Here is a 277,455-nt window from a genome sequence, read left to right on the forward strand (position 1 = left end):
CCCAGAGTTTTGGGGAAAATTCCCAATTTTTTTTCCCCAGTTTATTCCCTTTTTTGGGGACAATTTCCAAATTTATTCCTGTTGTTCTTGGGCCAATTCCCATTTATTTCCCCATTTCATTCCCAAATTTATTCCCAATATTTCCAGGACAATTTTTAGGATTTTTTATTTCCAGTGCTTCTGGTACAACCCCCCCAGAGTTTTTATTTTTTATTTTTCTTCTCCCAGTTTATTGCTGCCATTTCCCCCATCCATTCCCAAAGTTTTCCTGGCGGAATTTTTCCCGCCATTTTTCCTTCCGTTTTCCCGCCATTTTCTTTTCTTCCTTCCCGCCATTTTGTGGTCGTTTTTCCCGCCATTTTCTGAAGGTTTTTCCGCCATTTTGTGGTCGTTTCCCCGTTGTTTTTCCGCCATTTTGTGGTCATTTCCCCGTTGTTTTCCCGCCATTTTCTGATGGTTTTCCCACCATTTTGTGGTCTTTTTTTCCGCCATTTTGTGGTCATTTCCGTGTTTTCCCCCATTTCTGCTGGTTTTCCCGCCATTTTCCGCGTTTTCCAGCTGTTTTCCTCGCGTCTCCAGTTGGCGCCCGGTCGCCTTGGCGGCTGTTTTCACCGCCCATTCTTCTTGCCTTACATGCGTTTCCCATCCCCGCCATTTTCATTTTCCTCTTTTCCCCCAATTTTTGTTTGTCCATTTTTTCCCCATTTTCTCTTTTTCCCATTTTTGTGTCTTTCCCATTTTTATCTTTTTTCCTTTTTTCCCCATTTTTTCCATTTTTTCTCCATTTTCCCGCATTTTTTCCCCAATTTTTCTTTCCCCTCTTTTTCCCCTTGCGCTTCTGTTCCTGCTCCCCAAATTTTCCCTTTTCCCTTTCTTGGTTACATCCAGTTTCATTGTCGCCCATCGCGGCTCGTCCCATTTGCGTTTTCTCAGGTGATCCCTTTCTCCTCATCTCCATTTTTGGCCTTTTCATCGCCCGAGTGCAGCTTCTCCAGGAACTCCGGCATCCCTGCGGACCCCACAATGTGGGAAACCCTTCTCCTCCCAAAATTTTTTCCCATTTTTTCCCCAATTTTCTTGTTTTTAATTTTCCCATTTTTCTCCATTTTCTTTTTCCCCATTTATCTTTTTTCTTTTTTTCCCATTTTCTCCCATTTTTTCCCCAATTTTTATCTTTTTTCCTCTCTTTTTCCCCAATTTTTTCCCATTTTTTCTCCATTTTCCTCCCATTTTTTCCCCAATTTTTATCTTTTTCCCCTATTTTTTTCCTCCTCATTTTCTCTTTTTCCCTGAGTGCAGCTTCTCCAGGAACTCCGGCATCCCTGGGGACCCCACAATGTGGGAAACCCCTCTCCCAAATTTCCCCTCTTTTCCCCCAATTTTCTTCTTTTTTTCCCAGTTTTTCCCATTTTTTCCCCATTTTTCTTCTCCATTTTTTTCCCTCTTACCCCATTTTTTCCCATACACATTTTCCATCCATTTTTCCCCTTTTTTTTTTTTCCTCCATTTTTCTCATTTTTCTCCAATTTTTTCCCATTTTTTCCATTTTTTCTTCTTTTCTCCCATTTTTCCTCACAATTTCATTCCATCCCCTCCCATTTTTTCCCCCAATTTTTCCCATTTTTTCTCCATTTTCCTCCCATTTTTTCCCCCAATTTTTCCCATTTTTTCTCCATTTTTCTCCCATTTTTTCCCCAATTTTTTTATCCTCTTCCCCCAATTTTTCCCCATTTTTCTCCATTTTTAATTTTTTCCCCATTTTCCCCAATTTTCCCATTTTTTTCCATTTTTTCCTTTTTTCCCATTTTTCTTTTCCCCAATAAATTTTTTTCTGATTTTCCTTTTTTCCCTATTCTCTTCCCTCACGGCATTCCCCGAACCAAAACGAAAAAATTCCCATTTTTTTACCCAATTTTTCCTCCATTATTTCCCATTTTTCCTCCAATTTTTACCATATTTCCCAATTTTTTTTTCTGATTTTTTCCCTATTTTTACCTTTCTTCCCCCTCCTTTTCCCATTCCATTTATTTTCTTTTTGTCCACCGCTCATTTCCAGTGTCATAGCCGGATCTGGTTTCGCTTACTCAGCAGTATCGAAACCATTCTTCAACCCAAAATTCCATTCCCCAATTTCCCAATTCTCCATCCCCCCCATCCCAAATTTCCCAAATTTTTCCCCAATTTTCCCCCAAATTTTCCCCCAAATTTTTCCCATTTTTTGTGTTTTTTTTCCCACTATTGTTTTTCACTCCTCACCCCAAATCTGGATTTAGTTTTCATTTTTCCCATTTTTTCCAATTTTGTCTTACTTTCCCCAAATTTTTTATTTTTCCTGTTTTCCCCTTTTCCATTTTCCCCTTTTTTTTCCCAAATGTTTCATTTTTTCCTCTAGATTTTTTTCTCCCAATTTTCCCTTTTCCCAGCGTATTCTCCCCATAATTTCCCATTATTTCTCCCAATTTTTCCTCCATTTTCCCAATTTTCCCCCAATTTTCCTTCCCAATTTTTTTTTCTGATTTTTTCCCCCATTTTTCCCTTCTGTTCCCCCCTCCTTTTCCCCAGGATTTCCCGGGAATTTTGGGGGAATTTTGGGGTTTTTTTGGGAATTCTCACCGCTGGACACCATCCAGCTGAGGCAGTAGCGCGGGAACACGGTCTGGGGGTTGTCGCTGTACGTCAGCAGGTAATCGAAACCATTCTGGAAAAAACCACCAAAATTCCCAAAATTCCCCAAATTCCCAAAAATCCCTGGCCCAGGAACCACCCCCAGATCCCAAATTCCCAAAAATTCCCAAAAATTTCCCCCAAAATTCCCAAAAATTCCCCCTAAAATTCTCCTTTTTTTGGTGTTTTTTTTCCCATCTTTTGAGGTTTTTCCACTCCTAGAACCGACCCCAAAATCCTGGGATTTAACAAGAATTTCTGGGATTTTCCCCAGTTTTTTCCAGGATTTTTTTCCTGTGACTTTCCCAGAACTTTTTCCCAATTTTTCCTGGATTTTTCTCCAGTTTTCCCAGGATTTTCCCCAGTTTTTCTCCCAGTTTTCCCAGAATTTTTCCCTGTGACTTTCCCAGAATTTTTTCCCAATTTTTCCTGGATTTTTCCCCAGTTTTTCTCCCAATTTTCCCAGGATTTTTCCCCAGTTTTTCCTGTGATTTTCCCAGGATTTTCCCCCAGTTTTTCTCCCAATTTTCCCAGGATGTTCCCCCAGTTTTTCTCCCAATTTTCCCAGGATGTTTCCCCAGTTTTTCCCATGATTTTCCCCCGTTTTTTCCTGAGATTTTCCCATGATTTTTCCCCAATTTTCCCAGGATTTTTCTCCAATTTTCCCAGGATTTTTCCCCAGTTTTTCTCCCAATTTTCCCAGGATTTTTCCCTGTGACTTTCCCAGAACTTTTTCCCAATTTTTCCTGGATGTTTCCCCAATTTTCCCAGGATTTCCCCAATTTTTCTCCCAATTTTCCCATTATTTTTCCTTAGTTTTTCTCCCAATTTTCCAAGGATTATTCCCCAGTTTTTCCTGTGATTTTCCCAGTTTTTCTCCCAATTTTCCCAGGATTTTTCCCTGTGACTTTCCCAGAATTTTTTCCCAATTTTTCCTGGATTTTTTCCCAATTTTCCCAGGATTATTCCCCAGTTTTTCCTGTGATTTTCCCAGGATTTTCCCCCAGTTTTTCCTGTGATTTCCCCAGATTTTTCCCCAATTTTTCCCCCAATTTTCCCAGGATTTTTCCCCAATTTCCCCAGATTTTTCCCCAGATTTTTCCCCAATTTTTCCAGGATTCTCCCCAGTTTTTCCCCAATTTTCCCACGATTTTTCCCAGTTTTTCCTGTGATTTTCCCCCGGTTTTTCTCCCAATTTTCCCAGAATTTTTCCCCAATTTTTCCCCCAATTTTCCCAGGATTTTTCCCAGGATTTTCCCCAGTTTTTCCCCCAATTTTCCCAGGATTCTCCCCAGTTTTCCGGGATTTTGGGGTTCCCACCTCGTCGAAGCCGCGGTGGGGCCGGATCACCATGTGCGATTCGTAGCTGCGGACCCGGACGTGCTCGGGGTCCTCGGGAATCCCGGGATGCTCCACGGCCCTGGGGGATCACCGGGATTATCCAAAATTATCCCAAAGTTATCCGGGAATTATCCTGAATTATCTGGGAACTACCCCAGAATTATCCTGAATTTTCCGGGAATTATCCCAGAATTATCCTGAATTATTTGGGAATTATCCCAGAATTTGTAGGAATTCCAGAATGATCCTGAATTATCTGGGAATTATCCCAAGATTATCCTGAATTATATCTGGGAATTATCCTGAATTATCTGGGAATTATCCTGAATTATCTGGGAATTATGCCAGAATTATCCTGAATTATTTGGGAATTATCCCAGAACTTGTAGGAATTCCAGAATTATCCTGAATTATCTGGGAATTATCCCAGAATTATCCTGAATTATCCGGGAATTATCCCAGAATTTGTAGGAATTCCAGGGGTTTTTTTTCCAGGAATTCTGTGGGGTTTTTTCGGGATTTTTTGGGAATTCCAGGGGAATTTGTAAGAATTCTGTAAGGAATATTTGTCCAGGAATTCCATGGGGTTTATTTGGGAATTCCATGGGGTTTATTTGGGAATTCCATGAGGGATTTTTGGGGTAATTTTTGGGGTTTTCGTGGGGTAATTCCAGGGGGTTTTTGAGGTAATTCCATGGGTTTTTTTGGGAATTCTGTGGGGGATTTTTCGGGAATTCCGTGGGGTTTTTGTGGGAATTCTGTGGGGTTTTTGGGGTAATTCCATGGGTTTTTTGGGGGGTAATTCCATGGGGTTTTTGTGGGAATTCCAGGGGGTTTTTGGGTAATTCCAGGAAGGGTTTTTGGGTAATTCCATGGGGTTTTTTGGGAATTCTGCGGGGGATTTTTCAGGAATCCCATGAGACTTTTTTGGGGTAATTCCAGGGGGTTTTTGAGGTAATTCCATGGGTTTATTTGGGAATTCCATGGGGTTTTTGTGGGAATTCCAGGGGGTTTTTGGGGTAATTCCATGGGGTTTTTTGGGAATTCTGTGGGGTTTTTCGGGAATTCCGTGGGGTTTTTGGGGGAATTCTGGTGGGGTTTTTGTGGGAATTCCATGAGGGATTTTTGGGAATTCTGTGGGGGATTTTTCAGGAATCCCACGAGACTTTTTTGTGGGAATTCCATGGGGTTTTTGGGGTAATTCCAGGGGGTTTTTGTGGGAATTCCATGTGGGGTTTTTGGGGGAATTCCATGGGGTTTATTTGGGAATTCCATGGGGTTTTTGGGGTAATTCTGGTGGGGTTTTTGTGACAATTCCATGAGGGGTTTTTGGGGTAATTCCATGGGTTTTTTGGGGGGTAATTCCATGGGGTTTTTGTGACAATTCCATGAGGGATTTTTGGGGTAATTCCAGGGGGTTTTTGGGGTAATTCCATTGGGTTTTTGGGGTGATTCCATGGGGGTTTTGGGGTAATTCCAGGGGGTTTTTGGGGTAATTCCATTGGGTTTTTGGGGTGATTCCAGGGGTTTTGGGGTTTTCCAGTCCCACCTGGACACCAGCACCATCAGGTTGCGGTCGCTGTCGACGCTGTAGCGCCGGACGTAAACGTAATCCCGGGAGTACATCGGGTACTGCAACGGCAACGGGCGGGGTACCGGAATCCCTGATCCTGATCCCAAATCCTGATCCCAATCCTGATCCCAATCCTGATCCCAATCCCTGATCCCAAATCCCGATCCCAGATCTCAGGGAACAGGATCAGCCCCAGTCCCAGATCCCAATCCCGGTCCCTGATCCCAAATCTCAATCCCAAATTTTGATCCCAAAGCCCAAATTCCAGGGGCTCACCAGGAACTGCGTGACCCAGTGGATCCCAAATCCCAAATCCCAAATTCCCAATACCAAATCCCCAAATTCCCGAATTTCTCATTGGGAACTGGGTGACCCAGTGGATCCCAAACCTCAGTCCCCAATCCCAGATCCCAAATTCCCAAAACTCAATCCCAGATGTCAAATCCCAAATTCCCAAGTTTCTCACCGGGAACTGTGTGACCCAGTGGATCCCCTCTGATCCCAAATCCCAATCCCAGATCCCAAATTCCCGAGTTTCTCACCGGGAACTGTGTGACCCAGTGGATCCCATTGGATCCCAAACCTCAATCCCCAATCCCCAATCCCAAATCCCAAATCTCACCGGGAACTGTGTAACCCAGTGGATCCCAAACCCCAAATTCCCAGATTTCTCACCGGGAACTGGGTGACCCAGTGGATCCCAAACCCCAAATTCCCAATCCCAAATTCCCAGGTTTCTCACCGGGAACTGTGTGACCCAGTGGATCCCCTCTGATCCCAAATTCCCAAACCCCAAATCCCCAATCCCAGATCCCAAATTCCCAAATCCCAAATTCCCAATCCCAAATTCCCAAATCTCACCGGGAACTGGGTGACCCAGTGGATCCCAAACCCCAAATCCCCAATCCCAGATCCCAAATTCCCAATCCCCAATCCCAAATTCCGAATTTCTCACCGGGAACTGTGTGACCCAGTGGATCCCCTCAGATCCCAAATCCCAAACCCCAAATTCCCAACCCCCAATCCCAGATCCCAAATCCCAGACCCCAATTCCCAATCCCCAAACCCAAATCCCAAATTCCCGAATTTCTCACCGGGAACTGTGTGACCCAGTGGATCCCAAACCCCAAATCCCAAATCCCAATCCCAAATCCCAAATTCCCAGATTTCTCACCGGGAACTGTGTGACCCAGTGGATCACCTCCGATCCCGTGGCCGGGTCCCGCTCCACCACGTCGAGCTTCAGCACCAGCGAGTCCCACTGCTTCCGGTACTCGGTGTCCAGCTGGGAATATCCCAAAAAAACCCGGAATTCCGGAGAAATCCCGGAAAAATCCCGGAAAAACGGGGGCAGGGAAATCCCAGCAAAAAAACCGGGATAACGGGGAAATTCTGGGAAAATGGGATTGGGAAAATCCAGGGATAAATCCCAAAATTGCAGAAAAAACGGGATCGGGAATGACGGAAAGAAATCCTGGAATTCCAGGGAATCCTCAAAATTTGGATGGGGGAAAAATCCGGGAATAAATCCCAGAATTCCAGGAAAAATGGGATCAGGAATGACGGAAAAAAATCTTGGAATTCCAGGGAATCCTGGGAAATTTGGATTGGGAAAAATCTGGGAATAAATCCCAAAATTGCAGAAAAAATGGGATCAGGAATGACGGAAAGAAAACCTGGAATTCCAGGGAATCCTGAGAAATTTGGATGTGGGAAAAATCTGGGAATAAATCCCAGAATCCCAGGAAAAATGGGATCGGAAATGACGGAAAGAAATCTTGGAATTCCAGGGAATCCTCAAAATTTGGATTGGGGAAAAACCTGGGAATAAATCCCAGAATTCCAGGAAAAATGGGATCAGGAATGACGGAAAGAAATCCTGGAATTCCAGGGAATCCTGAGAAATTTGGATGTGGGAAAAATCTGGGAATAAATCCCGGAATTCCAAGGAAAATCCAGGAATTTTTAGGGATGGGGAAAACTCTGGAATTCCATAAAAATCAGGGAAAAAATTCCTTTCCCCTCTCCCCCACCCTGATCCCAGAAATCCCTCGGGAAAAATCCGGAATTTCTGGGAATTTTGGGAAAAACGGGATCAGGAATTCCTGGGATGGGTTAAAAATGGGAGTTTTCCAGGATGGGATCAAAAATGGGAATTTTTGCCAAGGTTTTTTTCTGGGATCCATCCAGAATTCCCAAAGATTCTGAGTCAAATCCTGGCCAGAATTCCAAGAATTTTTGGGAATTTTTGGGAATTTCGCTCACCTGGACGTTGAAGAATTGCCTGGGAGTGACGTCGGTGTAGGAGCCAAAAACTGCAGGAAAATCCCAAAAATCAGCAAATCCCAAAATCCCCAAAATCCCCAAAATCAGCAAATCCTGGGAATTGAGGGATCCCAGGAATCCAAAAATTTGGGAATTTCAGGGATTTGGGGAAGTTGGGAATTGGGGAATTCCTGGATTTCAGGGATTTTGGGAATTGGGGATTTTGGGAATTCTGGAAATTCAGGAATTTGGGATTTCAGGAATCTGAGAATGGAGGAATTTGCGAATTTGAAATTTCAGGTTTCTGGAAATTCAGGCATTTGGAAATTGGGAATTTCAGGGGTTTTTGGGAATTGGGGAATTTGGGAATTGGGGATTTTGGGAATTCAGGTATTTGGGATGTCAGGAATTGGGGACTTTGGGAATTTGGGAATTGGGGATTTTGGGAATTTGGGAATTCGGGAATTGGGGACTTTGGGAATTGGGCATTTCAGGAATTGGGGAATTTGGGATTTTGGGAATTCGGGAATTGGGGACTTTGGGATTTCAGGAATTGGGGATTTTGGGAATTCGGGAATTGGGACTTTGGGAATTGGGACTTTGGGAATTGGGGATTTCAGGAATTTGGGAATTCGGGATTTCAGGAATTTTTTGGGAATTTGAGACTTTGGGAATTGGGGACTTTGGCAATTTGGGATTTCAGGAATTTGGGAACTGGGGACTTTGGGAATCTGGGATTTCAGGAATTTGGGAATTGGGGAATTGGGGATTTGGGACTTTGGGAATTGGGACTTTGGGAATTTGGGATTTCAGGAATTTGGGAATTCGGGAATTTCAGGAATTTGGGAATTTGGGATTTCGGGACTTTGGGAATTCGGGATTTCAGGAATTGGGGATTGGGGATTGCCCACCTCGGTACTGGAAGAGCGCCGAGCCGGGGATGGGCCGGCGCCAGAGGCGGAACCGTTCCCGCTGCATCACCGGCTCCCAGCCCCGCTCCTGCTCCGGGAACGCCGCCGGGTCCTCGAGCTGCTGCAGCGCCTGCGCCGACCTGCGGGTAACGGGGATAATGCACAGCGGGGCAGAGCCCGTGGGTTATCCCCGATATCCCATCCCCAGCGTCGCATCCCGCACGCTGCAGTGCCGGGATCCCCGTGTTCCCCCCATTCCCGCCGGTATTCCCGGTGTTATCCCCGTAATTCCCGGTATTATTCCCGGTGTTATTCCCGGTGTTATCCCCATTATTCCCGGTATTATTCCCAATTTATTATTATTCCCGGTGTTATCCCCATTATCCCCACCGTTATTCCCGGTGTTGTTCCCATCATTCCCGGTGTATTCCGCTAGTATTCCCAATGTTATCCCCTTATTCCCGGTGTTATCCCGTTATTCCCGCCGTTATTCCCAATGTTATTCCCATTATTCCCGGTATTATTCCCGGTGTTATCCCCATAATCCCCCGTAATTCCTGGCATTATTCCCGTGTTATTCCCGGTATTATTCCCGTGTATCCCATAATCACCACCGTTATTCCGGGTTTATTCCCGGTGTTATCCCCGGTGTTATTCCCGATTATCCCGATGTTATTCCGCCGTTATTCCCAATGTTATTCCCATATTCCCGGTATTATTCCCGGTGTTATTCCCGGTGTTATTCCCGGTATTATCCCCATTATTCCCGGTGTTATTCCCGTTACTATTCCCGGTGTTTCCCGCTCACCGCCTCAGCTCCTCCTCCTCGATGCGCTGCCCGTCCCACACGAAGGCCCCGGCACCGATCGCGGCCATCAGGGCGCCCCGCGGCGCTCCCAGCCCGCACCGGCCCCGGGAGCCTCCCCAGCGGCCGCGCCCGGAGCCGCCGCCGCTCCCGGAGCCGCCGCTGCCGGTTCCTCTCCCGGTACCGCGGGCCGCGTCTCCGGGCCCGCCGCGCTGCCGGGCCCGGCGCACCGTCCCGCAGGCGCAGTGGCGGCCGAGCAGCGCCAGCAGCAGCGGCAGCGGCGCAGGGCCGGGGGCGGCTCCGGGGGAGGCCCCGCCGGTGCCTCCGGTGGCGCCGCGGGCGGCGAGCGCGGCCAGCGGCCGCCACATGCCGGCCCCGCCGCGCCGCGCGTCGCGCTCCAGCGCGTCATCGCCGCGCGCCGCGCCGCTATTGGCCGCCGCTGCAACGCCCCGCGCGGTGATTGGTTAAAGGCGATAAAGCCACGCCCAGCAGCGCGTGATACCGGAAAGGGGTGTGAGGGTGAGAGGGAGATGCGGGCGAAGAGGTGGGCGGGGCTTGTGTGTGGCCACGCCCCCCAAAGCGCTATGGCGTCGGGGCGGGTTTTAGGGCATTTTTTGGGGTTTTCGGGGGTTTTTGGTGTTGTTATGAGGCGCTGTGGGGTCTGGGAGGTTCCGGCCTTCCCATTGGTCCGAGCAGCGCCGCCTCGCGCGGTGATTGGCTGCCGAGGGGAAGCCACGCCCACCGGCGCATGGTACAGGAAGAGAGGGCGGCAAGGGCGAAGGGAAAGGGGCGGGGCTTGGGTGGGTGGGGACGTTTGGGGCGGGGCTTGCGCGGGGCCACGCCCCCTGCAGGGGGATCAAGGGCGGGAATTTTTATGGATCCCGCCCACTTTTATGGGATCCACCCCGGGTTTTTGGGATCCAGCCCCATTTTATGGGATCCATTCCAGTTTTTATGGGATCCAGCCCATTATTTTTAGGATCCATTCCAGTTTTTATGGGATCCAGCCCATTATTTTTAGGATCCATTCCATTTTTTGGGATTTCGCCCAGTTTTATGGGATCCATTCCAGTTTTCATGGGATCCAACCCATTATTTTTAGGATCCATTCCAGTTTTTACGGGATCCAGCCCATTATTTTTAGGATCCATTCCAGTTTTTACAGGATCCATTCCAGTTTTTACGGGATCCATTCCAGTTTTATGGGATCCATTCCAGTTTTTATGGGATCCAGCCCATTATTTTTAGGATCCATTCCAGTTTTTACGGGATCCAGCCCCATTTTATGGATCCATTCCATTTTTGGATTTCGCCCAGTTTTATGGATCCATTCCAGTTTTCATGGGATCCATTCAGTTTTCATGGATCCAACCATTATTTTTAGGATCCATTCCAGTTTTTACGCGATCCAGCCCATTATTTTTAGGATCCATTCCAGTTTTACGGGATCCATTCCAGTTTTCATGGGATCCAGCCCCTTATTTTTAGGATCCATTCCAGTTTTTACGGGATCCAGCCCATTATTTTTAGGATCCATTCCATTTTTTTGGGATTTCGCCCAGTTTTATGGGATCCATTCCAGTTTTTATGGGATCCAGCCCATTATTTTTAGGATCCATTCCAGTTTTTACAGGATCCATTCCAGTTTTATGGGATCCATTCCAGTTTTATGGATCCACTCCATTTTCGGATCCATCCCATTTTTCAGCTCCACCCTCCATTCCCAGCCACGCCCCCAATCTCTTTCCCCCCTTTATTCCCCCAAATCCCACATCCAATCCCAAAATCCCCGATTTTTTTTTTTGGGAATTCTCTCAGAAAATCCCATTTTCCACAGATTTATTGGCGCCCTCTTTGCATATCCAGGGAATCCCAAAGCTTTTCCCAAATCCCGGGATTTTTCCCCCGAGCCTTTCCCGGGATTTTTTTTTTTTTTCATGGAATTTTTTATTTTTCCAGGATTTTTCTGGGATTTCCATCCCGGGGGGGAGCTCTTGCATAGCCAGGGGGAAGAAAAAAAATGGGAAAAAAAAGGGGGAAAAAAAAAGAGCAGGAAAATGGGGATAAAAGCGGGAAATTTGGGATAAAAGCAGGAAAATCGGGATAAAAGCATCAGGACCTCCAAGGAGTTAAAATTCCCTAAAAATTCAGGAGATTCCCTAAAAAAATCCCCCCCTGAGCCAAAGCGTTCCAGGAATGGGAATTTTGTTGGGAATTTCAATCCTGACGGGATTTTTTTCCTATTTTTTTATTGTTTTGACCCCAAAAATTTCTGGGAAAAAAAAATTGGGAATTTTGTGGGGAGGAAAAAATGGGATGGGAGTGGAGGGGTTTGCATAAAAGCTCCGGGTTTTTCCAGCAGGGCTCATCCCGATTTCTCAGGGGAGGCCAAAAATTCCCAAAATTTTGTGGGATGATCCCAAAAAAATCCAAAAAAAAAAGGGGATTCCCGGAATTCCCAGAGCCTGGAATAAAGTGCAGAATGTCCATGGGGGGGTGGGAAAAAAAGGGGATGGGAATTCCCAAATTTTTAAATATGGGGAGAAAATGTGAGAAAAGGGGGGAGAGGTGGGGAATGGGGGAGCCCAAAGTTCTGGATCCATTTGGAATTGGGGACCCCAAAGTTCTCATTCCAGGAGGATCCCAAAGTTCTCAACCTGCTGGGAATTGGGGATCCCAAAGTTCTTGATCCATTGGGAATTGGGGATCCCAAAGTTTTTGATCTGTGGGGATCCCAAAGTTCTTGATCCGTTGGGAATTGGGGATCCCAAACTTCTCATTCCAGGAGGATCCTCAAGTTCTGGATTCATGGAGATCCCAAAGTTCTCGATTCGTTGGGAATTGGGGATCCCAAAGTTCTCAAGCCATTGGGAATTCCAGATCCCAAACTTGTCAGTCCATGGAGATCCCAAAGTTCTGGATCCACTGGGAATTGGGGATCCCAAAGTTCTCAACCTGCTGGGAATTGGGGATCCCAAAGTTCCTGATCCGTTGGGAATTCCTGATCCCAAAGTTCTCAGTCCATGGAGATCCCAAAGTTCTGGATCCGTTGGGAATTGTGGATCCCAAAGTTCTCAATTCGTGGGGAACTGGGGATCCCAAAGTTCTCATTCCCTTGGGAATTCCTGATCCCAAAGTCCTCGACCCATGGAGATCCCAAAGTTCTCAACCTGCTGGGAATTGGGGATCCCAAACTTCTCAGTCCATGGAGATCCCAAAGTTCCTGATCCACAGGGAATTGGGGATCCCAAAGTTCTCAACCTGTTGGGAATTGAGGATCCCAAAGTTCTTGATCCATGGAGATCCCAAAGTTCCTGATCCGTTGGGAATTGGGGATCCCAAAGTTCTCATCCCACAGGGAATTCCAGATCCCAAAGTTCTGGATCCATTGGAAACTGGGGATCCCAAAGTTCTCATTCCATTGGGAATTCCTGATCCCAAAGTCCTCGACCCATGGAGATCCCAAAGTTCTCATTCCAGGAGGATCCCAAAGTTCTGGATCCATTGGGAATTGCGGATCCCAAAGTTCTCAGTCCAGGAAAACCCACCTGGAGCAGGAGAGCCCCGGAACCAACTCCAGGATCGAGGCCCTGGAAGATCTCCTGGGATCCACCTGGAGAAATCCTCCCCTGGAAGAACTTCCCGTGTCCATCCAGAGCAACCTTTGCTGGAAGATCTCCTGGGATCCACCTGGAAAAGTCCTTCCCTGGAACAGCCTTGGGATCCACCAGGAGAAACCCTTTGTTGAAGGAGTTCTTGGGATCCACCAGGACCGATCCTCGCAGGGAAGAACTTCCCATGTCCATCCAGACCAGTCCTTTGTTGGAAGAATTCATGGGATCCACCTGGAGAAATCCTCCCCTGAAGAACCTCCAGAGATCCACCAGGACAAACCCTTTGCTGGAAGAGTTCCTGGGATCCACCTGGAGAAACCCGTCATCCCCTGGAAGAGACCACCAGTCCCAAAAATCCACACCAGACAAACCCTTTGCTGGAACATCTCCCAGGATCCACCTGGACAGATCCTCCCCTGGAAGAACTTCCCATGTCCATCCAGACCAGTCCTTTGCTGGAAGAGTTCCTGGGATCCATCTGGACAGGTCCTCTCCTGGAAGAACCTCCTGACATCTCCCCACCCAACCCTCCCACACCACGTCCCCCACCCCAATGACGGTCCAACAGCATCATGGTGGCCACCATCGTGATGACCAGGATCACAGTGACCAGTGAGCAAGGTGACCTCTACCCATCACGATGACCATGATGATGGTGACCGCAATCAAGGTGACCACCCATCACGATGACTAGGATCACTGGTGATCAGGTGACTGGGATCAATGGTTGCCCACCAATCATGATGACCACCCATCACATGACTGGATCATGGTGCCACCATCACGTTGACCATGATCATGGTGTACCAGGATCAAGGTGACCACCCATCAATGAATGACATAAGGATCATCCCAATGGTGCCATCATGGGACAGGGAATCAAGGTGATGACCATCTTGGTGGCCCCCATCCCAATGACCAGGATCAAGGTGACCACAATCAAGGTGCCCACCCATCACGCTGACCACAATCAAGGTGACCACCCATCATGATGACTAGGATCATGGTGATCATGGTGACTGGGATCATGGTGGCCACCACCACAATGACCATGACCATGGTAACCACGATCAAGGTGACCAACTATCGCAATGACCGCCATCATGGTGGCCTCCATCCCAATGACCAGGATCAAGGTGCCCACCCATCACGATGACCGCCATCTTGGTGGCCCCCATCACGATGACCAGGATCAAGGTGACCAGGATCATGGTGGCCACCACCATAATGACTGGGATCAAGGTGACGATGATCTTGGTGGCCCCCATCACGATGACCATGATCATGGTGACCACAATCAAGGTGCCCACCCATCACGATGACTAGGATCAAGGTGATCAGGATCATGGTGGCCACCACCATAATGACCATGATGATGATGACCACAATCAAGGTGACCACCCATTATGATGACCGCCATCACATTGACCAGGATCAAGGTGACCAGGATCAAGGTGCCCACCCATCACGATGACTGCCATCATGGTGACCTCCATCCCAATGACCAGGATCACGATGACCAGGATCAAGGTGACCACGATCAGGGTGGCCACCTATCACAATGACCATGATGATGGTGACCACAGTCAAGGTGACCACCCATCATGATGACCGCCATCATGGTGGCCTCCATCCCAATGACTGCCATCATAGTGGCCACCACCACGGTGACTGGGATCAAGGTGATGACCATCATGGTGGCCACCATCACGATGACCAGGATCATGGTGATCATGGTGACTGGGATCAAGATGACCACCCATCATGATGACCGCCATCATGGTGGCCACCATCATGATGACCATGATCATGGTAACCAGGACCAAGGTGACCACCCATCACGATGACCGCCATCTTGGTGGCCCCCATCACGATGACCAGGATCACGATGACCGCCATCACAGTGGCCACCATCATGATGACCAGGATCATGATGACCAGGATCATGGTGGCCACCATCACAATGACCATGATCATGGTGACCAGGATCAAGGTGCCCACCCATCACGCTGACCGCCATCTTGGTGACCACCCATCACGATGACTAGGATCATGGTGATCATGGTGACTGGGATCAAGATGACCACCCATCACGATGACCGCCATCTTGGTGGCCCCCACCACGCCTCCCACCCTCATGGCGTGTAGGCGGGCGGCGGCTGGAACTGGTTGACCACGTCGTAGTCGGGCGCGTAGGGCTCGGCCTCCTCCATCTCGGAGAGCAGCTCCAGCGCCTGCTCCTCCTCCTCGCTGGGGTAGTGCCGCAGCAGGTTGGCGGCCGTGGCCAGGATGGCGGCGCCGCCCGCGCCCGCCACCAGGTAGAAGCTGACGGCGAAGGTGACGAACACCTGCGAGCCGTGGTACTTCTTGTGCTGCTGCTGCTGCGCCAGGAGCAGCTCCGACGCCCAGTAGCAAAAGCCGATCACCGTGGCGCACTGCAGGACTGGGAAATGGGGAAATTCCGTTAGATTTGGGAAAAATTGGGAATAAAACATCCAAAAATGAGGTAAAACTGGGAAAAACTGGGGTGGGTTTGGGGTCTGGGGTTTGGGGTCTGGGGTTTGGGGTCTCCAGGAGCAGCTCTGAGGCCCAGGAGCAAAACCTGATCACTGTGGCGCACTGCAGCACTGGGAATGGGGGAAATTCCATTAGATTTGGGAAAAAAACCAAGAAAAATGGGGTAAAAATGGGTTAGACTTCAGAAAAATGGGTAAAACTGGGATGGGTTTGGGGTTTGGGGTCTGAGGTCTCCAGGAGCAGCAGCAGAAGCCAATCACCATGGCGCACTGCAGGACTGGAAATGGGGAAATTCAGTTAGATTTGGGAAAAATTGGGAAAAAATCCCAAAAAAAATGGGGTAAAAATGGGTTAGATTGGGGGAAATTGGGTCTGGGGTCTCCAGGAGCAGCTCCGACGCCCAGTAGCCGAAGCCGATCACCGTGGCGCACTGCAGCACTGGGAATGGGGAAAATTCAGTTAGATTTGGGAAAAAACCCAAGAAAAATGGGGTAAAAATGGGTAAAACTGAGGTGGGTTTGGGGTCTGGGGTCTCCAGTAGCAGAAGCCGATCACCGTGGCGCACTGCAGCACTGGGAATGGGGAAATCCCGTTAGATTTGGGGAAAAATGGGAAAAAATCCCAAAAAATAAGGGGTAAAAATGGGTTAGATTGGGGTGGGTTTGGGGTTTGGGGTCTGGGGTCTCCAGGAGCAGCTCCGACGCCCAGTAGCAAAACCCGATCACCGTGGCGCACTGCAGGACTAAAAAATGGGGAAAATTCCGTTAGATTGGGGAAAAAATGGGGAAAAAAAATATCCAAAAATGGAGTAAAAATGGGTTACATTGGGGAAAAAAAATGGGAAAAAAACCCAAGAAAAACTGGGTAAAAATGGGTTAGATCGGGGAAAAAATGGAAATAAAACCCAAGAAAAACTGGGGAAAAAACCCAAGAAGAACTGGGTAAAAATGGGTTAGATTGGGAAAAAATGGGAATGAAACCCGGGAAAAAATGGGGAAAAACCCAAGAAAAACTGGGTAAAAATGGGTTAGATTGGGGAAAAAAATGGGAAAAAAAAACAAACAAAAAAAGGGGTAAAAATGGGTTAGATTGGGGGGAAAATGGGAATAAAAACGAGAAAAATGGGGTAAAAATGGGTTAGATTGGGGAAAAAACCCAAGAAAAATGGGGGAAAAATGGGTTAGATTGGGAAAAAATGGGAATAAAACCCGAGAAAAACTGGGGTAAAAATGGGTTAGATGGGGGAAAAAAATGGGAAAAAAACCCAAGAAAAACTGGGTAAAAATGTGTTAGATGGGGGAAAAAAAATGGGAAAAAAACCCAAGAAAAACTGGGGGGAAAATGGGTTAGATTTGGGGAAAAAACCCAAGAAAAAAGGGGTAAAAATGGGTTAGATTTGGGAAAAAATGGGAATAAAACCCAAGATAAATGGGGGAAAAATGGGTTAGATTGGGGAAAAAATGGGGAAAACCCCAAGAAAAATGGGGTAAAAATTTTAATTCTGTGGGAATTTTTGGGTGGAATTCCACCACTTTTTTTTTAAATTTTTGGGGTATTTTTGGGTGGAATTTCACCATTTTTTTTTTTATTTTTGGGGTATTTTTGGGTGGAATTTCACCACTTTTTTTTTAATTTTTGGGGTATTTTTGGGTGAAATTCCACCACTATTTTTTTTAATTTTTGGGGTATTTTTGGGTGGAATTCCACCACTTTTTTTTTAAATTTTTGGGGTATTTTTGGGTGGAATTTCACCTTTTTTTTTTTTTAGCTTCTGGGGTATTTTTGGCTGGAATTCCACCCCTTTTATTTTAAATTTTTGGGGTATTTTTGGGTAGAATTTCACCTTTTTTTTTCGATTTTGGGCGGATTTTTGGCTGGAATTCCACCACTATTTTTTTAAATTTTTGGGGTATTTTTGGGTGGAATTCCACCACTATTTTTTTCAATTTTTGGGGTATTTTTGGGTGGAATTTCACCATTTTTTTTTTATTTTTTGGGGTGTTTTTGAGGCTCCCTCACCTGTGAGGATGTGGGCGAAGGCGTAGCGCCGGGTGATTTTCAGGGCCGGGTGTTTGGGCCCAAAAACGTCGAGCAGAAAAGCTCCGAGGCTGCACAGGATGCCCAGGAAGCAAAAGGCAGCAATGACTCTCAGCAGCAGCACCGTCTGCGGGTTCATGCAGAAATCTGGGGGGAAAAATGGGAAAAAACGGGGTTAGAGGAAAGAAAAATTGGATTTTTTAACAAAAAAATTGGCAAAAAAACCCCAAGTTTCTGCACAAAAAAAATCTGATTTTTTGCACAAAAAAAATCTGAGTTTCTGGACAAAAAAATCTGATTTTTTGCACAAAAATATCCGAGTTTCTGCACAAAAAAATCCGAGTTTCTGCACAAAAAAAATCGGATTTTTTGCACAAAAAAATCCGAGTTTCTGCACAAAAAAATCGGAGTTTTTCCACAAAAAAATCCGAGTTTCTGCACAAAAAAATCTGAGTTTCTGCATGAAAAAATCTGAGTTTCTGCACAAAAAAATCTGATTTTTTGCACAAAAAAAATTGGAAATTTAGGGTGGATAAGGGGAATTTTGGAGGATTTTGGAAAGATTTTTTGGGGGGATTTTGGGGGGGATTTTGGGAAGATTTTTTGGGGGATTTTGGGGGATTTTTTGGGGATTTTGGGGGGATTTTTGGGGGAATTTTGGGAAGATTTTTTGGGGGATTTTTGGGGGCAACAAATCCAAACATTCCTTTAAATGCCAACACCCCTCTGAGGCAATCCCTGTAATTAGGGATAGCTCATTGATTAGGAATAGCTCGTTAATTAGGGGTGAGTCGTTAATTAGGGGTGAGTCGTTAATTAAGGATGAGGAGCAAGGCTGGAAAAATGGGAACGGGAAATTCCACAGGAATGGGGAAGGAGGAGGAGGAGGAGGAGGAAGAGAGAGGAGAGAAGGTTCTGGAAGGGACAGAAAAGACTGGAAGGCCAGAAAAGACTGGAAGGGACAGAAAAGATGGAAGGGCACAGAAGGTTCTGGAAGGGACAGAGGGATGGAAGGTTCTGGAAGGCACAAAAGTCTCAGGAAGGCCATGGAAGGTTCCGGAAGGGGACAGAAGGTTTTGGAGGGGTCTGGGAGGGACAAAAGGCTCTGGAGGGGACAGAAGGCCACAGAAGGCTCAGGAAGGGATAGAATGGACAGAAGGGCACGGAATGTTCTGGAAGGGGACAGAAGGACACAGAAGGGCCACAGAAGGTTCCAGAAGGAACAGAACAGAAGGGACAGAAGGCCACAGAAGGTTCCGGAAGGGGACAGAAGGGACAGAATGTTCTGGAAGGGCACAGAAGGACACAGGAGGACACAGAGGGCACAGAAGGTTCTGGAATGGACAGAAGGTTCCGAAGGAAAGAACAGAAGGACAGAAGGCACAGAAGTTCTGGAAGGCAGAGGGACAGAATGTTCAGGGAGGCACAGAAGGACACAGGAGGGGCACAGAAGGTTCAGGAAGGGACAGGAGGGGCAGAATGTTCCAGAAGGGACAGAAGGCCACAGAAGGATCTGGAAAGGACAGAAGGACACAGAAGGTTCCAGAAGGAACAGAAAGAGGGCACAGAAGGCCACGGAATGTTCGAAGGGACAGAAGGACACAGGAGGGGCACAGAAGGCACAGATGCACAGAAGGGAAGAATGTCTGAAGGACACAGAAGGACAAGAAGGACACAGAAGGAACAGACAGAAGGGACAGAAGGGCGGGAAGAAGGACACAGGAGGGACAGAATGTTCCGGAAGGGCACAGAACCCCACAGAACCCCCGGAAGGTTCCGGAAGGGCACAGAAGGACACAGAAGGACACAGAACCCCCGGAAGGTTCCGGAAGGACACAGAACCCCACAGAACCCCACAGAACCCCACAGAACCCCCGGAAGGTTCCGGAAGGACACAGAATGTTCCAGAAGAACAGAACGAAGGGACAGAAGGACACAGAAGGGACAGAATGTTCGGAAGAGCACAGTAGGTCACAGGAGGGACAGAACATTCCACAAGGACACAGAAGGTTCAGGAAGAGACAGAATGTTCTGGAAGGGCACAGAAGGACACAGAACCCCCCAGCACCCCCGGAAGGTTCCAGAAGGACACAGAACCCCCCAGAACCCCCCAGCACCCCCGGAAGGTTCCGGAAGCCCGCCCCGCTCACCTCGCAGCAGCTCGGGCTGCACGGCGCCCAGCACGTCGGCCACGCCCAGCTCCTGGCGGGCGCAGGTGCCGCCGTGGATGCGCAGCCAGGCGGGCTCGGCCAGCGCGGTGCAGAGCGCGGTGACGGCCAGGGCGCCCGGCAGCGCCGACGCCAGGCTGCGCTCCGGCTGCTTGGGCAGCGCCCCCCGGCGCCGCGCGGGCACCGCGCCCGCCGCGCCCCCCGAGTACATGGCGGCAACGGGGACGGGAATGGGGACGGGAACGGGGTTACGGACACCGGGAATGGAACCGGAACCGGGAACAGGACTGGGGTTATGGACACCGGGACTGGGGCACCGGAACCGGGACTGGAACCGGCACCAGGACTGTAACCGGGACTGACTGCAACCGGAACTGGGAATGGAACTGGGAATGGGGCTGGGATTATGGACGCCGGGACTGGGGCACTGGAACCGAGAATGGAACCGGGATTGGAACCGGGACCGAGGTTACGGACACCGGGATTGGGGCACCAGCACCGGCACCGGGAACGGGACTGGAACCGGCACCAGGACTGGAACCGGGACTGCAACCGGGGTTATGGACACCGGGACTGGAACCGGAACCAGGACTGGAACCGGGACTGGAACCGGCACCGGGACCAGGGTTACGGACACCGGGACTGGGGCACCAGAACCAGGAATGGAACCGGGGTTATGGACACCAGGACTGGGGCACCGGAACCGGGAATGGAACCGGTACCGGGGTTATGGACACAGGCCCTGGGTCACAGGAACCGGGAATGGAACCGGGAATGGAACCGGCACCAGTACCGGGAATGGGGACAGCACCGGCACCGGGGTTACGGACACCAGCCCTGGGGCACCGGAACCGGCACTGGAACCGGGACTGGAACCAGCACCGGGGTTATGGACACCAGCCCTGGGGCACCGGAACCGGGAATGGAACCGGCACCAGGACTGCAACCAGGACTGCAACCGGGGGTATGGACACCAGGACTGGGGCACCGGAACCGGCACCGGGGTTATGGATACTGGCCCTGGGTCACCGGAACCAGGAATGGAACCAGTACCAGACACTGGCCCTGGGTCACTGGAACCAGAACTGGCACCGGGACTGGAACCGGCACCGGGACCGGGGTTATGGACACCGGCCCTGGGGCACCGGAACCGGCACCGGAACCGGGACTGGAACCAGGACCGGGGTTACGGACACAGGCCCTGGGGCACCGGAACCGGGACTGGAACCGGGACTGAAACCAGGACTGGATCCAGGAATGGAACCGGGACTGGAACCCGGACTGGAACCCGGACTGGGACCGGGACTGAAACCGGGAATGGAACCGGTACCGGGGTTACGGACACCAGCCCTGGGTCACCGGAACCAGGACTAGAACCCAAAATGGAACCGGGACTGGGACTGGGGTTATGGACACCGGGACTGGGGCACCGGAACCGGGAATGGAACTGGTACCGGACACCGGCCCTGGGTCACCAGAACCGGCACCAGAGCCAGGACTGGAACCGGGACTGGGATCACGAATGGAACCGGTACCGGGGTTATGGATGCTGGCCCTGGGTCACCAGAACCGGGACTGGAACCGGGAATGGAACCGGGAATGGAACAGGCACTGGGACCGGGGTTATGGACACCGGCCCTGGGTCACCGGAACCGGGACTGGGGTAATGGACACCCGCTCCGGATCACCGGTACCGGCTCACTGACACCCGCCCCGGGATACCCCGTACCGGCCCCGGGATCTCCGGTACCGGTTCCCGACTCGCGGCACCCTCCCCGCGTCACCGACACCCGCTCCGGGTCACTGCTACCGGCTCCGGGACCCCCGACAGCCCTCCGGGATAACCGGTACCGGTTCCGGGACCCCTGGCACTGCCCCGGGATAACCGGTACCGGTTCCCGATTCCCGGCACCCTCCCCGCGTCACCGACACCCGCCCCGGGATAACCGGTACCGGTTCCTGGACCCGGACACCCCTCCGGGATAACCGGTACTGGCCCTGGGATCACCGGTACCGGCTCCGGACCCCGACACCCGCCCCGGGTTCACCGGCAGTGGTTTCTGACACCGGTCCCGGTCGCTCCGAACGCGCTGAGCCCGGCCCCGGGACGGGCGGTGCCGGTGCCGATCCCGGGACAGGCGCTGCCGGTGCCGGTGCCGATCCCGACCCCGCCGGGCCCCGGTAGCGGCTCCGGGCCCTCCTCACGGCCCCGCCCCGCCCGGCCGCGCTTCCGCTTCCGCTTCTGTTCCGCTTCCTGTCCGCTCCGGTGCCGGTGTCGGTTCCGGTTCCGGTGCCGGTGTCGGTTCCGGTGCCGCCATGCCCGAGGCGCTGTCGCTGCTGTGCCGGGTGTCGGCGCACCCCGAGTCCCGCTGCTGGGCCCTGGCCTGGAGCCCCAGCGGGGCCCTGCTGGCGTCCTGCGGCGGGGACCGGACCGTGCGGGTCTGGGGCCGCGAGGGTGAGCGGGGAACGGGGAAACCGGGAATGGGAACGGGACCGGACCGTGCGGGTGTGGGGCCGCGAGGGTGAGCGGGGACCGGGACCGGGAACGGGAATGGGAACGGGAACGGGACCGGGAATGGGACCGGGAACGGGAACGGGAATGGGAATGGGAATGGGAATGGGAACGGGAATGGGAATGGGAACGGGACCGGACCGTGCGGGTGTGGGGCCGCGAGGGTGAGCGGGGAACGGGAACGGGAATGGGACCGGACCGTGCGCGTGTGGGGCCGCGAGGGTGAGCGGGGAACGGGGAAACCGGGAATGGGAGTGGGAACGGGAACGGGAATGGGAACGGGACCGGACCGTGCGCGTGTGGGGCCGCGAGGGTGAGCGGGGAACGGGGAAACCGGGAACGGGAATGGGACCGGGACCGGGAATGGGACCGGACCGTGCGCGTGTGGGGCCGGGAGGGTGAGCGGGGACCGGGAACGGGAATGGGAACGGGAATGGGACCGGGAATGGAAACGGGAATGGGACCGGACCGTGCGGTCCGGGAATGGGAATGGGGACCGGGAACGGGAACGGACCGTGCGCGTGTGGGGCCGGGAATGGGAATGGGAACGGGAATGGGAATGGGAATGGTAACGGGAACGGGAATGGGAATGGGAGCGGGAATGGAAACGGGACCGGACCGTGCGCGTGTGGGGCCGCGAGGGTGAGCGGGGAACGGGAAACTGGGAATGGGACCGGGAATGGGAATGGGAACGCGAATGGGAATGGGACCGGGAACAGGAATGGGAACGGGACCGGGAGTGGGAACGGGACCGGGACCGGACCGTGCGGGTGTGGGGCCGGGAGGGTGAGCGGGGACCAGGGAAACCGGGAATGGGACCGGGAATGGGAACGGGACCGGACCGTGCAGGTGTGGGGCCCGACACGGGGCTGAGCCTGTCCCGGTGTCCCGGTGTCCCCTCCCTGTCCCCGTGTCCCGGTGCCAGGCTCGGGCTGGGCGTGCTGGGCAGGGCTGGCAGGGCTCTGTCCTGGTGTCCCCTCACTGTCCCGGTGTCCCCTCCCTGTCCCGGTGTCCCCTCACTGTCCCCACACCAGGCTCGGGCTGGGCGTGCCGGGCGGGGCTGGCAGGGTTGGCAGGGCTCTGTCCCGGTGTCCCCTCCCTGTCCCCTCACCGTCCCCGTGTCCCCGTGCCAGGCTCGGGCTGGGCGTGCCGGGCGGGGCTGGCAGGGTTGGCAGGGCTCTGTCCCGGTGTCCCCTCCCTGTCCCGGTGTCCCCTCGCTGTCACTGTCCCCGTGTCCCCGTGCCAGGCTCGGGCTGGGCATGCCGGGCAGGGCTGGCAGGGCCCTGTCCCTGTGTCCCCTCCCTGTCCCGGTGTCCCCTCACTGTCCCGGTGTCCCCTCACCGTCCCCATCCCGTGCCAGGCTCGGGCTGGGCGTGCCGCGCCGTGCTGGCGGACGGGCACCAGCGCACCGTGCGCCGCGTGGCCTGGTCACCGTGCGGGCACTTCCTGGCCTCGGCCAGCTTCGATGGCACCACCTGCGTGTGGCGGCAGCACGAGCACGGCTTCGAGGTGGGCACTGCCACCCTGCCACCCCTGTCACCTGTGTCACCTCAGTGTCACCTGTGTCATCTTAGCGTCATCTGTGTCACCTGTGTCCCTCCACTGTCACCTGTGTCACCTGTGTCACCTGTCACCTCAGTGTCATCTGTGTCATCCCAGCGTCATCTGTGTCACCTGTGTCACCTGTGTCATCTCAGTGTCACCTGTGTCACCTGTGTCACCTGTCATCCCAGTGTCATCTGTGTCTCTCTATTGTCACCTGTGTCACCTCTGTCACCTGTTATCTCAGTGTCACCTCTGTCATCCCAGCGTCATCTGTGTCACCTCTATCACCTGTGTCATCTGTGTCACCTGTGTCACCTGTGTCATCTCAGTGTCACCTGTGTCACCTCTATCACCTGTGTCATCTGTGTCACCTCTATCGCCTCTGTCATCTCAGCGTCACCTGTGTCACCTCTATCGCCTGTATTACCTCAGTGTCACCTGTGCCCCTCCATTGTCACCTGTGCCAATCACCCCCAGTGTCACCCGTGTCACCCCAGCGTCACCTGTGTCACCTATGTCACCGCAGTGTCACCTGTGTAATCTCAGTGTCACCTGTGTCCCTCCATTGTCACCTGTGTCACTTGTGTCACACCTGTGTCACCTCTCCTGTGTCACCTCCCCAGTGCCCAGTGTCACCTGTGTCCCTGCAATGCCATCTGTGTCCCCTCAGTGTCCCCTCAGCATCACCTGGGTGCCCCCATTGTCCCCTGTGTCACCTCCACTTTGTCCCCTGTGTCCCCGTTGTCCCCGGTGTCCCCCCTGTCACCGTCCCTGTCCCCACAGGTGGTGGCCACGCTGGAGGGACACGAGAACGAGGTGAAGGCGGTGGCCTGGGCGCCCTCGGGGTCCCTGCTGGCCACCTGCAGCCGCGACAAGAGCGTCTGGGTGTGGGAGGGTGAGCGTGACCCCTGACCCCTCACTGTCCCTGTGACCCCTCACTGACCCCTCACTGACCCCTGTGTCCCCTCACTGACCCCTCACTGTTCTTGTGTCCCCTCACTGTGCTTGTGTCCCCTCAGTGTCCCCCGTGTCCCCTCAGTGTCCCCCGTGTCCCCTCACTGTCCCTGTGTCCCCTCACTGACCCCTTGACCCCTGTGACCCTCACTGACCCTGTCCCCTCACTGTCCCTGTGTCCCCTCAGTGTCCCCTCAGTGTCCCCTCACTGACCCCTCACTGTCCCCTGTGACCCCTCAGTGTCCCCTTACTGTCCCTCTGGTGCCCTCACTGTCCCCTCACTGTCCCCTCACTGACCCCTGTGTCCCCTCACTGTCCCCGTGTCCCCTCACTGTCCCTGTGTCCCCTCACTGTCCCCTGTGTCCCCTCACTGACCCCTGTGACCCCTTGACTCCCCTGTGTCACTCCCGTGTCCCCTCACTGTCCCCTGTGTCCCCTCACTGACCCCTCACTGTCCCCTGTGCCCCGTGTCCCCTCACTGCCCCCTGTGTCCCCTTGTGTCCCCTCAGTGTCCCTGTGTCCCCTGTGTCCCCTGTGTCCCCTCAGTGTCCCCGTGTCCCCTCACTGTCCCTGTGACCCCTCACTGACCCCTCACTGTCCCCTGTGTCCCCTCATGTCCCCGTGTCCCCTCACTGACCCCTCACTGACCCCTCACTGTCCCTGTGTCCCCTCGTGTCCCTGACTGTCCCCTCCTGTCCCCTGACTGTCCGCTTGTCCCCTGACTGTCCCCTGGCTGTCCCCGCAGTGACGGGACAGGAGTTCGATGTGTCCTGTGCTGACGCCCACAGCAGACCATAACACGTGTGCACCCGAGCCAGAGGTTCCGGCCCGGGGGACTGGAGGGCTTGGGGACATGGGGACACTGGGGAGGCACGTGGGGACACCAGGGGACAACCCGGGGTGGGACACTTGGGGGGACATGGGTGGGGGACACCTGGGGACAACACACCTAGGGGGGCCTGGGAGGGACACCCTTGGGACACCCCAAACTCCCACAGGGACCCCAAAGACCCCCCAAATCCTGCCAGGGTCCCATTGCTGTCCCCAACGTCCCCAATGTCCCCGATGTCCCCAGTGTCCCTGATGTCCCCGATGTCCCCAATGTCCCCTGTGTCCCCGATGTCCCCAGTGTCCCTGATGTCCCCAATGTCCCCAATGTCCCCAATGTCCCTGATGTCCCCAATGTCCCTGATGTCCCAGTGTCCCCAATGTCCCCAATGTCCCCTGTGTCCCCAGCTGCTGGCCAGCGCCAGCTACGATGACACGGTGTGATCCCTGTCCCCAATGTCCCCAATGTCCCCGATGTCCCCTGTGTCCCCAATGTCCCCTGTGTCCCCAATGTCCCCAATCTCCCTGATGTCCCCAATGTCCTCTGTGTCCCCAATGTCCCTGATGTCCCCAATGTCCCCAATGTCCCTGATGTCCCCAATCCCCCTGATGTCCCCAATGTCCCCAATGTCCCTGATGTCCCCAATGTCCCTGATGTCCCCGATGTCCCCAATGTCCCTGATGTCCCCAATGTCCCCAATGTCCCCAATGTCCCCAGTGTCCCCTGTGTCCCCAATGTCCCCTCTGTCCCCAACGTCCCCAGCTGCTGGCCAGCGCCAGCTATGATGACACGGTGTGATCCATGTCCCCAGTCCCCCTGATGTCCCCAATGTCCCTGATGTCCCCAATGTCCCCAATGTCCCCAATGTCCTCTGTGTCCCCAATGTCCCCAATGTCCCCAATGTCCCCAATCTCCCTGATGTCCCCAATGTCCCCTGTGTCCCCAGCTGCTGGCCAGCGCCAGCTACGATGACACGGTGTGATCCCTGTCCCCAATGTCCCTGATGTCCCCAATGTCCCCTGTGTCCCCAATGTCCCTGATGTCCCCAATGTCCCCTGTGTCCCCAGCTGCTGGCCAGCGCCAGCTACGATGACACGGTGCGCCTGTACCGCGAGGACGAGGACGACTGGGTGTGCTGTGCCACCCTGGAGGGTCACACGTCCACCGTGTGGGCGGTGGCCTGGGAGCGCTCGGGCCAGCGCCTGGTGTCCTGCAGCGATGACCGCACCCTGCGCGTGTGGCAGCGCCAGGAGGGACACGGTGAGGGACACTGGGGACATTGGGGACATTGGGGACATGGATGGGGACATGGGGACATTGGGGACAGGGACTGGTGTCCTGCAGCGATGACCGCACCCTGCGCGTGTGGCAGCGCCAGCAGGGACAGGGTGAGGGACACTGGGGACATTGGGGACAGGGACAGGGTGAGGGACAGGGGACAATGGGGACATTGGGGACAGGGACTGGTGTCCTGCAGCGATGACCGCACCCTGCGCGTGTGGCAGCGCCAGGAGGGACACGGTGAGGGACATTGGGGACACTGGGGACATTGGGGACATGGGAAGAGGGACATTGGGGACAGGGTGAGGGACATGGGACATTGGGGACACTGGGGACATGGACTGGTGTCCTGCAGCGATGACCGCATCCTGCGCGTGTGGCAGCGCCAGCAGGGACAGGGTGAGGGACAGGGGACATTGGGGACACGAGGACGTTTGGGACATGGGGACATGGACAGGGTGAGGGACAGGGGACATTGGGGACATGAGGACGTTGGGGACATGGGAAGAGGGACATTGGGGACACGGTGAGGGACATGGGACATTGGGGACATGGGGACATTGGGGACAGGGACGGGTGTCCTGCAGCAATGCCTGCACCCTGCAGGGGTGGACACCCCAATGTCCCCGCTGTGTCCCCAATGTCCCCAATGTCCCCAGACGGTGGCTCGGAGCACAGCTGGCAGTGTGTGTGCACCCTGTCCGGGTACCACGGGCGCAGCATCTACGACGTGGCCTGGTGAGCACCGGGGACACTGGGGGGACATTGGGGACACTGAGGACATTGGGGGCCATTGGGGACACTGGGGGGACACTGGGGACACCTCGCTGGGGCCCTGCTCCCTCCCCATTACCCCCGTGCCCCTCCAGATGCCACCATCCCAGTGACACCTTTGGGTGCCACCTGTCCCCTCCCTGTCCCCTCTGTCCCCTGCCCAGGTGCCACCTGTCCCCTGTCCCTGTGTCCCCAGGTGTCCCCTGTCCCCTGTCCCCTCCCTGTCCCTTCCCTTTGCCCCCAGCTGTCACCTGTCCCCGTCCATGTCCTTACCTGTCCCCGTGTCCCCACAGGTGCCACCTGTCCTTACCTGTCCCCACAGGTGCCACCTGTCCCTGTCCCCGTGTCCCCAGGTGCCACCTGTCCCCTGTCCATGTCCCCAGGTGCCACCTGTCCCCATCTGTGTCCCCAGGTGCCACCTGTCCCTGTCCCCTCTGTGTCCCTTCCCTTTGCCCCCAAGTGCCACCTGTCCTTGTCCATGTCCCCAAGTGCCACCTGTCCCTGTGTCCCCAGGTGCCACCTGTCCCTGTCCCCTCCATGTCCCTTCCCCATGTCCCCAGCTGTCACCTGTGCCTGTCCATGTCCCCAAGTGCCACCTGTCCCTGTGTCCCCAGGTGCCACCTGTCCCTGTCCATGTCCCCAAGTGCCACCTGTCCCCTGTCCGTGTCCCCCCAGGTGCCACCTGTCCCTGTCCCCTCCCTGTCCCTTCCCCATGTCCCCAGGTGCCACCTGTCCCTGTCCATGTCCCCAAGTGCCACCTGTCCCCGTGTCCCCAGGTGCCACCTGTCCCTGTCCATGTCCCCACAGGTGCCACCTGTCCCCTGTCTGTGTCCCCACAGGTGCCACCTGTCCTCTGTCCCTTCCCTGTGTCCCCAGCTGTCACCTGTCTCTGTCCCTTTGCCCCCAGGTGCCACCTGTCCCTGTCCCCGTGTCCCCAGCTGTCACCTGTCCCCGTCCGTGTCCTCACCTGTCCCCGTGTCCCCAGGTGCCACCTGACGGGCGCGGTGGCCACGGCGTGCGGTGACGACGCCGTGCGCGTGTTCGAGGAGGTGTCCCCGGCGTCGCCGCTGTCCCCGGTGACGTTCGGCCTGGCCGCCCACGTGCCGCGGGCGCACGCGCAGGACGTCAACGGGGTGGCCTGGCACCCGCGGCACGCGGGGCTGCTGGCGACCTGCGGGGACGACGGGGACATCGCCTTCTGGCAGTACCAGCGCCCCGAGGGGCTCTGAGACACAACGGGGACACCCAGGGGCTGCAGAACCTCCCCATGGCCTCCAGAACCTCCCCATGGTCTCCAGAACCTGCCCATGGCCTCCAGGATCACCCAATGTTCTTCAGAACCTACCCATGGTCTCCAGAACCTGCCCATGGTCTCCAGGAACCTCCTGCGGCCTCCAGAATCACCCAATGTTCTCCAGAACCTCCCCACAGCCTCCAGGATCACCCAATGTTCTCCAGAACCTCCCCATGGCCTCCAGGATCACCCAACGTTCTCCAGAACCTACCCATGGTCTCCAGAACCTTCCCATGGCCTCCAGAACCTGCCCATGGCCTCCAGGATCACCCAACGTTCTCCAGAACCTCCCCATGGCCTCCAGGATCACTCAACGTTCTTCAGAACCTACCCATGGTCTCCAGAACCTCCCCATGGCCTCCAGGATCACCCAACGTTCTCCAGAACCTCCCCATGGCCTCCAGGAACCTCCTGTGGCCTCCAGAATCACCCAATGTTCTCCAGAACCTCCCCATGGCCTTCAGGACACCTCAGGGGTCTCTAGGAGCCTCCTGCGGCCTCCAGGATCACTCAACGTTCTCCAGAACCTCCCCATGGCCTCCAGGATCACCCCAGGGACCTGCAGGACATCCCAGGGGGCTCCAGAACCTCCCCATGGCCTCCAGGACACCCCGGGGACCTGCAGAAACCTCCTGGGCCTCCAGAATCACCCAATGTTCTCCAGAACCTACCCATGGCCTTCAGGATCACTCGACATTCTTCAGAACCTTCCCACGGCTTCCAGGACCTTCCCATGGTCTCCACGATCACCCAGTGTTCTCCAGAACTTTCCCAAATGTCCTCCAGAACCTTCTCAAGTTCTCCAGAACCTTCCCCAGCCCGTCCTCTTGTCCCTCCCCGGTTGGGTTGGTGGGGTCGGGGCGGGTTTGGGGTCCCAGAGCCCCCCAATAAAGCCCAGGGTGGCCCAAAATGGCCCAAAATGGCCCGGATTTGGGATTGGGGAATTTGGGATCGGGGATTTGGGATTGGGGAATTTGGGATTGGGGAATTTGGGATCAGGGAATTTGGGATTGGGGATTTGGGATCGGGGAGTTTGGGATTGGGGATTTGGGATTGGGGGATTTGGGATTGGGGAATTTTGGGTTTCAGGATTTTAGGATCAAAGAGTTTGGGAATTGGGGAATTTGGGGTCTGGGAATTTGGAATTGGGGAGTTTGGGATCCCAAGAGTTTTGGGGTCCAAGAGTTTGGGATCGGGAAATTTGGATTGGGGAATTTGGGATTGGGAATTTGGGATCTAGGAATTTAGGGTCCAGGAATTTTTGGTTTCAGGAGTTTGGGATCAAAGAGTTTGGGAATTGGGGAATTTGGGGTCTGGCAATTTTGGGATTGGGGATTTGGGATTGGGGAGTTTGGGATTGGGGAATTTGGGATTGGGGAATTTGGGATCAGGGAGTTTGGGATCCCAAGAGTTTTGGGGTCCAGGAATTTTGGGATTGGGGAGTTTGGGATCAAAGAGTTTGGAAATTGGGGAATTTGGGATCTGGGAATTTGGGATCCCAAGAGTTTTGGGGTCCAGGGAATTTGGGGTCCAGGAGTTCGTTTGGGATTTTGCAGCTTTTTTTTTTTGGGGATTTTGGGGGAAGCCGGAATTCCCAGGGGTCAGAAATCCCATCCCCATTTTCCCCTCTCCCCAAAATTCCCCAAAATTCTCCAAAATTTCCGGAATTAATTCTGAACCTTTATTGCACAACCACAGCCAGGGGATCCCAAATTTCCCCCCCAAAAGTCCCAAATTTCCCTCCAGAAATCCCAAATTCTGCCCCAAATTCCTTCGGGAATGGGATTTTTGGGGATTGGGATTTTTTGGGCATTGGGATTTTTGGGAACGGGGAATTTTTTGGGAATTTTTGGGGGATTTTTGGGAAATGGGAATTTTTGGGAATTTGGGATTTTTGGGATTTCCCTGAGTTGTTCCCAATCCTGGGGGGGGGGATCCTCGTACCGGGGGGGGGAGGGGACATTGGGGACAGCATTGGGGACATTGGGAGTGGCCCTGTCACAGGGGTGGCACTTTGGGGTGTCCCTGTCCCATGGAGGGGACATTTGGAGTGTCCTTGTCACAGGGGTGGCACCTGGGGTGGCACTTGGGACTGTCCCTGTCACAGGGGTGGCACTTAAAGTGTCCCTTGTCCCACAGAGGGGACATTGGGGACTGTCCCTTCACAGGGGTGGCACTTTGGGGTGTCCCTGTCACAGGGAGGGGACATTTGGAATGTCCTTGTCACAGGGGTGGCACCTGGGGTGGCACTTTGGGGACTGTCCCTTCACAGAGGTGGCACTTTGGGGTGTCCCTGTCACAGGGAGGGGACATTTGCAGTGTCCCTGTCACAGGGGGTGGCACTTAAATTGTCCCATGGAGGGGACATTTGGAATGTCCTTGTCACAGGGGTGGCACCTGGGGTGGCACTTGGGACTGTCCCTGTCACAGAGGTGGCACTTGGGGGTGTCCCCTTGTCCCTGGGGGTGGCACTTGGGACTGTCCCTGTCACAGGGGTGGCACTTTGGGGACTGTCCCTGTCCCTGGGGTGGCACTTTGGGGTGTCCCTGTCACAGCACAGGGGTGGCACTTGGGAGTGTCCCCTTGTCCCTGGGGGTGGCACTTTGTGGCAGGGTCCCCACGAGGGTGTCACAGTTGGTCCTGGTGGCACTTGGGGACAGTGACAGTGACATTGGGGACATTGGTGGCAGTCACAGTGACATTGGTGACACTCCCATGGTGTCACAGGCGGTCCCGGTGGCGCTTGGGGACAATGACAGTGACACTCACGGTGTCACAGGCAGTCCCGGTGGCACTTGAGGACACTCCTGGTGACACTCCCATGGTGTCACAGGCGGTCCTGGTGGCACTTGGGGACAATGACACGGGTGGCCCTGCGCTCCAAGATGTGGCAGTGACACTGGGGACAGTCCCAGTGACATGTGGGGACATTGGTGGCAGTCACAGTGACATTGGTGACATTGGTGACAGTCACAGTTGGTCCCAGTGGTACTTGGGGACAATGACAGTGACACTCTCACGGTGTCACACACGGTCCCGGTGGCGCTTGGGGACAATGACACGCGTGGCCCTGCGCTCCGAGATGTGGCAGTGACACTGGGGACATTGGTGACAGTCACAGTGACATTGGTGACACTCCCACGGTGTCACAGTTGGTCCCGGTGGCGCTTGGGGACAATGACAGTGACACTGATGGGTGTCACGGGCAGTCCCGGTGACGCTCGGGGACAGTGACAGTGACAGTGACACTCCCACGGTGTCACACGCGGTCCCGGTGGCGCTTGGGGACAGTGACAGTGACACTCCCACGGTGTCACACGCGGTCCCGGTGGCGCTTGGGGACAATGACACGCGTGGCCCTGCGCTCCGAGATGTGGCGCCGCACGCGGCCCGGGGGTGGCTCTGTCACCAGCGAGGGGCTCGAGTGGCACTTGGTGAGCGGCGCGGGCACCGGGGGACACTCGGCGCTGGCGCTGTCGCCAAGGGTGGCGCTGTCGCTGTCGCCGAGGGCGGCGCTGTCGCCGCTGTCCCCGCCCAGCCACGCCCCCAGCGCCTGCACGTAGGTGAGGCAGCGCTGGCGCTGCGGGGACACGCGTGTCACCAAGCGGGGTGGCACCGATGGCACCCCCCCGTGGCACCAGGTCACCCTGTCCCCATTGTCCTCAATCCAGTGTCCCCACTGTCCCTACTGTCCCCATTGTCCCTGATGTCCCCAATCCCTCAGTGTCCCCCTGATGTCCCCATTGGTGTCCCCATTGTCCCCAATCCCCCCAATGTCCTCATTGCCCCCTCAGTGTCCCCAATGTCCCCGTGCCACCCCAATGTCCCCATTGTCCTCATTGCCCCTCAGTGTCCCCAATGTCCCTGTGCCACCCCAGTGTCCCCAATGTCCCTGTGCCACCCCAGTGTCCCCATTGTCCTTTCTGTCTCCATTGTCCCCAATGTCCCTGTGCCACCCCAATGTCCCCATTGTCCCCAATCCCCCAATGTCCCCATTGTCCTCATTGCCCCCTCAGTGTCCCCAGTGTCCCTGTGCCACCCCAGTGTCCCCCCAATGTCCCTGTGCCACCCCGATGTCCCCAATGATGTCCCCAATCCCTCAATGTCCCCATAATGTCCCCAATGTCCACATTGCCCCCGGTGTCCCCATTGTCCCCAATCCCCCAATGTCCCCAATGTCCTCATCCCCCCCAATGTCCCCAGTGTCCCCGCTGTCACCTCGTGCCGCAGGAAGTCCCCGTGTGCCCGGTGTCCCCAATGTCCCCATGTCCCCATCCCCCCCAATGTCCCCATTGCCCCCAATGTCCCCATTGTCCCATTGCCTCCAGTGTCCCCATCCCCCCATTGTCCCCATTGCCCCCAATGTCCCCATGTCCCCATCCCCCCCAATGCCCCCAATGTCACCATTGTCCCCAATGTCCCCATCCCCCCAGTGTCCCCATGTCCCCTCACTGTCCCCGCTGTCACCTCGTGCCGCAGGAAGTCCCCGTGTGCCCGGTGTCCCCAATGTCCCCATTGTCCCCAATGTCCCCATCCCCCCAATGTCCCCAATGTCCCCATGCCCCCATTGTCCCCAGTGTCCCCAATGTCCCCAATGACCCCAGTGTCCCCATCCCCCCCAATGTCCCCAATGCCCCCATTGTCCCCAGTGTCCCCAATGTCCCCATTGTCCCCATGTCCCCTCATGTCCCCGCTGTCACCTCGTGCCGCAGGAAGTCCCCGTGTGCCCGGTGTCCCAATGTCCCCAATGGCCCCAATGCCCCCCATGTCCCCATGTCCCCGCTGTCACCTCGTGCCGCAGGAAGTCCCCGTGTGCCCGGTGCTCCTCCTGCTCCCGTCCCCGTCCCTCGGGCAGGAGCCGCTGGTGCTCCAGCAGCTGGCACGTCACTGTCCCCAGCCAGTGACGCAGCTGGGCCTGCTGCTGCTCCTGGGGACAGCAATGGGGACATCAGGGACATTGGGGACATTGGGGTGGCACAGGGTCACTGTCCCCAACCAGTGACGCAGCTGGGCCTGCTGCTGCTCCTGGGGACAGTGGGACATCAATGGGGACATTGGGGACATCAGGGTCACTGTCCCCAACCAGTGACGCAGCTGGGCCTGCTGCTGCTCCTGGGGACAGCAATGGGGACATTGGGGACATTGGGGTCATTGGGGACATTGGGGACATCATTGGGGACATCAATGGGGACATCAGGGTCACTGTGCCCAGCCAGCGGCGCAGCTGGGCCTGCTGCTGCTCCTGGGGACAGTGGGGACATCAATGGGGACATTGGGGACATCGGGGACATTGGGGACATTGGGGACATCAATGGGGACATTGGGGTCATTGGGGACATTGGGGACATTGGGGACATCAATGGGGACATTGGGACATCACTGGGGACATTGGGGACATTGGGGACATCAGGGTCACTGTGCCCAGCCAGTGACGCAGCTGGGCCTGCTGCTGCTCCTGGGGACAGCAATGGGGACATTGGGACATCAATGGGGACACTGGGGACATTGGGGACATCGGGGACATTGGGGTCATTGGGGACATTGGGGTCATTGGGGACATTGGGGATATTGGGGTCACTGTCCCCAACCAGCGGCGCAGCTGGGCCTGCTGCTGCTCCTGGGGACATCAATGGGGACATTGGGGACATCGGGGACATTGGGGACATCATTGGGGACATCACTGGGGACATGGGGTGGCACAGGGACATTGGGGTGGCACAGGGACATCGAGGACATTGGGGACATTGAGGAGAATGGGGGCAATGGGGACATTGGGGACAATGGGGGGCAGCAGGCGGGCGCCAAGGGCAGGATGGGATATTTCTGTGGGGTTTTTGGGGTATTTTTTGGGGTTTTTGGGATATTTTTGGGATATTTTTCTCACCAGGGGACAGTGGCTGGGCACCGAGGGCAGGATGGGATATTTCTATGGGATTTTTGGGGTATTTTTTGGGATTTTTAGGATATTTTTGGGGTATTTTTTGGGATATTTTTGGGGTGTTTCTCACCGGGGGCAGGATGGGATATTTCTATGGGATTTTGGGGGTATTTTTTGGGATTTTTAGGATGTTTTTGGGGTATTTTTGGGGTGTTTCTCACTGAGGGCAGGATGGGATATTTCTATGGGATTTTTAGGATATTTTTGGGATATTTTTGGGGTATTTTTAGGATATTTTTGGGATATTTTCTCACCGGGGGACATCTGCTGGGCGCCGAGGGCAGGATGGGACATTTCTATGGGATTTTTGGGATATTTTTTGGGGTTTTTAGGATATTTTTGGGATATTTTTGGGGGTTTTTGGGGTGTTTCTCACCGAGGGCAGGATGGGATATTTCTATGGGATTTTTGGGGTATTTTTGGGGTTTTTAGGATATTTTTGGGATATTTTTGGGGGTTTTTGGGGTGTTTCTCACCGAGGGCAGGATGGGATATCTCTATGGGATTTTTTGGGGATATTTTTGGGGTATTTTTTGGGGTTTTTGGGGTGTTTCTCACCGAGGGCAGGATGGGATGTCTCTATGGGATTTTTGGGATATTTTTGGGGTTTTTGGGATATTTTTCTCACCGGGGGACAGCTGCTGGGCGCCGAGGGCAGGATGGGATATTTCTATGGGATTTTTGGGATATTTTTGGGGTTTTTGGGATATTTTTCTCACCGGGGGACAGCGGCTGGGCGCCGAGGGCAGGATGGGATATTTTTGGGGTATTTTTTGGGGTTTTTGGGATATTTTTGGGATATTTTTCTCACCGGGGTACACCTGCTGGGCGCCGAGGGCAGGATGGGATATTTTTGGGGTATTTTTGGGGGTTTTTGGGATATTTTTGGGATATTTTCTCACCGGGGTGCACCTGCTGGGTGCCGAGGGCAGGATGGGATATTTCTATGGGATTTTTGGGGTTTTTGGGATATTTTGGGGTGTTTTGCTCACCGGGGTGCACCTGCTGGGCGCCGAGGGCAGGATGGGATATTTCTGTGGGATATTTTTGTTTGGGCTTTTAGGATATTTTGGGTATTTTTCTCACCGGGGACACTGCTGGGCGCCGAGGGCAGGATGGGATATTTCTGTGGGATTTTGGGGGCATTTTTTGGGATTTTTAGGATATTTTTATGGGGTTTTTGGGGTATTTTTGGGGTGCATCTTGTGGGTGCGCCGAGGGCAGGATGGGAGTTAGATTTCTGTGGGATATTTTTGGGTATTTTTGGGATATTTTTGGGATATTTTTCTCACCGGGAGCACTGCTGGGCGCCGAGGGCAGGATGGGACATTTCTATGGGTATTTTTGGGTATTTTTTGGGTTTTTAGGATATTTTTGGGGTATTTTTTGGAGTTTTTGGGGTGTTTCTCACCAGGGCAGGATGGGACATTTCTTGGGATTTTTGGGGTTGGTATTTTGGGGTTTTTATTTCTCACCGGGGACAGCGTGCTGGGTCGCCGAGGGCAGGATGGGATATTTCTATGGGATTTTTGGGATATTTTTGGGGTTTTTGGGTGGGGTTTTTGGGATGTTTTCACTACCGGAGGGCAGGATGGGATATTTCTATGGGATTTTTGGGTATTTTTGGGGTTTTTTGGGTTTTCTCACCGAGGGCACGGACTGGGTCCGAGCAGATGGGATATCTCTATGGGATTTTTGGGATATTTTTGGGGTTTTTGGGGTGTTTCTCACCGGGGTGCACCTGCTGGGCGCCGAGGGCAGGATGGGATATTTTTGGGATATTTTTGGGGTGTTTTTGGGGTTTTTGGGATATTTTCTCACCGGGGTACACCGGCTGGGTGCCGAGGGCAGGATGGGCCTCACGAAGCGGCGCCGGGACCCCACGGCCGCCGGGAACGGGGGCGCCGAGCACAGGGCAGCGGCCACGTTGATGCCAAACACCCACTGGGAGAGCTCCTGGGCGCTCCTGTGACGTCACCGTGACATCATCGGTGACGTCATAAAGATATCGTACCCCAAACATTGCAAAGAAGCCCAAGCACCCCCAAATTACCCCCAAAATTACACCAAAGATCCCAAAAATATCTTTTAAAATGGACCCTAAAATAGCCCCGAAATACCCCAAAAATGTCCCCGAAAATACAAAATAAATTCCCCCAAAAATTCACCGTAAGGTACCCTAAAAATACTCCGCAAATACCCCAAAAATATCCATGAAAATCCCCCCCAAATAACCCCAAAAAATCCAAAAATTTTCCCCAAAATACCCAATTAATCCAAAAAATTATCCCATTAAAATAATCCCCAAAATACCCCCCAAATACCCCAAAAATCCCCCTGAAAATTCCCCCCAAATAACCCCAAATATATCCCAAAAATATTCCAAAAATTAATCCCCAAAATACCCCCAAATACCCCAAAAACCCCCCTGAAAATTCCCCCCAAATAACCCCAAAAAAATCCCAAAAATGTCCTTTAAATATCCCCAAATTACCCCCAAATTTCCACTCCAAAAATCCCCCCCAAATACCCCAAAATTATCCCAAAAATATTCCAAAAATTACTCCCCAAAATACCCCAAAATACCCCCAAATACCCCAAAAATTACTCCCAAAAATTACTCCCAAAATACCCCAAAATGCCCCCCAATAACCCAAAATATATACCCCAAAATTACTCCCAAAAATACCCCAAAATTACCCCACAATAACCCCCAAAAATTTTGTTCTGGATTTTGGATTTTTTTTGAGGATTTGTAATTTTTTCCATATTTGGGCTTGTTTTCCATATTTGGGGTTTTTTTCCAAATTTGGGTTATTTTTTTTTATTTGGGATTTTTTCCGTATTTGGGAATTTTTTTATTGGGATTTTTTTTCCCCATTTTGGGAAATTTTTTTTAATTGGGATTTTTTATAAATTTTGGTTGTTTTCCAGATTTGGCCGTTTTATTTCCATTATCTGGCATTTTTTCCATTTGCAATTTTTCTCAATTTGGGTCTTTTATTCCCACTTTAGGATTTTCTTCATATTTGGGATTTTCTTCCACTTTGGGATTTTTTCCCATATTTGTGGTATTTTTTCCCCTATTGGTTTTTTTTCCATATTTGGCATTTTTTTCCATATTTGGGCTTGCTTTCCATATTTGCTTTTTGTTTTTTCCAATTATTTTTTTCCTATTGGGTTTTGTTCCGTATTTGGGATTTTCATTTTTTATTTGGGTTGTTTTTCCACTACTTATGCTTAGGATTTTTCCACATTTGGATTTTTCCCATATTTGTGCTTTTTTTCCATATTGGCTTTTGTTCCATATTTGGCATTTTTTCCTATTTGGCTTTTTTTCCAGACTTGGGATTTTTTCACGATTTGCATTTTTTTAGGATTTTCCATTTTTTCCAGGATTTTGCCTTTTTTAACCCTTTCCCACCCACTTATCCTTACGGGATTTTTTTCCCACCTTTCCCATTTCTTCTTAGTTCTTTGTGGTATTTTTTCCCCTATTGGTTTTTTTTCCATATTTGGCATTTTTTTCCATATATGTTGCAATTTTTTTTTCCATATTTGGTCAATTTGGTTTTTCCATATTTGGATTCTTTTTTTTTGGTTTTTTTCCATATTTGGCGTTGTTTTTCCATACTTTGCATTTTTTTCATATTTCCTTTTTTTAGGATTTTGCATTTTTTAAGATTTTTTCAGGATTTTGCCTTTTTTAACCCTTTCCCACCCACTTATCCTTACGGGATTTTTTCCCACCTTTCCCATTTTTTTCCCACCTTTCCCATTTTTTTCCCACCTTTCCCATTTTTTCCCACCTTTCCCATTTTTTTCCCACCTTTCCCATTTCTTCCCAGCTTTAGGATTTTCTTCCCAGCTTTAGGATTTTTTCCCACCTTTAGGATTTCTTTCATATTTGGGTTTTTTCCATATTGGGTTTTCCATATTTGGCCTTTTTTTCCATATTTGGGATTTCTTCCATATTTGGGTTTTTTTTCCATATTTGTCATATTTTAAAATTCGTGATTTTTTCCAGACTCTGCATTTTTTTAGGATTTTCCATTTTTTTCAGGATTTTGCCTTTTTTAACCCTTTCCCACCCACTTATCCTTACGGGATTTTTTTCCCACCTTTCCCATTTTTTTCCCACCTTTCCCATTTTTTTCCCCCCATTTATGATTATTCCCCCCCCTCTTGTATTTTTTTCTTTGGGCTGTTTTTGCTCTCATGTGCTGGCAGGAACTCTGGGTCCGTTTCCAATTTGGGTTCCGTTTTTTCCATATTTGGGGTTGTTTCCCATATTTGGCATTTTTTCCATATTTGGGCTTTTTCCATATTTGGCCTTTTTTTCCATATTTGGGATTTTTTCCATATTTGGGATTTTTTCCCATATTTGTGGTATTTTTTCCCGTATTGGTTTTTTTCCATATTTGGCTTTTTTTCCATATTTGGCTTTTTTTTTCCATATTTGGGATTTTTTCCAGACTCGGCATCTTTTTACAATTTCGCATTTTTTTCAGGATTTTGCCTTTTTTAACCCTTTCCCACCCACTTATCCTTATGGGATCTTTTCCCACCTTTCCCATTTTTTTCCCACCTTTCCCATTTTTTTCCCACCTTTCCCATTTTTTCCACTTTGGGATTTTTTTTCGCATTTTTTGCTCATTTTTTCTGTATTGGTTTTTTTCCATTATTTGGGATTTTTTCCATATTTGGGATTTTTTCCATATTTGGGCTTGCTTTCCATATTTGGCATTTTTTCCATATTTGGTGTTGTTTTCCATATTTGGCTTTTTTTCACATATTTGGCCTTTTTTTCCATATTTGGGATTTCTTCCATATTTGGGTTTTTTTTCCATATTTGGGGTTTTTTTCCATATTTGGTGTTTTTGATTGTGTTTTTTTCCATGATCTGGCATTTTTTCAATTTCGCATTTTTTCAGATTTGCCTTTTTAACATTTCCATATCCTATGATTTTTTTCCACCTTTCCCATTTTTTCCCAATGGATTTTTCCACTTTTTTCGGATTTTGGTGTTTTGTTCCACTTCCTGGCAGCAACACTTCAGGTCCTTTGAGCAGGAACCACCTTGTCCGTTTTTTCCCACCTTTCGCAGTTTTTTTCCCACCTTTCCCATTTTTTCCCACCTTTCCCATTTTTTCCCAGCTTTAGGATTTCTTCCCAGCTTTAGGATTTTTTCCATATTTGGGATTTTTTCCAGACTCGGCATCTTTTTACAATTTCGCATTTTTTTCAGGATTTTGCCTTTTAACCCTTTCCCACCCACTTATCCTTACGGGATTTTTTTTTCCCACCTTTCCCATTTTTTTCCCACCTTTCCCATTTTTTCCCAGCTTTAGGATTTTCTTCCCACCTTTAGGATTTTTATCCCAGCTTTGGGATTTCTTCCCAGTTTTGGGATTTTTTCCCTATTTGTGGTTTTTTTTCCCCTATTGGGTTTTTTCCCATATTTGGGGTTGCTTTCCGTATTTGGCAATTTTTTCCATATTTGGGATTTTTTCCATATTTGGGTTTGTTCCATATTTGGGACTTCTTTTTTTATTTGGGGTTGTTTTCTATATTTGGCATTTTCTCCATATTTGGTCTTTTATCCATATTTGGCTTTTTTTTTCACATTTGGGATTTTTCTATATTTGGGATTTTTTTCCAGACTCGGCATCTTTTTTTCAGGATTTTGCCTCTTTTAACCCTTTCCCACCCACTCATCCATATGGGATCTTTTCCCACCTTTCCCACCTTTCCCATTTTTTTCCCACCTTTAGTTCTCCACTTAGTTTTCCCACCTCCATTTTTCCTATCGGATTATTTCTCCCCCCTGTATTTTGTGTTTTTTGTGGGGTGTTTTTGCTCTCACTGTGCCTGGCAGAGGAACTCTCTCCGGTCCCCGGTGCGCAGCAGGAACACGTGGGGCCGTTTGCTGTACTGGGGGTGTGGCCGCGCATGCGCGTGCGGGAGCCCCAAAAGCTCCTCGGGGCCCTCGGGGGGGTCCCTGAGCAGCGCCAGGAGGGGCCCCCGGAGCTCGGCCCGGAAGCGCTTCCAGCCCCGCCGGCCCCACGGAGCTGGGGAAAAATATCACAAAATTGGGAAATGTAAAATATTCACAATAAAATCCCATTAAATTCCTCCAAAATTCCAATAAATTCCCCCCAAATCCCATTAAATTCCACCCCAAACCAGCCCCGCCGGCCCCACGGAGCTGAAAACATCCCAAAATTGGTAAATTGTTAAATATTCCCAATAAAATCCCATTAAATTCCCATAAATCCAGCCCAAATCCCATGAAATTGCCAAAAAATCCCATTAAATTCCACCCCAAATCCACCCCAAACCAGCCCCGCCGGCCCCACGGAGCTGGGGAAAAACGGCGAAATTGGTAAATCTTAAATATTCCTGGTTAAATCCCGTTAAATCCACCGAAAATCCCATGAAATTGCCACAAAATCCAGCCCAAATCCCATTAAATTCCACCCCAAACCAGCCCCGCCGGCCCCACGGAGCTGAAAAACATCCCAAAATTGGGAAATTGGTAAATATTCACAATAAAATCCCATTAAATCCACTGAAAATCCCATGAATTTCCCATAAATCCAGCCCAAATCCCATGAAATTGCCAAAAAATCCCATTAAATTCCACCCCAAACCAGCCCCGCCGGCCCCACGGAGCTGGGGGAAAAACGGCGAAATTGGTAAATGCAAATATTCCTGATAAATCCATCCAATCCATGAAATTGCCACAAAATCCCATTAAGTTAATCCCAAATCCACCCCAGGGAAATGTGAGGGAAAAAAGCCCAAAAAATCATTAAATTCTAAAATATTCCCAATAAAATCCCATTAAATTTGCCCCAAATCCCATAAAATCCCCAAAATCCCATTAAATCCCCTAAAAACCCCATAAAACCACGAAAACATCCCATAAAATCCCTAAAAATCCCCAAAAATCCCATAAATTTGCCCCAAATCCCATAAATCTCCAAATCCCATTAAATCCCCAAACTGACCCTTTTTGCCGTCGCTCTCTGCCAGGACCTTCCCCCCAAAAATCCCATAAAAACACCCCAAAAAATCCCCCAAAAAATCCCATAAACACCCAAAAAGATCCATAAAATCCCTAAAAATCCATTAAATCCCTCAAAAATTCCCATAAAATCCCATAAAATCCCCCAAAATCCCATAAAATCCCTCCAAAAATCCCATAAAACCACCAAAAACATCCCAAAACATCCTCCAAAATCCCAAACCCAAAAACATCCCAAAAAATCCCAAAAAAATCCCATAAAAACACAAAATGATCCCATAAAATCCCCTAAAAATCCCCCAAAATCCTATAAAAACCCCAATCCATTAAATTTCCCAATCATAAAATCCCATAAAATCCCAAAATCCCATAAATTCCCCAAACGACCTTTGCCGTCCTCTATGCAGGACCTTCCCTAAAAAATCCCATAAAAAACCAAATCCATAAAACACCAAAATCCCATTAAATCCCCCAAAATCCCCAAAATCCCATTAAATCCCTCCAAAAATCCCTTAAAAACACCAAAAACATCCCAAAAAATCCCAAAAAATCCCATAAAAACACCAAAAACCTCCCATAAAATCCCCTAAAAATCCCCCTAAAAAACCCCAAAATCCCATAAAATCCCATAAAATCCCCAAAATCCCATAAAACCCCAAACCGACCCTTTTTGCCGTCGCTCTCTGCCAGGACCTTCCTGGCCAGGACCCCCCTGCGGGCGGGGCCGGGGCCCCCCAAGAATTCCGGGGGAATTTCGGGATTTGGGAATTTCGGGGCTTTTTTGGCCTTTTGGGAATCGGGCTCGTCCTCGTCGTCCCTGTGGAAATCCCGAATAAAAAATCCCGTTAAAGTGGTGGGGAAATGGGGAAAAAATCCCAAAAATTCTGACCCAAAAAAATCCCAAAAAAATCCCAAAATGTCATAAATCTAAACGACAAAAACCAAAACCAAAAAACCCACAACCCCACAAAAATCCAGAAAAATCCCAAAATTGCACAATCCATAAACTACCAATCCACAAAAATCCCAGAAAATTCAACCCAAATCCCACAAAAATCCCATTAAATAGATGGTAAATAGAAAATTCCATAAAATCTGACTCAAATCCCATAAGTTTGGCTTCAAAATCCCATAAATTCCCATTCAAATCCCATAAAATCCGACCCGAATCCCACAAAAATCCCAGAAAAATCCCAAAATTCGTCATCAAAATCCCACAAAAATCCCATTAAATTGGTGGTGAAGCAGCAGAAAATCCCACAAAATCCAAATTAAATCCCATTAATTTGGCACCAAAATCCCATAAAATCTGACCCAAATCCCACAAATTCCAACCCAAATCCCCCAAAATCCCATAAATTCCCCCAAAATCCCATAAATCCCCGCTCACGTCGCCCATTCCAGTTTCCGGCTGCGGATGGAACCGTACAGAGCCTGAGGGGAAAATTCCGATTTTTTAGGATTTTTAAAGGGATTTATTCGATTTTTTGGGATTTCTGAGGTATTTTTTAGGATTTTTTGCAGATTTTTGGGGGATTTTTTTAGGATTTTTGGGGGATTTTTTTAGGATTTTTAAAGGAATTTTTTGGATTTTTTGGGGGATTTTTGGGGGATTTTTTTAGGATTTTTAAAGGAATTTTTCGGATTTTTTTGGGGTATTTTGGGAATTTTAAAGGATTTTTAGGATTTTTGGGGGGATTTTTTTAGGATTTTTGAGAGGATTTTTAGGGATTTTTCAAAGAATTTTTAGATTTTTGGGGGTTTTTTTTTGGGTTTTTAGGGGAAATTTTTTTAGGATTTTTTAAAGAATTTTTCGGGTTTTTGGGGGATTTTTGTAGGATTTTTAAGGATTTGGATTTTTTGGGTATTTGGAGATTTTTAAAGGATTTTTTCGGATTTTTTTGGGGATTTTTTTAGGATTTTTGGGGGATTTTTTTAGGATTTTTAAGGAATTTTTCGGATTTTTTGGGGTATTTTTAGGGGGATTTTTTTCGGATTTTTGGGGGGATTTTTTTAGGATTTTTTGGCGGATTTTTCGATTTTTGGGGATTTTTAAAGGGAATTTTTGGATTTTTGGGGGGATTTTTGGGGGATTTTTTTGAAGATTTTTAAAGGATTTTTCGATTTTTGGGGGATTTTTATGGGATTTTTGGGGGGATTTTTTTAGGATTTTTAAAGGAATTTTCGGATTTTTTGGGGGATTTTTTTAGGATATTTTTAGGATATTTTTAGGATTTTTTTAGGATATTTTTCGGATTTTTTGGGGTTGTTTTTGGGGTTTTTGGGTTACCTTGAGCTGCTCCCGGGGGAAGTCCTGCCCGTCCATCAGCCCGCTCAGGTTGGTCACGAACTCGGAGCTGCTCATGGCCCGGCCCAGGCGCTGCGGGTGGGGGAGAATCACCCCAAAAATGGGGCAAAAAACCCCAAAAACGGGAAAAAAACCCAAAAGGGAACCCTGGATGATCCAACCCAAACGCCCAAATCACCAAATGGGCAAAAAACCCCAAAAACGGGAAAAAAACCCAAAAGGGAACCCCGGGGAGGATTCACCCCAAATCCAACCCAAATTGGCCCCAAAATTGCCCTAAATTCGCCCCAAAAATGGGAAAAACCCCAAAAGGGACCCCAGAAATGATTCACCCCAAATCCACCCCAAAAATGGGGCAAAAAAACCCAAAAACAGGAAAAAACCCCAAAAGGGAACCCTGAGGATGATTCACCCCAAATCCACCCCAAAATCACCCCAAAAATGGGGGAAAAAACCCCAAAAACGGGAAAAAAACCCAAAAGGGAACCCCGAGAATGATCCAACCCAAACCTGCCCCAAATCCACCCCAAAAATGGGGAAAAAACCCCAAAAAAAGGAAAAAACCCCAAAGGGAACCCCAGAAATGATTCACCCCAAAACTGCCCTAAAAATGGGAAAAAACCCCAAAAATGGGAAAAAAACCCAAAAGGGAACCTCAGGATGATTCACCCCAAATCCACCCCAAAAATGGGAAAAAAACCCCAAAAAAAGGAAAAAAACCCAAAAGGGAACCCCGGGAGGATTCACCCCAAAACTGCCCAAAATCACCCCAAAAATGGGGGAAAAAACCCCAAAAAAAGGAAAAAACCCCAAAAGGGAACCCTGAGGATGATTCACCCCAAATCGGCCCCAAAAACCCCAAATCTGCCCCAAAATCCTAAAACCAACCCAAATCCATCCCAACCCCCCAAAATCCCAAACCCCAAAAACCTCAAAACCTCAAAACCCCCAAAAACCTCAAAAACCCCAAAAACCCCAAAATCCCTTTTTGGGGTCTGGGGCAGCTCATTTTGGGATTTAGGATGATTTTGGGGTTTTTTTGGTTTTTTTTTTGTTGGGTTGTTTTTTTGGGGGTTTTTTGGGGTTTTTTGAGGTTTTTTTGAGGTTTTTTTTGAGGTTTTTTTGGGGTTTTTTTGGGGTTTTTTTGGGGTTTTTTTTCAGTTTTTTTGGGTTTTTTTGGGATTTTGGGTTTTTTGGGGGATTTTTTGAGGTTTTTTTCAGGTTTTTTGGGGATTTTTTTGGGTTTTTTTTTGGGGATTTTTTGGGGTTTTTTTGGGGTTTTTTTGGGGTGTCTCACCTGGCCGTGCAGGTCGGTGTTGAGCAGCATCAGGGCGCAGGTGAGGGTGTGAACGGAGTCTGGGGGGGATTTGGGGTTTTAGGGGACCCCAAATCCCCCAGAGGGACCCCAAAACCCCTAAAGGGTTGGATTTGGGGTATTTAGGGTCAGTTTTGGGGTATTTAGGGTCGGTTTGGGGTATTTAGGGTCAGTTTTGGGGTATTTAGGGTCGGTTTGGGGTATTTAGGGTCAGTTTGGGGTATTTAGGGTCAGTTTGGGGTATTTAGGGTCAGTTTGGGGTATTTAGGGTGGATTTGGGGTCTCACCAGCTGAGGGAAAGGTGCCAGGGTTGCAGCGGGGATTTGGGGTCAGTTTTGGGGTATTTAGGGTTGGATTTTGGGTATTTAGGGTCAGTTTTTGGGTGGGTTTGGGGTCTCACCAGCAGAAGAAAAATCTCTGTGGTTGCTGCGGGGATTTGGGGTGGGTTTGGGGTATTTAGGGTCGGTTATTGGGTCTCACCAGAAGAAGGGAACAGCCTGGGATTGCACCAGAGATTTGGGGTCAGTTTTAGGATATTTAGGGTCAGTTTGGGGTATTTAGGGTCGGTTTTGGGGTCTCACCCTCAGAAGGAAAAGCCCCGGGGGTGCAGTGAGGATTTGGGATATTTAGGCTCAGTTTGGGGTATTTGGGTCGATTTTAGGGTATTTGGGTGGGTTTGGGGTCTCACCAGCTGAGGGAAAGGCGCCGGGGTTGCAGCAGGGATTTGGGGTGGGTTTGGGGTATTTAGGGTCGATTTTAGGGTATTTAGGGTGGTTTGGGGTCAGTTTTATCTCTCACCAGCCGAGGGAAAGGTGCCAGGGTTGAAGCAGGGATTTGGGGTCAGTTTGGGGTATTTAGGGTCGGTTTAGGGTCAGTTTTAGCCCTCACCAGCCGAGGGGAAGGCGCCGGGGTTGCAGCGGGGATTTGGGTGGATTTGGGTGGATTTGGGGTGGATTTGGGGTGGATTTTGGGTCAGTTTGGGGTATTTAGGATCAGTTTTATCCCTCACCAGCCGAGGGGAAGGCGCCGGGGTTGCAGTGGGGATTTGGGGTGGATTTTGGGTGGATTTGGGGTCAGTTTGGGGTATTTAGGGTGGGTTTTGGGGTCGGTTTTGGGTCTCACCAGCCGAAGGAAAAGCCCCGGGGTTGCAGCGGGGATTTGGGGTGGATTTGGGGTGGGTTTGGGGTGGATTTGGGGTCAGTTTTGGGGTATTTAGGGTCGGTTTTATCCCTCACCAGCCGAGGGAAAAGCCCCGGGGTTGCAGCGGTGGAAGCGCCTCGAGAAATGCCCCAGCACCCGCTCGCGCTCCTGGGTCTCCCCCGAGAGCACCAGGGCCCGCAGGAACTGCCTGGGGCACCCAAAAACACCAAAAACACCAAAAGTGACACCAAAAACCCCAAAAGTCACCCCAAAAACCCCCAAAAACCCCAAAAACCCCCAAAAACTGCAAAATTCACCCCAAAAACCCCAAAATTCACCCCAAAAAAACCCCAAAACCACAAAAGTGACCCCAAAAACCCCCCAAAAAATGCAAAATTCACCCCAAAAACCCCAAAATTCACCCCAAAAACACCCTAAAAATACCCAAAAACCCCCTAAAACCCCAAAAGTCACCCCAAAAACACCCAAAGTCACCCCAAAAACCCCAAAAGTGACACCAAAAACACCCTAAAACCCCAAAAGTGACCCCAAAAACACCCAAAAGTAACCCCAAAAACACCCCAAAAACACCCAAAAACCCCAAAAGTCACCCCAAAAACCCCCCAAAACCACAAAAGTGACACCAAAACACCCCAAAACCAGCCTGAAATACCCCAAAAACCACCCCAAAAATCCCCCAAAAAAGCCCCCAGAATTCCCAAATCCCTCCCAAAAAAGCCCCCAAAAATCCCCCCAAAATCCCCCCAAAATCATTCCAAAAATCCCCCAAATTTCCCCCAAAATCCCTCCAAACTCCCCCGAATTTCTCCACAAAAAAATCTCCAAATTCCCCCAAAAAATCCCCCAAAATCCCTCAAATTTCTCCACAAAAAATCTCCAAATTCCACCCAAAAATTCCCAAAAAAATCCCCCAAAATCCCTCAAATTTCTCCACAAAAAAAATCTCCAAATTTCCCCACAAATCCCCCAAAATCCCTCGAATTTCTCCACAAAAAATCTCCAAATTCCCCCCAAAATCCACCCCAAAACAGCCCCAAATCTTTCCATAAAAATCCCAAAAATCCCCCCAAAAATCCCTCCCAGAAACCCCAAAATTGCCCCAAAATAATCCCAAAAAATCTCCAAATTTCCAAAAAATTCCCCCCACAAATTCCCCCAAAATCCTCAAATTTCCCCACAAAAAATCTCCAAATTCCCCCAAAAAATCCCCCAAAATCGCTCAAATTTCCCCACAAAAACATCTCCAAATCCCCCAAAAAATCCCCCCAAATCCACCCCAAAACAGCCCCAAATCTTTCCAAAAAAAATCCCAAAAATCCCCCCAAAAATCCCTCCCAGGAACCCCAAAATTGCCCCAAAATAATCCCAAAAAATCCCAAAAATCCTGAATTTCCCAAAAAATCCCAAATTTCCCCAAAATTCCCATTTTTTCCCCCAGTTCTCACCTCAGGGCCTGCTCCAGGCTCAGGCCCTGGAACTGGAACAGCTCCAGGTACTCCCGCGCCACCCGAGCGCTGAACTCCGTGCTGGGAAGGGAAATTTGGCACCAAAATCCTCAATTTTTACCCCAAAATCCTCAATTCCCACAAAAATCCCAAAATTCCCACCAAAAAATCCCAAAATTCCCACCAAAAAATCCTAATTTTTCCCCAAAATTCACTTTTTTCCCCCCTCAAAATCCCCATTTTTCTCCCCAATTTCCCATTTTTCCCCAAAATTCCCATTTTCCCCTCAAAATCCCCATTTTCCTTCCTAAAAATCCCATTTTCCCCTCACAAATCCCCATTTTCCCCCTCATAATTCCCTTTTTTCCCCTCATTTTTTCGCCCAAAAGTGTCCCCATTTTTTCCTCCCAAAATCCCTATTTCCTCCCCATTTTTCCCCCCAAAAATCCCTTTTTTCCCCTCCCTAAAATTCCCCAATTTTCCCTATTTTTCCCCCTAAAATTCCCATTTTTTCCTCCCAAAAATCCCATTTTCCCCATTTTCCCCCTGAAACCCTCATTTTTATCTCCCAAAATTCTCATTTTTCCCCTCACAAAAATCCCATTTTTTCCCCCATTTTCCCCAATTTTTTCCCCAAACCCTCATTTTCCTTCCCAAAATTCCCATTTTTCCCCTCACAAAATTCCCATTTTCCCCTCACAAAAATCCCACTTTTCCCCCCACAAAAATCCCCTTTTTTCCCCAAACCCCTCATTTTCCCCTCCCAAAATTCCCATTTTCCCCTCACAAAAATCCCATTTTTCCCTCACAAAAATCCCATTTTTTCCCCCCGTTTTCCCCAATTTTTTTTCCCATTTTTTCCTCACAAAAATCCCATTTTTCCCTCTTTTTCCCCAATTTTTTCCCCATTTAACCCCTCATTTTCCCTTCCCAAAATTCCCATTTTCCCCTCACAAAAATCCCATTTTTTCCCCACTTCTTCCCCCAAAAATCCCATTTTCCCCTCACAAAAATCCCATTTTTCCCTCCCAAAATTCCCATTTTCCCCTCCCAAAATTCCCATTTTCCCCTCACAAAAATCCCATTTTTTCCCCCATTTTCCCCAATTTTTTTCCCCAAACCCCTCATTTTCCTTCCCAAAATTCCCAATTTTTTTTCCCAAAATCCCCATTTTTTTCCCGATTTTCCCAAATTCCCGTTTTTTCCCCCAATCCCTCACTCCTTGCGCAGGAACGCGGCCACCTGGGATTTCCTGACCCCGTCCAGGCGGAAAAGGCGCCGGGCCAGGGCCTGGGGCTCCTCCCTGAGGGAAAATGGGGCAAAAAAATCAGATTTTTGGAAAAATGGGGGAAATGGGATTTTTGAGGGAAAATGGGGAAAAAATGGAGATTTTTGGGGAAAAAATGGGGATTTTTGAGGAGGGAAAAAATTGAAATTTTTGGGGAAAAAAATGGGGATTTTTGAGGGGAAAATGGGGAAAAAATGAGATTTTTGGGAAAAAATGGGGCAAAAAAATCAGATTTTGGGGAAAAAATGGGGATTTTTGAGGGGAAAATGGGGGAAAAATGAGATTTTTGGGAAAAAAATTGGGGAAAATGGGGGAAAAATTTTGGGAGGGAAAATTGGAGATTTTTGGGAGAGAAAAATGGGGAATTACGGGGGGAAAAAATGGGGATTTGGGAGGGGGAAAATGGGATTTTTGGGAAGAAAAATTGGGAATTTTTGCGGGGAGACCAAGGGGGAAAAGAGGAATTTTTGGGGGAAAAAAAATTGGGGAAAAATTGGGAATTTTGGGCGGGAAAATTTGGGAATTTTGGGCGGGAAAATTGGGGAAAAATGGGAATTTTGGGGTGGAAAATGGGATTTTGGGGTGGAAAATGGGGATTTTGGGGGAAAAAGGAGGGAGGGTCCCAATTGGGTCTGGGGTCTCGGGGGGTTCCTCACCCGGGGGGCTCCCGGCTGGTTTTGGGGGGCGGCTCCTCGGGGTCCTGAGGGGATTTTGGGGGTCCTGGGGGGTTTGAGGTGGATTTGGGGGAGATTTGGGGGCTCAGGGAGATTTGGGGTGAATTTGGGGCATTTGGAGGGGTCCTGAGGGATTTGGGGTGGATTTGGGGCATTTCTGGGGGCTTAGGGGAGATTTGGGGGGGTCCTGAGGGGATTTCGGGGCGTCCTGGGCAATCTGGGGAGATTTTGGGGCAGTTTTGGGGGTCCTGGAGGGATTTGGGAGATTTTGGGGGATTTTTGAGGGTCCTGAAGGGTTTTGGGGAGATTTTGGGGCAGTTTTGGGGGGCTCAGGGGGGATCTGGGGGGACTCAGGGAGGACTTGGGGAGATTTTGGGGGATTTTTGGGGGGTCCTGAAGGGTTTTGGGGAGATTTTGGGGCATTTTTGGGGGGTCCTGAAGGGATTTGGGGAGATTTTGGGGCATTTTTGGGGGGTCCTGAAGGGATTTGGGGAGATTTTGGGGGGTTTTGGGGGGACCCCGGGGGCTTTGGGGGGGTTTGAGGGCGGTCAGGGGGTGGAGGGGGCTCTGGACCCCCCATTTTGGGGGGAAATTTGGGGTTTGGGGTCCCCATTTTTGGGGTGAATCTGGGGGGATTTGGGGTATTTGGGGTCCCTCTTTTTGGGGCCAGTTTGGGGGTTCTGGGGGGATTTGGGGTCCCAATTTTTGGGGTAAATCTGGGGGGATTTGGGGTCCCAATTTTTGGGGTGAATCTCGGAGGATTTGGGGTAAATTTGGGGGCATTTGGGGGCTTTGGGGTCTCTCTTTTTGGGGTAAATTTGGGAGGTTTTGGGGTCTTTGGGGTCCCTCTTTTAGGGGCACATTTGGGGGTTCTGGGGGGATTTGGGGTCCCAATTTTTGGGGCGAATCTGGGAGGATTTGGGGGATTTGGGGTCCCAATTTTTGGGGTAAATCTGGGAGGTTTTGGGGTCTCTCTTTTTGGGGTAAATCTGGGAGGTTTTGGGGTCTCCCTTTTGGGGGTAAATCTGGGGGGATTTGGGGTTTTTGGGGTCCCTCTTTTAGGGGCAAATTTGGGGGTTCTGGGAGGTTTTGGGGTCTCCCTTTTTGGGATAAATTTGGGAGGTTTTGGGGTCCCTCTTTTAGGGGCACATTTGGGGGTTCTGGGAGGTTTTGGGGTCCCTGTTTTTGGGGTAAAAGTGGAGGGATTTGGGGTAAAAGTGGAGGGATTTGGGATTTTTGGGGTCCCTCTTTTTGGGGTAAATCTGGGGGTCTTTGGGGTCCCTCTTTTAGGGGCAAATTTGGGGGTTCTGGGGGGATTTGGGGGCTTTGGGGTCCCTCTTTTTGGGGTAAATCTGGGAGGTTTTGGGGTCTCCCTTTCTGGGGTAAATCTGGGGGGATTTGGGATTTTTGGGGTCCCTCCTTTTGGGGTAAATCTGGGAGGATTTGGGGTTTTTGGGGTCCCTCCTTTTGGGGTAAATCTGGGGGGATTTGGGATTTTTGGGGTCCCTCCTTTTGGGGTAAATCTGGGGGGTCCCAGGAACTGGGGGGCTCCTGCAGGGGGGTGGGATGGTCCGGCCCCCCCCATTTTGGATCCACCCATTTTGGGGGGTCCCCAAGTTCCAGGGGTGGATCCAAGGGGTCCCCAAATTCCGGGGGGTTCCCAAATTCCGGAGGGTCCCCAAATTCCAGGGGATCCCCAAATTCCGGAGGGTCCCCAAATTCCGGAGTTCTGGGTGGTCCTGGGGGAGGAGAAGACACCAAGGGGGGCTCCCCAAATTCCAGGGGGTCCCCAAATTCCGGGGGATCCCCAAATTCCGGAGGGTCCCCAAATTCCGGAGGCGGATCCGGGGGGTCCCCAAATTCCGGGGTCCTGGGTGGTCCTGGGGATGGAGAAGACACCACAGGGTGGGGGGGGGTCCCCATCAGGATTGGTGGGACCCCTCCCCAAATTAACCCAACCCCCCCCGAATTTGGGGTGCCCCACTCACCCCAGCCCGTGGTGGTGGTGGCGGTTCCGGGGTGGTGACACCCAAGGGTGGCACCGTGGGGACGCCAGGGGGGCACCCCCGGGGGCAGCGGGCGCTGGAACAGGGGATTGGTGTGGAAATGGGGCTCCTCGTCCTCGTCCAGGTCTTCATCCAGGTCCTCCTCATCGTCCAGGTCCTCATCCACGTTCTCCTCATCATCCAGGTCCTCCTCATCCAGGTCCTTCTCATCCAGGTTCTTCTCAGCATCCAGGTTCTCCTCATCCAGGTTCTTCTCCTTCATGTTCTCCTCAGCATCCAGGTTCTCCTCATCCAGGTTCTCCTCCAGGTTCTCCTCCTCCAGGTCCTTCTCATCCAGGTTCTCCTCATCCAGGTTCTCCTCATCCAGGTTCTCCTTGTCTTCATCTTCATGGGAGGAGTCACCGTGGTCATGGTGGTCATCACGGTCATGGTGGTCGTGGTGGACATTGCGGTCATCTAGGTCATTGTGGTCATTGAGCTCATGGTGGTCATCACGGTCCTGGTGGTCATTGTGGTCATCATGGTCTTTGTGGTCATTGAGCTCATGGTGGTCATCACAGTCATGGTGGTCATGGTGGTCATCATGGTCTTTGTGGCCATGGTGGTCATGGTGGACATTGTGGTCATAGTGGTCATCACAGTCATGGTGGTCATCATGGTCACTGCGGTCATCATGGTCTTTGTGGTCATGGTGGTCATGGTGGTCATCAAGGTCATGGTGGTCATTGTGGTCATGGTGGTCATCAAGGTCATGGTGGTCATGGTGGTCATCACAGTCATTATGGTCATTGAGGTCACTGAAGTCATTGTGGTCATCTAGGTCATGGTGGTCATCATGGTCATTGAGGTCATGGTGATCATGGTGGTCATCATGGTCTTTGTGGTCATCAAGGTCACTGTGGTCATCACGGTTATCACAGTCATGGTGGTCATCATGGTCATCATGGTCATGGTGGTCGTCACCATCATCGTCACCTTCCTGTCCCTCCTGGCTGAGTCTGGGGGCTTGGGGCCTGGAGGAGATGGGACCATCCATGGTGGGACCATCCATGGCCATGGGACTGGGGGAGACCCTGGAATCCATGGGAACGTTCTCTGGAGACATCGCTTCATCCATGGTCACGGACCTGGGTGAGGTGGGACCATCCATGGTCACGGACCTGGGTGAGGTGGGACCATCCATGGTCATGGACTTGGCCAAGGTGGGACCATCCATGGTCATGGACTTGGCCAAGGTGGGACCATCCATGGTCACGGACCTGGGTGAGGTGGGACCATCCATGGTCACTGTCCACGATGAGGTGGGACCATCCATGGTCATGGACTTGGACAAGGTGGGACCATCCATGGTCACTGTCCACGATGAGGTGTCCCCACTGATGGTCATGATGCCCCCAAAGAAGAACTCAAAGCTCTGCTCCATGGGAACGGCCTGGGGTGGGATGTCCTCATCCATGGACACCTGCAGGATGTCCTCAAACGTGGATCCATGGCCTTGGAGCTCCTGGGAGATGCTCCCATCCATGGTCATGGGCTTGGGTGGGATGGATCCATCTGTGGACACCTGGAGAACATTCTCATCCATGGGCATGGATTTGGGTGGGATGTCCTCATCCATGGATTTGGGTGGGATGGAACCATCTGTGGACACCTGGAAGATGTTCTCATCCATCAACATGGGTTTGGGTGGGATGTCCTCACCCATGCACACCTGGAAGATCTCCTCAAACGTGGATCCATGGCCTTGGAGCTCCAGGGAGATGTTCCCATCCATGGTCATGGATTTAGGTGACATGTTCTCATGTGAGGCCATGGATTTGGGTGAGACGTTGTCCTCCATGGGTTTGGGTGGGATGTCCTCATCCTTGACCATGGGTTTGGGTGAGATGTCCTCATCCTTGACCATGGGTTTGGGTGAGATGTTCTCATCCTCATCCACGGATTTGGGTGGGATGTTCTCATCCATGAATACCTGGAAGATCTCCTCAAACGTGGATCCATGGCCTTGGAGCTCCTGGGAGATGTTCCCATCCATGGTCATGGATTTGGGTGAGACGTCCTCCATGGGTTTGGGTGGGATGTCCTCATCCTTGGCCATGGGTTTGGGTGGGATGTTCTCATGTGTGACCATGGGTTTGGGTGGGATGTTCTCACCCATGCACACCTGGAAGATCTCCTCAAACGTGGATCCATGGCCTTGGAGCTCCTGGGAGATGCTCCCCAGCCCATCCTGGTGGAGCTCCTGGTGTTGTTCCCGGTGTTGTTCCTGCAGGTGGTCGCCCGTGTCCGTCTGTCCCTCGATGGCGCCCTGGAGCTCCCGGACACAGAGCTGGGCACGGAGCAGGCTGGCCCAGAACACGTCCGGCACTGCGGCCGGGGCGGGGGTCAGGGCGGGGGGCTGGGCAGGGGTCACTGCAGGGGTCAGTGCAGGGGTCACTGCAGGGGTCAGCGGTGTCCATGCAGGGGTCACTGCAGGGGTCAGTGCAGGGGTCAGTGCAGGGGTCACTGCAGGGGTCACCTCAGGGATCAGTGTCCATGCAGGGGTCACTTCAGGGGGCATTTTAGGGGTCACTGCGGGGCTCAGTGCAGGGGTCACTGCAGTGGTCAGTGCAGCGGTCAGCGGTGTCCGTGCGGGCTCTCTGCAGGGGTCACTGCAGGGGGTCACTGCAGTGGTCAGCTCAGTGGTCACTGCAGGGCTCAGTGCAGGGGTCACTGCAGGGGTCAGCGGTGTCCATGCAGGGGTCACTTCAGAGGTCAGCTCAGGGGTCACTGCAGTGGTCAGTGCAGTGGTCAGTGCAGGGGTCAGCGGTGTCCATGCAGGGGTCACTCCAGTGGTCAGCGGTGTCCGTGCGGGGCTCTCTGCAGGGGTCACTGCAGTGGTCAGTGCAGGGGTCACTGCAGTGGTCACTCCAGTGGTCAGCAGTGTCCATGCCGGGCTCTCGGCCGCTCCCCCCGAGAAGGCGATGGCGTCCAGCGCCGGCAGCGCCACGGGGGGGGCCCTGGGGGGGTCCATGGGGCAGTGCCGGACCCTCCCTACGGCCGGAGAGTGGACAATGGATGTGCAATGACCATGGGTCAGTGCCGGACCCTCCCTACGGCCGGAGAGTGGACAATGGATGTGCAATGACCATGGGGCAGTGCCGGACCCTCCCTACGGCCGGAGAGTGGACAATGGACGTGCAGTGACCATGGGGCAGTGCCGGACCCTCCCTATGGCCGGAGAGTGGGAGTGACCATGGGGCAGCGCCGGACCCTCCCTAGGGTGGCTCCACAGTGGCCAGAGGAGTGACCATGGGTCAGTGCCAGACCTCAGGCAGTGGCTCTGCAGTGGCCGGAGTGGCCGGAGGAGTGACCATGGTGTGGAGAGAGCCTGGGGAGAGGAGGAAGAGGGGTGAGAGGGGCAGGGGGAGGGAGAGGGGAAGGAAGGAGAGGGAGGAAGAGGGGAGAGGGAGGAAGGAAGGAAGGGGCGGAAGGAAGGGCGGAAGGAAGGGGGAAGGAAGGAAGGAAGGAAGGAAGGAAGGAAGGAAGGAAGGAAGGAAGGAAGGAAGGAAGGAAGGAAGGAAGGAAGGAAGGAAGGAAGGAAGGAAGGAGAAAAAAGGATTCGAGGAAATGCGGGAGGAGAGAGGGAAGGAGCGGAGGAGGAGGAAGGAGAGAGGGAGGGATGAAGGAGGGAGGGAAAGAGGTGAGGAGGAAGAGGGAGAATGGGAGGGAGGAAGGAAGGAGGAAAAAGGGTGGGAAGATGGAGGGAAGGATGGGTGGAAAAGGGTGGGAAGGAGGAAAAAGGATTCGAGAGAGGGAGGGAGGAAATGCGGGAGGAGAGAGGGAAGGAGCGGAGGAGGAGGAGGAAGGAGAGAGGAGAGAGGGAGGAAGGAGGAAAAAGGATTCAAAGGAAGGGGAAGTGTGGGAGGAGGGAGGGAACGAGCAGAGGAGGAAGGAGAGAGGAGGAAGGAGGGAGGAGGAGGAAGGAGAGAGGAGGAAGAGGAAGAAGAGAGGAGGGAGGAGGAAGGAGAGAGGAGGGAACGAGCAGAGGAGGAAGGAGAGAGGAGGGAGGAAGTGCTCGGGGGAGGGACAGAGGGCGCGGAGGAGGAAGGAGGAAGGACAGCGAGGAGGAGGAGGAAGAGGAGGAGGAGAGAGGAGGAGGAGGAGGAAGGACAGCGAGGAGGAAGAGGAGGAGGAGGAGAAAGGACAGCGAGGAGGACGAAGGAGAGAGGAGGAGGAAGAACAGCGAGGAGGAGGAGGGCACAGCGAAGGCTCCGGGGGTCTCCCCGACCCCTCTCCCCGATGTCACCACCCCGTGTCACCTCCCGGTGCCACCCCCGGTCGCACCTGTGTCGTGTCCGTGTCCACCCGTGTCACTCCGGTGCCACCTCCCGCTGTCCCCCCGTGTCCCCGTCGCGGTGCCCCCCCCGGCCCGTGTCACCACCCGGTGTCACCTCCCGGTGTCACCTCCCGGTGCCGCCGCCGCTGTCCCCGCGTCACCGTCCCCGCGTCACCCGCGTCACCCGCGGCCGCTTCCGCCCCGCCGCGACAGGAAACGGGGGGAGGGCACCCCAAAAACCGCCCGCGGAACCCCAAAAATTCCAACGGCAAAAAAATCCAAAATCCGGATCCAAAAAAAATCCACCGGATCCCCCAAAAAAAACCGGGGTTCCCCCCAAAACCGGATACAAAAAAAGGGGGACGGACCCCAAAAAAATCCCGGAACCCAAAAAATCTGGGACCTCAAAAATCTCATTCAGGACCCCAAAAAAACTCCCGGGATCTCAAAAAAATTTCATGCGGAACCCCAAAAAAAACCGGGATTCCCCCCCCAAAAAACGGGATATCAAAAAAAGGCGGACCCCAAAAAAATCCCGGACCCCACAAAATCTGGGAGCCCAAAAATCTCATTCAGAACCCCAAAAAACTCCCGGGATCCCAAAAAACTCGGGACCCAAAAAAAATTCCGGGATTCCCCCCCCAAAAAACGGGATAACAAAAAAAGGCGGACCCCAAAAAAACTCCGGGCCAAAAATCTGGGACCCAAAAATCCATCAGACCCAAAAAACTCCCGGGATCCCAAAAAAAAAAAAAAATCCGGGATCTCACAAAAAAAGTCCGGACCCCCCAAAAAATCGGGAACTTTAAAAAGCTTCGGGACCCCCCAAAAAACTCCCGGACCCCGCAAAATCCGGGACCCCAAAAATCCCACCCGAGACCCCAAAAAAAATCCCATTCAGGACCCCAAAAAAATCCCGCGGGACCCCAAAATCCGGCCCGGGACCCCAAATTTTATGGGGGACCCCAAAAGTTCCGGGTGACCCCAAAAAGGGGGGGCGGGGAACTTTGAGGGTTCCGGGGGGACCCCAAGAGTTGAGAGGACCCCAAAAGAGACCCTGAAAACCAGGAGGGGAACCCCAAAGTTTATTGGGGTCCCCAAAAGGGTCGGGGGGGACCCCAAAAGTTCCGGGCGACCCCAAATTTTAGGGGGGCGGGGAGGGGGGGGCAAAGGTTATGGGGGCGGGGCCGGGAGTTTTTGGGGTTCCCCTGGATTTTGGGGGGGTTTCCCTGGTTTGGGGGGTCCTGGGGGGGTTCGGGGACGTTTTGGGGACCCCCAGACCCGCCCCGGGATTTGGGGACCCCCCCGGGGCCGCCCCCTGCCCTCCCCTCCCCCTTCCCTTACCGGTAGCGCTGCGCGAGGGGGCGTGGTCTGGTGTGGTCACGCCCACAATGGGCGGAGCAATATTATTTAGTATGCACGACACTCCTCTGTGGTAGGCCACGCCCCTCTGAGTGAGGCCACGCCCCCGGCATGAGGAAATGGGCGGGGCGTACGGTGGGCCAGGCTTGGGGCGTGGTCTGGGGTGGTCACGCCCATAAAGGGAGGGGTTTGATGGCTGTTGGTTGAGAGACACGCCCATCAAGCTAGACCACGCCCCCTAATTGAGGAGAAGGGGCGGGGCTGACGGGGGGAGGGTCCTGAGCGCCACTAAAAAGGATTTTGACCATAAAAGGAGGTTCCGGACCCTAAAAAGTAAGATTCTGACCCCAAAAAAGGGTTTTGACGCCAAAAGGGGGTTCTGGACCCCAAAAAGGAGCATTCTGACCCCAAAAGGAGCATTCTGACCCCAAAAAGGAGCACTCTGACCCCAAAAAGGAGCATTCTAACCCCAAAAGGGGGTTCTGGACCCCAAAAAGGAGCACTCTGACCCCAAAAGGAGCGTTCTGACCCCAAAGGGGGTTCTGGACCCCAAACGGGGGTTCTGGACCCCAAAAAGGAGCATTCTGACCCCAAAAGGAGCACTCTGACCCCAAAAAGGAGCACTCTGACCCCAAAAGGAGCATTCTGACCCCAAAAGGGGGTTCTGGACCCCAAAAAGGAGCATTCTGACCCCAAAAGGAGGGTCCTGTCCTGCCGCGGACCCGCCCTGTCCCCACAGGTCACACCCACCAGGTGACACCAGCAGATGGCGCTTTATTGACAGGGCAGTGACAGCAGCCCTGGGTGTCCCCTCGCCCACAGATGTCCCCAAGCTCTGGATGTCCTTCCACCATGGGTGTCCCTGGCTGGTGGCACTGTCACTTGCGGCGCAGGTAGAAGGTGGTGGTGGCACCATGGATGTCCCCAATCCCCGATGTCCCCAGGTGTCACTTGCGGCGCAGGTAGAAGGCCGTGGCAGTGATGGATGTCCCCATGATAGATGTCCCCAAATGTAGAAGGTGGTGGTGGCACCATGGATGTCCCCAGCCCCAGGGATGTCCCCAAGTGTCACTTGCGGCGCAGGTAAAAGGCGGTGGCAGTGATGGATGTCCCATGATGGATGTCCCCAATCCCATGGATGTCCCCAGATGTAGAAAGCGGTGGTGGCACCATGGATGTCCCCAATCCCGGATGTCCCCAAGTGTCACTTGCGGCACAGGTAGAAGGCGGTGGCAGTGATGGATGTCCCATGATGGATGTCCCCAGTCCCAGGGATGTCCCCAGGTGTCACTTGCGGCGCAGGTAGAAGGCGGTGGTGGCACCATGGATGTCCCCATGATGGATGTCCCCAGATGTAGAAGGTGGCGATGGCAGTGATGATGTCCCCAATCCCATGGATGTCCCCAGGTGTCACCTGTGGCGCAGGTAGAAGGCCGTGGTGGCACCATGGATGTCCCCAGATGTAGAAGACGGTGGTGGCACTGGGATGTCCCCAATCCCGGATGTCCCCAGGTGTCACTTGCGGCGCAGGTAGAAGGCAGTGGCAGTGATGGATGTCCCATGATGGATGTCCCCAGCCCCAGGGATGTCCCCAGGTGTCACTTGCGGCGCAGGTAGAAGGCCGTGGTGGCACCATGGATGTCCCCAGGTGTCACTTGCGGCACAGGTAGAAGGTGGTGGTGGCACCATGGATGTCCCCATGATGGATATCCCCAGATGTAGAAGGTGGCGGTGGCAGTGATGGATGTCCCCAATCCCAGATGTCCCCAGGTGTCACTTGCGGCGCAGGTAGAAGGCCGTGGCAGTGATGATGTCCCCAATCCCGGATGTCCCCAGCCCCAGGGATGTCCCCAGGTGTCACTTGCGGCGCAGGTAGAAGGCCGTGGCAGTGACGGATGTCCCATGATGGATGTCCCCAATCCCGGATGTCCCCAGCCCCATGGATGTCCCCAGGTGTCACTTGCGGCGCAGGTAGAAGGCCGTGGCAGTGATGGATGTCCCCATGATGGATGTCCCATGATGGATGTCCCCAGCCCCAGGGATGTCCCCAGGTGTCACTTGCGGCGCAGGTAGAAGGCCGTGGTGGCACCATGGATGTCCCCAGGTGTCACTTGCGGCGCAGGTAGAAGGCCGTGGCGCCCGGGGCCAGGCCCAGCGGCTGCTCCGGGGCCGTGCTGAGGAAGAGCCCGGGGAAGGCGGCGGCCTCGAAGGTGTGCGTGGAGCCCCCGAAGGTCTTGTAGAAGGTGAAGGGCAGGGCCCTGTCCTTGTCCCCCGAGAAGAGATCCAGCAGCCCCACGTCCTGCCGGGCAGGGGACACAAAATGGTGGCACCACATGGGGACAGCGGCGGCCGGGTGGCGTCACCTCGGGGAACGGCCACCTGCAGGTGGCACCACCTCGAGGAACCCACGCGGACCCGGTTTCCAGGTGACCCCATCTGCAGGTGTCACCATCCCCAGGTGACATCACCTCAAGGAACATCCATCTGCAGGTGTCCCCATCCCCAGGTGACCCCACCTCCAGGAACCCCCATCTCCAGGTGTCCCCATCCCCAGGTGACCCCACCTCAAGGAACCCCCATCCGCAGGTGGCACCACCTCGAGGAACCCACACGGACCCGGTTTCCAGGTGACCCCATCTCCAGGTGTCCCCATCCCCAGGTGACCCCACCTCCAGGTGACCCCACCTCCAAGTGACCCCATCTGCAGGTGGCACCACCTCGAGGAACCCACACGGACCCGGTTTCCAGGTGACCCCACCTCCAGGTGACCCCACCTCCAAGTGACCCCATCTCCAGGTGTCCCCATCCCCAGGTGACACCACCTCCAGATGACACCACCTCAAGGAACCCCCATCTGCAGGTGGCACCATCTCCAGGTGATCTCAACTCAAGGCGACCCCAACTCCAGGTGACCCCATGTCCAGGCAATCCCCAAATGACCTCACCTCAAGGAACATCCATCTGCAGGTGGCACCATCTCCAGGTGTCCCCATCCCCAAGTGACCCCACCTCCAGGTGACCCCACCTCCAAGTGACCCCATCTGCAGGTGGCACCACCTCGAGGAACCCACACGGACCCAGTTTCCAGGTGACCCCATCTGCAGGTGTGCTCATCCCCAGGTGACATCACCTCAAGGAACATCCATCTGCAGGTGGCACCATCTCCAAGTGACCCCACTTCCAGGTGACCCCACCTCCAAGTGTCCCCATCCCCAGGTGACCCCACCTCCAAGTGACCCCATCTCCAGGTGTCCCCATGCCCAGGTGACCCCACCTCAAGGAACCCCCATCTCCAGATGACAACAACATCAGGACCACACCCCCAGGTGACCACACCCCCAGGTGATGCCATCATCGCCCCGCCCTGGGGAATCCCCACTTCCTGGTGACCCCGCCTCCAGGTTGGCATCGCTTTGGGGTGACGCCTCTCCCGGGTGCCCCACCTTGGGCTGACCTAGCCCTGGCTGCCCACCACACCTTGGGGTGGCCCTGCCCAGGATGTCCATCTTGGGTTCTCCACCTTGGTTTGGTTTGACCCACCTTGGGCTGAGCCACCAAAATCTGAGCACCCATTGGTTTGACCACAGCATTCCCACTTCCTGGTCAAACCAGCACGTTGTCCCAACCACCTCTGGATGTCCCCACCTTGGATTGACCCAAATTGACCTGACCCACCTTGGGTTGTCCACCTCGGATTGACCCATCTTTGGCTCCCAACCACCTCTGGATGTCCCCACCTTGATTGCCCCACCTTGGACTGACCACCTTGAGTGCCCCACCTTGGACTGACCACCCTGCATTGATCCACCTTGATTGACCCACCTTGAGTTGACCAGCCTTGGTTTGTCCACCTTGGATTGACGCATTTTTGTGTCCCAACCACCTCTGGATGTCCCCACCTTGAGTTGACCCACCTGGATTGACCCAATGTGAATTGACCCACCTTGGAGTGACCCACCTTGGGTTGCCCACCTGCATTGACCCAATTTGAGTTGACCCATCTTGGATTGACCCATTTTTGTGTCCCAGCCATCTCTGGATGTCCCCACCTTGGGTTTCCCACCTTGATTGACCCACCTTGAGTTGACCCACCTTGGAGTGACCAACCTTGGTTTGTCCACCTTGGATTGACCCATTTTTGTGTCCCAACCATCTCTGGACGTCCCCACCTTGAGCTGACCCATCTTGAACTGACCCACCTTGAGTTGACCCACCTTGGGTTGACCAACCTTGGGTTGCCCACCTTGGATTGACCCACCTTGGCCTTGTGCCACCTTTGTGTCCCCACAGCCCCACATTGGGTCACCCCGTGTCACCCCCAGCCCCTGTGCCACCCCCGTGTCCCCTGTGCCACCCCCGTGTCCCCTGTGCCACCCCCGTGTCCCCCCGTGTCACCTCCAGGCTCAGCCGGGGCTCGGGGCCGGTGCCACAGGACAGGGCGCGGGTGCCACCGCGGATGCCCACGATGAGGGGACTGCGCCGGCGCTCCAGGTGCCGGTTGGGGACAACGCTGATGGGCTCTGTGGGACACGGGGTGTCACCGCTGTGTCCCCGGGGTGTCACCCATGGAGTGTCACCCTTGTCACCCCAGAGGGACACCCATGGAGTGTCACCCCTGTCACCGCTGTGTCCCCAGGGTGTCACCCATGGAGTGTCACCCTTGTCACCGCTGTGCCCCCAGGATGTCACCCATGGAGTGTCACCCTTGTCACCGCTGTGTCCCCGGGGTGTCACCCATGGAATGTCACCCTTGTCACCCCAGAGGGACACCCATGGATTGTCACCCTTGTCACCGCTGTGTCCCCAGGGTGTCACCCACAGATTGTCACCCTTGTCACTGCTGTGTCCTCAGGGTGTCACCCATGCAGTGTCACCCTTGTTACCCCAGAGGGACACCCATGGAGTGTCACCCATGGATTGTCACCCATTGGCAGTGTCGCCCATGCAGTGTCACCCCTGTCCCCCCCAGGGTGTCACCGCTGTGCCCCCAGGATGTCACCCATGCAGTGTCGCCCCTGTCCCCCCCAGGGCGTCACCCACAGATTGTCACCCTTGTCACCGCTGTGTCCCCGGGGTGTCACCCATGGAGTGTCACCCCTATGCCCCCCAGGGTATCACCCACAGATTGTCACCCTTGTCACCGCTGTGCCCCCAGGATGTCACCCATGGAGTGTCACCCTTGTCACCGCTGTCCCCCCCAGGGCGTCACCCACAAATTGTCACCCTTGTCACCGCTGTGTCCCCAGGGTGTCACCCATGGAGTGTCGCCCTTGTCACCCCAGAGGGACACCCATGGAGTGTCACCCATGGATTGTCACCCATTGGCAGTGTCGCCCATGCAGTGTCACCCCTGTCCCCCCCAGGGTGTCACCGCTGTGTCCCCAGGGTGTCACCCATGGAGTGTCGCCCTTGTCACCGCTGTGTCCTCAGGATGTCACCCATGCAGTGTCACCCCTATCCCCCCCAGGGTGTCACCCACAGATTGTCACCCCTGTCACCGCTGTGTCCCCAGGGTTTCACCCATGGAGTGTCACCCATGGATTGTCACCCCTGCAGTGTCACCGCTATCCCCAGGTGTCACCCATGGATTGTCACCCATTAGTAGTGTCACCCATGCAGTGTCACCACTGTCCCCCCCCAGGTGCCACCCATGGATTGTCACCCACAGATTGTCACCCCCCAGGTGTCACCCACCTTCCAGGGCGGCGTTGGCCCCCTGCAGGCTGGTGGCCACCAGAGGGACACCCATGGATTGTCACCCATTGGCAGTGTCACCCATGGATTGTCACCCACAGATGGTCACCCATTGGCAGTGTCACCCATGGATTGTCACCCCTGTTTCCCCCCAGGTGTCACCCCTGCAGTGTCACCGCTGTCCCCAGGTGTCACCCACAGATTGTCACCCACAGATTGTCACCCCCCGGGTGTCACCCACCTTCCAGGGCGGCGTTGGCCCCCTGCAGGCTGGTGGCCACCAGGTGTCCGTGGCGCAGGCACAGCCCCTGCTGCTCCGTGTCCCGCAGCACGTAGTGGTACGGCTGCGGCTGCGGCTGTGACGCCGGTGTCACCTCCCCGATGGGCTCCGTCACCTCTGGGGACACGGGGACAGACAGGTGGGACACAGGGATGGACAGGTGGGACATGGGGACACGGGGACAGCAGGATGGACAGGGGGACATGGGGACATGGGACACAGGGACACAAGGACAGACAGGTGGGACACGGGGACACGGGGACAGCGGGATGGACAGGTGAGACACAGGGATGGACAGGTAAGGACATGGGACATGGGGACACAGGGACGGACAGGTAAGGACATGGGACATGAGGACAGACAGGTGGGACATGTGGATGGACAGGGGGACAGGGGGACATGGGACACAGGGACACGGGGACAGACAGGTGGGACACGGGGACAGCGGGATGGACAGGTAAGGACATGGGACACAGGGACGGACAGGTGGGACACGGGGACAGCGGGATGGACAGGTAAGGACATGGGACACGGGGACACGGGGACAGACAGGTGGGACACAGGGACACGGACAGGGACGGACAGATGGGACACGGGGACATGGGGACAGGATGGAGGTGAGACCAGGGATGGCAGGTAAGGACATGGGACACGGGACAGACAGGTGGGACAGGGGGACATGTGGAGGGGACAGGGGGACATGAGGACACAGGACACGAGGGACAGACAGGTGGGACACAGGGACACGGGGACAGGGACGGACAGGTGGGGTTGTGGGACACGGGCATGTGGGACATGGGGACATCACAGGGATGGACAGGTGGACAGGGGACATGGGAGCACGGGGACATGGGGATGGACAGGGGGACATGGGGACACAGGGACATGGGGACACAGGGATGGAGGGACACAGGGACATGGGGACACAGGGATGGACGGGGGGACGTGCGGACATGGGAGCACCACAAGGACATGGGGCTGTGGGGACACGGAGGGGACACCCAGAGGGTGTGGCACATGAGGACATCACAGGGACAGGGGACACGGAGACACGGGGACAGGGACACACGGACAGGGACACGGGGACACCCGCACCCACCTTTCCCCAGGAAGTCGTCGAACAAGGCCACCATGTCGGGGTCGGTGACGCCCTCGGCCGTGTCCCCGCTGTCCCCCATGACCAGAGGGTGTCCCCGGGGTGTCCTTCTGTGGGGACAGAGGGGTCAGGGCAGGTGACACCGGGGAGGTGACACTGCCGGGGCGCGAGGCAGGGGACAGCGCTGTCCCTGCCTTGTCCCCATGCCATCCCCACGCCGTCCCCACATTGTCCCCATGCTGTCCCCACATTGTCCCCATGCTGTCCCTGCTCACCTGAGGGCAGCTCTGGATGAGTGTGACATGGCTGGGCCTGCCGAGATGGTGGCACAGGTGGCACAGGTGGCACAGGTGGCACCGTGGATGTGTCACCTCCCGGGATCCTGTCCCGTGTCCTCTGGGCCTTGTCCCCGCAGGTGACAGCGCCTTTATGGAGCCGGGCAGGGCGGGGACAGAGCCCGCCCCGGTAATTGGCAGGGGAGGTGACAGTGACAATGACACCGAGCGATGGCGAAATGCCACCTGCTGCCAGCGTCCCCAGTGCTGCTCACGGCCACCATGGCGGGGGTGTCCCCTGTGCCAGGCCTGTCCCCTGTGCCATGGTGCCCTGGGCCCTGTCCCTGTGGTGCCATCGCCGTGTCACCATTGTCACCATGAGTGTTGTCCCCAGGGTGCTGTGTCCCATCCCCGTGTCCCTTGTCCCCAAACTCCACTGCCTTCCCGTGTCCCCCATGTCCCCAGTGTCCCACCCCAAGGCCCTGTGTGCCCAGTGTCCCCAGTGTCCCCAGTGTCCCATCCCCATGTCCCTTGTGCCTTGTCCCCAGTGTCTCCAGTGTCCCCAGTGTCCCCAGTGTCCTCAGTGTCCCATCCCCGTGTCCCTTGTCCCCAAAGCCCTGTGAGCTCTGTCCCCAAGGTCCCACACCCCCAGTCCCCAAGGTCTTGTGTGCCTTGTCCCCATGGTGACCTGTCCCCAAAGTGCCATGTCCCCTGTCTCTATTGTCCCCCACTCCCTGTCCCCACGTTCCCGTGTGCCCTGTCCCCATGGTGACGTGTCCTCCAAATGCCACCATCCCTGTCCCTGTTGTCCCCCATTCCCTGTCCCTGTTGTCCCCTATTCCCTGTTGTCACCCCGTGTGCCCCCTGTCCCCTGTGTCACGTTGTCCCCACGTTGTCCCCTCAGTGTCCCCCGTGTCGCGCTGTCCCCACGCTGTCCCCCATGTCCCCTCGGTGTCCCTGTCGCGCTGTCCCCATGGGACTGTTCCAAAGCCACCACTGTCCCTATTGTCCTCATTCCTGTCCCTGTTGTCCCTATTCCCTGTTGTCACCCGGTGCCCCTGTCCCTGTCCCTGTCGCGTTGTCCCCACGTGTCCCTCAGTGTCCCCGTGTGCGCTGTCCCCATGTCCCTCCGTGTCCCCTCAAGTGTCCCACCCCTGTGCCCCTGTCCCGTGTCACCTGTCCCACTGTCCGCCTGTCCCTGTGTCCCCGTTTGGTTTTCCCATGTCCCCTCAGTGTCCCTCGGTTGTCCCCCGTCGCGTGTCCCCCAGTCCCTCCTGTCCTCATGTCCCTGTGTCGCGTTGTCCCCCATGTCCCCTCCGTGTCCCCTCAGTGTCCCCCGTGTCGCGCTGTCCCCCATGTCCCCTCAGTGTCCCCTCAGTGTCCCCCGTGTCGCGCTGTCCCCCATGTCCCCTCCGTGTCCCCCGTGTCGCGGTGTCCCCACGCTGTCCCCTCAGTGTCCCCCGTGTCGCGCTGTCCCCGTGCCGCCCCGCAGGATCCGGGAAGGGGCCGCGCCTCCCCCGCCCGTTGGGGACGTCCCGTTCTGTCCCCATCGCTCGGGTGGCGCAAGAGCGGCCACTCCGCGGCGGTGACACATCCAGCGGGGCCACCAGCCCCGCCCTGCCACCCGTGTGCCACCCCCCGTGTGCCACCACCCGTGTGCCACCACCCACACTCGGGCACCGCTGCCATCGGCATCTCTTTATTCGCGCACCGGAGCCCGGGCAGGATGGCGCTGTCCCCAAGGGGATGGCGCTGTCCCCAAGGGGATGGCACCGCCCCGAGGGAGTGGCACCACACCGGGGGACGGATGTCGCTGTCCCCAAGGGGATGGCACCGCCCCGGAGCAAGGGGGGATGGCACGGTCCAGGATGGATGGCACCGTCCTGGGCAAGATGTCGCCGAGGAGCGAGGATGTCACCCTGGCTGGGTGAGGATGTCGCCGTGCTGGGGGGCATGCCAGCCTCTCCAGGAAGATGTCACCGCCTTGGGATGAAGATGTCACCACCCTGGGGGACAGGGAATGGGGGACAGATGCCTGGAGATGCCACCCTCCCCAGGGGGATGTCGAGATGCCACCCTCTCCAGGGGGATGTCACCGTTCTAGGGGTGATGCCACCCTCCCCAGGGGGATGTCACGTGCTAGGGTGATGCCACCTCGCCAGGAGATGCCCCCACCTGGGATGAAGATGTCACCACTCTGGGGGTGATGCCACCCTCCCCAGGGATGTCAGCACTCTGGAGGTGATGCACTCTCTCCAAGGATGTCACCGTCCTGGGGGTGATGCCACCCTCCCCAGGAAGATGCCACCACTCTGGGGGTGATGCCACCCTCCCCAGAAGATGCCACCACCTGGATGAAGATGTCACCACTCTGGGGTGATGCCACCCTCTCCAGGGGGATGTCACCGTTCTAGGGGTGATGCCACCCTTGCCAGGAAGATGCCACCACCCTGGGATGAAGATGTCACCACTCTGGGGGTGATGCCACCCTCCCCAGGAAGATGTCACCGTTCTAGGGGTGATGCCACCCTCTCCAGGGGGATGTCACCGTCCTGGGGGTGATGCCACCCTCGCCAGGAAGATGTCACCACCCTGGGATGAAGATGTCACCGTCCTGGGGGTGATGCCACCCTCCCCAGGGGGATGTCACCGTCCTGGGGGTGATGCCACCCTCCCCAGGAAGATGTCACCACTCTGGGGGTGATGCCACCCTCCCCAGGAAGATGCCACCACCCCGGGTCCCCGCTCAGCAGAGCTGGAAGTAGAAGTCGAGCAGGTTGGAGGTGACATCGCGGTGGCGACAGAGCGCCAGGGGCTGGTGGCCGCGCGGGGACGTGCACAGGAACCAGCCGGGGTGCGCGGCCGACTCGAAGCGCCACAGCCCGTCCCGGTAGGAGCGGAAGAAGGTGAAGGCGGCGGCGCTGTCACCGGCGCGGGGCAGCTCCCGGATGTCCACGTCCTGCGGGGACAGCGCCGTGTCACCCGCGGGGACAGCGCCCGGGCACCGCGGGCACCACGGGGGCAGTGTGCCAAGGGTATGGTGCGGTGTGGGCACTGCCTGTAATGTCCCATCCCCGAGGTACCCATGTCGCCATGCCCGCGGTCCTGGTGTCCCTACCCCGCAATGTCCCACTCCTGAAGTCCCCGTGTCCCCATGCCCACAGTCCCCGCGGTCCCTGTGTCCCCACCCCACAATGTCCCACCCTTGAGGTCCCCGTGTCCCCTCCCCAAAACTTTCGTGTCCCCATCCTCATCACCACCCACACGGTGTCCCCATCTCTTTAGGTGTCCCTGTAATGTCCCCATCCCTTTCCCTCTCATGTCCCTGCAGTGTCCCCACCCCCTTGGTATCTCCATCTTCTCAATGTCACCATCCCTGGTGTCCCCATTCCCACAGTGTCCCCGTCCCCGCGCTGTCCCCGCGCTGTCCCCGCGCTGTCCCTGCACTGTCCCCGCACTGTCCTCTCGCGGTCCCCGCGTTGTCCCCGCACTGTCCCCTCGCTGTCCCCGCGCCGTCCCCCCGCTGTCCCCTCGCTGTCCGCACTGTCCCCGCGCTCTCCCCGCTGTCCCCGCTGTCCCCGCTCTCCCTACACTGTCCCCGCTGTCCCCACACTGTCCCCTCGCTGTCCCCGCTGTCCCCACTGTCCCCGCACTGTCCCCTCGCTGTCCCCTCGCTGTCCCCGCGCTGTCCCCGCTCTCCCTACACTGTCCCCTCGCTGTCCTCGCACTGTCCCCTCGCTGTCCCCGCTGTCCCCCGCTGTCCCTACACTGTCCCCCCTCTGTCCCCCCGCTCTCCCTACACTGTCCCCTCGCTGTCCCCCCGCTGTTCCCGCACTGTCCCCGCACTGTCCCCGCTGTCCCCTCGTTGTCCCTCGCTGTCCCCCCGCTGTCCCCCCGCTCTCCCTACACTGTCCCCCCGCTGTCCCCTCGCTGTCCCCGCTGTCCCCTCGCTGTCCCCTCGCTGTCCCCGCACTGTCCCCTCGCTGTCCCCCCGCTGTCCCCGCGCTGTCCGCACCTGCAGCCGCAGCCGGGGCTCTCCGGCGGGGCCGCGCTCGGTGCGGAGGCAGCGGGAGCCGCTGCGGATCCCCAGGATCACCGGCAGCCGCGCGGGCTCCAGGGCTCGGTTGGGCACCCAGAACACTTTCTCTGCGGGTGGGTGGGTGGGTGGGTGGGTGACACGGGGGACCCTCAGCGCGCGTCCCCGCGGCTGCCCCCCGCGCGCGTCCCCAAGCGCGTCCCCGTGTCACACCTTCCAGCGCGGCGTTGGCGCCCTGCAGGTGCCCGGCCACCAGCTGGTCATCGCGCAGGTACAGCGAGCGCTGGTTCACGTCCCACAGCCTGGCGGGCAAAGCGGGGACAGCGGTGCCACCGCTCGGTGCCACCCCCGTCTCCCGCGCCACCGCCGCTGTCCCCGCCGCCCCCGGGCCGTCCCTTACCGGTACTGGAACACCTTGGTCTGCAGCGCGGGCGCGTGGCAGAGGGCGAAGCCTTCGGCCTCTGCGCGGAGGAAGAGGAGGGCGAGGCTGAGGGCGGCCACGCGGAGCCCCCCGCGCCCCCTGCCCGCGCTCCCCGAGCCTTGGGGACCCCTCCCGGTGGCACCGGCCGTGCCGGGCGCTCCGTGTCCCCTCCGGGCCGTGCGCGGGGTCCCCGGGCAGCGCTCACCCATGGGACCCCCGCTTCTGCTGGGACCCCGGCTCCGGTGCGACCGCGGCTCCGGTGAGACCCCCGGTTCCTGTAGGACCCCCTGTTCCGCTGGGAACCCCGGCTCCGGTGCGACCCCGGCTGCGCTGGGACCCCCGGCTCGTGTGACGCCCCTGCCTCCGCTGTGACACCCCCGGCTCCGGTGCTACCCCCGGTTCCAGTGGGACCCCCGGCTCCGGACGCTGCGGGCGGCGGAGAGGAAGGGAGGAAGGAAGGAAGAAAGTTGCCGGTGTTGCCACACTGCTGAGAAGGGCGCGCCCCGCCCCCGCCATTGCTCAGCATCCCCGCGGGGTGACAAACGAGGGGACACATAGCGGGGGGGGGAAGGTGACAGCGTGACACGCGTGGGGACACCGCGACCCCCGCGATGGCTGTGGCGGGGCTCGAACTCGTGAGCTTAGCAGCGAGAGAGCGGCGTCCTCCCCGCTGCGCCACCGCGGCGGAGAACGCGCATGCGCGCTGCGGGAGCTGCGGGAAGCACACGGGCGGCGTGGGGAGCCCTGAGTGGCCGTGGGTGTTGCGCATGCGCAGAGCGAGACACGGCGGTGAGGGCCACACTGCGCGTGTGCAGAGCCTGCGCTGAGAGTGCGGCGCATGCGAGTTGAGCAGGGTGAGGCTCTGGCGCATGCGCAGAGCGCCCCCGGCGGGCGGGAGGGAGGAATCATGGCGGCGCTGTGGGATGCTATGAGGGCGGCGATGGCCGCGGTGCTGCTGCTGGGCTGGGGCGCGCACGGGCTCTACTTCCACATCGGAGAGACCGAGAAGCGCTGCTTCATCGAGGAGATCCCCGACGAGACCATGGTCATCGGTGCGGGCGGCGGCGGGGAGTACCGGGAATGGCCGGGGGCGTGAGGGGGGAGCGGGAGAGACCACCGGGAATGGCGGGGTAGGAATGGGAGAGACCACCGGGGGGATTGGCGGGGAGCGGGGGGAACCACTGAGGGATTGGCGGGGGGGGGAGCGGGAGGAACCACCGGGCACGGGGGTCGGCTCCGAGCCCTGTGCCCGCTCCGTGCCAGGCAATTACCGGACGCAGCTGTGGGACAAACAGTCCGAGTCCTTCCTGCCCTCCACCCCCGGGCTGGGCATGCACGTGGAGGTCAAGGACCCCGACGGAAAGGTGAGGGGGGGGCTTGGGCACCTCGTGGGCACGGGGAGGGGTCCCTGGGCATCCCTTGGGCATGGGGAGAGGTCTTTGGCAGGGGGCGTTTGGGCAATCCCCAGGCTGTGCCCCAGTGCCCAGGGGAGTGACAGTGTCCCCATGGGATGCCAGTGCCATGGCGTGGCAGTGTCGCCATGGGATGCCAGTGGCCGTGCCCACGGCCCTGACTCTGTCCCCACATTGGCACAGGTGGTGCCAATAGCCATGCCCACGGCCCTGACAGTGTCCCCACGTTGGCACAGGTGGTGCCAATAGCCGTGCCTATGGCTCTGACTCTGTCCCCACGTTGGCACAGGTGGTGCCAATAGCCATGCCCATGGCCCTGACTCTGTCCCACGTTGGCACAGGTGGTGCCATAGCCATGCCCATGGCCCTGACAGTGTCCCCACCTTGGCACAGGTGGTGCCAATAGCCATGCCTACGACCCTGACTCTGTCCCCACGTTGGCACAGGTGGTGCCAATAGCCGTGCCCATGGCCCTGACTCTGTCCCCACCTTGGCACAGGTGGTGCCAATAGCCATGCCTACGACCCTGACTCTGTCCCCACGTTGGCACAGGTGGTGCCAATAGCCGTGCCCATGGCCCTGACTCTGTCCCCACGTTGGCACAGGTGGTGCCAATAGCCGTGCCCATGGCCCTGACTCTGTCCCCACGTTGGCACAGGTGGTGCCAATAGCCATGCCCACGGCCCTGACTCTGTCCCACGTTGGCACAGGTGGTGATGTCGCGGCAGTACGGCTCCGAGGGGCGCTTCACGTTCACGTCGCACACGCCGGGCGAGCACCAGATCTGCCTGCACTCCAACTCCACCCGCATGGCGCTGTTCGCCGGGGGCAAGCTGGTAATGATGCCCTGGCACAGCCTGGCACAGCCCTGAGACACCCTTGGGGATGGCCCTGGCACAGCCCTGGGGGAGCCCCATGCCCTACCCATGGCTGTGCCATTGATGGTTCCATTGCTGGTGCCATGGTTGGAGCCATGGTTGGAGCCATTACTGGTGCCATGGTTAGTGCCAAGGTTGTTGCTATGATTGATGCCATGGTTGGTGCCATGGTTTGAGCCATTACCAATGCCACGTTTGGGAGCCGTGGTTGGTGCCATGATTGGAGCCATGGTTGGATCCATGGCTGGTGTCCACGTTGGACCTGGTTGTGCCATGTGGAGCCATGGTTGGACAGTGGTTGGTGCCATGGTTGGGAGCCATGTATGGCCATATTGGCGCCATGGTTGGTTTGAGACCATGCTGGTGCCATTACTGGAGTCATGATTGTTGCTATGGTTGGTGCCATATTGGTGGCATTACTGGCGCCATGCTTGGTGCCAGCCGTGGTGCCAGCCGGACATCCAGGTGGGCGAGCACACCAACAACTACTCATGGTTGGTGCCATCATTGGTGCCATGGTTGGTGCCATGGTTGGATCCATGGTTGGTGGCATTACTGGGGCCATGGTTGGGGCTATGTTTGGTGCCATGGTTGGTGCCAGCTGCGGTGCCAGCCCGTGCCCTGTCCCGCAGCGGGTACACCTGGACATCCAGGTGGGCGAGCACACCAACAACTACTCATGGTTGGTGCCATGGTTGGACCATGGTTGATGCCGTGGCTGAAGCCATCATTGGTGCCATATTGGTGGCGTTACTGGGGCCATGTTTGGTGCCATGGTTGGTGCCAGCCCTGGTGCCAGCCCGTGCCCTGTCCCGCAACGGGTACACCTGGACATCCAGGTGGGCGAGCACACCAACAACTGCTCATGGTTGGATCCATGGTCGGATCCATGGTCAGATTCATGGTTGGTGGCATTACTGGGGCCATGCTTGGTGCCATGGTTGGATCCATTTGGTGCCAGCCCTGGTGCCAGCCCGTGCCCTGTCCCGCAGCGGGTACACCTGGACATCCAGGTGGGCGAGCACACCAACAACTACCCCGAGATCGCCGCCAAGGACAAGCTGACGGAGCTGCAGCTCCGCGCGCGCCAGCTGCTCGACCAGGTGGAGCAGATCCAGAAGGAGCAGAACTACCAGAGGGTAGGTGGGCACCTTTCGGGGTCAAACCGCGGGCATCGGGGGCACCAGGGGATTTTGGGGCAGATTTATGGGGTTTTGGGGCAGATTTATGGGGTTTTGGGGGTGAATTTATGGGTTTTTAGGGGCAATCTGAAAGGTTTTGGGGTGAATTCATGGAGGGTTTTGGGGTCAATCTGTGAGGTTTCAGTGGGAATTTTTTTGGGGTTTTAGGTGGAATTCACAGGGTTTTGGGGTGAATTTATGGGGTTTTGGGTGGAATTCACAGGGTTTTGGGGTGAATTTATGAGGTTTTGGGGTCAGTCTTTAGGGTTTTGGGGTGAATTCATGGGGTAGAATTCATGGGTTTTGAGGTCAATCTGTGGGGTTTTGGGGTAGATTTTTTGGATTTTGTGGTGAACGTGCAGCTTTGGTGTGGATTTATGGGATTTTGGTGTGGATTATGGATTTGGTGTGATTTGTGGATTTTGGGGTTTTCCCCTCATACTGGGAGGAGCGTTCCACATCACGACAAGAGCACCAACCAGCCACAGCCATTCTGTGGGTTTTGGTGTGGATTGTGGGATTTTGGGTGGATTTGTGGATTTGGGGTGAATCTTTGGGGTTTTCCCTCAGTACCAGGAGGACGGTTCCACACACAGCAAGAGCACCAACCACCACAGCCATTCTGTGGGGTTTTGGTGTGGATTTGTGGATTTTGGGTGGATTTATGGGATTTTGGGGTGAATCTTGGGATTTTGGGGTGAATCTTTGGGGTTTTCCCCTCAGTACTGGGAGGGCATTCCACTCACAAGCAAGAGCACCAACAAGGCACAGCCAATCTGTGGGATTTTGGTGTGGATTGTGGGATTTTTGGGTGGATTTATGGATTTTGGGGTGGATTTGGATTTTGGGGTGAATCTTTGGGGTTTTCCTCAGTACTGGGAGGACAGTTCCGCATGACAGCTAGAGCACCAATCAGCCACAGCCAATTGTGGGGTTTTGGGTAGATTTATGGGATTTTGGTGTGGATTTGTGGGATTTCGGGTGGAATTAGGGATTTTGGTGTGGATTGTGGGATTTTGGGGTGAATCTTTGGGGTTTTCTCCCTCAGTACCGGAGGGTGCGTGTTCCACATCACGAGCAAGAGTCACCACCAGCCCAGCCATTCTGTGGGGTTTTGGTGTGGATTTGGGATTTTGGGTGATTGGTGGATTTGGTGTGGAATTGGGATTCGTGTGGATTTATGGGATTTTGGTGTGGAAATTTATGGGATTTTGGGGTGGATTTGTGGATTTTGGTGTGGATTTGTGGGATTTTGGGGTGAATCTTTGGGGTTTTCCTCTCAGTGCTGGGAGGAGCGGTTCCACATCACAAGCAAGAGCACCAACCAGCCAGAGCCAAATCTGTGGGGTTTTGGTGTGGATTTGTGGGATTTTGGGGTGGATTTATGGGATTTTGGGGTGGATTTGTGGGATTTTGGGGTGAATCTTTGCGGTTTTCCCCTCAGTACTGGGAGGAGCAGTTCCGCATGACGAGCGAGAGCACCAATCAGCCACAGCCAATGTGTGGGGTTTTGGGGTAGATTTATGGGATTTTGGTGTGGATTTGTGGGATTTTGGTGTGGATTTGTGGGATTTTGGGGTGAATCTTTGGGGTTTTCCCCTCAGTACCGGGAGGAGCGGTTCCGCATGACGAGCGAGAGCACCAACCAGCGCGTGCTCTGGTGGTCCATCGCCCAGACCGTCATCCTCATCCTCACCGGCCTCTGGCAGATGCGGCACCTCAAGAGCTTCTTCGAGGCCAAGAAACTCGTCTAGCCCCCCAAAACCCCCTCGGGGGGCACCCCAAAACCGACTCCAACCCCCAAAAAGACACCCCAAAATCCACCCCTATCCCAGGGTGTGCCCCAAACTTCACCCTCAGCTTGGGGAGCACCCCAAAAGCAAGCCTAATGCCAGAGGGATCCCCAAAATCCACTCCTAACCCTGTAATGGGGGGATCCCACCCACCTTGGGGTGATAAGGAGGGACCCCCAAACCCATCCCACACACTTTGGGGTGCTGGGGAGGGTCCCCCAAACCCATCCCACACACTTTGGGGTGCTGGGGAGGGTCCCTCACTCCCTTCTGGCACCCCAAACCCATCCCAGGTTGCTGGGGAGGGACCCCAAACTCATCCCACCCACCCTGGGGTGCTCCCTGTGGATTTTGGGGTGCCCTGCTTGCCATGGAGGGAGCAGAGAAAGGCGCCACCCCCCAAGGTGGTTTTTTTGAGGGGGGAAATAAAGGGTTTTTTTGTTCCACCAAGAGTTGTCGGTGCGTTTTGGGGTGGGAAGGGGGTCGTGGCGCTGCAGGCATTCAGCTGCTGCCCAAACCCGGCAGTTTTCACCCCAAAAATCGATCCCGGGGCGGGTTTTGGGGTGTCGGGGATGCTGTGGGTCCTCCTCCGTCAGGGGGCGCCCTCAGCCGCCATGACGGCGCTCTGCGCGTGCGCCGGAAGTGTCGGTGGGCGGGGCCGCGAGACCGGAAGTGCGTGCGCGGCGGGGCCAAGATGGCGGCAGAGATGGAGGCGAAGCGGTTCGAGCACATGGGGCTGGACGGGCGGCTGCTGAGGGTGAGCGCAACGGGAGCGGGAGGGGAGTTCGGCCGGGAAGAGCGGGGGATTGGGAGGGCAGCCATCGCCAGGGTTCCGTGAGGGGTAAGGGATCCCTCTGAGGGGAGGGTTTGGGGGAAGAAGGGATGCGGACACCGGGGTGGCGTGGGGAGTTGTGGGGTCGCTCTGGGGACCCTCTGAGGGCACGGGGACACTGGGATCCCTCTGAGGGGAGGGGACATTGGAATCCCTTCAGGGATGGGGGGGTCTGAGAGGACACCGGAGATTGTCCCCATGGGGAGGGGGTGGCACCGGGACTGGCACCATTGTGGTGTCCCCGAGGTGGCACCGAGCTCTGTGCCCGCAGGCGGTGGCGGAGCTGGGCTGGGCAGTGCCCACGGCCATCCAGGCCCGCGCCATCCCGCTGGCCCTGGAGGGCCGGGATCTGCTGGCCCGGGCCAGGACCGGGTCTGGGAAAACGGGAGCGTACGGATTGCCCGTGCTGCAGAAACTGCTGAGCATCAAAGAGGTACCGGGGATACTGGGGGAACTGGGGATACTGGGGGAACTGGGGCTGCCCGTGCTGCACAAACTGCTGAGCATCAAAGAGGTACTGGGGAAACTGGGAATACTGGGGGGAACTGGGGATACTGGGGGGAACTGGGGCTGCACAAACTGCTGAGCATCAAAGAGGTACTGGGGGACTGGGGATACTGGGAATACTGGGGGACTGGGAATACTGGGGGAACTGGGGATACTGGGGGGAACTGGGATTGCCCCTGCTGCACAAACTGCTGAGCATCAAAGAGGTACCGGGGAACTGGGGATACTGGGGGGAACTGGGGATACTGGGGGGAACTGGGGGAACTGGGGGTACTGGGAATACTGAGAGTGCCCGTGCTGCAGAAACTGCTGGGCATCAAAGAGGTACTGGGGATACTGGGGGGAACTGGGAGCACTGGGGATACTGGGAATACTGAGAGTGCCCGTGCTGCACAAAGTGCTGGGCATCAAAGAGGTACTGGGGAAACTGGGAATACTGGGGGGAACTGGGGCTGCACAAACTGCTGGGCATCAAAGAGGTACTGGGGAAACTGGGAATACTGGGGGGAACTGGGGATACTGGGGGGAACTGGGGATACTGGGGGGAACTGGGGATACTGGGGGGAACTGGGGATACTGGGGGAACTGGGGCTGACCCCGCTGTCCCCCCGTGTCCCCAGGCGTCCCCAGCCGTGCCGCAGGCCGTGCGGGCGCTGGTGCTGGTGCCCTCTGCGGAGCTGGCACGGCAGGTCGGGCACACCCTGCGCCGCCTGGCCGCCTTCTGCGCCCGCCAGCTGCGCGTGGCCGAGCTCTGCGGCCACTCGGACCTCGCCGAGCAGCGGTCAGTGCCACCCTGTGCCACCCTGGGGTCCCCTGAGCCACCCTGGGGTCCCCTGAGCCAGCCAATGTCCCCTGACCCACCCAGTGTCCCCTGACCCACCCAGTGTCCCCTGACCCACCCTGGGGTCCCCAGAGCCACCCTGGGGTCCCCAGAGCCACCCAGTGTCCCCTGAGCCACCCAGTGTCCCCAGAGCCACCCAATGTCCCCTGACCCCCCCTGGTGTCCCCAGAGCCACCCTGGTGTCCCCTGACCCACCCTGGGGTCCCCAGAGCCACCCAGTGTCCCCAGAGCCACCCGGGGTCCCCAGAGCCACCCAGTGTCCCCAGAGCCACCCAGTGTCCCCTGACCCACTCTGGTGTCCCCTGACCCACTCTGGGGTCCCCAGAGCCACCCAGTGTCCCCTGACCCCCCCTGGTGTCCCTGAGCTGCCCCCCTGTGTCCCCAGGCTGGTGCCCCTGTGGTGGGCACAGCCTGGCCCTGACCCCTCCCTGGGTGTCCCCTCGATGTCCCCAAGCCCCCCTGACCCCCTGTGTGTCCCCAGGCCGGTGCTGATGGAGCAGCCGGACATCGTGGTGGGCACCCCCGGCCGTGTCCTGGCACTGGGTGTCCCCTGGGTGTCCCCTGGGTGTCACTGACCTCTCCCTGGGTTTCCTCTGGGTGTCCCCTGGGTGTCACTGACCTCTCCCTGGGTGCCCCCTGGGTGTCCCCTCACTGTCTCTGACCCCTGTGTGTCCCCAGGCCGGTGCTGATGGAGCAGCCGGACATCGTGGTGGGCACCCCGGGCCGTGTCCTGGCACACGTGGCCGGGCACAGCCTGGCACTGCGGCCCTGGCTGGAGCTGCTGGTGCTGGACGAGGCCGATCTGCTGCTGTCCTTCGGCTTCGGGGACGACATCCGCGCCCTGCTCTGGTGGGGACACCCTGGGGACAGGGGGGGACACGCTGGGGACACACTGGGGACACCCTGGGGACACCCTGGGGACATGGAGGGACACAGAGAAGGACATGGAGGGACAAGGAGGAGAAACCAAGGGGACACTGGGGAGATGGGGGGGAAACTGGGGGACAGGGAGGGGACACCCAGGGGACAGGGAGGGGACATGGGGGGACACCAGGGGACACAGAGAAGGACTCAGGGAGACAAGGATGGGATACTGGGGGGACACCTGGGGGGACAGGGAGGGGACACCCAGAGGACATGGAAGGGACAGGGAAGGGACACCCAGAGGACACCGGGGACAGGGAGGGGACACCCAGGGGACACACTGGGGACAGGGAGGGGACATGGGGGGACATCAGGGGACACAGAGAAGGATACAGGGGACAAGGATGGGATACTGGGGGGACCCCTGGGGAGACAGGGAGAGGACACCGGGGACAGGGAGGGACAAAGAGGAGAAACCAAGGGGACATCAGGGGACACCCTGGGGACACCCAGGGGACATGGGGGGACACAGTGAAGGACTCAGGGAGACAAGGATGGGATACTGGGGGGACAGGGAAGGGACACCCAGAGGACGCCGGGGACAGGGAGGGGACATGGAGGGACAAGGAGGAGAAACCGAGGGGACATCAGGGGACACCCTGGGGACACCCTGGGGACATGGGGGGGACACAGAGAAGGACACAGGGGACAAGGATGGGATACTGGGGGGACACCTGAGGGGACATGGAAGGGACAGGGAGGGGACACAGAGAGGGACACAGAGAGGGACAAGGAGGGGACACCAAGGGGACAACCAGAGGGGGACAGTGGGGGTGACAATGTGACAATGGGGGGGGACATGGGGGGACATAGAGAAAAACACAGGGGACAAGGATGGGATATTGAGGGGACACTTGGGGGGACAGGGAGGGGACACCCAGGGGAACATGGAAGGGACAGGGAGGGGACACAGAGAGGGACAAGGAGGGGACACCAGGGGGGACAGTGGGGGTGACAATGTGACAATGGGGGGGGACACAGGGAGACAGGGAGGAGACACCCAGGGGTGACACTGTGGGGACACCAAGGGGGACAGGGAGGGGACACTGAGAGGACAATGGGGGGGACACCAAGGGGGACAGGGAGGGGACACTGAGAGGACAGTGGGGGGACAGGGAGGGGACACTGAGAGGACAATGGGGGACACCAAGGGGGACAGGGAGGGGACACTGAGGGCTTTGGGGTCTTTAAGGTTTTGGGGTTCTCTGAGAGATTTTGGGGGTTTTGGAGCTATGAGATATCAGGCTGCACTGAGAATTTGGGGGGCACTGAGGGTTTTGGGGTCTTTAGGGTTTTGAGGTTCTCTGAGAGAATTTGGGGGGCACGGAGGGTTTTGGGGTCTTTAGGGTTTTGAGGTTCTCTGAGAGATTTTGGGGGACACGGAGGGTTTTGGGGTTCTCTGAGAGAATCTGGGGGGCACTGAGGGCTTTGGGGTCTTTAAGGTTTTGGGGTTCTCTGAGAGATTTTGGGGGTTTTGGAGCTATGATATTTCAGGCTGCACTGAGAATTTGGGGGTCACTGAGGGTTTTGGGGTTCTCTGAGAGAATCTGGGGGGCACAGAGGGTTCTGGGGTTCTCTGAGAGATTTTGGGGGTTTTGCAGCTATGAGATTACAGGCTGCACTGAGAATTTGGGGGGCACTGAGGGTTTTGGGGTTCTCTGAGAGGTTTTGGGGGACACTGGAGGAGGTTTTGACATTTCAGGGCACACTGAGGATTTGGGGGGGCACTGAGGGTTTTGGGGTCTTTAAGGTTTTTTTGGGGGCACTGAAGGGTTATGGGGGTTCTGGGTGGTTTTGGGGTGTTCTGGGTGGTTTTGGGGTGTTCTGGGTGGTTTTGGGGTGCCCGGGGGGGTTTTGGGGTGCCCCTGACCCCCCCGTGCCCCCCCAGCCACATGCCCAAGATCTACCAGGCCCTGCTGGTGTCGGCCACCCTGAACCCCGAGCTGGAGGCGCTGCAGGAGCTGGTGCTGCACAACCCCGTGAGGAATTTGGGGCGATTTTGGGACATTTTGGGGGGTCTGGGGTGAGGCCTGGGGGTTCCACACTGAAACACAAACCCCCCATTTCCTATTCCTGACCCCAAATCCCGTTCCAGGCGCGGGTTCTGTCCCCAGAGCTGCTCCCAGTTGTTCCCAGTTCCCATTTTGGGATCCTGACCCCAGATTCTCTGGGAGTTCCAGTTCCTAATCCCCAATTTCAGGTTTTTAACCCCAAATCCCCCAATTTTAGGTCCATGTCCTGCCCCCTGAGCCCCTTCTCCCGGGCAGTTCCCAATCCCCAATTTTGGGATTTTAACCCCAAATCCCCCAATTTTAGGTTCAGGTTCTCCCCCCCCGAGCCCCTTCTCCCGGGCAGTTCCCAATCCCCAATTTTGGGATTTTAACCCCAAATCCCATTCCAGATCCATGTCCTGCCCCTAGAGCCCCATCTCCCGGGCAGTTCCCAATCCCCAATTTCAGATTTTTAACCCCAAATGCCCAATTTGGGATTTGGCAGTTCCCCATGGGATTTTAACCCCAAATCCCCCAGTTTCAGGTCCATGTCCTGCCCCCTGAGCCCCTTCTCCCAGGCAGTTCCCAATCCCCAATTTCAGATTTTTAACCCCAAATTCCCCAATTTTAGGTCCATATTCTCCCTCCCGAGCCCCGTCTGCCCGGGCAGTTCCCAATCCCCAATTTCAGATTTTTCACCCCAAATCCCCCAATTTTAGGTCCATATTCTCCCCCTGAGCTCCATCTCCCAGGCAGATTTTTAACCCCAAATCCCCCAATTCCAGGTCCATGTCCTGCCCCCCGAACCCCTTCTCCCCAGCAGTTCCCAATCCCCAATTCGGGATTTGGCAGTTCCCCATGGGATTTTAACCCCAAATCCCCCAATTTCAGGTTTTTAACCCCAAATGCCCCAATTCCAGGTCCATATCCTCCCTCCCGAGCCCCGTCTCCCCGGCAGCTCGCAGCTGCAGCAGTTCCCAATCCCCAATTTCAGGTTTTTAACCCCAAATCCCCCAATTCCAGGTCCATATCCTGCCCCCCGAGCCCCGTCTCCCAGGCAGTTCCCAATCCCCAATTTTGGGATTTTAACCCCAAATCCCCCAATTCCAGGTCCATATTCTCCTTCCCATTTTGGGATTTTAACCCCAAATTCCCCAATTTCAGGTCCATACCCTCCCTACCGAGCCCCATCTCCCGGGCAGTTTCCAATCCCCCAATTTTGGGATTTTAACCCCAAATCCCCCAATTTTAGGTCCATATCCTGCCCCCCGAGCCCCATCTCCCCGGCAGCTCGCAGCTGCAGCAGTTTCCAATACACAGTTTGGGATTTGGCAGTTCCCTATGGGATTTTAACCCCAAATTCCCCAATTCCAGGTCCATATCCTGCCCCCCGAGCCCCGTCTCCCAGGCAGTTCCCAGTCCCCAATTTCAGGTTTTTAACCCCAAATTCCCCAATTCCAGGTCCATATCCTGCCCCCTGAGCCCCGACTCCTGGGCAGTTCCCAATCCCCAATTTCAGATTTTTAACCCCAAATCCCCCAATTTTAGGTCCATATCCTCCCTCCTGAGCCCCGTCTCCCCGGCAGCTCGCAGCTGCAGCAGTTCCTCAATCCCCAAGGCCCAGTTTGGGATTTGGCAGTTCCCAATCCCCAATTTTGGGATTTGGCAGTTCCCCATGGGATTTTAACCCCAAATCCCCCAATTTTAGGTCCATATTCTCCCTCCCATTTTGGGATTTTAACCCCAAATCCCCCAATTTCAGGTCCATATCCTGCCCCCCGAGCCCCGTCTCCCCGGCAGCTCGCAGCTGCAGCAGTTCCCAATACACAGTTTGGGATTTGGCAGTTCCCCAGTGCCCATTTTGGGATTTTAACCCCAAATCCCCCAATTTCAGGTCCATATCCTGCCCCCCGAGCCCCGTCTGCCCGGCAGCTCGCAGCTGCAGCAGTTCCCCAATGCCCAATTTGGGATTTGGCAGTTCCCCATGGGATTTTAACCCCAAAATCCCCAATTCCAGGTCCATATCCTGCCCCCCGAGCCCCGTCTCCCCGGCAGCTCCCAGCTGCAGCAGTTCCTCAATCCCCAATGCCCAATTTTGGGATTTTAACCCCAAATCCCCCAATTCCAGGTCCATATCCTCCCTCCCGAGCCCCGGCTCCCGGGCAGCTCCCAATCCCCAATTTGGGATTTGGCAGTTCCCCATGGGATTTTAACCCCAAATCCCCCAATTCCAGGTCCATATCCTCCCTCCCGAGCCCCGTCTGCCCGGCAGCTCCCAGCTGCAGCAGTTCCCAATGCCCAATTTGGGATTTGGCAGTTCCCCAATCCCCAATTTCAGGTCCATATTCTCCCTCCCGAGCCCCATCTGCCCGGGCAGTTCCCAATCCCCAATTTTGGGATTTTAACCCCAAATCCCCCAATTTTAGGTCCATATTCTCCCTCCCGAGCCCCTTCTCCTGGGCAGTTTCCAATCCCCCAATTTTGGGATTTTAACCCCAAATCCCCCAATTTTAGGTCCATATTCTCCCTCCCATTTTGGGATTTTAACCCCAAATTCCCCAATTCCAGGTCCATATCCTGCCCCCCGAGCCCCGTCTGCCCGGCAGCTCGCAGCTGCAGCAGTTCCAGCTGCGCTGCCCCACCGAGGAGGACAAGTTCCTGCTGCTGGCGGCGCTGCTGAAGCTGCGGCTGCTGCGGGGGCGGGCGCTGCTCTTCGTGGGCAGCCTGGCCCGCGCCTTCCGCCTCAAGCTCTTCCTGGAGCAGTTCGGGATCGCGGCCTGCGCCCTCAACCCGCAGCTGCCCGCCCGCTCGCGGTGAGTATGAGGGGTTTGTGGGGTTTGTGGGGTTTGTGGGGTTTGTGGGGTTTGTGGGAATTGTGGGAATTGTCATTTGTGCCCTCAACCCGCAGCTGCCCGCCTGCTCACGGTGAGGCCTGAGGGGTTTGTGGGGTTTGTGGGGTTTGTGGGAATTGCCATTTGAGTCCCAAATTCCTGAATTTTCACCTGATCCCAGTGATTTCTGAGGGGAAAGAATGGGGTGGGATTTGTGGGAATTGCCATTTGTGCCCTCATTGAGTCCTCAACACGCTCCTGCCTGTGGGATCCTGGTGAGTCCTGGTGGGATTTATGGGATTTATGGGGTGAGATTTGTGGGAATTGCCATTTGAGTTCTCATTGAGTGCTCAACCCACGGCTGCCTGTGGGATCCTGGTGAGGCCTGGTGGGATTTATGGGGTTTGTGGGGTTTGTGGGAATTGCCATTTGTGCCCTCAACCCGCAGCTGCCCGCCCGCTCGCGGTGAGGCCTGAGGGGATTTATGGGGTTTGTGGGGTTTGTGGGAATTGTGGGGTTTGTGGGAATTGTCATTTGTGCCCTCAACCCGCAGCTGCCCGCCCGCTCACGGTGAGTTTGTGGGGTTTGTGGGGTTTGTGGGAATTGTCATTTGTGCCCTCAACCCGCAGCTGCCCGCCCGCTCACGGTGAGGCCTGGTGGGATTTATGGGGTGGGATTTGTGGGAATTGCCATTTGTGCCCTCATTGAGTCCTCAACACGCTCCTGCCTGTGGGATCCTGGTGAGGCCTGGTGGGATTTATGGGGTTTGTGGGAATTGTGGGGTTTGTAGGAATTGTGGGAATTGTGGGAATTGCCATTTGTGCCCTCAACCCGCAGCTGCCCGCCCGCTCACGGTGAGTGTGGGGGGTTTGTGGGGTTTGTGGGGTTTGTGGGGTTTGTGGGAATTGTGGGGTTTGTGGGGTTTGTGGGAATTGTCATTTGTGCCCTCATTGAGTCCTCAACACGCTCCTGCCTGTGAGTCCTGGTGGGATTTATGGGGTTTATGGGGTGGAGTTTGTGGAAATTCCCATTTGAGTCCCAAATTCCTGAATTTTCACCTGATCCCAGTGGTTTCTGAGAGGAAAGAATGGGGTGGGATTTATGGGGTGAGAATGTTCGTTTGTGTCCTCAACCCGCTGCTGCTTGCATGATCCTGGTGAGTCCTGGTGGGATTTGTGGGAATTGCCATTTGAGTCCCAAATTCCTGAATTTTCACCTGATCCCAGTGGTTTCTGAGGGGAGACAATGGGGTGGGATTTATGGGGTGGGATTTGTGGGGTGGGATTTATGGGGTGGGATTTATGGGGTGGGATTTGTTGGAATTCCCATTTGTGCATTGAATCCCCATCGTGTCCCAGGTGCCCGGTGGCACTGGGCTGTCCCGGGTGACGCTGGGGTGATGTCCCTGTCCCTGTCCCTGTCGCTGTGCCACAGGTGCCACGTCATTGCCCAGTTTAACCGGGGTCTCTACGATTACATCGTGGCCACCGACGAGGAGGGGCCGGCGGAGCCCCCCCGGCACCGCCCGCGCAGGGCGGGCACGGCCAGGTCAGGATGGGGACACTGGGGTGGCACTGGGGTGGCACTGGGGACAGCCAGGACATGGCCAGAGCCCCCCCGGCACCACCCGCGCAGGGGGGGCATGGGCAGGTCAGGATGGGGACAATGGGGACATTGGGGACAGTGGGGTGGCACTGGGGACAGCCAGGTCAGAATGGGGACACTGGGGACATTGGGGACACTGGGGTGGCACTGGGGACATTGGGGACAGCCTGAGCCCCCCCGGCACCGCCCGCGCAGGGCGGGCACGGCCAGGTCAGGAAGGGGACTGTGGGGACATTGGGGTGGCACTGGGGACATTGGGGACAGCCAGGTCAGAATGGGGACACTGGGGTGGCACTGGGGACATTGGGGACAGCCTGAGCCCCCCGGCACCGCCCGTGCAGGGGGGGCACGGCCAGGTCAGAATGGGGACACTGGGGTGGCACTGGGGACATTGGGCACAGCCAGGGCATGGCCAGAGCCCCCCTGGCACTGCCTGCACAGGGGGGGCACAGCCAGGTCAGAATGGGGACACTGGGGACAGTGGGGTGGCACTGGGGACACTGGGGACAGTGGGGTGGCACTGGGGACATTGGGGACAGCAGGGTGGCACTGGGGACAGCCAGGTCAGAATGGGGACATTGGGGTGGCACTGGGGACAATGGGGACAGCCAGAGCCCCCCTGGCACTGTCAGCACAGAGGGGGCACAGCCAGGTCAGAATGGGGACACTGGGGACACTGGGGTGGCACTGGGGACATTGGGGACAGCCAGAGCCCCCCCAGCACTGTCAGCACAGGGGGGGCACGGCCAGGTCAGAATGGGGACACTGGGGACACTGGGGACAGCAGGGTGGCACTGGGGACAGCCAGGTCAGATTGGGGACAGCCAGGACATGGCCAGGTCAGCTTGGGGACACTGGGGACAGCCAGGTCAGACTGGAGACAATAGGGACAGCAAGGGGACATTGGGGACAGCCAGGTCAGCCTGGGGACATCTTGGGGACACTGGGGATGGCGCTGGGGACAGCAGGGACGGTGGGTGGGATGGAGACTGGGACCCGTGTCCCTGACCCCAGGGTGTGGGGAGCAAGGGTGACAGGAAGGGACAGTCCCCGCGGTGTCCCCCTGTCCCTGACTGTCCCCATGTCCCCCCCAGGAAAGGTGACAAGAAGGGTGACAAGAAGGGTGACAAGAAGGGACAGCCCCCGCCGTGTCCCCAGGACCCCGAGTTCGGGGTCTCTCGTGGCATCGATTTCCAGAACGTCGCCGCCGTCATCAACTTCGATGTCCCCAACTCGGTGGAGACGTACATCCATCGAGTGGGCAGGTGTGACATGGGGACACCAGGGGGACACCAGGGCCACCACTGTGTCCTCAGGGTCACAACTTCAATGTCCCCAACTCGGTGGAGACCTACATCCATCGTGTGGGCAGGCGGGACACGGGGACACCACGGGGCCACCACGGGGACACCAGGAGGGTCCCAGGGTCACAACTTCAATGTCCCCAACTCGGTGGAGACGTACATCCATCGAGTGGGCAGGTGGGACACCACGGGGTCACCAGGGGGTCACCAGGGCCACCACAGGGTCACCAGGGGGGTCCCAGGGTCACAACTTCGATGTCCCCAACTCAGTGGAGACGTACATCCATCGTGTGGGCAGGTGGGACACGGGGTCACCATGGGGACACCACGGGGACACCAGGGGGGTCCCAGGGTCACAACTTCAATGTCCCCAACTCGGTATTGTCCTACATCCACTGTGTGGGCAGGTGGGACATGGGGACACCACGGGGTCACCACGGGGACACCAGGGCCACCACTGTGTCCTCAGGGTCACAACTTCGATGTCCCCAACTCGGTGGAGATGTACATCCATCAAGTGGGCAGGTGGGACACTGGGGACACCAGGGGGACACCAGGGCCACCACAAGGTCACCAGGGCCACCATGGGGACACCAGGAGGGTCCCAGGTCACAACTTCAGTGTCCCCAACTCGGTATTGTCCTACATCCACCGTGTGGGCAGGTGGGACACTGGGGACACCACGGGGTCACCACGGGGTCACCAGGGCCACCACTGTGTCCTCAGGGTCACAACTTCAATGTCCCCAACTTGGTATTGTCCTACATCCATTGTGTGGGCAGGTGTGACATGGGGACACCAGGGCCACCACAGGGTCACCAGGGCCACCATTTCAATGTCCCCAACTTGGTATTGTCCTACATCCACCGTGTGGGCAGGTGGGACACGGGGACACCATGGGGACACCAGGGCCACCACTGTGTCCTCAGGGTCACCAGGGGGTCACCAGGGCCACCACGAGGTCCCCAGGGATGTCCAAGTGTCCCTGTCCCCATGGTTCCTGGTGTCCCCATGGGTGTCCCCACGGTCCCTGGGTCCTGTCCCTGTCCCCACGGTGTCCCCACGGTGTCCCTGTCCCCATGGTGTCCCTGTCCCCATGCTGTCCCTGTCCTCATGGTTCCTGGTGTCCCCACGGTCCCTGGGTCCTGTCCCTGTCCCCACGGTGTCCCCACGGTGTCCCTGTCCCCAGGACGGCGCGTGGCGACAGCCCTGGCACGGCGCTGACGCTGGCACTGCCCGACGAGCTGGAGGGGCTGCGGCGCATCGAGGACACGCTGGCAGCAGGTGGCACTGGGGACACCGGGGGGGTTTGGGGACACTGAGGGGACACTGAGGTGACACCGAGGTGTCCCCAATGTCCCCACAGAGAACGGGCAGTCGATGCTGCAGCCCTACGAGTTCCGCATGGAGGAGATCGAGACGCTGCGGTACCGCTGCCGGGTGAGGGGACAGCGAGGGGACACTGAGGGACACTGAGGGGACACCGGGGGGACACCAAGGGGACACCAAGGGACACTGAGGGGACACTGAGGGGACACTGAGGGGACACCGAGGGGACACCGAGGGGACATTGAGGGGACACTGCAGGGACACTGAGGGGACAGGCATGGCCCTGCTGTCCCCAGTGTCCCATTCATGTCCCCAATGTCCCAGTGATGTCCCCAACGATGTCCCCAATGTCCCCAGGACGCCATGTGTGCTGTCACCAAGCAGGCCTGTCCCAATGATGTCATTAATGTCCCATTAATGTCCCCAGTGTCCCCATTAATGTCCCCATTAATGTCCCCAATGTCCCCATTAATGTCCCCAATGTCCCAATGATGTCCCCAATGTCCCCATTGATGTCCCCAATGTCCCCAATGATGTCCCCAATGTCCCATTAATGTCCCCATTAATGTCCCCAATGATGTCACTAATGTCCCCAATGTCCCCATTGCTGTCCCCAGGACGCCATGCGCGCCGTCACCAAGCAGGCCTGTCCCCATTAATGTCCCCATTGATGTCCCCACTGTCCCCAGGACACCATGTGTGCTGTCACCAAGCAGGCCTGTCCCAATGTCCCATTAATGTCCCCAATGTCCCAGTAATGTCCCCAATGTCCCCAATGTCCCCATTAATGTCCCATTAATGTCCCCATTGCTGTCCCAGGACGCCATGCGCGCCGTCACCAAGCAGGCCTGTCCCAATGATGTCATTACTGTCCCCAATGTCCCATTGCTGTCCCAGGACGCCATGCGCGCTGTCACCAAGCAGGCCTGTCCCAATGTCCCCAATGATGTCATTACTGTCCCCAATGTCCACAATGTCCCATTAATGTCCCCAATGTCCCAATGATGTCATTAATGTCCCCATTGCTGTCCCCAGGACGCCATGCGCGCCGTCACCAAGCAGGCCTGTCCCAATGTCCCCATTGATGTCCCCAATGTCCCCAATGTCCCCATTAATGTCCCCAATGTCCCCAGGACGCCATGCGTGCCGTCACCAAGCAGGCCTGTCCCAATGTCCCCATTGATGTCCCCAATGTCCCCAATGTCCCCATTAATGTCCCCAATGTCCCCAGGACGCCATGCGCGCGGTCACCAAGCAGGCCTGTCCCAGTGTCCCCAATGTCCCATTAATGTCCCCAATGCCCCATTAATGTCCCCAATGTCCCAATGATGTCATTAATGTCCCCATTGCTGTCCCCAGGACGCCATGCGCGCCGTCACCAAGCAGGCCTGTCCCCAATGATGTCATTAATGTCCCCAATGTCCCCAATGATGTCATTATTGTCCCCATGTCCCCAGGACGCCATGCGCGCTGTCACCAAGCAGGCCTGTCCCAATGTCCCCAATGTCCCCAATGTCCCCAATGTCCCCATTAATGTCCCCATTACTGTCCCCATGTCCCCAGGACGCCATGCGCGCCGTCACCAAGCAGGCCGTGCGCGAGGCGCGGCTGCGGGAGCTGCGCCAGGAGCTGCTCAACTCCGAGAAGCTCAAGGTGAGACCCCAAAACTGGGGAAAAAACCCCAAAATTGGGACTTAAAAAAACCCTAAAATGGGGATAAAAAACCCCACTAAAATTAAGATGGATGCTTTAAAAAATGGGATTAAAAATACCCAAAATTGGGATTAAAAAAAACCAAAATTGAGATGAAAAAATCTCCAAAATTGAGATTAAAAAAACCCCAAAATTTGGATTAAAAAATACACAAGATGTGAATAAAACCCCCAAAATTGGGATTAAAAAACCCCAAAATTGGGATTAAAAAAACCCCAAAATTGGGATTAAAAAAACCCAGAAATTTGGATTAAAAAATACAAAAGATGTGAATAAAACCCCCAAAATTGGGATTAAAAAACCCCAAAATTGGGATAAACCTCCCAAAATTTGGATTAAAAAACCCCAACATTTGGATTAAAAAAACCCAAAATTTTTATAAAAAGCCCTAAAATTTGGATTAAAAACCCCAAATCTTTTTGGGATTTCCTCCACAACCCCTCAATTTTAACCTGATTTTTGCCATTTTGGGGGAGGGATTTCCTTGCTGTGATTAACAAATTATTGATTAATTCTCAATTAAGGGTTAATTAATGGTTAATTAATGAATTCCAGGTGTATTTTGAGGACAATCCCCGGGACCTGCAGGCTCTGAGGCACGACCGGCCCCTGCACCCGGCAAATGTGCAGCCACACATGGGCCACGTGCCCGAGTACCTGGGTACCAAAATGGGGCAAAAAAGGGGGAAATTGGGAAAAAATGGGAAAAAATGGGAAAATAGATGAAATTTGGGGAAAAAACAGGGAAAAAATGGGAAAAAAATTGAGATTTTAGGGGAAAAATGGGGAAGTGGGAATGGGATCAACCACACATGGGCCACGTGCCCGAGTACCTGGGTACCCAAAAAGGGGGAAATTGGGGGAAAAATGGGAAAAAAGGGAAAAATGGGAAAAAATTGAGATTTTGGGGAAAAAAATTTGAGATTTTGGGGGAAAAATGGGAACTGGGAATGGGATCAGCCCCATGTGCCCGAGTGCCTGGGTACCCAAAAATGGGGCAAAAAAGGGGGAAATTGGGACAAAATGGGGAAAAATGGGAAAAAAGTTGAAATTTGGGGAAAAAACAGGGAAAAAATGGGGAAAATTTGGAATTTTGGGGAAAAAATGGGAAAAAATTTGAGATTTTGGGGGAAAAATGGGGAACTGGGAATGGGATCAGCCCCATGTGCCCGAGTACCTGGGTACCCAAAAATGGGGCAAAAAAAAAGGTGGAAAATGGGGAAAAATGGGGAAAAATGGGAAAAAATGGAAAAAAAAGTTGAAATTTGGGGAAAAAATGGGAAAAAATTTGAAATTTGGGGGAAAAAATGGGGAAAAATTGAGATTTTGGGGTAAAAATGGGGAACTGGGAGCAGCTTCAGCCCTACCTGAGTACCCAAAAATGGGGCAAAAAAAGAGGGAAATTGGGAAAAATGGGCGGGAAAATTGAAAATTTGTGGAAGAAAAAGGGAAAATTGGGGAAATTGGGGTTTGGGGTGAGAATTGGGGAAATTTTGGGGTAATTTTGGGGTGCTCTGACCCCTTTGTGCCCCCCAGTGCCCCCCAGCCTGCGCGGCATCGCCGACCCCAACCCCAAAAAGAGGAAATGGCCCCGAGGGGGGAAGAAGGTGAGGGACCCAAAATTCCTGAAAAATTCCCCAAATTCCCTCCCAAAATCCCCCAAATTCCCTCCCAAAATCCCCAAAATTCCATCCCAAAATCCCCAAAATTCCCTCCCAAAATCTCCCAAATTCCCTCCCAAAATCCCAAATTCCTCCCAAAATCCCCCAAATTCCATCCTCAAAATTCCCAAATTCCATCCCAAAATCCCGCAAATTCCCTCCCAAAATCTCCCAAGTTCCCCCCCACAATTCCATCCCAAAATCTCCCAAATTCCATCCTCAAAATTCCCAAATTCCCTCACAAAATCTCCCAAATTTCCTCCCAAAATCTCCCAAATTCCCTCCCCAAATCTCCCAAATTCCCTCCTCAAAATCCCCCAAATTCCCTCCCAAAATCCCCAAATTCCCTCCCCAAATCCCCCAAATTCCCTCCCAAAATCCCCCAAATTCCATCCCAAATTCTCCCAAATTCCCTCCCAAATTCCCTCATAAAATCCCCAAAATTCCCTCCCAAAATTCCCAAAAATCCCAAAATTCCATCCCCAAATCCCCAAATTCCCCTCAAAAATCCCCAAATTCCCCCAAATTCTGCCCCCAAACTTCCTCCAAAATCCTCCAAATTCTCCCTGAATTCCCCCCCAAATCCCCAAAGCCCTGAACCCAAAATTCCCCCAAAGCCCCAAATCCCCCCTGCAATTTCCCCCAAATCCCCATAAAATCTCCCCCAAATCCCCCACAAATTCCCAAATCCCCCAAAATCTCCCTCAATCCCCCCAAATCTCCCTGAACCCCCAAATCCCCAAATCCCCAATCCCCGAAATCCTCCTCAATCCCCCAAATCCCCTAAAATCTCCCCCAAATCCTCCTCAAACTCTCTCAAATCCTTCCTGAACCCCCAAACCCCCTTAAATCCCCCCAAGTGCCCATTCCCCCCAAATCCCCCTGAACCCCCAATCCCCCCAAGTCCCCTCAAATCCCATAAAATCTCCCCAAATCCTCCTCAGACTTTCCCAAATCCCCCTGAACCCCAAATCCCCCCAATCCTCCCCAATTCCCCCCAAATGCCCCAAATCTCCCTCCCCCAGTCCCCCCTGAACCCCCAATCCCCCCGTGTTCTCCCCGTTTTCCCGCAGCCCCGCGGCTCCGCCAATCCCCTGCAGAGCTTCAGCTTCGCCCGGCGCGGGAACCGACGGGGGGCAAAGGGGGCACCCTGAGCCTGGCACAGCTGGGGGCACCCTGAGAGCCTGGCACAGCTGGGGCACCTCCTGAGAGCCTGGGCACCTCCTGGGTACCCTGAGCCTGGCACAGCTGGGGGCACCCCTGGCACCCCTGAGAGCCTGGGGCACCCCCTGGGCACCCTGAGAGCCTGGCACAGCTGGGGGCACCTCCTGAGAGCCTGGCACCCCCTGAGAGCCTGGCACAGCTGGGGGCACCCTGAGAGCCTGGCACAGCTGGGGCACCCCTGGGCACCCCCTGAGCCTCGCACAGCTGGGGGCACCTCCTGAGAGCCTGGGCACCCCCTGAGCCTGGCACAGCTGGGGGCACCCCCTGGGCACCCCCTGAGAGCCTGGCACCCCCTGGGGCAACTGGGCACACCTGGGGCACCCCTGAGTCTGGCACCTCCTGGGCCTGGCACCCCTGAGAGCCTGGCACACCTGGGGCACCTGGGCACCCCCTGGGCACCCTGTGCCTGGCACACCTGGGGGCACCCCCTGAGCCCCTGGGCACCCCCTGAGTGCCTGGCACCCCCTGGGCATACCCTGGGGCACCCCCTGAGCCTGGCACACCTGGAACACCTGGGCACCCCCTGGGGGCACCCTGTGCCCTGGGCACCCCCTGGGGGCACCCTGTGCCCCTGGGCACTCCTGAGAGCCTGGCACACCTGGAGCAACTGGGCACACCTGGGGACACCCCTGGGTACCCCCTGAGCCTGGCACACTCTGGGCACCCCCTGGGCCGGGCACCCCCTGAGCCTGGCACTCCCTGAGACAACCTGGGCACCCCCTGAGAACCTGGCACACCCTGGGCACCCCCTGGGCACCTGGGAGTACCTGGGGACCCCCCCTGTGCCACCCTGGGGTCACCACTGCCACCCCCCGTGCCACCCTGCGGACCCACCTGTGCCACCCCTGTGCCACCGCGGGGGTTGGTGCCCAATAAAGGTGCCAAGGAGCCGCTCCGGTGTCCCCTGGTGTCCCTTGGGGCGGGCTGGGCGCGGTGCCAGGCGGGTGCCAGGGACGCTGCTGTGGGCAAAGGTGCCAGGGCAGTGCCAGGGCAGTGCCCCGTTATCTGTGCCCGTTATCTGTGCCCCCGATTGTCCCAAGGCCGCCGGGCCATAAACAGCGGGACAGGGACACCCGGGGGTGGCACCTCTGGGGGCACTGCAGGGACTGGCACGGGCTGGGGGTGGCACCGGGACCCGGGGGGGGGCGGGTGTGGCACTGCCCCACCCTGGTGGCATCGGGGACAGGCGGGCACTGGACGGGGACAGAGGGCACTGGGTGGCACTGGGATGGCACAGCACTGGCACAGAGGGGTGGCACAGCACTGGCACTGGGATGGCACAGCACTGGCACACTGGGATGGCACAGACCTGGCACACTGGGATGGCACAGCACTGGCACACTGGGATGGCACAGACCTGGCACACAGGGATGGCACAGCACTGGCACACTGGGATGGCACTGTCACACTGGGAGGGCACAGCACTGGCACACTGGCACAGCACTGGCACACTGGGATGGCACCAGGATGGCACACAGGGATGGCACAGACCTGGCACACGGGGATGGCACAGACCTGGCACACAGGGATGGCACAGCACTGGCACACTGGGGTGGCACAGTACTGGCACACGGGGGTGGCACAGCACTGGCACACTGGGATGACACTGGCACACTGGGATGGCACTGGCACACTGGGAGGACAAAGACCTGGCACACAGGGATGGCACAGCACTGGCACGGGTATGGCACTGGCACACTGGGATGGCACCAGGATGGCACTGTCACATGGGGATGGCACTGTCACTCTGGGATGGCACAGCACTGGCACACGAGGCTGGCACACAGGGATGGCACTGTCACACGAGGCTGGCACGACGCTGTCACATGGGGATGGCACCAGGATGGCACTGCCGCTATCAGGATGGCACTGTCATACAGGGCGTGGCCCTGGCACCGCCGGGATGTCACCGGGACAGAGGGCACCGTGCTGACCCTGGCACCGCCGGGATGGCACCAGGATGGCTTTGGCACCGCCGGGATGGCACCAAGGTGGCCCTGGCACCGCCGGGATGGCACCAGGATGGCCCTGGCACAGCACACCCGGGCATCACCCCCGGGATGTGGCACTGCCACTGTCACAGGTGCCCGTGGGTGACGTCCCTGTGCCACCCGTGCTCCCCAAATCTGCACCCATGGGTGCCCCCGATGCCACCCTGGTGCCACTCTCTGCCCCCCTGTACCCCCAAATCCCCATTTTTTCCCCATTCCGGTGCCCATGGGTGCCACCCTGAACTCGCCCGTTTTCTCCCCATTTCGGTGCCCATCGATGCCACCCCGACCTCCCAAATCCCCGTTTTCTCCCCATTTTGGTGCCACCCCGAGCTCCCAAATGCCCGTTTTCTCCTTATTTTGGTGCCCATCGGTGCCACCCCGCGCTCCCAAACCCCCGTTTCGGTGCCCATCGGTGCCACCCCGCGCTCCCAAACCCCCGTTTCCCCCGTTGCGGTGCCCGCGGGTGCCACCCGTGCCCGCCCCGCCCGGGCCGATCGATCGATCGGGTTAATGATCGATCCGCGCGGGGCTGATTGGCCCCGGTGCCATCAGGCCAGCGCTGCCCTGCCCGCCCTTAAAGGCGCGGCTGGCACGGGGGGCACAGCGGTGCCAGCATGGCCGCCCCCCTGGCACTGCCCGGCGCCCTCCTGGCCGCGCTCCTGGCACTGGTAGGGACGGCGACACCGCGGGTGGCACGGGGAGGGCACGGGGCGGGCACGGGGGGTGGCACCGGAGCGGGGGCTGAGGGTGGCAGAGTCAGGGAACACCATTGTGGTGCCCACCTGGTGGCATTTGGAAGGTTTGGGGGTGGCAGAGCCGGGAGGGCACGGGTGTGGTGCCCACCGGGTGGCATTTGGGTGGCATTTGGAAGGTTTGGGGGTGGCAGAGCCGGGAGGGCACGGGTGTGGTGCCCACCGGGTGGCACTCGGAAGATTTGGGTGTGGCAGAGCCAGGGGACACTGGTGTGGTGCCCACTGGTGGCATCTGGGGGGCTGGGGGTGGCAGAGCTGGGGGTGCCATTGTGGCACCCACCGGGTGGCACTCGGGAGATTTGGGGGTGGCACAACCAAGGGACACCGGAGCCGTGCCCACCTGTTGGCATCTGAGGGGCTGAGGGTGGCAGAGCTGGGAGTGCCATTGTGGTGCCCACCTGGTGGCATTTGGGGGGCTGAGGGTGGCAGAGCCGGGGGGACGGGGGTGTGGTGCCCACCGGGTGGCGTTTGGGGGGCTGAGGGTGGCACAGCCAGGGGGACACGGCTGTGGTGCCCACCGGGTGGCGTTTTGGTGGCACTCGGGAGGTTTGGGGGTGCCAGAACCAGGGGGCACCGGAGCTGTGCCCACCTGGTGGCATCTGAGGGGCTGAGGGTGGCAGAGCTGGGGGTGCCATTGTGGTGCCCACCTGGTGGCATTTGGGTGGCACTCGGGAGGTTTGGGGGTGGCAGAGCCAGGGGACACGGATGTGGTGCCCACCGGGTGGCGTTTGGGTGGCATTCGGGAGGTTTGGGGATGGCAGAGCCAGGGGACACCGGAGCCGTGCCCACCTGGTGGCATTTGGGGGGCTGAGGGTGGCACAGCCGGGGGGACGCGGGTGTGGTGCCCACCTGGTGGCATTTGGAAGGTTTGGGGGTGGCAGAGCTGAGGGTGCCATTGCGGTGCCCGCTTGGTGCATTTGTAGGGCTGGGGGTGGCAGAGCTGGGGTGGCACCGGTGCTGTGCCCACCGGGTGGCATTTGGGAGGAGCTGAGGGGCACTCTCAGGGCTGTGGTGCCCTTTGGGTGCCCATTGGGTGCCCATAGTGTGACATGAAGAGGTGGCAGAGCTGAGGACACCATTGTGGCACCCATTGGGTGGCATCTGGGTGGCATTCAGAGGTGGCAGGGTGGGGACAGCCCTTGGTGCCCTTTGGATGCCAGTCAGGGCTGATGTGCAGGAGCTGGGAGTGGCAGAGCCGCTCCTTGTGGTGCCCTCGGGTGGCACCCGGTGACAGCTGGGTGGCACCGGGGAGACTGAGAGTGGCAGAGCAGGGGGGCACCTCCATGGTGCCCATCAGGTGCCACTTGGGTGGCATTTGGGTGACATTTGGAGGGGCTGAGAGTGGCAGAGTGGGGACAATGTCGCTGTGCCCATCAGGTGCCACTTGGGTGGCATTTGGGGAGGCTGGGGGTGGCAGAATGTGGGACACTGCTGTGGTGCCCACTGGGTGACATTTGGGTGGCATTTGGAGGAACTGGAGGTGGCAGAACGTGGGGACAATGTCCTGGTGCCCACTGGTGCCATCTGGGTGTGGTTGGAGGACCTGAAGGTGGCAGAGCTGTGGGTACAATGTTGTGGTGCCCATCAGGTGCCACTTGGGTGCCATTTGGGGCAACTGGGGTGACCTTTGGGTGCCATTTGGAGGAACTGGAGGTGGCAGAACGTGGGCACAATGCCACGGTGCCCACTGGTGCCATCTGGGTGTGGTTTGGAGGAACCAAAGGTGGCAGAGCCATGGGGACACTGGTGCCCATTGGGTGACATTTGGGTGGCATTTGGAGGAACCGGAGGTGGCAGAACGTGGGGACGATGCCGTGGTGCCCTTTGGGTGTGGTTGGAGGAACCGAAGGTGGCAGAGCCATGGGGGCACTGCTGTGGTGCCCACTGGTGCCATTTGGAGGACCTGGGGTGGCAGAATGGAGGGGGCACCGCTGTGGTGCCCTTTGGGTGCCATCTGGGTGTGGTTTGGAGGAACCGAAGGTGCCAGAGCTGTGGCGACACCTCCTCGGTGCCCACCAGGTTGCCCTCAAGGTGCCACCACGGTGCCACCACCCCATCCCTGTGCCCGCAGGCGTCACCGTCGCTGACCCCCGTGCACCAGGCCGGCGTCTGCGCCTTCTACGGCGAGTGCGGCAGCAACCCCGAGGTGAACACGTCGCTGGTGCCCTCCAAGGTGCCATGCCTGTCCAACACGCCGGCGCGGGTGGCACAGGGGGCACTGCTGGCCCTGCTGCGCTCGGTGTGCCCCGAGCAGGCGGGCGGTGACAATGCCACCTCGGCGCGGGTTTGCTGCAGCTACGCCCAGCTGGTCTCGCTGCGCCTCAGCGTGGAGCTGTCGGGCGCCGTCCTGGCACGGTGCCCGTCGTGCGCCCGCAACTTCGCCAACCTCTACTGCCACAACATCTGCAGCCCCGACCAGAGCCTGTTCACCAACGTCACCCGCGTCGCCAACTACACAGCGGTGCCCGGTGCCCAGGCCGTGCTGGAGTACCAGCTCTTCTACCGCAGCCACTACGCCGAGGCCGCCTTCACCTCGTGCCAGAACGTGCGGATGCCCGCCACGGGCGGCTATGCCATCTCCACCATGTGCGGGCGCTACGGTGCCCAGCTGTGCACGGCCCAGCGCTGGCTGGACTTCCAGGGCGACAAGAACAACGGGCTGGCACCGCTGCAGATCGACTTCCAGCTGCTGCCCAACGGCTCCGAGCCCGGCCAGGGCATCGCCCCGCTGGACGCGCCCGTCTGGGGCTGCGACCAAGCGCCCGACGCCGAGCAGGAGCCGTGCTCGTGCCAGGACTGTGCCCAGGCGTGCCCGCCCGTGGTGCCACCCGCCGACCCGCCGCCGCCGTTCCGCATCGGCCGCGCCGACGGCGTGCTGGTCATCTGCGTGCTGCTCTTTGCCAGCCTGGCGCTGGCGTTCCTGGTGGCAGCGCTGTGCCGCCGGGGCAAGGCCGAGGTGGCAGCGAAGCCGCGTGCCCGCGGGCGCTCGCAGCGGGTCAGCGACGCCTGGCAGCGCGGCCTGGAGCGGGCGTTCCGCCGCTGGGGCACCCTGGTGGCCACCTGGCCGCTGGCCGTGCTGGCCGTGGCCGTGGCCGTGGCCGCGGGGCTCTCGGCCGGCTTGGTGACCCTGCAGCTGACCACGGACCCCGTGGCGCTCTGGTCGGCGCCGGGCAGCCGTGCCAGGCAGGAGAAGGAGTTCCACGACCGCCACTTCGGGCCCTTCCTGCGCACCAACCAGGTGATCGTGACGGCGCCAGGGCGCCCGGGCACCACGGCCTACGACTCGGTGGTGCTGGGCACCAAGAACTTCAGCGGGGTGCTGGCGCAGGACGTGCTGCTGGCGCTGCTGGAGCTGCAGGAGGAGCTGGCGGGCACCACGGCGTGGGCAGCGGGCACGGGCAGGAACGTCAGCCTGCAGGACGTGTGCTACGCCCCCCTGAACCCCACGGCGCCCGGCGTGGGCGACTGCGCCGTGTCCAGCGTCACGCAGTACTTCCAGAACAACCGCAGCCGCCTGGCACTCCGCGGCTGGCAGCAGGATGGCAAAGTGCAGGGCGCCGTCGACTGGCACGACCACCTCATCTACTGCGTCAAGTGGGTGCCGCGGGCGGGGGGCACAGTGGGGCGTGGTCACTGTGGGGTGCCCAGTGTGGGGTTCGGGTGGCCCAAGGGGTGCTGGACATGGCGGGTGCCCAGCTGTGGGGCTGGGGTGGCATCTGTGGGTGCTGGACATGGTGGGGTGCCCGTGGGGTGCCCAGCTGTGGGGCTGGGGTGGCATCTGTGGGTGCTGGACATGGCGGGGTGCCCATGGGGTGCCCAGCTGTGGGGCTGGGGTGGCATCTGTGGGTGCTGGACATGGTGTGGTGCCCGTGGGGTGCCCAGCTGTGGGGCTGGGGTGATGCCCAGGGGGCTCTGCCCATGATTTGGTGCCTGTGGGGTGCCCAGCTATGGGGCTGGGGTGGCATCTGTGGAGTGCCCCATGTGGCACAGTGCCCGTGGGGTGCCCAGCTATGGGGTTGGGGTGATGCCCATGTGGGTTTGGGGTACCACCCGCATGTCCCCCATCACTGTTGGGTGCCTGCCCATGGGTTCAGGATGCCACCTGCATCTCCCATGCCATCTGCAGTGCCAGGCCATGGGTTCAGGGTGCCACCTGCATCCCCCATGCCATCTGCAGTGCCCGGCCGTGGGTTCAGGATGCCACCTGCATCCCCCATGCCATCTGGGGTGCCAGGCCATGGGTTCAGGGTGCCACCTGCATCCCCCATGCCATCTGCAGTGCCCGGCCGTGGGTTCAGGATGCCACCTGCATCCCCCATGCCATCTGGGGTGCCAGGCCGTGGGTTCAGGGTGCCACCCACACATCCCCCATGCCATCTGGGGTGCCAGGCCGTGGGTTCAGGGTGCCACCCACACATCCCCCATGCCATCCGGGGTGCCAGGCCGTGGGTTCAGGGTGCCACCTCTGTGTCCCCATCACTGTTGGGGTGCCAGGCCGTGGGTTCAGGGTGCCCCCCGGGTGTCCCCCATCACTCTGGGGTGCCTGCCCATGGGTTCAGGATGCCACCTGCATCCCCCATGCCATCTGCAGTGCCCGGCCATGGGTTCAGGGTGCCACCCACGCCTCCCCCGTGCCAGCCGGGGTGGCAGCAGGGCCGGGGCCGGGCGGGCACAGCCCCCGCTGACGGCCCGGCCGTGTCGCCGCCAGCTCCCCGCTCTCCTTCAAGGACATCACGGCGCTGGAGCTGAGCTGCATGGCCGAGTACGGCGGGCCCGTGTTCCCCTACATCGCGCTGGGCGGATACCGCGGTACGGGGCGTTCGGGGCTCCCGGGGCTGTCCCCGCGCTGTCCCCGCGCTGTCCCCGCGCTGTCCCCGCGCCGTCACCGCCGTGTCCCCGCAGAGTCCGAGTACACGGAGGCCGAGGCGCTCATTGTCACCTACTCGCTGAACAATTTCCCCGCGGGGGACCCGCGCCTGGAGTGGGCGCTGAGCTGGGAGCGGCAATTCCTGAGCGTGGTGCGCGACTTCCAGCGGCGCCACCGCCACAACCTCTCGGTCACCTTCATGGCCGAGGTGGGCGCCGTGTCCCTGCGTGTCCCCTGCGTGTCCCCTGCGTGTCCCTGCGTGTCCCCTCCGTGTCCCTGGGTGGCTGTTGTGTCCCCTCTGTGTCTCCTCCGTGTCGCTCCGTGTCCCTGCGTGTCCCCTCCGTGTCCCTGGGTGGCTGTTGTGTCCCCTCTGTGTCCCCTGCGTGTCCCCTCCGTGTCCCTGCGTGTCCCCTCCGTGTCCCCTCTGTGTCCTTGGGTGGCTGTTGTGTCCCCTTCCTGTCCTCTCCGTGTCCCCTCCGTGTCCCCTCCGTGTCCCTGCGTGTCCCTGGGTGGCTGTTGTGTCCCCTCTGTGTCCCCTCCGTGTCCCTGCGTGTCCCCTCTGTGTCCCCTCTGTGTCCCTGTGTGCCCACCATGTCCCCTCCCATGTCCCTGTGCCCTCCGTGTCCCTGGTGTCACCCGTGTCACTGTGTCCCTTATGCCTCCTCCATGTCCCCAGTGTCCCTGGTGCCCCCCGTGTTTGCGGTGTCACCCGTGTCACCCTGTCCGTATTGGCCTCAGTGCCCCCCGTGTCCCCTCCATGCCCCTGGTGCCCGCAGTGCCCCCATGTCCCCTCCATGTCCTCGATGTCCCCATTGTCCCTGTGCCACTTCCATGTCCCCAGTGTCCCCCACGCCCAAGGTTCCCCCAGGGTCCCCCACGTCCCTGTCCCCCATCTATGTCCCCATGTCCTCTCCATGTCCCCCATGTCCCTGGTGCCCCCCGTGTCCTCCACGTCCCTGTCCCTCCTCTATGTCCCCAGTGTCCCTGTGCCCTCCGTGTCCCTGGTGTCACCCGTGTCACCCTGTCCGTATTGGCCTCAGTGCCCCCCGTGTCCCCTCCATGCCCCTGGTGCCCGCAGTGCCCCCAATGTCCCCTCCATGTCCTCGGTGTCCCCAGTGTCCCTGTGCCCCTTCTGTGTCCCCAGTGTCCCCCATGCCCGAGGTTCCCGCAGTGTCCCTGTCCCCCCTCTATGCCCCCGTGCCCCCCGGTGCCCACGGTGTCCCGGTGCCCCCCGTGCCCCCGGTGTCCCCCGTGCCCTTGGTGCCCCCGGTGCCCCCTACGTCTCTGTCCCTCCTCTATGTCCCCGTGCCCCCCGGTGCCCTCGGTGTCCCCCGTGCCCCCCGTGCTCCCGGTGCCCCCTACGTCTCTGTCCCTCCTCTATGTCCCCAGTGTCCCTGGTGCCCTCGGTGCCCCCCGTGCTCTCGGTGCCCCCTACGTCTCTGTCCCTCCTCCATGTCCCCAGTGTCCCTGGTGCCCCCCGTGCCCCCGTGCCCCCGGTGCCCTCGGTGCCCCCGGTGCCCTCGGTGCCCCCTACGTCTCTGTCCCCCCTCTATGCCCCGTGCCCCCGGTGCCCTCGGTGTCCCCCGTGCCCCCGGTGCCCCCTACGTCCCTGTCCCCCCTCTATGTCCCCAGTGTCCCCATGTCCCCAGTGCCCTTTGTGCTCCTCGTGTCCCCCTGCCCCTGGTGCCCGCAGTGCCCTCCCTGCCCCTGTCCCGCCTCTATGCCCCCGTGCCCCCCGGTGCCCCCGGTGCCCCCCGTGCCCCCGGTGTCCCCTCAGTGTCGCGGTCCCCTCAGCGCTCTCTGGAGGACGAGATCAACCGCACGAGCGGGGAGGACATCCCGGTGTTCGCCGTCAGTTACCTGCTGGTGTTCGCCTACATCGCGCTGGCCCTGGGCGAGTACACGGCCTGGAGGAGGGTGCTGGTGAGCGGGGGCACCGGGGGCACCGGGGGGCACCGGGAGGGGCACGGGGACCTGGTGAGCCCAGGGGGCACCGGGAGGGGCACGGGGACCTGGTGAGCCGGGGGGCACCGGGGGGGGCACAGGAACCTGGTGAGCCCAGGGGGCACCGAGAGGGGCACAGGAAACCGGGTGAGCCCGGGGGCACCGAGAGGGGCACGGGGACCTGGTGATCCCAGGGGCACTCCGGGGTGGTGGCAGCGGCCCGGGAGGGTTCGGGGGTGCCAATCCGGGGGTGCCCACCCGGAGGTTCTGACCCGCGGTGCCCACCCAGGGGTGATGACCCAGGGATGCCAATCTGGGGGTGCCAATCCAGGGGTTCCGGGGGTGCCAATGCGGGGGTTCTGAGGGCGATGCCCACTCGGGGGTGCCAATGCGGGGGTTCCGGGGGTGCCAATCCGGGGGTGCCAATCCGGGGGTGCCAATGCGGGGTTCTGAGGGCGGTGCCCACCCGGGGTGCCCGCAGGTGGAGTCCAAGGTGACGCTGGCGCTCGGGGGCATCGTGGTGGTGCTGGGGGCCGTGCTGGCCGCCATGGGGCTGCTGGCGCTGCTGGGGCTGCCCTCGTCCCTCATCATCATCGAGGTCGTGCCCTTCCTCGTGCTGGCCGTGGGCGCCGACAACATCTTCATCTTCGTGCAGGAGCTGCAGGTGGGCACGGGGGCACCGGGGGGCATCGGGGGGCATCGGGGGGAACTGGGGAATGGCGGTGTCATTGGGCACGGGGGCACCGGGTGGCACTGGGGGCACCGGGGGAACTGGGGAATGGGGGTGTCATTGGGCACGGGGCATCGGTGGCACCGGGGGCATCGGGGGAATGGCGGTGTCATTGGGAACGGGGGCACCGGGCACCGGGGGGCATCGGGGGGAACTGGGGAATGGGGGTGTCATTGGGCACGGGGCACGGGTGGCACTGGGGGGCACCGGGGGCAACTGGGGAATGGGGGTGTCATTGGGGATGGGGGCACCGGGGGCACCGGGGGGCATCGGGGGAACAGGGGAATGGGGGTGTCATTGGGCACGGGGGCACCGGGTGGCACTGGGGGCACCGGGGGCACCGGGGGGCACCGGGGGGAACTGGGGAATGGGGGTGTCATTGGGCACGGGGGCACCGGGTGGCACTGGGGGCACTGGGGGGCACCGGGGGGCATCAGGGGGAACTGGGGAATGGCGGTGTCATTGGGCACGGGGGCACCGGGTGGCACTGGGGGCATCAGGGGTGAGGGCACATTTCAGGACAGGGATCCCCACCACGGGGCAAGGCTGGCATTTGTGGGCACGGGGGAATTTGGGGTCTGGGGGTGCCCTGGGTGCCCCTGACCCCCCCCGTGGCAGCAGCAGTCGCAGCGGGAGCCGGGCGAGACGCGGGAGCAGCACCTGGGGCGGGTGCTGGCACAGGTGGCACCGAGCATGCTGCTCTGCAGCCTCTCCGAGACCATCTGCTTCCTGTTCGGTGAGGAGCGGGCACCGCGGGCACCGCGGGGGCACCGCGGGCACAGGGGGCACGGGGACATGGGGGGCACAGGGGGCAGCTGGGGATGGAGGTGTCACAGGGACATGGGTGACATGGGGGGCACGGGGAGAGCAGGGTGGGCACAGGGATATGGGGCATGCAGGGGGCACAGGGTGGGCACAGGGATATGGGGGGCACGGTGGGCACAGGGATATGGGGCATGCAGGGGGCACAGGGAATGGGGGGCACTGGGTGGGCACAGGGACATGGGGGGCACGGGGGGCACAGGGTGGGCACAGGGATATGGGGCATGCAGGGGGCACAGGGAATGGGGGGCACTGGGTGGGCACAGGGACATGAGGGACATGGGGGGCACAGAGGGCACAGGGGATACAGGGACACAGAGGGCACAGGGGGGGGCACTGGCGATGGAGGTGGCACGGGGACATGGGGGGCATGGGGGTGGGCACAGGGTGGGCACAGGGACATGGGGGACAAGGGGCACAGGCCGGGGGGTGTGGTGCTGTCTGGGGGGCTGGCACGGGGTCCTGGTGACACCAAGGGGGACCCGGGGGTGTCCCGGTGCCCCGGGGGGTGCCAGGGGCTCTCCGGTGACCCAGGGGGTGCCCGGGCCCCGCAGGTGCCCTCTCGTCCATGCCCGCCGTGCGCACGTTCGCCCTGACGGCCGCGCTCGCCATCGCGCTGGATTTCGTGCTGCAGATGTCGGGATTTGTGGCGCTGGTGGCGCTCGACAGGCGGCGACAGGAGGTGGCACCGGGGGGGGCACGGGGTGGGACCCCAGGGTTGGTGAGAGGGTCCCTACAGTGGGTGAAAGGTCCCCAAGGTGGGCATGGAGACCCCAGGGTGGGCACGGGGTGGGCAGGGGGATCCCCAGGGTGGGCACAGGGTGGGTGAGAATGTCCCTAGGGTGGGCACAGAGTGGTGGGTGAGGGTTCCCAGACAATGCCCAGGGTGGGCGAGGGTCCCTGGGCTGGGTGAGGATCCCCATGCAGTGCCCAGGGCGGGCAGGGCACACCCATAGGGCACGGGTGGGTTGTGCCAACCCCGCCGTGCCAACCCCGCCGTGCCCCCAGGCCGGGCGCTACGACCTCTGCTGCTGCTGCGGGACGGGCGAGGGGGGCACGGCCAGGGCGGGCCGGGGGCTGCTGCGCCCCTTCCTGGAGCGCTGCTACACCCCCGTGCTGCTGCACCCGCTCGTGAGACCGGCCGTGGTGAGGGCACGGGGGGCACGGGGGCACTGGGGACAATGGGGGGCACTGGGGGCATTGGGGAAATGGGGGGCACGGGGGAATTGGCGGCATTGGGACACGGGGCATGGGAGCAGGGGGAGGCATTGGGGGCACGGGGGGCATTGGGGACAATGGGGGGCATTGGGGCAACGGGGGGCATTGGGACAATGGGGGCATTGGGGGCATTGGGGGAATTGGGGGCACGGGGGGCATTGGGGACAATGGGGGGCACGGGGGGCATTGGGGGCACGGGGGGCATTGGGGACAATGGGGGGCAATGGGGGGCATTGGGGACAATGGAGGGCACGGGGGGCATTGGGGACAATGGGGGCATTGGGGGCATTGGGGGCATTGGGGGCATTGGGGGCATTGGGGGCACGGGGGGCATTGGGGAAACCGGAGGGATTTGGTGTTTTGGGGGGACACCAGAGTTCTGTGAGGGCTTTGGGGGTCTCAGGGGGTTCTCGGAGGTTTTGGGGGTGACACAAGGGGGCCGTGGGGGGTTTGGGGGTCCCGGGGGGGTCTCTGGGGGGGTTTTGGTGCCCGGGTCCCTGAGCAGAGCCCCCTCCCCGCCAGGTGCTGCTGTTCCTGTTCCTGTCCTGTGCCGGCCTCTTCCTGCTCTTCCACGTGTCCGTGGGGCTGGACCAGGAGCTGGCACTGCCCGAGGTGGGCACAGGGGTGGCACGGCCCTGTATGGGGGCACACGGGGAGGCTGGGAGCCCTCTGTGCCCCTCAGTGTCCCTTTGGGCCCTGTGCCCCTTTTCCCCCTCGGTGCCCCTTTGAGCCCCCTTTGTGCCCCTCAGTGTCTCTCTGTACCCCCTGTGCCCCTTTTCCCCCTCTGTGCCCCTTTTCCCCCTCTGTGCCCCTTTTCCCCCTCTGTGCCCCTCAGTGTCCCTTTGGGCCCCTGTGCCCCCTCTGTGCCCCTCAGTGTCCTTTGGGCCCTGTGCCCCTTTTCCCCCTCTTTTGCCCCTCAGTGTCCCTTTGAGCCCCCTCTGTGCCCCTTTTCCCCCTCTGTGCCCCTCTGAGCCCCCTTTGTGCCCCTCAGTGTCCCTTTGGGCCCTGTGCCCCTTTTCCCCCTCTGTGCCCCTTTGAGCCCCCTCTGTGCCCCTCAGTGTCCCTTTGGGCCCCTGTGCCCCCTCTGTGCCCCTCAGTGTCCCTTTGGGCCCTGTGCCCCTTTTCCCCCTCTGTGCCCCTCAGTGTCCCTTTGGGCCCTGTGCCCCTTTTCCCCCTCTGTGCCCCTCATGTTCCTTTGGCCCTTGTGCCCCTTTTCCCCCTCTGTGCCCCTTTTCCCCCTCTGTGCCCCTTTTCCCCCTCTGTGCCCCTCAGTGTCCCTCTGTACCCCCTGTGCCCCTTTTCCCCCTCTGTCCCCTTTGAGCCCCCTCTGTGCCCTCTGGGGCGCCCCGCGGGTGCCCCCTCTGATGCCATCTGTGCCCAGGACTCGTACCTGCTCGAGTACTTCTCGGCCATGAACCAGTACCTGGCTGTGGGTGTCCCCACCTACTTTGTCACCACGGGCGGCTACAACTTCTCCTCGGAGAACGGCACCAACGCCATCTGCTCCAGCTCGGGCTGCGACACCAACTCGCTGACGCAGAGCATCCAGCTGGCCACGCGCTACCCCAACGTGTGAGTGCCCACCCGCGGGCACCCCCGGGAGCCCGGCTGGCAGTGCCCGGCCCCTGCCAGCCCCTCCTGTGTGCCCTCCGCAGGTCCTACCTGGCCATCCCGGCCACCTCGTGGCTGGACGATTTCCTGGACTGGCTGAACCCCATGGTGCGCTGCTGCCGCATCCACATGAGCGGGCAGCACCAGGGCGAGTTCTGCCCCTCCACCAGCAGTGAGTGCGGCTGGGGGCACCGGGGGGCACCGGGGGGCACCGTGGGCCAGGGGGTGGCAACTGGGTGGTCATGGCATGGCCATTGGGTGCCCACCATGGGAGCCGTTGAGCGGCCATTGGATGCTCATCATGGCAGCCACTGGGTGCTCATCATGGTGGTCACTGAGTGCTCATCATGGTGGCTCTTGGGTGACCACCACCCCATGGTGGTCATGGGGTGGCCATTGAGTGCCCATCATGGTGGCTGTTGGGTGACCATTGGCTGCTCATCATGGTGGTCATTGAGTGCTCATCATGGTGGTCACTGGGTGGCCATTGGGTGGTCATGGGGTGGCCGTTGGGTGGCCACTGGGTGCCCACCATGGTGGGTGTTGGGTGCCCACTGGGTGCTCATCATGGTGGTCATTGAGTGCCCACCATGGTGGCCATAGGGTGCCCATTGGGTGGTCATGGGGTGGCCATTGGGTGCCCACCATGGGAGCCGTTGGGCGGCCATTGGATGCTCATCATGGCGGCCACTGGGTGCTCATCATGGTGGTCATTGAGTGCCCACCATGGTGGCCGTTGGGTGCCCACTGGGTGCTCATCATGGTGGTCATTGAGTGCTCATCATGGCGGCCATTGGGTGACCATTGGGTGGTCATGGGGTGGCCATTGGGTGCCCACCATGGTGGCCATAGGGTGCCCATTGGGTGGTCATGGGGTGGCCATTGAGTGCCCATCATGGTGGGTGTTGGGTGACCATTGGGTGGCCATGGGGTGGCCATTGAGTGCCCACCATGGTGGCTATTGGGTGACCATTGGGTGGTCATGGGGTGGCCATTGAGTGCCCACCATGGTGGCTGTTGGGTGCCCATTGGCTGCTCATCATGGTGGTCATTGAGTGCCCACCATGGTGGTCACTGAGTGCTCATCATGGCGGCCATAGGTGCCATTGGGTCGTCATGGGGTGGCCATTGAGTGCCCACCATGGTGGCCATAGGGTGCCCATTGGCTGCTCATCATGGTGGTCATTGAGTGCCCACCATGGTGGCTGTTGGGTGACCATTGGGTGGTCATGGGGTGGCCACTGGGTGCCCACCATGGGGGCCATTGGGTACCTACAATGATGACCATTGGGTGCCCATTGAATGCCCACTGGCTGTCCATTGGGTGTCCATTGGGTGCCCACCACAGTGGTCATTTGGCATCTACTGTGATGCCCACTGGGTACCAGTTTGGTGCCTGCTATGATGGCCACCATGTGCCCTTTGTGTGCCTGTGGTGGTGCCCAGCGGGGTGAGCGGTGTCCGGTGCCCGCACTGACCCTGTGTGCCCACACTGACCCCGCGTGTGCCCACACTGACCCCACGTGTGCCCATGGTGGTGCCCAGTGTGCGGCGCCCGCACTGACCCCGTGTGTGCCCACACTGACCCCGTGTGTGCCCATGGTGGTGCCCAGTGTCCAATGCCCACACTGACCCTGTGTGTGCCCATGGTGGTGCCCAGTGTCCGGTGCTCGCACTGACCCGTGTGTGCCCACACTGACCCCGCGTGTGCCCACACTGACCCTGTGTGTGCCCATGGTGGTGCCCAGTGTCCGGTGCTCGCACTGACCCGTGTGTGCCCACACTGACCCCATGTGTGCCCATCGTGGTGCCCAGTGTGCGGTGCCCACACTGACCCGTGTGTGCTCACACTGACCCCGTGTGTGCCCACACTGACCCCGCGTGTGCCATGGTGGTGCCCAGTGTCTGGTGCCCACACTGACCCGTGTGTGCCCACACTGACCCCGTGTGTGCCCATGGTGGTGCCCAGTGTCCAATGCCCACACTGACCCCGCGTGTGCCATGGTGGTGCCCAGTGTCTGGTGCCCGCACTGACCCGTGTGTGCCCACACTGACCCCGTGTGTGCCATGGTGGTGCCCAGTGTGCGGTGCCCGCACTGACCCTGTGTGCCCACACTGACCCTGTGTGCCCACAGCTGACCCCAGCTGCGCTCTGGGGCAGTGCCTGAAGCGGCTGCGCCGCCCCACGGACGAGGAGTTCCAGCGATTCCTGCCCTGGTTCCTGCAGGACCGGCCCACCCTGCATTGCCCCAAGGGGTGAGTGGCACCAGGGTGGCACCGGGGTGGCACCGGGGTGGCACCACCCTGGGTATCCCCTGACCCTGTGTCCCCTCTGGCTGTCCTGGCTGTTCCCTGCGTGTCCCCCATGTCCCCTGACCCCCCTGTCCCCGCAGTGGCCTGGGCGCCTACGACACCTCGGTGAGCATGGACGACAATGGCACCATCCTGGGTGAGTGAGGGTGGCACGGGCACGGGGGCTGGGGTGACCGCTGACCAATGGGGTGACCACTGCCTGCCAGGGTGACCACTGACCACTGCAGACCACCCTGTGGTGCCCATTAGTCCCAGAGTGACCACTATCCCCATGGTGCCCACTGTCCTGTAGTCCCCACTGACTACAAGGGTGCCCACTGCCCCCCTGGTGCTCACTTCCCCTGTGGTGCCCACTGCCCTGTGGTGACGGTGCCCCCGTGGTGCCCACTACCCCCAGAGTGCCCACTGCCCCCATGATACCCATTGCCCTGTGGTACCCACTGTCCCATGGTGCCCACTGCCCCCGTGGTGCCCACTGCCCCGTGCTGACATTGCCCCCGTGGTGCCCACTGCCCAATGGTGCCCACCGCCCCGTGCTGACATTGCCCCCGTGGTGCCCACTGCCCCCATGATGCCCACCGCCCTGTGCTGACATTGCCCCCGTGGTGCCCACTGCCCAATGGTGCCCACCGCCCTGTGCTGACATTGCCCCCGTGGTGCCCACTGCCCCCATGATGCCCACCACCCCGGGCTGACATTGCCCCTGTGGTGCCCACTGCCCAGTGGTGCCCACCACCCCGTGCTGACATTGCCCCCGTGGTGCCCACTGCCCCCATGGTGCCCACCGCCCCGTGCTGACATTGCCCCCGTGGTGCCCACTGCCCAATGGTGCCCACTGCCCCGTGCTGACGCTGCCGTGCCCGCAGCCACCCGGTTCATGGCGTACCAGCGCCCGCTGCGCACGTCCCAGGAGTACACGGGTGCCCTGCGTGCCGCCCGTGCCCTGGCAGAGTACATCACGAGCACCCTGCGCGCCGTGCCTGGCACCGACCCCGACTTCCAAGTCTTCCCCTACACGTGAGTGGCACTGCCAGCCCGGGGGGCACAGGGGTGCCCGGTGAGGGGGGGCAGGTAGCGGTGCCCAGGTCAGGGTGCCCGGTCTGGGGTGCAGGGGGTGCCCCAGTGCCCCTGTTGGGGGTCATGAGTTGGCGCCCCAGTGAGGGGTGCCCATTCCAGAGTGTTGGGGGTGCCCCAGTGCCCTTGTTGGGTGCCCATACCAAGATACCCAGTGCCCATTTTGGGGTGCCCGGTTCCCCTCCCTGGGTGCCCGGTGCCCATTTTGGGATGCCCGGTGCCCATTTTGGGATGCCCAATGCCCATTTTGGGGTGCCCAGTGCCCGTTTTGGGATCCCAGTGCCCATTTTGGGATACCTGGTGCCCATTTTGGGGTGCCTGGTTCCCCTCCCTGGGTGCCCGGTGCCCATTTTGGGATCCCAGTGCCTGTTTTGGGGTACCGGTGCCCGTTTAGGGGTGCCCGGTGCCCGTCCCCGGGTGCCCGGTGCCCCAGCCGGTGCCAGCGCGGTGCCACCCCGCAGGGTGACGTACGTGTACTACGAGCAGTACCTGACGGTGGTGCCCGAGGGGCTGCTGACGCTGGCACTGTGCCTGGTGCCCACCTTCGGCGTGTCCTTCCTGCTGCTGGGCATGGACGGGCGCTCCAGCCTGGCCACGCTGCTGACCATCGCCATGGCACTGCTGGGCACCGTGGGCTGCATGGCGCTCTGGGCAGTGCCCTACAACGCCGTGGCACTCATCAACCTGGTGGCGGTGCGGGCACGGGGACAGCGGGGCACGGGGCATGGCACGGGGGCGGGGTGTGGGACGGACAGCGGGCACGGGCATGGCATGGGGGGGCATGGGGATGGGGCACGGACAGCGGTGGCACGGGCACACGGTGGCCGGGGACAGGCGGGACATGGGCAGGCGGGGTGGCACAGGGACAGCGGGACACGGGGCATGGCACGGGGGGTGGCACGGGGGACAGAGAGGGACATGGGGCACGTGGGGTGGCACAGGGACACAGGGCATGGGGCATGGCACGGGGGGTGGCATGGGGATGTGGGGCACAGTGGACAGTGGGGACATGGGGGGTGGCACAGGAACATGGGGTGGCACGGAGACACAGGGCACATTGAGTGGCATGGGGAGGGGGGGTTGGCATAGAGACCTGGGGTGGCACAGGGACATGGGGCACAGGGCACGGGGGGTGGCACAGGGATGTGAGGCACATTGGGTGGCACGGGGACACAAGGCCCGTTGGGTGGCATGGGGATTTGGGGTGGCACAGGGACACGGGGGATATGGAGTGGCACTGAGCATGTGAGGTGGCACAGGGGGTGGCTTTGTGGGCACTGGGGGTGGCAGCAGGAGCTGGGACATATGGGGTGGCACAGGGGTGGCTCTGGTGGCACAGGGGTGGCTCTGTGGGCACAGGGGTGGCTGTGTGGGCAAGGGGCACGTGGCACGGGTGGCTCTGTGGCAGGTGCCTGTGGCACAGGGTGGTCTGAGGCACAGAGGTGGCTCTGAGGGCACAGGGATGGCTCTGTGGGCACAGGCGGTGCCCGGGGTGCCAGCCCAGCCCGGTGTCCCCACAGGCCGTGGGCATCTCGGTGGAGTTCGTGTCCCACATCACCTGCGCCTTCGCCCGCAGCCGCCAGCCCACGCGGGTGGCACGAGCCAAGGAGGCCACTGTCACCATGGGCAGCAAGGTGGGCACGGGGACACTGCGGGACAGGTGGCACCGAGGGACCCCAAAGTGCCCTGGGACTGGGGGGTGGCACTGAGGGACCTTTTGGGACTGGGGGGTGGCACCATGGCACCTCCTGGGCTGGGGGTGGCACCGTGGGACCTTTCGGGGTGGGAGGTGACACTGGGGGACCCCAAACCCTCCTGGGCTGGGGGTGGCACCAGGGGACCCCAAACTGTCCTGGGTGACACCACAGGAGCTTTTGGGACTGGGGGGTGGCACCATGGCACCTCCTGGGCTGGGGGTGGCACCGTGGGACCTCCTGGGCTGGGGGTGCACTGGGGACCCCAACCCTTCTGGGCTGGGGGTGGCACTGATGTGGGATTTCTCCTGGGCTGGGGGTGGCACCAGGGGACCCCAAACTCTCCTGGGTGACACCACAGAGCTTTTGGGACTGAGGGGTGGCACCGTGGGACCTTCAGGGTTGGGGGTGGCACGGGGGACACCTTTTGGGACTGGGAGGTGACACCGCGGGTCCCCAACCCCTCCTGAGGCTGACACACTGGGGGATCTCCTGGGGCTGGGGGTGACATGGTGGGACCCCAAACTCCCCTGGGCTGGGAGTGGCACCGTGGGATCTTTTGGGACCAGGGGGTGGCACCGTGGGACCCCAAACTCTTCTGGGACCGGGAGGTGACACTGGGGGACCTCCTGGTCTGGGGGTGTCACCGCGGGTCCCTCTCGGGGTCGCTGTCCCTGTGTGGGGCGGTGTCACCCGGTCGTGTCCTCTGTGGGCGGTGTCACCGCGGGTCTTCAGGCCGCTGTCCCTGTCGGGTCGCTGTCCCTGTCGGGGTCGCTGTCCCTGTGTGGGGCGGTGTCACCGCGGGTCCCTCTCAGGGTCGCTGTCCCTGTCGGGGTCGCTGTCCCTGTCGGGGCGGTGTCACCGCGGGTCGCTGTCCCTGTCGGGGTCGCTGTCCCTGTGTGGGCGGTGTCACCGCGGGTCCCTGTCGGGGTCGCTGTCCCTCTGTGGGCGGTGTCACCGCGGGTCGCTGTCCCTCTCGCGGCGGTGTCCCCGCGGGTCGCTGTCCCCGTCGGGGTCGCTGTCCCTCTGTGGGCGGTGTCACCGAGCGCGCCGCTGTCGCCGCTGTCCCCGCAGGTGGTGGCGGGGGTGGCCATGACCAACCTGCCCGGCGTGGTGGTGCTGGCGTTCGCCAAAGCGCGGCTCGTGCAGATTTTCTTCTTCCGCCTCAACCTCATCGTCACCCTGCTGGGGCTGGCGCACGGGCTCGTGTTCCTGCCCGTGCTGCTCAGCTACGTGGGTACGGACAGGGACAGGGACAGCCCTGGGGACAGGGACAGGGACAGGGGACAGCCCTGGGGACAGGGACAGGGAACAGGGACACCCCTGGGGACAGGGACACCGGGACAGGGACAGGGGACAGCCCTGGGGACAGGGATAGGGACAGGGACAGGGACAGGGACAGCCCTGGGGACAGGGACACCGGGACAGCCCTGGGGACAGGGACACCGGGACAGGGACAGCCCTGGGGACAGGGGACAGCCCTGGGGACAGGGACACGGGGACAGGGACACGGGGACAGGGACACGGGAACAGGGACACTGGGACAGGGACAGGGGACAGCCCTGGGGACAGGGACAGCCCTGGGGACAGGGACACCGGGACAGGGACAGGGGACAGCCCTGGGGACAGGGACAGGGAACAGGGACACCCCTGGGGACAGGGACACCCCTGGGGACAGGGACACGGGGACAGCCCTGGGGACAGGGATAGGGACAGGGGACAGGGACACCGGGACAGGGACATCCCTGGGGACAGGGACACGGGGACAGCCCTGGGGACAGGGACACCGGGACAGGGACACCAGGACAGAGACACCCCTGGGGACAGGGACAGTGTCACCTCCGCCAGGACAGGGACATCCCTGGGGACAGGGACAGGGAACAGGGACACCCCTGGGGACAGGGACACAGGGACAGGGACATGGGGACAAGGACAGACACCCCTGGGGACAGGGACAGGCACACTGGGACAGGGACACCCCTGGGGAGAGGGACAGGTACCACAGGACAGGGACACGGGGACAGGGACAGTGTGACACCAGGACAGGGTTACACCAGGACAGTGTCACCTCGGGCAGGAGGACAGAGTGACACCCCTGGGGACAGGGACACCGTGTCACCTCCAGGACAGGGACGGTCTGGCCCCGTTGTACCCCCAGGATGGAGACAGGGACAGACCAGCACTGGGCATTTGTCACCTCCCCAGGACAGGGACAGGGACAGCGACAGCAGCTCCCTGTCACCTCCAGGACAGGGACACTGTGTCACTCATGGGGACAGTGACAGTGACATGGTGCCCATTGTCCCCAGAGCCTGGGGACAGTGACACCGCTGTCCCCTCAGCCTGGGGACAGTGACACCGCTGTCCCCTCAGCCTGGGGACAGTGACAGTGACACAATGTCCCATTGTCCCCGCAGGGCCCGCGCTGCAGGTGCCACCAGGGGAGGACACGCCGGGGGACACCGTGCAGGGGACAGGGCTGGGCCTGGCCAACCCCGGCTTCAAGGACACGGACGTGGACATGGACAGGGACAAGGACAAGGACAAGGACAAGGACAAGGACAAGGACAAGGACAAGGACAAGGGCAGGGACAAGGACAAGGGCAGGGACAAGGACAAGGGGAAGGACAAGGACAAGGACAAGGACAAGGACAAGGACAAGGGCAGGGACAAGGACAAGGGCAAGGACAAGGACAAGGACAAGGCCAAGGCCAAGGGCTCCAGGAAGGGCTGAGCCCCCCACTCCCCCCCGTGCCCCTCCCCCGTTTCTATTTAAACTGGTTTTGTCACATCCTGCACTGGTTGGACTGGGATGGATGGGGGGGAAGGCGCCGCCGCACATTGTCACAGGGCTGGGGACACACGGACACTGTGGGGACACGGGGACACTGTGGGGACACGGGGACGGCGTGTGGGACACAGGGACACTGTGGGGACATGGGGACACTGTGGGGACACCATGTGGGACACAAGGACAGTGGGGACACCATGTGGGACACAGGGACACTGTGGGGACACGGGGACAGCATGTGGGACATGGGGACACTGTGGGGACACAGGGACACTGTGGGGACACGGGGACACTGTGGGGACATGGGGACAGCATGTGGGGCACAGGGACTTCAGGAGCATTTATGGGTTTATTCCCAGCCCTATAGGAACGTGTAGGGCACAGAGGGGACATCCCAGATCATTCCTTTAGGAACATTTATGGGTTTTTAAGGAACATTTATGGGTGTTTTAGGAACATTTATGGGTTTTTTAGGAACATTTACAGGTTTATTCCCTCGAGGAACTTGTAGGGCCCACTGAGGATATCCCAGATCATTCCTTTAGGAACATTTTTTTATGGGTTTTTAAGGAACATTTATGGGTGTTTTAGGAACATTTACAGGTTTATTCCCTAGAGGAACTTGTAGGGCACACTGAGGATATCCCAGATCATTCCTTTAGGATCATTTACAGATTTTTTGGGACCATTTACAGGTTTATCCCTAGAGGAACTTGTAGGGCACACTGAGGACATCCCAGATCATTCCTTTAGGAACATTTACAGGTTTTTAAGGAACATTTATGGGTTTTTTAGGAACATTTACAGCTTTATCCCTAGAGGAACTTGTAGGGCCCACTGAGGACTTTTCAGATCACTCCTTTAGGAACATTTACAGGTTTTTTGGAAACATTTACAGGTTTATTCCTAGAGGTACTTGTAAGGTACACCCCAGATCATTCCTTTAGGAACATTTACAGGTTTTTCAGGGCCATTTAGAGGTTTTTAGGGCCGTTTGCAGGTTTATCCTTAGATGAACTTGTAGGGCACATCCCAGATCACTCCTTTAGGAACATTTACAGGTTTTTAAGGAACATTTATGGGTTTTTTAGGAACATTTACAGGTTTATCCCTAGAGGAACTTGTAGGGCACATCCCAGAGCATTCCTTTAGGAACATTTACAGGTTTTTTGGAAACATTTACAGGTTTATTCCTAGAGGTACTTGCAAGGTACACCCCAGATCACTCCTTTAGGAACATTTACAGGTTTATTCCTAGAGGTACTTGTAAGGTGCACCCCAGATCATTCCTTTAGGAACATTTACAGGTTTTTCAGGGCCGTGTCCAGGTTAGCCCTAGATGAACTTGTAGGGCAGGCGGGCGGGCAGGGTCTGCAGCTCCAGGCGCACGGGGCACTTGTAGAAGTGGCCGAGCAGGGTCTCGGCGTAGCCCTGCAGGAAGTAGAGCTTGTGGGGCGGCAGCGCCCGCGCCAGGAGGGCGCAGAGCACCAGCAGGTTCCCGCGGCGCTTCAGCACCGGCTCGTCCAGCAGCAGCCCCGGGAACGTCCCGGCCAGGAAGCGCCGCAGGAACGCGTCCTCCAGGGCCCGCTGGGCGGCGCCCGCCTCGCCACACAGGTTACCTGGGACAGAGGGGACATTGGGGACACTGGGGACATTGGGGACACTGGGGACATTGGGGACACTGGGTCACTGCCCGCCTGCCTCGCCACACAGGTTACCTGGGACAGAGGGGACATTGGGGACACTGGGGACATTGGGGACACTGGGGACATTGGGGACACTGGGTCACTGCCCGCCTCGCCACACAGGTTACCTGGGGGGACAGGGGACATTGGGGACACTGCCCGCCCGCCTCGCCACACAGGTTACCTGGGGGACATTGGGGACACTGAGGGACATCCTGCTGGGTGGCGCCTGCCTCGCCACACAGGTTACCTGGGACATTGGGGACACTGGGGACATTGGGGACACTGCCCGCCCGCCTCGCCACACAGGTTACCTAGGCGGACAGGGGACATTGGGGACACTGGGTCACTGCCCGCCTCGCCACACAGGTTACCTGGGACAGAGGGGACATTGGGGACACTGAGGGACATCCTGCTGGGCAGTGCCCGCCTCGCCACACAGGTTACCTGGGGGGACACACAGGTGGCATTGGTGACACTGTGTCACCCCCACTGTGCTGCACCCACCTCACCACACAGGTTCGCTGAGGGGACAGGGGATGGTGGCACTGGTGGCACCAGCCCAGCCGTGGTCCTGGCACCACAGGAGTTGTGTGTTCTGTGCCCAGGATGCCCATGGGTGCCATGTGTCACTGTCCCCACCAGGCTCCCACGATGCCCACGTACCCCACACTGCCCTGTCCCCACCATGCTCCTGTGTCCCCACAGGCCATCTCCCTGTCCCCTGTGTCCCCGTGTCACGCACCGGTGTGCAGGGACAGCCAGCCCTTGCGGTGCCCGATGTGGTGCGGGGCGTGCGCCTGCTCGTACGTCACCAGCTTGTCACCCTTGCCCGCGCGCACCCGCGCCGCCCGCGCCTGTGGGGACAGCAGGGTCAGGGACAGGGAACAGGGGGACATTGGGGACAGCAGGGACAGGGGACATTGGGGACAGCAGGGTCAGGGACAGGGGGACATTGGGGACAGCAGGGTCAGGGACAGGGAACAGGGGGACATTGGGGACAGCAGGGACAGGGGGACATTGGGGACAGCAGGGTCAGCAGGGACAAGGGACAGCGGGGTCAGGGACATGGGGAAAGTGGGGTCAGGGGGACATGGGGACGGGGACAGCAGGGTCAGGAGACAGGGGACACAGGGACAGGGGACAGCGGGGACAGGGAGACACGGGGTCGGGGAACAGGGGACAAGGGACAGCGAGGACAGCAGGGTCAGGGGACATTGGGAACAGGGGGACATGGGGACAGCAGCATCAGGGACATGGGGACATTATGGGCAGCGAGGACAGGGAACACAGGGATAGGAGGGCAGGGGACACGGGGACACGGACGCGGGGTCCCCGACGACTCACCTTGAGGCACACGGGGCTGGTGTGGAGCTGCCGGGGGGCGCTGGGGACATGGAGGGCACGGGGAAGGACCTGCACAGGGGACAGGGCTGGGGACGGCTGGCAGGGGACACCCCGGTCCCCAGGGCTGGCGACATCGCGGTCTCCTGTCCCCAGCACAGCCAGCGTGTCCCCAGGAGCCGCACGGAGCAGCCCCGGTGTCCCCACAGCTCGTGACGCTGTTCCCGGTGTCACCTCTCATCCAGTGCCCCCCACCCTCAGTGTCCCCCATTCCCGGTGTATTTCCCCCATTCCGGGTATTTCCCCCATTCCCGGTGTATTTCCCCCATTCCCGGTGTTTTTCCCCCATTCCCGCTCTCGCCTCACCCGCAGGGCCCGCGCGGCCGCCGCCATCTTGGCTGAGGGAGCGGCGGCAGCGCCCCCTGGCGGCGGGAGGGCAGCGAGGAACTGGGATGGACTGGGAACACTGGGAGTACTGCAAGCACTGGGGATACTGGGATGGACTGGGGGGAACTGGGATGGACTGGGGACACTGGGAGTACTGCAAGCACTGGGGGGAACTGGGATGGACTGGGGGGAACTGGGATGGACTGGGGGGAACTGGGATGGACTGGGAACACTGGGAGTACTGCAAGCACTGGGGATACTGGGATGGACTGGGAACTCCTGAAGGCAACTGGGCTCCTCGTGAGCACTCACTGGGAGCAACTGGGAGCTCCGTGGTGCCCACTGGGAGCCTTTTGGGGGTCTCCCAGCTCCCTTACCCTCCACTCTTGGGGTCTCCCAGGTGTCCCCCCCATTTTGGGGTCCCCCCCATCCCGGTGCCCACACACACACACACACACTCAGCGCCCGTGGGTGCCACTGCTTTATTCCGGGGGTGCCCCCGGGTGCCCCCCGCACTCGGAGCCCCCCGTCCCGTTTCGGGGGGCTCAGGGGAAGGCGATGGAGCCCAGGGGGGGCTCGGGGGGGGTCCCGCGGCCGGGGGGCTGCCGGGGCCCCCCGTGGTGCCCGTACTGGAACTTGAGGCGCAGCTCGCCCAGGCGGGAGCGGGGCAGGATGTCGGGGATCCACTCGATGGTGAAGGGCGTGGGCTCCTTCTGCGTGGGGGACGTGTGGCCTGGGGGGGCACGGCGGGGTGGCTGCCTCGGGGGGCCCTGCTGGCCCTCCATGGACCCCCAAACCCATGGGACCCCCCCTGCTGCTCCTCCATGGACCCCCAAACCCATGGGACCCCCCCCTGCTATTCCTCCATGGACCCCCAAACCCATGGGACCCCCCCCTGCTGCTCCTCCATGGACCCCCAAACCCATGGGACCCCCCCAAACCCATGAGACCCCCCCCAACTCCATAGAACCCCCCCTGTATTCCTCCATGGACCCCCAAACCCATGGGACCCCCCCCTGCTATTCTCCATGGACCCCCAAACCCATGGGACCCCCTGCTGGCCCCTCCATGGACCCCAAACCAATGGGACCCCCCCCAACCCCATTGGACCCCCCAACCACATAAACCCCCCTGCTATTCCTCCATGGACCCCCAAACCCATGGGACCTCCCCCTGCTGCCCCACCATGGACCCCAAACCCATGGGACCGCCCAAACCCATGGACCCCCCCAACCCCATAGAACCCCCCCTGCTGGCTCTCCATGGACCCCCAAACCCAGGGCCCCCCCTGCTGCTCCTCCACGGACCCTCAAACCCATGGAACCCCCCCCTGCTGCTCCTCCATGGACCCCCAAACCCATGGGACCCCCCCCTTTTCCCTTCCCTTGAAGCCCCCCAACCCTATGGAGAGTTGGGACCTCCTGGGGCTGTTTTGGGGTCTCACCCTGCCCTTCCAAGGGGTTGTTTTGGGGTCCCACCCTGCCCTTTATGGGCACTGTTTTGGGATCATGCTCTGCCCTACCCAGGGGCTATTTTGGGGTCCATTCCTGCCCTCCCCGGGGCCTGTTTTGGGGTCCCATTCTACACCTCCCAGGTGGGTTTTGGGGTCTCATCCTGCACTTTCTGGGCGCTGTTTTGGGATCATATTCCGCCCTTCCTGGGGCTGTTTTGGGGTCCCACCCTGCCCTTCCCTGGGGCTATTTTGGGGTCTCACCCTGCCCTTCCTGGGCACTGTTTTGGGATCATGCTCTGCCCTTCCTGGGGGCTATTTTGGGGTCCCACCCTGCCCTTCCCTGGGGCTGTTTTGGGGTCTCACCCTGCCCTTCCAAGGGGTTGTTTTGGGGTCCCACCCTGCCCCTTGTGGGCACTATTTTGGGGTCCCTCCCAGCTGCCTTTAGAGATCATACCCTGCCCCTCCCGGCGCTGTTTCAGGGTCTCACCCTGCCCCTCCCGGCGCTGTTTCGGGGTCTCACCCTGCCCCTCCCGGCGCTGTTTCGGGGTCCCCCCGGTGCCCCCCGAACCTCACCGACTTTGAGGAAGGTCTGCAGCTCCAGGGGCCGCAGCGGGGGCTGCCTCTCGTGCGGGCCCAGCCCCTCGGGCACGCTCTCCACCTCCACGCGGGGGCTGCGGAAGGGCTCGTAGGAGCCGTCGCGGTTCTGCACGAAGCTCCGCGTGATCTCCAGCGGCACCTGCGGGCCGGGCAGCGCTCAGGGCCGGCCCCGCGGGGCTGGGGGGGTGCCCGGGGCAGGGGGGGGGGGTGTCCCGGCCTTACCTCGGGAGTGTCGAAGATCTGCTTGACCTGCAGGACGTTGGTGATGTGCCAGGTGTACTTGGAGAAGGTGCCCAGGGGCAGCGCGTCCCTGCGCACGAAGGCTGCGGGCAGGGGTCGGGGCGGGCTCGGGGGGCTCCGGCCCCCATTTCATCCTCCCTCCTCTTGCTTTTATCAGCCCTCTTTGGTTTTCCTCTCCTTCCCCCCTTTTTTCCTTCTTTTCCCTCCCTTTTTTGCTTCTTTTCCCCCATTTTTGCCTCTTTTCTCCCTTTATTTTCTCCCCTTCCTCCCACTTTTTAATTCCCTTTCTCCCTCCTTCCTCCTCTCTTTTTTATTCCTCTTTTCCCCCATTTATTTTTTCATCCCTCCCTCTCCCCATTTTTCTCCATTCCCCCCCCCCTTTATTTTTTCTCTTTTATTTTTCCATGCCCCTTTCCCCCTTTATTTTCCCCCCTTTGTTTTTCCCCTTAATTTTTCCCTTTTATTTTTCCCCTTTATTTTTCCATCCCCATTTCCCCCCTTTATTTCCCCCCCTTTTATTTTTCCACCCCCTTTCCCCCCTCCTCTTTATTTTCCCCCTTTATTTTTCCTCCTTTATTTTTCCCTTTTTTTCCATCCCCCTTTTTCCCCCATTACTTTCCTCCCCCCCTTAATTTTTCCCCCTTTTATTTTTCCCCTTTATTTTTCCATTCCCATTTCCCCCCTTTATTTCCCCCCCTTTTTACCCTTTTATTTTCCCACCCCCTTTCCCCCCCTCCTCTTTTTTTCCCCTCCTTTTTTCCCTTTATTTTCCCCCTTTATTTTTCCCTTTTTTCCACCCCCCTTTTCCCCCCATTACTTTCCCCCCCTTTTATTTTTCCCCTTTATTTTTCCATTCCCATTTCCCCCCTTTATTTCCCCACACATTTCCCCCCCTTTTTTCCCTTTTATTTTCCCACCCCCTTTTCCCCCCCTCCTCTTTATTTTCCCTCCTTTTTTTCCCCTTTATTTTCCCCCTTTATTTTTCCCTTTTTTTCCATCCCCCTTTTTCCCCATTACTTTTCCCCCTTTAATTTTTCCCCCTTTTATTTTTCCCCTTTATTTTTCCATTCCCATTTCCTGCCTTTATTTCCCCCCACATTTCCCCCCCCTTTTATTTTCCCACCCCCTTTTCCCCCCCTCCTCTTTATTTTCCCTCCTTTTTTTCCCCTTTATTTTCCCCCTTTATTTTTCCGTTTTTCCCCCATTACTTTTCCCCCCCTTAATTTTTCCCCCCTTTTATTTTTCCATTCCCATTTCCCCCCTTTATTTCCCCACACATTTTCCCCCTTTTTTCCCTTTTATTTTCCCACCCCTTTTCCCCCCCTCCTCTTTTTTTCCCCTCCTTTTTTCCCCTTTATTTTTCCCTTTTTTCCACCCCCTTTTTTCCCCCCCTTAATTTTTCCCCCTTTTATTTTTCCCTTTTATTTTTCCATTCCCATTTCCCCCCTTTATTTTCCCCCCTTTTTTCCCCTTTTCCATCTCCCCCTCCCCAGCACCCAAGAAAAACCCCGGAATCCTCTCCGTGCCCTTTCTCCTTGCCCCACACTCAGCTCCCAGCAGGATTTTTTGTGGTTTTTTCCCCTTTTTTGGGTGTTTTTCCCCTTTTTCTTTACCCGTGGTGGAGTTGGGCAGCCTCTTCTTGCCGCTGCCGCTGGAGATTCGCTGCTGCAGAGCCTCAAAAAAGGACTGGGGGATGTGGAAAACCAGCGGCTCTGGGTGGCCTGGGAGGGAAATTGTCACCCCAAATTGTCACCCCAAAGTGTCCCCGTGGCTCATGGGGATCAGCAGTGCTGGAATTCCCAGGGAAATGTTTGGGATTTGGAAGCTGAACCCGCCCTGTCGCTGTTTTGGGGTCACTGGGAGGAGAATGGGGAGGGCGTGGTGACAATGGCATGGATGGTGGGACCAAAAAGTATTCCTAAAAAACCAGCAAATTATCCCCAAAAACGGACACGGGGTTCCCAAAATGGGACCAAAATATTCCTAAAAAAACACCAAATTATCCCCAAAAACGGACACGGGGTTCCCAAAATGGGACCAAAATATTCCTAAAAAAACACCAAATTATCCCCAAAAATGGACACGGGGTTCCCAAAACGGGACCAAAATATTCCTAAAAAAACAGCAAATTATCCCCAAAAATGGACATGGGGTTCCCAAAATGGGACCAAAATATTCCTAAAAAAACACCAAATTATCCCCAAAAACGGACACGGGGTTCCCAAAATGGGACCAAAATATTCCTAAAAAACCACCAAATTATCCCCAAAAACGGACACGGGGTTCCCAAAATGGGACCAAAATATTCCTAAAAAACCACCAAATTATCCCCAAAAATGGACACGGGGTTCCCAAAATGGGACCAAAATATTCCTAAAAAACCACCAAATTATCCCCAAAAACGGACACGGGGTTCCCAAAATGGGACCAAAATATTCCTAAAAAAACCAGCAAATTATCCCCAAAAACGGACACGGGGTTCCCAAAATGGGACCAAAATATTCCTAAAAAAACACCAAATTATCCCCAAAAATGGACACGGGGTTCCCAAAATGGGACCACAATATTCCTAAAAAAACAGCAAATTATCCCCAAAAACGGACACGGGGTTCCCAAAATGGGACCGAAATATTCCTAAAAAACCACCAAATTATCCCCAAAAACGGACACGGGGTTCCCAAAATGGGACCAAAATATTCCTAAAAAACCACCAAATTATCCCCAAAAATGGACACGGGGTTCCCAAAATGGTATCAAAAGTATTCCTAAAAAAACACCAAATTATCCCCAAAAACGGACACAGGGTTTCCAAAACGGGACCAAAATATTCCTAAAAAAACAGCAAATTATCCCCAAAAATGGACACGGGGTTCCCAAAATGGGACCAAAGTATTCCTAAAAAACCACCAAATTATCCCCAAAAATGGACACGGGGTTCCCAAAATGGGACCAAAATATTCCTAAAAAAACACCAAATTATCCCCAAAAACGGACACGGGGTTCCAAAATGGGACCAAAATATTCCTAAAAAACCAGCAAATTATCCCCAAAAATGGACACGGGGTTCCCAAAATGGGACCAAAATATTCCTAAAAAAACAGCAAATTATCCCCAAAAATGGACACGGGGTTCCCAAAATATTCCTAAAAAACCAGCAAATTATCCCCAAAAACGGACACGGGGTTCCCAAAATGGTACCAAAAGTATTCCCAGAAAGGGACCAAAAGTGTTCCCGAAAAGGGACCAAAAGTGTTCCCAAAATGTCCCCCAAAGAGCAGAGAGGCTTGAGAATTATGGAATTATGGAATGGTTTGAGTTTCATCCCCTGTCCCCAGTCCCTTGCCAACTCTCCCGGAATGTTCTGGAATGTGCTGGAAGCTCTCTCTGGATCTTTTCCCTTCTCGGGGTGAACATTCCCAGCTCTCCCAGCCTGGCTCCAGGGACCCCCCAAAACCTGCAGGGCTCACTCACCCTCAAACTGGTAGTGCATGGTCTGGTGGATGCGCTCAGTGACACTGCCCAGCCACTCCTGGAAGGACAGGGACACCTGGGACTCATCCAGCGCCTGGGGACAGCCTGAGGGGACACCGAGGGGACACTGCAATGTCACCGTGTCCCCAACATCACCCCAGGGCTCTGTGGCACTGCCCAGGCAGAGAGGGGACACTGCAATGTCACTGTGTCCCCAACATCAGCCCAGGGCTGTGACACTGCCCAGCCAGAGGGGACACTGCAATGTCACCGTGTCCCCAACATCACTGAGCTCTGTGGCACTGCCCAGGCAGAGAGGGGACACTGCAATGTCACTGTGTCCCCAAAATCACCCCAGGGCTCTGTGGCACTGCCCAGGCAGGGAGGGGACACTGCAATGTCACTGTGTCCCCAAACATCACCCCAGGGCTCTGTGGCACTGCCCAGGCAGGGAGGGGACACTGCAATGTCACCGTGTCCCCAAACATCACTGTGGCACTGCCCAGGCAGGGAGGGGACACTGCAATGTCACTGTGTCCCCAACATCACCCCAGGGCTCTGTGGCACTGCCCAGCCAGGGAGGGGACACTGCAATGTCACCGTGTCCCCAAACATCACTGAGCTCTGTGGCACTGCCCAGGCAGGGAGGGGACACTGCAATGTCACTGTGTCCCCAAACATCACTGAGCTCTGTGGCACTGCCCAGCCAGAGAGGGGACACTGCAATGTCACCGTGTCCCCAACATCACTGTGGCACTGCCAGCCAGAGAGGGACACTGCAATGTCACTGTGTCCCCAACATCACCCCAGGGCTCTGTGGCACTGCCCAGGCAGGGAGGGGACACTGCAATGTCACTGTGTCCCCAAACCTCACTGAGCTCTGTGACACTGCAATGTCACTGTGTCCCCAAAATCACCCCAGGGCTCTGTGACACTGCAATGTCACCGTGTCCCCAACATCACTGTGGCACTGCCCAGCCAGGGAGGGGACACTGCAATGTCACCGTGTCCCCAACATCACCCCAGGGCTCTGTGGCACTGCCCAGGCAGAGAGGGGACACTGCAATGTCACCGTGTCCCCAACATCACTGAGCTCTGTGGCACTGCCCAGCCAGGGAGGGGACACTGCAATGTCACTGTGTCCCCAACATCACTGTGGCACTGGCCAGGCAGGGAGGGGACACTGCAATGTCACTGTGTCCCCAACATCACTGTGGCACTGCCCAGCCAGAGAGGGGACACTGCAATGTCACTGTGTCCCCAAACCTCACCCCAGGGCTCTGTGGCACTGCCCAGCCAGGGAGGGGACACTGCAATGTCACCATGTCCCCAACATCACTGTGGCACTGCCCAGCCACTCCTGGAAGGACAGGGACACCTGGGACTCATCCAGCGCCTGGGGACAGCCTGAGGGGACACTGCAATGTCACCGTGTCCCCAACATCACTGAGCTCTGTGGCACTGCCCAGCCAGAGAGGGGACACTGCAATGTCACCGTGTCCCCAAACACCACTGAGCTCTGTGGCACTGCCCAGGCAGGGAGGGGACACTGCAATGTCACCGTGTCCCCAACATCACTGAGCTCTGTGACACTGCCCAGCCAGGGAGGGGACACTGCAATGTCACCGTGTCCCCAACATCACTGTGGCACTGCCCAGGCAGGGAGGGGACACTGCAATGTCACTGTGTCCCCAAACCTCACCCCAGGGCTCTGTGGCACTGCCCAGCCACTCCTGGACCCCAAAGTTCTCCAGCCTGGCCTTGGGCACTGCCAGGGATCCAAATTTGCCACAGCAAATCTGGGAATTCCATCCCAGCCCCTCCTCATCCTCAAACCAGGAATTCCTTCCCCAAATCCCCATCAACCCGTGCCCACCCTGAGCTGGCAGTGCCCACCCCGAGCTGGCAGTGCCCACCCCGAGCTGGCAGTGCCCACCCCGAGCTGGCAGTGCCCACCCCGAGCTGGCACTGCCCACCCCGAGCTGGCACTGCCCACCCTGAGCTGGCAGTGCCCCAGGGCTCACCGTGTCTCTTCAGTGAGGATGATGAGGATGAGGAAGGTGAGGAGGAGACCACGGGCAGCTTCCTCAGGCTGCCCCTCCTGGGGTTGGGATGAGCTGGGTCTGGTGCCAGGAGGGGCCCGGGCACCTGCGGGCCTGAGGGAGGGATTGTCACCAAGTGCCACCCAATGTCACCCAATGTCACCCAATGCCACCTCCCTCCTTTGGGTCTCCACCCCCACATCTCCAGCAGGGACCCCCACGAGTTCCTAAAGCCTGGAGCTGCTCCAGAGGTTCCACAGCTGGATGTGACCCCACGGAGCTCATCCAGAGGTCCCACAGCTGGATGTGACCTCATGGAACTCCTCCAGAGGTTCCACAGCTGGATGTGACCCCACGGAGCTCATCCAGAGGTTCCCCAGCTGGATGTGACCCCACGGAGCTCATCCAGAGGTCCCACAGCTGGATGTGACCTCATGGAACTCCTCCAGAGGTTCCCCAGCTGGATGTGACCCCATGGAGCTCATCCAGAGGTCCCACAGCTGGATGTGACCCCACAGAGCTCCTCCAGAGGTTCCACAGCTGGATGTGACCCCATGGAGCTCATCCAGAGGTCCCACAGCTGGATGTGACCCCATGGAGCTCATCCAGAGGTCCCACAGCTGGATGTGACCTCATGGAACTCCTCCAGAGTTCCACAGCTGGATGCAACCCCACAGAGCAGCTCCAGAGGTCCCACAGCTGGATGTGACCCCATGGAGCTCATCCAGAGGTCCCACAGCTGGATGTGACCCCATGGAGCTCATCCAGAGGTCCCACAGCTGGATGTGACCCCATGGAACTCCTCCAGAGGTTCCACAGCTGGATGTGACCCCACGGAGCTCATCCAGAGGTTCCCCAGCTGGATGTGACCCCACGGAGCTCATCCAGAGGTCCCACAGCTGGATGTGACCCCATGGAGCTCATCCAGAGGTCCCACAGCTGGATGTGACCCCACAGAGCAGCTCTGGAGATTCCCAGCTGGATCTGACCCCATGGAGCTCATCCAGAGGTTCCCCAGGTGGATGTGACCCCACGGAGCTCATCCAGAGGTTCCCCAGCTGGATGTGACCTCATGGAATTTCTCCAGAGGTTCCCCAGCTGGATGTGACCTCATGGAGCTCATCCAGAGGTCCCACAGCTGGATGTGACCTCATGGAATTTCTCCAGAGGTCCCACAGCTGGATGTGACCTCATGGAGCTCCTCCAGAGGTTCCACAGCTGGATGTGACCCCATGGAGCTCATCCAGAGGTCCCACAGCTGGATGTGACCTCATGGAATTTCTCCAGAGGTCCCACAGCTGGATGTGACCCCATGGAGCTCCTCCAGAGGTTCCACAGCTGGATGTGACCTCATGCAGCTCATCCAGAGGTCCCACAGCTGGATGTGGCCTCATGGAGCAGCTCCAGAGGTTCCCCAGCTGGATGTGACCCCATGGAGCAGCTCCAGAGGTTCCCCAGCTGGATCTGACCCCATGGAACTCCTCCAGAGGTTCCACAGCTGGATGTGACCCCATGGAGCTCCTCCAGAGGTTCCCCAGCTGGATGTGACCCCATGGAGCTCCTCCAGAGGTCCCACAGCTGGATGTGACCCCACGGAGCTCATCCAGAGGTTCCCCAGCTGGATGTGACCCCACAGAGCTCATCCAGAGGTTCCCCAGCTGGATGTGACCCCATGGAGCTCATCCAGAGGTTCCCCAGGTGGATGTGACCCCACAGAGCTCATCCAGAGGTTCCCCAGCTGGATGTGACCCCACGGAGCTCATCCAGAGGTTCCCCAGCTGGATGTGACCCCATGGAACTCCTCCAGAGGTTCCCCAGGTGGATGTGACCCCACAGAGCAGCCCCCAGCCCTCCCCAGGACCCTCACCTGCGCCCAGGTCCTTCCTCCTCCTCCTGGCCCTGGCAGCAGCCGCCCCCCGTGCCCGCGCTGTGGGGCCGGGGCCCCGGAGCAGCTGCGGGATCAGCGTCCCCTTGAGACCTGGGGACACAGGGACTGTCCCTAAAACATCCAGGGACACTGGGGACACTGAGGGACACAGGGACTGTCCCTAAAACATCCCAGCCACCACCAGGGACACTGAGGGACACTGAGGGACACAGGGACTGTCCCTAAAACATCCAGGGACACTGAGGGACACTGAGGGACACAGGGACTGTCCCTAAAACATCCCAGCCACCAGCCAGGGACACTGAGGGACACAGGGACTGTCCCTAAAACATCCCAGCCACCACCAGGGACACTGAGGGACACAGGGACTGTCCCTAAATCATCCCAGCCACCACCAGGGACACTGAGGGACACAGGGACTGTCCCTAAATCATCCCAGCCACCAGCCAGGGACACTGGGGACACTGAGGGACACAGGGACTGTCCCTAAAACATCCCAGCCACCACCAGGGACACAGGGACTGTCCCTAAATCATCCCAGCCACCAGCCAGGGACACTGAGGGACACTGGGGACACTGAGGGACACAAGGACTGTCCCTAAAACATCCCAGCCACCACCAGGGACACTGAGGGACACTGAGGGACACAGGGACTGTCCCTAAAACATCCCAGCCACCAGCCAGGGGCACTGAGGGACACTGAGGGACACAGGGACTGTCCCTAAAACATCCCAGCCACCAGCCAGGGACACTGAGGGACACAGGGACTGTCCCTAAATCATCCCAAATGAACCCCAACTATTCCTGCTCTGGGAGGGGGTTCAGAGCTCTCAGCTCTGCAAAAAGACCCCAAACCCAGTGGGATCTGCCCCCCAGCCCCAGTGGATCTCTGTGCTCACAGCAGGATGGGGGCAGCACAAACCCAATGCCCAGGGGATTTGGGACCATGGAATGGGCACTGGCAGAGCCCAGGAGGGTTTTTAGTGTGCCCCCCAAGCCCTGCTTGCTGCCCAGGGGATTTGGCACCAGTGGGGGTTTTAAGGTGCCCCCCAACCTCTGCCCAGGGGATTTGGGACCATGAAATGACCCAGGGGGGTTTTTAGGGTTCCCCCACTCCCATTCCTGCCCAGGGCATTTGGGACCATGCAATGACCCAGGAGGTTTTTTAGGGTGTCCCCAACTCCCTGCCCAGGGCATGTGGGACCATGAAATGGCCCAGGAGGTTTTTGGGGTGCCCCCACTCCCTGCCCAGGGAATTTGGGACCATGGAATGGCCCATGGAGGTTTTTAGGGTTCCCCCACCCCCTGCCCAGTGAATTTGGGACCATGGAATGACCCAGGGAGGTTTTTAGGGTGTCCCCCACCCCCTGCCCAGGGCATTTGGGACCATGGAATGACCCAGGAGGTTTTTAGGGGGTCCCCCAAGCCCTGCTTGCTGCCCAGGGGATTTGGCACCAGTGGGGGTTTTAAGGTGTCCCCCACCCCCTGCCCAGGGAATTTGGGACCATGGAATGGGCACTGGCAGAGCCCAGGAGGGTTTTTAGGGTGTCCCCCAAGCCCTGCTTGCTGCCCAGGGCATTTGGGACCATGGAATGACCCATGGAGGTTTTTTAGGGTTCCCCCAGCCCCTGCCCATGGTATTTGGGACCATGGAATGACCCAGGAGGTTTTTAGGGCTCCCCCATTCCCTGCCCAGTGAATTTGGGACCATGGAATGGCCCAGGAGGTTTTTAGGGTGTCCCCCACTCCCTGCCCAGGGGATTTGGGACCATGGAATGACCCAGGGGGGTTTTTAGGGGGTCCCCCACTCCCTGCCCAGGGAATTTGGGACCATGGAATGGGCACTGGCAGAGCCCAGGAGGGTTTTTAGTGTGCCACCCAAGCCCTGCTTGCTGCCCAGGGCATTTGGGACCGTGGAATGACCCAGGGGGGTTTTTAGGGTGTCCCCCACCCCCTGCCCAGGGCATTTGAGACCATGAAATGACCCAGGGGGATTTTTAGGGGGTCCCCCAAGCCTTGCCCACTCCCATTCCCTGCCCAGGGGATTTGGGACCGTGGAATGACCCAGGAGGTTTTTAGGGTTCCCCCATTCCCTGCCGAGTGAATTTGGGACCATGGAATGACCCAGGGGGGTTTTTAGGGTGTCCCCCACCCCCTGCCCAGGGAATTTGGGACCATGGAGGTTTTTAGGGTGCCCCCACCCCCTGCCCAGTGAATTTGGCACCATGGCATTCCCTGCCCGCTCCCACCGCTGCCGTCGGCCGTGAGGAACTCGGAGAACTCCTGGGCCAGGCTCTCGTCGCTGGCGAAGGCGCAGATGCAGGCCAGGAAATGGATGCAGCGCGTGGGGGGCGACTCCTCCTCCTCCTCCTCTTCCTCCTCCTCCTCCTCCTCCTCCTCGTCCTCCCGCCGCTCCCCCTTGGCACGGCCGTGCCCGGGCGCGCGGCAGGCGCAGGAGAAGCGGCGCTGCCCGAAGCTGGCGTGCAGGTAACCCAGGCTGTGCCTGGGGCTGGCCTTGCACTTGACCACCAGCACGCTCTTGGTCACCCTCTGCACCAGCGGCCCCGAGGGCTCCGTGGCCAACTCCCAGAGGCTCTGCTTGGCCTCGGCGGGCGCCTGCACCGCGCCCAGCACCGAGCTCTTGAGCGGCAGCGGCGTGGCCTCGGCCTGGCAGCCCAGCGCCAGCTTCAGGTGCTGGCACTGCCCCTCACCCTGCCTGGCGCAGGCGGGCGCGTGGCAGCGGCCAGAGCTCAGCTGGGTGATCAGGGTGCCCTCGGGGGTCTGGATGGCCGTCTCGGACACCCCCAGCTCCACGAAGCAGCGGCGCTGGCGCTGGCGCACCGAGTAGAGCTGGCCCTGGGCGCCGCCCAGCAGGCGCACGGCGTCGGCGGTGCCCGGGGCACGGCGGGCACCCGCCCGGAACACGGCCCCGCACGTCTTGTTCTTGCAGCTGAGCCCCCGCGTGCCGTTGTAGGTGCCGCAGCGAGGGCACTTGCGGATGCCACGCAGAGTGGCCTTGCCCAGGTCGGACAGGAAGGACGGGGCCTTGGGCCGGCCCTGGCACGGGTCCATGGGGCTGAGGAGACATGGGAGAGGGTCAGGGGGGCAGTGTGGGCACAGCGAGCAGCCTGGCAGGCCCTGTGCCACCCTGATAGGCCCTGTGCCATGCCAATGGCCACCCTGACAGTCCCTGTGCCACCCTGGCAGGCCCTGTGCCACCCTGGCAGGCCCCGTGCCATGCCAATGGCCACCCTGACAGTCCCTGTGCCACCCTGACAGGCCCCATGCCATGCCAATGGCCACCCTGACAGGCCCTGTGCCACTCTGAGAGTGCCTGTGCCATGCCAATGGCCACCCTGACAGGCCCTGTGCCACCCTGAGAGTGCCTGTGCTACTCTGAGAATCCCTGTGCCACCCTGACAGGCCCTGTGCCATGCCAATGGCCACCCTGAGAGTCGCTGTGCCACCCTGGCAGTCCCTGTGCCACCCTGACAGGCCCTGTGCCATGCCAATGGCCACCCTGAGAGTCCCTGTGCCACTCCACTGATCACCCTGAGTCCCTGTGCCACCCTGACAGGCCCTGTGCCACCCCAGTGAGCACCCTGAGAGTCCCTGTGCTATGCCAATGGCCACCCTGAGAGTCCCTGTGCCACCCCAATGGCCACCCTGAGAGTCCCTGTGCCACCCTGACAGTCCCTGTGCCACCCCAGTGAGCACCCTGAGAGTCCCTGTGCCACCCCAATGGTCACCCTGACAGGCCCTGTGCCACCCCAGTGAGCACCCTGATAGCCCCTGTGCCACCCCAGCAGACCCTGTGCCATGCCAATGGCCACCCTGACAGGCCCTGTGCCACCCCAGTGACCACCCTGAGAGCCCCTGTGCCACCCCAGCAGACCCTATGCCACCCCAATCGCCACCCTGAGAGTCCCTGTGCCACCCCAGTGAACAGCTGAGAGTCCCTGTGCCAACAATTGAACGCTCTGAGAGTCCCTGTGCCACCCTGACAGTCCCTGTGCCACCCCAATGGTCACCCTGGCACTCCCCGTGCCACCTCCCCTCACGGCCAGGCCCGGGGGTCTCTCCCCTCACTCCCAGCCCCGGTTCCTATCACAGCCAGCCCCAGGGGTCCCGTCCCCCCTCACCGGCGTTTCCCGGGGTTTCCCAGCATCCCTCGCGGCCCGTGACGTCAGCTCCGCCGCCGGGACCGCCCCGGTACCTGGGCCCCGTTACCGCCGCCGGCAGCGCCGTCACAGCGGCTCCACTTCCGCCACCGGCGCGCTCCTATTGGTCACTTTGCACCACGTGGTGCACCGCGGGGGCTGCTGGGAGTTGTAGTCCAAGGAGGGGCTTAAACCCCTCATGATGCTTGGACTACAACTCCCAGCAGCCCCCTCGGCGAGAATTCCTTTTTTCTCCTTTAATTCCCCTTTTTTCCCCCCAAAATTTCGCCTTTTCCCCCCAAATTCCACTAATTTCCCCCCCTCAAATCCCACCTGCTCTCATCCCGCCCCCTCTCAACTCCACCGCGCCACCACCTGACAAAACACAGCACACACCAGCTCAGTTTTTTCATTTTTCTTTTTTTTTTCTAAAAAAAAAAGGTTTTTTCGTATTTTTTTCCATTTTTGTGTGTTTTTTTGTGTTTTTTTTTTTAAAGGCTGGGCGAGAGGTAGGATAAAAAAGGGCGTTTTTTGGCCTCTGATAGATGAGGTTTGGGAGCTCTTCTCACCTTCACTCCCTTGTGAAACACACCTGGGCTACGGAGGGAATTTTACACAATGGATTAAAAACTTTATATTCCAAGAGATATCTCATATCCACAAAAAAAAGAAGGATCAAAAAAAAAAAGGAAGATTTGAGGCATAAATCACATCAAAAGGCTCCTTTGTGTCCTACCTTTAAATAAGGAAAACGTACAAAAGTGGCCGAAGGTTGTGCAAAAATTCTTCAATTTGCTCGGAATATTTTACAGAATCAGTACAGGAAAATGTAGAAATCAGTAAAAAATTAAAAAAAAAACCAACCAAGCCCTGGAGGGATCTGTTTTAGCAACAGGAATTTTGCTGTCCCAGGGTGGGAATCTTGGCTCATGTGGGGAGATTTGGGCACTTTTGAGTCCCTTTTTTTTTATTTTTATATTTTGTTTTTTGTTTTTTTTTTTTCCCCAGCATAAGGCAAAAACCCCAACCCTGAAAACCACACTGAGATCCACAAGAAAAGGATGTAAACGAAGATTTCTCTGGTAAAAAAAGCCTCCACCAAGAGGCTCCTTTCAAACAGAGCTGTGGGGCTGAAGGCACCTCCACATCCCCACACTTTTGGCTTCTTTTGGGGTGGTTTTTTTTTTCCCAGCTCTTCCTGAGGGAAAAAAAATCCCAAAAAAAAAAACAAACCCCAAGAATGACTTTGTGCAATTCCTGCCCCCGATTCTCAGCTGAGGCAGCCGAGTCCCTGCAGTTTGTGTTTGTAAAAAAACACATTAAAAATAAAAATAAAGCCAAAATAAAAAGAGCGAAGGCGGCGGCGGTGAGGGCGATCCAGCATCCGGGGTGGCTCTGGGGTGAAAAGGGAGGGGTTTGGGTCAATCTCAGCGCTGGGGGGGGGTCAGGGGGTCTCGAAGCCCACACGGAATCCGGGCTGGGGGGGCACCACGGCGCCGTTCTGGGCCTGCACGCTGAAACCGGGGGGCATCCAGGGGGGCGACGACTGGCTCTGCCTGGGGAGGGGGAAAAATCATTAGAGACTGGTAAAATATCCTTGAGGGATTGCTAAAATATCCTTTAGGGATTGCTAAAATATCCTTTAGGGATTGCTAAAATATCCTTTAGGGATTGTTAAACTAAATAAAAACCCTTTAGGGATTGCTAGAAAAGGTGCACGCTGAACCCAGGGGGCATCCAGGGGGGCGACGACTGGCTCTGCCTGGGGAGGGGGGAAAATCATCAGAGACTGGTAAAATATCCTTGAGGGATTGCTAAAATATCCTTTAGGGATTGTTACACAGAATAAAAATCATTTAGAGATTGTTAAATTCAATAAAAACCCTTTAGGGATTGCTAAAAAGGTGCATGGTGAACCCGGGGGACATCCTGGGGGGCTCTGCCTGGAGAGGGGAAAAACCATAAGGGATTGCTAAAATATCCTTTAGGGATTGCTAAAATATCCTTTAGGGATTGCTAAATTAAATAAATATACTTTAGGGATTGCTAAAAAGGTGCATGCTGTACCCAGGAGCCAACCATGGGGGTGATGACTGGCTCTGCCTGGATGGGGGAAAAACCATAAGGGACTGCTAAAATATCCTTTAGGGATTGCTAAAATATCCTTTAGGGATTGTTACATAGAATAAAAATCATTTAGAGATTGTTAAATTCAATAAAAACCCTTTAGGGATTGCTAGAAAAGGTGCACGCTGTACCCAGGAGCCAACCATGGGGGCACTGACTGGCTCTGCCTGGGGAGGGGAAAAAATCATGAGAGACTGGTAAAATATCCTTGAGGGATTGCTAAAATATCCTTTAGGGATTGCTAAAATATCCTTTAGGGATTGCTAAATTAAATAAAAATCCTTTAGGGATTGCTAAATGAAAATCTGTTAGGGATTGTTAAACTAAATAAAAATCCATTAGGGATTGCTAAAATATCCTTTAGGGATTGTTAAATTCAATAAAAACTCTTTAGGGATTGCTAAAAAGGTGCACGCTGTACCCAGGAGCCAACCATGGGGGCTCTGCCTGGAGAGGGGAAAAAATCATTAGAGACTGGTAAAATATCATTTAGGAATTGCTAAATTAAATAAATATACTTTAGGGATTGTTAAACTAAATAAAAATCATTTAGGGATTGCTGAAAAATCCTTTAGGGATTGCTAAATGAAAATCTGTTAGGGATTGCTAAAATATCCTTTAGGGATTGCTAAATTAAATAAATATACTTTAGGTATTGCTGAAAAATCCTTTAGGGATTGCTAAAATATCCTTTAGGGATTGCTAAATTAAATAAATATACTTTAGGGATTGTTAAACTAAACAAAAATCATTTAGGGATGTCCCCACCCCTGTTGGGATGTCCCCACCCTTGTTGGGATGTCCCCACCCTGTTGGGATGTCCCCACCCCTGTTGGGATGTCCCCATCCCTGTTGGGATGTCCCCATCTCTGTTGGGATGTCCCCACCCCTGTTGGGATGTCCCCACCCTTGTTGGGATGTCCCCACCCCCTGTTGGGATGCCTCCACCCCTGTTGGGATGTCCCCACCCTGCTGGGACGTCCCCACCCTTGTTGGGACGTCCCCACCCCTGTTGGGATGTCCCCATCCCTGCTGGGATGTCCCCAACCTGCTGGGATGTCCCCACCCTTGTTGGGATGTCCCCATCTCTGTTGGGATGTCCCCACCCCTGTTGGGATGTCCCCACCCTTGTTGGGATGTCCCCACCCCCTGTTGGGATGTCCCCACCCTTGTAGGGATGTCCCCACCCTGCTGGGATGTCCCCACCCTTGCTGGGAGGTCCCCACCCGTTGGGATGTCCCCAACCTGCTGGGATGTCCCACCCTTGTTGGGATGTCCCCACCCTGTTGGGATGTCCCCAACCTGCTGGGATGTCCCCCCCTTGTTGGGATGTCCCCACCCTTGTTGGGATGTCCCACCCTTGTTGGGATGTCCCCACCCTTGTTGGGATGTCCCACCCTTGTTGGGATGTCCCCACCCTGTTGGGATGTCCCACCCTGCTGGGATGTCCCCACCCTTGTTGGGATGTCCCACCCTTGTTGGGATGTCCCCACCCTTGTTGGGATGTCCCCACCCTTGCTGGGACGTCCCCACCCTGTTGGGATGTCCCCACCCTATTGGGATGTCCCCACCCTTGTTGTGATGTCCCACCCCTGTTGGGATGTCCCCACCCTGTTGGGATGTCCCCACCCTGTTGGGATGTCCCCACCCCTGTTGGGATGTCCCACCCTTGTTGGGATGTCCCCACCCTGCTGGGATGTCCCCACCCCTGTTGGGATGTCCCCACCCCTGTTGGGATGTCCCCACCCTGTTGGGATGTCCCCACCCCTGCTGGGATGTCCCCACCCCTGCTGGGATGTCCCCACCCTTGTTGGGATGTCCCCACCCCTGCTGGGATGTCCCCACCCCTGTTGGGATGTCCCACCCCTGCTGGGATGTCCCCAGCCCTGCTGAGATGTCCCCACCCCTGCTGAGATGTCCCCACCCCTGTTGGGATGTCCCCCCCCTGTTGGGATGTCCCCACCCCTGTTGGGATGTCCCCACCCCTGCTGGGATGTCCCCACCCTGCTGGGATGTCCCCATCCCTGCTGGGATGTCCCCACCCTGCTGGGATGTCCCCACCCTGCTGGGATGTCCCCACCCTTGTTGGGATGTCCCCACCCCCTGTTGGGATGTCCCCACCCTTGTTGGGATGTCCCCACCCTGCTGGGATGTCCCCACCCCTGCTGGGATGTCCCCACCCCTGTTGGGGTGTCCCCACCCTTGTAGGGATGTCCCCACCCCTGTTGGGATGTCCCGACCCCTGTTGGGATGTCCCCACCCTTGCTGGGATGTCCCCACTCCTGTTGGGATGTCCCCATCCCTGCTGGGATGTCCCCACCCTTGTAGGGATGTCCTGACCCCTGCTGGGATGTCCCCATCCCTGTTGGGATGTCCTGACCCCTGCTGGGATGTCCCCACCCTTGTAGGGATGTCCCCACCCTGTTGGGATGTCCCCACCCCTGCTGGGATGTCCCCACCCTGCTGGGATGTCCCCACCCTTGTTGGGATGTCCCCACCCTTGTTGGGATGTCCCCACCCCTGCTGGGATGTCCCCACCCTTGTTGGGATGTCCCCACCCCTGTTGGGATGTCCTGACCCCTGTTGGGATGTCCCCAACCTGCTGGGATGTCCCCACCCCTGTTGGGATGTCCCCACCCTTGTTGGGATGTCCCCACCCCTGTTGGGATGTCCCCACCCTGCTGGGATGTCCCCACCCTGTTGGGATGTCCCCACCCTTGTTGGGATGTCCCACCCTTGTTGGGATGTCCCCACCCCTGTTGGGATGTCCCCACCCCTGTTGGGATGTCCCCACCCTGTTGGGATGTCCCCACCCTTGTTGGGATGTCCCCACCCCTGCTGGGATGTCCCCACCCTGCTGGGATGTCCCCATCCCTGTTGGGATGTCCCCACCCTGTTGGGATGTCCCCACCCTGTTGGGATGTCCCCACCCCTGTTGGGATGTCCCCACCCTGCTGTGGGGTCAGTTTGACTCACCCAAAGCCCTGCTGGCTCCAGGCCTGGCCGTACACGCCGTAGGTGGGCACCTGCCATCCGTTGGGCACGTACTGGCCCAGCTGGGCACCGCCGTACCACTGCCCCCACTGCCCGTAGGCCGGCGGGTAGCTCAGCTGGCCCTGCGGCACACGGGCACCGTCAGCAACGGGCACGCGCCGGGGAGGCGGCAGCCAGCCAGGGATCCATCCATGGATCCATCCATCATCCATCATCCATCCATGGATCCATCCATCCATCCATCCATCCATCATCCATCCATCATCCATCCATCCATGGATCCATCCATCATCCATCCATCATCCATTCATCATCCATCCATCCATCCATCCATGGATCGTCATCAGCCAGCCAGGGATCCATCCATGGATCCATCCATCATCCATCCATTCATGGATCCGTCATCAGCCAGCCATGGATCCATCCATGGATCCATCCATCATCCATCCATCCATCATCCATGGATCCATCCATCCATGAATCCATGGATCCATCCATCATCCATCCATCCATGGATCCATGGATCCATCCATCCATCCATCCATGGATCCATCCATCCATCATCCATCCATCCATCCATCCATCCATCCATCCATCCATCCATCATCCATCCATGGATCGTCATCAGCCAGCCAGGGATCCATCCATCTTCCATGGATCCATCCATCCATCATCCATCCATCATCCATGGATCCATCATCCATCCATCCATCCATCCATCCATCCATCATCCATCCATCCCTCCCTCCATTCCCAGCCAATCAGCAGAGGTTAATTAGCACCTCCCTCCATTCCCAGCCAATCAGCAGAGGTTAATTAGCACCTCCCTCCATTCCCAGCCAATCAGCAGAGGTTAATTAGCACCTCCCTCCCTCCATTCCCAGCCAATCAGCAGAGGTTAATTAGCACCTCCCTCCATTCCCAGCCAATCAGCAGAGGTTAATTAGCACCTCCCTCCATTCCCAGCCAATTAGCAGAGGTTAATTAGCACCTGCTGCACAGGGCTGGCCATGTCGGGGCTCTCCTTGCCCCAGTAGCATTTGACCACGTGGCCCTCGATGGTGGTGCCGTTGACGGAGACGATGGCGTGGGCGGCGCTCTCATGGGAACTGAACCTGGGGAGGGGGGATTGATTGATTGATTGATCAATTGATTGATTGATCAATTGATTGATTGGGGTATTGACTGATTGGGGTATTGATTGGGATACTGATTGGGATATTGAAGGGATATTTATTGGGATACTGATTAGAATATTGACTGGGATACTGATTGAGAATATTGATTGGGGTATTGATTGGGATATTGATTAGGAATATTTATTGGGATATTTATTGGAAATATTTACTGGGAATATTGGGATATTTATTTGGAATATTTATTGGCAATATTTATTGGAAATATTTACTGGTAATATTTATTGGCAATATTAATCGGGATATTCATTGGGAATATTTACTGGGATATTTATTGGAAATATTTATTGGCAATATTAATTGGGATATTTATTGGGAATATTTACTGACATATTTATTGGGATATTTATGGGGGATATTTATTAGGATATTTATGGGAAATATTTATTGGGAATATTTACCGCGAATATTTTCTTGAGATATTTATTTTAAATATTTATTGGGAATATTTATTGGTATATTCACTGGAAATATTTATTGGGATATTTATTAGAAATATTTATTGGAAATATTTACTGGGATATTTACTGGGAAAATTTATTGGGAATATTTACTGAGATATTTATTGGGAATATTTACTGGGATATTTATTGGAAATATTTATTGGGAATATTTACTGACATATTTATTGGGATATTTATTGGTATATTCACTGGAAATATTTATTGGGATATTTATTAGAAATATTTATTGGAAATATTTACTGGGAAAATTTATTGGGATATTTATTGGGAATATTTACTGACATATTTATTAGGATATTTATTAGGAATATTTACTGAGATATTTATTGGGAATATTTACTGGGATATTTATTGGAAATATTTATTGGGAATATTTTCTTGGGATATTTATTGGGAATATTTACTGAGATATTTATTGGGATATTTATTGGGAATATTTATTGGTATACTCACTGGAAATATTTATTGGAAATATTTACTGGGATATTTATTGGGATATTTATTGGGAATATTTACTGGTGATATTTATTGGGAATATTTATAGGGATATTAATTAGGAATATTTACTGAGATAACGCCCCCATTTTCCCCCACCTGACGAAGGAGTAGCCTTTGTCGGGGAACACGCGGATCTCCATGATCTGCCCGAAGGGGGAGAAGGTCTGGCGCATCAGCTGCTCTGGAGCAGGAAGGACGGAGGGACAGACAGACAGACAGACAGGCAGCAGGTGAGGCAGAGCTGGCAGGGTGGGCGGGGCTGGCGCGGTGGGCGGGGCCACACGTACCTGAGAGGCCCGAGGTGACGCCCCCACAGTACACGGTGCAGTTGCTGGGGCTGGACTGAGTGACCACCTCGTCATAGGACAATTGCTTGGTGCTTGCTGCAAGAGATGGGGTTGGGGTCTTCAGAGAGATTGGGGTTGGGGTCTTCAGAGAGATTGGGGTTGGGGTTTGCAAAGAGATTGGGTTGGGGTTTGCAAAGGGCTGAGAGAGATGGGTTTGGGGTCTTCAAAGAGATTGGGTTTGGGGTTTGCAAAGGGCTGGGATGAGATTGGGTTTGGGGTTTGCAAAGGGGTGCAGAGATTGGGTTTGGGGTCTTCAAAGAGATTGGGTTTGGGGTTTGCAAAGAGATTGGGTTTGGGGTTTGTGAAGAGATTGGGTTTAGGGTTTTCAGAGGGCTGCAGAGATTGGGTTTGGGGTTTGCAAAGGGCTGAGAGAGATGGGTTTGGGGTCTTCAAAGAGATTGGGGTTGGGGTTTGCAAAGGGCTGCAAGAGATGGGGTTGGGGTTTGCAAAGAGATTGGGTTTAGGGTTTTCAGAGGGCTGCAGAGATTGGGGTTGGGGTCTGCAAAGGGCTGAGAGAGATGGGGTTGGGGTTTGCAAAGAGATTGGGGTTGGGGTCTGCAAAGGGCTGGGATGAGATTGGGTTTGGGGTTTGCAAAGGGCTGCAGAGATGGGTTTGGGGTTTGCAAAGGGCTGAGAGAGATGGGTTTGGCGTTTGCAAAGGGTTGCAGAGACTGGGTTTGGGGTCTTCAAAGAGATTGGGTTTGGGGTTTTCAGAGGGCTGCAGAGATTGGGTTTGGGGTCTTCAAAGAGACTGGGGTTGGGGTTTGCAAAGGGCTGGGATGAGATTGGGTTTGGGGTTTGCAAAGGGCTGAGAGAGATGGGTTTGGGGTTTGCAAAGAGATTGGGTTTGGGGTTTTCAGAGGGCTGCAGAGATTGGGTTTGGGGTTTGCAAAGAGATTGGGGTTGGGGTTTGCAAAGAGATTGGGTTTGGGGTTTGCAAAGAGATTGGGTTTGGGGTTTGCAAAGTTTGGGGTTTGCAAAGAGATTGGGTTTGGGGTTTGCAAAGGGCTGGGTCAGGAACTAGGGGGCAATTCCAGTCCTGACTGAACAGGATTGTTGGGAATGACCTGCAAATCTCTACAGGGACAGCTCAGAGTCATTCCAGGGCCTGAAGGGGCTCCAGGAGAGCTTGGGGACAAGGGGTGGAGGGACAGGACACAGGGAATGGTTCAAACTGGGAAAAGGGAGATTTAAATGGGATTTTGGGGTGGAATTCCCAGAGCAGCTCCATCCCTGTTGCTGTCCAAGGCCAGGCTGGGCAGGGCTTGGAGCACCCTGCCATTGGAGAAGGTGTCCCTGGATGGGCTCTGAGGTCCTTCCCACCCCAAAACCTCTGGGATCCCCCATGCCAGGAGCTGGCAGGGCACAGGGTGGGCACCCACCCTCATAGGTGCTCTTGGGAGCTGGAGGTTTCCTGGTGGCCCAGTTGGTCCTGATCTGCCGGCCCCCGAGCCACTGGCCCCCCATCTGCTGGATGGCGTTCTCGGCGTCCTGCGGGGGACAGAGGGACACAAACACCCCACTGACCCCACTGCTGGCACCCCTGCTGTGGGACAGGGCCAGGGGGGGACCCCAGTGTCACCTGAGTGTCCCCAACCCCATCCCATGGGACAGGGCCATGGGGGGACCCCAGTGTCACCTGAGTGTCCCCAACCCCATCCCATGGGACAGGGCCATGGGGACCAGTGTCCCCTGAGTGTCCCACCCTCTGGCAGCAGGAGTGACCCATGTCCTGAGTGTCCCCAACCCCATCCCATGGGACAGGGCCATGGGGGGACCCCAGTGTCCCCCTGAGTGTCCCCAACCCCTCCTGTGGGACAGGGCCATGGGGATCAGTGCACCTGAGTGTCCCAAACCCTTCCTGTGGCAGGGCATGAGGACCAGTGTCACCTGAGTGTCCCCAACCCCTCCTGTGGGACAGGGCCATGGGGGGACCCCAGTGTCACCTGAGTGACCCTACAGTGTCCCCAACCCCTCCTGTGGGACAGGGCCATGGGGGGACCCCAGTGTCCCCACCCCTTCTGTGGGAGAGCATGGGGACCCAGGAAACTGAGTTCCCACCCCTGTGGGACAGGGCCATGGGGGGACCCCAGTGTCCCCCTGAGTGTCCCCAACCCCATCCCATGGGACAGGGCCATGGGGGGACCCCAGTGCCCTCCTGAGTTTTTACCCATTTTTGAGGAAGGAACCAAGTCTCTCATCCATTCACTGAATAGAATAAAGGATTACTTTCATTAGAGGGGTAACAGATTTTACCCATTTATTACATAGGAATAAGGATTTTACCCTTTATTGAAGAGAGGAAAGGATTTACCATTTTGGGGAAAGGAACCAAGTCTTCTCCCATTTTTAAGAGGGAATAAGATTACCCATTTTTTAAGAGGGAATGATTATTTTACCAATTTATCAAAGGGGAAATGGGGGTTTATCCATTTTTGAGGAAGGAACCCAATGATCTCTCATTTTGTAAGGGAATAAGGATTTTACCCATTTATCAAAGAGGGAAATAAAGGATTTTACCCATTTATCAAAGAGGGAAATAAAGGGATTTTACCCTTTTATTGAAGAGGGAAATAAGGGTTTTTACCCATTTTTAAGGAAGGAACCAAAGATCTCTCTCCCATTTATTAAAGAGGGAAATAAAGGATTTTACCCATTTATTAAATAGGGAAATAAATTATTTTACCCATTTATCAAAGAGGGAAATAAAGGGATTTTACCCATTTATTGAAGAGGAGATAAGGGATTACCCTTATTGGAAGGACCAAAGATCTCTCTCCCATTTATTAAAGAGGGAAATAAAGGATTTTACCCATTTCTTAAGAGGGAAATGAAGGGGTTTTACCCATTTATTAAGAGGGAAATGAAGGGTTTTACCCATTTTTGAGGAAGGAACCAAAGATCTCTCACCCATTTATTAAATAGGGAAATGAAGGGATTTTACCCATTTATTGAAGAGGGAAATGAAGGGTTTTACCCATTTTTTAGGAAGGAAACAAAGATCTCTCACCCATTTGTTGAAGAAGGAGACGAAGCCGTAGCCCTTGGACTTGCCCGTGGCCATGTCCTTGACCACCCGTGCATCCCTAAAGCACAAAGGGAACCTTTAAAATCTGATTTATTTGCCATTCTATTCCACCTGCTCATTGCAAATGTTCCACAGAAATGAACAGAAAATAAATTATTAAATTGAATTATTATTAAATTCAATGAATTCTTTCATTCTCAGGTCAATTTGTTAGCCCATTTTTTGGGCAGATGTAAATTTTGATGGGAGAGCAAACCAGGTGTGTGAGCAGAGCTGTCCCTGCAGTGCCACAGTGTCACTGAATCCACACAAAGCTGTCCCCACCCTGAAAAACACTCACGAGATTCTTCCAAATGGAGCAAAAGCTGCTTTGATGTCCTCAGTGGTGATCTCAGGGCTCAGGTCCCCCACAAAGACGTGGAAATGGTCTTTGGGGGAAACAGAAAGGAGGTTCAGAGGTTGAAGATGCCCTCAGAGCAGAGCAGAGGAAAAAAAAAAAAACTCTTCTTAAAAATACCCTTTATTAAAACTCAGCTGTTATTCAAAATTCATTATTAAAAATCAGGCACTTGATGGGGTTTAGCCACACCAGCCTGAAATTCCAAGGATTTTCCCACAGAAATGGCTGGGAGTGATGGAACCTTCTGGATGCTCCTTGAGGGAGATGCTCAATGTGCCTCAAAACTCCAGAATGAGACATTTTGGGTTTTAATTCCCAACTGCCCACAGATTTGCACCAAATCCCTTCCTGACGCTACAGGGAAATGGAAGAGAATTTAATGGAATTTTTCCCTAAAAATTCAATGGAAAACAAACCAAAAAAAAAAAACCCCAAACTCAGCTTCAGGAACACCCTGGAGATCCACAATTTGATGTTCAAGAAATTACAATTACCTTGTGAACGCTGTGTGATGGCAAAGATCAGATTTGCCCTGAAGTTTAATTAACACAAACACAATCACCAATTAGGATTCCAATGCAAACCATCCCCAGAGAGCTGTGTGTGCTGCTTTTCTGTCTCACACCCTGCTCAGGTGACACTTACTGCTGGTGTCTTTCTTCTGGCTGCTGGGGGTGGTGGCCCAGTTCACTTTGACCTCCTGCAAATGGCAAGCACACATCAGGTTTGGCAAATCCCAAAAAGCTCAGACACCTCCAGAGCTCAAATCCCACCCTACAGGGCAAGGCTGGGGGGCAAAGTTGAGTTTAAGGTATTTTTTCTGGGGAGGGGGTTTGTTCTTAAATTAACAAGGCTGGATTAATTGGTCTGGGGGGGTTCAGCTGGAGAAAGGAAAGCTCCAGGGAGAGCTTCCAGAATATTCCAGGGCCTGAAGGGATCCAGGAGAGCTGGAGAGGGACTGGGGACAGGGGATGGAGGGACAGGACACAGGGAATGGCTTCAAATGTCCCAAGGTGATTGTGAACAGGATGGGGACAGACTCTGATCAGTGTGCCCAGGGACAGAAACATGGGAAGTTCCACCTGAATATGATGAAAAAAGAAGGAAAATATGAGGGAAAAGATGAAGGAAAGTTTTCCTTGGAGGGCTGGAACAGGCTGTGGGAGCTCCTTGTCAGCACACATCAAAACCCTGCTGGGCTCTGCCCTTGCACTGCTCTGAATGAGGGGCCTCCCAACCCAACCACACTGGAATTGTGTGATTGTGCTCCCAGCTGCACATCCTCAGCTCCACCTTCCTCCCAATGCTCTGAACTCCTCCTCCCAACACCCTGAACTCCTTCTCCCAAAATCCTGAACTCCTTCTCCCAAAACCCTGAACTCCTCCAACACCCTGAACTCCTTCTCCCAATGCTCTGAACTCCTCCTCCCAACACCCTGAACTCCTTCTTCCAAAATCCTGAACTTCTCCTCCCAACACCCTGAACTCCTTCTCCCAAAATCCTGAACTTCTCCTCTCAACACCCTGAACTCCTTCTCCCAAAATCCTGAACTCCTTCTCCCAAAATCCTGAACTTCCCCTCCCAAAATCCTGAACTTCTCCTCTCACCCTGAACTCCTTCTCCCAAAATTCTGAACTTCTCCTCTCACCCTGAACTCCTTCTCCCAAAATCCTGAACTCCTCCAACACCCTGAACTCCTTCTCCCAAAATCCTGAACTCCTCCAACACCCTGAACTCCTTCTCCCAAAATCCTGAACTTCTCCTCCCAACACCCTGAACTTCTCCCAAAATCCTGAACTTCACCTCTCAAAACCCTGAACTTCTTCCAAAATCCTGAACTTCTCCTCCCAACACCCTGAACTCCTTCTCCCAATGCTCTGAACTCCTCCAACACCCTGAATTCGTCCTCCCCATGCTCTGAACTCCTCCTCCCAACAACCCTGAACTTCTCCTCCCAACACCCTGAACTCCTTCTCCCAAAATCCTGAACTCCTCCAACACCCTGAACTGCTCCCAACCCCCTCAACTCCTGTTCTGAGCCCTGTCCCACTGAGATCTCCACCCCAAAGGCAGAGTCCCACATCTGCAGCACGGCTCCTCCTCTCCCAGCAGGATCAGCCCCTGGGTGCCCCCAGCCCCTGGCACAGCCTCTCCCAGCAGGATCAGCCCCTGGCACAGCCTCTCCCAGCAGGATTGCCCCTGGCACAGCCTCTCCCAGCAGGATCAGCCCCTGGGTGCCCCCAGCCCCTGGCACAGCCTCTCCCAGCACAATCAGCCCCTGGCACAGCCTCTCCCAGCAGGATTGCCCCTGGCACAGCCTCTCCCAGCAGGATCAGCCCCTGGCACAGCCTCTCCCAGCAGGATTGCCCCTGGCACAGCCTCTCCCAGCAGGATCTGCCCCTGGCACAGCCTCTCCCAGTAGGATCTGCTCCTGGGTGCCCCCAGCCCCTGGCACAGCCTCTCCCAGCAGGATCAGCCCCTGGCACAGCCTCTCCCAGCAGGATCTGCCCCAGCACAGCCTCTCCCAGCAGGATCTGCCCCTGGCACAGACTCTCCCAGCAGGATCAGCCCCTGGGTGCCCCCAGCCCCTGGCACAGCCTCTCCCAGCAGGATCAGCCCCTGGCACAGCCTTTCCCAGCAGGATTGCCCCTGGCACAGCCTCTCCCAGCAGGATCTGCCCCAGCACAGCCTCTCCCAGCAGGATCTGCCCCAGCACAGCCTCTCCCAGCAGGATCTGCCCCAGCACAGCCTCTCCCAGCAGGATCTGCCCCAGCACAGCCTATCCCAGTAGGATCAGCCCCTGGCACAGCCTCTCCCAGCAGGATCAGCCCCTGGGTGCCCCCAGCCCCTGGCACAGCCTCTCCCAGCAGGATCAGCCCCTGGCACAGCCTCTCCCAGCAGGATCAGCCCCTGGGTGCCCCCAGCCCCTGGCACAGCCTCTCCCAGCAGGATCAGCCCCTGGCACAGCCTCTCCCAGCAGGATCTGCCCCTGGCACAGCCTCTCCCAGCAGGATCAGCCCCTGGCACAGCCTCTCCCAGCAGGATCAGCCCCTGGCACAGCCTCTCCCAGCAGGATCAGCCCCTGGGTGCCCCCAGCCCCTGGCACAGCCTCTCCCAGCAGGATTGCCCCTGGCACAGCCTCTCCCAGCAGGATCAGCCCCTGGGTGCCCCCAGCCCCTGGCACAGCCTTTCCCAGCAGGATCTGCCCCTGGCACAGCCTTTCCCAGCAGGATCTGCCCCTGGCACAGCCTCTCCCAGCAGGATCTGCCCCTGGCACAGCCTCTCCCAGCAGGATCAGCCCCTGGCACAGCCTCTCCCAGCAGGATTGCCCCTGGCACACACTCACCAGGAGCAGGGCAGCTTACCTTACCCATTATCTTCCTGCCGTTCATGGCAGCCAGCGCTGCGGCCGCGTGCCGGTGCTCGTAGAACTCCACGAAGCAGTAGGGATCATTGCCAGCTGTCTGAGACAGGACACGGGCTGGCACTGGGCACCTGGGCTGGCACTGGGGAGCTGGGCTGGGATTGGGGAGCTGGGCTGGGATTGGGGGCACTGAGCTGGGATTGGGGAGCTGGGCTGGGACTGGGGAGCTGAGCTGGGATTGGGGGCACTGAGCTGGGATTGGGGAGCTGAGCTGGCACTGGGGGAGCTGAGTTGGGACTGGGGACTCTGAGCTGGCATTGGGGACCTGGACTGGGACTGGGGAGCTGGGCTGGGATTGGGGAGCTGGGCTGGGATTGGGGAGCTGAGCTGGGATTGGGGTCACTGAGCTGGCATTGGGGTCACTGAGCTGGCATTGGGGTCACTGAGCTGGCATTGGGGACCTGGGCTGGCATTGGGGACTCTGAGCTGGGATTGGGGAGCTGAGCTGGGATTGGGGAGCTGGGCTGGGATTGGGGGCACTGAGCTGGGATTGGGGACACTGAGCTGGGATTGGGGAGCTGAGAGGGATTGGGGAGCTGAGCTGGGATTGGGGAGCTGGGCTGGGACTGGGGAGCTGAGCTGGGATTGGGGACCTGAGCTGGGATTGGGGAGCTGGGCTGGGATTGGGGAGCTGGGCTGGGATTGGGGAGCTGGGCTGGGATTGGGGACACTGAGCTGGGATTGGGGAGCTGGGCTGGGATTGGGGAGCTGAGCTGGGATTGGGGAGCTGGGCTGGGATTGGGGAGCTCAGCTGGGAGCTGAGCTGAGCTGGGATTGGGGAGCTGAGCTGGGATTGGGGACTCTGAGCTGGGATTGGGGACTCTGAGCTGGGATTGGGGACACTGAGCTGGGATTGGGGACCTGGGCTGGGATTGGGGACCTGGGCTGGGATTGGGGAGCTGAGCTGGGATTGGGGTCACTGAGCTGGGATTGGGGACACTGAGAGGGGATTGGGGACATTAACCTGAGATTAGGGACACTGAGCCAGGAATGGAGAGACAAACCAGGCATCAGGGACTCAAAACCGGGATTAGGACTCAAACCCAGGATTAGGGACTCAAACCCAGGATTAGGGACTCAAACCCAGGATTAGGGACTCAAACCCAGGATTAGGGACACAAAGCCAGGCTCTGGTTGCTCTGCTCAGCCTCTGACTGCTGACACCTCAACAGCCCCACCTGGACAGGTTTTCTGACCCTACAGGGACTAACAACGCTCTCAGAGCTTTCAATTCTACTTTAGAAAGGGAAAATTATGGCAAAGACCTTTTCAAACCTCATTTGCAATCCCCTCCTGATTTAATGAGGGGATTCACTGTCCCTCTCCATGCCCACCCATCCCTACATTCCCCACCAGGCATGCACAGAAACGATGCCAAACCATGCCCAGGTTTATTCCAGGTGCTGTTCCCTGAGCACAGGCACAGCCTGGAGGCAGCACCCTGAGGGGAGCAGGGGGATCAGAGGATTGGGGCTCTTACATCCATGATCATCTTGCAGTTCTTGCAGGGCCCGATCTGGCTGAAGAGCTGCAGGATCAGAGCCTCGGTCACGTCCCTGGAGAGGTTCCCCACGTACCTGAGGGACAAACACAGGCAGGGACAGGGATGGAGACGTGTTGGAGCATGGAGAGGGGCTTGGGAGCAGGGATGGAGTGATGGGAAAAGGGGGAACGGCCTCCCACTGCTGAGGGCTGGGGGAGGTGGGACACTGGGATGGAACTCCCAGAGGAGAATCCCTGGGGATGCCCAAGGCCAGGCTGGACAGGGCTGGGAGCAGCCTGGGACAGTGGGAGGTGACCCTGCCATGGCAGGGGTGGCACTGGATGGGTTCATGTCCCTTCCCACCCAAACCAATCCAGGATTCCATGGCTCCAGGAAGTTCACCTTCCAAACTGATTCCCCAGGTCAGAGTCCAGTTCCCATATCCCTACACTGATTCATTTCCCAGTACAGAAATTCCAGTTCCCATATCCCTACACTGATTCATTTCCCAGTACAGGAACTCCAGTTCCCATATCCCTACACTGAATTCCCAGTATAGAATTCCAATTACTACTACAGAATTGGAAACTACTGGAATTGAGGAATTGGAAATCCAAACTACTACTATAGAATTCCCATATTACTACTACAATTTCCCAGCACAGAATTCCAGCTCTCACACCCTTACACCTATTGATCTCCCAGTACAGGAACTCCAGTTCCCATATTCCTATTATGATCTCCCAGTACAGGAACTCCAGTTCCCATATTCCTATTATGATTTCCCAGTACAGAAATTCCAGTTCCCATATCCCTACACTGAATTCCCAGTATAGAATTCCAGTTCCCATATCCCTACACTGAATTCCCAGTATAGAAACTCCAGTTCCCATATCCCTACACTGAATTCCCAGTATAGAATTCCAATTCCCATATTACTACTACAATTTCCCAGCACAGAATTCCAGCTCTCACACCCATTGATCTCCCAGTACAGGAACTCCAGTTCCCATATTCCTATTATGATTTCCCAGTACAGAAATTCCAGTTCCCATATCCCTACACTGATTCATTTCCCAGTACAGAAATTCCAGTTCCCATATCCCTACACTGAATTCCCAGTATAGAAACTCCAGTTCCCATATCCCTACACTGATTCATTTCCCAGTACAGAAATTCCAGTTCCCATATCCCTACACTGAATTCCCAGTATAGAATTCCAGTTCCCATATTACTACTACAATTTCCCAGCACAGAATTCCAGCTCTCACACCCATTGATCTGCCAGTACAGGAACTCCAGTTCCCATATTCCTATTATGATTTCCCAGTACAGGAACTCCAGTTCCCATATTCCTATTATGATTTCCCAGTATAGAATTCCAGTTCCCATATCCCTACACTGAATTCCCAGTATAGAAACTCCAGTTCCCATATCCCTACACTGAATTCCCAGTATAGAATTCCAATTCCCATATTACTACTACAATTTCCCAGCACAGAATTCCAGCTCTCACACCCATTGATCTCCCAGTACAGGAACTCCAGTTCCCATATTCCTATTATGATTTCCCAGTACAGAAATTCCAGTTCCCATATCCCTACACTGAATTCCCAGTATAGAATTCCAGTTCCCATATTACTACTACAATTTCCCAGTACAGGAACTCCAGTTCCCATATTCCTATTATGATTTCCCAGTACAGAAGTTCCAGTTCCCATATCCCTACACTGATTCATTTCCCAGTACAGAAATTCCAGTTCCCATATCCCTACACTGAATTCCCAGTATAGAATTCCAATTCCCATATTACTACTACAATTTCCCAGCACAGAATTCCAGCTCTCACACCCATTGATCTCCCAGTACAGGAACTCCAGTTCCCATATTCCTATTATGATTTCCCAGTACAGAAATTCCAGCTCCCCCATCCCTGCCCCAGCAGCTCAGGCTGCTGTTTTTCCACATTTCCCACAACATTTGGATGGTTCCTCCCAAAGCCCTGAGGTTTTGGAAGGCCCAGATGTGCCTGGAACGTGCTGGAGTGCAGGGCTCAGCCTCTGCAGCACAACCACAGCCCAAACCTCCACTCCCACCCACCAAGGCCCAGGGGTGGCTGTTTTGTTGTTTTGTTGGTGTTGTTGAGCCCAAATCATGGGATTTTTATAAAAAGCTCAGTGAGAAACCTCAGCCCTCGAGGTGCAGCCACAGCTCCTGCACAGGAATGTCCTGTGGGAAAAACCTCAGCCTGGGAATCGTGGCCAAATGCCAGCCCTGGAACCACCCTGGTGCACCTGCAGTGCCCCCAGAGGGGCAGAAAACAGCCAGCAGCACATCCAGGATCTGTTTGTGCTCCAAGCTTTGCTTATGGGGGAAGGAGACAGAGCTCTGTCAGGAATGGCTCATGCAGGAGCTCTGTGCTAATTATTAAAGCAACTTTTAGGCAGGAGGCAGGACTGGGTTTTAAAAACCCTTTACAGGCTTTGTCTGCTCTGAGTGAGTGATTCCTGCACCTCAGAATGGTGAAACAAGGAGGGATCAGAGCACTTCATTAAGGCAATTAAATTAATTAAATTAAATTCTCTCCCCAGCTGAGAGGGGGCTCAGAGAGGCTGAACACCCAACCTGAGCTGCACCTTCTGCTCCTTCCCAACCCAACCTGTGGCACCAGCAGGTGACAATTCCCTGTATGACCCCAGAGAGCCTCAGGGAGGGAGTGACAGAAATCCCAGCCTGGATTTGCTGGGCCCTGAGCTGTTTCAAGGCAGCACTCAGTGATCCTGCAGCTCTTTTGTGATGTTCTGTGTGTGCCAGCAGCTGCACGTGCTCCAGGACAGGGACCTGCATTCCTTGGCACACATGGGGGAAAACACCTTCCCAAACAAACACACCAGCACTGTGTGTGCAGAGGCAGGAATAGCTCCCAAAATGTGGGAGAACAGCGGGATTGGAAAGCTGGGAGTGCTCAGTGCTGGGGGTATTGAAGTCAGAGGGAGAGACCCACCTTTCTTGCTCAGCATCTGACTCCGGTTTATTCATCAATCAGTCACTTTTTATAACCGTGTTAATTAAGTTCATGCATATTGCAAAATCTGAGCTCACAATAGGTCAGAGATAACATAGCAACTCCTCCTGATGTTTCCAATACCAAGATTTGGGTTCTCAAAATTATTTTTGCTTTCCCAAAACATCCAAAGATAGAATATCTACTTGTTATGAGAAAGCTGCCTGAGAACTCTGGTATGCAAGGTCCTCAAGGCCTTCATGTTTGTCACTTTTACTTGTAATTAAAAACAACCTGAGAACCTCTGCTGTTTACAGAAACAGGCTGTGAGAACCTGTCCCCCACAGCTGCCTTCCAAGCCATTTCTGAAAAAATCTCCAACATGGGGTGAGGCACGTCGGGGTCCTGCTGTCCTGTGGGCACTCAGCAGCCCCAGGGCACAACAATCCCTCAGCTTGCAATGATTCCCTCCCTGCCACACTGCAGAACAAGGCTTCTGGGGGTGGGATGGCAACAGTGGGGCCTGATTCCCCTGATCCAAACAAGGGAAAGCTACTCCAGTAACACCTGCCTGGGAGAAGGAGGGGAACAGCCCAGGTGGGCACAGCAGTCAGGTGCTGCAGCACCTTTTGCTAAAATCCAACCTAAACCTCCCCTGGCGTGGCTTCTTTAATTCCTAATTCACTCAGTGGGAAGCAACAGGTTCAGAGAGTGCTTTGAACACTGGGACAAGCCCTGGATTCACGGGCAGTGCCTGGTCATTCCTATGGAGCTGCTGAGCAGGCCAGGGGGTTCCAGCTGTGTGCCAAGGCCAAAATCCAGCCAGGCACTCACAAAACCCTTCATGGATCATACAGAGTGACAGCATCCTCACCACGAATGGTTTGGGGCGGAAGGGACTCGGATCATCCCAGTTTAATGCTCTGCCAGGGGCTGGGATAGACAAGGGAGGGGGGCACACACACCTTAGAGCCCCTTCCCTCCAGATGTGTGCAGATGTAGCAGAGAGGGGGGGACACCTTCCACACTGCCTTCCCTCCAGATGTGACCTGGCATGGACTGCGGAGAGTGGCACACACTTTCCATACCCCCTTTCTATCCAACAGAAGGGGGACACACCTTCCTGGCCGCTTTTCCCTCCGGGTGTGACCTGGCATGGACTGGGAAGGGGCACACAGCTTGCAGACCCCTTTTCTCTCCAGATGTGAGTTGGGACGTACAGGGGAAGGGACACACAGCTTCCACACAGCCCTGTCCCTCCAGGTGCGAGCTGGAGGCCCAGGGGAACGCCCGGAGCGGAGGGCAGGCCGGCGGTGCCCAGCACTGGCACCGGGGAAAGGGCAGCAATACCGCGGGAGCCGGGCTCCGTCGCCGCCGGAGGGGGCCGGCTGCCCCTCAGCACTGCGGGCGGCCGAGGCTCCGCGGCGGAGCCCTGAGGGGCCCCGTCCGTGAGGCGACCCCGGGCCGCCCCTCCCCGCGGAGCCGGGAACAATAGGCGGTCTCGCCCCCTCCCCACTCACAGGGTCTTGGGCATTTCATCCTCCATGGCGCCGCCGCCGCCCGCCCCGGCTCTTCCCGCCCGCCGGGGCGGCCCCGTGAGCCCTGGGCAGCCCGGGCAGCCCGAGCGGCGCCGGCCCTGCCGGCGGACGGTCCCGCGGCGGCTCCTCGCAAGATGGCGGCGGGCGGGCGGGCGGGCTGAGGGGCCGGGGGGGGGCCAGGGCCGGGGGCGGGAACGCGCGTGCGCGGGGAGAGCGCGGGAACGGCGCGGGGACGCGCGGCCGCTCCGCGCATGCGCGGCCGTGAGGGAAAGGCGAGAAAAGTGGTGAAAAGTGATTTAAAATAAAGGCGTTAAAAGTAAAAGGGGTGAGAAATGAAGGGATTTAAAAGGCGTTAAAAATAAAAGGGTGAGAAATGAAGGGCTTTAAAATAAAGGCCTTAAAAATAAAAGCGTTAAAAGCGGGGTGAAAAGGTGCTAGCGGACACAGGGAACGGGGGCATCAGACCAGAAGAATGGCAATAAAGGTGGGAAAATAAAGGTGTTGAAAGAAATTTAGAATTTAAAAAGTAAAAAGAAAATAATTAAAAGGAGTTAAAACCGCGTTGGAAAGGGGTATGCGCGTAAGGGACATGCGGGCACCAAGAATGGGGCCAGCAGGGCTGGGAAATAAAGGTATTAAAAGTAAAGGAGATAAAGGAATTAAAATAGAAGTGTCTAAAAAGGAGGAGTTTAAAATTACAGGATTAAATATGAAAGAATTGAAAGTAAAGTCGTGGTGAAAAGGGACAGGTGGGCATCGGGAATGAGGCAATGAGGTGGGGAAATAAAGTTTATAAAATACAGGGACTAAAAGAAAGATTACTAAAATAAAGTAATTAAAATAAATTATAAACATTTAATAATTAGAGGAACTAAACATGAGGATTTAAAAAATAAAAAATCAAAGGAAAAGGGATTAAAAGCAGTGTGAAAAAGTTCATGTAGGGACCAGCAACAGAGGCCAGGGGCAGGAGAGAATAAAAATAAGCGAGTTAGAATAAAGTGGCTGAAATAAAGGAGTTTAAAAGAAAAGGGTTTAAACGAAAATAATTTAAAACCGAGGCATTAAAATAAAATCATTAAAAGTAAAGAGATTTAAAAAAAGGGATTAAAAGCAGAGCGAAAAGGTACATGTGGGCACCGAGAAAGGGGCACCTTCTGCAAGGGCGGGAAAATGAAAATAAAGGAGTTAAATGAACATAATTAAAGGTAAAGGAAGTAAAAGACTGTACTTTGAAATTCAGATTAAAATAATTTAAGGAACGTAAAAGATCTGTGCGCCGCCCGGGAATCGAACCCGGGTCGCAAGAATGGGAATCTTGCATGATACCACTACACCAGCGGCGCGGTTGGGTAGCGGTGGCTCTCCGTGTCCTTGATGATGCCGCTGTCCGCAGCCGGCCCGACCTGTACTCTCAGCCCGCCCATCGCCCTCTGCCCTTCCCCGCCGCCATGCCGGGCCTCCGCCGCCTCCTGCAGCTCCTGCTGGGCGCTCTCTGCCCGCTCGCCCTCAGCCTCCGACATGGACCCTCCAAGATCGGTGCGAACGGGGACACAGAGGGCTGAGGGGAGGCGGGTGTGTGAGGGACAGGAAATCTGGGAGGGATCTGTGAGGGGAAAGCTCAGGGGGAGCTCTTAAGGGGATCTGTCAGAGGTGCTGTGAGGGGGATCCCTTGAAGGCATTTGGAGGGGAAAACTGTGAGGGGATCTGTGAGGGCGCAGAGTGCCAGTGGGACCCTTTGAGGGGATCTGTGAGGAAGGAGTGAGACTTTATGGGACTTTGAGAGGATCTGTAATGAGAGGACATGAGGGGACCTATGTGGGTCAGGGAGTATGGGGGACGTGTTCCGTGAGGGATCTGAAGTGGGGGAATCCATGAGGGATCTGTGAAGGTCCGGGAGCTTGGGAGGGGGTCTGCGAGGAAGGTGCAATGGGGAGACCCCGTGAAGGTCAGTGGGGGCCTGTGAGGGGATCTTTGAGGGGCAGGGGATATGAGAGGGGTTCCCTTGAGGGGATTGGGGTGAGGAGGCCATGAGGGCTCTGTGAGGGGTTCCTGTGAGGGGATTGGGGTGAGGAGGCCATGAGGGCTCTGTGAGGGGTTCCTGTGAGGGGATTGGGGTGAGGAGGCCATGAGGGCTCTGTGAGGGGCTCCCTTGAGGGGATCTGTCGTGCACAGGCCCATGATGGGTCTGTGAGGGGGGTGAGTGACTGGGGGTTCCTGGGGCTCTGAAGGTGACCGTGCCCCCTTCTCGCAGCCGTGGTGGGCGGCGGGATCGGCGGCTCGGCCGCCGCGTATTTCCTGCGGCAGAAGTTCGGCCGCAGCGTGCAGCTGCACGTGCTGGAGAAGGCAGCGCTGGGCGGCCGGCTGGACACGCTGGACGTGGAGGGGGCCAGCTACGAGGCAGGGGGGTCCGTGATCCACCCCCTCAACCTGCACATGAAGCATTTTGTCCAGGAGCTGGGTGAGCATGGACACCCCACCTTGGTGTTTCCCAGTCCCAAAATTGTGCCTTGATCCGAAAATGATCCCCCTGGGTGCTCTGGGTCCCGCTCTGCTGGGGAACATCCCTCAAAAGAACAAGGCTTGGTAGCCCCTTATCCACCCCCAGTAGTCCCCCATATCCTTCCCCAATAGTTCCTGTTCTTTTGCCAATATGCCCCCAATATACTTCCCTATTAATCACCTTTGTCCAATATCCCCCACTCACAGGCCACTCTCCTTCCCAAATAGCCCACCATGACTTCCCCCATGCCCCCTGTGGTACCCCAGCCCCACTCCAGGCAAGGAAACCCACATCCCAGTGGGAATGGTTTCACCTCTGTCCACAAGTGACCCCCTTATGGCATCATAAAGGTCCAAAAATCACCTCCAATCACTCCCTGGCCCGTGATCAAGGGCTAATTCCCCTTTCCACACTTTGGCACTCCAGTCACTCATCCATATCAGCATGTAGCCAGCTTATTTCTAGGAAGTTATAACTGAGGTGGGATAGCTCTGCCTTTCCCAGAATTACCTTTTTCTGTCATTTTCCCAAAGGCCTCTCGGTCGCTACACCCCAGGGCAGCCTCGCAGGCATTTATAATGGGGAGGAATTTGTGTTTGAGGAGAGCAGCTGGTCCTTCATCAACCTCCTCAAGCTGCTGTGGCACTATGGCCTCAACCCCCTGCGCATGTCCATGTGGGTGGAGGACATCCTGGACAAGTTCATGAGGTGGGCTGGGGTCCTGAGGGGGAAAAATTGGGAAAGGAACCTTAAGGACACCTCATGCCATGGGACACCTTGCTCTGTCCCTGGTGGCTCCAAGCTCTGTCCTTGGGCACTTCCAGGGGTGGTGCAGCCGCTCCACCCTCCTAAAAATCCCCAGTCTGGAACCTGAACCTGCCCCCTTGTGCCTCCTTGTCCTGCAGTCCCCCAGAGCCACCCCGTGGGCTCCCCGCGGGTCCCAGGGCCAGAGCTGACTGCCGGGACCATCCCTGTGTGCACTGACAGGATCTACCGGTACCAGATGCACGACTACGCCTTCAGCAGCAACGAGCGCCTGCTGCACGCCCTGGGCGGCGACGACTTCGCGCGGCTGCTGAACCAGAGCATCGACGAGGCCATGCAGAAAGCAGGCTTCTCCCAGAAATTCATCAACCAGGTGGTGTGTCCGGCCATGAGGGTGAATTACGGCCAAGGGGTCACCATCCCTGGCTTTGTAGGTGAGTGTTTGAGGGAGCCTAAATGAGTTTTGCTTGGTCGTATTTTATGCAAGCTGTTACAGCTCTAGAGCTCAGTTTTTAAGGGGACTGGGTGCTAGAAGCTGGCTCGCTCTCAGACCAAGGCTGCGGGTTAGTTCTTAGCAAGCAGGGAGATATTCAGCTCTTAGTGATCAGGCAGCTCTTGTGATTTCAGCTTTGCTTGCTAGATAGCTTTTTTTTTGGCTTAAGGCTCTAGCAGACGGTAGAGAGAGGAGAAGCAGAAGACGCTGGCTGTTCCACGAGTATGGCTTTATTGTAGGGTCCGTGAAGGGTCTCAGCTCTTCTTCTTCCGAGTTAGTAGGGGTACAGTATGCTACTTTTATACCCTTGGCTTGGATCTAATCTTGACCAATGGCAAAGGTGTTAGAGTGACCATAAGTGACCAATAGTAGGGTTTAACACAATATTGCCTTACATGGCTATAGGGATAAGGTACAAGGCGGATGTCCCTGGAGACAGGAAACTTCTTTGCCGCTGTGTCAGCATTCTACTCTCCAAGGGGCCCTGGCTAAACCTGAGGGGTTTACTACAGGAGCCTCCTGTCCTGGGTGTGGAGAATGGATTGGAAGAGAGCAGAGATGGTGCTGTGGGCAGCCTTGTCCTTGATGAGCTGGCAGCTGTACTAATTACCAAAGAATGGAAGCAGCCTTGCCCTGGACAGGTCACCAGCCTGCCCAGTGAGGATGTGTGGTATAAAAGAGTGGGTTGGGCAGCGGTGAGGAAGAGGAAGGAGGAAGAGAGGAGTCAGTGTTGCGTGGTGCTGCCCATTTACAGAGAAAAGATGGAAGTTTACTGGAAAGGATAATAAAGGGCTGGTGCTGGCCACATCTTCAGCATCAGTCATTTCAGCCCACTGTCAATGGGGAAAGGTTTGGAAGTTTTATTGAAGTATAATAAAAGGCTGATGCTAGCCACTATCTTGGCTGTCAGTCGTTCACGTCCAGCAGCAATGGGGAAAGTCATCTGGGTCCACCAACAATTGGTGCCCCATGTGAGGAGTGACAAAAGCTACAACACCCATCCTGGGTGTTGGGTTCCTGCTCCCTGGGCTCCCAGCTCTGTGTCCCAAAGGGACGTTAATCCCCCCAGTTTTGCAGTTTGTTTTTCCAGTGTTTCCCTGCTCTGACAGAGGTGGTTTCCTTGCAGGTGCTGTGTCCCTGGCCGGGGTGCAGTCGGGCCTTTGGTCTGTGAAAGGGGGGAACAAACTCGTGTGCTCCGGCCTCATCTACTCCTCCAAGGCCGAGGTTATCCCAGGAACAGTCGTGTCCATAGAGCCAAAAACCAGACACCAGCGTGGTGGTGAGTGGGGCTGGAGTTCCCTTCAGTGGGGAGGGCATGGTGGCACTGGAGAACTCGGCGCCTTCGGAGTGTCTAAGTGAAAATTCCTGCCTGGGAGGCTGGGGAGGGGCTGGGATGGGATTCCCAGAGGAGCTGTTGCCTGGAAGTGTCCAAGGCCAGACTGGATGGAGCTTGGAGCAGCCAATGGGGACAGTGGAAAGTGTCCCTGCCATGGAACTGGATGGGCTTCAGGATCCCTTCCAGCCCAACCCATTCCATGAAAACAGGGCTCCAAACCCAGCTGCACAATGGATGAACCCAAATGTTGGTGGCATTGTGGGATCCCAGCACAGGTCAGAATAACCCCTGCTCTCCACAGGGGACGTGGTGAAGCTCTACGAGGTCACCTACAACACGTCCTCGGGGCTCACCGGGGACACCTACGACATCGTGGTCATTGCGGCGCCGCTGGGCCGCAAGATGGCCAACATCACCTTCCGCAACTTCGACCCTCCCATCCCGGAATTCCCCAATCCATACCACCAGACCGTCACCACCCTGGTGCACGGGCGCTTGAACACCTCCTTCTTTGGCTACCAGGACCCCCAGGCCTTTCCCTTTGGGGCCATTTTCACCATGGACAACCCCAAACTGTTCATCAACAGCCTGGGTGTGGTGTCTCCCGTGGTTGACACGGGCACGGGCGAGAAGCTGCCGCTGCCCTCGGCCGTCTGGAAGGTGTTTTCCAACGAGGAGCTCAGCAAGGAGCAGCTCAATCTGCTCTTCTCCTCCTACGACTCGGTGAAGGTGAAGCCGTGGCTGGCGTATCCCCAGTACAGCGCTCCCGAGAGCTTTCCCCCCATCGTGCTGCACGAGCAGCTCTACTACCTGAACGGGCTGGAGCGCGCCGCCAGCGCCATGGAGATGAGCGCCATCGCCGCCCGCAACGCCGCCCTGCTCGCCTTCCACCGCTGGCACGGCCACGGCGCCAGCGTCGACCAGGAGGACCTGCACGAGAGGCTCAAAACGGAGCTCTGACACGCGCCCGGGGCTTAATTAGCGCTAATGAACTCTGTGCCGCGCCCCTCCTAGGAGGTGTTTCGTGGGATCACAGGATTCCTACAGTTGGAAGGTCTTCGAGATCATCATGACCTTCAAGATCATCCAGATGCCATAATTAACTCCAATGAACTCCATACTTTGCTCCTCCAAGGAGGTGTTTCATTGGATCATGGGATCCTTAAGATTGGAGGGTCTTAGATCATAATGACCTTCAAGGTGCCATAATTAACTCTAATGAACTCAGTGCTTCACCCCTCCAAGGAGGCGTTTCATAGGATCGTGGGATCCTTAAGATTGGAAGATCTTCAAGATCATCATGACCTCCAAGAACATCAAGACCTTCAAGAACATCAAGACCTTCAAGACCATCAAGATCCCATAATTAACACTAATGAACTGCATACTTTGCCCCTCCAAGGAGGTGTTTCATAGGATCATGGGATCCTTAAGACTGGAAGATCTTCAAGAACATCAAGACCTTCAAGATCTTCAAAAAACGTCAAGACCTTCAAGATGCTGTAATAAACTCTAATGAACTCCATACTTTGCCCCTCCAAGGAGGAGTTTCATAGGATCATGGGATCCTTAAGACTGGAATATCTTCAAGATCATCATGACCTCCAAGAACATCAAGACCTTCAAGACCATCGAGATCCCATAATTAACACTAATGAACTCCATACTTTGCCCCTCCAAGGAGGTGTTTCATAGGATCATGGGATCCTTAAGACTGGAAGATCTTCAAGACCATCAAGACCTTCAAGATGCTGTAATAAACTCTAATGAACTCCATACTTTGCTCCTCCAAGGAGGTGTTTCATAGGATCATGGGGTCCTTAAGATTGGAAGATCTTCAAGATCATCATGACCTCCAAGAACATCAAGACCTTCAAGAACATCAAGACCTTCAAGACCATCGAGATCCCATAATTAACACTAATGAACTCCATACTTTGCCCCTCCAAGGAGGTGTTTCATAGGATCATGGGATCCTTAAGACTGGAAGATCTTCAAGACCATCAAGACCTTCAAGATCTTCAAGACCATCAAGACCTTCAAGATGCTGTAATAAACTCTAATGAACTCCATACTTTGCTCCTCCAAGGAGGAGTTTCATAGGATCACGGGATCCTTAAGGTTGGATGAGTTTCAAGAAGATCAAGACCTTCAGGATCATCAAAACCTTCAAGACCTTCTAGATCCTCAAGACCCTCAAGTCCAACCATCAACCCAACTGCGTTCACCGTTAACTTGATTTTCTCAAGTGCTGCGTCCATGTGTTTTTTGGAAACTTTCAGGGATTCTGACTCTGCCACAGCCTAGGCTGGACAAGCCTTCCTTCCATGACAAAATTCCTCTCAATATCTCATCTTGATGTCCCCCAGTGCCACCTGGAGGCTGTGTGGCCAGCTCTGGAGGGAACAGGGGCAGTGAAGCGTTCCCAAGGAAGCTGGGACAACTTTTCCTGCCAAAGAAAAATTCCTCAGGGAGAAGATGGGCTGCTGGGAGCTGCCAAAATGGGTGGGAAAGAGGAAAAACCACCAGTATCCATTGCTGTGTTCAGATATGAAAGAGTTAATAAAGAATTGTTAAGTGTCCATGTTTTGAAAGAGAAAACCACCAAAAATAGCACAAATTTAACACCCACTCCCATAAATGAAAAGGTTTTCCCTAAGTTTTCCCAGGGCTGGGAGCAGAATTAACACCCAGCTGCCAAAAATTGATGTGAGAAAGGCTTGAGTTAGGTCAACCATTACAAAATTGATTTAATAACAAAACCAAAATAATTGTTCACGGCTGGGTGGCATCATGGATGAGGGAATGGAAGTGGTGGGTGGGGATTTGGGGTTTTCCAGGGGTTTATACCCGTTCCAAAGCTTCCAGCATGATGATGCTGTTCCCTCGGATCACCTGGAACGGGGAAGGTGAGAGCTGTTACCTCTGATTGAAGGTAATGGCTTGTTTCAGTTTGGTTCCCCAAAAATCCCTCAAAATTTGGCTGCAATTCCCCCACAAGGATGAAACCAGATGGATTTCCCATTCCTGTTCCTCACCAAACCTCCTGCTCATTCCACACACGGTTCCACCAGTGCTCCCAGTGCCCTCAGCACCCCAATCCCAGTGTTCCCAGTGCCCTCAGCACCCCGATCCCAGTACACCCAGTACTCCCAGTGCCCTCAGCACCCCGATCCCAGTGCCCCCAGTGCCCTCACCACCATGCCGATGTTGTTCTGCTGCCCGCCCGCCGCCATCTCCACGCACTCATCGATCACCAGGTTCATGAAGGGGTCGAAGCCCCGCAGGATGCCCTGCACGTGCCGGCCGCCGTTCAGCTTCACTGCGGGAACGCAGGGGTTAAAGGGGAAACAGTTCCCAAAACGGGACCATTTGCCCCCAAATCTGCAGCTTGGAATGAGCGGGACCCGCAGGGGGTGAATGGGAAGGAAGGATTGAGCACAACCCATAATGAGATAAGGGGAAAAGAATGACTTTTCAACTCATCTTATAGTTAAATTAATGAATTACGGCCTAATGAATGAATTAGAATATTAATTAATGAGCTGCAAGGTTTGGAATCCATCAGGGATGTTGCAGGGGGCAGTCCCGAGTGCCAGCCCCAGCAGCCGGGACCCCCTCCCTGGGCTCTGTGAGGGGTGGGCGGGGGTCCCCAAAACCGGGCACTGCTGGGGGGTGGGCGGGGATCCCCAGGCACCGTGAGGGGATCAGAGCGGGGGTCCCCGGGCACCGTGAGGGGATCAGGGCGGGGGTCCCCGGGCACCGTGAGGGGATCAGAGCGGGCGGGGGTCCCGGGGCCAGAGGATCGGGGTGGGATCAGTTCCACAACTCACACGACAGCTTCTTGTCCATGAACCTGCAACGAGAAGGCAGCGGGTGAGCACCGGCGGGTGGGGACGGGGCGGGAGCCCCCCGCCATTATCCCCTCACGAATCGCCCCCCTCCCGCCGCCATTGCAGCGGAGCACCGGCCAGCGGCGGAACGCGCCGTTCCGGTGCCCGCTTCCCCCACACCGTTCCCGCCTCCCCTCGCCCCCCGGTGCAGCCCCGGCCCCTCCGGACGCACTTTTTCAGCTCGGGCGGGTGCGCTTTGCTCATGGCGCCCGCAGCCCCCGGCCCGTCTCTGCCGCGCTGCCGCGCTCTGACGTCACCGCGCCGTGCGTCTCTCCGCGCCAGCCAATGGCGGGGCTCGGGACGCTACCGCACTCACCCGAGTAGCGGCGCAGCCAGGGGAAGGCAGCGGGGCGCAAAGTGGGGGAAGCAGGGGGCGGTGAGGGGAGTGCGCGGCTACACGGGGAGGTACGGCGGCATGGCCCGCACGGCGTGCGGCGCGTGTGCGCGCATGTTGTGTGTGAGTCTGCCTTTGTACATGTGTGTCCACATGTGCACACGTGTGTGTTTGAAATGTTCACATGTGCGCAGGGTCTTGGGCATTTCATCCTCCATGGCGGCGGCGCCGCCCTCTTCGGCTGTTGCCGTCCGCCGGTGCTGCCGCGTGAGCCCTGGGCAGCCCGAGCGACGCCGGCTCCTCGCAAGATGGCGGCGGGCGGGCGGGCTGAGGGGCCGGGGGACCGGGAAAATTAAAGCAATGGACTTAAACTGAATTACTTAAAAGTAAATGAAGTAAAAGAAAGGACTTTGGAACTCAGGGTAAAAGGACGCATTTCGTAATTCTGGATAACAATTCAGAGGGACACAAAAGGTCCGTGCGCCCCCGCGCATCGAACCCGGGTCCCGCTCCGGTCCGCCCATCGCCCTCTGCCCTTCCCCGCCGCCATGCTGGGCCTCGGCCGCTTCTTGCCGCTGCTGCTGCTCGCCGGGCTCTGCCCGCCCGCCATCAGCCTCCGCCATGGGCCCTCCAAGATCGGTGCGAACGGGGATAGAGCGGGCCATGGCCGCGGGATCAGGGGAGGCCGTTGTGTGACGGAGGGCGGCTGTCAGGGACGGGGAACTCGGGGAGGGATCTGTGAGGGAAAAGCTCAGGGGAGACCTCTTAAGGAGATCTGTCAGATCTGTCACAGGCGCGGTGAGGGGGTGTCCCTTGAAGGGATGAGGGGATCTGGGAGGAGCAGGGGGTGCCCCTGGGATCCTTTGAGGGGATCCGTGAGGATAAGGGAGAATTCCTTGAGGGACATTGAAGGGATCTGTCATGGGAGGCCCCTGAGGGGACCTATGTGGGTCAGGGAGTATGGGGGGTGTCCCATGAGGGATCTGAAGTGGGGGGAACAGTGAGGGATCTGTGGGGGTCAGGGGAAGGTGAGCAGAGGATCCTTTGAGGGGATCTGTGAGGAAGGTGCAATGGGGGACCCCTCAAGGTCCTTGAAGGTCAAGGGGGGCCTGTGAGGGGACCTTCAAGGGGCAGGGGATATGGAGGGGGCTCCTTTGAGGGGATTGGGGCGGCGAGGCCATGAGGGTTGTGTGAGAGAACTCCCCAGAGGGGATCTGTGGTGCAGGGATCCGTGAGGGATCTGTAAGGGGGCTCCCTTGAGGGAATAAGGGGGGTGGGTCCTTGAGGGGTCTGTGAGGGGTTCCTGTGAGGGGATTGGGGTGAGGAGGCCGTGAGGGGTTCCTGTGAGGGGATTGGGGTGAGGAGGCCATGAGGGCTCTGTGAGGGGTTCCTGTGAGGGGATTGGGGTGAGGAGGCCATGAGGGCTCTGTGAGGGGTTCCTTTGAGGGGATTGGGGTGAGGAGGCCATGAGGGCTCTGTGAGGGGCTCCCTTGAGGGGATTGGGGTGAGGAGGCCATGAGGGCTCTGTGAGGGGTTCCCTTGAGGGGATTGGGGTGAGGAGGCCATGAGGGCTCTGTGAGGGGCTCCCTTGAGGGGATCTGTCGTGCACAGGCCCATGAGGGGTCTGTGAGGGGGTGTGTGACTGGGGGTTCCTGGGGCTGTGAAGGTGACCGTGCCCCCTTCTCGCAGCCGTGGTGGGCGGCGGGATCGGCGGCTCGGCCGCCGCGTATTTCCTGCGGCAGAAGTTCGGCCGCAGCGTGCAGCTGCACGTGCTGGAGAAGGCAGCGCTGGGCGGCCGGCTGGACACGCTGGACGTGGAGGGGGCCAGCTACGAGGCAGGGGGGTCCGTGATCCACCCCCTCAACCTGCACATGAAGCATTTTGTCCAGGAGCTGGGTGAGCATGGACACCCCACCTTGGTGTTTCCCAGTCCCAGAACTGTGCCTTGATCCGAAACTGATCCCCCTGGGTGCTCTGGGTCCCACTCTGCTGGGGGACATCCCTCAAAAGAACAAGGCTTGGTAGCCCCTTATCCACCCCCAGTAGTCCCCCATATCCTTCCCCAATAGTTCCTGTTCTTTTGCCAATATTCCCCCATGTACTTCCCTAGTAATCACCTTTGTCCAACATCTCTCACTCACAGGCCACTTTCCTTCCCAAATAGCCCACCATGACTTCCCCCATGCCCCCTGTGGTACCCCAGCCCCACTCCAGGCAAAGGAAACCCGCATCCCAGTGGGAATGGTTTCACCTCTGTCTACAGGTGACCCACTTATGGCATCATAAAGGTCCAAAAATCACCTCCAATCACTCCCTGGCTAATTCCCCTTTCCACACTTTGGCACTCCAATCTTCAATCACTCATTCTTATCAGCACGAAGCCAGGTTATCTGAGGAAGTTATAACTCAGGTGGAATAGCTCTGCGTTTGCCTAAATTACCTTTTTCTGTCATTTTCCCAAAGGCCTTTCAGCCAACACACTCCAGGGCAGCCCCTCAGGCGTTTACAACGGGGAGGAATTTGTGTTTGAGGAGAGCAGCTGGTCCTTCATCAACCGCCCCAAGCTGCTGTGGCACTATGGCCTCAACCCCCTGCGCATGTCCATGTGGGTGGAGGACATCCTGGACAAGTTCATGAGGTGGGCTGGGGTCCTGAGGGGGAAAAAGTGGGAAGTTGTAGTAAACCCCTCAGGTTTAGCCAGGGCCCCTTGGAGAATAGAATGCTGACACAGCGGCAAAGAAGTTTCCTGTCTCCAGGGACATCCGCCTTGTACCTTATCCCTATAGCCATGTAAGGCAATATTGTGTTAAACCCTACTATTGGTCACTTATGGTCACTCTAACACCTTTGCCATTGGTCAGGATTGGATCCAGGCCAAGGGTATAAAAGTAGCATACTGTACCCCTACTAACTCGGAAGAAGAAGAGCTGAGACCCTTCACGGACCCCTCCAATAAAGCCATACTCGTGGAACAGCCAGCGTCTTCTGCTTCTCCTCTCTCTACCGTCTGCTGGAGCCTTAGGCCAAGGGAAAAGCTACCTAGCAAGCAAAGCTGAAATCACAAGAGCTGCCTAATCACTAAGAGCTGAATATTCCCTGCTTGCTAGGGGCTGACCCGCGGCCTTGGTCTGAGAGCGAGCTGGCTTCTGGCACCCAGTGCCCTTGGGGACTGAGCTCTGGAGCTGTAACAGCTTGCATAGGATAAGACCAAGCAAGGCTCATTTAGGAAAGGGACCTTAAGGACACCTCATGCCATGGGACACCTTGCTCTGTCCCTGGTGGCTCCAAGCTCCGTCCTTGGGCACTTCCAGGGGTGGTGCAGCCGCTCCACCCTCCTAAAAATCCCCAATGTGGAACCTGAAGCTGCCCCCTTGTGCCTCCTTGTCCTGCAGTCCCCCAGAGCCACCCCGTGGGCTCCCCGCGGGTCCCAGGGCCAGAGCTGACTGCCGGGACCATCCCTGTGTGCACTGACAGGATCTACCGGTACCAGATGCACGACTACGCCTTCAGCAGCAACGAGCGCCTGCTGCACGCCCTGGGCGGCGACGACTTCGCGCGGCTGCTGAACCAGAGCATCGACGAGGCCATGCAGAAAGCAGGCTTCTCCCAGAAATTCATCAACCAGGTGGTGTGTCCGGTCATGAGGTATGCTTATGGCCAAGGGGTCACCGTCAATGGCTTTGTAGGTGAGTGTGTGGAGGAGCCTCCCGTCCTGGGTGTTGGGTTCCTGCTCCCTGGCTCCCAGCTCTGTGTCCCAAAGGGATGTTAACCCCCCCTGATTTTGCAGTTTATTTTTCCAGTGTTTCCCTGCTCTGACAGAGGTGGTTTCCTTGCAGGTGCTCTCCTTGCAGGCTGGTTGGAGTCAGGCCTTTGGTCTGTGAAAGGGGGGAACAAACTCGTGTGCTCCGGCCTCATCTACTCCTCCAAGGCCGAGGTTATCCCAGGAACAGTCGTGTCCATAGAGCCAAAAACCAGACACCAGCGTGGTGGTGAGTGGGGCTGGAGTTCCCTTCAGTGGGGAGGGGATGGTGACACTGGAGAGCAATCTTGGCCCCATGGAGGGTTTCAAAATGAACATTCCTGCCTGGGAGGCTGGGGAGGGGCTGGGATGGGATTCCCAGAGGAGCTGTGGCTGTTCCTGCATCCCTAGAAGTGTCCAAGGCCAGACTGGGTGGGCTTAGAGCAAGCTGGGATAGAGGAATGTGTCTCTGCCATGGAACTGGATGGGCTTCAGGATCCCTTCCAGCCCAACCCATTCCATGAAAACAGGGCTCCAAACCCAGCTGCACAATGGATGAGCCCAAATGTTGGTGGCATTGTGGGATCCCAGGTCAGGATAACCCCTGCTCTCCACAGGGGACGTGGTGAAGCTCTATGAGGTCACCTACAACACATCCTCGGGGCTCACCGGGGACACCTACGACATCGTGGTCATCGCGGCGCCGCTGGGCCGCAAGATGGCCAACATCACCTTCCGCAACTTCGACCCTCCCATCCCGGAATTCCACAGTCCCTACCAGCAGATCTTCACCACCCTGGTGCACGGGCGCTTGAACACCTCCTTCTTTGGCTACCAGGACCCCCAGGATTTTCATCTTGGAGCTGTTTTCACCACGGACAACCCCAAACTGTTCTTTAACAGCGTGAACCTGGAGCCCCCCGTGGGTGACACGGGCACGGGCGAGAAGCTGCCGCTGCCCTCGGCCGTCTGGAAGGTGTTTTCCAACGAGGAGCTCAGCAAGGAGCAGCTCAATCTGCTCTTCTCCTCCTACGACTCGGTGAAGGTGAAGCCGTGGCTGGCGTATCCCCAGTACAGCGCTCCCGAGAGCTTTCCCCCCATCGTGCTGCACGAGCAGCTCTACTACCTGAACGGGCTGGAGCGCGCCGCCAGCGCCATGGAGATGAGCGCCATCGCCGCCCGCAACGCCGCCCTGCTCGCCTTCCACCGCTGGCACGGCCACGGCGCCAGCGTCGACCAGGAGGACCTGCACGAGAGGCTCAAAACGGAGCTCTGACACGCGCCCGGGGCTTAATTAGCGCTAATGAACTCTGTGCTGCGCTGAGGTGTTCCGTAGGATCACAGGATTCCTACAGTTGGAAGGTCTTCGAGATCATCATGACCTTCAACATCTTCACGAACATCAAGACCTTCAAGATGCCATAATTAACTCTAATGAACTCCATACTTTGCCCCTCCAAGGAGGTGTTTCATAGGATCATGGGATCCTTAAGACTGGAAGATCTTCAAGATCATCATGACCTCCAAGAACATCAAGACGATCAAGACCATCAAGATGCCATAATTAATACTAATGAACTCAGTGCTTCACCCCTCCTAGGAGGTGTTTCATAGGATCATGGGATCCTTAAGACTGGAAGATCTTCAAGAACATCAAGACCTCCAAGAACATCAAGACCTTCAAGACCATCAAGATGCCATAATTAACACTAATGAACTCAGTGCTTCACCCCTCCAAGGAGGTTTTTCATAGGATCATGGGATCCTTAAGACTGGAAGATCTTCAAGATCATCATGACCTCCAAGAACATCAAGATGCCATAATTAACACTAATGAACTCAGTGCTTCACCCCTCCAAGGAGGTTTTTCATAGGATCATGGGATCCTTAAGACTGGAAGATCTTCAAGATCATCATGATCTCCAAGAACATCAAGACCTTCAAGACCATCAAGATGCCATAATTAACACTAATGAACTCAGTGCTTCACCCCTCCTAGGAGGTGTTTCATAGGATCATGGGATCCTTAAGGTCGGACGAGTTTCAAGACCTTCAAAACCATCAAGAACATCAAAACCTTCAAGACCTTCAGGATCACCAAGATCTTCAAGATCTCCAAGAATGATCAAAACTTTCAAGGCCATTAGGATCTTCAAGACCCTCAAGTACATCAAAACCTTCAAGATCATCAAGATTCTCAAAAGTTGTTAGGACCTTCAAGTCCAACCATCAACCCAACCACGTTGACCATTAACAATCTCCTCAAGTGCCGCGTCCGTGCGTTGTTTGGACACTTCCAAGGGCTGATGACTCTGCCACAGCCTAGGCTGGACAAGCCTTCCTTCCATGACAAAATTCTTCCCAATATCTCATCTTGACATCTCCTGGTGCCACCTGGAAGCTGTTTGGCCAGCTCAGGAGGGAACAGGAGCAGTGAAGCGTTCCCAAGTAAGCCGGGACATTTTCCTCACACAAACTCCTCAAAGACCTTGAGTTATCCTTGTCTGAGATTAGGGAATTCATGAAAAATACCATATCGACCCCAAAAGTGCTCTCCAGCTGGGAATATCAACTCCCTGGCTGTCCATCCCTCTGCCCCAACTTTTCCTGCCAATGAATTTTTCCTCAGAGTGGAAACTGGGGGGAATGGGGTGGTGGGAGCTGCCAAAATGGGTGGGAAAGAGGAAGAACCACCAATATCCATCACTGTGTTCAGGTATGAAGCGAATAAAGAATTTAACAATGTCCATGTTTTGAAGGAGAATACCACCAAAAATAGCACAAATTTAACATTCACGTGAATAAATTAAAGTTTTCCTTGAGTTTTCCCAGGGTTGGGAGCGGAATTAACACCCAGCTGCCAAAAAGTGGTGCGAGAAAGGCTTGAGTTAGGTCAACCATTACAAAACTGATTTAATAACAAAACCAAAATAATTGTACACTCAGGAGCAGAATCATGGACAACGGAATGGAACTGGTGGTGGGGAATTTGAGGTTTTTCCAGGGGTTTATACTCGTTCCAAAGCTGCCAGCGTGATGATGCTGTTCCCTCGGATCACCTGGAGGGGGGGAGCTGAGAAGCACCCAAAGCTCTGAATTCCCATTCCTGTCCTTTACCAAAATTCCCCCTCATTCCGTACACACGGCTCCACCAGTGCTCCCAGTGCCCTCAGCACCCCGTTCCCAGTGCCCTCAGCACCCTGCCGATGTTGTTCTGTTGCCCGCCGCCATCTCCTCGCACTCGTCGATGACCGTGAGGGTCCCCGGGCACCGTGAGGGGATCAGAGCGGGGGTCCCGGGGCACCGTGAGGGGATCAGAGCGGGCGGGGGTCCCGGGGCAGAGGATCGGGGTGGGATCAGTTCCAGAACTCACACGACAGCTTCTTGTCCATGAACCTGCAACGAGAAGGCAGCGGGTGAGCACCGGCGGGTGGGGACGGGGCGGGAGCCCCCCGCCATTATCCCCTCACGAATCGCCCCCCTCCCGCCGCCATTGCAGCGGAGCACCGGCCAGCGGCGGTGCACGCCGGGACACCGGCCAGCGGCGGTGCACACCGTTCCGGTGCCCGGTGCCCGCTTCCCCCCACACCGTGCCCGGCTCCCCTCGCTCCCCGGCGCGGCCCCGGTCCCTCCGGACGCACTTTTTCAGCTCGGGCGGGTGCGCTTTGCTCATGGCGCCCGCAGCCCCCGGCCCGTCCCTGCCGTGCAGCCAATGGCGGCCCCCGAGGCGCTACCGCACTCACCCGAGTAGCGGCGCAGCCAGGGGAAGGCAGCGGGGCGGGAAAGGAGCGAAGCAGGGGGCGGTGAGGGGAGTGCGCGGCTACACGGGGAGGTACGGCAGCATGGCCCACACCGTGTGCGGTGCGAACGGGCACGCGGTGTGCGCGTGTCCAGGTGCGCACACCTGTACCAGTGTGTGTGTGTGTGTGCACAGGGTCACACGTGTGTGTGCGTGCCACTGTTCCCAAGCATCACCCCCCAATACCTCCCCTTACCTGCAGTGTCCCCTCAGCACCCACCCAATCACCCCCAGTTCCCCCGGTGCCCCCCCATCACCCTCTATTGCCCACCCCAGTTCCCCCAGGGCCTCCTATTCTCCCCCATCACCCCCAGCAGCACCCGCGGTTGTTGGGAGGTGCCACCTTAGCCTTTAATGAGTGTGTGCTGCTGCGGGGGTGTCCCCGGGGTGTCCCGGGGGTGTCCCCGCTGTCACTGCTGGATGCTGGCCAGCCCGTCCCGCATCTTCTTGGCCATGGCGGGCACGAGGCGCAGGTGCTGCTCCCCGCAGGTGGCCAGGCAGGCGTCCAGCTGGCCCCGCACGCGCGGCTCCGAGCCCCCCGAGTCCAGGGCGTCCTTGGCCTGGTCCGAGCACTGCAGCGAGCAGCGGCTCAGCCGGTCCTGGGGACAGCATGGTCACTGGGGGGGCAGCGGGGACACTGGGGACACTGAGGGGACTGGGGGGTCAGCACAGGACAGGGAGGTCAGGGGATGGACTGGGTGTACGGGGCACAGGGAATGCATTGGGGGTGCAGGGATTGGGGGCTCACGTCCTGCCCAGGGTCCCAGTGCTATCCCAGGGCTCCCAGTGCTGTCCCAGGGGTCCCAGTGCTGTCCCCAGCGGTTCCAGGGGGTCCCAGTGCTGTCCCCAGGGGTTCCAGCACTATCTCAGTGCTATCCCAATGCTGTCCTGGTGCTGTCCCAGGGGGTCCCATTACTGTCCCAGGGCTCCCAGTGCTGTCCCCAGGGGTCCCAGTGCTATCCCAGGGCTCCCAGTGCTGTCCCAGGGGTCCCAGTGCTATCTCAGTGCTATCCCGGTGCTGTCCCAGGGGTCTCGGGGGGGTCCTGGTGCTGTCCCCAGGGATCCCAGTGCCCCCTCCTCACCTGGAAGTGCTCGAGCTCGGCGGTGACGATGGCCTGGGCGCGGGCCAGGGGCGCGTGGCAGCGCTCGATGCAGCGCTGCACCTCCTGCATGGAGGCGGCGGCGTCCTCGCAGCACCGAGCGCTGCAGCGGAACATGGCGCCCTGGGGACACGGGGGGGACAAGGGGTTAACGGGGGGTACCCTGGGGACATGGGGTAATGGGGAGCAACAGGGGACATGGGGTACTCTGGGGACACGGGACACAGGGCACCTGGGGACACGGGGGACAAGGGGTTAACAGGGTCTGTTGGGGGGCACAGGAGATGAGCTTGGGGGGCACAGGGTTCACTTAGGGGGCACAGGGCGTGGAGGGCACAGAGTGTCTTGGGGACACAGGGAATGTATGAGGGGTACAGGAGATGTACTGGGGGCCACAGAATGTATTTAGGGGGCAGGGGGTGTGTTGGGGGGCACAGGGGATGTGTGAGGGGTATCGGAGATGAACTGTGGGGGGCACAGGGTGCATTTACAGGGCACAAGGGGATGAACTGGGGGTGCACAGGGTGTGTTTGGGGGCACCGGGGATGCACTTGCAGGACACAGGGTGTGTTGGGGGGCACAGGGAATGTGTGAGGGGTACAGGACATGTGCTGGGGGGGGTACAGGGTGCGGAAGGCACAGGGTGTGTGGGGGGCACAGGGTGTGTTTAGGGGCCACAAGGTGTGTTGGGGGACACAGGAGATGCACTTGGCCGGCACAGAGGGTGTATGCGGGGTCACAGTGAATTGCGGGGGAGTCTCAGGGTGTGTATGGGGGCCGGTCCCGGCGCTGCCCAGGGCACCCACGTGTGTGTGTGTGCGTGCCCCGGACCCCTCCCTGCCTGTCCCCCCCGTGTCCCCGAGTGTCCCCGAGTGTCCCTGAGTGTCCCCGGTACCTGCATGCCGCGGATCTGCTCCCGCTCCAGCCCCTGCACCGCGCTCTCCACCGCGGCCTGCACCCGGCCCTGCGCCGCCTCCGCCATGGGCCCGCTCTAAACCTTAAACCCGCCCTAAACCCGCCCCGATCCGCCCTAAACCCAGCCCTGCACCGCCTCCACCATGGGCCCGCCCTAAACCTGCCCTCAAACCCGCCCCGATCCGCCCTAAACCTGCTCTAAATCCGCCCTAAAACTCGCCCCGAACCGCGGCCTGCACCCGGCCCTGCGCTAGACCCGCCCTAAACCCGCCCCGATCCGCCCTGAACCCGGCCCTGCACCGCCTCCACCGTGGGCCCGCCCTAAACCCGCCCCGATCCGCCCTAAACCCGCCCCGAACCACCCTAAAACCAGCCCTAAACCACCTCTAAATCCGCTTTAGAACTCGCCCCGAACCGCGGCCTGCACCCGGCCCTGCGCTAGATCCGCCCCAAACCCACCGCGATCCGCCCCAAACCTGAGGGGAACAGCCCCAGAACCCACGGGAACGGCCCCAAATCTGAGGGGAACCGCCCCAAACCCGCCCCGATCGGCCCTAAACCCGCCCTAAAATCCGAACCTGAGGGGAACAGCCCCAAAACCAACGGGAATCGCCCCAAAACCCGCCGCAAACCTGAGGGGAACAGCCCCAAAATCAACGGGAACCGCCCCAAATCTGAGGGGAACCGCCCCAAAACCCGCCCCAAACGTGAGGGGGATCGCCCCAAATTTGTCCGGAACCGCCCCAAAATCAACGGGAACCGCCCCAAAAGCGCCCTGAATCACCCCAAAACCCTCTGGGAAACCAAAAAGCCCCAAATCGCCCCAAACCTGAGGGAAATTGTCCCAAACAGCCCCAAACCTGCTGAGAATCGTCCCAAACCCGCCCCAAAACCGTGGAGAATCCCCCCCCCCCAAAATTGCAGGGAATCGTCCCAAAATTGCTGAGAATCACCCCAAAAGTGACCCAAAACTGCAGAGAATCCCCCTAAAACTGCCAGGAATTGTCCCAAAACCTCCAGGACCAGCCCCAAACTGATGGGAATTGCCCCAAATCTGCCCCAGAATGGGGCCAAAACTGGGGCATCAGGGCTTGAAAATTTGGGATGAAAATTTGGGAATTTGGGGCTGATCCTAAAACTGTTCTTCAAAATTTGGGATAAAATTATGGGAAAATGGGTCTGAGTTCGATATCGGAGCATTGGGCTTGAAAATTTGGGATGCAAATTTTGGAATTTGGGGCTCAGCCACCCCTGGGAATATCCCCCCACTCCCAGCTGTGGGATTCAGCATCTCCTTCCCAAATATCCCCCCAAAAAAACCCCAAACCACGAATTTTCTGTAAAAAAAAAAATTGTTTTTACATCTAAACAGCTAAATAATTTACATCTAAATCTTAAGTAATTCTAACCCAGGTTTTTAGGATGGGAAAAAAATAAATAAAAACCCCAAGACCAGGCGATGACAAGAACATCTTTATAGGAATCAAAATTAATTTAAACCAGGCGAAATAAATTAAAACATTAAATATTAACTTTCAGTGCAACATATACAGAAGACATGAGAGTAACCATGACTTTAAAAAAAAACCAAAAAACCCCAAAACAACCCCAAAAACAACCCCAAAACAGAGGGAAAAGCTCTGGGTTGGTTACTAAGGGGGAATTAAGGCTGTGCCTCCAGCCTGAGGAGGTTTCCTGGGATTTAAATTCATTTATTATTAATAAAAAGCTGGGGATTTGTCCCCAAAAATGAGCCGGGCTTGGGGTTTTTTTTTTCTTTTCTGTAGAAAAATAAATCCCCATCCTGGCGGGGGTTTGGGTTAAAATCCCAAATATTCGGGTTTGAAAAGTCCCGGGAAAACGACCCGAGAGTCGAGGGAGACCCCGGGGAAACGGCGGGAAAAGGGGAAAACGCCCCAAAAAGGATCCGAAGGAGGGAGGGGACGGTCCTGGGGTGTCCCCAGGTGTCCCCAGGTGGTCCCGGGTCTGTCACACACCTGTGGGGATGGAATGGCAGCGGTTACGCACCTGTGTCCCCAGGTGTCCCCAGGTGTCCCACGGATGTCCCCAGGTGTCCCAGGTGTCCCCTCACCTGTCCCAGGTGTCCCCAGGTGTCCCATGGATGTCCCCAGGTGTCCCCTCCCCTGTCCCAAGTGACCATAAGTGTCCCCGGTGTCCTCCACCTGTCCCAGGTGTCCCATGGATGTCCCCAGGTGTCCCCTCACCTGTCCCCTATGTCCCCTTACCTGTCCCAAGTGTCCCCTGTGTCCCCAGGTGTCCCCTCACCTGTCCCAGGTGTCCCCAGGTGTCCCTCACCTGTCCCACGTGTCCCATGGATGTCCCCAGGTGTCCCTTGTGTCCCCAGGTGTGCCATAGATGTCCCCAGATGTCCCCTCACCTGTCTCAAGTGTCCCCTGTTCCAGGTGTCCCCAGGTGTCCCCAGGTGTCCCTCACCTGTCTCGCTGTGGCAGCAGGATGTGCCCCTCACCCCAGGTGTTCCCTGTGTCCCCAAGTGTCCCTCCCCTGTCCCAGGTGTCCCGTGGATGTCCCCAGGTGTCCCTCACCTGTCTCGCTGTGGCAGCAGGATGCTCCCCCCTTGAGCAGCCCCCCCGGTTTCTGTTGTCACCCCCATGTGTCCCCAGGTGTCCCCAGGTGTCCCAGGTGTCCTGTGGTGTCCCGTGGATGTCCCCAGGTGTCCCTCACCTGTCTCGCTGTGGCAGCAGGACGCTCCCCCCTTGAGCAGCCCCCCCGGTTTCTCGGGGCCGGCTCCGGGCTCGCGGCACCAACCGGGACAGGGACAGGGCCAGGGCCAGCGCTTCCGCAGGCGGCAGCAGCTGGGGACAGCAACGGGGACAGCAATGGGACATGGGGACAGTAACAGGGACATGGGGACAGGGACAGGGCCAGCACTTCTGCAGGTAGCAGCAGCTGGGGACAGCAACAGGGACAGCGATGGGACATGGGGACAGGAACAGGGACATGGGGACAGGGTATGGGGACAGGGACAGGGACAGCGCTTCCGCCGGCAACAGCAGCTGGGGACAGCAACGGGGGCAGCGATGGGACAGGAACAGACATGGGGACAGGGACACGGGAACAGGGACATGGGGACACAGGGAATGGGGACACAGGGAATGGGGACACAGGGATGGGGACACAGGGACATGGGGAATGGGGACATGGGGAATGGGGACAGGGACATGGGGACACAGGGAATGGGGACACAGGGAATGGGGACAGAGGTGGGACAGGGAATGGGGAATGGGGACACGGATGGGGACACAGGAAATGGGAATGGGGACACAGGGAATGGGGACAGGAACCAGGTTAGAGATGGGGTTGGGGACAGGGACAGGGTCAGGGAATGGGGACAGGGCAGGAGACACAGGAAATGGGAATGGGGACAGGGGACATGGGGATATGGAATGGGGACAGGGGACAGGGATGGGGACACAGGGAATGGGGACAGGGACTGGGTTGGAGATGGGGTTGGGGACAGGGACAGGGTCAGGGATAGGGAATGGGGACGGGGATGGGGACACAGGGCATGGGGATGGGGACAGGTCCCCTGTCCCGGGCTGTCCCCAGGAAGCCCCGGTGGCACTCACTGGACCAGGACGCAGACGGTGACGAGCAGGGCCGAGGCCACCACGGCCACCACGAGCAGGGCAGTGATGGTCTGCTTCTTCTGGGTGGCTGCCACCACGGCCAGCAGGTCAGCGTGCTCACAGCGCGTCCCCACGTACCCCGAGTGACACCTGGGGACACAGGGCAGGTCAGAGTGTCCCCACGTACCCCGAGTGACACTGGGACACACAGACAGGTCGGGTCCGTACCCCGAGTACACTGGGACACACAGGCCCGCAGGTCAGGTGTCCCCACGTACCCCGAGTGACACCTGGGGACACACAGGAGACAATCTCCGAGACAGGTCACAGAGTGTCTCCCATGTACCCGAGTGACACCTGGGGACACACAGAGCAGGTCAGGGTGTCCCCACGTACCCCGAGTGACACCTGGGGACACACAGGGACACAGGGCAGGTCAGAGTGTCCCACATACGTGACACGGGACACAGGCAGTCAGAGTTCCCATGACGTGACACCTGGGGACACACAGGGACACAGGGCAGGTCAGAGTGTCCCCACGTACCCCGAGTGACACCTGGGGACACAGGGCAGGTCAGAGTGTCCCCACGTACCCCGAGTGACACCTGGGGACACACAGGGACACACAGGGACACAGGGCAGGTCAGGGTGTCCCCACGTACCCCGAGTGACACCTGGGGACACAGGGCAGGTCAGGGTGTCCCCATGTACCCCGAGTGACACCTGGGGACACAGGCGTCAGGTGTCCAGTACCCGAGGACACCTGGGACACGGACACAGGCAGTCATGGGTCCCCATGTACCCTGAGTGACACCTGGGGACACAGGACCAAGTCAGGTGTCCCACGTACGAGTGACACTGGGGCACCACAGGGACCAGGTCAGTGTCCCATACCCGAGTGACACCTGGGGACACACAGGGACACAGGGCAGGTCACCCCGCAGTTTTGGGATTCCCAGGACACTGACCCTGGAGTTTTGGGATCACTGAGACCCCAAACCCAGAGTTTTAGGGTCAGGGGATTTAGGCACTCACACACAGGCTCTCCTGACCCCATAATTTCGGGGTTAGGGGATTTAGGCACTCACACACAGGTTTCTCCTGCCCCCATAATTTCATGGTTAGGGGATTTAGGCACTCACACACAGATTCTCTTGCCCTCACTTCAGGTTTAGGGATTTAGGTGCTCACACACAAGCGGTTTCCCCCACAGTTTATGGTTAGGGGATTTAGGCACTCACACACAGGTTTCTCCCGCCCCCATAATTTTGAGGTCAGGGGATTTAGGCACTCACACACAGGTTTCTCCTGCCCCATAATTTCATGGTTAGGGGATTTAGGCACTCACACGCAGGCGGGTTTCCCCATAGTTTATGATTAGGGGATTTAGGCACTCACACACAGGTTTCTCCTGCCCCCATAATTTCGGGTTTAGGGGATTTAGGCACTCACACACAGATTTCTCCTGCCCCCATATATTCGGGCTTAGTGGATTTAGGCACTCACACACAAGCGGGTTTCCCCCACAGTTTCAGGTTTAGGGGATTTAGGCACTCACACACAGATTCTCCTGCCCCCATAATTTCTGGCTCAGGGGATTTAGGCACTCACACACAGGCGGGTTTCTCCTCGCCCCATAGTTTATGATTAGGGGATTTAGGCACTCACACGCAGGCTCTCCTGCCCCCACAATTTCGGGCTCAGGGCATTTAGGCACTCACACGCAGGTGGGTTTCTCCTCACCCCACAGTTTATGGCTAGGGGATTTAGGGGATTTAGGCACTCACGCGCAGGCGGGTTTCTCCTCACCCCATAGTTTATGATTACAGGATTTAGGCACTCACACACAGATTCTCTTGCCCCCATAATTTCATGGTTAGGGGATTTAGGCACTCACACACGGATTTCTCCTGCCCCATAATTTCGGGGGTTAGGGGATTTAGGCACTCACACACAGATTCTCTTGCCCCTACACTTTCAGGTTTAGGGGATTTAGGCACTCACACACAGGCGGGTTTCTCCTCACCCCATAGTTTATGATTAGGGGATTTAGGCACTCACACACAAGCGGGTTTCCCCCACAGTTTATGGTTAGGGGATTTAGGCACTCACACGCAGGCAGGTTTCTCCTCATCCCACAGTTTATGGTTAGGGGATTTAGGCACTCACACACAGGTTTCTCCTGCCCCCATAATTTTGGGGGTTAGGGGATTTAGGCACTCACACACGGATTTCTCCTGCCCCCATAATTTCATGGTTAGGAGATTTAGGCGCTCACACGCAAGCGGGTTTCCCCCACAGTTTATGGTTAGGGGATTTAGGCACTCACACGCAGATTCTCTTGCCCCTACACTTTCAGGTTTAGGGGATTTAGGCACTCACACACAAGCGGGTTTCCCCCACAGTTTATGGTTAGGGGATTTAGGCACTCACACACAGGTTTCTCCTGCCCCCATAATTTCATGGTTAGGGGATTTAGGCACTCACACGCAGATTCTCTTGCCCCTACACTTTCAGGTTTAGGGGATTTAGGCACTCACACGCAGGCGGGTTTCTCCTCACCCCACAGTTTATGGTTAGGGGATTTAGGGGATTTAGGCACTCACACACATGTTTCTCCTGCCCCCATAATTTCATGGTTAGGGGATTTAGGCACTCACACGCAGGCGGGTTTCTCCTCACCCCACAGTTTATGGTTAGGGGATTTAGGCACTCACACGCAGGCGGGTTTCTCCTCGCCCCATAGTTTATGGTTAGGGGATTTAGGGGATTTAGGCACTCACACGCAGGCGGGTTTCTCCTCACCCCACAGTTTATGATTAGGGGATTTAGGCACTCACACACAGGCGGGTTTCTCCTCACCCCACAGTTTATGATTAGGGGATTTAGGCACTCACACACAGGCGGGTTTCTCCTCACCCCATAGTTTATGATTAGGGGATTTAGGGGATTTAGGCACTCACACGCAGGCGGGTTTCTCCTCACCCCACAGTTCATGGTTAGGGGATTTAGGGGATTTAGGCACTCACACACAAGCGGGTTTCCCCCACAGTTTATGGTTAGGGGATTTAGGGGATTTAGGCACTCACACGCAGGCGGGTTTCTCCTCCTGCACCAGGAAGCGGCACGTGCCGTGGAAGCAGAACTGCCGGTGCGAGTCCGGGCACTCGTTGAAGTGCGACCTCACCGCCGCCGCCACCGGGGCTGCGGGGAAAAAACGAGGAGGAAAACGGAGATTTTGGGGAAAATCCCAAAAAAATGGGGGGAGCAGAAGCCGGGAAGGGTTGGGGTTAGAGGAAAGGGGTGGCAGCAGGGACATCCCACCCCAAAAGGACATTTCCCATTCCAAAAGATTCCCCATCCCAAAAGGAGGTGTCCTGTCCTAAAAGGAGAGTTCCCATCCCAAAAGGAGATTTTTCCACCCCAAAAGATTTTCCCATCCCAAAATGAATTTTTCCCCATCCCAAAAGGAGATTTCCCACCCCAAAATGAGGTTTTTTTCACCCAAAAGACTTCCCACTCCACAGGAGATTTCCCACCCCAAAAGGAGATTTTTTACACCCCAAAAGGAGATTTTTCCATCACAAAAGGGAGATTTCCCACCCCAAAAGATGTCTCAGCCCCAAAAGATTTCCTGTCCCGAAAGAAGATTTCCCATCCTAAAAGGAGATTTTTCCCCAGCCTCAAAAGGAGATTTTTCCATCCCAAAAGGAGATTTCCCACTCCAAAAAATGTCTCAGCCCCAAAAGCAGATTTCCCACCCCAAAAGGAGATTTTTCCACCCCAAAAAACGAGATTTCCCAGCCCATAAAAAAATTTCCCATCCTAAAATGAGACTTCCCACCCCAAAAGATCTTCCATCCCAAAAGGAAATTTTCCCCATCCCAAAAGGAGATTTCCCACCCCAAAAGGAGATTTTTCCACTCCAAAAGATTTCCCATCCCAAAAGGAGATTTCCCATCCCAAAAGGATTTTTTCCCCATCCCAAAAGGATTTTTTCCCCATCCCAAAAGGAGATTCCCCACCCCAAAAGGAGATTTTTCCACCCCAAAAGGATTTTTTCCACCCCAAAAGGAGATTTCCTCCACCCCAAAGTTGAGCAGAGCTGCTTTAGGGTTTACTTTGGGATCTCTGTGCAGCCACCCCAAGGATCCCAGCCGGGTGCAGCCTCAATAATCCCTGAGGAATTTCCTAAAGAGCTCAGGAGGAGGAGGAGGAGGAAGCCCGGCCCCGCTCCTGGTTCCCATTAAACCCCATCCAACCGCCCTGGTTTGAATTATCCCGGAGGGAATTTCCTGCTGGGATCGTTGGGGACCGAGGCGCTTCCGAGCCACCCCCGGCCCCAAGGCGGGGCTGGATCAAAGCCTGGGATGTGGGATGGGACCGGGGTGTCCCCGTGTCCCCAGGGATGGGAAAAGCCACCTTGGGGTGTCACCATGTCCCAAACATTGGGAAAAGCCACCTTGGGGTGTCCCGGTGTCCCCAGAGCTGGAAGAGCCACCTTGGGGTGTCCCCAGAGCTGAGGAGGTTTGGGGTGCCTGGGATTGGGGTGTCCCTGTGTCCCCAAAGCTGGGAAAAGCCACCTTGGGGTGTCACCATGACCCAAACATTGGGAAAAGCCACCCTGGGATGTCCCGGTGTCCCCAAAGCTGGGAAAAGCCACACTGCGGTGTCACCATGTCCCCAGGGCTGGGAACAACCACCTTGGGGTGTCACCATGTCCCAAACATTGGGAAAAGCCACCTTGGGGTGTCCCCAAAGCTGGGAAAAACCACCCTGGGGTGTCACCATGTCCCCAGGGCTGGGAACAACCACATTGGGGTGTCACAATGACCCAAACATTGGGAAAAGCCACCTTGGGGTGTCCCTGTGACCCCAGAGCTGAGGAGGTTTGGGGTGGCTGCGATTGGGGTGTCCCCGTGTCCCCAGGGCTGGGAAAAGCCACCTTGGGGTGTCACCATGTCCCAAACATTGGGAAAAGCCACCCTGGGGTGTCACCATGTCCCCAAAGGTGGGAAAAGCCACCTGGGGGTGTCCCCGTGTCCCCAAAGCTGGGAAAAGCCACCTGGGGGTGTCACCATGTCCCCAAAGCTGGGAAGAGGCAAATTGGGGTGTCACCATGTCCCAAACATTGGGAAAAGCCACCCTGGGATGTCCCTGTGTCCCCAGAGCTGGAAGAGCCACTTTGGGGTGTCCCCAATGCTGGGAAGGGCCACCTTGGGGTGTCACCATGACCCAAACATTGGGAAAAGCCACCTTGGGGTGTCACCATGACCCAAACATTGGGAAAAGCCACCCTGGGATGTCCCGGTGTCCCCAAAGCTGGGAAAAGCCACATTGGGGTGTCACCATGACCCAAACATTGGGAAAAGCCACCTTGGGGTGTCCCCGTGTCCCCAGGGCTGGGAACAGCCACCTTGGGGTGTCACCATGACCCAAACATTGGGAAAAGCCACCCTGGGATGTCCCGGTGTCCCCAAAGCTGGAAGAGCCACTTTGGGGTGTCCCCAATGCTGTGTCCCCATGTCCCCAAAGCTGGGAAAAACCACATTGGGGTGTCCCCATGTCCCCAAAGCTGGGAAAAGCCACCTTGGGGTGTCACCATGTCCCAAACATTGGGAAAAGCCACCCTGGGGTGTCCCCATGTCCCCAGAGCTGAGGAGGTTTGGGGTGGCTGGGATTGGGATGTCCCCATGTCCCCAAAGCTGGGAAAAGCCACCTTGGGGTGTCACCATGTCCCAAACATTGGGAAAAGCCACCCTGGGGTGTCCCCATGTCCCCAACACTGGGAAAAGCCACCTGGGGGTGTCCCCATGTCCCAAACACTGGAAAGATCCACTTTGGGGTGTCACCATGTCCCCAAAGGTGGGAAAAGCCACCTGGGGGTGTCCCCGTGTCCCCAAAGCTGAGGAGGTTTGGGGTGCCTGGGATTGGGATGTCCCCATGTCCCCAATACTGGGAAAAGCCACCTTGGGGTGTCACCATGTCCCAAACATTGGGAAAAGCCACCCTGGGGTGTCCCCAAAGCTGGGAAAAGCCACCTTGGGGTGTCACCATGTCCCAAACATTGGGAAAAGCCACCTTGGGGTGTCCCCGTGTCCCCAGGGCTGGGAACAGCCACACGGGGGTGTCACCATGTCCCCAGAGCTGAGGAGGTTTGGGGTAGCTGGGATTGGGATGTCCCCATGTCCCAAACACTGGGAAAAGCCACCTTGGGGTGTCACCATGTCCCCAGGGCTGGGAACAACCACCTTGGGGTGTCACCATGTCCCCAAAAGTGGGAAAAGCCACCTGGGGGTGTCCCCGTGTCCCCAATGCTGAGGAGGTTTGGGGTGGCTGGGATTGGGGTGTCCCAATGTCCCCAAAGCTGGAAAAAGCCACCTTGGGGCGTCACTGTGTCCCCAGAGCTGGAAGAGCCACTTTGGGTGTCCCCAATGCTGGGAAGGGCCACCTTGGGGTGTCCCCATGTCCCCAATGCTGAGGAGGGTTGGGGTGGCTGGGATTGGGATGTCCCGGTGTCCCCAAAGCTGGGAAAAGCCACATTGGGGTGTCACCATGACCCAAACATTGGGAAAAGCCACCTTGGGGTGTCACCATGTCCCCAACTCTGATGAGGTTTTTAGGGGTTCTTCTGGAAACCCCTTCTTGTAGGGAAACCCTTTCTTTCGGGGCCGAAACCTTTCCTTTTGGGGCCAGAAATCCTTCTTTTGGGGGCTGGAAACCTCTTCCTTTTGGGGACCAGGAACCCTTTGTTGGGGGGCTGGAAATCCTTTTCTGGGGGTGCTGAAAGCTCCCCCTTTCCTTGCAGGGAAACCCTTTCTTTTGGGGCCAAAACCTTTCCTTTTGGGGTTGGAAACCTTTTCATTGTGGGCTTGGTGACCCTTTGTTTTTGGGGCCAGAAAGCCATGGTTTTGGGGCTGGAAACTCTTTCCTTTTGGGGCTGGAAACCCTTTCTTTTAGGGCTGGAAGCTCTTCCTTTTGGGGCGAGAAACCCTCTTTTTGGGAGCCAGAAACTCTTTGTTTTTGGGGCCAGAAACCCTTTTTTGGGAGACCAGAACCCCTTTTTTTGGAAACCAGAACCCCTTTGTTTTTGGGGTCAGAACCCCTTTTTTGGGAGCAGGAAACAATTCCAGGTTTTCCCCTCAGAGCTCATCCCCAGCATCCCACCCAGAGCCCCGTAACCCCATAAAGAGGAGGGGTGGGACACCAAAAAACCCCAAAATTCCCCAAAATTCCCCCAAATTCCCGCTGGGCACTCACCGCTCCGGCCGGCCGTGCTGTTGTCCAGCGCGTGGCACGTGGCCAGCAGGACACCTGGGGAGGGACAATGGGGTCAGCCACACCCTGACCCCAAAAAAACCCCATAAAAAAACCCCCCAAGGTGGATTTAGGGTCAGCAAAACCACCCCGAGATTTTGAAGGACAACGCAGGAATTTTTAGGAAATTTTTAAGGGAAAATCTCAGGATTTTAAAGGAAAAAATCCTCAAGGTTTTTAAGGGAAATGCAGGAATTCCCTGTGGCAGGAATGACCCCCTCGAGTGACCCCCTGGGGGAGATTTTGAAGGAAAAACCTCCAAGGTTTTTTAAGGAAAAAGATTTTTAAGGAAAAATCTCCAGGATTTTGAAGGAAAACGCAGGAATTCCCTGTGGGCATCCTGGTGGGATCGGTGGGCATCCATCCCTGGGCATCTGGTGGGATCAGGGCATCCATCCCTGTGGGCATCCTGGTGGGATCGGTGGGCATCCATCCCTGTGGGCATCCATTGCCTGGCATTCCAGTGGAATGAGTGGGCATCCATCCCTTGGCATTCCAGTTCTGAGTGGGCATCCATCCCTTGGCATTCCAGTGGGATCAGTGGGCATCCATCCCTTGGCATTCCAGTTCTGAGTGGGCATCCATCCCTTGGCATTCCAGTGGGATCAGTGGGCATCCATCCCCTGGGCACCCCAGTTCTGAGTGGGTGTTCATCTCCTGGGCATTCCAGTCCTGAGTGGGCATCCATCCCAGTGGGCATCCGGGTTCTGAGTGGGCATCTATCCCTTGGCATTCTGGTTCTGGGTGGGCGTCCATCCTCTTGGCATTCTGGTGGGATCAGTGGGCATCCATCCCTTGGTGCCCATCCCTTGGCATTCAGTTCGAGGGCATCCATCCCCTGGCATCAGGTGGGATGAGGGGCATCCATCCCTTGGTATTCCAGTAGGATCAGTGGGCATCCATCCCTGTGGTGTCCATCCCTTGGCATTCCAGTTCTGAGTGGGATCCATCCCCTGCATCAGGTGGGTGCGTGGGCATCCATCCCTTGGGCACTCCAGTTCTGAGTGGGCATCCAGGTTCTGAGTGGGTGTTCATCTCCTGGGCATTCTGGTCCTAAGTGGGCATCCATCCCTGTGGGCATTTGGTTCTGATGGCATCCTCCTTGGCATTCCAGTGGATCAGTGGGCATCCATCCCTTGGCATTCCAGTGGGATCAGTGGGCATCCATCCCTGTGGGCATTCCGGTCCTGAGTGGGCATCCATCCCTTGGCATTCCGGTGGGATCAGTGGGCATCCATCCCCAAGGGCGTCCATGCCCTGGGCATTTGGGGGGCATCCATCCCCTGGGCACCCCAGTTCTGAGTGGGTGTCCATCCCTGTGGGCATTCCGGTCCTGAGTGGGCATCCATCCCTTGGCATTCTGGTGGGATCAGTGGGCATCCATCCCTGTGGGCATTCATCCCCTGGGCACTCCAGTTCTGGGTGTGCATCCATCCCCCTGGCATTGGAATTCCAGGTGGGCATCCATCCCTTGGCATTGGAATTCCAGGTGGGCATCCATCCCTTGGCATTGGGATTCCAGGTGGGCATCCATCCCCTTGGCATTGGAATTCCAGGTGGGCATCCATCCCCTGGCATTGGGATTCCAGGTGGGCATCCATCCCTTGGCATTGGGATTCCAGGTGGGCATCCATGCCCTTGGCATTGGAATTCCAGGTGGGCATCCATCCCTTGGCATTGGGATTCCAGGTGGGCATCCATCCCCTTGGCATTGGGATTCCAGGTGGGCATCCATCCCTTGGCATTCCAGCTCCTCCGTTCTCCTCCCCAGCTCCTCTCCGTGGGCGGGGGCTGGTCCAGCCCTCACCCCCGATCCCACAGAAAGTTCCCCAAAAACCTGGCAAGTTCTCCATGCCCGGGCCCAGCCCGGGGACACCGGACAGCCCCGGACACCCCCGGACACCCCCGGACAGCCCCGGACAGCCCCGGACACCCCCGGACACCCCCGGACACCCCCGGACAGTCCCCGCCGGAGCTGCCCCATCCCCACCCCCGTTCCAGCCCATCCCACCCCGTTCTCCGGGAATCTCTCCCTCGGAAAGGCTCCCAAACTTTCCCACCGGCTCCCAGCAGCTCCATCCCGGTAATCCCCGGTAATTCCCGGCTCGCTTCTCCCGAGATTCCCGTCCCGCTCCCGATCCCCGCTGGAGGGACCCGGAGCGCTCCCCTTCCCTTCCCCGAGGGCTCCGATCCCACCCGGATCCCACCGGGAACGGCCGGGGAACGCTCGGAGCCCCCCGAGGGCGAGCAGCGGCACCGGAGAGAGACCCGGAGCCACGGGAACGGGAGAGAACGGCAGAGAACGGGAGAGAACGGGAGAGAACGGGGCAAGGGAGCTCGGGATGAGCCCCGGCAGGAGGGACACGGGGCTGGAGCCACCGGGGGACGCTCGGAGCCACCGGGGGAGCCTCGGATGAGGAGCAGGACCGGGACACGGCGCCGGAGCCACCGGGGGAGCCTCGGATGAGGAACGGGACCGGGACACGGCGCCGGAGCCACCGGGGGAGCCTCGGATGAGGAACGGGACCGGGACACGGCGCCGGAGCCACCGGGGGACGCTCGGACCGGTGGCAGCACCGGGCGCTGGAGCGGGGCCAAGCCCGCCCAGCCGCTTTCCCACCGGGATACCGGAGCTGCGGCTCGGTGCCACCGGAGGGGACAGCGGGACAAAGCCAGCCGAGCTCCAGCCGCCCGCACCGGGATCCGTCCGTCCGTCTGTCCGTCCGTCCTTCCCCCGGAGCATCCCCGCTCCCGTCCCGTCCCGTCCCGGCTCGGCTCGGCTCGGATCCAGCCCGGAGCGCCCCCGCTTCCCACCCCCCCTTCCCTCGGCACCCCCCTCGCCACTCTAATTAGCCCCCAGCCCTAATTAGCCGCTCTAATTAAGCGTCTGACCGCGGCCGTACTCACGCGTCGCGGCGAGGGCGCCTTTCCCACAGGGAACGAACTTCGGGAGCGCCCGCGCGGGGGAATTTTATGGGGTTTTTATAGGAATTTTATAGGATTTTTATGGGATTTTTACCGCCTTCCCGCGACCCCCAGAACCCACCCGCGGAACCCCCCGAGCCCGCCCCGCTCCGGGGTTGGGGGCGCGGAGGCCCCCGGGCCGAACCGAACCGAACCGAGCCGAGCGGAACCGGGCCGGGCTGGGCTGGGCTGGGCTGAGCCCCGCACGTACCGAGGGCGAGCGCGGCCGGGCCGCCCGCCATGGCGGGGCTGCACCGGAGCGAGCGGGGCCGGGGCCGGGCCGGGCCGGGCGGGCGCTGGCGGCGGGGCCGCTGCGGGGCCGAGGGGCGGCTCCGCCCGGCGGAAATGGGCGGCACCGGCCGGGCCGGGGCGGGGACAGCGCGGGCAGCGGCACGGCCGGACCGCCCCGGGCACCGGGCGGGACACACCCCCGGGACCGCCGGGACACACCCCGGGACCACCGGGACCACCGGGACACACCCCGGGACCACCGGGACACACCCCGGGACCACCGGGACCACCGGGCGGGACACACCCCGGGACCGCCGGGACCACCGGGCACCGGGCGGGACACACCCCGGGACCACCGGGACACACCCCGGGACCACCGGGACCGCCGGGACACACCCCGGGACCACCGGGACACACCCCGGGACCACCGGGACCACCGGGCGGGACACACCCCGGGACCGCCGGGACCACCGGGACACACCCCGGGACCACCGGGAGCGCGGGGCACCGGGCGGGACACCCCCGGGACCGCCGGGACACACCTCAGGACCCCCGACACCACCGGGACACACCCCGGGACCCCTGGGACCACCGGGCGGGATACACCCCCACCCCCGGGACCGCCGGGACACACCCCGGGACCACCGGGACCACCGGGACCACCGGGCACGGGGCAGGACACACCCCCGGGACCACCGGGACACACCCCGGGACCACCGGGAGCGCCGGGCACCGGGCGGGACTCACCCCCGGGACCGCTGGGACGACCAGGACCACTGGGACACACCCGGGACTCACCCCCGGGACCACCGGGACATATTGCAGGGACCACCGGGACACACCCCCGGGACCGCCGGGATCCATCCCCGGGACAACCCGAGATCCACCCCCGGGACCACCCGACACCGCACGGGACACACCCCCGGGACCCATCGGGACCCGTCCTCGGGACCACCGGGACCCTTCCCCGGACACCCTGCGGGACCCGTCCCCGGGACCCCCGACACCGTATGGGACACACCCCCGAGACCACTGGGACCACCCGGGACCACCGGGACCCACCCTGGGGACCCCCCCGGGACTCTGTGGAACCCCCCGGGAGTGCCGGGGACCCTTCCCCAGGACCCCCGGGATCTCCCTGTGACCGGAGCCCCCCCATGTCCCTCCCTGTCCCCCTCTCCGTGACTCCCGGGTTGCCAAACCCCTGCCAGCACATCCTGTGTCATCCTCAGCTGCTGCTGATGCCAGCCTTGGTCATCCCCAAATCTGCAGGGCCACCACCCTGCTGATCCCACCCTTGGTCATCCTGAAACCCATGGAGGCCTCATCCTGCTGACCCCACCCTCGGTCACCCCAAAATCTGCTGATCCCACCCTTGGTCATCCTGAAACCCATGGAGGCCTCGTCCTGCTGACCCCACCCTCGGTCACCCCAAAATCTGCTGATCCCACCCTTGGTCATCCTGAAACCCATGGAGGCCTCATCCTGCTGACCCCACCCTCGGTCACCCCAAAATCTGCTGACCCCACCCTCGGTCACCCCAAAATCTGCTGATCCCACCCTTGGTCATCCTGAAACCCATGGAGGCCTCGTCCTGCTGACCCCACCCTCGGTCACCCCAAAATCTGCTGATCCCAGCTTTGGTCACCCCAAAATCTGCTGATCCCAGCCTTGGTCATCCTGAAACCCATGGAGCCCTCACCCTGCTGACCTCACCCTCGGTCACCGCAAAATCTGCTGACCCAAATCCAGCCAGTAATGACCCAAATCTGGTCAGTGGTGTCCAAATCTGGTGGTGACCCAAACCGGGCCAGTGATGACCCAAATCTGGCCAATGGTGACCCAAACCTGGTGGTGACCCAAATCCAGCCAGTGGTGACCCAAAACTGGTGAGTGGTGACCCAAATCCAGCCAGTAATAACCTAAATCTGGTGGCGACCCAAACTTGGCCAGTGATGACCCAAATCCAGCCAATGGTGACCCAAATCTGGCCAGTGGTGACCCAAACCTGGCCAGGAATGATCCAAACCTGGCCAGTAAAGACCCAAACCTGGCCAGTGGTGACCCAAACCTGGTGGTGACCCAAACCTGGCCAGGAATGACCCAAAACTGGCCAGTGGTGACCCAAACCTGGCCAGTGGTGACCCAAACCTGGTGGTGACCCAAACCTGGCCAGTAATGACCCAAACCTGGCCAGTGGTGACCGAAATCTGGTCAGTGGTGTCCAAACCTGATGGTGACCCAAACCTGGCCAGCAGTGACCCAAACCAGACCAGGGGCCAGCACATCCCCCATTATCCATGAGAATCATCCCTGAGGACCCCAGGTCTGACCCATGGAAGCCCCTGGGTGTGGGGCCAGGTGAATTTGGGGAGGGGGCTGTGTCCCCAGGCATGTCCCCTGTTGTGTCCCCAAGCATGTCCCCTGTTGTGTCCCCTGGCATATCCCCTGTTGTGTCCCCTCCTATATCCCCTTCATGTCCCCTGTTGTGTCCCCAGGCATGTCCCCTGTTGTGTCCCCTGGCATGTCCCCTGTTGTGTCCCCTCCTATATCCCCTTCATGTCCCCTGTTGTGTCCCCTGGCATGTCCCCTGTTGTGTCCCCTCCTGTATCCCCTCCATGTCCCCCCCGTGTCCCCGGGCCGTCCCCTGTTGTGTCCCCAGGCATGTCCCCTGTTGTGTCCCCCTGGCATGTCCCCTGTTGTGTCCCCTGGCATGTCCCCTGTTGTGTCCCCTGGCATGTCCCCTGTTGTGTCCCCTCCTGTATCCCCTTCATGTCCCCTGTTGTGTCCCCCGGCATGTCCCCTGTTGTGTCCCCAGCATGTCCCCTGTTGTGTCCCCTCCTTATCCCTTCATGTCCCCTGTTGTGTCCCCCGGCATGTCCCCTGTTGTGTCCCCTGGCATGTCCCTGTGTCCCCTGCAGTCCTGTGTCCCCTCCTTATCCCCTTCATGTCCCCTGTTGTGTCCCCTGCATGTCCTGTTGTGTCCCCCTGTCCCCTGTTGTGTCCCCTCCTGTATCCCCTCCATGTCCCCCCCGTGTCCCCGGGCCGTCCCCTCCCGTGGGAGCCTGTGGCAGCCCCGGGGGGAGGCGGGCCCGGCCCGGCCCTGCCCGCTCCCGTTGTTCCCCGTTGTTCCCGTTCCGTTCCCAGCCGATACCATCTGATTCCATCTCATCTCCCCTCGGCTTTGAAAGCGCCGCTTTGAAGGGGCCGCGGCCGCCGCTCCCCGACGCCGCCGATCCCGATCCCGGCTCCCCGCAAGCTCTGGAGGAGTCCCAAAGCACAAAGGCCACCCAAAATCCCACCCCAAATCCCTCCCAAAACCCCACCGGAGCCTGTGGGATCGCCCTGGGGGCTGCGCGTTCCTGCAGGGATCCCACGGCATCCCCACCCTGCAGGGCTTGTCCCAAAGTGCATTGGAATGTGATCCCAGAACATTCCAGAGTGTGAACATCCCAAAACCTGAATATCCCAGTGCCCTGACCCTCCCAAAATCCCACTGCAACCCAGGGAGCATGGATGGGGACTGCACATTCCGGAATCCCCATTCCTGCAGGGATCCCACGGCATCCCCACCCTGCAGGGCTCGTCCCAAACATCCCAAAGTGCGTTGGAATGTGATCCCAGAATGTGATCATCCCAAAACCTGAATATCCCACAACCGGAACATCCCAAAATCCCACTGCAACCCACTGGACCACAGGTGCTGCACATTCCTGCAGGGATCCCACGGCATCCCCACCCTGCAGGGCTCGTCCCAAAGTGCATTGGAATGTGATCCCAGAATGTGAACCCTCCAAAATCCAACATCCCAGTGCCCTGACCATCCCAAAACCTGAATACCCCGGAACCTGAACATCCCAAAATGGTGGAACATGCTGGACCACCCATGGGACCACCTGGGGGCTGCACATCCCGGGATTCACATTCCTGCAGGGATCCCACGGCATTCCCAACCTGCAGGGCTCGTCCAAACATCCAAAGTGCATTGGATGTGATCCCAGAACATTCAGAGTGTGAACATCCCAAAACCTGAATACCCACAACTGAACATCCAATCCCACTGAACCCACTGGACACAGGCTCACATTCCTGCAGGACCCACGGCATCCCCACCTGCGGGGCTCGTCCCAAACATCCCGAAGTGCATTGGAATGTGATCCCAGAATGTGCACATCCCAAAACCTGAATATCCCAGAACTTGAACATCCCAAAATTCAGCATCCCAGTGCCCTGAAGATCCCAAAATCCCACTGGAACCTGCTAGACCACCCATGGGACCACCTGGGGGCTGCACATCCCGGGATTCACATTCCTGCAGGGATCCCACGGCATTCCCAACCTGCAGGGCTCATCCCAAACATCCCCAAAAGAATTGGAATGCAATCCCAGAGTGTGAGCATCCCAAAACTTGAATATCTCACAACCTGAACATCCCAAAATCCCACTGGAACCCACTGGACCACCCATGGGAGCTGCACATCCTGGGATCCCCATTCCTTCAGGGATCCCACAGCATTCCCACCCTACAGGGCTCGTCCCAAAGTCCATTGGAATGAGATCCCAAAATTCCAACATCCCAGTGCCCCAATCGTCCCAAAATCCCACAGCCTGGGCCAGGTGGGAATGGCAATGCTTCCGACCAAAAACATTCTACCAGAAATTCTGCCCAAAAACATTCCTGGCCCAAAACATTCCTGACCCCAAAAATCAACATTCCTGACCCCAAAAACATTCCTGACCCCAAAAACCATTCCCGACCCCAAAATCCATTCCTGACCCCAAAATCCATTCCTGACCCCAAAAACATTCCTGACCCCAAAACCATTCCTGACCCCAAAAACATTCCTGACCCCAAAAACATTCCTGACCCCAAAAAACATTCCTGACCCCAAAAACATTCCTGACCCCAAAAACATTCCTGGCCGCAAAAACATTCCTGACCCCAAAAACATTCCCGACCCCAAAATCCATTCCTGACCCCAAAAAACATTCCTGACCCCAAAATCCATTCCTGACCCCAAAATCCATCCCCAATCCCCACTGGCATTCCCAACCTCAAAAAACATTCCTGACCCTAAAATACATTCCTGACCTCAAAAAACATTCCTGACCCCAAACAACATTCCCCAACAAAAAACTTTCCAAATCCCAAAAATAATTCCCAACCCCAAAACCTTTCCCAAGCCCAAAAAACATTCCTGACCATAAAACACATTCCTGACCCCAAAAACCATTCCTGACCCCCAAAATCCCTTCTTGACCTCCAAAATCCCAGGATTTCCAGGGCTCCCAGTCCCTTTTCCCAGTTCCAAAACCACAACCCCAAACCGAGGGTTTATTTTGGGATTACAATAATAAATAATAATTAAATTTGGGGTTTTTTAATTGTTCCTGCCCGGGGAGCCTCCGGCTGTTGGGGTTTCCTCTTGGGATCGCTCTTTCTTTGTGGTTTATATTGGGTTTGGGGTTAAAGGGTCATTCCTGGGAGAAAATCTGGGATAAATCCATTGATTTAGGGCAAATCCCTGAAAAAGGGGCATAAATTCCATCCTCTCTCCTGGGGTGGGAAGTCCTGCAGGATTTTTGGGCTGGAATGTGGCACTTTGGGTGTTTTCATGTAGGAAACAGTGGGAAAATTCACACAAAAAATGGGATTTTGGGATTTATCCAGGCTGGAATGTGGCAGTGCAGTTAATGGGAGAACCCACCCAAAAAAATGGGATTTTGGGATTTATCCAGGCTGGAATGTGGCAGTGCAGTTAATGGGAGAACCCACCCAAAAAAATGGGATTTTGGGATTTATCCAGGCTGAAAAGTGACACTGCAGACCCCAATAAATGGGAAAATCCACCCCCCAAAAAAATGGGATTTTGGGATTTATTCAGGCTAGAGAGCAGACCACAGTCAAAAGGAAAACCCACCCCCAAAAAAAAAGGGATTTTGGGATTTATCCAGGCTGGAATGTGGCAGCGCAGTGAATGGGAAAATCCACCCAAAAAAAAGTGATTTTTGGATTTATACAGGCTGGAGAGCAGACCCCATTCCATGGGAAACCCCACCCAAAAAAATGGGATTTTGGGATTTATCCAGGCTGAAATATGGCAGTGCAGTTAATGGGAGAACCTACACAAAAAAATGAGATTTTGGGATTTATCCAGGCTGGAGGGCAACACTACAGTTAATGGGAAAACCCACCCAAAAAAATGGGATTTTGGGACTTATCCAGACTTGAGAGTGACATTGCAGACCCCAATAAATGGGAAAACCCACAAAAAAAAAATTGTGATTTTGGGATTTAAGGACTTCCAAACCCCCTCCGTGCCCCCAACTCCAACTCCCTGAGACATTCCAGCAACATTCTCGATCCAAACCCTCACCCCTTTTACTCTTCCACAACTTCAAAAACCCCTCATTTTTACACGTGGCAATATTAAAAAAAAAACCTAAGAAAAGCAGGAAAAATCCCCCAAAAGCGGGAACAAGGGCGCTGTGTGCTGGTGCCCGGCAGGAACCCTCGGGTCCCTGTTGATCTTGGACGGGGGAGGAGAAAACGAGGCCGAGGGAAGGAAAACACGGCCTCGGGCTCCCCCCTGCCCTGCCCTGCCCGGGGCTCCAACAATCCCAAATTGTCGCTGCCCGGAGGGTTTGGGCTCCTCGGAGGGGCCCTGGAATGGAGCAGGAGGGGAGAGGGGCAGAAATGGGGTGGGATTCCCAGGGGAGGGAATTCTGCTGGCTTGGAAACCCAGGGGGATCCTGTTCCTGCTGGCCCAGCCTGGATTTGGGGGGTCTGACCCATCCTTGGGAGGGCAGCAGCCCTGATATCTTCCCCATCCCAAATTTTGGGGGTCTGACCCTTCCAGCATCTCACTCATCCCAAATTTTGGGGGTCTGATCCTTTCAGCATCTCTCCCATTCCAAATTTTGGGGGTCTGACCCATCCTTGGGAGGGCAGCACCTCTGATATCTCCCCCATCCCAAATTTTGGGGGTCTGACCCTTCCAGCATTTCCCTCATCCCAAATTTTGGGGGTCTGACCCATTCTGGAAGGCAGCAGCTCTGATAACTCCCCCATCCCAAATTTTGGGGGTCTGAGCCTTCCAGAATTTCCCTCATCCCAAATTTTGGGGGTCTGGAAGGGCAGCATGTCTGACATCTCCCTCATCCCAAATTTTGGGGGTCTGACCCTTCCAGCATCTCTCTCACCCCAAATTTTGGGGGTCTGAACCATTCTAGGAGGGCAGAACCTCTGATATCTTCCCCATCCCAAATTTTGGGGGTCTGACCCTTCCAGCATCTCTCCCATCCCAAATTTTGGGGGTCTGGAAGGGCAGCATGTCTGACATCTCCCTCATCCCAAATTTTGGGGATCTGACCCATCCTGGAGTTGTTTTTGGAAGGCAGCACCTCTGACATTTCCCTCATCCCAAATTTTGGGGGTCTGACCCTTCCAGCATCTCTCTCATCCCAAATTTTTGGGTTCTGAACCATCCTGGAAGGGCAGGACCTTTGACATTTCCCTCATCCCAAATTTTGGGGTCTGACCCATCCTGGGGCTGTTTTTAGAAGAACACCTCCAATATCTCCCCCACCCCAAATTTTGGGGTTCTGACCCATCCTGGTGTTGTTTTGGGACAGGCAGCACCTCCAATGTGCTTCTCATCCCAAATTTTGGGGTTCTGGAAGGGCAGCATGTCTGACATTTCCCCCATCCCAAATTTTGGGGTTCTGGCTCATCCTGGGGCTGTTTTGGGACGGGCAGCGCCTCCAAAATTCCAAATTTTGGGGTCTCTCCACCGCCCTGTTTGGGAGGGCAGCGCCTCAAAATTCCCAAATTTTGGGGGTCTCATCCATTGCCCTGTTTGGACGGCAGCCTCCAAATTCCAAATTTTGGGGGGTCTGAATCCACCTGGCCCTGTTTGGGACGCTGCGCCTCCAATTCCAAATTTTGGGGGTCTAAACCATCCTGGCCCGTTTGGACGGCAGAGTCTCCCAAATCCAAATTTTGGGGGTCTCACCATCCTGGCCCTGTTTTGGGACGGGCAGCGCCTCCAAAATTCCAAATTTTGGGGGTTCTCACCATCCTGGCCTGTTTTTGGGACGCAGAGCTCCAAAATTCCAATTTTGCGGTCTCATCCATCCGCCTGATTTTGGGAGGGGCAGCGCCTCCAAAATTCCAAATTTTGGGGGGGGTCTCATCCATCCTGGCCCTGTTTTGGGACGGGCAGCGCCTCCAAAATTCCAAATTTTGGGGGGGTCTCATCCATCCTGGCCCCGTTTTGGGACGGGCAGCACCTCCAAAATTCCAAATTTTGGGGGTCTCATCCATCCTGGCCCTGTTTTGGGACGGGCAGCGCCTCCAAAATTCCAAATTTTGGGGGTCTCATCCATCTTGGCCCTGTTTTGGGACGGGCAGCACCTCCAACCTCTCCCCCAGCCCACTAAAAGCGGGGCTTTATTGGGAATTTTTTCCTGGCTTTATCTCCCAGCTCCTGTTTTTCCGCCGCCTTTCAAAGGCTCTTTCATAGCCGCGATTTTCCCCGTGAATGTCCATTTTATTCCAAATTTTTTTTTCTTTCTTCCTTTCCTAAACAACTCCTCGGGGGTTTTCTCCCTTCCCACCCTCTTTTTCCTCCTCCCCGCTCCCCCTTTTTCTGTTTATGTCCCGTTTTTTTTGCCCAAAACCTCCATAAATAAAAGATTTTGGAGCGTTCCAAGCCTGGCCACTGACGAGGGCTTTGTTGGCCGGCGGCTCCGGGCTGGCAGCTCCGGGGAAAAATGTCAATATTGGATCACTTAGCACCACGTTATTTTATTTATTTATGTTTTTATCCCTCTCCAGCAGCGGGGATAAGCACGTCCTGGAGCTGGGCAGGAATTCCCACTGGGAATGTGGGACAGGGGCTGGTCCTGCTCTGGACACGACCCCAACAGGTCCTGTGGAACAGGAATCTCCTCCAGCCAGGTCTCCAAAGCTCTTGGGGATTTATTTCACACCCAAGATTGCTCAGAAGGCAGAAAATCAGCAGGACGGCTTCTGTGGGGGTATTGGAAAAAAGAAGATTTTAATAAAAAGCAAATTAATTTTCTTTTTACAGAGAAAAACCGATCCAGGTGCAAGAGGCGCTCTCACCTCACAAAAGCGATTTGTTTCTTTGTTCTCTTCTTTTTCTAGTGAATTGCTCAGGTGGGACTTTTTGGCTCCTGTCCTTAAATTTGAGGTGAAGTCCACCGGGTTCTATGAGATGTTTTTTCACCTCATGGAGGAGAGAAACTTCTGGGTTTATTTCGTTTTTAAGGGGACAAAGGAGAGTTTTGTCACTCTGTTAACAGGGGACACATTGCCATGGTCCCGCTCTGGACACGATGGGCTCTGGCAGGTTCTGCTCTGGCCATGACCTCGTGGTGGCCCTGGCAGGTTCTGCTGTGGACACAACCCCGTGGTGGCCCTGGCCGGTCCCCGTGCCCGGTGTTTTGGGGTTTCCCAGCTCTCCGTGGTCACGGGCAGCCGTGTGTGGCCGTGCTGGGCACACTGGGATCATTGAGCCGCGGTGACCGGAGCCCGCAGAGCACCCGCGCAGCTGCACGTCCGGCTGTGCCCTCAGAAACCCCAAACCCTGCTCTGCTCCTCGTCCTTATCCTCGGGATCCCTCCAGGGCTTTGTGGTAGGACCCCAAATCCACATTCCAGGTTCTCCTCCTCGTGTTTCTTGGGATCCTTCCAGGAGTTTTGTGGTGGGACCCCAAATCCACGTTCCAGTTCTCCTTCTCCTTCTCCTTGGGATCCTTCCAGGAGTTTTGTGATAGGACCCCAAATCCACATTCCAGTTCTGCTCCTCCTATTCCTCAGGATCCTTGCTGGAGTTTTGTAATAGGACCCCAAATCCACATCCATCTTCCTTCCCAGTCCTTCCAGATTGTTGCCCAATATCCCTGCTTCTCTCTTCTCCTCAGATCTTCAGGAGTTTTGTGGTGGGACCCCAAATCCACATTCAGTTCTCCTTCTTGGGATCCTTCCAGGAGTTTTGTGGTGGGACCCCAAATCCACATTCCAGTTCTGCTCCTCCTGATCCCTCCAGGAGTTTTAGGATAGGACCCCAAACCCCCACCCCATTTCTTCTCCTTGGGATCTCTCTGTAGCTTTGCAATGGGACCCCAAATCCACACTCTGGTCCTCTCCTATTCCTCAGGATCCTTGCTGGAGTTTTGTGATGGGACCCCAAATTAATGCCCTGCTTCTTCTCCTTCTCCTCAGGATCTTTCCAGGAGTTTTGTGGTAGGACCCCAAACCCACATTCCAGTCTCCCCCTGTATTCCTCAGGATACTTCCAGGAGTTTTTGTCCTGCAACCCTAAATCCACATCCCAGTTCGTCCTCTCCTGCTTCCTTGGGATCTTTCCAGGAGTTTCCAGGAGTTTTAGGATGTGATGTTAAACCCGCACCCCACTTCTCAGGACACTCTCCAGGCTCAGGTGGGATGTCCCTGAAGTCCATCCAAGGTGTCCAGGGTTTTGTGCTGGGACCCCAAATTCTCGGGACACCCTCCAGGCTCAGATGGGACATCCCTGATGTCCATCCAAGGTGTCCAGGGTTTTGTGCTGGGACCCCAAACCCACACCCCAAGTTCTCAGGACACTCTCCCAGACATCAGGTGTCGGATGCTGCTTCCACATCCATCTGGTGAGGATGTCCAGGGTTTTGTGCTGGGACCCCAAACCACACCCCCAAGCTCAGATGGGACATGTGTCCCCAATGTCCAGGTGGTGACCCCAACCCCACACCCCTTCCGGGAAATGTCCAGCTCAGTGGAATGCCCCTCCCCGTGTCCCTCCCTTCTCCCGGAGCCACCGGAGCGGGGCAAGGGGCCAGCGGTGCCCGGGCAGCACACAAAGCCCCCGGAAGGCGGCGGCGGCGGAACAGAGGCGCTCAGTGTCCGGGCGCTGCCCCGGGCGGTGACAATGCTGGCGCTGTCCCCAAGCGGGATCTGTTTGTCCCTGCGCCGCCTGTTTGTCCAGCGCTCCCATTGTGCGCCCGCCCGGCAGGAGCTGAGTCAGCGCCGCGGCCCCGCCGGCCCCGCTCCCCACGCGCGACCGCTCGGGAATCCGGGAACCCGCGGGGGCACGGGGGGCACGGGGGGCATTGGCACCTGGGGGGGCATCGGTAACCTGGGGGGCATCGGTAACCTGGGTGGGCATTGGCACCTGGGTGGGCATTGGCACCTGGAGGGGCATCGGTAACCTGGGGGGCATCGGTACAGGGGAGGCATCGGTAACCTGGGTGGGCATTGGCACCTGGGTGGGCACTGGTACCTGGGTGGGCATTGGCACCTGGAGGGGCATCGGTAACCTGGGTGGGCACTGGTACCTGGGGAGGCATCGGTAACCTGGGGGGCATCGGTAACCTGGGTGGGCATTGGCACCTGGGGGGGCATTGGGACCTGGGGGGGCATCGGTAACCTGGGGGGCATCAGTAACCTGGGGGGCATCGGTAACCTGGGTGGGCATTGGCACCTGGGGGGGCATTGGGACCTGGGGAGACACTGGCATCTGGGGGGCATTGAGACCTGGGGGGGCACCGGCAGCTGGGGGGGCATTAGCACATTGGCACCTGGGCGGGCACTGGGACCTTGGGGGGGTACTGGCACCTGGGGGGGGGGGGCACGGGCACCTAGGGGGGCATTGGGACGTGGAGGGCATTGGGATCTGGGGGGGCATTGGGATCAGGGGGGATATTGGCACCTGGGGATGGCATTGGCGCTTGGGGGGGCACTGGGACGTGGGGGGCATTGGTAATCCGGGGTGGCATCAGCACTGGTATCACCATCTGGGGGTGGCATTGAGACCTGGGGGTGACATTGGGACCTTGGGGGGCATCAGTAACTTGTGGATGGCATTGGGACCTTGGGGGTGACATTGGGACACTGGGGATGGCACCAGCACTTGGGCATGACATTGGGATATTGGGGGACATCAGCACCTGGGGTGACATTGGGACATTGGGGATGACATCGGGACCTTGGAGGGCATCAGTAACTTGGGGATGGTATCAGTAACTTGTGGATGGCATTGGGACCTTGGGGGTGACATCAGGACCTTGAGGATGGCATCGTTACCTTGAGGACGGCACCCACACCTGGGCATGGCGCTGCCAGAAGCAGAGCCCGGAGATCTGGGACTTTCTCAGCACCTGGGCACAGCCTGGGCACCTCGAGGTGTGGCCGGCCCATCCACCGGGATCTGCGGGACCGCGCACAGAGGGAGCTCCGTTCATCCATCCCTGGCACCAGGAGAACGTCCAGGAACCGGGAGAGCACCCAGGAACCAGGAGAACACCTGAGTGCATGGAGGGAGCTCCTGGAGCTCCGTTCCTCCATCCCTGGGAAGCGGGAGAACATCAGGAACCCGGAGAACACCCAGGAACCAGGAGAACACCTGGGTGCATGGAGGGAGATCCTGGAGCTCCGTTCCTCCATCCCCAGGAACCAGGAGAACACCCAGGAACCGGGAGAACACCCAGGAACCAGGAGAACACCCAGGAACCAGGAGAACACCTGGGTGCATGGAGGGAGATCCTGGAGCTCCGTTCCTCCATCCCCAGGAACCTGGAGAACACCCAGGTGCATGGAGGGAGCTCCGTTCATCCATCCCTGGCACTGGGAGAGCGTCCAGGAACCGGGAGAACACCCAGGAACCGGGAGAGCACCCAGGAACCAGGAGAACACCTGGGTGCATGGAGGGAGATCCTGGAGCTCTGTTCATCCATCCCTGGAACTGGGAGAGCGTCCAGGAACCGGGAGAACACCCAGGAACCAGGAGAACACCTGAGTGCATGAAGGGAGCTCTGTTCATCCATCCCTGGAACCGGGAGAGCACCCAGGAACCAGGAGAACACCCAGGAACCGGGAGAGCACCCAGGAACCGGGAGAACACCTGGGTGCATGGAGGGAGATCCTGGAGCTCCGTTCCTCCATCCCTGGGAAGCGGGAGAACATCCAGGAACCCGGAGAACACCCAGGAACTGGGAGAACACCCAGGAACCTGGAGAAAACCCAGGAACCAGGAGAACACCTGAGTGCACAGAGGGAGCTCCGTTCATCCATCCCTGGCACCGGGAGAACACCCAGGAACCGGGAGAGCACCCAGGAACCGGGAGAACACCTGAGTGCATGGAGGGAGCTCCGTTCATCCATCCCTGGCACTGGGAGAGCCCCAGGAACCCGGAGAACACCCAGGAACCAGGAGAACACCTGGGTGCATGGAGGGAGATCCTGGAGCTCCGTTCATCCATCCCTGGGAACCCGGAGAACACCCAGGAACCAGGAGAGCACCTGGGTGCATGGAGGGAGCTCCTGGAGCTCCGTTCCTCCATCCCCAGGAACCAGGAGAACACCTGAGTGCATGGAGGGAGCTCCCTGGCACCGGGAGAGCCCCAGGAACCGGGAGAACACCCAGGAACCGGGAGAACACCCACCCCGGCCGCCTCCCACGGCCCTGAGTCAGCGCTGGCAGCGCGGGAGCCACGCGTGACTCAGCCGCGGGCACGGCAGGCACGGCAGGAACGCGCTCCCGGTCCGACGGGTCCCGGGGAGCGGCAGAGCCGGGCCCCGCAGCCGCCGGATGTTCCCAGGAGCTCCAGATGCCGCAGATCTCGCACGGCCCCACACCTGCGCTTCCCCAGGGAGGCACACCTGCAGGGCAGGGCTGGGAGCTGCTGCCGAGCTCGGCAAGGTCACGGCAGCGCAGATCTGCTGCCAGGTCCCAAATCAGCCCAAAGATTGGGTTTGGGGAGCAGGGAAGAGCCAGCAGACCCCAAACCACCCCAAAGTTTGGGTTTGGAGAGCAGGGAAGAGCCAGCAGACCCCAAACCACCCCAAATTTCCAGTCTGGGAGCAGGAAGAGCCACCAGCCCAAAGCTCTGGTTTAGGCTTGTTTTGGGTCTGGGAAGAACCACCAGACCCCAAACCCCCCAAAGTTCCTGTTTGGGCTTGTTATGGGGCAGGGAAGAGCCAGCAGACCCCAAACCACCCCAAAGTTTGGGTTTGGAGAGCAGGGAAGAGCCAGCAGACCCCAAACCACCCCAAAGTTTGGGTTTGGGGAGCAGGGAAGAGCCAGCAGACCCCAAAGCTCTGATTTGGGCTCATTATGGGGCAGGGAAGAGCCACCAGACCCCAAACCACACCAAAGCTCTGGTTTGGGGAGCAGGGAAGAGCCACCAGACCACAAAGCTCTGGTTTAGGCTTGTTTTGGGGCTGGGAAGAACCACCAGACCCCAAACCCCCCAAAGTTCCTGTTTGGGCTTGTTATGGGGCAGGGAAGAGCCACCAGACCCCAAACCCCCCTAAGCTCCAGTTTGGGCTTGTTATGGGGCCAGAAAGAACCACCAGACCCCAAACCCCCCAAAACTCTGCTTTGGGCTCCTTATGGGGCTGGGAAGAGCCACCAGACCCCAAACCCCCCAAAAACTTCAGTTTGGACTGTGTATGGGGCAGGGAAGTGCCACCAGACCCCAAAACACCCCAAAGATCCAGTTTGGTCTAGGTATAGGGCAGGGAAGAGGCACCAGACCCCAAACCCCCGAAAAACTCCAGTTTGGGCTCCCTATGGGGCCAGAAAGAACCACCAGACCCCAAATCCCCCAAAACTCTGGTCTGGTCTTATTATGTGGCAGGGAAGGGATGTCAAACCCCAAACCACCCCAAAGCTCCAGCTTGGGGAGCAGGTAAGAACCACCATACCCCAAACCACCCCAAAGCTCCTGTTTGGGATCGTTATGGGGCCAGAAATAACCACCAGACCCCAAATCCTCCAAAATTCCAGTTTGGGCTCCTTATGGGGCACGGAAGAGCCACCACCCCCCTCTGGCAGATGGGAAATTCGGGATTTTGGTGTCCCCCCCTCAGTGTCCCTGACCCCAACAGGGACCCTCAAGCAGAAGGTGGCACCACAAGGATCCCCCTTCCATGGATGAGGTGGGAACGGGATGAAGAACCAACAGAGACCCCCGAGAGGCCCCTGAAGGGCCAGGTGTGACCCCCGGGGGACACCGAGGGGACAGGAGAGGGGACACGTCCCAACACAAACATTCCTGCGGGCACAGCCGGGCACAGCCGGACTTTGCCCCGGCGACAGCACTGAGCCGATTCTGCTCCGCTGCCAAACCAAGCCCGGCCCTGGGACCCGGCCAGGCTGGAAAATTTCGAGTGCCAGGAGCGGTGAGGGCACGGCCCGGAGTCACCGGAGGGGACAAAGGAGGGGACAAAGGAGGGGACAAAGGAGGGGACAAAGGAGGCGACAAACTGTGTGGCAATGCCACCGCTGCCGTGGGGACAGGGCTGGAGCCAGGAATTCCTTTCAATGTCCCACCTAAATCTCCCCTTTGATAATTTTTTATAATTTAAAAAATAATATTTTATAATTTAATGAAATAATTTTATTATTATTAATAAAAAATTATATAATTATATAATAATAAAAAGTATTGCAATAATATAATGACAATAATATCTATTATAATTATAAAAATATATAATAATAAATACTAAAAATACATATTATATAATAATTAATAAAAATATAATATATAATATATAATATATAATAATAATATACAATAATAATAGTAGTAGTATTAATAATAGTAATAATAGTAATAATAGTAATATTAGTAATAGTAATAATAATAATAATACTGATAATAATAATAATAATAATAATAATAATAATAATAATAATTTTTCTTCTCCCATCACACCAAATTCTTCAAGATTACAAAGTCCTCCACATCCATGGGAGCTTTGTGCCCATTCAGTTATTGATAACGATGATGATGATGATAGTAATAGTAATAGTAATAGTAATAATAATAATATAATAATTTAATAATTTTTCTTCTCCCATCACCCCAAATTCTTCAAGATCACCAATTCCTCCACACCCAAGCCCCCGTCTCCACCAGAATCCCCCCCGTGGCCGCCCCTCACCCCCTGCTCGCTCTCTCCAAGGCTCTGAAAAGAACCAGGAGCGCCAAATTCCATTGGGAGCATCACAAAGGCGGCTGACGTCAGGGAGGCGCAGGGCTCCGGGCCAGGAGAAGGGAAGCTGTGTTGGGAAAAATGACAATTTCTGTCTAGGAAAGGCGGCTGTGAAAGGAGCCCTTCTGCAGGAACAAGAAAAGCCTTTGAACGGGCCGGGGAAAGCGGCTCGGCCGGCGGCCAGCCCGCCGAAAAAAAAAATATAAAATAAAATTTAAAAAAAATAAAATCCATGGACACGGATTTCTCCTGGCTCGGAGACACATCCCGGCTCGGGGAGAGGCTGGAACGGTGCCCTGCTCCCGGCTGGGGTGGGGATGGGAGCGGGGTGAGGGTCCCGATCCAGCGGGATGGCTGTGCCGGGAGAAATGTTAAAAAAAAAGGGACAAAATCCCGATTTTCCCACTTGCTCGTGCAGCCAGGGATTTCGGAAGGTTTGTCCCGGGAGGAAATAATTCCAAGTGGTGCCAGGGGAGGTTTAGGTTGGAGATTGGGGAAATTCTTCCTTGGGGAGGGCTCACCCCATCCCAGCTTCAGCAATCCCAAATGACCCCAAAATGGGGAAATTCTTCCTTGGGGAGGGCTCACCCCATCCCAGCTCCAGCAATCCCAAATGACCCCAAAAAAGGGAATTTTCGCCCTGAATTCTCCCTGTGCTTGGATCTTTTGATGTCGAGAGGATGACGATGAGGAGGATGGGAAGAAGTAACTCCAAGTGGTGCCAGGGGAGGTTTAGGTTGAATCTTGGGAAAATTCCGCCTTGGAAGGGCTCACCCCATCCCAGCTCCAGCAATCCCAAATGACCCCAAAAAGGGGATTTTTGCCCTGAATTCTCCTTTGATGTCGAGAGGATGAGGAGGATGAGGATGGGAAGAAGTAACTCCAAGTGGTGCCAGGGGAGGTTTAGGTTGGAGAAATTCCTCCTTGGAAGGGCTCACCCCATCCCAGCTCCAGCAATCCCAAATGACCCCAAAAAGGGGATTTTCGCCCTGAATTCTCCTTTGATGTCGAGAGGATGAGGATGAGGAGGATGAGGATGGGAGGAAGTAACTCCAAGTGGTGCCAGGAGAGGTTTAGGTTGGAGATTGGGGAAATTCCTCCTTGGGGAGGGCTCACCCCATCCCAGCTCCAGCAATCCCAAATGACCCCAAAAAGGGGATTTTCGCCCTGAATTCTCCCTGTGCTTGGATCTTTTGATGTCGAGAGGATGACGATGAGGAGGATGAGGATGGGAGGAAGTAACTCCAAGTGGTGCCAGGGGAGGTTTAAGTTGGATTTTGGGGAAATTCCTCCTTGGGAAGGGCTCACCCCATCCCAGCTCCAGCAATCCAAAACAACCCCAAAAAAGGGATTTTCCCCCTGGATTCTCCTTTGATGTCGAGAGGATGAGGATGAGGAGGATGAGGATGGGAGGAAGTAACTCCAAGTGGGGAAATTCCTCCTTGGGGAGGGCTCACCCAATCCCAGCTCCAGCAATCCCAAATGACCCCAAAAAGGGGATTTTCGCCCTGAATTCTCCTTTGATGTCGAGAGGATGAGGATGAGGAGGATGAGGATGGGAAGAAGTAACTCCAAGTGGTGCCAGGGGAGGTTTAAGTTGGATTTTGGGGAAATTCCTCCTTGGGAAGGGCTCTCTGTCCCTGGTGGAGAACTGAGAGGGCCAGAGGAACTGAGAGGGCTTTTCCTTGGGGATTCCATGATCCCAAATAAATGATTCCATGATCCCGAATGGACGATTCCATGGTCCCAAACCATTCCATGATCCCGAATAAATGATTCCATGATCCCAAATGAGCCATCCCATGGTCCCAAACGATTCCATGATCCCAAATGATTCCATGGTCCTGAATAAATGATTCCATAATCCCAAATGAACGATTCCATGGTCCCAAACGATTCCATGATCCCAAATAAACGATTCCATGATCCTGAATGATTCCATGATCCCAAATGAGCCATTCCATGGTCCCAAACGATTCCATGGTCCCAAACGATTCCATGATCCCGAATAAATGATTCCATGATCCCAAATAAATGATTCCATGATCCCAAATGAATGATTCCATGTTCCCAAACCATTCCATGATCCCGAATAAATGATTCCATAATCCCAAATGAACGATTCCATGGTCCCAAACGATTCCATGACCCCGAATAAATGATTCCATGATCCCAAATGAGCCATTCCATGATCCCGAATAAATGATTCCATAATCCCAAATGAATGATTCCATGGTCCCAAACCATTCCATGATCCCGAATAAATGATTCCGTGATCCCAAATGAGCCATTCCATGGTCCCAAACCATTCCATGATCCCGAATAAATGATTCCATAATCCCAAATGAACGATTCCATGGTCCCAAACCATTCCATGATCCCAGAGGATTTCCCGGCCTGCAGAACCCTTTTTTCCTCTTTGGGGTGGCAGCTCCAGGCGGGAGCATGGTGCCACCTCCTGGCATTGCCGGGCTTCTCACTGGAGGATGCCCAGCCCCCGGGGAAGGGAAACTGAGGCACGGAGCGATTGTGCAGCCCAAATTCCTGGCATTCCATGAAAATCCCCGTTGGATTCCTCAGCCGTCTCAGGGAGAGAGGGGTCAGGCTTCAAGGAGTCAGTCCTGCCTCAGTTAAATCCCAAAATAAACTTTTTTTTGGATCTCTGGCAAGGAGAAACCCTCGCCTTCCTCCAGCACCGCCTTGCCAGGGATTCCCTGGCTGAGCTGGAAAAAACTTGGCTTTTTCCATGGGTTTTCCATGGCTTTTTCCATGCTTTTTTTTTCCATGGCTGAGCTGGGAAAAAAAAAAAAAATTCCTTCCCAAAATCCCATCCATCCCTGCCCTCAGGATGGGGAATGGATCGGGAGCACTCCTGAGGATGAGGATGATGAGCCCGAGCTGTCCTCGCCCTTCGTCCTCACCCAAACTTCACAAAATTCGGTTTTTCCAGGTTTTTTCCGGGCACTAGAGGGCTGCAGAGACCTGTGCTTGCAGCTCCTGCGAGGAAAACGGGAACTGCGGGAATGGGGCTGGATCTCCTCTCCCGGAATGAGGATTTGGGATTTTCTGCTCCTGAACCCCAAACCAGCCCGGTTTGTCCTCAATTCCTGCCCAGAGCAGTGTCCTGGTGGGATCTGAGCATCAGCCAGGACAGGGATGCCCCATTCCCTCTGGAAAACTCATCCTGAGTTTGATCTTTGTACATTAAAGGGGGAAAAGGGGGGAAAAAGGAAAAAGGCTTTTTTTTTGTCATGTAAATAAATCCCATTTTTGGCATTGAACTCACAGAATTCACAGAATCAGAGAATTCACAGAATCGCAGAATCACCAGGTTGGAAGAGACATTAAAGGCCATTGAGACCAATCCGTGCCCCAACTAAACCATGGCACAAAAGGGGGAAAAAAGAGGGGAGAAAAAGAGAGGAAAAAAGCGAAAAAGGCTTTTTTTGGCACGTAAATGAATCCCATTTTTGGCACTGAATTGGGAGAAATTAAAAAAATTCATGGAATCCCCTGGTGGGAAGAGATCTTCAAGATCTCCCAGCCCAACCCAGCCCCAGCACCTCAATTCAACCCTGGCACCCAATGGGAAAAAAAGGGGAAAAAAAAGGGAAAAAGGTTTTTTTTGGCATGTAAATGAATCCCATTTCTGGCATTGAATTCACAGAATTCACAGAATCAGAGAATTCACAGAATTCACAGAATCACCAGGTTGGAAGAGACATTAACGGCCATGGAGTCCAACCCATGTCCCAACTAAACCATGGCACAAAAGGGGGAAAAAAGAGGGGAGAAAAAGAGGGGAAAAAAGGGAAAAAGGCTTTTTTTGGCACGTAAATGAATCCCATTTTTGGCACTGAATTGGGAGAAATTAAAAAAATTCATGGAATCCCCTGGTTGGAAGAGATCTTCAAGATCTCCCAGCCCAACCCAGCCCCAGCACCTCAATTCAACCCTGGCACCCAAGGGGAAAAAAAGGGGAAAAAAAAAGTAAAAAAGGCTTTTTTTTGGTCATGTAAATAAATCCCATTTTGGGCATTGAATTCACACAATTCACAGAATCAGAGAATTCATAGAATTCACAGAACCACCAGGTTGGAAGAGACATTAACGGCCATGGAGTCCAACCCATGTCCCAACACCTCAACTCAACCATGGCACCCAAGGGGAAAAAAGGGGGGAGAAAAAGGAAAAAAAAGGCTTTTTTTGGCATGTAAATAAATCCAATTTTTGGCACTGAATTCACAAAATTGTGAAGTGCCCAAGGCCAGGCTGGAGCCACCGGGGACAGTGGAAAATGTCCCTGCTCTTGGTGACAAGGATGAGCTTTGAGGTTCCTCCAACCCAACCCATCCCAGGATTCCACAACCCCAGACCCGGATCCTCCCCCTGGATCTCCAGGCAAGGCTGCCAGGCCCTGCTTTGTTTTCTGTTTACTCTTTTCTCCTCTCCTCCGCTCATGAATATTTATCTGGAGCTCCAAAATAGCCAAGAGCACTTTAATCAGGGCCTATCTGCAGCCTAATCAGGGATCCGGCTAATGAGGAAGCTCAGAGCTCCAGCTCCTGCTGCAGGAGACCAAAGTTTGCTCCCAGCTCCAGGACTGGAGCTTTGGCAAAGCCTCCTTTGCATCTGCCGCCGTTCCCAGAGGAGAAAACCAGGATTTACTGCTCACATCTGGTGCTTCAGAGCTCCTCAGCTGGAGACCAGGCAGCGCTGGAGATGCCACCAGGCCCGGGGTTGTCACCAGGAAATTATGGAAAGATTGTGGTGCTAATTCAGCCCTGACACCTCCTGCGCTTCCAGCCGCGGGGATCTCGCTTTTCCAGCCAGCCTCACCAAATCCCCATTTTTTCCTGAATTTTTTCATTTTTTTCCTGAATTTTCTCACATGGCTGCGGTTGAATTCTGATTTCCATGCAGAAAAACTGCTGAGCTCCTCCTCTGTTGAGTTTATAAATCATCTCCCCTAACCGGGATTTTCCGACAGCGATCGTGCCCGGAGGGAGGGGAAAAATAAAACCCCCAAGATAAATAAAGGCAAAACTTTTTAAAGGTTTAACAAACTCAAAATGAGAGCTCCCGAGGGCTGCAGGCCTGGCTTTTTCTTCTCCCTCAGCCAGAGAATTTTGCAGAAAATCCTTTAACACGGCTCACATGAAAGTCTTGGCTTCCCAAAGTCTCCTCAGATATCCAGGACAAAAGCTCCCATTATCTTCCCCCTTTTTCAAACACAGCTTCACGGGATAAGGAGACACAATGCACCTGGATTAGGCCTTCAATGCAGATTTGCCAGCCAGGTTTTCTTTTTGAAAATCTTCATTTGTAGAAAAAGTGAGGATTTCAAACCAAATAATTCCTCTGCCGGGGTACGACCCTGCTCAGGGAGGCAGAGTTTAAATAACGTGTGGTGTTTCTTGTTTTGCTGCTTCCTGGGGGGATTTCTTCCCTTTTCCTTGGATAATGAGGAGCTCTGGGTCCAATTCCATCACAGGGTTGGAGCTCCAAAGCCATTGGAATGGCAGGAATGTTGGGAATGGAAGGAATGGTGGGAATGGATCTTAAATCCCATCCAGTGCCATGGGCAGGGACAGCCCCCACTGTCCCAGGCTGCTCCAACCTGGCCTTGGGGACACTTCCAGGGATCCAGAGGCAGCTCTGGGAATTCCATCCCAGCCCCTCTCCCAATATTTCTTCCCAAAATCCCCATCCAAACCTGCCCATGGAATCCTGGAATGGTTTGGGTTGGAGGGACCTTGAAGCTCATCCAGGCCCACCATGGCTCCCACAATTTCCAAAGACCAGGGGGCTCCAACCTGGCCTTGGGCGCTTCCAGGGATTTCAGCTGCTCTGGGAATTCCATCCCAGCCTCTCCCCACCCTCCCAGCCAGGAATTCCTTCCCAAAATCCCATTTAAATCTCCCCTTTCCCAGTTTGAAGCCATTCCCTGTGTCCTGTCCCTCCATCTCCTGTCCCCCCTCCCCTGAGGCATCAGGAATCCAACTCCTTCAATCAATCAATCAATCAATCAATCAATCAATCATTCCTTCAATCCATCCATCCATCCATCCATCCATCCATCCATCCATCCATCCATCCATCAATCCTTCAATCAATCCTTCAATCAATCAATACCCTGCTGAATCATGACCCCGCCAACTCCCCACCCTCATCAACCCACCAAAAAATTGCTCCCTCCCAGTGATAATTATGGATTTAAACGTTTTCTGTCAACTAAGAAAATATTTTTCTCATCTCAATTATTCTGTTTCTTCTGGGGAAAAAAAAAAACAAAAAAAACCCACCCCAAAACCCAACTCGCTCAACCCATCAATTTATTTGATATAAATTTGAATTTATTGGATAAGCTCCACAGCACGGGGAATATTTTCCAACTTGTCCGTGGTGGTGAAAAGAATCCTCATTTCTCCATTTAGATTAAAAAAAACCCAAAAACCCAAACAGGGAATGAGAAACATCAGCATCAACAGATGGACAAGGCAGCGGGAGGATTTGCAGGAGCCACCTGAAGTAAACGAAGCTGATGGAATTTGGCATTTCTATCACAACAGATCTGGAGCAGAAGCTCCCAAATTCAGCCTGACAAACATTTTAGGTCTCTTTTCCCCAGGATTTTTTTCTGCTCTGCTGCTGCACCTGAGCAGCAAAACGGCCCCAAAAATAAACAAATGTCAGAGGCACCATCAAGGCTCGACCCGACTGAGGCAAAGCCAGCAGTTTATACACTTTAAAAAAAAATCAAGATTTTGGATATTTCACGGCTTGGTGGATGTGGTCCTGAGACAATTCTCCATAAAAATAACAGCCAGATTTTTGTGGGGTGCTGACGATGATTGGAAGAGCCGGTTTGGGAGATTATCAACCCTTCAACCTCAAAGACTCCCTCGTCTGCAGAGAGCTCCAAGCTCAACGCTCCAATTTGTGTTTGATTAGGCCCTTTCAAAGCCTCTCTCCGGAATGAAAAGGGGAAAATAGAACATTGTTCTTTTCAATTCCAGCAGAAAAGCCCGAGATCAGGCTGTTTAAAACAAAAAAAAAAAGGGTGTTTTTTCCCATTTCCCACCATTCTGCAGTGAAAAGCACCTTGTTATAAATACAAGGCAACCCAACCACCTCCTGATGATAATGACCCAGCCAACTCATCATAACAAAATCTCAGTGTCACCCTTGGAATAATCATGGCAAAATACCTCAAAAACAGGGGAAAAAGGGGAAAAGGAACACTCCAAATTCTGCTGTATCTGGAGGATTTGCTTGTGAGAACAGTGAAAGTCAGAGGCTTAAGTGATCCAGACAAATATTGAGCTGGTTCATTTGCAATTTGATTTTAACCACGGGCACGATGAGGGAAAACAAGAGCGGCAGCGTCGGCGTTCCCGATATTAATAAAATATAATTAGCAGGGAGATTTGCATAGGAGCAGGAAAATCACCTTAATTCCCCTTCCCTGCTCCTGCCAACCTGGCTCGTGCTGCTGCCGAGGTGATTTTCCGAGGGCTGGTGTTTACAGAGGGTTGATTAGAGGGGGAGAATTAACAAATTAACGGGGAATTCACTGGCGGCGTTCCCCTCTGGAAGGAGATTGTAGATCCCAGCTGGAATGTTCTGGAGCCACGGAATGGGGTGGGTTGGAATATCCTTGAGGTCAGTCCAACAAGGGTAGGGACACCTTCCACTGGACCAGGGCTCTGAGCCGTGTCCAACCAGGCCTGGGGCACTAACAGGGATGGGAATTGGAATGGAGGAAGACCTGGATTATGTGGGAAGAAAACCAAATTCAATGGGAAGAGGACCAAATTCAGTGGAAAGAAGACGAAATTCAATGGAAAGAAGACCTGGATTCAGTGGGACAAAAACCAAATTCAGTGGAAAGAAGACAAAATTCAATGGGAAGAGGACCCAATTCAGTGGGAAGAAGACCTGGATTCAACTGGAAAAAGATCAAATTCAATGGGAAGAGGACCAAATTCAGTGGAAAGAAGACGAAATTCAATGGGAAGAGGACCTGGATTCAGTGGGAAGAAACCCAAATTAAATGGGAAGAGGACCCAAGTCAATGGGAAGAAGACCTGGATTCAGTGGGACGAAAACCAAATTCAGTGGAAAGAAGACAAAATTCAGTGGGAAGAGGACCTGGAATCAACGTGAAGAAAACCAAATTCAGTGGGAAGAAGACCTGGATTCAACTGGAAAAAGATCAAATTCAATGGGAAGACCTGGATTCAGTGGGAAGAAGACAAAATTCAATGAGAAGAGGACCTGGATTCAACTGGAAGAAGACCAAATTCAATGGGAAGACCTGGATTGAGTGGAAAGAAGACCTGGATTCAACTGAAAAAAGACCAAATTCAGTGGGGAGAAGAACTGGATTCAGCTGGAAGAAAACCAAATTCAGTGTAAAGAAGACAAAATTCAATAGGAAGAGGACCTGGATTCAGCGGGAAAATAATCTGGATTCAGTGGGAAGAAACCCAAATTAAATGGGAAGAAGACCTGGATTCAACTGAAAAAAAGACCAAATTCAGTGGGAAGAAGATCTGGATTCAACTGGAAAAAGATCAAATTCAATGGGAAGACCTGGATTCAGTGGGAAGAAGACAAAATTCAATGGGAAGACGACAAAATTCAATGAGAAGAGGACCTGGATTCAACTGGAAGAAAACTGCAGCTGGGAAAGATGGGGAAAACTGAACAACACAACAGCAGGAAAAAGGGAATTCATTTCTCATGGGAGGTGGAGCATTGGAATAAAAACATTAAAAAAAAAAATTGCGTGCCATCCCTGTTTTGTCAAGGGAAAAAATTCACTTTTCCTGCTGCACTTCCTTCCACCCCAGGGCACCGTTTCCTTTTGGAAATTGGGTTCAGTTTCCAGCTTAAAAAATCATTCCTAGAACAAAAATTGTTTCCTGAGCGTCCTGCAGCCACGGGAGGAGAGTTGAGAGAAGATTTGGAGTCACACAACAGGCTGGGAAATAAAAGGGGTTGTTTTTTCCAAGGAGAAGGGCTGGAAATCATCCTGAACACATCAGCACGAACCAAAAATCCCAACTTTTTGCAGAGAAAATGAAGGATTTTGGGCAGAGCATCTCGGGTGCTTTTAGACATCCAGGCTCCCCCTCCTCTCTCAGACCCAATTCTTTATTTTTTCACCTTCAAGGGCAAAAAAAAAAAGAAAAAAAAGGAAAAATATTCCTTCTTCAGCCTCCCTGTGACGTCTTTTGTTCCAGTCTAAAGGCAGAAAATCTGGGAAAATCTGAGAAAGCCACTTGCACGTTTTATCCATACAATATTTTAAAATTATCCAAGCTCCACTTGAGCCTTGACATTGAATATCGCCCAGTCAAGGGAGAAATCCAGTTTTTTGGAGCTGCTCCCAATAAGTTCAGTTTTTGCTGCAGAGATTCAATAAAAAACAGCAAATTTTTTTTTATTTTCATGCTTAATCCAGAGCTCACATTTCTTTTCCAAGAGGAATGCTGAAGTGGTTTATGCAGCAAAACTGTTTGTGTGGATTAACAGATATTTGATCTGGGGCTAAAGAGTGAATTTGAGCTGTCCAAATTAAAATTATTGTATTTTTTTGATAATATAATTTATAGATTTCTTATATAATAATAAATACTATTATATATTAATTTATATATTATTAATTACTATAATAATATATACTAAAATTGCATAATTTTATATAATTTATATAAATAATATAATTATATGTAATGTATTTGAACTATAATTTATATAATTTTTATATAATTTATACAATTTATATTATTTTAATATAATCTCTCCTTGACCCTAGAAAAGCACCAAGGGCTTATTTCTAAAATTCTATATGAATTAATAGATATAATTTTAGATGAATTAATGTATATAATTTTATATAATTTCTATAATTTTAACATAATATGTTATCACAATATATTAATTTTTATATTAATTATAATTACATATATGCTTTGACCCGGTGCAAAAAGGGTGACACCAATCTGGGTGATTATTTTGGATCCTTTCCCACATTTTCTCTTCTTTGATCGAAAATGTGAATAAATTCCATCCCTGAAATAAAACCATGGCTCAGTGGATGGTCCTCAATGTTCCAAAATCCCTCTTCCGCAGATTTTATCACCTGAACTCCTTCTTATCAGCAGAATTGATTGGTGATGAATCACCCTGGGTGCAAAGATGGATTTTTGTGCAGCTTTCTCAAATCTGGGAGTTTTTTCTATCCCGTGCCAAGAGTGATTCCCTCCCATTTGGTTCTTTGGAGCAGCAATGTTTTAACTCTCAACTTGACCCTGGAAAAGCATCAAGGTTTTATTTCTAGAATTTTATATGAATTTATATAATTTCTATTTTTATATAATTTATATATTTTTATATTTTATATTAATTTTATAATTTTATATTAATTTATATAATTTTCTATTTTTATATAATAATATATATTATTACTATGTATTAATTTATGTATTAGCAATTATAATTATATTCATCAATATAATAATATATTTTAAAATTGTATAATTTAAATACCATTTATATAATTTTACATAATGATATATTATTACAATATATTAATATATATTATTATTTATAATTATATTAATTGCTATAATAGTATACAACAAAAATTATATAATGTACATAGAATTTATGTAATTTATATAATTTTTAATATAATCTCTCCTTGACCCTAGAAAAGCACCAAGGGCTTATTTCTAAAATTCTATATGAATTTATATAATTTTAACATAATATCTTTACTACATATTAATTTCTAGTTGCTTATATTTATTTATAGTTTATACATTATTAATTATAATTATATGAATTAATATAATAATATATAATAAAATGATATAATTTATAGATAATTTATATAATTTTATATAAATTTTATAAATTATAATTTATGTAATATATACAATTTTAATAGAATAATTTATATCATTACCATAAATTAATTTATAGATTATTAATTATAATTATGTTAATTAAGATAAGAATATATAATAAATAATATATTTTTATTTTTTTATATAATTAATATAATTTTTTATGCATGTCAGCCCCATGGCAGCACTCTGTGGCCCCACCAGCGCGGGGCTAACAAGGCACAGACGTGACGTCACTAACTCAGCCATTTAATTAGCTCCACTACGCTTAATTAATTAGAGATGCACCACTGGAGAGCTGATGGATGGTCCTGTTTGGAGTGGGCTGCTCCAAAGCCAGGCTGGAGCACCCTGGCACGGTGGAAATTGTCCCTGCCATGGCAGGGTGGCACTGGGTGGCATTTGAGGTCCCTCCAACCCAAACCACCCCAGGATTTTGCGATTCCTGGCACAGCAGCCTCTCCCTGAGGCAGCAGAAATGATGGATGGACGTCTGCAGCTCCACCAAGAGCCCGGCGTGATGGATGGGCCTGGAGAGAAAGATGCCATCCCTTGATTAGAACAGAAATTAATGAATGGGCCGGGAGATGCAGATGATGGCTGGGAGCTGGGATGGATGGATGGAGAGCTGGGAAACGCTGGCTCAGCAGCAGAGGGGGAAAAGGAAATGAAAAACTTGGATGTCACCTGGATCAGACAGCAGCACAAGGCCGGAATCAGCAGAACTTTCCCCAGACACCCTGAGGGATCTGCTCTGCTCACATGGAAACCCTGACCTTGAAGGACTTTTAGTTATTAAAAGAAATAAAATATATTCATTAAAATATAGAAATAAAATTAATAAAAATTAATAATTATATACTATATACTACATATTCTATATACTACATATTTTATATTCTACATTCTATATAATATATAATATATAATATATAATATATAATATATAATATATAATATATAATATATAATATATAATATATAATATATAATATATAATATATAATATATAATATATATAGTATATAGTATATGGTATATGGTATATAGTATATAGTATATAGTATATGGTATATAGTATGTAGTATGTAGTATGTAGTATATTGTATATTGTATATTGTATATTGTATATTGTATATTGTATTGTATTGTATTGTATTTATTATATATTATTTTGTATGTATTTATTGTATTTTATATTATTATTATATACATTTTATTCATTATATATTTTATTATTAATAAAATTTTCTTTATACCCTTCAAAGTTTTAAACCTGCTTTACTTTTCTCCTAATCCTGTCTTCCAACACAAAATGAGTTCGTTGGTAATTGGCAATACCCAGCCACACTCATTACTACATTAACCAGGAAACCTCAAAATTATTAAAATCTCAAACTGGCCAACCAAAACCACTACAGAAATTTAAAAGTAACATTCCCCCTCCTGTCAGGGAGTTGTGCAGAGCCTGAAGGTCCCTCTGAGCCTCCTTTTCTTCCAAACATTCCCAGTTACCCAATTCCTGCCAATCCCAGTAATCCTGCCCAGGATTTATAATCCAATTTTTAATCCGCCACAGCAAAATATTCCTTTTTTCCCTCTGCGTTCAGATGAAACCTCGCTGATGGAAGGAGTCTCCTTGAGCAGCATCCTGATCCTCGCCACGCACCATAAAACAAAGATTAAACTCAATTACCATCCCACTCATTAATGCGCTGCATCCAGAAAATTTCCGGCAATTTCCACTCAGGAGGGTCCGGCGTGTTTTTATGGCTCTCCTCATTTCTCCCCAGCGGCCGCACTTTTGGGATTATGAACGAACTCGGGGCAAAATAAAGATTTGCTGGAGTTTCACTTGATTTCAGCTGCAAATCTGAGAAGCTTCGGTTTAGGTCTGCAAAAGTTTGTAAATCTCAGTGGGGGGAAATCCGTGATGAACTCTGTATTAATCCCAACAATCTCACCTATTGATTTTTTCCCTTTTATCAATGGAACTGCTTGTTCCCAATAACTCATTTCCAGGTAATGGACTGAAATACCCGAGACCTGCTCAGTTCTAATTGACACCTTTTCCTAGAGCACCTTAATCAGAAATTATTGGCCTAATAATGATTTTTCAGATACCAGGAGAGGCTAAACAAGCTCCAGGCTGCCTTGAAGAAGCAGAAAGTGAATTAAATTTTATTTCAGAGCCTCCAGCGTTGTCTCTTCCCTTTCCAAAAGCAGGGCAGACCGCTCCTGATTCCTGGGTGTGGAGGAACCCGTTGGAATTTATGTCATGAACCAAAAATTGGAATTGATTCCTGGGTGTGGAGGAACAACCAGTTGGAATTGATGTCATGAACCAGAAATTGAGATTTTTTTTTTTTTAACCTAGAATTGGGACAAATATGATTTGTCTTCTGTGAGGGTGGTGTGGGGCTGGGATGGAATTCCCAGAGAATTCCCTGGAATAAATATCGTGGAATTCTGGGATGGTTTGGGTTGGAAGGGTCCTTAAAGCCCATCCAGTTCCAACCCGAGGCTGGAAATTCCATGGAAAGGAGATGGAAAAAACACCTGATGAGAAATCCCTCCATTATTCCATTTGCTTTAAATCATTTTTCCATATTTCCTCATTTTGATTCTTTAAAAATCCACCCCAGCTTCTCCCAGGTCAACGTTTCTTCCTTTTGATTTTTAAATGAGGACTTTTGAGGCGATCCAAACCCGCGGTGAATAAGAATTTTTCTGTTTAGTTAAAAAAAATAAAAGGGTTCCTAATTGGTTCTAATCAATGCAGCGCGTTCAGCTCCCGCCTTGGACCGGAATCTGCGGAGCGAGGAGGAATTGCTGCTGATGGATGCACACAGAGCATCCCATGCTCCATTTGCACCGCAGCCTTTTTATTTCCACCAATAAAAACCAAAGCCAGATGATCATTAAAGAAATATAAAAATCACTGAGCGGGCTCTGGGCATTTGAGGTTCATTTTCCAGCTCTCCCAGCTCGGCTCCAGCCCTTCATGGTTTCCTCTGGATTTGCTCCGGGTTTTTTTTGTGTCATCTGGGGCACAGCATGTGTGGGACAGGAAATGGGAGGGACATCCCTGTTCCCTCCAAAATGGGATTTTTGGGGTTTCCCAAATGAAGGAGGAGTGATGAGTCTGGCTTCATGTTTTTTAGAAGGTTAGTTTATGATTTTATTTTATTTTTATAAAATAAAATATATTTTAAAATATATTTTAAATATATTTTTTATATTTATTTTTTATATTTTATATATTTTTTATATTTTATATTTTATATATTTTTTATATTTTTTACATTTTTAATATTTATTTTTTATATTTTTAAATATATTTGTATATTTTAAATATACAAATATATTAAAATATATTTGTATTGTATTATATTGTATTATATTATATTATATTATATTATATTATATTATATTATATTATATTATATTATATTATATTATATTATATTATATTATATTATATTATATTATATATACAATATATATGCTATATACTATATATATATTATATACTATATATATATGTATATATATATATAATATACAATATATACTATATTGTAATATATTCTACTATATTATATTATGCTATACTAAAGAATACAGAAAGGATACAGACAGAAGGCTAAAAATTAATAATGAAAAACTTGTGATTCCTTCCAGAGTCCTGACACAGCCTGACTGTGATTGGCCAAAAAATCAAAACAATTCCCATGAAACCAATGAAACATTCACCTGTTGGATAAACAACCTCCAACCACATTCCACAGCAGCAAAACACAGGAGAAGCAAATCAGATAATTCTTGTTTTCCTTTTTCCCTGAGGCTTCTCAGCTTCCCTGGAAAAAGAGATTTTTTGGAAAATATGATGGTGACGCCAAAACTCCTCACAACCCCAATTTCCTGAAGCCATTCCCAGCTCTCCCAGCCTGGCTCCTCATGGTCATTCCTGGACTCTCTCCAGCAGCTCCACATCCCGAATTAAACCCCAGAATCAAACCCCAGATTGGTCATGAAGTCGAAACAATTCACATTAAACCAAAAAAACAATCCCTGTTGGATAAACAATGTCCAAACACATTCCACAGCAGCAAAACACAGGAGAAGCAAATGAGATAATTCTTGTTTTCCTTTTTCTCTGAGGGTTCTCAGCTTCCCTGGAGAAAATCCTGGGCAAAGGGATTTTCCATGACACCAAAACTCCCCATAATCCCAATTTCCTGAAGCCATTCCCTGCTGTCCCAGCCTGGTTCCTCATGGTCATTCCTGGACCTTCTCCAGCAGCTCCACACCCTGAATTAAACCCCAGAATCAAAACCAGATTGGTCATGAAGTCAAAACAATTCACATTAAACCAAAAAAACAATCCCTGTTGGATAAACAATGTCCAAACACATTCCACAGCAGCAAAACACAGGAGAAGCAAATGAGATCATATTGCTTTCCTTTTTCTCTGAGGGTTCGCAGCTCCCCTGGAGAAAATCCTGGGCAAAGGGATTTTCCATGACACCAAAACTCCCCATAATCCCAATTTCCTGAAGCCTCTCCCAGCCTGGCTCCTCATGGTCATTCCTGGACCTTCTCCAGCAGCTCCACATCCCGAATTAAACCCCAGAATCAAACCCCAGATTGGTCATGAAGTCAAAACAATTCACATTAAACCAACGAATAAATCAGCAGTTGGATGAAGAATCTCCAACCACATTCCACAGCAGCAAAACACAGGAGAAGCAAATGAGATAATTCTTGTTTTCCTTTTTCTCTGAGGCTTCTCAGCTTCCCTGGAGAAAATCCTGGGCAAAGGGATTTTCCATGACACCAAAACTCCCCATAATCCCAATTTCCTGAAGCCTCTCCCAGCCTGGCTCCTCATGGTCATTCCTGGACCTTCTCCAGCAGCTCCACACCCTGAATTAAACCCCAGAATCAAAACCAGATTGGTCATGAAGTCAAAACAATTCACATCAAACCAACGAAAAAATCAGCAGTTGGATAAACAATCTCCAACCACATTCCAAAGCAGCAAAACACAGGAGAAGCAAATGAGATCATATTGCTTTCCTTTTTCTCTGAGGGTTCGCAGCTTCCCTGGAGAAAATCCTGGGCAAAGGGATTTTCCATGACACCAAAAACTCCCCATAATCCCAATTTCCTGAAGCCTCTCCCAGCCTGGCTCCTCATGGTCATTCCTGGACCTTCTCCAGCAGCTCCACACCCCAAATTAAACCCCAGAATCAAACCAGGACCCCCAGCCCTGGCTCTGCACATCCCAAACTCCCCGTTTTCAATGCTCCTGACACAGCTGCTCCTTGGAATGATCTCCAGCTCCCCGGAAAACAAAACAAATCCTCGTCTCGGCAGCCCCATTTCTCATTCCGCTGCTGACAACACCTAATGAAGTGGATAAATGATTAATTAAGAAACAATATTTCTCCACAGCAGCTCGCTCCTGGGAGGAGGAAAGCGAATCCCTCGGTGCCATTGTTCACTGGAATGTTTCCCACTGCTTTCAGCAGAAAGAGGAGGAGAAGCTGGAGCAGCACGGGGGGAAGCGGAGCCGCGTTTGATCAGAGCAGGAACAACAAACAGCCCTGAGAACAAAACTCTGGGAGTTCCCTGGCTCTGGAATTCACTCCTCTGCCACTCCTCACCGACACCGAGCTCCAGGAATGGGATTCATTGCTGAGGCCAGGTTTGGGGAAAATTTCCCCCTCCAAAGGGGGAAAAATGGGGTTGATTTTGGTCATCCAAAGCAAAAAATTAATAAATATTTTAAATAAACAAAAAATAACACTTTTTCCTCAATGAAAATCCTTCCACTCAAAAATATTTTAAATAAATGAAAAATAATACAATACTGAACATTTTTCCTCAAAGAAAATCCTTCCACTAATAAATATTTTAAATAAATGAAAAATAATACAGTGCTGAACCTTTTTCCTCAAAGAAAATCCTTCCACTAATAAATATTTTAAATCGACACCGAGCTCCAGGAATGGGATTCATTGCTGATGCCAGGTTTGGGGAAAATTTCCCCCTCCAAAGGGGGAAAAACGGGGTTGATTTTGGTCATCCAGAGCAAAAAATTAATAAATATTTTAAATAAATGAAAAATAATACAATGCTGACCCTTTCCCTCAATAAAAATCCTTCCACTAATAAATATTCTAAATAAACGAAAAATAATACAGTGCAGAACCTTTTCCTCAAAGAAAATCCTTCCACTAATAAATATTTTAAATAAATGAAAAATAATACAGTGCCAAAACTTTTCCTCAAAGAAAATACTTCCACTAATAAATACTTTAAATAAATGAAAAATAATACAATGCTGACCCTTTCCCTCAATAAAAATCCTTCCACTAATAAATATTTTAAATAAATGAAAAATAATACAATGCTGACCCTTTCCCTCAAAGAAAATACTTCCACTAATAAATATTTTAAATAAAAAATAATACAATGCTGAACTTTTTCCTCAAAGAAAATCCTTCCACGAATAAATATTAAACAAAATAATAATACAAAATAAACAAAAATAATACAATAAACAAAATAATAACAAACAAAATAAACAAATAAACAAAAAATAATACAATGATGAACTTTTTCCTCAAAGAAAATCCTTCCCCAGGCCTCCACACACCAACTGTGGCATCAGGAATATGGAGCAGGATATTAAATCTCCCCGAGATTAATTCCTGGAAAAGCCCAGACCATAATTAAACCACGTCCAATTAACAGCTTGAAAAGATCCATCTGAAAGTTGCAGTTACCAACTTTGACTCCAGTGGCCCCCTGGAGATGATTCCCTAATCTCCTTTAATTAAGATATTCATAACAAACCAGGCAAGGATTTTGGAAAGAGGATTTTAAGCTTCCCATTCCCATTTAGGAAATGGCTGGAGCCATATATTTTTTTTTTTAATTAAAAAAAAAGAACTTTTTGATGGGCAGTTTTACCTCTTTTTTTTTGTGTCCTGGTGTAAAGCAAAGGAAAAGGTTGTTAAAAATAAAATTCACACATCAAAGTGCAAGAAGTGGAATAGGTGCATTCGATCCTGTTATTCCAGGCAGTGGGAAATGAAATTTTTGGTTTTAGGTTGGAATTTCACAGAATCCTGGATTGGTTTGGGTTGGAAGGGACATCCAAAGGGACACCTTCCACTAGACCAGCTTGCTCCACACTCCATCCAATTTCTCATCCTTGAGTATTTTCCTTTAAAACACCATTTTCCCCTTAAAAATACCCAATAAAACACCTCAGTGAGGCCCTGACCGCAGGGATTTGAGTTTTCCCCAAAACCCACGGACAAATCCCCCATCACTTCCCATTTCCTTCCATTCCCGACCTTATTTTGGAGAGCAGCTCCTGTGCTCGCACTCATTATATTATATTATATAATGTATAATATAAGTTTAACAGTTTAAATAATAACATTTTAACATAACAACAGTTATGTTAAACATAATACAACATAACAACAGTTTAATAAGTTTAAACCTGCAGTTTAACCTCTGCCACATCCAGGTTGTTTCCCTCAAAAATCCCTTTTTTCCCCTTTATTTTGCCACAAGTCTGACGTGCCAGGGCTGAGCTCAAGGCCTCTCTGGGGTTTCATGGGTGGAACAATTCCAGCACCAGCTGCCTTTGGAATTGTTCCACCTCCATTTTCTCCCGGAGAGAGCAGCCAAAATCAATCTCTCTGCCGCATTCCCCTCTCTCCTCTCTCATTTCTCTTCCCTTCCTCGCCCCAGACCGGAGGTGGAAAAGCCATTTTTTGGGAGCTGAGGCCTTGGCAGGATGATTTCCCACTCATTATTCCTTGCTGGCCTCCAGCTCCACGCACAGAGACCTCCCAGCTCCCCTCTGGACATCCCTGATTGTGTTTTTCAGCTGTAGATCCCAAAATTGCAATAAATTCCTTGCTCCTACATCACTCCTTAACCTCAGAAAAGCAATTAGAAAAGTCACTGAAGCTGAGAATCATGGAATTGTTTGGGTTGGAAAAGCCCCTTAAGACCATCCAGGCCATCCTAACCCACATCCCCAAGTGCCCCAAGTCCATTTTCAAACCCCTCAGGTGTCAGAATCCCAAAACTGCAATAAATTCCTTGCTCCTACATCACTCCTTAAACCCAGAAAAGGAATTAGAAAAGTCACCGAGGCAGAGAATCGTGGAATTGTTTGGGTTGGAAAATAATGGAATTGTTTGGGTTGGAAACAACTTCCATGAAGGAATTTCCCCTAAAAATCCCAAACTCAATGAGAAATTCCACCCTGGGGGCTCAGGGGCTGGAATGAGAGTCAGAATCCCAAAACTGCAATAAATTCCTTGCTCCTACATCACTCCTTAACCCCAGAAAAGCAATTAGAGAAGTCGCTGAAGCAGAGAATCATGGAATTGTTTGGGTTGGAAAATCATGGAATTGTTTGGGGTTGGAAAATCATGGAATTGTTTGGGGTTGGAAAAGCCCCTAACACCATCCAGGCCACCCTAACCCACGTCCCCAAAGTGCCCCAAGTCCATTTTCAAACCCCTCAGGTGTCAGAATCCCAAAACTGCAATAAATTCCTTGCTCCTACATCACTCCTTAACCCCAGAAAAGCAATTAGAGAAGTTGCTGAAGCTGAGAATTATGGAATTTCTTGGGGTTGGAAAATCATGGAATTGTTTGGGTTGGAAAATCATGGAATTGTTTGGGTTGGAAAAGCCCCCTAAGACCATCCAGGCCATCCTAACCCATGTCCCCAAGCTGTCCCCAAGTGCCCCAAGTCCATTTTCAAACCCCTCAGGTATCAGAATCCCAAAACTGCCATAAATTCCTTGCTCCTACATCACTCCTTAAACCCAGAAAAACAATTAGAGAAGTTGCTGAAGCTGAGAATTATGGAATTGCTTGGGGTTGGAAAATCATGGAATTGTTTGGGTTGGAAAATCATGGAATTGTTTAGGTTGGAAAAGCCCCCTAAGACCATCCAGGCCATCCTAACCCACGTCCCCAAGCTGTCCCCAAGTTGTCCCCAAGTCCATTTTCAAACCCCCCCAGAAATGAGCACTCCACCATTTCCCTGAACAACAGTTTCCATGAAGGAATTTCCCCTAAAAACCCCAAACTCAACGAGCAATTCCATCCTGGGGGCTGAAATAGAGTGAGGAGAGGATCATGAGTGGTTTCACCTCCCTGAGCAGCAGCTCCTGCTCGTCCAGAGAAAGCTTTTGGATGTTTTGCTGGTGTTAAACATCTGAGGCAGAGCGATGTTGACGTGGCGCGGGCGCTCCCCGGGCCTGCTCTCACATTTTTCACGCTTTATTACCCAGGATCTTCCCCACCACCTCCAAAAAGCCTGGGGAAAACATGAGGAGATTAAAAGAAAAGCTATTGCTTAATATCCGAATGAAATAGATCCAAACTCCCGGGCTGGTTATGAAATAATGATAATTACAGCCAGGAGAGCCGGGCCCAGGAGAGCCCTGAGTGCTCCAGCAGCTTTGTCTCTCTAAATGAATTTGTCCCATAAACATTTTTAGCGATCTCATTAGCATTGTTAATAAAAGTCATTAGCTATGACACCGTCGAGGCGGTTTGGGGACGAGTTTGGAGTTCAGTTTGAAGGCACAGGGAGTGTTGGCCTGGGAATTTGTGGATAAACCATCCCTGGGAGTGTCCAAGGATGGGGCTTGAACCCTCCTGGGATGGTGGAAGGTGTCTGGGCTGGAACTGGGTGATTTTTAAGGTCCTTCCCCACCCCAATTCCATAATTCCATGATAATATCAAAACACACAGGACTCAGGATGGACTTTGCCTGCTCTCCCCTGCCCTGTGCACATTGCACAGAGCCAGGTTAAATTGGGATTTTCACCCCATGGATTTGCTTGGCTTGGATGTTCTGCTCTGAAATCCCCACCTTGGTTTGCCCTCATGTGCTGGGGGTGCCTGGCTGAGCTCTCCACTCCCAAAAGATGCCCAGAAAAACAGATTTTCCCACCTCACTTTGCACAAAACCTGGAAAGCCGCGCCGACAAATTGGACAGAAATACAGGGCGAAGAAAAATCCTGGGCGCAGATTTCACAGCCCAAATTTTAAGGGGAAAGGTGGATATTTTATTCCTTAATCACAAATTCAGCATTTCCAGGCACGGCTGATCCAGGGCAGGCTGAATTTCACCCCCTGTTCCCCTCCATCTGCCTCTCCTCCCCTCCAGCCGTGTCCCTGGCATGGCTCTGGCACAGTAAATGCGTTGTCTCCCCTGGCTGGGGTGAAGGAGATCTTGCAGGGGCCTGGAAATATCCAGAGCCAGGAATCCATCTCAGCTCCTTGGCTCTGAGACATCCTGAAAATTTAATGTGATGGGAGAGGCGGGAGGCGCCGCTCCGCCAGGAAATGTCACCGCAAATGTCACCCCAAAGGACACCTTTGCTTCCCTCCCCTCTCCCTTCCATCTGATTTCTTTTTTTTCCTGCCTTCTTCCTTCTTTTCCTTCTTTTTTTTCCTTCTTTTTGATTTTCCTTCTTCCCATGAGAGGAGTGCTGGGGAATGGCTGGACACGATGACCTTAGGTGGCTTTTCCAACCCAAACAATTCCACGATTCCCTGATTTCTGTTGCTGGGTAGGACAAGATGATCTGCATGGTCCTTTCCATCCTGGAGTTCCTCAACTTCCCTCCAACCCAAACAATTCCATGATTCCAATTCCATGATTCCCTGATTTCTGTCGCTGGGTAAGACAAGATGATCTGCATGGTCCTTTCCATCCTGGAGTTCCTCAACTTCCCTCCAACCCAAACAATTCCACGATTCCCTGATTTCTGTTGCTGGGTGTGTCTGGGATGGGGTAGGATGAGATGATCTGCATGGTCCTTTCCATCCTGGAGTTCCTCAACTTCCCTCCAACCCAAACAATTCCATGATTCCAATTCCACGATTCCCTGATTTCTGTTGCTGGGTAGGACGAGATGATTTGCATGGTCCTTTCCATCCTGGAGTTCCTCAACTTCTCTCCAACCCAAACAATTCCATGATTCCCTGATTTCTGTTGCTGGGTGTGTCTGGGATGTCTCATCATGAGATGATCTGCATGGTCCTTTCCATCCTGGAGTTCCACACCTTCCCTCCAACCCAAACAATTCCACGATTCCCTGATTTCTGTTGCTGGGTAGGATGAGATGATCTGCATGGTCCTTTCCATCCTGGAGTTCCTCAACTTCCCTCCAACCCAAACAATTCCATGATTCCCTGATTTCTGTTGCTGGGTGTGTCTGGGATGGGGTAGGATGAGATGATCTGCATGGTCCTTTCCATCCTGGAGTTCCACACCTTCTCTCCAACCCAAACAATTCCATGATTCCAATTCCATGAGTCCCTGATTTCTGTTGCTGGGTAGGACGAGATGATCTGTGCAGTCTTTTCCATCCCAAACCATCCTGGAGCTCCACACCTTCCCTCCAACCCAAACAATTCCACGATTCCCTGATTTCTGTCGCTGGGTAAGACAAGATGATCTGCATGGTCCTTTCCATCCTGGAGTTCCTCAACTTCCCTCCAACCCAAACAATTCCATGATTCCCTGATTTCTGTTGCTGGGTAGGACGAGATGATCTGTGCAGTCTTTTCCATCCCAAACCATCCTGGAGCTCCACACCTTCCCTCCAACCCAAACAATTCCATGATTCCAATTCCATGATTCCCTGATTTCTGTTGCTGGGTAGAACGAGATGATCTTCATGATCCTTTCCATCCGAAAAAATCCTGGAGTCTCTCAACTTCCCTCAAAGCAGAGCAGGGAATTGTGAGCAGCCCAATCTGCTCACTTGAACACCTTTAATATCCCAGGATATTAAATATTCCTGGCAGAATCCACACGTGTGACACACAGGTGTCACATTCATATTTTCTGAAAAATCCCCTTGCCCAGGATTTTTCTCTTGGGAAGACGGGAAGCCTCAGAGAAAAAGGAAAACAATAATTATCTGATTTGCTTCTCCTGTGTTTTGCTGCTTTGGAATGTGGTTGGAGATTGTTTATCCAACAGGTGATTGCTTCATTGGATTATAATATAGAATATAATAAAATATAATGTAATGTAATGTAATATAATATAATATAACATAACATAACATAATATAATATAATATAATATAATATAATATAATATAATATAATATAATATAATATAATATAATATAATATAATATAATATAATATAATATAATATAATATAATATAATATATAATACCATATAATACAATACCATGCTATACAATACAATACAATACAATACAATACAATACAATACAATATAATACAATATAATAAAATACAAAATAATATAATATAAAATAATATAATAAAATAATAAATTGGCCTTCTGAGAACATGGAATCAGATTCATAATTCCTTCCTCCATCAGGGCACCCCACAAACAAAATCCACAGGATTGCTTTCCCTCAGATGACACCGACTGCAAACCCGACTTTTTTTTGTTGGTAATGAAGGACAGAGAGCGCAGAATAAATAAAAAACACCCGGAGAAAAGGATTGTGAAGGATGTCAGGAGGGGCCGAGTGCTCCATCCTAAATCCACGCTTGTGACAGACAGTGGATTAAACAGAAGATGAGTTACAGCTCCCCAGAGCACGGCAATGTGAGTCCTTCCCCGTGCAGGCAGCGTGACAAACAACCCCTGGAATAAAAGTAAAAATAAAAATAAAAATAAAAATAAAAATAAAAATAAACCGTGGCTGAGATCAGGGCGCTGCTGCTCCTATCTGCCACGGAAATCAGCTCCAGAGCTTGGGAAGGGGATTTGAAATGCATGGATTCACTGGCGTAAAAACCAGGAAACCTCAAAGGAATAAAAGGGAGAGTTTGTGGAAAGCGATTTTTTACTCTGGTGAAACAGTGAAGGAGGACTCGGCCATTCCAGCTGTTTCCAAAGGAAAGAATTCCCAGGAAGGTGAAAAAATCAAACTCAAAGCTGTTTCCAGAAGCACAAATGAGCCCTGCACAGAGGACTGGCTCTGAGGGGAGACCTGGAATTCTTAGGGAATTCTTTCCACACCCTCTGGATCTCCCCAGTTGCTCAGGCAGGGATGGAGCTGGCTTTGCTTCTTCCCTTAAGTTATACCGTGAAAAACCACAACAGAAATCAGGGAATCGTGGAATTTTTTGGGTTGGAAAAGCCCTCTGAGGTCATTGGGTCCAGCACCACCAAGGCCACCACTGACCACGTCCCCAAGTGCCACATGCCCGGGGCTGTTAAATCCCCCCAGGAACGGGCACTGCACCACTGCCCTTTCTTATTTATTACCCCAAATAATCCCAAATTATCCCAAAATCCAACTTCAGCCTCCCCTGGCACAACCTGAGGCCGTTTCCAAACGCCAAGAAATGCCCAGATTAATCCTGGGGCTCCCGGATTGCTGCCCTTGCTATTTAGAGCTGCACAGACAACGTCCCTTTGCCCCATTACCAGGAGGTTCTGCCTTTTTCGTGGCTCAAAACTCTGTGACCAAACCCCTGAGCTGAGTCTGGGATTGCCAGGAAGCGATTCCAGCTCCATCTGTGGATTTGCACCCACAGAGATGAAAAATCCTGGGATGGTTTGGGTGGGAAGGGACATTAAAAGTGCCACCATGGGCAGGGACACCTTCCATTGCCCCAGGTTAGTCCAACCTGCCCTTGGACACTTCCAGGGATTCTGGGGCGGCCACAGCTGCTCTGGGAATTTTGGAATTTCCCAATTTGCTCCGAGATTTTGCTCTGGAAGCCTTCTTGAGATATCCCAGAAGGATTTGCTTGGAAAACAAAAGGGGTTTTTCCCACATCCTCTCCATTCCAGTGCCCCTCTCCAGCCTGGCTGGTGCTGATCTGGGATCTCAAACACCCCAGTGCCAAAGACTGGGAATTCCAAGGAATTCTCCTGGAATTCCAGTGGGATCTCAGCTGAGAAGGGGCTGGAGGTGTGGGAGCAAGGAACCTTCACCTTCTCCCCACCAACGAGGTGCTGAAAAGTGGCAGGTTTTTTTTAAATTTTTTTTTTTTTAAATTCCAAAAGCAATTTACTTGAAATATCCCCATTTTCCCTGGGAAGAAAACTGGAGTCAACCAGGAGCTGATTTTACTGCTGGCGTTGTGGTTTTTTCCCCTTTTCTTTGCTAACAAGGTGTCCGGTTTTCTCGGCTGTTTGAAGGGCCTGGAAAGGCCCGGAGTGGCCTTGGGGCAGCCCGCGTATCGAAGGACGAGAAGAGGCTTCAGTTCTTCTTTCGGTTTTTATGTTTATTAATTGTTTATCTAAAAGATTTTCTTTCCGCCGACAGAGCTCTGCTCAGCAGCCAGCATGAGCACACTGTGCTGCCTCCGGACAGTCACCTATCTTTATACCATTGTTACGTGTACAATATTTATCATTTTTCCCCAATACCATTTATTCTTATAACTCGGTGCACTTTCAGTAATAACCAATCCAAAAGTGCCACCATGGCCAAAGAAGATGGAGGAGAAGAGGAAGAAGAAGAAGGACAGGACACACCCAATTCCTCCATCTTACTTCTCTAAACCCCCTGTACAGAAATCTAAACCTGTGTCTCACCCTCTAATTAACCAATCCCTTCACCATTCACCCGGTGAAACCCTCTGTCCTCATACAGGTGTCGTCTCTGTGTAGGATCAAAGTCCAGCCACCAGACACTTCTGGAACATTCCAGGACTCCCGAGCCCCCCAAGGGTGGTCTCGGTGGCTCGGCACCTCAGGACTCAGATCCTGAGATCCCACAACAAGGCGAGGCCACGAAGCAGAAATCTGACTGAGCCACGGTGGGGCTTCATCCCCATCTCAGAACTCCTTTTCCTCATCCCACGTCATCTCCCCTGCTCTGATCTGCCCTGACAGAAAGCAGGAGCAGGGAAAAGGCGGTTTTGGGGCTCGCAGAGATCCGTCAGCAGCTCCTCAGCCCGCTCAGGGTGCGACTTCTCACACCTGGAGCTGCGGCAGATCCATCCTCTCGGGGAAGACGGAACGGGAAAACCTCATAAAAATGTGATTGCCTGGCAAAAGGTTTGGAGAAAATGGAAATTACAAGCGAGATTGAACGGAAAGCAAGGATGTCTTGGCATTCAGAAGACCCGGGAAAAGTCCAAACTTCCCCTCTGTTCCAAAATTGGGTGATTTCACCCTTTCCCAGCACCTGCTCCCAAAGTTGGGTTGGTTGCTTTGGAGGGTGGAATTCTTCACCCATGGAAGGGCAAAAGGGGTTTAAACTGAAGGAATGGCAAGTTTACATCAGATTTTCGGAGGGAATTCCTCCCTGTGAGAGGCTGGGATTGAATTCCCAGAGAATCCTGAGGTCCCTGGAGCATTTCTGACCCATTTTAAGCCAAAAACCAAGAGAAATCGTGGGCTTTCCTCTCTCTTTTGAAGCTGAATAATTCACATTTCCATTAGTATAAACCCAGAGCCATTTTTTAGAGCACTTTTTAATCCACGGATTTTTATTCTTTTTTTTTTTTTTTTTTCCCAGGGAAAGGCTCTGTTCTGCAGGATATCTAAATCAATGCCAGCCAGATCGAGGTGCAGGACCTGGAGCGCTGAGTTTCCTGTCAGGTGGATGCACACGGACATGGATCACAGCATTCCCCCAAGGAAACTCTGGAATAAAGCAGAATTAATTATTGGATTTTTTTTTTTTCTGGCCGTGGTTTTGCTCAGCACCTCCATCACTGTTGAATTAGGAAAGCTGAATTAATTTTTATTTTTATTTTTTTTCTCCAAATGTCCCTTTGTCTTCAGACATTCCCAGCTGTTTTTTACGGCTCTTGTTTTCCTTCCTAGTCTGGGGGAGAGCAGGGAGCCAACACCTGGCACTGGGAAACCAGATCCCCCTTTGCTGAGAGAGAAAATTTATTTTGTGGATTATTTTTCCCGATTTTCGGTCCCCCCAGCCGGCTGGGACGCAGATTCCAGCACTGCCCGAGGCTTTTTCTGTCTGGAGGAACAATAAAACTTCCCGGGTGCCGAGGGAGCCCATCTGGCAGCTCATTCCCCACCATTAATGTGGTTTTTCGGCAGCTCGTTGACTCCTTGTTCCCAGAAATTCCCGAGGCTCCTCGGATGAACGGGCGAGGAACATTTGGAGGATGCTGGTGGAACATTTGGAGAGGGGGAAAGAACATTTCTGATCGTTCCTGGGTGGCTGAGGCAGGGATGGAATCACAAAAGTGTGGAATGGTTTGGGGTTGGAAGGGACTCAAAACCCATCCAGATGGCAGGGCCATCCCAGGGTGCTCCAAGCTCCATCCACCCGGCCTTGGACACTTCCAGGACCCACAGATCCTCCAGGAATCCCATCCCAGCCCCTCTCCCAATACTCCTTCCAAAATCCATCCAAACCTGCCCATGGAATCCAGGAATGGTTTGGGGTTGGAAGGGACTCAAAACCCACCCAGTGCCACCCCTGCCATGGTCAGGGACCATGGGATCACGGAATCACAAAAATATGGAATGGTTTGGGGTTGGAAGGGACTCAAAACCCATCCAGTGCCACCCCTGCCATGGTCAGGGATCATGGGATCATGGAATCACAAAAATATGGAATGGTTTGGGGTTGGAAGGGACTCAAAACCCATCCAGATGGGCAGGGGCCATCCCAGGGTGCTCCAAGCTCCATCCACCCGGCCTTGGACACTTCCAGGGACCCACAGATCCTCCAGGAATTCCATCCCAGCCCCTCTCCCAATATTCCTTCCCAAAATCCCATCCAAACCTGCCCATGGAATCCTGGAATGGTTTGGGTTGGAGGAGACCCCAAAGCCCATCCAGTCCCACCATGGGTCCCACACTTTCCACAGTCCCAGGTGGCTCCAACCTGGCATTGGGCACTTCCAGGGATCCCCAGATCCTCCAGGAATTCCATCCCAGCCCCTTCCCCACCCTCAGACCTTGCTCCAGCCTGAGCTTTACAAAACAGACTCTCCAACCTCCAGCGCCAATTTTTATTAAAGCTAAAAGGATGAAAAACGGAGCGGGGAGAGAAAAGTGCTCATCCCAGGCTGGGAGAGCCATCCCTCAGTCCTGGATCAATAACTCCTGAGGAATTCTTCCTCTCCCTGAGCTCCCATCGATTTCCCACAAAATCTGATTCCAAGGGAGCTGCTGCCACCTACTGAGGCGATTTCTCGCTCCCGTGGCATTTTTCTTGGTAATTATGAAAACATCTTTAAATTTTTTTTTTAAAGCAGAACTCTGAGGTGAATGAGCATCCCGAGTTTTGATGCCTGTTTGTCTCCCCGTGGAGAAAAACCTCTGAGAATTCAGAATAAAGCTGTGAGGGCCCCACCCAAAAGGCAAAACACACAAGGAAGAGCTCTGAAGCTGGGTTGGATTTGATAAGCACGCTTTTTCCCTGCCTCCCATGACCTCATGAGCTCTCCTGCCCAAGCTCACCTTGTCAGGACACATCTGATGTGAATCCAGAGGGATTAAAGGGGTGGGTGTGGTGCTGGGAATGCAGCATTCCTCCCCTCTGACACCAACAGCCGCCAGCAATTTGACTCATGTGGCTCCTCACGCCTTAAAAAGACAGAGGTAAAGTGGTGTCATGCAAAAAAAATCTGTGGTTGCCACATCCCTGGGAAGGTCCAAGGCCAGGAAATGAACCTTGGAAATGAGAATGTGCTCAGTCCTTCTATGATTCTCCTTTTCTTGTTTTCTTCATGGAAACCTCACTGCTCTGGGAGCCTTTTGGTTCTTCTTCTTCTGGTTCTTCTTCTGGTTCTTCTTCTTCTCCTTCTGGTTCTTCTTCTGGTTCTTCTTCTTCTTCTGGTTCTTCTTCTTCTTCTTCTTCTTCTTCTGGTTCTTCTTCTTCTTCTGGTTCTTCTTCTTCTTCTGGTTCTTCTTCTTCTCCTTCTGGTTCTTCTTCTGGTTCTTCTTCTTCTTCTGGTTCTTCTTCTGGTTTTTCTTCTTCTGGTTCTTCTTCTTCTTCTTCTTCTTCAATGAACCTTGAATATTAGAATATGGTCAATCCTTCTATGATTCCCCTTTCCTGATTTTCTTCATGGAAACCTCACTGCTCTGGGAGCCTTTTGGTTCTTCTTCTTTGAACCTTGGAAATGAGAACGTGCTGAATCCTTCCAATGATTCTCCATTCCTCATTTCCTTCATGGAAACCTCACTGCTCTGGGAGCCTTTTGGTTCTTCTTCTTCTGGTTCTTCTTCTGGTTCTTCTTCTTCTCTTTCTGGTTCTTCTTCTGGTTCTTCTTCTGGTTCTTCTTCTTCTGGTTCTTCTTCTGGTTTTTCTTCTCCTGGTTCTTCTTCTGGTTCTTCTTCTTCTTCTTCTGGTTCTTCTTCTTCTCCTTCTGGTTCTTCTTCTGGTTCTTCTTCTTCTGGTTCTTCTTCTGGTTCTTCTTCTGGTTCTTCTTCTTCTGGTTCTTCTTCTTCTCCTTCTGGTTCTTCTTCTTCTCCTTCTGGTTCTTCTTCTGGTTCTTCTTCTGGTTCTTCTTCTTCTTCTTCTTCTTCTTCTTCTTCAATGAACCTTGAATATTAGAATGTGGTCAATCCTTCTATGATTCTCCTTTCCTGATTTTCTTCATGGAAACCTCATTGCTCTGGAAGCCTTTTGGTTCTTCTTCTTTGAACCTTGGAAATCAGAATGTGCTCAATCCTTCTATGATTCCCCATTTCTCATTTCCTTCACGGAAACCTCCCTGCTCCGAGGTTCTTCTCAATCCTAAGGAAGTCATGCTACAAAAATCCCAATTCCACTAAAATTACTGAGATAAAAGAATCACTGGGATTCCGATGAACTCGATCCATTATTAATTTAATGGATTTTATTCTAATACAGGTCAGTAAGTGAAGGTTTTTGAGTCAAATCAGCATTTGGGACCATTATGCAGAATTTTCCCAACAGCTCCACCTTTTTTTGATCCCATCCCTCAATCCAACCCTATCCAGGCCTGCAATTAAGCACGACAGGAAGCGAATTAAATGTGGGCTTGGACACAATTTTTAACGAGGATGTTTTCCAGGACTGGGGCCAAATGAGCCCAAATCCATCAGTGCCCAGAGGTGAGCGTGGAGCTGCAACGGGGAAAGGCGAATGAGAAACTTTCCCATTTGGACTAAACCCGAAGCATTAATTAGGACATTAATTTAATTTCCTTTCCTATGGCAGCTTTTAATTAAGCCTTCATTTACCCTCTGATGCTGGCTTTGGGATTGCATGGAGTTGCCAGAGCTCTGCCAGCTCTGGGCCCGGGGGTGGCTGGGCACAGGGGACACAGCTGTCACCTGGGCTTGGTGGCCTTGGCACAGGGAGAACAGAATTCCCGAGGCTGCTCCAAATCCCAGCACAAAAGCTTGGATCTTCCACTCACCTGGATCTCTGCAGATGCCCAAATTTCCCCCCAAATTTCAGAGCGGGCTCGAAAATTAATGCAGGAAAATTTCCTAACGGTGCCTTCGTTAAACCCAGCTCCTTAAATGAAATATCTGGTGGCTCTTCATTCATCACTCCTCGATTTCAACTTTTTAAGGCTTTCTTTTCATTCCAGGATATTGGATTTGATAGGACAACAATGGCCTCAGCAGAGGAAAAAGGTTTTTCCAGAATTATCTTTCCTGCCTCAGCACGATCGCCCTTCTCCACCTCCCTCCCCATTGTGCGCTCGCTCCATTCCTCATTTCCATGGTGCAAACAACACCCAGAGCCACCCCGGCTTTGGGGTGACCTCAGCTACCCCCTCACCAGGGAATTTTATGGGAATTAGGGCCTGGATGTGGTGATTGAGTTGGATAATCTGGATTGGAATGCTGGTCCTGCCCCAGTCTCACTGGACGATGCTGGAAAAGCCATTTCAGAGATTTATGGGAGAGTGGAAAAAGTTTGTAATGCCCTGAAAGGATCCATTTCTAATCCTGGAAATCCTTCCACATCCTGCACAGGAATATTGGATCAGTCAGGAAACAGAACATTGGAATATGACTGAACCAGGAATATTGGATCAGTCAGGAAACAGAACAGAATATTGGAATATGACTGAACCAGGAATATTGGATCAGTCAGGAAACAGAATATTGGAATGTGACTGAACCAGGAATATTGGTTCATTCAGGACACAGAACAGACCCTGCTGGATGTACAGAGGGGGGATTGAGACCCTGATTTCCCAGAGAAACTCCGGCTGCCCCATCCCTGGAATGCCCCAGGCCAGGTTGGACACGGCCTGGGAGGTGTCCCTAAGGTCCCTTCCAGCCCAAACCATTCCATGTTCCTACAATTCTGTGCTCCCACAGAAATCCTCAGTCCCAGAAAAACCTCAAGGGCAGAAAATCATGGAGAAAAGAAACCCTTCCCATCTCAGAATAAATCACTGGATGTGGTGATTGAGTTGGATAATCCAGATTGGAATGCTGGTCCTGCCCCGTCTCCATGGACGATGCTGGAAAAGCCATTTCAGAGATTTATGGGAGAGTGGAAAAAGTTTGTAATGCCCTGAAAGGATCCATTTCTAATCCTGGAAATCCTTCCACATCCTGCACAGGAATATTGGTACAGTCAGGACACAGAACAGAATATTGGAATGTGACTGAACCAGGAATATTGGATCAGTCAGGAAACAGAACAGAATATTGGAATGTGACTGAACCAGGAATATTGGATCAGTCAGGAAACAGAACAGAATATTGGAATGTGACTGAACCAGGAATATTGGATCAGTCAGGAAACAGAATATTGGAATATGACTGAACCAGGAATATTGGTTCATTCAGGAAACAGAACAGAATATTGGAATATGACTGAACCAGGAATATTGGTTCATTCAGGACACAGAACAGACCCTGCTGGATGTACAGAGGGGGGATTGAGGCCCTGATTTCCCAGAGAAACTCCGGCTGCCCCATCCCTGGAATGCCCCAGGCCAGGTTGGACACGGCCTGGGAGGTGTCCCTAAGGTCCCTTCCAGCCCAAACCATTCCATGCTCCTACAATTCTGTGTTCCCACAGAAATCCTCAGTCCCAGAAAAGCTTCAAGGGCAGAAAATCATGGAGAAAAGAAACCCTTCCCATCTCAGAATAAATCACTGGATGTGGTGATTGAGTTGGATAATCCAGATTGGAATGCTGGTCCTGCCCCAGTCTCACTGGACATGCTGGAAAAGCCATTTCAGGAATTTCTGGGAGAGTGGAAAAAGTTTGTAATGCCCTGAAAGGATCCATTTCTAATCCTGGAAATCCTTCCACATCCTGCACAGGAATATTGGATCAGTCAGGAAAGAGAAGAGAATATTGGAATATGACTGAACCAGGAATATTGGATCAGTCAGGAAACAGAATATTGGAATATGACAGAACCAGGAATATTGGATCAGTCAGGACACAGAACAGAATATTGGAATGTGACTGAACCAGGAATATTGGATCAGTCAGGAAACAGAATATTGGAATATGACTGAACCATTTCTAATCCTAGAAATCCTTCCAGCCCAAACCATTCCATGTTCCTACAATTCTGTGCTCCCACAGAAATCCTCAGTCCCAGAAAAACCTCAAGGGCAGAAAATCATGGAGAAAAGAAACCCTTCCCATCTCAGAATAAATCACTGGATGTGGTGATTGAGTTGGATAATCCGGATTGGAATGCTGGTCCTGCCCCAGTCTCACTGGACCATGCTGGAAAAGCCATTTCAGAGATTTATGGGAGAGTGGAAAAAGTTTGTAATGCCCTGAAAGGATCCATTTCTAATCCTAGAAATCCTTCCACATCCTGCACAGGAATATTGGTACAGCCAGGACACAGAACGGAATATTGGAATATGACTGAACCAAGAATATTGGATCAGTCAGGAAACGGAATATGACTGAACCATTTCTAATCCTAGAAATCCTTCCAGCCCAAACCATTCCATGCTCCTACAATTCTGTGTTCCCACAGAAATCCTCAGCCCCAGAAAAACCTCACGGGCAGAAAATCACGGAGAAAAGACAAACCCCTGGAAAGAAATCACTGGATCACCACTGGGGCGCTTTGCCAGCCCATTAAAACCAGTGGGAACCCACTGGTGAATTTAATGGAGCAAGAAGAATTTTCCTGGTCGTGTTCAGACATTTCCGTGGTGCTCCAGCGGTGACTCAGCCAAGTCCCTCCCAAGTCATTCCCTCCCCCTTTCCAGGAAATTTGACCAAGCACAAACTTTGACAGAGGAAGCTGTGGAGGATATTCAAATGAATTATATTTTGCTGTATTAAAATTAAGAGGGGAAGCAGTTAAAAATCATTTTAATCAGGGAAACAAATGGAGGAAGGAATGGAATGATCCCTCGTAGACCGCTTTTGACATTTGTGGATTTGTTTTTGTATTCCCTCTCACTCAATAAACTGAAGGATGACTGAGTTCATTTCACAGGAGATGGATTGGATTTTCTCTGAGCAGCTCTGCTGTGCCCATGGAATTCAACCAAAAAATAAAAACCCCAACCAAGTCTGCGCTTTTAAAAAATCCTGAATTCTGCAATATCAGAGCCCAACTGGGGCAGGGGAGCAGCACAATCACTTTTGGGGAGGAAGGAGATTTTCTGATGGTGCTGAGGAATATTTGGGGGAAATTTAAAGCAGATTTGCACTGAGACACAGCCATGAACCCCAAAATGAAGAGTTTAATTTATGTACGAGCTGGCACTCAACCCAAATTATGGGTTTTTTTGTGGGGAGCCAGTTTGGGAGTGGGAGTGAGAAAAAAGGGAAAACCAAAGCGGGGAAGGGGAAACCAAAGTGGAAAAGGGGGAAATCAAAGTGGACAAGGGGAAATTAAAATGGAAAAAGGGGGAAATCGAAGTGGAAAATGGAAATCAAAGTGGGGAAGGGGAAATCAAAGCGGAAAAGGCTTTTCAATACTGTAGGAAAACCGGTCTCTCCTATTTTCTGCATCCTCAAGCATCAAGGAAATCGATGTCAGTGCAGTGTTTTTGTCAGGGCAGCCCCCGCCGAAGCCTCTGCAGTGACTGATGAGAAAAAACAAAAAAAAAAAAGGAGAACGAAGCAGGAAAAATAAATAAAACTAAACCCAAAACCTGCTTAAAGCTGGCAGAGACTGAGAACAGGGAGAGGGGGAGGCTCTGGTGCCACCCAGGAGCTCCTTGCAGGGATCAGGCTCTCAATAAATCTGCAGCCTGGATAGCAGACCTGCAGGACGGGTTGGATCAGGCACCAGCTCCCTGCAGGATTTTGGGGAGATGGAAGATAAACACGAGCCCTTTATCACTTACATCGCTGGTTTTTAAGCTGCTGGGCTTCTTTTATTATTTTAAGTGTTGAGGGGAATAAGGAAACACATTTTGTTTATTTGTGGGCATGAGAGAGAGAGACCATAAAGCCAAAGTAAATGCTGATCCAAAAATCTTGGTTTTACGATTCCGTCCCTGCACGAGCCTGGCTCCAAAACCAGAGTGTAAAATGTCGGGGAGATCCCGCTCCCTCTCTTTTCACCCAGATAAACTCCCCACCTCCACACTCGCTCCTCTCCTCCCTCAGCAAAGCCACAACATCAATAAGAATATTTTCATGAGGTTTTTTTTTTTTCCCCCGTCTGGATTTTTTTTTTATTCCCTCGCTGGCAGCAGGTGAAGATGGCCCAAGGAAATCACCTCCATGCCAGGAATTTGCAAATTGGCTTCACCATTTAGCACGAGGAAGTAGTTCAAGATTTAGCAGGTCCATTGCCAAAAAACTACTTTGGGAAATTGTTTTTTTTTTTTTTCTCCCTGATCCCTCGGCACGGGCTCGTTGGAATGCTGTGAGCACTCAGTGCAGATGCCGAGGACCCTGAATTATTTAATGAATTATTTAATAATAATAAAAATAATTTAATCTCACTGAGCCGAGACCCTGAGGAGCCAAAGGGAGTTGGGCGCAGTTCCTTCATCCACAGGAATTTGGAGAAATTGGGAAATTGCAACCACGGATTAAGGAATTAGGAGAAATTCCTGCTGACAATCCCTCCCAGCCTCTCACCTACCCAAATTCCAGCTTTTCCATCCCCGATAACACTTCCAAACTCTCAATTCTCCCCATTCTCTCTTTAAAGGTTTTCATAATATCCCAGCGTGGTTTGGGTTGGAAATGACCTTAAAGACCAATTCCACTGCCATGGGCAGGGGCACTTCCCAGTATCCCAGGGAATTCCACCCCACCCTCACTGGGAAGAATTTCTTCCCAATATTTAATCTAAACTTATTTCTTTTGGTTTAAAGCCACAGCTCCGTGCAGGTGGCAAAATCCTAAAAATTTCTGTAAACTGGATTAATCTCAAAGAGTCACTTGCTCCTTCTCTCTCTCATCTTGGTCAGCCTCAGCTCTGAGCATCACAAATCTTGTGAAAATATGAGGAATAAGGACATCAGCAAATCAAAAACTGCCCCTCGCCCCTCTTGGCCACTCTCAGACCCTCACACAGAGCAGATTCTGAGAGGATTCCCCAGCACAGCAACCTGTACCTTAAGAAAGGCCATTTTTACTCTCTCAAAAATGCATTTTTTTTCCCCCCTGGAAATAAATGCAGAGCAGCGAGCTACAAAGACTTACTTGAACGATTAATCATTCCAGGAGCACCCCAGGCCATTGCAGCCACAGCTGGGATTATTCATTCCAGACAGTCCACACTTCTCACTGGAATAATGAACATTTTCAGAAATATTCAACAGCCAACAAGCTGAGTTAGGCAGAACCTGGAGGGTTTTTTTTTTTTTTGGTACAAAATCACATTATCATAAAATCATTGGAAAAGCCTTCTAAGGTCATGGAATCCAACTCTTCTCCCAGCCAAAGCATTTAAACAAATGCCACATCCACACATTTTTTAAACACTTCCAGAGTGTTCAAACCAGGCTGAAGACCTTGACTCAAACATCTTCATGAAGGGAGATGCAAAACCAGTGGTCTAACACGTGCAGGAATTAATTTTAAATACTCACCCTTGCTGATAAAGTTGAAAAACACCCATGGAACACTCAGCAGGACAAAAGCATCTCTTTTATATTTTTTAAAATAACTCTACTGTATCTCCTCTCTTTATCTGGCTCATCTCACCAAGCAAAACCAGTGTAAAGCCAATTAAAGGCCATTTGTCACAGGGTAAAAACAGAAACGCTCCTGGTCTGCTCACAGCTCACTCTGAGTCACAAATCACAATAACCATTCTGTGGAAATCGTAAGAGAGAAGCTCGAAATCCTGCTGAACTCAATGAGCCATTAAATGCTTGACAATATTCTTTATAGGAACCACGAATAGTTAATTAATCCCCAAATATGAATGGTGAGCATGAATAATTACCGCCGTAGATCCCGATCAAGAGATCTGCAGCGAGCATAATTTGACATTGCTTCATGTACAGCAGCTCACACCAGCTGGGAGACCGGTCCTAAAAGCTTGGGCTTGACTTTAAAATATGGGAATCCCAGATGGGAACACATCAGTTTTGTTCCCAGTGTGACACTACACTGACTTTCCATGAAATCTTCACTTTTTAAAAAAAATCTGTTTGCCTATTTGTGTCACTTTTGTCAGTCTCAACATGTACAAAGGGTTTGTCTATTCCTTCATCTTCATTGCTCTGAGAACCTCTTATCTTCAGTCCTATTCATTCGCACCTCCTGGATTAACAATCCAGGGCCCCCCTTCCCTTCCCTTCCCTTCCCTTCCCTTCCCTTCCCTTCCCTTCCCTTCCCTTCCCTTCCCTTCCCTTCCCTTCCCTTCCCTTCCCTTCCCTTCCCTTCCCTTCCCTTCCCTTCCCTTCCCTTCCTTCCCTTCCCTTCCCTTCCCTTCCCTTCCCTTCCCTTCCCTTCCCTTCCCTTCCCTTCCCTTCCCTTCCCTTCCCTTCCCTTCCCTTCCTTCCTTCCCTTCCCTTCCCTTCCCTTCCCTTCCCTTCCCTTCCCTTCCCTTCCCTTCCCTTCCCTTCCCTTCCCTTCCCTTCCCTTCCCTTCCCTTCCCTTCCCTTCAATTTTTCTCTCCCAGCCACTCCTGGTTCCTCTCTTTGATGTTCCGAACGTTCCCTCAAGTCTGGAGCTGTTGGGATGTGACCTTCAGAAGTTCTTGCACGACACAAAAACAAACAAGGAGCCGCCACGGCGGCGAGCGCAGGGAATTTCTCAATCAGTGAATATTTGCATATCCTTGGATGAGAGATATCAGTGGCACCAAGGGTTGTTATTAATCAAAGCCCACCGAGAGTCTCCTCCTGGGCAAACACCGCTCATGACGTGCCTTGGCTCTGCCTTGGTGTCCCACCAAGAGTCACTCGGGCTTCATCAAACCCCAGCTTCTGCTCAGCACAGTTTGGAGGGGTTCAGGTGATCCAGGTGGGAGGGGAAATTCAGACAGGAGGAGAGACCCTCCCATGGCACTGCAAAGACGTCACATCCAACCCATCCATTCTTTCCAACCGAACCACCCTTCCCAACCCAACCAATCTTTCTAACCCGACCCAGTATTTCCAACTCAGCCGTTCTTTTCAACCCAACCATCACTACCAACCTATCCATTCTTTCCAACCCATCCAATCTTTCCAGCCTAATGACCCTCTTCAACCCAACCACCCTTTCCAACCCAATCACTTTTCCAGCCCATCTATTCTTTCCAACCCATCCAATCTTTCTAACCCAACCCATCATTACCAACCCATCCATTCTTTCCAACCCAACCACCCTTTCCAACCCAATCACTTTTCCAATCTGTCCATTCTTTCTAACCTATTGTTCTTTCCAACCCAATCTTTCTAACCCAACCCAACAAACAGCAAACCTGTTCCCCTGATCCTGCAAATATTCCCAAAGCTGCCCACATCCACTTCTGCCTGTTCCATCCTGTCTAACCGCTGCCTTTTTGATGCTGGAGGTTTAAAACCTCCCCTCAATCAACTGACAAAAACATTTTCAATTGAGCTGCAGCAGCTCCGTGACCCCTCGTGCACCTTTTGTCTTTCAAAGCGCAGCCAGGTGCTGCAGGAGGGAATATCTGAGGACTTGGAAATGGTTTCTTCCCCTTTTGCTGCCGCGGTGTCCGCGGGGAGCCGAGCGCCAGGATGTGCTGCACAAATCCATTTGTTACAGTAAACAGCCCCAGGCGCTCGTGAACCATGGGGGAATCCTTGGAGGGTTTGTTCCTCCTTGCAAATTTAAAGATATGAGCTCAGGAGGGACCAGAAGCTTCTTCCTGGCCTGAGGCCAAGCATGCAAAAGTGTACAAACAGACGCTGACAATTTTGTACACAACACCAAGGAAAAGAACAACAAAAACGGCTGAAACAAATAATATTTGAACTAAACGGGACAGAGGGTCAGACATCATCGCATGGAGTGGAATCATGGAATAGTTTGGGTTGGAAGGGACCTTAAAGATCTCCAGGTTCCACCCTCTGCCATGGGCAAGGGCAGCTCCCGCTCCGCCAGGTTGCTCCAAAGGCATCCAACCTTGAACAATTCCAGAGATCTTAAAAGTCTTTCCCAACCTTAATGATTCCATGATTCATCCAGCTCTGGGTGAATCCCCCTGGAAAACGCAGCAGCAAAGCCAGGACCAACATTTCTGTATTTCACCACTCACCAAATTCCCACCTTTCTGCTGAGGCTGGGACAGTGACAGGAGTTTCCTTGTAAGAACTTGATTTTAGTTTTCTTTTCCAAGGCCCCATCACCTTCCCCACGGAGGTCCCATCAGAAAAACTCTGTTTGAGAGTTTGGTGGCTGTGAAAATAAAACTAAATAAACTAAACCTTGCTGGCAGTGCTGGGACAGGCTGAGCCTGACCCTATTACTGCTGTGACACGAATTCCATTAAAATCTGCAGTGGCACGGAGATAAGTTCCTATTGAAGAGCGGGGTTGGCAGTGAAATTCCAGCAGAGTCTCAAGTCAATGGCAAGTTCAGCCCCCCTTGTCCTTGAAATAATGATTTGGCCATGGTGGCTGCAGGTCTGGGGCGTCACACAGAGCAGCACAAAGTGATTTTTTCCAAAAGATGTCCCTGGAGAAGGGCTGAGGCAGGGGGAGGAAATGAGGCTGACATTGCCCTCAATGCAGAGAACAACAAGCACAGTTGGATTTACTCGGCTTCTACAGCATGGGAGGGGTTTCAGCAAAGTTCAGCTGCTTTTTAGGGCATCAGAAAATGCTTTAAGAGGCACATAAAAATCTGAAAAAAAACCCCAAGATCTGGTAATAATCCTGCTTTTTCTGGTGTTTATAACAGCAGCAGCAGGGAATGCTCACGTCACGGTCCAACCTCTTTTCGATCTACCTGACCTCAACTTTCACCGGCTGCACAAAGTGCTGTCTGAGGCACAGCCTAATTAGCCCTGAAAAATCAGATTCATCCAAAAGAGCAGCACAGGGAAGATCCAGCTCCTGCCCCATCAGCTCCATAGCTCCAAACATCCAGCATCAGTTTGGGATCATTAACGTGATGAGGCTGGGTCTGGTCCCGTCCCCCCGTGCCAACGAGCATCAGCCACCACCAATTTAACTCAGCGAGAGAGAATCTGTCAAGTTATTTCCAGGGTTAACAACTCAACGGTGTTTAAAATATGAATTCCATGTCTGGCCTGAACTTGGGCTGCTTTCAGGTCCCCCCTCTTGGGTCTTGTGATGCTTTTGTCAGGCACATTAAACAGCCTCGATGATCAGAACCGTCCTCCCCACGTGGACGGGGATGAACCACATCAAGTTACCTTTGGAAGGATTTTTCTCCTCAAATTAAGGTAACAAGGACTAAACCACACCAGGGCTGGTTCCACCACGGGGAGAACCAGAGCAGAGAAGGCTTTCAAAGGCACAAAGGAGCAGTTAAATGCTCGTTTCCCACTGAAAAAATCACGGGCCCCTGGGTGTTCTGCTCCGTCTGTGGAACTTTGAAAGCTTCCTCCCCTGTCTTGGACAGATTAATGGGAAATAATAAAAATATCATTGAAATGTGGAGTCTCGGGGAGGTGATTCAACCCTCAGTCCCAGCTGGCACAGCTGTCAGTAAATTAGGGGAGAAAAGAAACACAAAATGATCCTTTTCCAGTGCCTCCAATTATGCCGGGATGGTTCTGCCTCTGATGAGAGATTCTGAGAGCGTTTCCCCTCATCCAGGTGGGAAACTGCTCGGTGAGGAGTGGAGAGCTCGGGGAAAGGGGGGCAAAAGAGGACAGCCAGCGACTGAGGGTGTGCCAATGTCGGATCTCAAGATCTCAGTCCTGAGGTGCCGAGCCACCGAGACCACCTTGGGGGGCTCGGGACTCCTAGAATGTTGCCAGAAGTGTCTGGTAACTGGACTTTGGTCCTACACAGGAGACGACAAAGATGAGAGTTTCACCGGGGTGAATGGTGAAGGGATTAGTTAATTAGAGAGTGAGACACAGAGTTTAAGACTTATGTACAGAGAAGTTTAGAGGAGTAAGATGGAGGAATTGAGGTATGTCTTGTCTTTCTTCTTCTTCTTCTTCTTCTCTATTTTCTTTGGCTATGGTGGCACTTTTAGATTAGTTATTACTGAAAGTGCACTCAGCAATAAGAATAAATGGTATTAGAGAAAAATGATAAATATTGTACACGTAACAATGAGTATAAAGATACGTAGCTGTCCAGAAGACGGCACAGTGTGCTCATGGCTGACTGCTGAGCAGATCTCTGTCGAGCTGAAAAGACATCTTTTAGATAAACAATTAATAAACATAAAAACCGAAAGAAGAACTAAAGCCTCTTCTCGTCCTTCGATACGCGGGCTGTCCCAAAGCCACCTCGGGCCTTTCCAGGCCCCTCAAACAGCCGAGATAACCAGACATGCCAGGACACTGAGACTGCCACCAGGAGCTTGGTGACATCCATCATCCGACAGGGAAAACACAGCCAGGGAAAGACACAACCTCTGTCTCCCCTGCACCGGCTGCTCCCAGGGGAAGGCTGTCAGGAACAGAGAGTTCCCAACAAAGCCGAGGAGAGAGAGAGAGAGACACAGCACAGGAAAAGTAAAAAATGACACATTGCAGGTGCATAAAATAAAACAAATCCTGATTTTAGAGCCTGGGAAACACAAACACAAGCACACACACATGGCTGAGCTGCCCCACCTGCTCAGGTGCTGTTAAATCCTCCCGGATCTGCCTCATTCCTCCCACCAGGATGTTCATTAACTGCACGGCATTCCAGTTCCGCATATTCTTAAATAAAACAGCTTTGATGTTCTGGTGTTGTAAATGTGAAACTTTGAACTCTACGAGGGGATTTTGGGCTGTGGAGTCGAGAACTTTGAACTCCAAGAGAGGATTTTGGGCTGTGGAGTCCAGACCTGGGGTAGGAAAAGAGGGAATGGCTTCCCACTGCTGGGGTACAGGGTTTGATGGGATTTTGGGAAGGAATTCCTGGCTGGGATGGAATTTTGGAGAAGTTGGAATTCCAACCCTCATTCTGGTCTGGGTTTGGGTTTTGCACGTGGATGTGGCTGCAGGGAGATGAAGTGTGAAATGCTCCATGCATCCACGGATACATTAATTTAATATATTCAATACATTCTGAGGACAAAGAGTTCCCGGTTTAGTTTTTGATCTCAGCCTTTCTCTGCCTCCACCGGCGTTAAAAATCCCAGAATTAAAGGAAACAGAGTAATTGAAATCCTTCCCTGCTAATACACATGGGCAGCCATTTGGAAATGGAGCTGTTATTACAGAAACCTAATTAAATAATTTTCTCTGCTTGCCCCCCAGCTATGAAACAACCGCAACGTGTGGTGACTTTTCTCCAAGCAGCCACCGTGAAATCAGCACAAATTTTCCGTCAGAAAGGGACAGCTGTGGCCATCAAACCAACGAGTGCTGTTACACCTGGGCAGCCTCAAAAAGTGCATTTTTCATGTGGAGTGCGAGGGATTTGTTCTCCTGAGCCTGGACCATGCAGAAAAGGAGCTACAAAAAATTTATTTTCTCCATGAAGAAAAAATTCCCTTTCTCAGTCGAGATAGAATTTCTTTTCCCGATTAAATTGTTGGTTGTTAAGGTCCTGGCCTTTTCCTTGGAGCAAACCAAGGCTGGTTTGGGGAAGTTCTGATCAATTTCCCTCTTGCTGGAGGTCGACTAACAAGAACCAGAGAGGTATAAAAATGGGCTGGAAAGGGGTGAGATCATGGGTGTTAATGAGGGAGGGAATAATGGAATTATTTGGGTTGGAAGGGACCTCAAAGCCCATCCCATCCCATCGCATCCCATCCCATTCCATCCCATCCCATCCCATCCCGTCCCATCCCATCCCATCCCATCCCATCCATCCCATCCCATCCATCCCATCCCATCCCATCCCATCCCATCCCATCCCATCCATCCCATCCCATCCCATCCCATCCCATCGCATCCCATCCCCATCCCATCCATCCCATCCCATCCATCCCATCCCATCCCATCCCATCCCATCATCCCATCCCATCCCATCCCATCCCATCCCATCCCATCCCATCCCATCCCATCCCATCCATCCCATCCCATCCCATCCCATCCCATCCCATCCCATCCCATCCCATCCCATCCCATCCATTTCCCATTGTCCCAGAATTGCTCCAAGTCCCATCCATCCTGACCTTGGACACTTCCAGGGGTCCAGGGCCAGCCTGGTTAGGAATCTGTTGCTGTTGGCAGAAGCATCAGGGCAAATAAAACACAAATTAGGCTCCAAAGAAGAACCCAATCAGCAGCTCCTGCCTCCTCATCCCTCATTAGAGTGTCAGAGCCTCGGCTCGGCTCATCCTGCTGTACCCTCGCTCCATCTGTTCCGTCTCTAATTTCAACGTCAATCAAAACAAACAGAATTCCTGAAAAAACGCGAAAGAAATCTGATGTTCCCAAGTTCCTTTGTCTCCTCCAAGGCTTCACCTCCTCCTGTTTGGCACGGGCGGCTTTCCAAGCTTGATTTTTTTTTGAGGGAATACTACAAAAGAGAGAACTCGGAGCCCTCCTGGAGAGCTCTCGTAAAACTCCATGGTTGGATGGAAGCTGGAACAGATGGGAGAGCTCCTCCAGGCTCTGCATTAACCCTGCTGTTCCCTGACTGGGGGCCAGCAACACTTTCACATTTCAAGAAGTACGGAGCTAAAAATACATCTCCAAGCCAGAGATGATGCAAAGTTTCAATAAACATCAACAAGACTGGTGACGTCCTTTTGGGGGGAAATTCAGGAATTTCAGCATCTCAGTGGCTGGGAGAGGGGAGGGATTTCAGGGAAAGATGGTTTGGAGGGAATTTTGTGGCCACTGCAGCTGGAATCCTTCAACCATCAGTTACATGGAGAGCTGAGCCAGGAGGGCCACGATTGGGGTGGAGAAGCAGGGCAGGATTCCTGGGGGGAGATTTGCCATGATCCACTTGGATAATATATATATATTAAAAAAAATTTAAAAATATATAAATAAAAAATATATATATATAAAAAAACATTCATTTTTGCTGCTGAGAACACAAATTCTGGTTGGATCCCAAAGCAGCTGTGGGTGCCCAGAGTCTTTTAATCTCAACCTTTTTGAGGTTTCCACCTTCTCTTCCTGCCACAAAGGAGGGGAATGACACAAATCCATTGGGAGCTGGCCTGGGAGCTCTTGGATTTCACAGGGTGAGGATTTCAGAGGTCCCAAAGGGATTCAGGATGTTCTGAAGGGTCTGATGTAGGAAACGTTCCATATTCTGCAGTGAGAATTATCCTTTTCATGGAATGGTTTGGGTTGGAAGGGAATTTCAAGATTTTCCAGTGCCATGGGAGTGGATATGGACACGTCCCACTATCCCAGGGTCCAAAAATCCTCAAGACCCCTTTTTAACCCAGAATATTCCACGATTCCACAGAAATTGAGGTCCCAAGCTGTTCACTGAGCCCAGGAAAAAAAGTGTCTGAATTCCCCTCTTTGTTTAAGTAATTCCTACCAGACTCTCCCTGCTAAAACACCGAGTTCCTTCTTGCCTTAAAGGACACCTGGAAGGGAAAACAGAAGGAGAACAGGATGAAAAATTTCCCAGATATGAGCGGAAGGTCAGCAGATGAAACACGAAATGTCACATTTGTTGCTCAACTGAGCAGGATTGCAACTGGAAAAATGCAGCCCTTCAGTGCTGCAGCTGAAAATAAACCCAAGTCCAACAGAAGTCCTTGAGTGCAGACACGAGGATTGGAATTAAATTTCCTCCTAACTCCTGGGTAATGGAGTTCTGCCAGAGCCAGGAGTCAATTAAGGGGATAAATACTCCCATAACTCACCAACACTTTGCATTTCAGGGCTATTTTGCTGAAGTAAGCACTTAATGTGATTATTGTGTTTCAGCCTGATTTAAGATGACAACTTTTGCATTTCCTAAATATTAATTAGCCTGGGATTTCTATTTATTTAAACTCGGAGGCAGCAAGTGGGTTGGTTGTGTGATTTACCTCTGGCTCCTGGCACTTCTCTGGGCTGGGAATTGGGGGATGCAATTGTGACCAATTAACCTTGGTGCCTGTCAGCCCTGAGGATGAGCAGTGGAGCTTGGTGGGTTTGTTTGGGGGAATAATCATCCACAAACCAGGCCAGGCATCTCCTGCTCTGGGTGAGGCTTTAGATGCCTGCTCAGGGCAAAAAAAAATCGAATTTTAATGGATTTTTCAGCTGTTTGGGTGTTGTTCCCTTGGGATTAGGATGTTTTAGTGGGTGGCTTTTAGGGGCAGGGTGCTGCATGGTTTGTGTGGAGCTCCTGGGGTGTCTGCCCACCTGAGGGTTTGGAATTATTATTGGAAAAATATAATAATATATAATTATTGGAATAATATAATAATATATTGGAATAATATAATATATATATATTATTGGAATAATATAATATATATATAATTATTATTGGAATAATATAATAATATATATGACTATTGAAATAATAGAAAAATATATATATAATTATTGGAATAATATAAGAATACATATTACTATTGGAATAATGTAAGAATATATATTATATATTATATATATAGAATAAGAATATATAAGAATATATATTCTTATTGGAATAATATCACATTATATGTTATTATTGAATAATAGAATAATATATGTCATTATTGGAATAATGTAATAATATATATATTATTGTTGGAATAATATAATAATATATATAATTATTGAAATAATATCATAGGACTGGGAATGAGAGAAATGGATTTTTTAAAACTGAAAGAGGTCAGATGGGATATTGGGAGGGATTTCCTCCCTGGGAGGGAGGGGAAATCCAGAATATTTACCCAATTATGAATATCAATATTTATTTTTACCCAAATATTAATATCAATTATTGTACCCAATAATTGATATTTTGGGGGCCATTTTCACACACCATGAGGTGTCACAGCAGCTCTTGCACAGCCACGGTTCAGGCGACAGCTTGACCCAGCCAGGGGCACAAAACCTCTCTCCAAAGCCAGGTTTAAAAACATCCCATTAAATAATCCCTGTGCTGGAAGAGGTGTGAGTGTGATCACAGCTCCCCTGGCATCCAGAGGAGTTTGCTGGGGTTTCACAGCAATTTGAGATGGCTCCTCCAGGGGATTCCTCCTCTGTGTCCCTGTAAACCACCCCAAAACCTGTTTGCTCCTTCCCACAGGCCCGAGGCCGGAGCTGCTCCTCCCTGTGTGACACATTTCGGTGTTTTAGCGAGTTCAGGAAGGTGTTTGTCACATTTTCCTGCCTTCCTGCACTAATAAACCACCCTGGAAAGCTGCACAATTCCCAGCTGGCACAGGAGTGAAGGAGCAAGTGTGCCTCTTGGATGGACAGCGATTCTGACAGGCAGAGCTCTGGGATTTACAGGAGTCAGGGCTGAGCAGGGGAATGGAAATAAATTTACAGCAGGGTTGGCACAGGGGATTTCACGGATTAAAGAGCAGCACTTCACAGATCAGATGTAGGACTTCACAGAATACAGGCAGCAGTTCACAGATTTAAGGCCAGGATATCACAGAGTAAATTCAGGACTTCACAGATTAAAGGCCAGGATTTCACAGAGTGAATTCAGGATTTCACAGATTAAAGGCCAGGATTCCATAGAAAAAATTCAGGACTTCAGAGGTTAAAGGCCAGGATTTCACAGAGTGAATTCAGGACTTCACAGATTAAAGGCCAGGATATCACAGAGTGAATTCAGGATTTCACAGATTAAAGGCCAGGATTCCACAGAATAAATTCAGGACTTCACAGATTAAAGGCCAGGATTCCACAGAAAAAATTCAGGACTTCAGAGGTTAAAGGCCTGGATTTCACAGAGTGAATTCAGGACTTCACAGATTAAAGGCCGGGATTTCACAGAGTAAATCCAGGACTTCACAGATTAAAGGCAGGATTCAAGAAAATTCAGGATTTCACAGATAAAGCCAGGATTCCACAGAAAAATCAGGACTTCAGAGGTTAAAGGCTGATTTCACAGAGTGAATTCAGGATTCACAGATTAAGGCAGGATATCACAGAGTAATCAGACTTCAAGATTAAAGCCAGATTTCACAGAATAAATTCAGGATTTCACAGATTAAAGGCCAGGATTCCACAGAAAAAATTCAGGACTTCAGAGGTTAAAGGCCTGGATTTCACAGAGTGAATTTAGGACTTCACAGAACTGCAGCAGGAAGCAAAATAAAAACTCATGGAGAAGTGATTTTGTGGGAAGAAATGTCATGAAAAGAAATCCCACTGAAATCTGTGGGAGTCCCTGTGCAGGTTCAGCATTTACAGGCCCAAAGTGAGACAGGACCCAAACTGGGCCAGACCCAAACTGAGACAGAAGCCACAAACTGGGCCAGACCCAAACTGAGCTAAAACTTCCAATTCCCTCTTTTTTTAAGAGTGAAACCACGTCTAGAAATGTAATTAAACTGCTAAATTTGATTATCAACATGACATCATCCCACTCTGGCTCCTGGATGAGCTCCAGACAAAACCTCCTCGTCACCTGCACGCCCCATTAATGCCTCCACGTGCTTATCCCGAAATAAATCAAATTCCCTTCATTTACTCCACCCCAAAGCTGGGGAGTAAACTATGTGTTTAATTATAAACTTTCCACTCGGAGCAGCTGTAATTAATGAGCTGAGGAATGTGCAATATGCCTGGAGCAACCTGGATTCCTCCTGGGGACCCTGGTGCAGTTGGAGTCACTTCCCATTAGTTTTTTAGGAGCTGGAGTGCCCACCTCAGGCATTAATCACAAAATGCTGCAGCTCCTGGACTTTTAATTACTGTGCTGCACATGGATTGTCCCACCCTGGTAATTAATGGCCTTCCTGGGGCTACCGAGGGCCTTGCTCGGTGTTGTTCGGTCTTGATGCAAGGTTGTTGGGAAAATGGGATTTTCAGAGCTGGGAATGGCTCTGGGATGGGGCAGAATGAGCTGCAGCCTGGAAATAATGAGGGATTTATGGTCTGGAGGGTCAGGGTGCTGGAAGAGGAGGCACAAAACAAACTCCAAGTGTGGAATCAACGTTGGAGAACCATCCCCAGCTCTTGTCCCTGTCCCAACATTTGGTGGGGTTTTACCTCCTCTCATGATGCCCAGAATTAAAGCACTGTGAGAGGTGGAGGTTAATTATTAATTATCAACAAATGAAAATTGGAAGTCAAAATGCAACCCTCAAAATGGTCCAGCTCCATTTGTTTCAGGGATATCCAGAACATTTCCCCGTGCCCAAGACATCACTCTCCTGTCATGGCAGGAATCTCGGAGCCACATCAGCCTCCAAATGCTTCTGCAGGAAATTGGGTTTTTCGCTCTATTAGGAGCATTTCATTTTTGTGATTAAAATCAGACAACAATGTTTTTCCCCCAGTTAAAGTGCAATGTGCAAAGTACTGCTCTGCTGGAACTGGGTTTTGAAATCCTTATCTAAAGTGCTCAGAAAAGGCATTAATAAATAAGGATGAGGAATGACAACTGCATCGCTGGCGTGGTGCATAATCTGTGTTTGCTGTGAGTTATGGACAACAGGCTTTGGGGGAAAAATAATATTAATAATAATAATACTACAAATTTACATTTTTGTACAAAAATACAACCGATGATGGTTAAACCCAAACTGGTTATTTCTGGAGCAGGTATTTGCCCTTCTCCTTTCACCTCTTAATCACCACCACCATTAATTTTATGGGTTATTACCAGAAACGTGGTAAATAAACCACATTAATTAATTTCCCACCTCAACCTGCCTCTTCACATTACAAAAATACAAAAAAACCTCCAAAACCCAAAAAACCCAACAACAACAACAACAACCAACAAACAACAACAACAAAAAAGTGATGGTTAAACCCAACCTGGTTATTTCTGGAGCAGGTATTTCCCCCTCTCCTGTGGCCTCTTAATCACCACCACCATTAATTTTATGGGTTATTACTTACCAAAAATGTGGTAAATAAACCCCCTCATTTCCCACCTCGACCTGCCTCTTCACTTTACAAAAATACAAAAAAAACCCCCAAAACCCAAAAAACCCAACAACAACAACAACCAACAAACAACAACAACAAAAAAGTGATGGTTAAACCCAACCTGGTTATTTCTGGAGCAGGTATTTGCCCTTCTCCTTTCACCTCTTAATCACCACCACCATTAATTTTATGGGTTATTACTTACCAAAAATGTGGTAAATAAACCCCCTCATTTCCCACCTCGACCTGCCTCTTCACTTTACAAAAATACAAAAAAAATTTACAAAAAACGTGACAGTTAAACCCAACCTGGTTCTTTCTGGAGCAGGTATTTCTCCCTTTCCCGTCTCCTCCTCATCTCCACCACCATTAATTTTTAACCGCGCTAATTGCGTCGTTTGGCCTTTCCGAGCACATCCCGCCCATCTGCAGGACCTGAGCACTTTCCAAACGGGCTCTGAGCCCTGTCAGGGGAGGGAGAATGTGAGAGCTGAGCCCAGGCTGGTGAGGAGGAGCTGTTGGAGGCACCATCTGGATATCCCACATCCCGCCTGGCGCTGCTGGGGATGAGGGGAGGCACTGTTGGAGCGCTGAAATTCCTGCAGGGATTTCCACAGCCACGGTGGCTCCAGCGTTTCTGTGAGCTGCCGGAAAAGGCAGCGGGGAATTCTGGAGTGGTTTGGGTGGGAAAGGACCCTAAAGTTTGTTTTTGACACCTCCCATTGTCCCAGGCGGTTCCAGTTTGGCCTTGGGCGTTTCCAGGGATCCAGGGCAGTCACAGCTCATCTGGAATTCCATCCCAGCCCCTCACCACCCTCACAGCCAGGAATTCCTTTCAATATCCCTCTAAATCTCTCCTTTTCCAATGGGAAGCCATTCCCTGTGTCCTGTCCCTCCATCCCAGGCAATGCTCTCAAATATCCCACAAAACAAACACTCACTGTGAAGCTCTTACAAAGATCCTCGTGCATAAAATCCCGTTTGCTTTCACCATTCCAATTTAATTTTTGGGAAATCTGCATATTCACACAAGGCACAATCCCCAGAAAAGTCCACCAGCCACTTCTCCGTGGAGACAGACCTGCTAAAATAAAATCTCCACACAAAATTTCGAGCCAGTGTGGGGTGAGAGGCTGGGAATGTCCCAAGGGATGATGGAGCTGAACACATTTCCTGAGAAAAGCCCCTGCCCAAAGTCAGCTGAGCTCTGAATTTAGGACAAAATTAATTAGTATTTAGGACAAAAAGGATTAATTTGCTCCCCTGGTGGGAGCTGATCAGTGTTGAAGCCAAGCTAAATAAATCCAATCTCCAAATTCTTAGAAACCCAACCAAAACTGCAATGGGCTTTTCGGGGTTGCTTTGTGTTGATGTCAAATGTCTTCCTTCCACCCTTGGCCATTTCTTTGTGCCAATTAAAACCACAATCCTGGGTGGGAAGGGACCCACAGGGATCCCCAAAATTCCCACTTTTTCCTTGAGGGAATTGTCCAAACACTCCTGGGGCAGGTTCGGTTCTGAACGAGGGGAGAGGCAGAAACTGCAGCATCTCCTGACAAAAATCTGCTCAATTTACAGCTCGGTTTTATGCACCTTAAACACTCTCACACTTCCAGCAAGCCAGGGACAAGCTGGAATATCTGGAATGAACCTCCAGCCCTCCTGAATTTCCCCAGCAGATGGGGGAAAGCAGCTGCCAATCTCAGTGTACGTTTGATGAGGCAGCTCTGGAAAAATAGAGAGGAACTATTTTCTAACAGAGCCTCCAATGAGTCAATCTCAGCTCCAGTTTTCCACACTCTGTGACTAAATATTGGTTACACAAGAGGAATTTGGGCCCAGTTTCTCCGGTGCTGGTTGTGATTTGCTCAATTAAATAATGTGAGGCTGATTTGTCTTTAATTTGTGTGTTTTGAAGTCCAGCACCGGGTCGGGCTCGCTGATCCTTGCGGGTCCCTCAGGACAATCTCCGCTTCTGGGAGCTCTTTGAAGTGATAATGTTAATTTTTCATACTTGTTGCAGGAGCTGGAGGGTGTTTGAAGCCCAGCTCTGCCTTTTTTTCACTCACTCCAGCGGAATCAAGGAGGTTTTGCCATGGAAAACACAACGGATGGCGACAGCCAGGATATTCTTTGGGATGAGGGACAAACTCCCCAATCCTGACCATTTTTTGGCCTGCAGACCGCACAGGCACCATGGGTCCTCATCTCTTTCCATCCCAGCCCTTCTCCCAATATTTTTTCCCCAAATCCTATCTAAACATGGAATCCTGGAATGGTTTGGGTTGGAGGGACTCCAAAGCCCCTCCAGTCCCACCATGGGTCCCACATTTTCTATAGACGAGGTGGCTCCAACCTGGCCTTGGACACTTCCAGGGATCCAGGGGCAGCCCCAGATGCTCTGGGAATTCCATCCCAGCCCTTCTCCCAATATTTTTCCCCCCAAATCCTATCTAAACATGGAATCTTGGAATGTTTATTGAGACCAGGCAGCCCAATGCTTGAATTCCGCCAGCCTTCTCCAATATTTCCCCCAAATCCTATCTAAACATGGAATCTTGGAATGGTTTGAGTTGGAGGCACCCCAAAGCCCATCCAGCACCACCATGGGTCCCACATTTTCTATAGATGAGGTGGCTCCAACCTGGCCTTGGACACTTCCAGGGATTCAGGGGCAGCCACAGTGAGGAGGAGGAGGAAGGAGGATGAGTGGATTTTAGGGGGTCTTTGCACAGAAAACAAAATTATTTCTGGAGGAAACGAGCTGCTGGGAGAGGGTTGGGAAGGGCAGAGCTTGAGACACCACAGCAAAGCAGCACCAAGCTCCGAAGATCTTTGAAAACCAGGATTTTTAAAAGTGATTTCCTTCCCAGAGTTGGAGTGCTCGTCATGGATGGGGCTTTAATTCCGTGATCCCAGAATTAAATCAATGTTCCTCTGGCAATGCCATTGGCTCGAGGAGGAGCTGAATCAGCAGGGAGAGCGTGGAGGAGACGTGGAATGTGAAAATTGCCTTCTCCAAGCACCAAACAACGGGAACCCCCCAGCTAAAGAGAGGATGAGGCAGGAAAAGCTCATCCCAGGCTCCATTCTGGGCAGAACACCTGAGTTTTCAGTTAATAAAGGGCAGGAGATAACTGCTCCTATTACAAATAATTGCCAGGAAAAAGAATGAATCAGGCTAAGAAAATACAGGACCCATAAAAGCTCTCGTTAACATTCTTTCTCCGTGCTTATCATCAATTTTATACAGGGTTAAATATATTTTCTGGTGACTACCACGGCAAGGCTGAGGATTAAAGAGGATAATGTACAATGTGATTTATGAAGTTTTAATGGAAAATCCCCATGGGTTGTGTATAAATCTTATTTATAGCTTTAAAAGTATGTAATATACTTATTGTATATTTAAAAAACTGTGGGAGTGCAGTCCCTGTCATAGTTAATCCATTAAAAAAAGCAACTCCTGAGGGGCTCCTGGGGATAAAGTGTTGGATATTTCAGAGGCTCTCCGCGAGTTCAGCAGGAAATGTCCAACACAATTTGGGTACTGGGGGGGAAAAGGGGAATCAGAGAACCCAGACTGGCTGGGAGGAAGGGCTGGGCTCTTGGATTTGTGGGTTCCCAGACAGAGAGAGGGATGATGGATCTGAGTCCATGTCCTTAGAAGGGTAATTTATTATTTTATGTACCTACATTATATTAAAGAATACTATGCTATACTAAAGAATACAGAAAGGATACAGACAGAAGGTTTAAAAGATAATAATGAAAACTCATCACTTTCCAGAGCCTCGACACAGCTTGGCCCTGATTGGTTAATAAATCAAAACAATTCACATGAAACCAATGAAACAATCACATATTGGATAAACAATCAACAACCACATTCCACAGCAGCAAAACACAGGAGAAGCAAATGAGATAATTCTTGTTTTCCTTTTTTCTCTGAGGCTTCTTAGCTTCCCAGGAGAAGAATCCTGGGCAAAGGGATTTTTCCAGAAAATATGAATGTGACACCGGGCTGGGGAATTAAACAACTTGGTGCCTGGCCTGAACCTCAGAGAAAGGAAAACCAATTCTTATCTCATTTGCTGTGCCTGTGTTTGTGCCAAAGTAGAATTCAATACAGAAATTGTTCACCCAGACTGATGGTGTTTTGGTTCCTTGGCCTGTCAGGGCCGAGTTTGTAGCCCCACATTTCTCTTCCCAGAGAAATTCTTCCCAAGGCACAATTCTTCCCAAGAATATTTCTGGGATTCACATTCTCAGATGCGTCATTTCTGTCCCCTCATTGGGGGTTCCCTGCAAATTCAATACCCAGCAGATCTGTCTGGGGATGAAAACAAGATTTTGGCCACCTATCCTTGTGGACTTCCTTCCTCTCATCCTTCTGAAAACACTTTTTTTTCTCCTTAAATATTACAGAATTCATTTTTCATCAATTCAGGGTAGAACCTGATGGACTTTGTGCTGTAGGCATAGAGAAAAAAACCCAATTTTATCTCTTTTTTTTGTCTCTACCTGAAGAAAACTTTCATTGCCACCTTCCAGTAACTCCTGTGGGAACTGCAACGGGAACCACCAATGCACAAAAGCCACCAAAAGGATGAACCAGCACATTTTCTGCTTTGGGCCACCCAGGTTTGTTTTTTTTTCCATGGGGGATGTTCAGCCTTTGGGCATCAACCCCAAATATTCCCATAGTTCCTAATGAAAAAGTGAGATTATCTCTTGCAAGATTAAAATCAGGCTTTATGAAAGATCCTGCTGTGCTGTGGGAGGCTGAGGTGGGTTATTTTTAATATAGGGAAGAATTCCCAGGCTCTGGCCAGGGAACCAAAATCCCTGATCTCATCTGAGCCAGGTACAGGGGACTGAAGAAGGGCGGGCTGAAAATTAATTTCGCTTTTTTTTTGTTTTGTTGTTTTCCTTGCAGTTTCTTAGAAGGATTCTGATAGATGGGAATCCCTAGACGAGACAATTGCAGCTGATGATTCATTCCCAAGGTGCCAAAATGAGCCAGCACAGGGCTTGGATGAGAACACTGCACAAAATCAGATTCTTTTTAAAGGATATTTCGAAAGAAACAATGATTTCTTCTCCCCTAACACACTCAGATTTATTCTAATTATGTCCTGTGGCTCAACATCTTTGCTCTTAATGACAACATGAGGGGTGGAGCAGAGGAAGGAGAAACCCGTGGTTATTAATTGTTGTGGGGTTGAGAGTCCCCAGGACGAGGTGAGAGATGAGAATTGATTCCAAGTTTTCAGAAGGCTGATATATATTATATTAATTATATTATATTAATTATATTAATTATATTATATTATATTATATTATATTATATTATATTATATTATATTATATTATATTATATTACATTACATTACATTACATTACATTACATTACATTACATTATATTATATTATATTATATTATATTATATTATATTACTATATAAAAACTACACTAAAGAAAGAGAAAGGAGTCATCAGAAGGCTAAACAAAAAACCAATAATAAAATCTTGTGACAGACTCAGAGTCTGACACAGCTGGACTGTGATTGACCATGAATTAAAAACAATTCACATGCTGGGTAAACATTTCTCCAAATCACATTCCAGAGGAGCAAAACGTGGAGAAGCTGAAGCTTCCTAGGAGAAGAAATCCTGAAAAAGGGGATTTTTGCAGAAAATGTGACAGTGACAGAAAGCCAGGAGTGAGGAGATAAAGGGAGTGAGGACATCCCAAATCCCAGAGGAACATCCCAAATCCCAGAGGAACAAGAAAAGGGAGTGAGGAAATCCCAAATCCCAGAGGAACATCCCAAATCCCAGAGGAACAAGAAAAGGGAGTGAGGACATCCCAAATCCCAGAGGAACATCCCAAATCCCAGAGGAACAAGAAAAGGGAGTGAGGACATCCCAAATCCCAGAGGAACATCCCAAATCCCAGAGGAACTTGAGCCTTCCCAGCCTTTATCACTTCATTTTATCACTGAGTGTTATCACTGCCCTTATCACTGCATCACCTGTGTTTCCCAGGGCAGGGGTGATAAAGTTTTCCCAGGTAACTGCAAAAAAAGAAGCTGGAAAACAGCCCGAGATCCATTCCCCACCAAAAGTCTCTTACTTTTATCAGAGTAATCCTTGGGGGCATCTCCAGTCCTTTGGAATTTAATAGGAGTAAATCCCAATAGGATTTTGTAGGAAGTGCATTAAATTCTGTATTTGTGATGGAAAATGATAACCTTTCTGTTCGTGATAGAAAATTATTCCCTTTCTAAGGTTGGAGCAGCAGAATTCAACAGCACAGCCAACATTTCCTATTACATTACCTAAACACGAAATTCCTGTTTTATGGGATGATTTAAAACCTTTTTTATTTTTATTTTTTTAATGCCAGTGCTGCGGATATTGAAAAGATCACCCGTGTTTAGCTTAGAAAGGGGGGAAAATACCAAGAGGCAGAGGGGGGGAAGTGGGATGAAATATTGAAATATAGCCTGGAGGAAACAGAATGAAAATTCCTGAACAGCCCTTAATGACTTATTAGGACAAAAAGAGTTTTTTTTTCAATATCACACTGAGGTATCAGGAAAAGCAAGAATTCAACTAATTCAGGAAAATTGGTTGGGATAATTTAATAAATTGAACTCAATTCTTTTGTAGCAGGGGGCATTGTCACCCCTTTTCTCTCCACCTGTGATGCAGAAATAGTGAATCCCCGAGGAATAAAAGCCCATTTTGTTTTCAATTGTGGAAATCCTTTGACAAAGGCAAAGATTTACTATTGGTGTCACTCCTTTTATCTAGGCTAAGACACAAACACAAAACCTGCAGCTGGAGTAGGAAAAAAAAAAAGACAATTTTTTGTTTTAATTGCTCCGTGAAAAACAAACAAACAAACCTCTCTTAAAAGGAGAATTTTGTTCTGAAAACCTGGCTCCTCTCAGTGCGAGCAAAATGTCAGAAATGTGTTATCAGAGAATTCCCAAATGGCCCCCAGGGTACCTGGAGCATCTCAGTGGAGAAGCAGCCCTGCCAAAGCAGCAGAGCTTTATTCCTTCAGAAGGAAAAGAATTAAACACAAGAAAAAAAAATCAATGTGTGTGCCTGTGCGGGGAGGTGAGAGCCAAACACCCTCTTGGAGCTGTCACAGAATACAAAATCGTGGAATATCCTGAGCTGGAAGGGACCCACAGGATCTCCGAGTCCAACTCCACCAGTGCCAAGTGCTGACATCAAATGTTTTTCCTCATAGAGCTCAAAAGGAAAAATTTTCAGGGGTATTTTTTGCCTTTGTGTCTTTTCTTCTTTCATCACAAGTGCATCTCTGAGCTTCAGCCTCATCCTGGTTCCTAAATTATTTTAAAAATGGGATGCAGCCCATTATTAAAATAATATAACGTAATATAATATAATTACAAAATAAGATAATATAATATAATTACAAAATAAGGTATATAATATAGCATAATATAGCATAATATAATATAATATAATATAATATAATATAATATAATATAATATAATATAATATAATATAATATAATATAATATAATATGATATAATATAATATAATGTAATATAATGTAATGTAATGTAATGTAATATAATATAATATAATATAATATAATATAATATAATATAATATAATATAATTCAGAAGTCTGAATTTATTTTGGGATTTTTTGATAAAAAATAACCTCCAGAAAAACCCGAGCAATTGGTCATTTTTAAATGTTTGTTTTCTGGGCCCTTAAGGAACCCTTTAAAAATTATTTTTAGGATCTCAGTGTCTTTGGGATGTTCCATAGAACAAACCTCAGGCTCCACAAGGAAATGTGAGGGGAAAAAACAAACCTTGTCAAGCTCTCACCAATTACTGCAGCAGGAGGAATTCCATTAGTAGGGATTTCTTTTTTTTTAAATAAATAATAAATATTCTGCGCATTTCATATTTTGCTGCTTGGTTTCCAAGAGCCATTTATTTCCCAACAATGTCCTGGCTGCCAACAGGATGTAGAACAATCCTCATTAGCTGTGTTGAGGGAAGGTCAGATCATGGGCCATGACAATGCAATTATGTTCCCTGCTAGAAAGGTCACTTTTCCTCATCAGACTAATTACCTCCACAGGATTACATTTATTTTATGGATTTTAAGGCAAAAAATTTCAGCAGTGCCTTGACCTGTTTAATTCCAACACTGCTTTTGGCTTTCTCTTCCCAAAAAAATCTTTCTTGGGGCAGGGAAAGAGCAAAAATGTTCTACCAGGGGAAAAAAAAAAATCAAAAATGGAACAACAGAAAACAGCCAGGGAGAACTGTAATTAAAAGTTAAGGAAAAAGTGATTTTGTGATTGTCATAGGTTTTGTTTTTGTCTCAAAGGAGACTTGGTGGGACAAAAGGCAACAGCAGGAGGATGTGGAGCTGCTGGACAGTCCAGAGGTCTTGGAGATGCTCCGAGGGCTGGAGAACCTCTGGAGAGCTGGGATGGTCCAGCCTGGAGAGGAGAAAGCTCCAGAGAGAGCTCAGAGGGCCTGAAGGGGCTCCAGGAGAGCTGGAGAGGGATTTGGACAAGGGATGGAGGGACAGGACACAGGGAATGGCTTCAGACTGGGAAAGGGGAGATTTAAATGGGATTTTGGGAAGGAATTCCTGGCTGGGAGGGTGGGAAGGGGCTGGGATGGAATTCCCAGAGGAGCTGAGATCCATGGATGTGTCCAAGGCCAGGTTGAAGCACCCTGGGACAGTGGGAGGTGTGGGACCCATGGTGGGACTGGATGGGCCTTGAGGTTCCCTCCAACCCAAACCATTCCAAGATTCCATGTTTAGATGGGATTTTGGGAATAAAACATTGGGAGAAGGGGTTGGGATGGAACTCCCAAAGCAGCTGGGATCCCTAAAAGTGTCCCAGGCCAGGTCGGAGCCACCTGGGACAGTGGGAGCTGTTCCTGCCCATGGCAGGGGTGGGATTGGATGGGATTTAAGTTCCTTCCAACCCAAACCATTCCAGGATTCCATAAATATCCAATATTTTGAGCTTCTACCTGCCCTGTGCAGGGGTTTGAGCCTGCTCAGGGAGATCTGGAATTTGGGGACACTGTGACAGTGACATTGGCATTAACCCCTCTGGTGCAGCCTGAGTGTCCCCTCAAATCTTCAGCCTCGAGCACAACAATTCACTGAGAACGACAAAAATCCAAAGGATTGTTCTGGGCCAGCCACCCTGAGAGCAGGAATCGTTATTTCCTTAACCAGATTTACTAATTACGGGGGTAATTAAAGCCACTGAGCTTTAGATGCTGCCTTTCTCCAGCATCTTCAGATTCCAGGGTAGGAAGTTCCTGCTGCTGATCAATTTTAGTTCAGCTGCAGTGGAATCTGTGTCCCTGCCTTTGCAGACACATCCTGGTCTTCCCTAATTAACCCCCCTGGGAGAGCAAACGATTCTGCAGGTGATTGTTTAAATACCCCCTCAAATTAGCAACTGTTGAAGAGAATCCTCTTTTTTTTTAATTTTTTTTTTTTTGGAAATGTGATCACACCGAATGGAAAACAGCACGACAGAGGCGGAATTACTGTCTGGGTTGTCAGCACGTGCTCCAGCTCCCATTTAGAGCCTCCAAAACAGGAGCTAAATTGCTCAGAGGACCACTCTTGGATCTCTTTATGGGGATAAATTTCATCTCCCAGCAATGCCTGTCCTGACTGAAATAAATTGCTGGAGGGAGTTGCTGTGCCTGGAAGGAAATGTTCTGCAAGGGGAGGATGAGTGATGCTGCAGAGATTTCTCTCCTGGCAGATTCAGTTCCATTCAAAGCCTCCCAAGCACTGCAGGAAGAAAAAAAAAAAAATAAAAATTGCTCTTGGTTTGCATATTCCAGCCCAAAAGAGCTGGGCAATCAGAGCTGTGCTGGGAAGTGATGGAAAACCCGGATTTGGGTGTTTGTTACTGCCTGTGTTGCATTCCAGGACGCTGGAAATTAAACACCTCAGCTTAGTGGTCTCCCCTGACCATTAAAAGTCTCCCTCTCTCCATTTGCTCTTTGTCATCCAGGACGTTTTGTCTTTTATCTCTTGGAGGCGCCGTGAAAAATAAATTGTTTGCGAAAATCTCCAAAACAGAGAGCTGAGAGCCGTTAAAAAACCCCCGTGGAGGAGATTTAATTGGATCTGGGGGGAAGGTTTGGGGGAATGTGCTGGAAATAAGGGGCAGGAGGTCTCTGAAAACACGAAGGACCCAACAAAAAGGTGGATGGGGTTGGGTAAGTGAGGAGAACCTGCCCTGGGCGTCGTGGATCCAGCCCTGGTGAGGGGAAGGAGGGAGATAATCAGGAAAAATAGAATTATTCTGTTTTGGAGCTCTGGGTGTCCTGAAACTTCATCTTCCCCATCCCTGAAGTGCCCAAGTCCAGGCTGGGCAGGGCTTGGAGCACCCTGGGATAAGGGGAAGTGTCCAAGGGGTGGAATTAAATAATCTTTAAGGTCCTTTCCCACCCAATTCCATGATTCCATAACAGAGCTGGGCTCTCTTTCCCAGATTTCAGTTCTTCATCTCCAAAATTGAGTTTTCATCAGCAAAATTGCCCCTTTGATGATGTACTGTGCCACAACAACATTTCTGATGGTGTCACCTGTCCTTTCCCCATTTCCAGGCTCGCTGTTGGCCCCTGGAATGGTTTTGGTGGGGTTGGAGTTATTGGGGTTCATCCATCGAACATGAAAAGAACTGGGGATGGGAACTGGGCTGATTCCAAAAGAAATCCCTGATCTGAGTGTGAAATCCCAGACCCCCAAGTAAATCTGAAATCCCAGACCCCCAAACTGAGTGTGAAATCCCAGACCCCCAAATTGAGTGTGAAATCCCAGATCCCTGATCTGAGTGTGAAATCCCAGACCCCAAACTGAGTGTGAAATCCCAGACCCCCAAGTAAATGTGAAACCCAAACCCCAGAGCTGACTGTGAAATCCCAGACCCCCAAATTGAGTGTGAAATCCCAGATCCCAAATTGAGTGTGAAATCCCAGACCCCCAAACTGAGTGTGAAATCCCAGACCCCCAAATTGAGTGTGAAATCCCAGACCCCCAAACTGAGTGTGAAATCCCAGACCCCCAAATTGAGTGTGAAATCCCAGACCCCCAAACTGAGTGTGAAATCCCAGACCCCCAAGTAAATGTGAAACCCAAACCCAGAGCTGAGTGTGAAATCCCAGACCCCAAATTGAGTGTGAAATTCCAGACCCCAAAACTGAGTGTGAAATCCCAGACCCCCAAGTAAATCTGAAATCCCAGACCCCCAAACTGAGTGTGAAATCCCAGACCCCCAAATTGAGTGTGAAATCCCAGACCCCCAAACTGAGTGTGAAATCCCAAACCCCCAAGCTGAGTGTGAAATCCCAGACCCCCAAACTGAGTGTGAAACCCCAGATCCCTAAATTGAGTGTGAAACCCAGATCCCTGATCTGAGTGTGAAATCCCAGACCCCCAAACTGAGTGTGAAATCCCAGATCCCTGATCTGAGTGTGAAATCCCAGACCCCCAAATTGAGTGTGAAATCCCAGACCCCAAATTGAGTGTGAAACCCCAGATCCCTAAATTGAGTGTGAAATCCCAGATCCCTGATCTGAGTGTGAAATCCCAGACCCCCAAACTGAGTGTGAAATCCCAGACCCCCAAATTGAGTGTGAAATCCCAAACCCCCAAGCTGAGTGTGAAACCCCAGATCCCACATGCTCATCCCTATTGCTGGTGAATTGGTTTTTTAAGGGATTTTGCAAACTGTTGTTTTTAAATTCCAATATTTATGCCTTTGTAGGTATTTTGTCTGTTGGATGGAGAACAGAAAAATGTCATTTCCAAAATTTCCTTCCTTAGGAGGAATTGAAAATCCTAAATCTTCCTCCAGTCCCTGAAACCTTGGCAGTGTTTTTCTCCCACTCAGCTGAGCGGGAGGGCTGATTCCACAACGTTTCATGAAAAAGAAAACAGAATTTCAGCCTTTGCTGATGCAACACCGCATGGAGTTGTCACTTTTCTGCTCCCTGGGATAAAACACTCGGAATTTGGGAGCTGCAAATGGAAAATTCTCCTGGCTCCAGCCCACTTCCCCTTTGTTGCATCAGCGGGAGGAGAATTTCTGGAGGAGGCAGAGTGACAGCTTGGCATCCCTGCCCAGGCACGTGATCCTGGCTTTGATTCCCATGGATTCTGCAGAGTCTGGGGGTGTCAAAATAAAGGAAAACAACCCTGAGCAGCTGATGGGTGTTGTCAGTACAACCCAGGGTGGATCTGCTCATCCTGGAGCTGAGCAGAGCCCAAATCCCCCATTCCTGCTGTCAGACCAATGGAGCATCCCATCAATTCCCATTTGCTGCCGTTTTCCTGAAATTTTCAAGGGCTGAACCCTCCACCGTCCCTCTCCAGGTGTTGGTTTTGCAATAAAATCCAACCTGTTGCCTTTTGATACATGTGGCCAAAAAAAAAATTCACTTTAAACCTTAAACACGTGCCTAATATACCCCAGGAAAAGTGGGAAATGGAAATTCTGGAAATTACGGGAATTCCAAACTCACACAGCTGATTTTGGGGGGCCTTGTTTGGCTTCATTTGGCTGCTTCTGACATTTAAGAGAAATTTAGAAAAAGCCAAGCTCGAGGTTGACAATCTCAGGGACTTTTAATTAGGTTGAAATCCTGCAGGATTGAAGTCAAGAGCTGGGAATTGTCTCTGTGTGCCTGCAGTAAATCATTGGGAATTGGATGACTGGAAAAGACAGTCCCAAAATCCAGGTTGGTGCTTGCTCTGGCTCAGGAGGTGTTTAATGAGCTAAATGCAGGTGATTCTTCCATTTTCAGTGTTGCTGTGTCATTTTTTTTTGCATGCACTGGACCAAAAAATGCAAAAATTTGGGAGATGACCTGCAAAATACCTGAATGATAAATATTGAACGGTTTTTATTACATTATACTAAATATTAATATTATATATTAATACAATAATAAATAGACAAGTGTGTGCAGAAGTTTTAAAAATATCTAAAGTGTATCCACCTAGAAGTGAATGGTTAAAGTTTAAAAAGGTGGAGTTTGTAAAGAAATTGGGAATTTTAGTGACAAATTTGATGGGAATGAATCCCAAACACACCAATATTTTTGTGGTTTAAACAGGGTTTTGTGGGGTCTGCTCCTGATTTTTCAGGCTAATACAGGGAGGTTGGTGTCCCACAGGCTGGGATTCAGGTTTCTCATCCTTGTGAATGTTTAAAGTTTAAAAAAGCGGAGTTTGGTCCTGATTAGGAAAAGAAATTGGGAATTTTAGCGACAAATTGATGGAATTAACCCAAATGCACCAACAAACAGGAAGGGATTTTGTGGGGTTTGCTTCTCATTTTCCAGGTTAATACAGGTTGGGATTCTGGTTTCTCATCCTTGTGAATGTTTAAAGTTTAAAAAAGCGGAGTTTGGTCCTGATTAGGAAAAGAAATTGGGAATTTTAGCGACAAATTTGATGGGAATTAACCCCAAATGCACCAACAAACAGGAAGGGATTTTGTGGGGTTTGCTTCTCATTTTCCAGGTTAATACAGGTTGGGATTCAGGTTACTCGTCCTTGTGAATATTTAAAGTTTAAAAAAGTGGAGTTTGGTGCTGATTAGGAAAAGAAATTGGGAATTTTAGCAACAAATTCAATGGGAATTAACCCCAAACACACCAACAAACAGGAAGGGATTTTGTGGGGTTTGCTTCTCATTTTCCAGGTTAATACAGGTTGGGATTCAGGTTACTCGTCCTTGTGAATATTTAAAGTTTAAAAAAAAATGGAGTTTGGAGCTGATAAGGAAAAGAAATTGGGAATTTTAGCGACAAATTTGATGGGAATTAACCCCAAACGCACCAACAAACAGGAAGGGATTTTGTGGTGTTTGCTTCTCATTTTCCAGGTTAATACTGGTTGGGATTCAGGTTTCTCATCCTTGTGAATGTTTAAAGTCTAAAAAAGTGGAGTTTGGTGCTGATAAGGAAAAGAAATTGGGAATTTTAGCGCTTTCAGCTGCCAACAATGGGGGCAAATGGTGTTTCCCTGTTCCCTCTCCCACGGAATGAGCTGTGCACAAAGAGCCCCCAGTAATTAGTATCACTAATTACACACTTTGTGTTTAATGAAAGGCTCCTGGCTCCTGTCAGAGGCTTTCATGAAATGTTAATTTTTGCTCCTAATCAACCTGAAACATTAAAGTGGCAGCTCCTGCACAAATCAGTGAACTTTGTGTTTGCCCTGTGCTGCTTTGGAAGTTTTCCAAGCTCTTCCCAGGACAATCCATCTTTTTTTTCTTCCTTTTTTTTCTTTTTTTAATTTTTTTTTTTCCTTTTTGCAGCTCAGCAGAACTGCCATAAATCCATCACATTTGGAGCATTTGAAATCCTTACCCTGGGTTTAGTTCAGCCTCACAAATGCATTTTCCCTGAGCAGGTTTTCCTCTCAGCAGCCCTGGGAAGGTGACTGGGATGAGCTCTGGAATTCCATCCTGGTAAATAAAGATGATAAAAGGCTCTGTCAGGTGGAATAAGTAATTTCCCTAAATCCTGCCCCTCTCCAGCCTTTCTGAACCAGGCTCTGAGCTCCTGTGCGCCCCAAAATCTTCTGAGACCTTGGGAATTTTAAATTTATGCATGCAATGGTTTGGGTAGGGAGTGACTTTAAATCCCACCCAGTGGCAGCCCTGATTTGAGGGAGCACCCTGTGCTAAAAAATCATTATTGGAGCCTTTATTTTGCCTATTTTAAGTCATTTTTTGGGCCTATTTTAAGCCTGTTTCAGCCTATTTTAAACCTCTCTTAAGGGTGAGTGTGCAGGAAGATCTTGGTGTAAATGAAATCCAGCCTCATTATCCATTATCACCCTTTTCCCTGGGATCAAATAATTGAACAAATCCGATTTTGGGGTCACTTGGAGCTCCTGCCTCATCCTCACTGGTCCCTCTCTGGCTGCTTCAACTGCTCCAACATTTATAAATTTGGAGCGTGGATTTTCAGGGGAAAATTGAGGTTTGCCTTTGAATTCACACTTTTCTGGAGCCCACATGCATCCAGGAATGTCTCTGGGCATGGCACAGACCCTGTTTTCAATAATGCTCTTGTGACCAGAAAAACCAGAGCAGCCCTTCTGCCCCAGAAAGCAATTTAAGATTTAATTAATACTTGAGGGCCACACTGCTCCAGTGAAATGAGCACGAAGGTCTCCTCATTTCAGGCCCTAAGTGTCCTACATTTGCTGCTAATTAAAGCAGAAGTTTGATATTAAAAAAATAATTTAAAAAAAGAAAATAAAAGAAGGAATCCAGACTTAAACCAATGACTAAACAGCTCTTGTATTCCTTGGGTGTCTTTTATAGTTGGTGTTAAATGTAAATTGGTGGAGCCTCAGAAATGGAAATGGGGAATGAGAACTCAGATGTATTTTCTTCCCTCCTAAAAATACCTCTGGTTATGGGGAGGGTTTGCTCTGGGATGATTAAATGCTTCATCACTGCAACAATAATTACAGAAATTCAAGGAAAACGGTGCTGGAATGAAAGAAATCTCTGGGTATTTGTGTGGCCTCTGTGTGGAAGCAGCACCCGACACCAATTTTCTTTTTTTTCCTTTTAAGTTAATTTGATTTTTAGAACTCATTTCAAAACCAGCCCTGGCTGTGTTGCCCTGATGTGCAGCTTTTGTTCAGAGGGTCTCTGCTCCCACTGGCTGCATTTCACAGGGCCTGATTTGCTTCTAGAAAGCAAATTTTAGATTTTTGGAGTTCCTCAGGGAGGATGGAAAGCGCGATTCCAGAAGGGTCAAGTGTCCAAAAGTCTGCAGCTCTAAAGTTTTAAAAGGTTTGGACTACAAATTTCCAATGGATTTTGTCAAATCACTCCTCAAAATTTCTCCCTGTGCCACCTATGGCCACATTTCCATTTTGCTTGGGCCGAGTTTCACTTTTTTTTATTTGTGGTTTTAATTTGGCCATTTCAGTGCCTCAGAGAGAATTGACTTTTTTAATGATGCTTTGCTCAAAATCTACAAGACCTGCTCTGTTGCCAGTTGTCTCTCCCTCCTCAATGAGCTGCTCCTCTTGTCCTGACCCATTTTTCCATTCCCAAATCGTGAAAAATCAGGAGAGCCATCACCCCCTCCTCCCTTTGGGCTGCACCTGCCCAGCATGTTCTCCCTGCCATAAATCAGGATGGGAACTTGCTCTAAAATTACTTTTAAAACAATCTGAGAGCTGACACATTTATGGGATGGTGACTGTGTTACTCTGGGATGAGAGCGAGTTCACCTCCACCGTATTTTTTCTGTGGGAAACGAGCGTGGGCTCTCCTTTCTCGTGATGGATGGGATAAGGCAGGCCAGGAGTTGAGTTCTGGTGATTTATTGGAGCCCTGCCCTCACCTATTTTTCCTCTTTTCTCGTGGTGTGGTGCCAGGGAGGCTGTAAACAACCCATTGCCCTTTGCAGGAGTGTGGAACCATCGACCTCAGGGCTTCTCCCTGTGATTGATCCCAAATTCCTGGCCTGGAGGGAGCTTTGGGAGGAGGAGAAAAGGTTTTGTGCTCTCTCTGTACATGAGAGTTACTTATACTTTATAAAACCAAATTTTTTGCATCATTTCCCTGCGCACAGCCCTGTCTGTGCTTTAGAAGGGAATTGTTGGAGGTTTTTAAGGGTAAATCAACTTCCCATTCAGAGAGTAAAGGTTTAAGTGCCTCTAAGAGGCGGGTCCACGCTCCTTTAATAACATTTTCATTTCATTTGTGGCCTTGAACCCCTTGACAAAGTGATATTAATGTAATAATTGCCAGGTTATGTACAGTGCCTTGTCTGCCGTGACCCAGCTGGGTTAATGGCTGGGCTCCATGGCCTTGGAGGTCTTTTCCAACCTAAATATTCTTATTCAACCTAATTATTCTTTTCCAACCTAAATACTCTCTGAAATCATGGAATAAACCCATGATAAACCAGGGGTTTGTCACTCTGGCTGTGGGTGCAGGGACAGGCCTGGGCTGGGCCCTGGAGGATTTTAGGGTGCAAAAGCAGAATAAAAACAGTCCAGAGTGACCCTAAAGTGAAAATGGTTCAGAAAAATGGCCTTGGAGGTCTTTTCCAACCTAAATATTCTCTGAAATCATGGAATAAACCCATGATAAACCAGGGCTTTGTCACTCCGGCTGTGGGACAGGCCTGGGCTGGGCCCTGGAGGATTTTAGGGTGCAAAAGCAGAATAAAAACAGTTCAGAGTGACCCTAAAGTGAGAATGGTTCAGAAAAATGGCCTTGGAGGTCTTTTCCAACCTAATTATTCTTTTCCAACCTAAATATTCTCTGAAATCAGGGAATAAACCCATGATAAACCAGGGGTTTGTCACTTTGGCTGTGGGTGCAGGGACAGGCCTGGGCTGGGCCCTGGAGGATTTTAGGGTGCAAAAACAGAATAAAAACAGTTCAGAGTGACCCTAAAGTGAAAATGGTTGAGAAAGACCCTAAAATGAAAATGTTGCAGTGACCCTAAAATGCAAACAAGGAGTAGGAGGAAAGACTGAGCCTCTGTTTTCAGAGGGCTCAAAGCAGGGCCTGGACTTTGGGGGGATTTCAGGGTGATTCAGGCAAACTTGCTGTGTGTCATGGGTGCCATAAATAAGTTTAAGCACTCTGAGAGGGAAGAATATTTGGGAGAGGAGTTTCTTTTTTCCCTCTTCTTTCACATTTGCCATTTCTTTAATTAATTCACCACAAGCAGAGCAAATTCCTTGAGCTGGGGAGAGGTGTCTGAATTTGCCTCTTTCTCTTCCACTGTGACCCTTTGCACTTTTTAAATCTTGAAATTGGGCCATGGACCACTGCAGAGTGATGAATATAGTCCTGGCTGCAGAGAGGAATCAGAGACTTTTAATTTTTTTAGTCTTTTTTTGTGCTCATCCTGCTGCTAAGGAAGGGCAGGGTGAGCAGCACAGAGAGCTGAGACTCTTCATGGGCTTTGTTTTGGGGGCTCCATGGAGCAAAGACACAGCACAGTTCTTTCTGTAGCAGCACCACAAGCAATTTCTGATTGTTTGAGATGTTCTGGAGAGGGAAAAGCAGCTGTAGGAATGAGGAACAAGTGCTCGGTGTGTTTGCTGCACTGAGAATCTGTCCCAGGCAGCCTCTTCTCTTCGGTAGCCTGGGATAAATCGATCCCTCCCTGATGAAAGTTGTTTTTTTCTTTGTTTAATCTTTATTTTTCTTCCTTGCAGCCTCCCCTGCTTACAGAGAGTGAAAGGATCCACCTGTGGCTCTGGGCTGGTTTGAAAGTCACAGAATCCTGGGAGGGTTTGGGTTGAAGGAGCCTCAAATCCCATCCAGTGCCATCTCTGCCATGGCAGGGACACCTCCCACTGTCCCAGGTGGCTCCAACCTGGCCTTGGGCACTGCCAGGGATCCCAGATCCTCTGGGAATTCCATCCCAGCCCTTCCCCACCCCTCATTCCTTCCCAAAATCCCCTGGGATGCTCTCAGAGCTCTTTTCCCACCTGAATTATTCATGATTCACAGCCATTCCTTCCCTTGTTGATTTGTTTGGGACAAAAACCAAACAAGCTCTGCTGTGATGAGTGAAATAAAACCAGGCTCACTGCAGGCTGATTTAATGCACTGTTGAAATATTCCCTCCAATCTTCAGCCTCTTGGGCTCCTCCCAGCAGCACCAGCACAGCAGAATTTTATCCCCCAGCTTCCTTCCTGACCATCTTGTGCTGAAATTCAGCCCAAAAAGCAGCAAAGGTTGAACAGGAAGAAGGAGAAAAGCCACATTTCTGCCTGTAATGTCACCTCTAGGGGTGTTGGCACTGCTCTGAGCTGGGATCAGGGCTAAACCCCACTCTCAATGTCACCAGGAGGCTCTGGGGCTTTTTTTGTGGATTATTTTCTGGATTAATATCACCCATCCCTGCAGAGCTGCTTGATCCTGGTCCTTCATCCACCCAAACCCTCACCTGGGCACAAGTGAGCTCCCAAACCCAGCAGCTCGTGCAGCTCAGGAGAAATTAAAACACATTTTTTTGGGTCACAAGAATCAGTCTGGATGTTCTCAAGGTTCCCCAAAACTAACTTTGGGAAAAAAAACCTGGAGTTTTAGACTCTTTTGCAATCCAACTCTTTCTTCCCCAGAACTTTCAACCTGAGTCAAACAAAAGATTCTCACTGTGTTATGGTTATATCCTAGGCTGAAAGAGACCTTTAACTGCACCTAAAATTTTTAAAATTTTAGAGGGTTTAGAGGGTTTTAGACTTTTTTGCAATCCAATTCTTTCATCCCCAGAACTTTCCACCCGAGTCAAACAAAAGCCTCTCATTGTGTCATGGTTATATCCTAGGCTAAAAGAGACCTTTAACTGCACCTAAAATTTTGAAAATTGTTTCCTTCTTCATCCCTGCAGTTCAGAATTGCTACAAGTGACTCTTGCTGTCAAGAGGAGAGCAGATGCTCCGAGGGCTTCACTGAGCCCCCTCTCCACCCACCAGGACCTGCCACCACATCCCAACCCTCTCCACTTCCTGCAGCCTCTGCCATTCCTTTTATTCCTTTAGCCAAGCTGCTCTGGAGTGCGGGGGGAGCTCAGTTCTGGTGTTTTTTTGCTTCTCCTCCCCGTGTCCTTCCAATTCTTTCCCTCTCTCTCCTCCCCATCCCCGCCACCTCCACCTGCTCCCACCGCTTTCCTCTTTCGGCAGCTCGGCTGATAAACACAAATGTTTGTTCCAGGTTCACCAGCCAAAAGCTCTTAATCATTGATGGTGGGGGTGGCACGGAGGGAGGGGAACACTCTGGGGAGTTTTGGGGGTGAATTGTTGAGTTTTCAGCTCTGGAGAGGCATTTCTGCCCCTTCTCCTCCTCCATTGGTGTGAGGGGTGTTGTGTCCTCCCCTCTGAGGCCTTTCCAGGCCTCACTGAATCACTTTCTTTCAATTTAAGAAATTCCTTCAAAAATTTGAGGAAATTTCTCAGGATTTAAGTTTTCTAAAGCCACCAGATTTTCTGCTGATAAACAGAAATGTTTATTCCAAATTCTTCTTATCCAAAACCATCAGTTGTTGTCAGGGACTTGTTGTGAGCTCCCTTCCAATGGCCCCTTGAACTTCCCGGCCTCACTGCATCACTTTCCTTCAATTTAGAGAACTTCTAGGAAATTTCTGGGATTTAAGTCTTCTAAAACCACCAAATTTTCTGCCAATGAACACAAATGTTTATTCTAAGCTCACCAGCAAATGCTCTTAATCATTTATGAGGGAGGTGGATGGAGGGAGGGAGGGGAAGACTGGGGCGACATTTGTGGGCAAGTTGTGGAGTTTTGGAGGCATATTGTTGAATTTTGGAGGAAAATTGTGGAGGTTTTGGGGCAAATTGTGGAGTTTTGGAGGAAATTGTTGAGTTTTGGGGGTAAATTGTGGAGTTTCCAGCTCGGGAGAGGCATCTCTGACCCTTCTCCTCCTCCATTGGCATGAGGGGTGTTGTGTCCTCCCCTCTGAGGCCCTTTGAACTTCCAGGCCTCACTGCATCACTTTCCTTCAATTTAAGAAATTCCTTCAAAAATTTGAGGAAATTTCTCAGGATTTAAGTTTTCTAAAGCCACCAGATTTTCTGCTGATAAACAGAAATGTTTATTCCAAATTCTTCTTATCCAAAACCATCAGTTGTTGTCAGGGACTTGTTGTGAGCTCCCTTCCAATGGCCCCTTGAACTTCCCGGCCTCACTGCATCACTTTCCTTCAATTTAGAGAACTTCTAGGAAATTTCTGGGATTTAAGTCTTCTAAAACCACCAAATTTTCTGCCAATGAACACAAATGTTTATTCTAAGCTCGCCAGCAAATGCTCTTAATCATTTATGAGGGAGGTGGGATGGAGGGAGGGGAGGGGAAGACTGGGGCGACATTTGTGGGCAAGTTGTGGAGTTTTGGAGGCATATTATTGAATTTTGGAGGAAAATTGTGGAGGTTTTGGGGCAAATTGTGGAGTTTTGGAGGCAAATTGTGGAGTTTTGGGGGGAAATTGTGGAGTTTCCAGCTCGGGAGAGGCATCTCTGCCCCTTCTCCTCCTCCATTGGTGTGAGGGGTGTTGTGTCCTCCCCTCTGAGGCCCTTTGAACTTCCAGGCCACACTTTCTTTCAATTTAAGAAATTCCTTCAAAACTTTGAGGAAATTCCTCAGGATTTAAGTCTTCTAAAGCCACCAACTTTTCTGCCAATAAACACAAATGTTTGTTCCAAGTTCACCAGGAAAAGCTCTTAATCATTTATGGGGGAGGTGGCATGGAGGGAGGGGAAGACTGGGGGACATTTGGGGGAAAATTGTGGAGTTTTGGGGGCAAATTGTAGAATTTTGGGGGCAAATTGTTGAGTTTCCAGCTTGGGAAAGGCATCTCTGCCCCTTTTCCTCCTCCTCAACACAAGGGTTGTTGTGTCCTCCCCTCTGAGGCCCTCTGAACTTCCCGCCCTCACTGCATCACATTTAGGGAATCCCTTGGGATTTGAAGCCTTTTAAAGCCACCAAATTTCAAAGCCAGGAGGCCCAGCAGCGGCACGTGGTGCCTTTGATCCCCACGGATTGTGGAGAGCACTCAGGAACAGCCAACAACCCACGTGCCTTTTTATTTTAATTTAATTAAAACCCAACTTCCAAACAAGCAGGGCCACGAGCAAATATCAAAGATGCTCTCGAGGGAGGCAGCTCAATCTGAAGTGTCCTTTAGGTAGAGCCTGATGGCTTTGATAGCTGCCCATATTTGATCAAATCAAGCTATTGATCCTTCCCATGAAGGTCCAGTCCAGGCTATCAGTGCTGCAGGAGCAGCACAATAAAACCTCGCTCCTTTTGATCTCTGCTCGAGCATTTCATCTTGACATTTGTTAAATGTATCAGTAGATTGCTTCCAATGAGAACAGAGCTTTAAAAGCTTACTGGAAAAAGCAAAGCTCCCACAAAAAAAATTCAACTTTTACATTTGTTAACTTTTCCATTTGCTGCTTTTCATTAAGTGCACGGCCCAGCCAGGTATTATTATTATTATTATCAATTCCATTTTGAGAAAGATGGGTGAGACTAAAATGGATTGCTAAATATAAACCCTGGGCTCCGTTCTTTTTGAGGAGGGTTTATCTGCTGCTGCACCTTTGCAGTCAATCACTCCTGGGGCACCTCCTGACCCCAATCCAGCAGCAGCAACACTGGGGTGAGAGCAGAACATCCCCGAGCAGCACAGAAAGCACAGGGCAAGGCTGGAAAGCAAATAAAGAGAGGGAAAGGGGAATGGAAAGAACATTTTCCATCATCTGATATTCTGCAATCAGCAGGACAGGTTGTTGTCACAGTGACACCGCTGCGAAGGCAAAGAAAGGAGCAAAATATCCAATTTTATTGCTGTTATCAGGGGGTAATTGGGTTAAAGTGAGGAAATGTGTCCCAGGCCAGGCTGGACAGGGCTTGGAGCACCCTGGGACAGTGGGTCCTGCCCATGGGAGTGAGGACTGAAAAGAGGTGGAAATGGGATGTGTTGCAGACATCTTTTATGAAAAATCCTTTCCTTAGGGTTTTTCCTCCTGAGAAACTCAGAGGCCTCTGGAACAAAAGGTAAACAATGGTTATCTGCTGCTGTGGAATGCAACAGGTGCATCTGGGATTGGTCTCATGTGGTTGTTTCTAATTAATGGCCAAGCACAACCCAGCTGGCTTGGACAGCGAGCCGAGCCACAAACCTTTGTTATCATTCTTTCTTTTTCTATTCTTAGCCAGCCTTCTGATGAAACCTTGTCTTCTATTCTTTTAGTATAGTTTTAATGTAATATATATCATAAAATAATAAATCAAGCCTTCTGAAACATGGAGTCCGATCCTCGTCTCTTCCCTCATCCTAAGACCCCTGTGAACACGGTCACAGGGATGGGTAAACAAGACAACAAAAATGTTGATTCTCTTGAGAAACCAAAGGATTGACTCGAATTTTTCCTTCCATAATTCCAGATTCCAGCTGAGCTGCCCCACACACAAACCTGGTGTGGTGGTAAACAGGCAGTTTTTATGTGGAAAACAACACCTCAGGTGACCTCTAAGGCTCCTTAAGTTAAGAAAGAAACAGGACAGTGGGCCCTGCCCATGGGAGTGAGAACTGAAAATAAGTGGAAGTGGGAAAACAAGACAACAAAAATGTTAATTCTCTTGAGAAACCAACAGGATTGACTCAATTTTTCCTTCCACAATTCCAGATTCCAGCTGGTGAACTCTCCCTGAGCTGCCCCAGACATAAACCTGGTGTGGTGGTAAACAGGCAGTTTTTATGTGGAAAACAACACCTCAGGTGACCTCTGAGGCTCCTTAAATCAAGAAAGAATCACTCAGAGACCTGTTCCACTCACCCCGCACCCCTTCCCTGAGCAGACTCACCTTTGGAAGTAAATGGCTCAGAATTACTCCCAGGGCTGTGTGGATACATCTGTGGGATTTCAAATATCATTTCAAGGCTTCGGGGAAACAGTGGAAGCTGCAGGAAAGCACCCTTGAACTCCTGATGTTCCCACACCATTAGGAAATTTTCTGAGAAGATTGGAAAAAAAACCCCAAACTTAGCGAGTAACTTCTGCTCAAAGGTTTTCTTTGCTGCCTTTGTGGTCAGCAAAGGAGCCCCGCTGAACAGAGATCAGGCTGAAGGACTCAAAACAGGAGCACTCAGGGGAGCAGAGAGAGAAAAAGGCAAAAAAAAGCAAAAAAAAAAAAATCTCTTTTCCCTTCCCTTGAAGCTAAGTTTGTAACGGTGTTGGAGAGAACAATCAAGAAATTCCTTTGGAGATGAGAGGGCAGGGGACTGGGGGAGAAAGAGGCCAGTGTGCTTCTTGAAGGGCTCCTTTTCTTTGCTTTTCCCTTCAGGAATATCAGAATCAAAGGAGCCATTGTTGGCTTGGCTTCAGTGCTGGGAACTGCGCTGAAATCTGAAATTTGCCACTGCCCAAACCGGGGCCTGCAGAGAGTTTGGAGCTCCTGGAGCAGCAGTGGAAGAATTGCTCAGTTAATGAGGTTGATTAGAGAGGAGATTCCTGTAAAACCTGGGATCAAGTGGATGCTGAACATTCCCAAACCATTCCAGACATCCCAAACCATTGCTGAATGTTCCCAAACCATTGCTGAACATTCCCAAACCATTTTTGAATATTCCAAACTGTGCTGAACATTCCAAACCATTGCTGAGCATTCCATATTCCCAAACCATTGCTGAATATTCCCAACATTGCTGAACGTTCCCAAACCATTGCTGAATATTCCCAAACCGTGGCTGAACATTCCCAAACCATTGCTGAACTTCCCAAACCACTGCTGAACATTCCTAAACCATTGCTGAACATTCCCAAACCATTGCTGAGCATTCCCACATTCCCAAACCGTTGCTGAATATTCCCAAACCATTGCTGAACGTTCCCAAACCATTGCTGAACATTCCCAAACAGTGGCTGAACATTCCCAAACCATTGCTGAACATTCCCACATTCCCAAACCATTGCTGAACATTCCCAAACCATTGCTGAACGTTCCCAAACCATTGCTGAATATTCCCAAACCGTGGCTGAACATTCCCAAACCATTCCAGACATCCCAAACCATTGCTGAATATTCCCAAACCATTGCTGAACTTCCCAAACCATTGCTGAACATTCCCAAACCACTGCTGAACATTCCCAAACCATTGCTGAGCATTCCCACATTCCCAAACCATTGCTGAATATTCCCAAACCATTGCTGAACATTCCCAAACAGTGGCTGAACATTCCCAAACCATTGCTGAACTTTTCCACATTCCCAAACCATTGCTGAATATTCCCAAACCATTGCTGAATATTCCCAAACCATTGCTGAACATTCCCAAACCATTGCTGAACATTCCCAAACCATTGCTGAACATTCCCAAACCATTCCAGACATCCCAAACCATTGCTGAATATTCCCAAACCATTCCAGACACAGCTCCAGCTCATTCCCTGGGATGGTTTCCTGCTCTCTTGAAGGCACAGCTCCGGCAATGAGAAGAGCTTGGAAATCCTCTCTGGGTGCTCCTCTGTCCCTAAAGTGGGAGAATTCCCAACAAAAACGGTTGGTTTTGGTTTTTGTTAGGAATTCATGGAATTCCATAATTCCATATCTAGTACCTGGTTACCTGGGGGCCTTTCCCAGGACACATCTGGTACCAAAAGGAACCAAAAAAGGGGGAATTCAGAGGTGGCCACACCTGGCACCAGCCACAGCATCTTCATGGGTTCAAACTGCCGGAGATTTGGGATATTGGGAAGAAATTCCTCCTTGGAAGGGTGAGAGGGGCTGGGATGGAATTCCCAGAGCAGCTGCGGATCCCTGGAAGTGCCCAAGGCCAGGCTGGAGCCCCCTGGGACAGTGGGAGGTGTGGGACCCATGGTGGGACTGGATGGGCTTTGAGATCTCCTCCAACCCAAACCATTCCAGGATTCCATGGGCAGGTTTGGATGGGATTTTGGGAAGAAATATTGGGAGAGGGGCTTAATTAGGGTTAAGCATGAGGAATTCAGCAGTTCCCTCTGCAGGCTGGGTTGTTATTTCAAATAACCTGAACTGAGCAAGGGGAATTCAGCAGCTCCATCCACTGTAGGCCCAAAATCTGGCATAGAGAGGAACAAATTGAATTCACCCTAAAACCAATCTGAGATGCAAAAAAAACCCTGCCTAAAGCAGAGGATTATTATTAAATAGAGGAGGAAATGTGGTGCTTTGAAGCAGCTGAATGATTCCTCTTGGAGCTGAGGATCAGCCCTGAGCGCTGGGGAAAATCAGACATTGTTAGTTCAGTTCTGACAGGAATTCCTCATGCATTGACAGAGTGATAAATTAATGATTGACAGGGTGATAAATTAATGATTGACACAGGGGGGAAAAAAAAAGAAATCTCTAAATGGAACCATCATCAGGATTTTTAAAAGGAAAGCCAGGCTGGACTCTGAGGTGGCTGCGCAGAATGGAAATCAGCTCGTGCTGACCTCCACAACATTGGGATAAAGCCAATTCCTGCTTCAAAATTCCACATTCCTGAATCTTTTGCTTTTGTGGGATGGTTTTGGGGTGGAAAAGCCTCCCTGGAGGCAGAAGAGCAGCCAAGGGGAGCTGGGTGGATGGGAGATGATCCGTGCCTGGAAAAACCTCTGGACAACCCAGCGCACCCTCCACGTTCCCAACTGGAAAAATGGGATCAAAATTCAAATATCTGCTGGAAAAACAACCACAGACAATGCAAAGGACAGGGATAATGCAGAAGAGGATGATTGTTATGGGACACCCAATTTCCAGCTTCAAAAGAGTTGGGGATCCTCAGTTGTGTCTCCAACCCCAACTCTGCTGCTCGAAGGTTTCATCCTCCAAATTAAGTGGAGAAATATTCAAAAGAATCTTTGCTACCCCCCTCCCCCCAAAATTAAAGTGTCAAAAAAACACCCAAAGAAACCTTCAAAACTTGAGAATTAGACAGCAGGAAAAAAAAAAAAAGTCTGAGATTATTTAGGGGAGAACAGAGAGAATTCTATAAATACCTTGGAGAAAAATTTCCAAACTCTGTTTCTGTAGCAGCGCAGCTCAAAAAAGAACAATGTCTTACACTTTAAATTCTTCATGACTTAAGTGACTGCATTCCCAAACTTTTCTTTTGCTTTTCAGCACAGCGGCAAAAGGAAAAAAAAAGGAGAAAAAAATTCCTTGGTTACTGGGAGAAGCTCTGAAAATATTTGGGTTTTTTGGTTCAGCTGCTGCCTGTCATGTCTGCGTTCCTGCTTCAAAATAGATCCAATACTGGGGAGAAATTCCTCCTTCTGAGGGTCGTGGGATGGAATTTATGGGATGGAAGTGTCCAAAGCCAGGTTGGGGACAGAGGAAATTGTCCCTGCCCATGGCAGGAGTGGCACTGGATGGGATTTAAGGCTCTTTCCAACACAAACCACTCCATGATTCCAGAATTCCATGAATTTTCAGCATTATGAAGATGATCCCGAGTCCTCCTGCACATCAAGAGTCCCAAAAAGTTCCAGTGTTCACAGCACCTTGAGGTCTGACAGTCATAAAATGTGATAAAAGCTCATTTAAGCCTTGACCCATCAGGTTTGGGGCAGAAGCTTCGAAAATTCCATCCATGGATGTCAAACCAACAATAACTGAAAAGTTGAGTTGGATTTCGATGATATCTGTCGTGATAATTCCTCCCCCTTCCCAGCCCAGTCCAGCAAAGATCCCAAAACCATTATCAGCTTTAAATTCCTCAGAATTCTCCAGAATTAAACTCCCCAGCCAGAATTCCTGCAGGAAGGGAAGACTTGGGTGGTTTGGGGGCTCAAAACCACAATTTGAAGCATTCAGCTGATTTGTAAACTAAACAGCTCTTGAAGAACACCCCTTGGGCAAGAAGGAACTCCTGGAATTGGTCAAATCCAGGAAATATTCCCAATATTCCTGACTTCAAGGCCTTTCCATTTTCCATACGAGTCCAATCTCACAGCACTGAATTTTTGAAACTCTGAAACCTCTGGAGTTGTGAAATATGGAGAAAATTAACACAAAGTTACAAGGCAAAAAACAAAAAAAAAAATCAAAGTTCCAATAACTGCTGAGTAACTTTTAATATTTGCAGTAATAAGGATTTGGTGCAGTAATTTATAATTTTTTGTACAAGGAACAGCTAAGATTAATGTTGGGAGTTATTATATGCAATAATTAGAGGGTTTTTTTAGGAGCTGCCTGGCTGGAGGGCCACTGCCTGTTTGTACAAAAGATAATTATGGGACAAATTGAATTTTCCCCGTTCCCCCAGTTTGGCAGCTGCTGCTGATAAACACATCCCTCATTTCCAAGTGCTTGGGCCTTATCCCTGTCTTTGAAGTGTCATTCGAAGTGTCACCACCCTCATCAAAACCTGAATTTTCTTTCAGTGCTGGAGCAGAGCTGAATTTATCAAGGTGCTTGCACAGCTCGTTAGTGTTACTTCAGTCAGTTAATTAATTTATTCCGGGTGTTTTAGCCTGAAAATCCCCTCTGCTCCTTCCCTGACACCAGGCAGGAGACTCCAGCTTTGATGACCAAGAATTCCTTGAGCTTCTGGACGTGGCTGCCCAGCTCTCAGGGGGAGGGAGGGGAAATAGAACCATCCCCAACCCCTCCCAGCCTGGACGTCCTGGATGTGACACAGCTTTGTCCCAATCCAATCCAATCCAATCCAATCCAATCCAATCCAATCCAATCCAAGCTTTGTCCCCATCCAATCCCAGCTTTGTCCCCATCCAATCCAATCCAATCCAATCCAATCCAATCCAATCCAATCCAATCCAATCCAATCCAAGCTTTGTCCCCATCCAATCCAAGCTTTGTCCCCATCCAATCCAATCCAATCCAATCCAATCCAATCCAATCCAGTCCAAGTTTTGTCCTGATCCAATCCAAGCTTCGTCCTCATCCGATCCAACCTTTCTCTCCATCCAATCCCAGCTTTGTCTCCACTCAATCCCAGCTTTGTTCCCACCCAATCCAAGCCTGGCTGTCCTGAAGCTGCAGAACACCTTTGATCCCATCAATTTTGTTTGTTTTCGGTAGATTTTGAAGCAATCATATTTTTTTTCTCATTTACACCATTTTGGTTCAGT

General features: G+C 53.3%; 18 protein-coding genes and 1 non-coding gene across 28 annotated transcripts; 6 read left to right on the forward strand and 13 right to left on the reverse strand.

Annotated features, from left to right (window-relative positions):
• Positions 1-1,257: 1,257 nt before the first annotated feature.
• STARD7 (StAR related lipid transfer domain containing 7) lies at positions 1,258-9,913 on the reverse strand. Its single transcript, XM_064731163.1, has 8 exons — positions 9,563-9,913; positions 8,755-8,894; positions 7,844-7,893; positions 6,753-6,863; positions 5,555-5,637; positions 3,985-4,084; positions 2,614-2,698; positions 1,258-1,322 (listed from the first exon to the last, which is right to left on the reverse strand). Exons 1-8 carry the CDS (start codon positions 9,628-9,630, stop codon positions 1,273-1,275), a joined length of 687 nt encoding a protein of 228 aa, XP_064587233.1. The 5' UTR covers positions 9,631-9,913; the 3' UTR covers positions 1,258-1,272.
• A 4,709-nt stretch (positions 9,914-14,622) lies between these two features.
• On the reverse strand, positions 14,623-21,211 carry TMEM127 (transmembrane protein 127). 2 transcript variants are annotated; one of them, XM_064731227.1, is made up of 4 exons: positions 19,878-21,211; positions 17,710-17,874; positions 15,260-15,616; positions 14,623-15,037 (listed from the first exon to the last, which is right to left on the reverse strand). In XM_064731227.1, the coding sequence occupies exons 1-3, from the start codon at positions 20,104-20,106 to the stop codon at positions 15,309-15,311; spliced, it is 702 nt and encodes a 233-aa protein (XP_064587297.1). In that variant the 5' UTR covers positions 20,107-21,211; the 3' UTR covers positions 14,623-15,037; positions 15,260-15,308. The 2 variants fall into 2 exon arrangements, with proteins under 2 accessions (XP_064587297.1, XP_064587296.1); XM_064731226.1 differs by lacking the exon at positions 14,623-15,037 and having other exon boundaries at positions 15,075-15,616.
• Positions 21,212-22,149: 938 nt separating this feature from the next.
• Positions 22,150-30,013, forward strand: CIAO1 (cytosolic iron-sulfur assembly component 1). The gene is made up of 7 exons (XM_064730955.1): positions 22,150-22,350; positions 23,768-23,916; positions 24,736-24,861; positions 26,682-26,711; positions 26,794-26,995; positions 27,676-27,754; positions 28,776-30,013. The coding sequence occupies exons 1-7, from the start codon at positions 22,212-22,214 to the stop codon at positions 29,017-29,019; spliced, it is 969 nt and encodes a 322-aa protein (XP_064587025.1). The 5' UTR covers positions 22,150-22,211; the 3' UTR covers positions 29,020-30,013.
• Positions 30,014-32,332: 2,319 nt separating this feature from the next.
• On the reverse strand, positions 32,333-55,262 carry LOC135456838 (uncharacterized). The gene is made up of 15 exons (XM_064730957.1): positions 53,410-55,262; positions 52,232-53,376; positions 50,911-52,123; positions 50,226-50,369; positions 49,501-49,584; positions 48,282-48,362; positions 46,911-47,023; positions 45,658-45,716; positions 44,343-44,432; positions 43,443-43,486; positions 42,718-42,869; positions 40,889-41,093; positions 36,844-36,988; positions 33,874-34,011; positions 32,333-32,664 (listed from the first exon to the last, which is right to left on the reverse strand). The coding sequence occupies exons 1-15, from the start codon at positions 55,260-55,262 to the stop codon at positions 32,398-32,400; spliced, it is 5,733 nt and encodes a 1,910-aa protein (XP_064587027.1). The 3' UTR covers positions 32,333-32,397.
• Positions 55,263-60,036: 4,774 nt separating this feature from the next.
• LOC135457018 (interleukin-36 receptor antagonist protein-like) lies at positions 60,037-65,677 on the reverse strand. Its single transcript, XM_064731276.1, has 5 exons — positions 65,275-65,677; positions 64,971-65,109; positions 63,865-63,973; positions 62,325-62,449; positions 60,037-60,228 (listed from the first exon to the last, which is right to left on the reverse strand). The coding sequence occupies exons 1-5, from the start codon at positions 65,301-65,303 to the stop codon at positions 60,037-60,039; spliced, it is 594 nt and encodes a 197-aa protein (XP_064587346.1). The 5' UTR covers positions 65,304-65,677.
• A 1,976-nt stretch (positions 65,678-67,653) lies between these two features.
• LOC135456982 (interleukin-36 receptor antagonist protein-like) lies at positions 67,654-70,172 on the reverse strand. Of its 2 annotated transcripts, XM_064731213.1 has the most exons (5): positions 69,937-70,172; positions 69,711-69,771; positions 69,524-69,612; positions 69,290-69,420; positions 67,654-68,233 (listed from the first exon to the last, which is right to left on the reverse strand). In XM_064731213.1, the coding sequence occupies exons 1-5, from the start codon at positions 69,938-69,940 to the stop codon at positions 68,021-68,023; spliced, it is 498 nt and encodes a 165-aa protein (XP_064587283.1). In that variant the 5' UTR covers positions 69,941-70,172; the 3' UTR covers positions 67,654-68,020. The 2 variants fall into 2 exon arrangements, with proteins under 2 accessions (XP_064587283.1, XP_064587281.1); XM_064731211.1 differs by having other exon boundaries at positions 69,711-70,172.
• Positions 70,173-70,554: 382 nt separating this feature from the next.
• TMED4 (transmembrane p24 trafficking protein 4) lies at positions 70,555-75,445 on the forward strand. The gene is made up of 5 exons (XM_064731210.1): positions 70,555-70,783; positions 70,995-71,095; positions 71,854-71,979; positions 73,014-73,160; positions 74,807-75,445. The coding sequence occupies exons 1-5, from the start codon at positions 70,570-70,572 to the stop codon at positions 74,954-74,956; spliced, it is 738 nt and encodes a 245-aa protein (XP_064587280.1). The 5' UTR covers positions 70,555-70,569; the 3' UTR covers positions 74,957-75,445.
• Positions 75,446-75,661: 216 nt separating this feature from the next.
• DDX56 (DEAD-box helicase 56) lies at positions 75,662-92,190 on the forward strand. Of its 2 annotated transcripts, XM_064731273.1 has the most exons (16): positions 75,662-75,752; positions 76,099-76,260; positions 76,955-77,115; positions 77,854-78,024; positions 79,988-80,078; positions 82,659-82,903; positions 84,356-84,469; positions 85,621-85,791; positions 87,020-87,114; positions 87,197-87,270; positions 88,723-88,812; positions 89,428-89,533; positions 90,409-90,479; positions 91,607-91,681; positions 92,031-92,052; positions 92,177-92,190. In XM_064731273.1, the coding sequence occupies exons 1-15, from the start codon at positions 75,690-75,692 to the stop codon at positions 92,034-92,036; spliced, it is 1,695 nt and encodes a 564-aa protein (XP_064587343.1). In that variant the 5' UTR covers positions 75,662-75,689; the 3' UTR covers positions 92,037-92,052; positions 92,177-92,190. The 2 variants fall into 2 exon arrangements, with proteins under 2 accessions (XP_064587343.1, XP_064587342.1); XM_064731272.1 differs by lacking the exon at positions 92,177-92,190 and having other exon boundaries at positions 91,607-91,717; positions 91,840-92,049.
• A 2,175-nt stretch (positions 92,191-94,365) lies between these two features.
• On the forward strand, positions 94,366-113,518 carry NPC1L1 (NPC1 like intracellular cholesterol transporter 1). Its single transcript, XM_064730958.1, has 19 exons — positions 94,366-94,419; positions 96,344-98,097; positions 99,212-99,312; positions 99,406-99,578; positions 101,165-101,293; positions 101,796-101,978; positions 102,666-102,780; positions 103,421-103,548; positions 103,875-104,012; positions 104,607-104,696; positions 105,466-105,656; positions 105,740-105,867; positions 107,831-107,951; positions 108,089-108,144; positions 108,875-109,025; positions 109,544-109,775; positions 110,603-110,716; positions 111,851-112,013; positions 113,194-113,518. The coding sequence occupies exons 1-19, from the start codon at positions 94,366-94,368 to the stop codon at positions 113,508-113,510; spliced, it is 4,338 nt and encodes a 1,445-aa protein (XP_064587028.1). The 3' UTR covers positions 113,511-113,518.
• Positions 113,519-114,180: 662 nt separating this feature from the next.
• On the reverse strand, positions 114,181-117,038 carry MRPS24 (mitochondrial ribosomal protein S24). 2 transcript variants are annotated; one of them, XM_064731147.1, is made up of 5 exons: positions 116,963-117,038; positions 116,600-116,668; positions 115,998-116,109; positions 114,896-115,186; positions 114,181-114,567 (listed from the first exon to the last, which is right to left on the reverse strand). In XM_064731147.1, the coding sequence occupies exons 1-4, from the start codon at positions 116,987-116,989 to the stop codon at positions 114,903-114,905; spliced, it is 492 nt and encodes a 163-aa protein (XP_064587217.1). In that variant the 5' UTR covers positions 116,990-117,038; the 3' UTR covers positions 114,181-114,567; positions 114,896-114,902. The 2 variants fall into 2 exon arrangements, with proteins under 2 accessions (XP_064587217.1, XP_064587216.1); XM_064731146.1 differs by lacking the exon at positions 114,181-114,567 and having other exon boundaries at positions 114,794-115,186.
• A 413-nt stretch (positions 117,039-117,451) lies between these two features.
• C22H2orf42 (chromosome 22 C2orf42 homolog) lies at positions 117,452-130,947 on the reverse strand. Its single transcript, XM_064731266.1, has 9 exons — positions 130,817-130,947; positions 128,924-129,750; positions 126,654-126,764; positions 124,769-124,900; positions 122,745-122,849; positions 120,887-120,994; positions 119,256-119,356; positions 119,010-119,172; positions 117,452-117,716 (listed from the first exon to the last, which is right to left on the reverse strand). Exons 1-9 carry the CDS (start codon positions 130,840-130,842, stop codon positions 117,529-117,531), a joined length of 1,761 nt encoding a protein of 586 aa, XP_064587336.1. The 5' UTR covers positions 130,843-130,947; the 3' UTR covers positions 117,452-117,528.
• Positions 130,948-131,234: 287 nt separating this feature from the next.
• TIA1 (TIA1 cytotoxic granule associated RNA binding protein) lies at positions 131,235-151,473 on the reverse strand. 6 transcript variants are annotated; one of them, XM_064731185.1, is made up of 13 exons: positions 151,321-151,473; positions 146,794-146,890; positions 145,260-145,353; positions 142,534-142,588; positions 142,383-142,420; positions 141,829-141,916; positions 141,471-141,546; positions 139,843-139,951; positions 138,401-138,496; positions 138,210-138,294; positions 136,947-137,070; positions 135,938-136,077; positions 131,235-132,390 (listed from the first exon to the last, which is right to left on the reverse strand). In XM_064731185.1, exons 1-13 carry the CDS (start codon positions 151,344-151,346, stop codon positions 132,279-132,281), a joined length of 1,140 nt encoding a protein of 379 aa, XP_064587255.1. In that variant the 5' UTR covers positions 151,347-151,473; the 3' UTR covers positions 131,235-132,278. The 6 variants fall into 6 exon arrangements, 5 of the variants coding, with proteins under 5 accessions (XP_064587255.1, XP_064587256.1, XP_064587254.1 ...); XM_064731186.1 differs by lacking the exon at positions 142,383-142,420 and having other exon boundaries at positions 145,255-145,353; XM_064731184.1 differs by lacking the exon at positions 142,383-142,420 and having other exon boundaries at positions 141,829-141,958; positions 145,255-145,353.
• A 1,140-nt stretch (positions 151,474-152,613) lies between these two features.
• Positions 152,614-152,684, reverse strand: TRNAG-CCC (transfer RNA glycine (anticodon CCC)). The gene has a single exon. It is a non-coding gene; the product is annotated as a tRNA-Gly (tRNA).
• A 105-nt stretch (positions 152,685-152,789) lies between these two features.
• Positions 152,790-159,069, forward strand: PCYOX1 (prenylcysteine oxidase 1). The gene is made up of 6 exons (XM_064731208.1): positions 152,790-152,877; positions 153,593-153,799; positions 154,375-154,549; positions 154,829-155,040; positions 156,226-156,378; positions 156,737-159,069. The coding sequence occupies exons 1-6, from the start codon at positions 152,790-152,792 to the stop codon at positions 157,393-157,395; spliced, it is 1,494 nt and encodes a 497-aa protein (XP_064587278.1). The 3' UTR covers positions 157,396-159,069.
• Positions 159,070-159,160: 91 nt separating this feature from the next.
• On the reverse strand, positions 159,161-160,585 carry SNRPG (small nuclear ribonucleoprotein polypeptide G). Its single transcript, XM_064731209.1, has 4 exons — positions 160,501-160,585; positions 160,269-160,291; positions 159,633-159,757; positions 159,161-159,330 (listed from the first exon to the last, which is right to left on the reverse strand). Exons 1-4 carry the CDS (start codon positions 160,530-160,532, stop codon positions 159,280-159,282), a joined length of 231 nt encoding a protein of 76 aa, XP_064587279.1. The 5' UTR covers positions 160,533-160,585; the 3' UTR covers positions 159,161-159,279.
• A 399-nt stretch (positions 160,586-160,984) lies between these two features.
• On the forward strand, positions 160,985-167,148 carry LOC135456944 (prenylcysteine oxidase 1-like). The gene is made up of 6 exons (XM_064731151.1): positions 160,985-161,301; positions 162,352-162,558; positions 163,126-163,300; positions 164,137-164,348; positions 164,499-164,651; positions 165,019-167,148. Exons 1-6 carry the CDS (start codon positions 161,211-161,213, stop codon positions 165,675-165,677), a joined length of 1,497 nt encoding a protein of 498 aa, XP_064587221.1. The 5' UTR covers positions 160,985-161,210; the 3' UTR covers positions 165,678-167,148.
• Positions 167,149-167,284: 136 nt separating this feature from the next.
• FAM136A (family with sequence similarity 136 member A) lies at positions 167,285-170,311 on the reverse strand. The gene is made up of 4 exons (XM_064731152.1): positions 170,196-170,311; positions 169,283-169,423; positions 168,544-168,799; positions 167,285-167,797 (listed from the first exon to the last, which is right to left on the reverse strand). The coding sequence occupies exons 1-3, from the start codon at positions 170,280-170,282 to the stop codon at positions 168,611-168,613; spliced, it is 417 nt and encodes a 138-aa protein (XP_064587222.1). The 5' UTR covers positions 170,283-170,311; the 3' UTR covers positions 167,285-167,797; positions 168,544-168,610.
• A 1,363-nt stretch (positions 170,312-171,674) lies between these two features.
• TGFA (transforming growth factor alpha) lies at positions 171,675-184,422 on the reverse strand. The gene is made up of 6 exons (XM_064731167.1): positions 184,316-184,422; positions 181,084-181,137; positions 176,913-177,027; positions 173,824-173,973; positions 172,919-173,049; positions 171,675-172,212 (listed from the first exon to the last, which is right to left on the reverse strand). Exons 1-6 carry the CDS (start codon positions 184,344-184,346, stop codon positions 172,205-172,207), a joined length of 489 nt encoding a protein of 162 aa, XP_064587237.1. The 5' UTR covers positions 184,347-184,422; the 3' UTR covers positions 171,675-172,204.
• Positions 184,423-221,707: 37,285 nt separating this feature from the next.
• LOC135456840 (nucleolar protein 58-like) lies at positions 221,708-230,965 on the reverse strand. Its single transcript, XM_064730959.1, has 4 exons — positions 230,938-230,965; positions 229,479-229,837; positions 229,045-229,293; positions 221,708-221,791 (listed from the first exon to the last, which is right to left on the reverse strand). The coding sequence occupies exons 1-4, from the start codon at positions 230,963-230,965 to the stop codon at positions 221,708-221,710; spliced, it is 720 nt and encodes a 239-aa protein (XP_064587029.1).
• Between the last annotated feature and the right edge of the window lie 46,490 nt (positions 230,966-277,455).

Source organism: Zonotrichia leucophrys, chromosome 22 (assembly GCF_028769735.1).
Source record: "Zonotrichia leucophrys gambelii isolate GWCS_2022_RI chromosome 22, RI_Zleu_2.0, whole genome shotgun sequence".
NCBI classification, from domain to species: Eukaryota; Metazoa; Chordata; class Aves; order Passeriformes; family Passerellidae; genus Zonotrichia; species Zonotrichia leucophrys.

Bases quoted from the DNA above. Each gene is read 5' to 3' on its own strand.
- STARD7 (XM_064731163.1), bottom strand. From the start codon at position 9,630: ATGGCCGCGATCGGTGCCGGGGCCTTCGTGTGGGACGGGCAGCGCATC. The intron at 7,894-8,754 runs GTGGGCAATCCC...ATTTTCCTGCAG, and splicing joins GGCGCTCTTCCAGTACCGAG to TTTTTGGCTCCTACACCGAC. The intron at 5,638-6,752 runs GTGAGAAATCTG...TTGCCGTTGCAG, and splicing joins ACTGGGTCACACAGTTCCCG to TACCCGATGTACTCCCGGGA.
- TMEM127 (XM_064731227.1), bottom strand. From the start codon at position 20,106: ATGTACTCGGGGGGCGCGGCGGGCGCGGTGCCCGCGCGGCGCCGGGGG. The intron at 17,875-19,877 runs GTGAGCGGGGCG...TTTTCCCCCCAG, and splicing joins GCAGCCCGAGCTGCTGCGAG to ATTTCTGCATGAACCCGCAG. The intron at 15,617-17,709 runs GTGAGGGAGCCT...CCCATTTCCCAG, and splicing joins CTTCGCCCACATCCTCACAG to TCCTGCAGTGCGCCACGGTG.
- CIAO1 (XM_064730955.1), top strand. From the start codon at position 22,212: ATGCCCGAGGCGCTGTCGCTGCTGTGCCGGGTGTCGGCGCACCCCGAG. The intron at 26,712-26,793 runs GTGTGATCCCTG...CAATGTCCCCTG, and splicing joins GCGCCAGCTACGATGACACG to TGTCCCCAGCTGCTGGCCAG. The intron at 27,755-28,775 runs GTGAGCACCGGG...CCGTGTCCCCAG, and splicing joins AGCATCTACGACGTGGCCTG to GTGCCACCTGACGGGCGCGG.
- LOC135456838 (XM_064730957.1), bottom strand. From the start codon at position 55,262: ATGGACCCCCCCAGGGCCCCCCCCGTGGCGCTGCCGGCGCTGGACGCC. The intron at 43,487-44,342 runs GTAACCCAAAAA...TTTTCCCCTCAG, and splicing joins TCCCCCGGGAGCAGCTCAAG to GCTCTGTACGGTTCCATCCG. The intron at 42,870-43,442 runs GTGAGCGGGGAT...GGATTTCCACAG, and splicing joins CGGAAACTGGAATGGGCGAC to GGACGACGAGGACGAGCCCG.
- LOC135457018 (XM_064731276.1), bottom strand. From the start codon at position 65,303: ATGTCACACTCATCCAGAGCTGCCCTCAG. The intron at 65,110-65,274 runs GTGAGCAGGGAC...CTGTCCCCACAG, and splicing joins TCATCCAGAGCTGCCCTCAG to AAGGACACCCCGGGGACACC. The intron at 62,450-63,864 runs GTGGGTGACACC...CGTGTCCCACAG, and splicing joins GGCCAACGCCGCCCTGGAAG to AGCCCATCAGCGTTGTCCCC.
- LOC135456982 (XM_064731211.1), bottom strand. From the start codon at position 69,940: ATGGGTGAGCGCTGCCCGGGGACCCCGCGCACGGCCCGGAGGGGACAC. The intron at 69,613-69,710 runs GTAAGGGACGGC...TTTGCCCGCCAG, and splicing joins ACCAAGGTGTTCCAGTACCG to GCTGTGGGACGTGAACCAGC. The intron at 69,421-69,523 runs GTGTGACACGGG...ACCCACCCGCAG, and splicing joins CGCCAACGCCGCGCTGGAAG to AGAAAGTGTTCTGGGTGCCC.
- TMED4 (XM_064731210.1), top strand. From the start codon at position 70,570: ATGCGAGTTGAGCAGGGTGAGGCTCTGGCGCATGCGCAGAGCGCCCCC. The intron at 70,784-70,994 runs GTGCGGGCGGCG...GCTCCGTGCCAG, and splicing joins CGACGAGACCATGGTCATCG to GCAATTACCGGACGCAGCTG. The intron at 71,096-71,853 runs GTGAGGGGGGGG...ACGTTGGCACAG, and splicing joins TCAAGGACCCCGACGGAAAG to GTGGTGATGTCGCGGCAGTA.
- DDX56 (XM_064731273.1), top strand. From the start codon at position 75,690: ATGGCGGCAGAGATGGAGGCGAAGCGGTTCGAGCACATGGGGCTGGAC. The intron at 82,904-84,355 runs GTGAGTATGAGG...GCTGTGCCACAG, and splicing joins CAGCTGCCCGCCCGCTCGCG to GTGCCACGTCATTGCCCAGT. The intron at 87,271-88,722 runs GTGAGGGGACAG...CCATGTCCCCAG, and splicing joins CGCTGCGGTACCGCTGCCGG to GACGCCATGCGCGCCGTCAC.
- NPC1L1 (XM_064730958.1), top strand. From the start codon at position 94,366: ATGGCCGCCCCCCTGGCACTGCCCGGCGCCCTCCTGGCCGCGCTCCTG. The intron at 102,781-103,420 runs GTGAGGAGCGGG...CGGGCCCCGCAG, and splicing joins GACCATCTGCTTCCTGTTCG to GTGCCCTCTCGTCCATGCCC. The intron at 108,145-108,874 runs GTGAGTGAGGGT...CCGTGCCCGCAG, and splicing joins CGACAATGGCACCATCCTGG to CCACCCGGTTCATGGCGTAC.
- MRPS24 (XM_064731147.1), bottom strand. From the start codon at position 116,989: ATGGCGGCGGCCGCGCGGGCCCTGCGG. The intron at 116,110-116,599 runs GTGAGTCGTCGG...CTGTCCCCACAG, and splicing joins CCAGCCCCGTGTGCCTCAAG to GCGCGGGCGGCGCGGGTGCG. The intron at 115,187-115,997 runs GTGCGTGACACG...CCTCTGTCCCAG, and splicing joins CTGGCTGTCCCTGCACACCG to GTAACCTGTGTGGCGAGGCG.
- C22H2orf42 (XM_064731266.1), bottom strand. From the start codon at position 130,842: ATGCTGGGAAACCCCGGGAAACGCCG. The intron at 126,765-128,923 runs GTGGGAGCGGGC...CTGTGTCCCCAG, and splicing joins CCTCACGGCCGACGGCAGCG to GTCTCAAGGGGACGCTGATC. The intron at 120,995-122,744 runs GTGAGTGAGCCC...TTTCCCTCCCAG, and splicing joins CATGCACTACCAGTTTGAGG to GCCACCCAGAGCCGCTGGTT.
- TIA1 (XM_064731184.1), bottom strand. From the start codon at position 151,346: ATGGAGGATGAAATGCCCAAGACCCT. The intron at 146,891-151,320 runs GTGAGTGGGGAG...TTTGTCCCTCAG, and splicing joins GATGAAATGCCCAAGACCCT to GTACGTGGGGAACCTCTCCA. The intron at 136,078-136,946 runs GTGCTAATTAAC...CGTGTGCCGCAG, and splicing joins TGGCCAGCCCTGTGCAGCAG to GGCCAGCTGAGCTACCCGCC.
- PCYOX1 (XM_064731208.1), top strand. From the start codon at position 152,790: ATGCCGGGCCTCCGCCGCCTCCTGCAGCTCCTGCTGGGCGCTCTCTGC. The intron at 154,550-154,828 runs GTGGGCTGGGGT...GTGCACTGACAG, and splicing joins ATCCTGGACAAGTTCATGAG to GATCTACCGGTACCAGATGC. The intron at 155,041-156,225 runs GTGAGTGTTTGA...GTTTCCTTGCAG, and splicing joins CACCATCCCTGGCTTTGTAG to GTGCTGTGTCCCTGGCCGGG.
- SNRPG (XM_064731209.1), bottom strand. From the start codon at position 160,532: ATGAGCAAAGCGCACCCGCCCGAGCTGAAAAA. The intron at 160,292-160,500 runs GTGCGTCCGGAG...TTCTCGTTGCAG, and splicing joins CACCCGCCCGAGCTGAAAAA to GTTCATGGACAAGAAGCTGT. The intron at 159,331-159,632 runs GTGAGGGCACTG...TCCCCGTTCCAG, and splicing joins AGAACAACATCGGCATGGTG to GTGATCCGAGGGAACAGCAT.
- LOC135456944 (XM_064731151.1), top strand. From the start codon at position 161,211: ATGCTGGGCCTCGGCCGCTTCTTGCCGCTGCTGCTGCTCGCCGGGCTC. The intron at 161,302-162,351 runs GTGCGAACGGGG...CCCTTCTCGCAG, and splicing joins CCATGGGCCCTCCAAGATCG to CCGTGGTGGGCGGCGGGATC. The intron at 162,559-163,125 runs GTGAGCATGGAC...ATTTTCCCAAAG, and splicing joins GCATTTTGTCCAGGAGCTGG to GCCTTTCAGCCAACACACTC.
- FAM136A (XM_064731152.1), bottom strand. From the start codon at position 170,282: ATGGCGGAGGCGGCGCAGGGCCGGGTGCAGGCCGCGGTGGAGAGCGCG. The intron at 169,424-170,195 runs GTACCGGGGACA...CCGTGTCCCCAG, and splicing joins AGCAGATCCGCGGCATGCAG to GGCGCCATGTTCCGCTGCAG. The intron at 168,800-169,282 runs GTGAGGAGGGGG...TGCTGTCCCCAG, and splicing joins CCGAGCTCGAGCACTTCCAG to GACCGGCTGAGCCGCTGCTC.
- TGFA (XM_064731167.1), bottom strand. From the start codon at position 184,346: ATGGCGGGCGGCCCGGCCGCGCTCGCCCTCG. The intron at 173,974-176,912 runs GTGAGTGCCTAA...CTGTGTCCCCAG, and splicing joins GAGGAGAAACCCGCCTGCGT to GTGTCACTCGGGGTACGTGG. The intron at 173,050-173,823 runs GTGAGTGCCACC...TGCTGTCCCCAG, and splicing joins ACCGTCTGCGTCCTGGTCCA to CTGCTGCCGCCTGCGGAAGC.
- LOC135456840 (XM_064730959.1), bottom strand. From the start codon at position 230,965: ATGGGGAGGGAGGTGGAGAAGGGCGATC. The intron at 229,838-230,937 runs GTGCTGAGGCAG...CTAATATTCAAG, and splicing joins GGAGGTGGAGAAGGGCGATC to GTTCATTGAAGAAGAAGAAG. The intron at 221,792-229,044 runs GCTCCCAGAGCA...AGGAAAAAAAAG, and splicing joins AGAAGAAGAAGAACCAAAAG to AAGGAAAAGAAGGAAGAAGG.